At 39.7% G+C, this 224446-nt stretch overlaps 38 protein-coding genes, 2 long non-coding RNA genes and 1 pseudogene across 60 annotated transcripts; 20 read left to right on the top strand and 21 right to left on the bottom strand.

The window, feature by feature from the left end:
* Positions 1–2341: 2341 nt before the first annotated feature.
* On the bottom strand, positions 2342–4325 carry LOC116208790 (organelle RRM domain-containing protein 2, mitochondrial-like). The gene is made up of 4 exons (XM_031542350.1): positions 4052–4325; positions 3644–3712; positions 3371–3477; positions 2342–2773 (listed from the first exon to the last, which is right to left on the bottom strand). Exons 1-4 carry the CDS (start codon positions 4200–4202, stop codon positions 2678–2680), a joined length of 423 nt encoding a protein of 140 aa, XP_031398210.1. The 5' UTR covers positions 4203–4325; the 3' UTR covers positions 2342–2677.
* Positions 4326–4573: 248 nt separating this feature from the next.
* On the top strand, positions 4574–5182 carry LOC116208791 (histone H4). Its single transcript, XM_031542351.1, has one exon. It carries the CDS (start codon positions 4694–4696, stop codon positions 5003–5005), a length of 312 nt encoding a protein of 103 aa, XP_031398211.1. The 5' UTR covers positions 4574–4693; the 3' UTR covers positions 5006–5182.
* Positions 5183–23698: 18516 nt separating this feature from the next.
* Positions 23699–28867, top strand: LOC116209517 (cation/H(+) antiporter 20-like). Its single transcript, XM_031543171.1, has 5 exons — positions 23699–24069; positions 24282–24788; positions 24892–25410; positions 27182–28105; positions 28252–28867. The coding sequence occupies exons 1-5, from the start codon at positions 23890–23892 to the stop codon at positions 28642–28644; spliced, it is 2523 nt and encodes an 840-aa protein (XP_031399031.1). The 5' UTR covers positions 23699–23889; the 3' UTR covers positions 28645–28867.
* Positions 28868–36102: 7235 nt separating this feature from the next.
* Positions 36103–42113, top strand: LOC116209480 (cation/H(+) antiporter 20-like). Its single transcript, XM_031543126.1, has 5 exons — positions 36103–36426; positions 36635–37412; positions 37521–37768; positions 40327–41283; positions 41357–42113. The coding sequence occupies exons 1-5, from the start codon at positions 36247–36249 to the stop codon at positions 41741–41743; spliced, it is 2550 nt and encodes an 849-aa protein (XP_031398986.1). The 5' UTR covers positions 36103–36246; the 3' UTR covers positions 41744–42113.
* A 3495-nt stretch (positions 42114–45608) lies between these two features.
* On the top strand, positions 45609–49376 carry LOC116207362 (probable ADP-ribosylation factor GTPase-activating protein AGD6). Its single transcript, XM_031540271.1, has 4 exons — positions 45609–46629; positions 46729–46818; positions 47954–48449; positions 48952–49376. Exons 1-3 carry the CDS (start codon positions 45829–45831, stop codon positions 48446–48448), a joined length of 1386 nt encoding a protein of 461 aa, XP_031396131.1. The 5' UTR covers positions 45609–45828; the 3' UTR covers position 48449; positions 48952–49376.
* Positions 49377–50275: 899 nt separating this feature from the next.
* On the bottom strand, positions 50276–53770 carry LOC116207363 (UNC93-like protein 3). Its single transcript, XM_031540272.1, has 10 exons — positions 53285–53770; positions 52925–53088; positions 52532–52595; positions 52319–52432; positions 52157–52201; positions 51768–52018; positions 51599–51689; positions 51230–51342; positions 51014–51134; positions 50276–50612 (listed from the first exon to the last, which is right to left on the bottom strand). Exons 1-10 carry the CDS (start codon positions 53471–53473, stop codon positions 50421–50423), a joined length of 1344 nt encoding a protein of 447 aa, XP_031396132.1. The 5' UTR covers positions 53474–53770; the 3' UTR covers positions 50276–50420.
* A 1809-nt stretch (positions 53771–55579) lies between these two features.
* Positions 55580–57752, top strand: LOC116207808 (probable ADP-ribosylation factor GTPase-activating protein AGD6). The gene is made up of 2 exons (XM_031540903.1): positions 55580–56132; positions 57508–57752. The coding sequence occupies exon 1, from the start codon at positions 55580–55582 to the stop codon at positions 56129–56131; it is 552 nt and encodes a 183-aa protein (XP_031396763.1). The 3' UTR covers position 56132; positions 57508–57752.
* A 924-nt stretch (positions 57753–58676) lies between these two features.
* On the bottom strand, positions 58677–62276 carry LOC116207537 (UNC93-like protein 3). Its single transcript, XM_031540519.1, has 10 exons — positions 61823–62276; positions 61453–61616; positions 61060–61123; positions 60829–60942; positions 60668–60712; positions 60280–60530; positions 60111–60201; positions 59741–59853; positions 59525–59645; positions 58677–59123 (listed from the first exon to the last, which is right to left on the bottom strand). Exons 1-10 carry the CDS (start codon positions 62009–62011, stop codon positions 58941–58943), a joined length of 1335 nt encoding a protein of 444 aa, XP_031396379.1. The 5' UTR covers positions 62012–62276; the 3' UTR covers positions 58677–58940.
* A 713-nt stretch (positions 62277–62989) lies between these two features.
* On the bottom strand, positions 62990–65810 carry LOC116207806 (annotated as a pseudogene).
* Positions 65811–66427: 617 nt separating this feature from the next.
* On the bottom strand, positions 66428–69340 carry LOC116207536 (pentatricopeptide repeat-containing protein At3g53700, chloroplastic). Its single transcript, XM_031540518.1, has one exon. It carries the CDS (start codon positions 69031–69033, stop codon positions 66760–66762), a length of 2274 nt encoding a protein of 757 aa, XP_031396378.1. The 5' UTR covers positions 69034–69340; the 3' UTR covers positions 66428–66759.
* Positions 69341–70265: 925 nt separating this feature from the next.
* Positions 70266–72248, bottom strand: LOC116208565 (actin-depolymerizing factor 2). Of its 2 annotated transcripts, none has more exons than XM_031542075.1 (3): positions 72086–72248; positions 70896–71161; positions 70266–70806 (listed from the first exon to the last, which is right to left on the bottom strand). In XM_031542075.1, exons 1-3 carry the CDS (start codon positions 72086–72088, stop codon positions 70656–70658), a joined length of 420 nt encoding a protein of 139 aa, XP_031397935.1. In that variant the 5' UTR covers positions 72089–72248; the 3' UTR covers positions 70266–70655. The 2 variants fall into 2 exon arrangements, with proteins under 2 accessions (XP_031397935.1, XP_031397934.1); XM_031542074.1 differs by lacking the exon at positions 72086–72248 and adding an exon at positions 71288–71394.
* A 7433-nt stretch (positions 72249–79681) lies between these two features.
* On the bottom strand, positions 79682–87223 carry LOC116207801 (protein VASP homolog). Its single transcript, XM_031540896.1, has 2 exons — positions 87088–87223; positions 79682–79944 (listed from the first exon to the last, which is right to left on the bottom strand). Exons 1-2 carry the CDS (start codon positions 87221–87223, stop codon positions 79682–79684), a joined length of 399 nt encoding a protein of 132 aa, XP_031396756.1.
* Positions 87224–88511: 1288 nt separating this feature from the next.
* Positions 88512–89591, top strand: LOC116207797 (B3 domain-containing protein At2g31720-like). Its single transcript, XM_031540892.1, has one exon. It carries the CDS (start codon positions 88512–88514, stop codon positions 89589–89591), a length of 1080 nt encoding a protein of 359 aa, XP_031396752.1.
* A 772-nt stretch (positions 89592–90363) lies between these two features.
* LOC116207796 lies at positions 90364–91029 on the bottom strand. Its single transcript, XM_031540890.1, has 2 exons — positions 91021–91029; positions 90364–90843 (listed from the first exon to the last, which is right to left on the bottom strand). Exons 1-2 carry the CDS (start codon positions 91027–91029, stop codon positions 90364–90366), a joined length of 489 nt encoding a protein of 162 aa, XP_031396750.1.
* A 2687-nt stretch (positions 91030–93716) lies between these two features.
* On the top strand, positions 93717–94607 carry LOC116207795 (putative B3 domain-containing protein At2g27410). Its single transcript, XM_031540889.1, has one exon. The coding sequence runs from the start codon at positions 93717–93719 to the stop codon at positions 94605–94607; it is 891 nt and encodes a 296-aa protein (XP_031396749.1).
* Positions 94608–95163: 556 nt separating this feature from the next.
* LOC116207648 lies at positions 95164–100943 on the bottom strand. Of its 4 annotated transcripts, XR_004156955.1 has the most exons (5): positions 100338–100943; positions 99642–99963; positions 98646–99152; positions 96848–97283; positions 96312–96762 (listed from the first exon to the last, which is right to left on the bottom strand). XR_004156955.1 is itself a non-coding variant. In XM_031540691.1 (4 exons), the coding sequence occupies exons 2-3, from the start codon at positions 99948–99950 to the stop codon at positions 98685–98687; spliced, it is 777 nt and encodes a 258-aa protein (XP_031396551.1). In that variant the 5' UTR covers positions 99951–99963; positions 100338–100943; the 3' UTR covers positions 95164–95539; positions 98646–98684. The 4 variants fall into 4 exon arrangements, 3 of the variants coding, with proteins under 3 accessions (XP_031396551.1, XP_031396550.1, XP_031396549.1); XM_031540691.1 differs by lacking the exons at positions 96312–96762; positions 96848–97283 and adding an exon at positions 95164–95539; XM_031540690.1 differs by lacking the exon at positions 96848–97283 and having other exon boundaries at positions 96320–96762.
* A 3237-nt stretch (positions 100944–104180) lies between these two features.
* On the top strand, positions 104181–105415 carry LOC116209594 (histone H2A). Its single transcript, XM_031543284.1, has 2 exons — positions 104181–104509; positions 104973–105415. Exons 1-2 carry the CDS (start codon positions 104300–104302, stop codon positions 105210–105212), a joined length of 450 nt encoding a protein of 149 aa, XP_031399144.1. The 5' UTR covers positions 104181–104299; the 3' UTR covers positions 105213–105415.
* A 1533-nt stretch (positions 105416–106948) lies between these two features.
* On the bottom strand, positions 106949–107551 carry LOC116207582 (histone H2B.8-like). The gene has a single exon (XM_031540589.1). It carries the CDS (start codon positions 107455–107457, stop codon positions 107050–107052), a length of 408 nt encoding a protein of 135 aa, XP_031396449.1. The 5' UTR covers positions 107458–107551; the 3' UTR covers positions 106949–107049.
* Positions 107552–108117: 566 nt separating this feature from the next.
* Positions 108118–110274, bottom strand: LOC116207579. Its single transcript, XM_031540587.1, has 3 exons — positions 109796–110274; positions 109197–109530; positions 108118–108461 (listed from the first exon to the last, which is right to left on the bottom strand). Exons 1-3 carry the CDS (start codon positions 110109–110111, stop codon positions 108443–108445), a joined length of 669 nt encoding a protein of 222 aa, XP_031396447.1. The 5' UTR covers positions 110112–110274; the 3' UTR covers positions 108118–108442.
* A 326-nt stretch (positions 110275–110600) lies between these two features.
* Positions 110601–114081, bottom strand: LOC116207580 (soluble inorganic pyrophosphatase 4-like). The gene is made up of 10 exons (XM_031540588.1): positions 113986–114081; positions 113846–113888; positions 112885–113022; positions 112730–112758; positions 112166–112231; positions 111980–112087; positions 111552–111617; positions 111359–111479; positions 111174–111255; positions 110601–110974 (listed from the first exon to the last, which is right to left on the bottom strand). The coding sequence occupies exons 3-10, from the start codon at positions 113018–113020 to the stop codon at positions 110932–110934; spliced, it is 651 nt and encodes a 216-aa protein (XP_031396448.1). The 5' UTR covers positions 113021–113022; positions 113846–113888; positions 113986–114081; the 3' UTR covers positions 110601–110931.
* A 7977-nt stretch (positions 114082–122058) lies between these two features.
* Positions 122059–125740, bottom strand: LOC116207726. Of its 3 annotated transcripts, none has more exons than XR_004156966.1 (6): positions 125605–125740; positions 125094–125467; positions 124131–124260; positions 123206–123396; positions 122688–122734; positions 122059–122425 (listed from the first exon to the last, which is right to left on the bottom strand). It is a non-coding gene; the product is annotated as an uncharacterized LOC116207726 (long non-coding RNA). The 3 variants fall into 3 exon arrangements; XR_004156968.1 differs by having other exon boundaries at positions 124131–124253; XR_004156967.1 differs by lacking the exon at positions 124131–124260.
* Positions 124995–127316, top strand: LOC116207725 (WAT1-related protein At2g37460). Its single transcript, XM_031540803.1, has 7 exons — positions 124995–125262; positions 125392–125454; positions 125577–125693; positions 125816–126056; positions 126398–126559; positions 126672–126823; positions 126906–127316. The coding sequence occupies exons 1-7, from the start codon at positions 125069–125071 to the stop codon at positions 127147–127149; spliced, it is 1173 nt and encodes a 390-aa protein (XP_031396663.1). The 5' UTR covers positions 124995–125068; the 3' UTR covers positions 127150–127316.
* On the bottom strand, positions 127306–131507 carry LOC116207724. 3 transcript variants are annotated; one of them, XM_031540801.1, is made up of 7 exons: positions 131291–131507; positions 130720–130907; positions 128837–130087; positions 128692–128760; positions 128412–128610; positions 128188–128277; positions 127306–127743 (listed from the first exon to the last, which is right to left on the bottom strand). In XM_031540801.1, the coding sequence occupies exons 2-6, from the start codon at positions 130720–130722 to the stop codon at positions 128207–128209; spliced, it is 1593 nt and encodes a 530-aa protein (XP_031396661.1). In that variant the 5' UTR covers positions 130723–130907; positions 131291–131507; the 3' UTR covers positions 127306–127743; positions 128188–128206. The 3 variants fall into 3 exon arrangements, with proteins under 3 accessions (XP_031396661.1, XP_031396660.1, XP_031396662.1); XM_031540800.1 differs by lacking the exon at positions 127306–127743 and having other exon boundaries at positions 127908–128277; XM_031540802.1 differs by lacking the exon at positions 127306–127743 and having other exon boundaries at positions 127908–128277; positions 128692–128757.
* A 1882-nt stretch (positions 131508–133389) lies between these two features.
* Positions 133390–139779, bottom strand: LOC116209719 (kinesin-like protein KIN-5B). 2 transcript variants are annotated; one of them, XM_031543453.1, is made up of 24 exons: positions 139529–139779; positions 139235–139432; positions 138909–139038; positions 138665–138820; positions 138226–138563; positions 137982–138120; positions 137625–137722; positions 137380–137536; positions 137234–137303; positions 137080–137156; positions 136904–136957; positions 136741–136821; positions 136529–136640; positions 136343–136429; positions 135948–136123; positions 135696–135857; positions 135500–135607; positions 135217–135375; positions 135045–135128; positions 134750–134955; positions 134554–134655; positions 134366–134475; positions 134032–134183; positions 133390–133895 (listed from the first exon to the last, which is right to left on the bottom strand). In XM_031543453.1, exons 2-24 carry the CDS (start codon positions 139408–139410, stop codon positions 133680–133682), a joined length of 3150 nt encoding a protein of 1049 aa, XP_031399313.1. In that variant the 5' UTR covers positions 139411–139432; positions 139529–139779; the 3' UTR covers positions 133390–133679. The 2 variants fall into 2 exon arrangements, with proteins under 2 accessions (XP_031399313.1, XP_031399314.1); XM_031543454.1 differs by having other exon boundaries at positions 139594–139779.
* Positions 139780–140484: 705 nt separating this feature from the next.
* LOC116209305 (diaminopimelate epimerase, chloroplastic) lies at positions 140485–144051 on the bottom strand. Of its 3 annotated transcripts, none has more exons than XM_031542905.1 (10): positions 143850–144051; positions 143316–143665; positions 142909–143076; positions 142660–142730; positions 142315–142372; positions 141916–142095; positions 141668–141752; positions 141346–141405; positions 141098–141171; positions 140485–140763 (listed from the first exon to the last, which is right to left on the bottom strand). In XM_031542905.1, the coding sequence occupies exons 2-10, from the start codon at positions 143595–143597 to the stop codon at positions 140647–140649; spliced, it is 1095 nt and encodes a 364-aa protein (XP_031398765.1). In that variant the 5' UTR covers positions 143598–143665; positions 143850–144051; the 3' UTR covers positions 140485–140646. The 3 variants fall into 3 exon arrangements, with proteins under 3 accessions (XP_031398765.1, XP_031398766.1, XP_031398764.1); XM_031542906.1 differs by having other exon boundaries at positions 143316–143644; XM_031542904.1 differs by having other exon boundaries at positions 143316–143661; positions 143850–144050.
* A 1342-nt stretch (positions 144052–145393) lies between these two features.
* Positions 145394–147159, bottom strand: LOC116206810 (F-box protein At2g39490-like). Of its 2 annotated transcripts, none has more exons than XM_031539616.1 (3): positions 146368–147159; positions 145830–145988; positions 145394–145748 (listed from the first exon to the last, which is right to left on the bottom strand). In XM_031539616.1, exons 1-3 carry the CDS (start codon positions 147157–147159, stop codon positions 145527–145529), a joined length of 1173 nt encoding a protein of 390 aa, XP_031395476.1. In that variant the 3' UTR covers positions 145394–145526. The 2 variants fall into 2 exon arrangements, with proteins under 2 accessions (XP_031395476.1, XP_031395475.1); XM_031539615.1 differs by having other exon boundaries at positions 146245–147157.
* Positions 147160–149866: 2707 nt separating this feature from the next.
* Positions 149867–151704, top strand: LOC116208059 (pentatricopeptide repeat-containing protein At5g42450, mitochondrial). Its single transcript, XM_031541269.1, has one exon. The coding sequence runs from the start codon at positions 150057–150059 to the stop codon at positions 151677–151679; it is 1623 nt and encodes a 540-aa protein (XP_031397129.1). The 5' UTR covers positions 149867–150056; the 3' UTR covers positions 151680–151704.
* A 710-nt stretch (positions 151705–152414) lies between these two features.
* On the top strand, positions 152415–156617 carry LOC116208060 (serine/threonine-protein kinase AFC1). Of its 3 annotated transcripts, none has more exons than XM_031541270.1 (12): positions 152415–152765; positions 153170–153341; positions 153568–153594; positions 153885–154038; positions 154125–154173; positions 154288–154402; positions 154576–154667; positions 155099–155255; positions 155371–155435; positions 155652–155749; positions 155837–155942; positions 156030–156562. In XM_031541270.1, exons 1-12 carry the CDS (start codon positions 152655–152657, stop codon positions 156186–156188), a joined length of 1305 nt encoding a protein of 434 aa, XP_031397130.1. In that variant the 5' UTR covers positions 152415–152654; the 3' UTR covers positions 156189–156562. The 3 variants fall into 3 exon arrangements, with proteins under 3 accessions (XP_031397130.1, XP_031397131.1, XP_031397132.1); XM_031541271.1 differs by having other exon boundaries at positions 152628–152765; positions 153250–153341; positions 156030–156617; XM_031541272.1 differs by lacking the exons at positions 152415–152765; positions 153170–153341; positions 154125–154173; positions 154288–154402.
* Positions 156618–160245: 3628 nt separating this feature from the next.
* LOC116208510 (polycomb group protein Pc-like) lies at positions 160246–161831 on the top strand. Of its 2 annotated transcripts, none has more exons than XM_031541996.1 (3): positions 160246–160561; positions 160793–160955; positions 161172–161831. In XM_031541996.1, the coding sequence occupies exons 1-3, from the start codon at positions 160526–160528 to the stop codon at positions 161405–161407; spliced, it is 435 nt and encodes a 144-aa protein (XP_031397856.1). In that variant the 5' UTR covers positions 160246–160525; the 3' UTR covers positions 161408–161831. The 2 variants fall into 2 exon arrangements, with proteins under 2 accessions (XP_031397856.1, XP_031397857.1); XM_031541997.1 differs by having other exon boundaries at positions 160252–160561; positions 160793–160898.
* A 4397-nt stretch (positions 161832–166228) lies between these two features.
* LOC116207794 lies at positions 166229–167200 on the bottom strand. Its single transcript, XM_031540888.1, has one exon. The coding sequence runs from the start codon at positions 167198–167200 to the stop codon at positions 166229–166231; it is 972 nt and encodes a 323-aa protein (XP_031396748.1).
* An 8947-nt stretch (positions 167201–176147) lies between these two features.
* On the top strand, positions 176148–182195 carry LOC116209548. Of its 3 annotated transcripts, none has more exons than XM_031543210.1 (5): positions 176148–176726; positions 177908–177996; positions 178160–180085; positions 180539–180725; positions 181434–182195. In XM_031543210.1, the coding sequence occupies exons 1-5, from the start codon at positions 176666–176668 to the stop codon at positions 182051–182053; spliced, it is 2883 nt and encodes a 960-aa protein (XP_031399070.1). In that variant the 5' UTR covers positions 176148–176665; the 3' UTR covers positions 182054–182195. The 3 variants fall into 3 exon arrangements, with proteins under 3 accessions (XP_031399070.1, XP_031399069.1, XP_031399071.1); XM_031543209.1 differs by having other exon boundaries at positions 176151–176726; positions 178160–180094; XM_031543211.1 differs by lacking the exon at positions 176148–176726 and adding an exon at positions 176787–177729 and having other exon boundaries at positions 178160–180094.
* Positions 182196–183165: 970 nt separating this feature from the next.
* On the top strand, positions 183166–185432 carry LOC116209549 (exocyst complex component EXO70H1-like). The gene has a single exon (XM_031543212.1). It carries the CDS (start codon positions 183340–183342, stop codon positions 185239–185241), a length of 1902 nt encoding a protein of 633 aa, XP_031399072.1. The 5' UTR covers positions 183166–183339; the 3' UTR covers positions 185242–185432.
* Positions 185433–190321: 4889 nt separating this feature from the next.
* Positions 190322–193115, top strand: LOC116209550 (ankyrin repeat-containing protein At5g02620-like). 2 transcript variants are annotated; one of them, XM_031543213.1, is made up of 4 exons: positions 190322–190519; positions 190863–191395; positions 191491–191900; positions 192072–193115. In XM_031543213.1, exons 2-4 carry the CDS (start codon positions 191047–191049, stop codon positions 192948–192950), a joined length of 1638 nt encoding a protein of 545 aa, XP_031399073.1. In that variant the 5' UTR covers positions 190322–190519; positions 190863–191046; the 3' UTR covers positions 192951–193115. The 2 variants fall into 2 exon arrangements, with proteins under 2 accessions (XP_031399073.1, XP_031399074.1); XM_031543214.1 differs by lacking the exon at positions 190322–190519 and adding an exon at positions 190526–190675.
* Positions 193116–193920: 805 nt separating this feature from the next.
* Positions 193921–195712, top strand: LOC116209552 (protein CANDIDATE G-PROTEIN COUPLED RECEPTOR 7-like). Its single transcript, XM_031543215.1, has one exon. The coding sequence runs from the start codon at positions 194135–194137 to the stop codon at positions 195443–195445; it is 1311 nt and encodes a 436-aa protein (XP_031399075.1). The 5' UTR covers positions 193921–194134; the 3' UTR covers positions 195446–195712.
* Positions 195713–197894: 2182 nt separating this feature from the next.
* LOC116209556 lies at positions 197895–198978 on the bottom strand. Its single transcript, XM_031543220.1, has one exon. It carries the CDS (start codon positions 198661–198663, stop codon positions 198205–198207), a length of 459 nt encoding a protein of 152 aa, XP_031399080.1. The 5' UTR covers positions 198664–198978; the 3' UTR covers positions 197895–198204.
* A 2401-nt stretch (positions 198979–201379) lies between these two features.
* LOC116209555 lies at positions 201380–203979 on the bottom strand. The gene is made up of 4 exons (XM_031543219.1): positions 203613–203979; positions 203064–203239; positions 202336–202534; positions 201380–201720 (listed from the first exon to the last, which is right to left on the bottom strand). Exons 1-4 carry the CDS (start codon positions 203671–203673, stop codon positions 201497–201499), a joined length of 660 nt encoding a protein of 219 aa, XP_031399079.1. The 5' UTR covers positions 203674–203979; the 3' UTR covers positions 201380–201496.
* Positions 203980–204070: 91 nt separating this feature from the next.
* On the top strand, positions 204071–204818 carry LOC116209557. Its single transcript, XR_004157279.1, has 2 exons — positions 204071–204123; positions 204235–204818. It is a non-coding gene; the product is annotated as an uncharacterized LOC116209557 (long non-coding RNA).
* Positions 204819–205635: 817 nt separating this feature from the next.
* Positions 205636–206575, top strand: LOC116209554 (pathogenesis-related protein 1B-like). The gene has a single exon (XM_031543217.1). The coding sequence runs from the start codon at positions 205665–205667 to the stop codon at positions 206442–206444; it is 780 nt and encodes a 259-aa protein (XP_031399077.1). The 5' UTR covers positions 205636–205664; the 3' UTR covers positions 206445–206575.
* Positions 206576–206774: 199 nt separating this feature from the next.
* LOC116209553 (protein ALUMINUM SENSITIVE 3) lies at positions 206775–208509 on the bottom strand. Its single transcript, XM_031543216.1, has 3 exons — positions 208049–208509; positions 207675–207920; positions 206775–207378 (listed from the first exon to the last, which is right to left on the bottom strand). Exons 1-3 carry the CDS (start codon positions 208280–208282, stop codon positions 207067–207069), a joined length of 792 nt encoding a protein of 263 aa, XP_031399076.1. The 5' UTR covers positions 208283–208509; the 3' UTR covers positions 206775–207066.
* A 5596-nt stretch (positions 208510–214105) lies between these two features.
* Positions 214106–216279, top strand: LOC116206696. The gene is made up of 6 exons (XM_031539495.1): positions 214106–214406; positions 214755–214890; positions 215117–215201; positions 215315–215362; positions 215471–215571; positions 215862–216279. The coding sequence occupies exons 1-6, from the start codon at positions 214223–214225 to the stop codon at positions 215992–215994; spliced, it is 687 nt and encodes a 228-aa protein (XP_031395355.1). The 5' UTR covers positions 214106–214222; the 3' UTR covers positions 215995–216279.
* Positions 216280–217239: 960 nt separating this feature from the next.
* LOC116208662 lies at positions 217240–218819 on the top strand. 3 transcript variants are annotated; one of them, XM_031542202.1, is made up of 5 exons: positions 217240–217477; positions 217621–217768; positions 217862–217997; positions 218109–218419; positions 218556–218749. In XM_031542202.1, exons 2-5 carry the CDS (start codon positions 217725–217727, stop codon positions 218617–218619), a joined length of 555 nt encoding a protein of 184 aa, XP_031398062.1. In that variant the 5' UTR covers positions 217240–217477; positions 217621–217724; the 3' UTR covers positions 218620–218749. The 3 variants fall into 3 exon arrangements, with proteins under 3 accessions (XP_031398062.1, XP_031398061.1, XP_031398060.1); XM_031542201.1 differs by having other exon boundaries at positions 217246–217477; positions 217865–217997; positions 218564–218819; XM_031542200.1 differs by having other exon boundaries at positions 217250–217477; positions 218564–218819.
* Positions 218820–224446: the final 5627 nt, after the last annotated feature.

Here is a 224446-nt window from a genome sequence, read left to right as displayed (position 1 = left end):
CCAGTCCCTGCAATGGATTAATAATGGCCCAATTCTATGTGATTGTGATTGTTGCTTTTGAACATGGTCTATTAATTTTAAGGGAAATTTGAAAGGCTTAATTCATTCACACTAGCAAAAGCAGTGCACCGACACAAGCGTTGACTCGAAATCAATAGATCTTGAGTTTTGATTTTTATAAATGAGATTTATATACCTTTATTTCGATTTATTTTCTATAGTTATATTATACTTCGTTGGCCTCTCTTATAAGTGAAAAGGAAAAAAAGAAGAAGAAACAAGTAGTAGCTTTTTCTTTTCGGCACGAGAAAAAGTGAAGCCCAGTGCCCGGAGGGATGAGCCCTTCATTAACATCCCTCTTTTCTTGTTTTCGATAAAATGGCTTTTGCTGATACTAAGGGCTGTTTAATTAGGTCCGTGGAAGTTGATGTTTTTAGTTAGGTTGTGAAAGTTGATGAGACAATATCAATGTGAATTGGTTCAAACTGTTCGGCGCTTGTTCCCCTTAAATAAGATTTGAAGTTCGAATCTTGTGAATAGAGAAAATTTATACTGGAAAACTTTATCCCTTAATGGGCCAATCTGGCTTGACTGGATTAATCGAAATCCAATTAGGCTTTCGAATACCAGGATGTACACCGAAATAAAGAAAGTTTATGAGACAATAACTGGAAGTACGCACGTAGTACAAAACTATGAGGTTGCTTAATTTCCGTAGGGACATCCTTACCCTGAAGCTTATGTTGTGCGGGTAAGTACATTACATTACCATGAGGTAGGATGGGCAACAGAGAGAAGAAGAATCAATCCCATGTTAAGTGCTTGGAGATTTTACAAAGAACAATGCCATCATTCTTCGTTGAAATTTGTCAATGGCAACGTAATTTGCGCGGGAGAGCCAAAACACTGTAGTGCCGAACAACCACCCAGGAGGAGGTCGTCTCTCCCGGACGGATCGGCATCAATGAATCCCAGCATCTATAGGCCTCATTAATTAAAGGAGCCATAGAAGAAATTAGAGCAAATATTAAGTGAGTATTACTCATTCTCTTTAAATGAGTAAGAATCAATCAAAATACCTGTGAAAACCAATCAAAATGTTTGTAAGTGGACCAGTTTTCCATTTTCATGTATTTTCATTGGGTGTTATACGTCTAAGTACACGAGTAATACTCACTCAATATTTGCTCAAGTTCCTTCGCTGGCTCCTTAATTAACGAGGCCTATAGATGCTGGGATTCATTGATGCCGGTCCGTCCGGGAATATTTTCTCAAGGAACTAGGCTAGCTTGTTCTTCCCACAAGCTTTTGAATATTTCTCTTGCCGTAGAAAACTTTTACAAAGATTCAGACGCAAGCAACTGAATTTGCCGTACCTAGAAACTCATGTTCCCTTATAGTGATCAATTTCGAGCTTGCAATTACAACTACATGTAAATGTACGGCTGATACCAACCGTACGGCCAGACAGCCATTGGGGCGCTCTCGATTCCATGTGGTCCTTATAAACACAGCACCTCGTTTCAGGACAGCTTGTTTTTCTTTCGGTTTTTGTTCTAGCCAGAAAATAATATGGATTTCAATGGAAGCCACAGAGGGTGCAGAACAAACAAGAGCATACAGTTTGTTTTTCGATTCTAAATAAGAGAAAAGGATCGGTCTCGTCTGAAACAAATATCTTTGGCACTTGCGACAGGGGAGTGGCTCTTCATAGGAGATGCTGAGGTTGCCCGGATATCAGAACCTCAACGCCCTGGCCATCTCGAGGTTGCCCGGATATCCGATTCCATACAGGTAGGTTTCATTTCGAAACCGAAAATCACCTGAGATCTTATCTTGTCAAATCCTTTCCTGCTATTTTAACTTTATACTGGAATGACGAATCAGCATGCAGGAATAAAGAGCAGAGGCTTTTTAGTTTTACAGTGTGTGAATGAGTTCTCCCATTAAAACAGACAGTCTTGGCAAAGGAAGATTTCCATGTTCCACTAGGGAATGCAATGTCACCTCGATACATCTTAGATCAAGTTCATCTTGTCCCCCATCTTGGCTTTTGGCTCTCATTATATGACAAGGCTATTCTCACACACCTGCAAAGCTGAAAACTGAGATAGCCCGAGTACACCACCTCAGAAGTCACCTAACTTAGTGGCTGCACGATCAAAGAACTCGAAGCCTACTTGCAAGATTCTATAGCAGAAAACAAATTAGTCCTCAAAATGGGTTCAACTTGTTCTATCAAATTGAGCAGATCCTATAAAGGGCTTTAACAATGAGAAGTAAAAACGACTATGAACAAAGCCAGTTCCACGCACTCTATTGACCTCCCAAACCACGTAAATGAACGAAAAATGACCATCAATCAATCTCATAAATTATATAAAATGTCTTAATAGGCACATTACTATTTGCTTTCTTGTTTAGGCCTTGATACAGACGATTAAGCCAGGAGAACTGACATTGATGAGAAAAGACCCGACTAGAAAGCAATCTTGAAACATAATACATGAATCATAAATCAAATATGTCCGGTACATGTTGATACTGATGGAGACAATCAAGCCACTGTTTGAGGCACACATTTCATTGATCTCTTGGAGCAGACCCAAAGAATTGCGTCACAGTTCAGTTTTTCTCCTGATGGTCAAAAAAATATCTGCGGACAGATGATCCATAATCAGCTTCTTTGTGCATAAGGATTTTGAGGTGCTGTTTGCCCCTGTGGTGGCCTTGGTCTTGCGTATTCAGCAAAGATTACCCAACCCTCGAGGAACTGCATTGGCAACAAGATAAACAGATTAGCAGCATTATCCAAATTTTTCTTACCGCCTCCAGATAATTACTAGGTTACTACTTCAAATAGAGTTAGAGCTAAAAGGATGCTTTTAGGTTCTCCTCTGCATTGAACAATAAGAGCCGGAGCCCTGTCACCAAGGAACTGCACAGATCAGACATCAAATTTTCATGTACTGAAAGTGTTTTTATAATCAGATCTAGTAATTTTTCCTTTTAATGTTTATAGCAAGCAACTATTAAGCAAGACCAATTCTAAGAAGTATATTTTACTTGTGAGATGACCTGTATGGAGCAGAGATCCCCTGTAGCTTGCAAAATCAGTACATATACCATGTGGATATTGGGGGGAACGGCACAATTTTCTGATCATTTAGCTATTATACTCCAGAACACAATTTAATCCAGGTACAAGACCTTTAGATATCCTCCCTCTGCCTTCAGGAATACCTCACACTATAAACAATTTGAAATGAAAAACATGGATTCTCCATGACAAGTCACGCTCATGACTTGCTTCCTAGTCTCTCCTTAGTTAGTAATTAGCTGCAACTACTGAAATCCAAAGCAAACCAACCTTTGCATCCATCCCTTCTATTCCTTTTGCTGCATCTTCTATCGAGGCATATTTGACAAATCCAAAGCCCTTTGAGAATCCCGTATTACGGTCAGTCACTACCTTTGCTGAAAACACAAGAAAAACAGGCATTATTTAGATGAGCTCTCCAGAAAGTAACCTAAAACCCTGCAAATTAATGTGGCAGTGGCACTGGCAGCAGAGATGTTGCAGGACCAACAATGCACCATTTTCTTAAGAGCAGCTAAATAGGAATAACAACAATCCAATTACCATGAACCACTTGACCGAACTTAACAAATGCCTCGTGGAGTGTCTCCGATGTTGTTCTCTTATTGAGCCCTGCAAGTAGGAATGAGGAAAGAGAGACTCAGCAAAACACAATTCACTCTCGCGAAATTCCTTGCTTCCTCCGCAGTTCACACGGAGTAGAAATAAAAGAAATTTCTCTTCTTGTAGCTGTTTCAACTTGCTCATGCAACCTTTAAGAAATGCAACACTGCACATCCTCTCACATCCTTCACCAAAATTCAAACTTAAAGCTGCCCATTTGCTTTTCGGCGGATTCGTGATAAATCCCATCAAAGCCGCCAAGCATCATACTCAATTGATCAAGAATAGCTCCCAAACAATGAAATGAAAATCGCAAATAGCTCTATAGTAGCAAGAGCAACGGCATACCGGAGACGAAGAGGGTATCTGAAGGAACAGGCGCAGGCTTATCGGAGGCGGTAGAGCCAGCAGCGGTTAGATTAGAAGCGGCGGCCCCGAACTGAGAGGAGAAGGCCGAAGTCGAGAGGAATCGCCTTGCGATCATGGTCCTGAGAGCCATCTTCAAGTGGTGGATGGAAGCTCCGGGAGGGCGGGGACGCAGCGGCGGGAAGGAATGAAGAAAGCGCCCCCACTTAAACCCTAGACTGAGGTTTTAGCTCAGCTGTTCGATCGATCTCCCTTTTTTTTTTTTTTTTTTGGGCGTCTGATCTAAATACAATGCTACGTCGTTTTTTATGGTGATTGTTCCCGAGGATCCAGGTGGAAGAGCATTGGTGCATCACGAACCGTCAGATCATGGATCTAACGGTCAGGACCAACCCAGATGAGAGGCCACGGATCACAACTATTAGCCGTTGAGATGAATCCAGTCCAACGGTCCAAATTCACCTTACCCAAATCGAACCACCTATATCATCACCTCTGCCCGCCCGGTCACAGTCCGCCGACTCAAAGGTCTCACCGTTTCAGAACCCTAGCCTTAGCTTGTGCAATCTCCCTCCTCTCTCTCTCTCTCTCTCTATCTCAGGGTCCTCGTGAGTCGTAGCTGCAATGTCGGGCCGTGGTAAGGGTGGGAAGGGACTGGGCAAGGGCGGAGCCAAACGGCACAGGAAGGTGCTGAGGGACAACATCCAGGGAATCACGAAGCCGGCCATCCGCCGGCTGGCTCGCAGGGGCGGTGTGAAGCGTATCAGCGGCCTGATCTACGAGGAGACGCGCGGGGTCCTCAAGATATTCCTGGAGAACGTGATCCGGGACGCCGTCACCTACACCGAGCACGCCCGCCGGAAGACCGTCACCGCCATGGACGTCGTCTACGCGCTCAAGAGGCAGGGCCGGACCCTGTACGGGTTCGGCGGGTGAGGCGCTCCGGGAGCTAAAAGGGGATGTGGGTGCTGGCTGTAAATCAGGGAAAGTTGGGAACTTGTGTTGAGATGATTTCTTGTTTGATTTGTACCATTTTGCAATGTCGATTCCGTTCAATGTGTAATTCAGTTTGCAATGGTAATGAATGATGCAATTTCCCTGAATTTCTCACCACTTCTGTGCTTTGGATTTGAGGTTTTAATTCGACAATTTGAAGGATTCTCAAATCATATTTCCATCAAAATGATGAAAATGGTAAATTACAGCCAAAGCTCGGACCTTTTGAGTTTAGTGAGAAAAAGAGAGAATAATTAGAGAAAATTTAGTATTAAATGTTGAATTAAATGATTAAAAAAATAATAAAAATAATAATTGTATTGTTGAATTGAAGATATAAGTGTAGTTAAATAAATTAGAGTTAAAATTGATTTGTAAAAATAAATAAACTAGCTCAATTGTCAAAAATTTGTACATTGCATTTGCTAGTGATGATAAACGCGCCATTTGGGTTGAATTCCGTGCAACCAACCTGGGTCTAGCCCAATTGTCAATGCGGGCTATGGTCCTATGGAGTATGTCCAATGTTAGTCCACCCCAAATTCGAAGAACTATCGGGCCTGACTGATACGGAGTCGGGAGGTTTGTCTCGGGCTAACTCAGCTGAATTGACATGCCTGGGTATACTTTCTAAAGCCCCTGAACTTTTTATAAAATGGCGTTTGGAACGTGAAAATGGAATTTCAGGAAAGTTAATTTAAGTTTTCCGAGTCCATAGGATTTCCATGTTTTGTTGGATCATGGCAGTTCACATATTCCTACTTGAATAATAATAATGTAAATTACCACCAAAAGGAATGGAACGTGGATTCCCGCTTTGATATAATAAAATAAGATTCTTAGTAATGTGGATGACGAGTAATTTAATTGGTGAGTATTCTATATCGAGGCAAGTGGATTACTAGTAATCACATACTGGCAATCTCTCAAGGCGCCACCTAAAGGTCCAAAGAGAGAGTAGGAGAGGAAGAGATCTTGCCAGGACAGGAAGTTCGTTCCGGTAAAATTGGGGACGGACCGAAAAGAGTCGGGGTATGAGATGGTCCAGATGGATAATGGATTAGATTAGGCCCGATTAAATGAAGACTGAATTGCTAAAATCGACCCGTTAGGTAGCCCATCTGTGGATCGTCGATCGCCCAATTAATTGATTATGCTTCATTAGTTTAATCGGGTTGCGATTGGATTACGAATTGATTCATCAGCCTAAGTAATAATGGGCTGTTCCAAATGACAAACTAAAGCAAACTGAGCCGGGAGAGGGGCAGCCCTCTGTGCAGCAACTCCGTCGGTGGCTCGGCCTAACAAGAACAACTATCTCCTTTCCTTTTCGGGTGAATAACATGGACGAATCCCGAAATGATAGAATACGAACATAAACCGAATAAGGCAGACCCAATTATATCGCCAAAGAGAAGCGCTTGAATGCCCTCTTGGGAGGTGAATTGAACTAATTGAACTAATCCATTCTCTCTCTCTCGCTTCTTATATTGTTGTTCTTTAGTTCTTGGAGCTAATGGACATTATTGACAATGAGCTGTTGGTTCCGTTTTTGCACCAAATCACTCATACATTAGATTTGTCTGTCTGTCTACATATATCTCAAAAACATAATTAACCTTATTAGCTACCCAACAAAAGAAACATAATACCCTTTGTTATTTCGTCAACATTTCCCAGCAGGCACATATTATATCGAATAATAATAATAATATAATCGCAGGAGAATTCCTTATGGGAACTTCCCGATCTAGAGTGTGGGACCAAAAATAGATCCAAGAATGAGATCGCGATTTGGCCTTGGGAGGTTATCTTTTTATTTACACAAACTAGGGAAGCTCGTGAAGGTCAGTTCTGGTCCACACAACAAATTAATCAAGTCTTTGATGTTAGTGGATACAATCTACATTTACATATATGTATGTACGTATCTATATATATCTCCGATATATCGACCGGGACAACAGATAATTGGGATCAAGAAGTGCCTCAATCGTGAATTGTCCATGTCGATCCCGAAATTCTATTTTCTGGATATACCCAACTTCCTAATGTTTTTGGTGCTAGCTCTAAATCGATAACAGCCACAAAATCGATCCTCAGTTGGTGAACCCAACGGATTACTTATTTTTCTCTAGAGATTAGTACATTGGACATATGGAAAGGCCTACCAGCTTCTACTTCCTCCTAATCTTTTCGATGTGGCTATTTGGTAATTGAAAAATCTATAGCCCCCCATCCCCCAGCTCGATTAATCTAGGCTTAAGCATGATTGGCATAGTATAAAATAAAATTCTCCAAATCGTGAATTTTCTCTATTTATAATGTTCATACCTAAAATCTTACCTTAAAAAAAATAAGCATTGAATCACTTGAATCGACTCTAATTGGTTATTCATTTTCCTCCTTTCGTTGATCCCTATATGTAATTAATTAATTAAGATGGTATTTGAAAAATTAAGTGCTTAAAAAAGTTAAGGGAAGAAATGTATAAAAATAAATGATGAATGAATAAAGACGAGAAAAGTTATGTGAGAGATAAAAAGTACCAATAGGTCAACACATTTTACTTATTTCATTAAGTGATTTTTTGCTTAATGATTAAATAGTTTAGATCCTTATATCTCATTTTTTTCATCTTTCTTATATTCATTTTCTCTTATAACTAATTTTTTTAATCACTTATTTAATTAAGTTGAAACAAACACACCCTAATTCCATATAGTTTCCTCAACAATCTTTGTTTAGTAATTAGGAAGACAAAACACTTCATTCCAAGAATCGGCCCTTCCGTCAATTACTTTGTTTATAAAGCTAATAAGTTATCGGCCAAAACACCACAAGAGATGTGGGTCAGGTAAACAATAATTAAATTTCTTGGTCAAGTGAAATATTGGGCATATAAACACATGGATTACGAGTCATGAATTTATATAAGAAAAAGATTCTAATGATTTTCGTCAAATCGCTATAAGAAATGACTGTTTAAGATTTTCTCATGATTTATTAGCGAGCTGTATTTATTGTGGCGGGTACTAACTTATTGAAATCACTTTATATTCAGCATCATGCTGACAATAAAACGAAGATAATCTCAGCTAATGGACTGAGAGAACTTCGGTCTCACTAAGAAAAATCTAATAAGTCATTGGCCAAAAGAAATCAAATTAACTAATCCTGATTTAATCCACCTGAATCTATTAATCCCGCTGGCTACGTACTTGTGCTCTTTCACCTTTAAAATTCAACTTAAACTGGGGAAAATTGTAATAATTGTTCTTGGTATACACGAGGAATGTTATATTTTTCCAGCAACAAGCATAGCCTGCACTGCAAAACGTCTTTATCGAAGGATATAATGCATATATCGATGACTGTACCAAGATCACTGGAAATTCTTAGCTAGTTAACTAGTTATGCCTTTTCAAGTCTTATTTCATCTTTTCTTCGATATATAATCTTATGACTCGTCGACTATATATGTTTACAAGGTATTGTAAGGATAATGACGACTTCCATGACTACTGGCAAAACAATGACACAAGTAAGTAGTCTAAATATTGTATATATGTCGGCTGAAATTGATGATTAAGTTCGTGACTCGTCAAGTTGTTATTATAAATTTGACTTACCCGGTGATAGTAACTCTTTGTAGAATATCAAAGTTTGCATGTAAAACAAAGATCCAACATATATATATATATATATATATATACTGGCCAAGAAGATTCAGCCAGGTCGTACATTATAAATTTAATTTAATTTGTGCCTGATCCGGACCATCCGGTGGCACGAGAATTTTTATTTTTTATTTTTTTTGTAGGTAATGATAAGAATCAAGAAAAGTATTATTTTGATGGTGTGTATACATACATACATACATACATATATATATATTGTGCACAATATACGGCTGGGTAGAAGTATATAGTTATAGGACAAATGATTAAACGGGGTTTGCCAAGATCATGCCTGATTATTGTTCTATAACTATTGCTTAATGAAGCATATTTATTAGAATGCTATGAAGTGTCCGAACACTGAACAAATCGATAGACCTGTTTGGCAATATCAAGAAATGGTTCATACATCATGTGTGTGATGATACATGTAGGTATGAATGACAACCATGTATCGTATGTTCTCTCATCGTGAAGGTTAAGATCAATAAAGCAATCACACTAATAATTACCAGATCAGATCAACCGATCCTTTTCGGGTCGATATCAACGATAAGCAGAATGCACACAATTTTGCGGCTAAGTATACACAATTGCTCGGGGAAGCCTCAGAGATCAAACGAATGGCCATATTCCACGGGATCGGGGGAAGGTTAGTGGCGATCAGTGTTGGCTTAGAATATGAGGTTGAGGTTGAGGCTGAACTTCCCAAACTCCAAAGAGTCAGAGAGTCCCATGTTTCGTGTTCAACTAATATAAAACATCGGCCCAACATTTGTGGTCTTTTACGTCATCATCCACTTATATATGGAGCAGTGACAATCATGACATTCATAGCCTTCTGTATATCCCAAAAGCTCTCCTCGAACTGTGTCGAGATTTCGATGCTCTTCCATCAGTGATGATATTTATTCACCAGACCAACAACTTATAATATATAGTTCATTCCTTAAGTTATTACAAACATCGATCTACATAAGAATTAAGATACTCTCTTTGTTTGCCTTAACCGTAGCTAGTTACTAGTACTTAATTTACTACAGCTGTTTTCGAATTCCAATTCCATCATTTGGTTCGTTTCCAAAGAATCAAACTTAGATCATTCGAGGACTTACACGCCAGCTATAGTCATATTTTGTAATCTAAACCCGGTCAATTAATCTAAGATATTTTCATTACTAGTAAAAGGTTTTTGTGCTGTGGCCTGTAGTGTATATATAGATATAAAGGAATGCTGGCATTGGTCATTCACATATGAATTGGCACATCTCTCTATCTCTCTCTCTCTCTTTCTTTTCCTTTTTTTTTAGTCAGCATTGGCAAATTATCTCATTGGCTTAAAACTACACTAGATTATATATTTATGTTGGGAGACAAAACGGGGTCCTCATTTTTGCGTTTTCTCTGTACATGTATATTTATTGTCAACGCCATTAACAAGATAGCACACTATATATATGTGTGTGTGTGTGTGTGAGGGGGATAGCATTATTACTTGCAAATACAATTCCAGTGGCCTTGAGCCATTCTTTTCTCACTTTCAACTCTCATGAATCATTGTGTTACTTGCACATTTACGCAAAAAGAAAGAAAGAAAAAAAAATAGAGTAGAAAAATTATCATCCGCATCTTTAATTTGTGGCTTATAATGCGCGTCGACCGATCTATAAAAGTGGTGCAACAGTTCCGCGCATGATTCAAATTCAGGGTGGGTCAGGAGTAAGATCCTCGAGGAGGCGAAGAAGAAGAATTGATGTCGCGAACTTAGGAGAAATAGAGAAATTTGAGCCGAAAAGGTTAGCAAAAGAATCAATGCGAACTGTTGAATATATATATATATATATATATGCAAGATCGAAAGTTTAGAGGGGATGAATATGTAGAGTGCACGCTCTATATATATGTATCATAAGTCTTGAAGCTTGTATCATAAGTCATGTTGGATTAGGTGCAACCCGTTGATGATGTATGAGTCATGCACGCACGGACAGCTTGAGTTGCCCTTCTGATGGATCACATGCATTGTATCCTCCAAAGTGCTTGATGGAAAGTTGTAACGTTGACAATTCTTTGGGCTGCCATGCCAACCCGTGCGTGCGTGACATCGTTGTTGTACTCATCGATCTCTCCTTTTGTTTGGTCAAGATCCTCAATTAAATCCAGCAGCGACAATTCTCGATCGGTTCATTTATATGTCTAGACATGGATATACATATATACAATGATGATATATATTCAACTTTATGAAAATATTGGTAAGTTACAATTATTTTCCGAAATAAGGAAAATGGAGAAGTGGAAACTCAAAATTATAGCTTATCTCGAGCAATATTTATTTGAGGTGCATGTTTGGGTTGCTAGGAATTTTTCACTTATTCCTGCTAGCTTTTTCTAGTCGACTCTTGTCATATCTATATTTCTTTCACCATAATATATAAAGTTATCGGTCGTCTTTTCGCACATATATACACTTATATGTGTGTATGGACGTGCATATGATATGATTTATAAAGAGGAAAAGGAGGGACGAGGAATTAAAATAAAGAAGGGACCGGGGGTTTTTCTCTCTTTGTTAGGTGGGATTTTCATGGGAAATGAGATGCTTTCCAACATACATATAAATTATTAAGTGGTTTATATTTATAGATGCCCAATTGGCATCTAATTCACATGCATACAAAATCTGGCCTTATTGCAATTTTAGGACCAGAATTTTTTGGCCACCCTTTATTCTCTCAAGGGACTCGTGATCCAACCAATTCATTGGAGGCTGATTAAAACCATTTTTATTATAAATATAAATTGGCATGCAGATACGATGCTAAGGACAAGTTAAGGTGGCGTTTCATAAGGAGAAATTTCAATAGATTCTCGACAATGTAATATTAAATTGCATGAGCCCACAAGATTGCTATATTTGATTACATCACATTACCATTAATATTGATTGTTATGATAATACACATTACCACCAAAGTGATATTATAAATAAGCCACCATGAGGGTTCTCTATGTAGAATACCACTTTGGTAACTGGATACAAACGCTTTTGTTTGTTTCAAGCCAAAAAAAACACGCTTTTGTTTGACCGCCTTGGTAATTTCAGTTGATGATAATCTAAAGTGGTAATAAATAATAATCCATATTGCCAATAATTCTTTTTAGTAATGTATCAAACGCCACCAAAGAGAAATCACGTGACTGAGATGTATTTTTTTTTAATGAATAAAAGGGTAAGAGGGAGAGACCAATGTAGCAATCCCCTCTGAAGACTAAAAGAGCTCCACAGCAGCCATGAAATTTTCCATTCCCTTGAATGGGTAAATAGTTCGGTGAGACATCAGCCCACCTAAGTCATTATGATCCTACCAAAGCACACAGTGAACCAGAACAATTCCCATATAATTGAGAACAAGAGTCTACTAAGGCAAGCACTTTCGTGTTTAAGTCGAGTTTCGAAACTTTGAACTATCTTTCGGAAGAAAAAGCCCGTTCCACTGGGTTACCACCTTGATCGTTATTCTGGTATGTATATCAACATACTCCACAATCATCCATTCATCCATAGGCACGCATAATTGACACAATATGACAAAATCACGAACTTATAAATACTGTGTCTGTATGTATATATATATGTGTGTATGTGTGGATCTTCTCTATTATGGCAATTATCTCATTATATATATTTTTTCAATAGACACGACCTGATATTCAAAAATCTTATGAGGTTTGACTAATTCGATTTAAGTCCAATTGACTTATTAAGTGAGAAATTTTTCCTAATCGTGTATTTTTTCTATTGACAAGAATCAAATCGGAGACCTTATTTAAAAGAACATATGTGAAACCACTGAAATAAAAAAAACGTTGGTACCTAATTAAATACATACTAGATGAATGGGCTCCCACATATGTGTGGGTTAAAAGGGTTGTGATAATTAACAAAATTATTGTTATAACTTCTTTCATGGCCTTGATATAAATGACTTTGTCTATATCTATAGCATATGATAGATGCAATCTCTCATCCGGAGATGTTGAGCGATCTTAATACTCAAGCATCTATAAAAACAACTACATATATCAATTCTTTATAAGTTAGAAACATCCTTCGATGAATATATATTTTACTTCATTTATCCAACAAAAAAATATTCTAATAATAATAGACAACATATCGGCTTCTCGACTGAGGTAGTAGCACGGTATTCCTCCAACTATCACACGCTTATTAGTGATGACTTGAAAAATCTCACAATTAGACATACTTTTTCTACATGGAAGAATCTGGCGCGTCGCTTGGTTTTTTATTATTTAATATATATATATATATATGTTTGATAATGAGTCTATCTAGCTAACAAGTGCTCATGGAGACTTGTTAAGGTTCATTTTGAACATGAATTATTGCTGTGAATAAATTCTGTCCGATAATTTTTTTTTTAACAATTTGTCAATTTTTGTAGGTCAAACAATCCAATACCTCGATGGAATCAATGCTGATAAATATAAGATATGAGAACTCACTAAAATAGAAGTTGATTTGCACAACTTAGATCATATCACATTTTGATCAAATCATTGAATTTCGTATGCTCTCTCTTTGGATGTCCCTTTTATCAACTCATCCTCTCAGTCTTTGTTCCTCAAACGTGGAGAAAATTGTATGGACTGAGTGGATCGACACTAATTAATATTTTAATATATGTCTTGACGCCCGGTAACTTTATCCTAAACAGTAAACATTACTATGTATGTATATCATAAAATTCAGGATTAATCACGTAAAAAAGCACGATATTTGTTCGAATTTTTAATTTTAACATGATTTTTTGAAAATAATATATAAAGACATGACTTTTTATTTTAGTCTTAGATTCGATACGACCTTTACTTGAATTCTCAATTCTAGCATGACTTTTCGAAAATAGTACATAAATGCACAACGTTTAGTTTTAATCTCAAATTTAGCACGACATTTCGTTTTAATATCAAATTTGTACGCCGTTAAATTAAATAAAATTACGTGGATCCACGTGACAAGCTACATTTGAGACTTAAACGAAATATCGTGTTAAATTTGAGACTAAAATGAAAAGTTGTGATTTTATGTTCTACTTCCAAAAGTCGTGATAGAATTGAGAATTAAAGTAAAAATTGTTCTACATTTGAGATTAAAGCAAAATATTATACCTTTCTATGCTATTTTAAAAAAATCGTATTAGAATTAAAACTTTGCACAAAGACCGTATATTTTTACGTGATTAACCTACGAATGGAAACACTTTCAATTTCACAACTAATAAGTCAGATGGCAAACTAAATATGAAAGATTCCTTTATGAAAAAAATTTATTATAAGGAAGTTGACTTGCGCAATTTAGATGATCACATCTTGATGTAATCATTACTCATGGTATGCTCGCTCTTTAAATGGCCTTTTCTGCCCTTCCCTTGAGTCCTGACAAAACATTTTCCATGCAATTGAGTCAACTGTCGAGTGTAAAATTTTTATTGAATCTATTTATAAGTAGATGATCTATTTCTAATCTAAAAATCGAGCTAATCAATAGAATGATGAATTCAATAATTTTATATAATCAAAAATTCTTTTTCAATTTTATGATGTGGAATTCAACTTTAGACTCATTTGTTTCATGTAAACTGTTTTTTAAAAGAAAACCATTTACATGAAAAATAATTTCATATTCGGAGAATGAAATCATTCTCATGTACTTGGAGAGAAGCGTCATGTGGGTTTAATGAGAGAGAGAGTTGTACGGCCAAAAAAATGAATTCCAAATATTTTATATTAATTCATTTTTTTGCTTTTACTTTAGTTTATATAAGTTGTTGTTGTTGTTATTTATTATTATTATTATTTTGTAGAACCCAAAACGCTTTTCTATTGATCAAAAGATCTTCTGTTATCAAATATAGAAAATGTAAGAAATTCACTCCTTGTAAAATACTTTGCTCGAAATAATGAGCCTAATACTAAACTCGCAACACTGAAACATAATTTTCTGAACTCCTCTGAATCTTCATTCTTCATTCCTCAAACGTGTAGAAAATTTTATGGACAAGGAAACCGACACCAATTGTTTTTTTCTTTTTAATTCTCCAACCGCCCATTTTCTAAGTGGTACTGTCTCGATAAATAAGTAAATCCTTCGTATCCTATAAACTATAATTTTTTTAAACACATTTTCAATTGCTCAACGGAAAAGTAAATTAATTAATATCAATAATCAATTAGTAACATATATAACTCGTGCGTCGGGTTATAAACAGTACAATTAATGATACATGTGTTCTTCAAGTGATTCAACCTGTAGTTCTTTAAAGGTGATTAGTTATGTTGTTGGGGAAGACGTCGAATTCGCGAAATTTAGACCGAGAAGAAAGAAGAAATAACACTGGCATATATGTGGTAAAACTCTCAAAGTGAGGGAAATATTCACGGACAAAATAGAGAGATTCTACTGGATCAATAAATCAAAGATTACATACTCAAGATTATACTCGTGTTTTTCAGCCTTCGTTACAAGACGCAACCGAGAATAGCCTCACAATCCTCTCAATTTTCACCACCTCTCACTCTATGAACCCTAAAAACTCCAAAAGAGTAAACTCGAGAATTTCCAAGAAAATTGCCGTGATTGTCACACAACGTGTTGTCTTGATACAAGACCCGATCCTCTTAAATAGATACGATACATTCCTAATATCTCAAAGATATCATAATATAATCCTAAAATATTTCCCTTTTTGAAGTATTCTAAAAATAATCTAGAATTATCTCTAACATCCCTAAAGATAATTTTTTTTATTTAAATATCTAAGAAATACAACGAAATTCCTACAAAATAGGAAATATAATCTTAAGATAATATGAGATCTCGTCCCTTCCTTTTTCGTTCGATCTCTTTACCGCTCCGGTCTTCGGGTCTTTGAGTTCTCTACTGAATATGAGACATACTCAACAAATCTCCACTTTGGCTCGTATTCCACCAAGTCCATATTGATCTAGACTCAACCTACTCTGTCACAGGCCTTCATGGGCTCCACCTCAACCTGTGTGATTGCTCAAGTCTAAGCGACTCTTGGACTTCTTCGATGTGTCGGACTTTTTTAGCTTCACTATGGTACACCCTCCGAAGCTGACCTTTCGACAAATCATATCCCGACTTCAGCATCGCATGAGACGACCAACTCTGCCAGCCCACAACGTTCCTGCCATCTCAATTGCTCACTATGCCTGTCTTCCGCTTGTAAGCTATTACTATGCATGTCTCCCGCTTGTAAGCTATTACACCGTAGAGATTTCAGCCTCCATTCAGATCTACCCTGAATAATCTCCACGCTAGGCTGAGCTATTGGAGCTTTTGACCCAAGCTTCAACATCTTTCGGGGCTTCTCCACCTGTCCTTGGCATGTGCCCTCAATCTGCTTGACCAAAGTAGAAACATCAAAAGCTACATTACTAATAAGGAATTTCGACGCCTTATTGTGTAAGTTGTGCTTTTCCACCTTATCAGTCCTAAGCAAGTCACCGACATCCTTAAGTTACTTTTCTTCAAGAGTTGAACACTCGAATGCTATTGTTGAAGCCCTTCCTTGCAGAACATACATGCCCTTTTGCAACAGTCCCTTCATCACCAAGAGCATCTTTCGAGATGCTTGCGACTCTACCTTGGCACATGTACTTATATCCAAGCTTGTCAAAAGCACCCAACGAGATCATATATTTTTTTCTCGGGACATGCCTAACACCAGCCAATAACATCTCACTACCAGTATGCTGCTTGATTCGCACTTCTCCCACCCCGGTAATATCACATGTGTCACCATTAACCATAAGGACTTTCCCATCTTCTATGGACAAATAAGTAGAAAATAATCCTCTATCATAACAAACATGAAAAATACATTCCGAATCAAGAATCCACGTGATACATGACGTGCCAAATATAGTGAGAATCTTGGCACATGCATTTTCGTCACTTGTTGCTGTAAGAATATCTCCTCCTCGGCAGATTTCCTCCACTACTACAACATCCCCCGAGAGCTTGCCTTTGTTGCCTCTTCGCTTTGGACAGTCCCTCTTGAGATGGCCTTCCTCGTTGTAATTCCAGCAAATCGATTTTCTACCCTTTGACTTGCTCTTGCCGCGAGACTCATTCTTACTCAATCTACCCCCTACTACTAGGCCTTTATCGTTGCTTCCATGGTGCACCATCACCTTCTTCTGTAACTCCTTGGAGTTCAACGATGCCTTGATATCTTCTAAGGTGATGCTTATTTTACCATATAGCATGGTATCCACGAAACTCTCGTATGCTTCTGGAAGAGAACACAACATCAACAAAGCCTTATCATCGTCTTCAATCTTGACCTTCGCGTTTGGGAGATCCATCACGATCTGATTAAAGAGGTCTACGTGATCACTTACGGAGGTCCTCGGACTCATCTTCAACTGGTATAATTGCTGCTTCAAGTACAACCTGCTCATCAAGGACTTCTGCTAATATAGCGATTCTAGCTTCTCCCACACTTTCGGTGTCGAATCCTGATCGCATACCTCCTGTAGAACTTTATTCGATAGGCTCAATTGAATGGCGCTTAGAGCCTTCGAAATCATCGTCTTCCTTTCCCCGGTGATAGGTTCGCGGGCAATTTCTTCTCTCCTTCCGATGTTCCCTCAAGGCCGTGCTACATTAGTAAAGTCTTTATCTTGATCTTCCATAGCCCGAAGTTGTTCGATCCTTTAAACTTCTCCACCTCGAAATTTGCCTCTAACATCTTCACCTGCTCCAAGACCGTAACTCTGATATCAATTTGTTGTAGAAGATGTCGAAGTCGGGAAATTTAGACTAAGAAGAAAGAAGAAATAACACTGGGATATACGCGATAAAATCCTCAAAGTGGGGGAAACATCCACAGACAAAACATGGAGATTCCACTAGATCAACAAGTCGAAGATTACACGCTCGATATCACGCTCGTGTTTTCCAGCCCCATTACAAGACCCAGCCGAGAATAGCCTCACAATCCTCTCAATTCTCACAAACCTCTCACTCCATGAACCCTAGGGACTCCAAGAGAGTAAACCCGAGAATTTTCAAAAAGATTACTCGTGATTCTCACATAACGCGTTCTCTTGATACAAAGATATTATCAAGAGATAATATTTCACCTTTTGAAATACTCTAAAGATATTATAGAATTATCTCTAATATCCCTAAAGATAAATTCTCTTTTTAAAAATCTAAGAAATACAACGAAATCCCTAGGAAATAGGAAATATAATCTTTGAATAATTTGAGATCTCGCGTCTTCCTTTTTCGTCCGATCTTATTACCGCTTTGGACTTCGGGTCTTCGGGTCTTGGGGTTCTCCACGAGATACGAGACATACTCAACATAGGTATTAAACATCAATGCTTCATTCAACTCTGTTACAACTCCACTCCGGTCAATTTTATTATTATTTTGTCTTTTCTCCTATCTAATGATAAATTATCACACATATTTTTTAATTATTATTACAGTTAATTTTTTATTAATAAATTTCTCACTTCACTTTATTCTTCAATTAATTCAACAACAAAATCATTACTTTTTTTTATCTTTTCTCCTATTTAATCATAAATACTCACACATATTTTTTTCCTAACTATCATCACAATTCCACTTAAATATATAAATTAATATTTGGAATGAAACTTCACTTCATTATCAAACGCCACCCAAGAAATTACTACAAGAGATCAGTACATGCTCTTCATGCGAGAGATCGGAGTAGCTAAGTTTGACGAGAATCAATTAGCGAAAAAAACTTTGTCGAGAGTCAATATAAAATTGTTTATAAATCATGAAATATCTTTGGTGCAAAAAGTAATATAATATCTCCTTATATGAATCAACATAAATATATAAATGCTAAAGAGTGCAATCAGGGAGCGCCACGATAATATTTTTATAAGAACCCCAGCTCCCCCCTTTATAGATTTTTTGCGCAACCAATTACTTAATGTAGTTTATTTGTATCAATTAATGCAAAGCGCATATTATAAAAGAAAATCCATAAGTGGTCATTTTTTTATATTACAAAACTACCCTGTATATATTGTCCCGAATAAACTTCACAAATTTCCAAAAAAAATAAAATGTTTTCTCAATTCATGAATAGGCATTCAAATATTTTTTTTTAAAAATAGAAAATGTTCTCGAGAAATAATCAATTAAATTGATTGTAAACAGTTAATTATAATATAGAGAAAGTGAAGTGCAAATGAGGGATTTTCATTTTACTAATCTTGAACTTCCAAAGTTCTCTCTTTTTTTTTTAAATATTTTTGTATCGTTGGGAATTGGTGGTGTATGTCTTATAGGTAATTTGTCATCAGTTTTGCAATACAAAATGTATTTCTTTATAATATAAGGCAATTTTGTTATTGTGTGGATTGCGCTAAATATTATTTTACACAATAACGTTCTTAGAATAATAGGCTCAATAGGTATCAAGTATGACTTGATTATAAGATCTTATAATTACTGAACATTATTCCTAAATGACCATGGTCGGAGTATTATCGTTAATTAGGACGAACGATAATGCGGTTAGACTAATGCGGGTATTGATTGATGACTAAGTTTCACATGTCATGGATGTGGAGATATCAAGTCACACCACATGTATACATAAGGAGTAATATGTATTGGACTGGGTCGCCATGAGACTGCTACATGAGTTGTTACATGACTGTCATTAGCATATCTCATAATATGACTGTGATGTAATGTTCATTTGACTTGAGGTCACCATGGTTATGTAATGCCGTATACTTTAATGCTATCAAACACCACCGTAATATGCTGGTTATTAAGACAGTTATTGGGTATATGCCACAAAGCATGGAGATGAATGTGAGTGACCAAGATAGGATTTGTCCCTCTTACGTAATAGGAGCGATATCTCACGGCCGCTTGTTGGGTAAAATCTAAAAATGTATGCATATCCAAATGAGTTGATATAGGGATATCGAGTTCATTTGCTCTAATAAACTTACCCAGTAAACCAAGAAAGAGATATTAGGCCATACAAGAATGATAGCGACCATGTCTTGGGCTCAATAGAGATATAGAGGACAAATGAATTATATTGCATGGTAACATCGGTCACAGGTTCGTTGAGCAGTTGACTTTCCGATTACTTGAGTAACAGTAATGAATTGCCAGATGTCGCTCACTGTTTCTAATATTGAAATAGAGATTTTGATATTACTATCAATGTAATCGTGAATATACATGGTCACACACGACGACCAAATCGATGTGATATTTTGAAATCGTTTAATAGAGATTAGATGAGTTGAGATGTAATCGATTAATCGACTATTTAATGAGATTAAATTTATCGATTAATTGAACCCGACTTAGTAAATTTAATTGGACCCGGTTTATACACGAAATAGAGACATACCGAGTCTCAAATTGGGAGCTATGTGGCACATCGATGCTAACCCGCATAAGGCCAACATACATGGCCACATGCATGGTGATTTGATTGCCACCAAGCATGATTGTAGAGGATGCAGCCAAGTCGCAATGTGGAAGGCTATTGAAGCCATCCCGCCCCGGCCCTTAAACAAATGGTTAGGCCCCCCAATATATATATATATATGTATAAAAGCACAAGTGTGGTGCTTCAGATATATGTGGCATGGAAGGGGTGTGTGGATATATATATATATATATATGTGTGTGCGTGTTTGTGTATATATATGTGTATATGTCTATGACAGTTCGAATCGATTGGAAGAGGTCAATTAGTCTAATAAGGATCAGAGGTGCACCGGTATTTCCTTTAAACGTTGGCCAATAGCACCGCCTATAACAAAGATTCGTCGACGTAGTTGGTGTGGATACTTGTAAATGCGTCACGTTTGGGGTGCTTGATCAACGATTTGAAAATTTTTAAGTACACTTTATTTACTCTTATTTTTCTAGTAGGTCGTGAAATCTAATTTCATGGGTAAAAAATTTTGAATTTCTCCTTATTCTACATTTATGTAAACCCCATGAAACTAACATCTATTAATGAAATTATTATAAGTTATTATTATATTAAAAGTTGCGAATAATTATTACAGGTTTTTTGAAAAAATACAATATATATTCAAAAAAAATTGTGCAATTTCTTGAAAACTTCTTATATATTATATTTAATTGATTTTTTTTTACATCTTGTACAGCACTCGATTTATACCCAGTATATATTAGCTATCGCCAAGGAATGAATTTTCTAAAAAGGTGCCTCTTTATTATTAATATGAATATTGCTATATCATCTTAATAATCAACCTAAAAATGCTCACACTTCAGAATATCACTTACAATAGCATGAGTTATAATTTACATAATATTCAAGATTATTCAATAGATGTGAGCGAGATTTTAAATTATGAGAATATTTAGGCACATCGTTTAATAGGATTTAATATGTTTGTATTATTATTTATAAAGGGAAAAGACAATTAAATTATACGAAGAGAAAAGTGAAAAGGGAAGAAGAAAAGGGAACTGTCTTGTGGGACAACAATGACATGGAGCAATTGCTAGCGTCCAATTAAATTTGTCGAATAATTAGTAAATAATTTCATATAGAGTTGGCACCTCAATAAATATATTGTCATGCAAAGGGATTGTGGACCTACCCCATGTACCTCTCAATTTCTTTTGCAGTGAAAAGCTGAACAAAATATTAATATTACTTGATTTAAATAGTTTTAATATCATTTTTTTATCAAGTAAGATATTGAATTTAAGATTTAAAAGAGTTTTATTTTATCAGTGGGTAAACTCGAATCAAACTTAAATATTAGTAGACTTACTGAGTCTTCGAATATCAAGCGGGTGCAAATCACAAGAAATCAGAATTGCGTCCGGCCTTCATCGTATAAGTAGCCGTTTGTTGCCAATTTTCCGGAGCGTGTCCGACCTCCTAATTAAATATGTGCAATATTTTATCTACCCAAAAGAATATATATATCTGTGTGTGTGCGCGCAATATTTTCCTAGTCCTCTTCTAAAGGAAGTTTCCGGTGAGGGAACGTTTATTCAACATAAAAATGTGGAATATAATTCCAAGGAAATGTTTTAACTAGTAAAACGATACCACTTTATTTAGTAATAAAATGCAACTTAATTTAAGTTTAACTTAACATTATTTTTTTTCAATTCGACGACACGATTATTATTTTTTTAATCTTTTTTAAATTATCTTTCATACATTTTTTTATCTATTATTTAAATTAATTATCTAACATTATATTTTTCAACTATTCAACATATTTTTTTCAATTTCAACACTTTTTCCTCAATTTAATAACATAATTATTACTTTTTTATCTTCTTCTTCAAATTCTCTCAGACACTTTTTCCAATTACTTTTATCTTTATCTCTTTAAATCAAAATAAATCAAATTTAATTTCGTTATTAAACGCAATAAAAGTAAAGATAGTTCACAACCAATGTAAAGTGAAAAAATGATTCGAAATACTGGATGAACTCATGACTCGACCAGTTCGAGTGGGTAGTAATCTAGACCAATAGATTGATACCTCGTGCTCATCGGAAAAAGCGAAAGAGGAAACTTGTAGCCCATAAAAAAAAAAAAGACCATGTAGTAACTATGCACGATCTAGTCCTTTTTTTAATTCTAAACGTGCCTAAAATAAGAGACATCTCCAAGATCGACTCGAGTGCATTGCTTCTTGTGGAAATATGATGTGTCTGTCTGTACATAAATATATTATATATATAATAATGTTGAATGAGTAAAAAAAGGAAGATAAATTGGGGAGATATATCGATGGAGAGGAATCAGTGTAAGTGAAAAGTCTTCTTTTGTTTTCTGACTTGACACACTTAGTTGGGAGCACGTGAGCACCTTTTTTTTTTTTTTTGGATGAAGAGCACATGAGCACTTGATTCGTCCAGAGAGCCTAGAAAATTAATCCTAACGTGTCACTTCTCCCTTAATCTCTTTGAATAAATTAATCAGATTCCGACCTCCCCCCAAAAAAAATAATGTGAGAAAGAAAAATAAGTAAGACTATTCTTTATGCCAATTATATAAAAATAGTAAATATTTAATTAATTATTATACTCGACAAAAAAATTATAGTATAATTGATTGCCCTTTCTGTAAGTATTTTTTTTTTAATTTCGTAATTGGCTGAATCAAGCAAAAAGAGAAACGCTCGGCTGGTCACATGCTTGGAAAATTAAGAGAAAAGGAAGGAGGATGGATGAGTCTTAGTGATGCATCTTGATTACTTCTTCTAGCCTTACACACACACACACACACACACACACACACACATATATGTATTCATTACTATTTCTACTTTCGGAGGTGGGAAGGGAATTCAAAAATACGTATATACAAGTTATTAATTTTGATGGATTAAGGAAAATATTTTGTAATCCTATCATGGAATAAATTGAAAAAACGTGTGAATAATGTATAAGCATAATTATTCATCCAAACCGCCTTTGCAACTTCGCTGTCCCTTCATGGCATCACCACGGGCTCTCTCTAGTTGCAACGGGTACACGAAAAAAATAGCACCATCGTGAGATCACGAAATTTCTATTGACTCCCACCAAAAAAGCCAACAATAAATATTACCAGTCCGGAAAATTTTACAGTAATTTTAAGTGATCATCACTTAATTTAGTTAACCGTGTTAAATTAGAAAATGAGTAAGAGTCACTTAAAATAAATTAACGTAACAGTACTAAATGAAATTACTCGTATCTTTTTATTAGTTATTTATAATTTTTCTTTGTTTGTATTCCACCTTTAACTCATCTCTCTGTCTCCTTCTGCTCTCTCCTTCTTTCTCACTCACTCACTCTATAAATAGGCATGGCAAACGCTTCACCCCTGCAACTGAACCATTGAATCCCTCTTCTTCATACGCGCAAACTTCTCCGCTCACATATATGACGAATTCTGGCTAGCTCATGTACGAACTAGCTAGATGTCCACATAATCTCAAGTTTGTATCGACACGAACTCGTTGAAAGGCCGTCATCAGTTTCAATATACGCCAAGCGCTACTACATCATGACGGTGAATATAACCGGAATAAAGGCATCGTCTAATGGTGCGTGGCAAGGGGACAACCCAATTGACTTCGCCTTCCCGCTGCTGATAGTACAGACCACGCTCATCCTCTTTGTCAGCCGCTCCCTCGCCTTCCTCCTCAAGCCCCTCCGCCAGCCCAAAGTCATCGCTGAGATCGTGGTACGTATAATTATCTAGATTGGTTTGATCCCTGATCTGCCGTGTCGTTCTATTATTTTCTAGCATGCATAGCAAGAATAATAAACTGTACAAAGTTTTATATACTATATACATGAAATCTTTATATATATATATATGTATAATTTCCATATTTAATATTTAATTTGATTGAAGGTTTCTTCTTTTAATTATATTACTAAAAATAATTTAAGGGCGGGATTTTGCTGGGGCCATCGGCTTTCGGGCGGAACAAGCATTACCTCCAGCGCATCTTCCCGTCATGGAGCACTCCGATCCTCGAGTCCGTGGCCAGCATCGGCCTCCTCTTCTTCCTCTTCCTTGTGGGTCTCGAGCTCGACCTCAACTCTGTCCGCCGAAGCGGCCGCCACGCCTTTGGTATCGCCGCTGCTGGCATCTCCCTCCCCTTCATCTGCGGGATTGGAGTTGCCTTCATCCTCCGCAGCACCGTTGATGGAGCCGACAAGGTCGGGTTCGGCCAGTTCCTCGTCTTCATGGGCGTGGCCCTCTCCATCACTGCCTTCCCCGTCCTCGCCCGCATCCTGGCTGAGCTCAAGCTCCTCACCACTCCGGTAGGCGAGACCGCCATGGCTGCTGCCGCTTTCAATGATGTTGCCGCGTGGATACTGCTTGCATTGGCCGTGGCGCTCACCGGGGATGGCTCCGGTGGGGCCCACAAGAGCCCACTTATATCCCTCTGGGTACTTCCGCCTCCTTCATTTTCTCTTCCATTAAATATTTAGTAAGTTATTTTGCATGTTTTTATAATTTTTGTTTTTCACCAACTTGATATATGATCATCAGGTTCTTTGCTCGGGGGTCGCATTCGTGGTGTTCATGCTTGTCGTGATTAGGCCTGCGATGAAGTGGGTAGCCCGGCGGTGCTCGTCGGAGCACGACTCGGTCGGTGAGGCCTACATCTGCCTAACCCTGGCAGGTGTGATGGTGTCAGGCTTCATGACCGATCTCATCGGGATCCACTCCATCTTCGGTGCCTTTGTGTTCGGGCTGACGATCCCAAAGGGCGGGGATTTTGCTGAGAGGCTGATCGAGCGGATCGAGGATTTCGTGTCAGGGCTGCTCCTCCCGCTCTACTTTGCATCGAGCGGGCTAAAGACTGATGTTGCGAAGATCCAAGGAGCCGAGGCTTGGGGCCTGCTGGCGCTAGTGACAACGACTGCCTGCGCGGGGAAGATTTTTGGAACGTTCGCGGTGGCAATGATGTTCATGATGCCGGCGAGGGATTCGATCACCCTCGGGGTGTTGATGAATACCAAGGGCTTGGTGGAGCTCATCGTGCTCAACATTGGCAGAGAGAAGAAGGTCAGTCTAAATTAATTAATTTTCTGCCTCTAATATATCATTGCAGTCATTTTCAAAGTAGTTATAGATCCGCCATACGTATGATGATTCAGTTTAGATTATTGCGAAATTTTCACTTGACGGGATAGTTTTGAAAAATCATTTGACCTTTTGAAGTAATTTCATGACAATAAATCATATGTTTTTTATGTTTCACTTACATTTATCATTATCGATCGGGGCAATAAGATAAGATTCTACTACTTACATATTTTTATTTAGTGCATATGATCGAAGGCTGACGATTCGTCTAAACTGCATAAATGGGTTAGTTTGAAAAAGAAATTTTATGGCTTGTTTGGTTTCAAAGTAGGAGATTCTACTTTAATTTAATTCTACCCACAACAAAATAAAATAACTTATACAAAGTCAAAGGATGGACTCTATTTATATCACTCTTTTTTCACAATAAAATAAAATAATTCATACAAAATCAAATAGAAAATCTCATTTATATCACTCTTTTTAAAAATTAAAATTTAATTTTAAAATTCTACTTTGTAACTAAATGTAATATTGAAATGTGAGAGTTGACTTGTATTCTTTGCATTCACACGGAGCTGCTGCACACCGCACGCGGACGTATTGTATGCATCCATTTACGTATATACATATACGCATTTATATATTTAGTGACTAGACATAAAAATTAATAATAACACACTTAGTTCACTAGAAAACTTATTACTTATTCTATTTTTTACTTTTGACGCTTTGTTTGAATTGGAGGAAAAATTTAGAAAGCTCTATGCAACCTCCCTCCTTTCATTTCCTTTCATCCAAACACGGAATTACTGGAACACCCTCAGAGGAAAAAAAGAGGTAACATTTAGGTGGCGTCACAATAATTAACATGTTTGACCCGCTTTCTTTATAGTCTAAGACTAGACAGCTCTGCTTGCCAGCCGTGTTGGATTTGTTTTCTCCATTTTTTCTTCACACATTGACCCAAATTGATCCGATTCCAAGGTCTCCGGATCATACTTTCCCATCTGATTTTTCTATGATCATAATCATTATCAATGTTGAAACCTTTTTACTATTCACACTAGGCTTTTCTCCTAATTAAGTTTCCAATTCACAAGTATGGAAATTTGTGGATGCCGAGAGGGAGGTCGAGACTGTTAGGTAAAGGGGCAGCCTCCCTTGCGACATAAGTTCCCCCATCCAACGACGACTCCATAACCAATTATAATACGGTCAGCCCCACTGTCCATAGGTCCTTTCCCATGTCGCAAGTAAAGACCTCGTGAAAATCATTAATTATAGTCCATGTTCTCGCTTTATTTTTCCATTCTTTTTTCCTTCTACCAAAATATTTAAACCCAAAAAAAAAAAAAACAAGTGGTTTGTGATTCCGTTTTGATAGGCTGTAAAAGCGTAATCTTTCTTTCTAGACCGTGATCCCTTTTTCCCTTTTTTTTTTTGGGGGGGGGGGACTATGATTTTGATACGCTGTCCACATGTCATCAGTCACATGAGTTAATTTATTATCATTATTATTATTTTGGGCCAATGAGTTAATTTATTATGAGGGCCTTGTTTTACATTGGGAACTCAATAAGCTACTCATTGGGTTATTGGGCCCACTGCAATGGGCCCAGCTCCCAAATTTACGACATTCCAGAGACAGCAGATGCATGCTGTAATTTGTTCTTATCAGTCCTTTACTACTAGACAATATAGACATTACATTATGTGGGCTTAATGTGATAAAAACAAATCCATGCAGGTCCTGAACGATGAGATGTTCGCCATTCTCGTACTGATGGCACTGTTTACCACCTTCATAACGACCCCAACGGTAATGGCCATCTACAAGCCGGCCCGTGGCATCCGGGGTGCCACCCGCCGAAAGCTCCGAGACTTGTCTGCCAACGACAACCCCAAGGATGTGCTCCGGATGCTCGCATGTGTCCACGGGCCAGGGAATGTACCGTCGCTCATCAGCCTCATCGAGTCGAGCCGAAGCATGAAGAAGAAGTCCCTGCTCAAGCTGTACATCATGCACCTGGTCGAGCTCACCGAGCGGTCCTCCTCCATCATCATGGTTCAGCGGGCCCGAAAGAATGGGTTCCCTCTCTTCAACCGGTTCCACAGGGGCGAGTGGCACGACAGGGTCGCCGGAGCCTTCCAGGCGTACAGTCAGCTGGGCCGGGTCTCGGTCCGGCCCACAACTGCTATCTCGCCTCTTGCCACGATGCATGAGGACATCTGCCACGTGGCGGAGGACAAGAGGGTGGCTATGATCGTGTTGCCCTTCCACAAGCGATGGAGGGTGGAGAGCGAAGGTGAGATGGTCGAGAACGTGGGCCACGGGTGGAGAGGGGTGAACCAGAGGGTGCTGAAGCACGCCCCATGCTCAGTGGCCGTGCTCGTGGACCGCGGTTTTGGAACTGGGGCTCAGACTCCTGGGCCCAATGGGACCCCAGCCCAGCGGGTATGCGTCTTGTTCTTTGGTGGGCCCGATGACAGGGAGGCCCTAGAGCTGGCTGGTAGGATGGCAGAGCACCCGGCAGTGCATGTGACAGTGGCGAGGTTCATTGAGAAAGAACGAATTGAAGGAAGTGAGATTGTATTGCAGCCTTCTCCGAGTAAATGCAGAGAGAAGAGTTATAGCTTCTCAATTGCAAACATGAACCTACAAAGAGAAGAGGTAATCAATTTACGATTTATCCTTTCGTCACGTCGATCATATTTTTCTCAAGTACTAGTCGTATTTGTCGCATAAACCATTTATTATGACTAACTTGCTATTCACAGCTTTAAGCTCTTTTTCTCTTGTATTACGTAAAATTTTAGGAATTGGATGAAGCAGCAGTTGCAGAATTTCGAGGGAGGTGGAATGATCTGGCTGAATACCAAGAGAAGGTCGGTAGCAACATAGTTGATGAGGTCTTGAAGATCGGCAGGAGCCATGAGTATGACCTTGTGGTGGTGGGTAAGGGCCGGTTTCCCTCGACTCCAGTGGCCCAATTGGCCGACCGCCAGGCTGAGCATGCCGAACTGGGGCCCATCGGTGACATCCTAGCCTCCACGAACAACGGCATAAGGTCTTCCGTCCTTGTGATCCAGCAGCACGATTTGGCCAATGCCGAGGAAACCCCGGTGATAAAGGTGGCTCAGGACGATCTCGATAAGTCGAGCAGAGAGGGTTCTTCGACTTCCCCCGACCTACCGAATGATTTTGTATGATTTAACAGAGCGCATATTTATTCTAATGTGTACGTGGCGCATATATATGTTGGATAAAAGCTCCGAGAATTGAGTAGGAAATAATCTATATACCTGTATTTAAATTTGCCCATTTTGGTGCCTGGAGTGTATATTTGTATTGATATGAGCAAAGGCAGATGAGTAAAACTTGTAATCATCAGCTCAAGCAACATTTTATGATCATGATTTGACGTCAAGTGCATATAGCTTCTCACTTATTCAAATAAATCCCCCATTATACATAATTATTTATGATGTTTCACTCTGAAAACATGAATCAACTCATTCGCGGAAGTCCGTTGGCAATGGCCTTGGACTCGTCCAGTGGTTCGTGTTGCTTTTTTTAGGCACTACAACATCACTGTGATCAATTGAAACCGGCCATACAACATCAACAGAATTGATTGATATCTGTTTGTGCAAACCATTATTCATTAGTCTTACGATGAGCACCCTGGCAGGTATATGTATGTGTGTGTGTGTGTGCGCGCGCGCGCGTGCGAGTGTTCATTGGGCAATGGATTGGGAAAAAAGAGAACACGATGTGTGAAATCCCCATTCCTAAGCTGGAAATGACATAAGCTAAATTATACCTGTAGGCAAGTCATTGATTCATTGGCCATATATCCATATTCCTTTTGGGACTTGACCCGTGTAATTTTGTACCGGGATCGCATGCATAGAGGCGTGAGGATCGGGTTTTGGTCGAAAATGAGCACCAACTTGTAAGAATCCGAACTTCAAAATGCCCTGTAACTTAGACTGGGCAAATTTGTGTGGAGTACAGTCCCTAAGAGAATAGACTGATCGAGTGACATCAAGATGCAATATTTCACTAATTTCTTTATGTACCTTGTTAATAATTATAATAAAGCCATTTTTTTGGTGTGAATCACGGTATTCAAGAGCCCGATTGGGTCCCGACTAGTTCAGTCAAGTCGGATCAGCCCATTAAAAAATAAAGTTCTCTTAACGTGAATTTTTTGATTTATAAGAACTTAAATTCGAAATCTTACTTAAGCGAAACAAGTGTCAAACCGCCTGAAACAATTCACTTTCGTTAATAAAGCCCCTTTGATTTGTTAACTACAAAAAGGAAATCTTACGCTCTCTTTTAGCACCACAGCAATATAGAAGAATTTTTCCAATGGTGGTTGGTTTGACTTGCTGAATCTGGACAAAGCTACTTTATGTATCAATCAAGCATAATGAAAAGAGTCACGTTTTGAAGATATAAATAAACTAAGACCGGCAAACTCCAGTCCCCGTATATATAGATCACTCATGCCTGAACTGTCCAAACACCGGTTCATATATCTTTGTCCATCTCCCAAGCTTAGATTGCCAATATACAGTCTCCAATCGATATAACCGTTCTCGATTTTCTAAGTTAAGGTTGGCTAGTCCAAAGTACATATTTGGGGAGGGGGGTTCCGGGAAAAAACACAATGCCACTGGCAGAAAGAAATATGTTCTATTTTATTATGCCATGCATTGTATATAATATATGCGGTTTCTTTGAAGTTCTGTTAATGCTCCCTAAAGTGGCCGCCTCTAACACTAGCAGCACAGATGGGGAGCAGAGGCTATACGATTACTATCATACAAAATTAAATTACAATATCATAATGATGTGTATTAACTATATAATAATATATACATTTACTGGCTGTAATCATCTGGACCACTGTCACAATATTCGATATATAATATATGAGGTATGGTTCGTGGCCATATGTATAGTTCTTGAGCAAAGAAGCCTCCAGTCTTCGAAGTGGATCATTTCCTCTATGACCAATAGGAAATGTTGAACGTGAAAGCTCATTAAAGCATCAAATTATGCGATATAGATGCGAATATATAAATTAAGGAAAATGCAAGTTTGTGGGAGTAACAGTACCCTTAGCTCATGAGCTCACTCATTAAGTAATATTCGATTTTCGTTTTAGTTTGCTTTTTTCCACATTCTTATCTTTCTCATGCATATCTAAAGTTGAAATATACGATGAAGAAAAAAAAACAAAAAGTTAAAGCTACGTATTTACACCAATATAAGTTGATTCAAAGAGTTGATAAATAAGGATACGGTTTCGAATTTTGTAAACTGAAAAAAATTCATAATTAGAAAAGTTTTGTTTCTTAATATGACGATTCGGTACGAACTGAATTAATCATGACTTGTTAAACCTCTAAATATCGAATTGCAAATCTAAAAAAGAAAAGAAGGTTTCTTTTTTTCTTTTTTTTTGTTTTTTACCTTTCTTCCTTTTCGTTTTCATCAAATACTTGGAGCAAAATTTTGTTTGGATCCTCTTGTTAATGATTAGATATTGATAAACATGGGTTTAGTTATTTCCTTGTAAATTTCCTCGATATTATTGATAAGTTTGCCATATGAATGTATGCGATTGATTTGACCATCATTGAGTAAGAAAGATCCATTAAGTTGCAAATCCATTGGCGGGCGTAGAGTTGGAATTCCCATGCATAAGTACGCCAAGCTTGATATGCGTCACTTTGCCCATCACATGCGTTTCCCGATATGGGCGTGATGGATGTAATAATTAACCAAATCATTTTGGAACACTAAACTCGAATTATGGAATGAAATCTGTCCCGCGAGGAAGCTAGCTAAAAGGAAAATGGCATTTTGGTTCGATAAGTTTAGCCTTTAATTAATTTTATCTTTTAAATGTTAAAAGTGTCGAATTAGTCCTATACGTTTGCTTCGTAAAGCAATTTTGATCAATTTTGTGACTTCTAAGACCAAAACTATCTTTATTTTTAAAACTTATAAGACCATATTTTAATTAAAAGTCAATTTATAGAATTAAAAATGACTTTTTAAAAAATTATAGGATTAAAATTATATTATAAAGTAAACGTATATGATTGGTTCGATAATTTTAAATTTTATTTGATCAAAATTAATTGAATGATAAATTTAGAAGATTAAAAATATCTTTTTCCGTTTTTGAAAACTTACAACTCCACGGAAGGGAGCGATCACCATCGAAGAGGCACTTATAGAGCACAAATTAAGAGATGATTACATGGTTCACCCAAAAAAAAAATTGATTAAATGCATACAACTTTTCCCAGTGGACTCTTAAGGGGTCCATGAGAACAACGGTGCACCATTTCTTGACACGTTGCATCTCCCTTTGCCATATCTTATCAACGCATAGTTTACAAGTAATTGTGAAAAAATATAGGAATAATAGCGCCATATAACCTAACGTTTGAAGGATTTCTTAGTTATATTCCAAACTTGATTTTTTACCTGAAATATCCCAACGTTGACGTATTGGTTTCAAATCTATCCCGACGCTAACTTTCCGTCCAAAATTGACGGAATTGCACACGTGGCACGTTAATTTTGTAACAAGTGTCGGGATAAATGTGAAATTAACATGTCACGTGTGCAATTCCGTCAATTTTGGACGGAAAGTTAGCGTCGGGATAGATTTGAAACCAACATGTCAACGTTGGGATATCTCAGATAAAAAATCAAGTTTGGGATAGAATTAAGAATTTATTCAAACGTTAGGTTATATGGCGCTATTAATCCAAAAATATAATATTCTGATATGATGCGTATATATACATATATGTAATATGTTCATACAAAGTGTAGCCTTTTTCTTCAGTCTTCCAATTCAAGCAAGGATTAGAATATATTTTGGGCAGTGTGGAATATATATCAATTATTATATGGGTAGAACCCTAATGGTGGTTGCAGCAATAATATTCGTCAATCCCTTCTAAACAAAAATCATAAAGAATGTGATCACTTTATCTAAGGTATGAAAATTCCTTATGGGTCTAAAAGATATACCAAGTGACACAAAGGATATGATCCAACCGCGATTCGAAACTTTGTACATGATTCATACATTTCATGCATGGATATTTTAATGGTCAATTTATTAATTGCGTACATAAATTTACTATATTTACTTGAAAATTTTCTCATACAAACATATATAATCTTACAAAATTTTATGAAATAATATCTTATAATATTATTACTTTTGTATGTTTTATATTAACTTTTATATTACCTAAGACTTTAATCCTGAAGAAAGGATTGAAGAAAAAAATAGAAAGAATAAAAATAATTAAAAGTGTTACAAAAGTTGGGGACCAAAACATAACATTTTATTAATAAAAATTTTGATTAAAAGATGAAAATCAATAAGAACCCAAAGTACAGGGCGAAAATGAACAGATAAAAGGGAAAATGGTTAAAACAGAAAAGTGAGAAAAGTTTTTCTTACTTTTCTTACTAAATATAAAAATAACAAAAAATATAAAAATAGGACTAAAACAAAATAGCGTCTAAAGGTAATGGGTTAAAATTAATTCTGTCACAAAATTATGAGCGATCCGCTCTTACTGAATATGACTATCAAAGTTTTTCTTTTTCTGGTTTTTTGCTGGCTTATGCATTAATTTGTATTATTGACTTTTTTTTAACTTGTCTTATAATTTGTTCTATTGATCAAGGTATGAATGTCCTAAACACAAAAAAAACGATGATTTAATTAGATTGAATATTTTTATCTTGAAAAAGAGGTAAAAAATTATCTTACTTATTACTATATTATTAAAAATGGAGAAAAATAATGTAATATTCTTAAATTTCAATTTTGACGAATAATTCAATTCATATAACTGTGAAAAAATTAATTGGATACATGATATGATTGCCTTAGATTGCCCCACTCAATGAATTTTTCTAAATTTCTTGAGTCTATAAATTTTTTAATGATAATTTTTTATGAATCATTTTTTTTTATCTTTTTAATTAAAAATGTATTTGGATGAATTCCATTTAAAAATAATATTTTTAAACTTTGTGATAAGATGAAACGATAATAGTTACATAATCTTTAATATATTATGAGTCTTTTAGGTTCTTAAGTAAATATATTTTGTTAAGTTGTCTATACATTAAAATATTTTTTGAATTTTCTGATAGGATTCAATAATATACATAAGAATTAATAAATATTGAGTCTTGAGTTTTGGTGAGATACTATTAGTCATAGAATATTTAATAAATCATAAATTTTTGGGGTTTCTAATTTTTGATATTATATTAAATTATTTTTTTTATTTACCCACTTATTTTATATAGTTAATATTATCCCAATGCAGTGCCTAAAATGTCCAAATGGTTATTTGAAATTTTATGCTTCTTTCAACTTTTTATAATTTTTTTAAATTTTAATCTGACAAATAAATATGATTCACAAGATGTGATAATCTATCAAACATTTTTCTAAAATTTAAAAATTTCAAATAAATGTAACATAATATGATGCAGTTATTTTGAGATATTATCTATTCTTTTCACATTTTACAGGAAATTTTGATTTAGTAAAAAAAATATAATTGATAAGAGTAGTATATCTATTAAATATATACTCTGAAATTTTTATTAGTTAAATAAATATAATCTAAAAAGATGTATTTATGTTCTGAATAATTATTTTAAAATAATTGTTTAAACTTTATTTACATATTTTGAACTTGCGCGAGTCTTCTTTCTAGAATTATTCATATTTTTATAAATAAACTATAATTTTAAATTTTATGATATTATTTGATAATTATGGACTTGAAAAATTATCAAAATTTTCCTAAGAAAAGTTAATTATGCACACAATATTTGTATAAGTATAACACTTTTTTATGGAAAAAGACACTCTTGGTCTTTTAGAGTGCGTTTGGTTTCATAGTTAAAATAACTTTGATTTTGATTTTAATTTTGATTGTGGGAAATGACAAATGAGATGGTATTATAAATTTGACTTGGGAAACGTGTGTTTTTGTTGTGTAGTTGGTGGAATTAAAATCAAAATTATGATTCTAAAATTAAACTCTGAAACCAAACGGGCCCTTAACATTTGGTATTTTTGTTATTTGGTCCTAAACCTTTTTTTCTTTTGCTATTCTCGTTCTCAACCTTTCATTTTTTTTAGCACTTTTCAATTTTTCGCAAAAAGTTCATTTTTCGTAAAAAAAAAAAGTTTTTGAACAATAATTATTTTCAAAAATATTATGAAAAAATAACTAGATGAGAAGTAGGGGGAGTTGGGGAGGGGGGCGAGGGAGCAGTTGGGACGTTGCATGGTCCTTGCCGACCTCGATTGCCGAGGGTTGGTGGCCCCTAACAAGGACCTACTAGGATCCCAATTTGGGAAGGATAGTAACCTCGTAGGCGGCCACCACCCCTGCAATCAATGTCGGTGGTGGGTTCCAGGGAGACTCCCACCACCCCCTCCCACACTCAACCTCAATTTTTTTTACATCATGTAAACTTCGGGCCATGGGGCCCATGCTGGTGGCCACTACTGCCTCATTGGACAACCAGATTAAAGTGGTAAAAAAAAAAAGAACAGTTGAGGAAAAAAAAGGTTTAGAACCAAATACCAACAGCGCCAAATATTGATGACCAAAAGTTTTCCATACTTACTATATATGAAATTTGGAAGATTTTTTGAAAGTATTCTCAAATTTTCAATGCGAATAATATTATGATAGATATAATTCTAAATAATATTTAGTGAGAACAGTATATCATCAAACGTTATGACTTGAAAGCAAAAAAATTTTTGTTCGGGACCGATGGATGTTCAATATACTAACATATGAATTTATACTTTTTGTAATATTATTTAATAAATTTGATTTTTTTTATATTTTGAAGAAATATTTTCTAATGAAATATGGTTACTTACATGTTATTATTTAAATTATTCATTTTTTTCATGGCTGAGTACGTAGTATATTTTCAATTTTCAAACATTTTTCAATTTAATATGTATTATTTTCCCAAGAAATCAATAAATTTAATGTCGGATTCTCATCAGCAGTAAATGGTACAATAAAGAAAAGAAAACGACCGCTCAATTTTTTTTTTTTGGATTATAAGATAGGCCCGTAGACCTAGTATAATGAAATATAAATCTTAATTAGCTAATAAATGGGTACTGATAGTCTCATTGAGTATCGAACCTGTAATCTTTCGGTTACGATGCGAAAACGTGTACTATTGCGTTACACTTTCTTTTGATAAAGACTCAATTTTAAAACCTCTTGATTTTAAGTGAGAATGTAGACATCACTACACACTAAATTCCATGCCTAGTATATATGTGCGTGTACATAGATATATGCATGTACATCTACATTCCAAATAAAGGTAGCATAGTGCACGTAGTGGAATACGCACATGCCTTCGCCTGAGAAATTTGACGGGCAGCGGATATACATGAGAGAAAAAGCAAAGGTCCATGCAATTTTAGGACATTTTCATTTTGAATGAAAAGGACGGAACTATACTAAATTCCTCCTCTCATTTTTAATATATAGATAGAGAGATAAGTCGGTTTTACAATTAAAATGCAAAGCTACTTTTTCCATCCACCAAAACTGAGGAGACAGTCACTGAGGAGACGGGGCAGGCAAACTTGTTTATAAAGCCCAGCACTTCTCCAAGTTTCTCTTCACTGAGATCTATTGTAATTGCTAATCCTGTGTGCTTAGGGAATATATTCAAGAGGTTTTATAATGCAGCTTAACACGACAACGATAAAAACCTCGTCGGACGGTGCTTGGCAAGGTGATAATCCATTGAACTATGCCTTCCCTTTGCTCATCGTCCAATCCACGTTAGTCCTCTTCACTAGCCGCTTCCTCGCCTTCCTCCTCAAGCCGCTTCGACAACCCAAAGTCATTGCTGAGATAGCAGTAAGTTACCATCGTTCTTTTTATACAATATATATATTCCTGAGAAACGATCTTATCATCCTAAGCCCACCCACCATATATATATATATGTGTTTGTGTGGTTGCATATATATGCGCGACGTATATCGCTGGTATGTACCTTTTCTTTTTACATAATATTGAGATTATTAGTCATAAATACTGATTGATCGGTTTGTTGATTAACTAGGGAGGGATTTTGCTTGGGCCCTCTGTCCTCGGTCGGAACAAGAGCTTCTTGCACCTGGTCTTCCCTTCATGGAGTGTCCCGATACTCGAGTCGGTGGCGAGCATTGGCCTTCTATTCTTCCTTTTCTTAGTTGGTCTCGAGCTAGACCTAAGCTCCATTCGCAGGAGCGGGAGGAAGGCTTTCGGCATAGCCCTTGCGGGGATATCTCTTCCATTCCTCTTTGCCTTTGGAGTCACCTTCCTCCTTAGGAAGGTCGTCCATGGGGAGGAACGGGTCGGCTATAGCCAGTTCCTTGTGTTCATGGGCGTGGCACTCTCTATCACCGCATTCCCTGTCCTGGCTCGTATCCTGGCCGAGCTCAAACTGCTCACGACCCATGTCGGGGAAACTGCCATGGCTGCAGCGGCCTTTAATGACGTAGCTGCCTGGATCTTGCTTGCCCTAGCAGTGGCCGTGGCTGGAAACGGGGCTGGTGGGGGCCACAAGAGCCCATTGATATCCATTTGGGTTCTGGCCTCCGGTGTCGTGTTTGTTGCTTTCATGTTGCTCGTCGTGAGGCCAATGATGAGCTGGGTCGCACGGCAGTGCTCTCCGGAGCATGACTTCGTCGATGAGGCATACATCTGCCTGACACTGGCGGGTGTCATGATATCCGGGTTCATGACGGATCTCATAGGGATACATTCGATCTTCGGAGCTTTTGTTTTCGGGTTGACAATTCCTAAGGGCAGCGAATTCGCGACGAGACTGATAAAGAGGATTGAGGACTTTGTTTCGGGTATTTTCTCCTTTGAAGGCTTTATGAACTTTCTTAAGAGAGACATTATAATATGTACATATATATGGACTTTAATTCTAACCTACGAACCAAAACTTTATGTTTTAGGTTTATTGCTTCCATTATACTTCGCTTCGAGCGGGTTAAAGACGGACGTGGCTAAAATCCGGGGAGTCGAGGCATGGGGACTTCTAGTCCTGGTGATCTCGACAGCATCTGCTGGTAAAATTCTTGGGACGTTCATGGTGGCGATGCTATGTACGATCCCGGTGAGGGAATCGCTTGCTCTCGGAGTCTTGATGAATACTAAAGGGTTGGTGGAGCTAATCGTGCTCAATATCGGCAAGGACAAAAAGGTATATATGATTTTCTGTTTTTCATTTGATTCAACATTAAATCACTACCAACCCTAAAATGATTACTTTAAATGATTAATTAGTAACTTTCGTTTCAACCCTTAATTTACCCAATAAAAAACCAAAATTAACATGGTGGATTGGTAACATGTAGAAAAAGGATGTTTTCACGCTCTTACTAATTGTGTTGGGGACATGTGAGAGAGTGGAACCTTGAGCAAATTATCACCGAGATTATAAACTCAAACTATCCCAAGTCCCAACTATAAGGAAAATTAATAATTCCTACCAAGAAAAAGAGAGAAAAAGCAAATTTATGATTAGCATTGATGTGGACATGGTGGCCGGGAATCCGCTACCAAGATAATAATATATTTATATATATCGAATTTAGGGCGTCTTTACTGTTGGAGTAATTTTTTAATTTTCCTAAATATTTTCTAGCCAAATGTAGAGAATCGCAAGAATGATGTTTTTCGCTTACGTGGAAAAAATATTTATTTATAGAGAAATGCCATGATTTTTTTAATTACTTCTCTAATATCTAAATTCATACCTGAATTATAAAAATTATTTTTTCAGTTCTTCAATTATTCATTAGCTAACTATTTCCTTTATTTTTTCTAATTTAGGACATTACTTTTTGCACTCTTTTTAATAGCTATTATTTACTGTAAGTTTATTGAAAGTTTCATATCTTTCTTTCCGAACCCTTTTTAAAAATTTATTTTCTGAAGGAATTGGGTTGAATCTTTCCCCATCCCCTTTTCTGATTTTGTTTTTTTTTTATTAGTTCATTATTATCAAAATCGTTTAAAAATTTTATTGTCATAAATCCTCGATTATACTGTGAAAATACTTTACAAGAATTTGTTAGGAGTACTTCTATATGTAGGAACCACTATAAGGGATAACTTGTCATACATGTACGATATTTTATTTTGAAAGATAAAATTGAGTTAAATTTTTATAAAAGATATTGTAACTTAAATTAAAATTTGATCATGTAAAGTTGTTATTGTTAACCATATTTATTTCCCAATTTTACTCAAATTAAAAAATCTTCTAACATAAAACTAGCATGGAAGATAGAATCCACTAACCAAAGTGGAATGAATGAGATTCGAACATATTTATTCTTTGGTCGCTTTTGGGGTCCCCCAGCGAAATCTATCCACCATATATATTCTTGATTTAAACCCCTTATCTAACTATAACTATGTGATTCCATTTTCTAGATGCTATATGAAATATATAGTAATATAATAATCATTATTATATTATTGTTGAACAAAATTATCCTTCAATTCCTTACGAACTTATTACACGGGCAATGGACGCAACGTCGGTCTTTCATGACATTGAAATTCTCATTCTGGAAATTTGATATTGAGGAACAACATGTTTGAAACAAGTAGGTGAGCCTATAGCTAGCGTGCCACACTAATGGCCAGAAAATAAGAAGAAGGGGAAAAAAAAAAATGAAGAACTTACAACTCAGGGTACTCCACTTCTATATGGAGCATTACGTTTTCTGAATTGACCAATCAAGGGTGGGCAAATGGCAATTGATGGATTGTCTCTTTCATTCTTAAAGGGACACCAAGGTTCGCACCAGTGTTACACGCCGTATTTTAATGATCTTTAAAATTATAATTTAGTTTAACTTATGTTATCAAAAGAAAATATTATTGAAACAGGTTATAATTAATTATTATATGAGAAATATTAATATAAAAGGTGACTTTTTTTGGGGAAGAAAAAAATTGTCATATTTGAATTGGATCAGCGATGATTAAAATGTGAATTTATCATCATGCTCCAATCTAAAAATTATTAATTAATAATAAATTATATTTTATGGATATATACGGAAAGTAAATATGAGATGAAAGGTTCCACTCGAAAGAAAAATAGAAGAGGAGAAGAAAGATGATAAGATAAATTCCTTTTTGTCTCTTTTGGTAATAGAGGAAAATGTGTTGTGTGAAATAGTGGTATCACGTAAGATTATATCACAAAATACATATAAAAATTATTTTTTCAACAATAAATTTTTTTATTTTTGTTTATATACTAAAAACTAAAATAATAAACGTTTATTAACTTGTAGCATTACCACGTGATAAAAGAGACATTGCATCTTTAATTCTTCCACACATCATACGTACGTACATACATATCTATCTTCAATTTCTTGATATTCATGGCCGGAAAAAAAATGATATGCTATTACAAACTGCAGACTGTCTCCTCAATACACAAACTTTTGTTATGCTTATTATGTCGTATAAACCTGCAGTCTAATTTACAATCGATGTTATGTTCGAAAAATAGGACCCGACTGAAAAGGGCAATAAGATTCTCATTTCAGCAGCCTGAATATATGATCGCGATTTTGCATATGATCACTTCTTTTCAGTGCAAGTACATGCATAAACTCGGTACAATGCAATTTGCATCATGCTGCATGCAAGGAGAGAATCGAAATTGATATCGATACATACTGATAATAAGATGCCTTATTCTTTCTTTTGTAATTCTTTGCCTTGTTGTAGGTTTTAAATGACGAAGTATTTGCCATTCTAGTCTTAATGGCGCTTTTCACTACCTTCATGACGACACCGGCAGTCATGGCCATCTACAGACAACCACACGGTGGACCGACCCGACGCAGATTGCAAAGGCAGACCTTACCTCTCCCTGAAACTGGGAACGACGACAAACTTCGAGTGTTAGCTTGCATACATGGCGCTAAAAACGTACGCTCACTTGTTAAACTCATCGACCTCACGAGAAAGGCTAAGACAAACTTATCGCTCAAGCTCTACGTCTTGCACCTCATAGAGTTTACGAACCGTTCATCCTCTATCATGATGGTTCAGAGAGCGCGAAAGAACGGTGTCCCTTTCATCAATAGTATCTATCGAGGTACGATGCACGACCAAGTGGCGACAGCGTTCCAGGCTTACAGCCAAGTCGGGCAGATCACCGTTCGTCACTCCACGGCCATCTCGGGTCTTTCAAATATGCATGAAGACATATATCACGTAGCTGAAGAGAAGAGAGTTTCCGTTATCATGTTACCGTTCCACAAGCTGTGGATATCGGGGGAAAACGAGGAGGCCGCGACCGTCGAGAATGCGGGCCACGGGTGGAGAGAGGTCAACCGGAGAGTGCTAGAGAGTGCCCCGTGCACCGTGGCGATTCTAATTGATCGAGGGCTCGGTAGTGGCTCATATCGTCTGCAGGAGGCCGATGAATCTACCATTACTGTCGCGCCAAAGCGAATCTGCATTATGTTCTTCGGGGGACCCGATGATCGGGAGGTGTTGGAATTGGGAGGAAGGATGTCAGAACATGAAACCTCGACTAGGGTTTCATTTGTAAGGTTCTTTGAGAACCCTAGAACAGAGAGCAATGACATTGCCCTGTGGCACTCGGCGAGTACGTGCAGAGAGCGTCGACACTTAAGCCCAACCTCACCAGTGATCAGTCGCGATGAAATGGAAACAGTAAGCTTGCTCTCTCGATCTCTGCTCAATCAGATTCAATTACTAATAACTTATGACCAAACTTTGTTAACAGGAGCTCGATGAGGCAGCGGTGACGGAATTCCAGCGGCGCCATGACTCGGTGGATTACATAGAGAAGCGCTCGAGCAACATTGCGGATGAAGTGCTAGCAATAGGAAGGAGCGGGGAATATGACCTGATTTTGGTAGGTAAGGGTCGGTTCCCATCCAACATACAAAGAAGATTAGCGGATCATCATCATCACCACGAGATGGAACATGAAGAACTGGGGCCAGTGGGAGACATTTTGGCTCGATTCGACGAGGGCATCGTGTCCTCCGTGCTTGTGGTTCAACAACACGGCTCTGCTTCTGCTGAGCTCTCCGAGGCTCTAGCTATACGCGACAAGGAAGCTATGATCGTCGATGCTTCTATCGTGAATGAGGAGATCTCGGCTTAAGTGCTTTCCTATATATATATATATATATATATATATATATATTAGCCCCGAGGGTCGCGACTTTCTAAATTGCGTATATTACTCCATACATATGTGTATATATATATATAGTAAGAGCACTAGCTAGCCATGCAGTACGCACTTGTCGTGGGACTAGGGCTTGGGTAAGTGTTGATGCATATGTAAACATATATGTAATGTCGGGCATTTCTTTTCATTCCGTGGTCTCACGGATTTTATATGGAGAGTATTAAGAATTTCGTTTAGACGCCAGCTTCGCCCGGGCATGTCTTTAAACTACTCCACTGTGTTTGTCAATGTTAATAACGGGGTTTGGCTGCTCTGTTTAATCAGCATGCTAAATTTAAAATGCACGTGCTATGTTGTGTGATTAATTTATTTCAGATTTTCTGGTGAGTCAAAAACCAATTATCATTATCACTGCTCTGTCTTTTCTTTTTTTTCCAAATTCACAATATGTCTACTTTTCTCTTTTTTACTTTTCGATTTTGGCATGATGCAGTGCATGCCAATTAATTAATATAAAAAAAATTCAACGTTAAGGAAAATTTCTATCAAGAAAGTCACTTTTTTCTGCCCCCAATTGAACATGGCACATAAATTCCTTTTTATATGAATAAAACTTAGGAAATAGGACAGACCGACTTCAACTATTATACTTAGATTATATTATCTCGAGTTTGATTTCCCTAGTCAGTGCAGCTTACTTTTAACTCCCTTCTTCGTCAATTATAGGTCGAAGACGCGACGTAACGTACCACGAAAGTGTTTTGTTGTATGAACCTGGTAACGGAAAGGGAGGAAGTCTGAGGAGGACGGGAGAGAGGAGATGGGAGCGGGCTCAAATTTAATGGTTACATCCAAAAGCCCATTTAGCAGTACAGTCGTCTGGGATCGAGCGTAGGAATTAAGCTTGCCATAAATCAAAATATGACAAATCATTAATTAAGTTTTAATCAAAACTTTATTTTTGTTAACCTATGTATATGTGTACACCTTAATTTATTATACTAATTACTATTAGAGGATATTTAGAAGATTTAGAATATTATTCCGATATGTTTTCCGATTTAAGTCGACTTGTGTAATCTTTTATGAATATTCTGTTGTATTTTGATGATTGGTATAACTATGGATACATGTCAACTCAATTAGGGTTGAGGGAGGCAAATTATTCCTTTCATTACTTTCTCTCTTGGTCTAATAATCATCAATATACCAACCTAGATTAGTGCAAACGATTCGGCGCTTGTTCCGTTTAAGCAAAATCTCGAATTCGGGTCTTTGTAAATGTAGAAAATTCATGCTGGGAGAGCTTTATCCCTTAGTACTAGTCGGGGCTCAGTTGAGTTTCCGAATACCAGAGTTCATACTAAAAAAAAAACCAACATTGAGTTAGTGCAAGCAGTTTAACGCTTATTCCGCTTAAGTAAGGTTTCGGTTCGAATATTTGTAAATACATAAAATTTATACTGGGAGAATTTTACTCCTTAGTAGACCGACTTAGTTTGTCTGAATTAATAGGGCTCAATTGAGATACTTTATTATTATTAATTTTATTTTATTAGTTATTATTAATCAATATTAATATTAATAATATATAATATAATATAATATAATTTATATAATATAATAATGTAATACATTAAATCTAGTCCCCTCTCTGTCAAGACAGGGCGAGTCGGCTGCTTTTTACCACGACCCGTGTCTTTTCATTTTCCTTAATTATATTCCATTCCATTCCAAAACTAATCAAATCCTTCCTTCCCTCTTTTTATTCTCTTCCTTTTATTTTTCGATCTTTGGTGGAATAGTTATATTTATATCATTCATATATGTATCTTTGGATCGCATGTTTTCATTATAAAGTATATACTTAATAAATTAACATTATATTGATGCAGCTGTCGTTGTCTATAAATAGGAAATTTGCAACGTTAATTGCTATTTGTTTCTAGGATCGCTAATTAATTAGATGGATTCTCACCGCGATATAGTTAGAATTTGTTCAACATTATAATTATTTCAAAGATCTTTTATGTAATTGTATCCTCTAATAAATTTGGAATTTCATATATATGGATTACTTTGTTTCGGTCGGCTATAATTCTATATGTAATCCAATTGTTCAAAGGTTATATACTAAATGCAAGTTAATTCCATCCAATTTGTTCGATGAACTCTAGAATCTAAAATTTAACACTAATTGAAAATATTAATTAGTTATTTATGTTTGGGATTTAGATTTTATACTGACTAGGACATATAAGACTCACTAAAAAAGAATGCTGCATATCACCCAAAAAAAAAAAGAATGTTGCAAAATAATTTACCAAATAGAGATAAAAATATATAAGTAACACACGGTCTATAATCCACATTTGTAATATGTAATTAAAAGTAATGAGTACCATAAAAAATGAGATGAATTTTTTTAAGGAAATAATAATTTCAAAAAATCTCGCAATGTAGCGGGGTTTTGGCACGATAGTAGCAGATGTTGAGTGGAGGTAGTATTTATTATTTATGATAATTTACATATAATATATAATAGTGAAACGAAAAAATAGGTTAAATGAGGTTGTATCACGTGTCATACCAAGATTAATAAGATGGTGTCATGTGTCAAATCCTCAGCTCTATATTGTATTGCTTCACCTAAGGAAGTCAAACATGATTAAAATGAAGCAAGAATGTATTTAATGAGAGATTATCAATATTTATGTGGCAGCTCCTCCTTACACGATAATGTTTACGCACGAATAAAAGATTCTCATGAGAGTAGTCCGAATTATTTAATATATAGATACGAGTTAAAGGTTCTTTAATTAGGATGTGCTAAGTGAAACTTCACTAGCATCAACAACATATCGGGCATAGAGCAACAATATCTTATACTTATTACTTCTAAAAATAGTTTATTATTTATGCAATAAAGAGTTTAATTTTATGTAAAATACCAGTAAAACTAATTTTTCATACTTTTGAAAATCAAGATTGGTCCAAACTTCTTGTACAAATCGAGATTAACCTTTATAACTTTTGACATATGCATTTCAATTTTGCTAGTATAAATTTATGTTGTAATATAAACTAATTACCTTAATTTTGATGAAAATAGTTTTTAATTTGATTATGTTAATATTATTAATAAAATATATAAAAGATTTTTTTTAATCCAACGGCATGTGGTTGGATGGACATGGACAAGCAGCCCCATCCATGCTACCACTCCTCTGCCATCCAAAATATTACAGAGTACTTATACCTAAATTTTAGGGTTAGTAATAAAAACAAAGTACACATTTTAATAATTTTAGTATGAATTTTTTTTTCTTAACTTAAAAATGCATAAACTTTCGATTTGATAATAATTCTAGCACGGCGTTAAATTTTTCGTTAATTTGAACAGAATCGAGACCATAAAGGGTGCCAACAACCCTAATCAAGGAGGGCGTCGGCGACTCCAATTGAGGAGGGGTGGCCTGAATCAAAGCCCCTATCCCCAGAATCGAGAGAACTCTCAAATTGGGAATTCTCTTGATTTTGGTGGGTGGAGTCACGACCCCAGCGCCCTCGTTCGATTGGAGTCGTCGGCGCTTTTATCGCTTGAATTCATTTCAAAGTAACAAAAAATTTGACGCTGTATTAGAATTATTATTAAATTTTCAATTTAAGGAAAAAAATAGTTTTAAAATATTAAAATGTGAAAATTTTGTATTTTTATAAGTTATTTATCCTAAATTTTATTTGGGGGTAAAAAAACAGGAGATTGGTGTGGACCGCTGAAATGACGTCAATGCCCTTATGGACCGATTATAGAGAGGACGACGTAGGCTCCCTGGTTGTCGGTGATCTTCTTCCCCCCATCCCCCAAATTCTCTCGCCCCCAAAGAGAAAACCGGGGGTCAATCAGAATCCCTATCTCCCTCTCCCCTCTCTCTTTCTCTCTCTCTCCCCCTCCCCCTCGGCATTTCCTTCGTCTCTCCCTCCGATCACGATCCCGATCCCGATCACCCAGAGAGGAAGAGAGAGGGTCCAAATTCCATCGGATCGGATCCGAAATGGCGGCATCGCGGCGTCTCCGGGACCTGCAGGCGCAGCCGGGGAACAGGATCTGCGTCGACTGCGTGCAGAAGAACCCGCAGTGGGCCTCCGTCTCCTACGGCGTCTTCATGTGCCTCGAGTGCTCCGGCAAGCACCGTGGCCTCGGCGTCCACATCTCCTTCGTCCGATCCGTCACCATGGACTCCTGGTCCGACCTCCAGATCAAGAAGATGGAGCTCGGCGGCAACGAAAAGCTCAACGCCTTCCTCTCCCAATACGGCATCCCCAAGGAGACCGACATCGTCACCAAGTACAACACCAACGCCGCTAAGGTCTACCGCGATCGGATCCAGGCCCTCGCCGAGGGCCGCCCCTGGCGGGATCCACCGGTCGTCAAGGAGCAGATCGGCTCCGCCGGCAGCAGCAGGAACAAGCCACCGCTTGCTCAGGCTGGCGGCGGTGGCAGCAGCAACGGCGGCTGGGATAGCTGGGATAACGACGATAGCTTCAGATCTCCGTCGAGCGATGTGCGGAGGAATCAGTCGGTGAGCGATTTCAGGGGCGGGAGCGCTGGGGGCAGGGGTGGACCCCCGGTAAGGTCGAGGTCCACTGAGGATATGTATACCCGCTCGGAGTTGGAAGCTTCGGCTGCAAATAAGGAAAGCTTCTTTGCTAGGAAGATGGTGGAGAATGAATCAAAGCCCGAGGGGCTGCCGCCCTCGCAGGGTGGGAAGTACGTGGGTTTCGGATCAACCCCGCCCCCTCCGAGGGGGGATTACAATAACGCGCAGGGGGATGTTATGACTGTTGTCTCTCAGGTTAGAGATCGATCCATCTGCATTATGATTTTCTTGTTTTATCCAGGCTAGGGATTAACTGATCTTCGGCCATCTTCGCGTTTTTGTATGTCTATGTAGGGATTAGGTAGGCTTTCTCTAGTTGCGGCTTCGGCAGCTCAGTCGGCTGCCAATGTGGTCCAGGCAGGAACCAAAGAGCTGACTTCTAAGGTACTTATTATGCGCTAGTGTGTTGCTTTGGGCCACGGTGCTGGATGGTCTTTGTATATTCTGCATTAATGTTGTGAATTGAGCTGCCGATGCAATGCAGATGCTTTGGATGACGTTTTCCATTTCTGTCTATTTCTGGCTGCTATTGTAATTTCGGTGATGTTGTCTTAATCTATAAGAATGGCCGTACAGCTGAAAGTCCTCTCTGTTGAATTAATCTGTTGTAAAATTCTTTTTGTGGAAATGCCGGTTTAGTAATTTCATTGTGATCAAAACAGCAGCGTGTAGGTGATTTTGAGAGTCAACTGGCAGTATTGGCTTACTAGTTGTTTAGCAGAGCATTAAGGACCACATCCTAATAAAACAGCATTTATAATTTGAAATCCAGGGGATGCAGTTGAAGATATTTTTCAATTTTTGGTGTTGCAAGTCGCGCATTTCATATTCCAAGTCACGTAATTCTATTAGCCTCCTGTGTGCTTGTTCTATGGGTATGCATGGTTCTATTCACATTGTATCTGCTAGTAAAGTAGAGCTTTGCCGTGATCAAGAAGTAGGTGCCATGGCTCTGCTTCTCTTCTCTTTGATTGATGCAGTAGACATAGCTGTTGTGGTATCTGCTGACTTCTTCTTGTGGTTCTCTGTTCTGCACTTAAGCGTCTAGGGTAACTAGGCTAATACAGTGCTTGATAAGTAGAATTAGAATGTTTACTCTATATGCCGTGGAACAGTGAATGAAGTTGATAGGGAAACTTGATCAATTATGTACATCTGGAATTGAGAGCATCAACCTTTAAAGCAAACTAGTGACTGTTGCTCCGTGCCGTATTGATCTATTTTGTATATTTGGAATCAAAAGCATCAACCTTAAATTCAAAGCAGTGACTTTTGTTCTATGTCCTTCATTTGTTTCCTAAGTATATCATGCCCTAATATGTTGGATGCTCTAATATTGGTAATCATGTCGTCTTGAAATCCTAGAAGCATATGGTGTTGCTTTTGTGTTCACTTGGTTGCATTTATTTACTTTTTTGCTCTAATTATAATTATGTGGATCTTAATTTTTGAGAAATTAAGTGCATAGATGCAGGGGCAGCCTCTTTTCTTAGATTGCATTAAACTATTTCTTTTACAGGTGAGGGAAGGCGGATATGATTACAAGGTGAATGAGACTGTAAATGTTGTAACTACAAAAACAACCGAGATTGGTCAGAGGACATGGGGCATCATGAAAGGGGTCATGGCACTTGCAAGCCAGAAGGTCGAGGAGTATGCCAAGGATGGGTGGAATAACGATGGCTGGCCAAGAAATGATAGCGAAAAGAATGGATATTATCAGGAGTTCAGACAAGAGCAGAAAGGGTGGAATTCCTCTTCGGCTGGTCAGTCTTCTTCCACTGGGAACTCTAATTCCTACAATTCAAGCTCCTGGGATGACTGGGACAATAAGGAAACTACCAAAGAGGGGTCGAACAGAGGAGGAACATCGAGTAACAATGATGGTTGGGCAGGATGGGATGATCATAAAGATGATGGATATGATAACTTCTACCAAAGTGCACCCAGTAAGAATGCTGTGGGTCACAATGGGAAATCAGATGCCACATGGACTGGAGGAGGCTTTCTTTAAGGTACGCTCCCCTCACAAGTCACTCTCTTAAATTTCTTTGATGAAACGGTAAATTGCTCGTTTATTGTTGCAATATTTCTTATGGCACGTAAGCTTTTGAGCTTAAATGTGGCAACTTTCCATGTCGATTGCCATGTGTAGAATCATTTGCTTGTTAACGGAGAAAGCTTTGGGTCTTTTAAGAAAATGTTCTATCTTTCCACTCTTGTTTTCCGGAAAATGAATGATGGTAGGATAAGGAAGAAATTGTTCGGTCTATGAAATTTTCTATCGCATGGTATGATCAGATGCAACACATTTCTTCCTTAATCTACATAACATTTCGGTAAAAGAATATGGAATAACTGGGAAAAGTTTTAACAATTTTTAACAATCAAGTGATGTAAATGATTTTGTATGCTCTTTTGATCCCTCTAATGAGTTGAGTAAGCATACGATGATAATTGATCTTTGTCTACATTGTTATCCTGGTGTGAACTTCTGAGGAGATGGTGAATACGCAGGTCGTGGCTAACTACCAGAGGAGTTCCGCACAGGCAGATGGGTCATCCAGGAGTTTCAACTGCAGAACGAGTTCTTCAAAATCAGTAAAGCAAGTAAATCCTGTGGATATCGTTGAGATCCGTATAAATTTTAAAAGACGTTTTGTGTTTGTATTTGGTTTTTGGCTTTCTGTAGAACCTTCTTCTGTAATTCTTCCATTGTGGTCTATTTAAATTCCTGGAAAGCTCTGAATTGTCTGAAGGTAGAAGAAATATGCATCACGGGGGAGGGGCTAAATTGGCCCCTTGTACTGTTGTTTTATGAGGTTTGAGGAACGCAATTATTTTTTAACCTCAGATCTTTGAAATTCTTTTTGACATTGGCCTAGTAGATGTATTATGCTATTTAGTCTCTTTCATGTAAAATTGGAACAGCAGATTACCGATGCAGTAGCTTGTGCTGAGTGATAAATAGTGGATGATTGGATCCACCATGAAATGGCGATGTTTGCAACACTTTTTTAACACTCCAGTGGGAGTCGGCAAAGTTAGTTGGCGGCAACGTGCTCGAAGTACTGCTCCTTCGGATGATTGGCAGATTGGAGACCCTAGTGAAAAACATGTTCTCAGTGAGAGAAACACGGTTCCTTTTTCTTGGAAAACGCATTTTCCGGGAAACAGTTTTTCTTTAAAATCAAGTTTTCCAGGTAATCAGGCAAACATTTTTTTGGGTAATCAGGCAACTTTTCTATAATCACATATTCGAGAAACTTAGAAATGATGATATCAAGAAGGCTTGTTTTCCACGGAAAGCTTTTCCAGGAAACATGTTTTCAAGAGTTGGGTGTTTTCCAGAAAAAACAGATTTCCTAGGAAAGTGTGTTCCAAAAAGACACGCAATCCTGGAAAATACATTTTCCAAGAAAAACGCTATCCTATAAAATAGGAGAATGTCTGTGCTTCGGGCTAGTGAAGTGAGGCGCCTCCGCCTGCTTGTATTTATTTTTTTTCTTTTCCTTCCTCCTTTTGCAGGTGCATGTATTACAGTAAAGGGCTGATGGCCAAAGGCAGACGCTCAAGAACTCTTAATTGTTGGCCTCGACTGGTCGCTACCGAAAGTATCATGCGACACCATCATAACATGGGTACCATGGTGGCAACGTACATTTATGTAATGATCTGTTACTCTAATGAAAACATGTGTTTTCCATCTACTGAAGCTTACTCACTAATCTTCACCTCAAGGCTTAAATGAAAAGATTCACAATTATAATTTGGCCACCATTACATGCCCTCAAGCTCGAATCGAGATCAACCCAAGGAGAGCAAAGAACTAAGCAAGACAAAGACCAAACTCATGGCACCACAGCCAAAACTGCATAACACTTGTAGTGATATTGATATGTAGTTTCTGACGACAAACCACAAGAAGGAACTTAAATTGACATTTGCAATATATTCGGTGGCCAAACACTTATTGCCATACTATGCTATACATCAAGAGCGGAGTGGGAGAAAGCCTTTTCTAAGTGAACTGTAAGAAACAAGAATGCGAAAAATGAGACAAAAACCGCGGCGAGCATAGTCACCAACATCGCCTGCAAGGTGATGTAAGGGCTCAAGAAGAACACTGCCGCTATGGCTCCAGATTGCCAAACCTTTAACTGTGCAAATGCAGCTTCCTGAAAGAACCACAAAACGAAAATGACCAGCAAAAGATAGATATTATACTTCTGGATAAAGTAGAAAAAGGCCAGAAAAGAGATGCCAGGAGACAGATGTTTTATAAGACGTTCAAGAAGAGAGAGCGCGAAATGAGCATCTTTCTTGCACAGGATAAATCTCATGAAGTACGAGATGAAGCGAGTACAGCATAATGGAACAACAGAAGATGTTTCATAGTATGAACCACCAAAGTTCACATAAGATAAAGGAAGAGACACGAAAACTTTTACTTTGGCATTGCACAAAAGGATTGCGGTTCATGAAGCTACTTAAACAAATGCATCAAAGCCGACTGACAAATTCATCGCTCTACTTCAGTAATATCTTGAAAAAGGAGATATAGCTCATCTTTCATTACCGTGTTCTGCTTGAAGAGTAATGCAATTAGCGCGTTAAGCTGTGTGTTAAGAACTCCATCGCCAATCCCCAGTAATGAAGCAAGGAGTAGTGGGAATACGTAAGTGTAGACTCCGCTGTAGCTGCATGATCATGGATCCTAGCATGAGTTCTCAAAATCTACAATATTATAGGTTATAGTTCATGGAAAGTTCTCCAGCAGGAGACTGCAACAAACCTGTGTCTCACAAGCAGTGCAAGGAAAACGCAACCTTGAAGAACAGCTCCACCAGAAACTATCCATGTGATTGATGTAAGACCAGAGGTGAGACGACCAGCAGCCAGTGAACACTAACATGAGTTATCATCAACACCATATCAGATTAGATTGACCATTCAAGTTCCTATATCACTAGCATGTCCCTAATAACAAACCTGACAGGAGAGCTGAACAAGAGTCTTCTTGTTAACAGTATAATTTCCACCTTTTTCCCATAAAAGCATCTAAAAGCATTTTCTGTTGCACTTCCGAAAATAAGGGGCAAGAAAATGCTCCATAAATCTGTTTCATAAAAGAAGGGTCCAGCATAGGCATTATCATACTTACAATTGCATCAAAAGCCCCATAAACTGCCATAGAGCCGCCTACCCCACGAACACCGAGGGCTGGTTTCACGACCTCCTTAGTGAATTCAGCCCTAATAGATTTTAAATGAATAATGACTAAGATGGAAAGATGGTAATGATACGTGCATGGATGATATTAAAGTACTTACCACACAAATGCTTGTTGTAATCCAGAATATGCGATGAGGGGAATTATCAATAGCATCCGTATGTCGAAAAGCGGACTAATCACTAAATTTGTCTGACATTTCAAATAAGAATAAAGACTAACAGAGGGATCCTCGGAAGAAGTTCCTTCTTTATCATCCCTTTTCCGTAAAAAGCACAGGAGTATTGTCCCTAAGGTCATGCTGCAAAGGAACACTGTGAATAGTAAATTTGTCCCACCAGTAGTCCCACTCTGCAATGATGTTAAAGCAATCAAAACTGTAAGTTGAAAAGAGACGATTTCACCAGTGATAAAAGAATATGCTTAGAACATAAAGGCCAAGTTAGGACGAAAAAGAAAGCACGGTTTAACAGTAGGGAATGAACATACTCCATCGTCTTGCAGAACGGTGAGGGATATGAGGTTCCCAACAAACTGCAAATGTGAAGGAAAGCATCACACAAAAATGACAAGTTACATAGATAACTGAAACTTCCAGGACAAGTAGTTATTGCGAAAGAAATAACTGTATTCAAAAGTTGAGAGATTTACCTGGTGACTGGCGAAGAATCCCCAGAACTCTCCATTAAAGCTGCCAATGACAGTTCCTTCATGCAGGTTGGAATCTTTAGCATGACTCCAGGCAGTAGAAGTGAGATAGGTCCCCTGTAAGAAGGTCGGGGCAATTGACATTGCATACAAAAACCCAAAAATAATAATAATATTAAGAAGCTCAAGAAGGAAAACCGAGGCCGGTAACTACACCTCTCCAACCCATATTATTGAAGCAGCGAATCCAAGGTACAAAGAAGCTGGAATCATGGTGTACCTACATCAAGGATAGCAAAAACACTGAAACACCAAACTCCAGCCAGCAACATATAGACCCCATTATTTATGTGAAAGTAAATACAGAAAATTACATAATGGTATACAGTTAAGTCTTAGGTACTCACAAGTAACCCACAAGATTTTGATTTTGAGTTGAGGTAAGGAAAACAGACTCCATTAGCTATTGCTAAAGAACCGAGCCATTGAATATACAATTGTACCAAAATAGCAGCATGGCACATAATAAGAGAACATTCAGAAGGTTCGTTACACAACATGCTCACACGCGAAAAGCTCCCTATATGTAAGTATCAAAAGAGTAGGTACCATGAGGGCCTCAAATTTGCAGCAATGAACAGCCAGTAACCACTAGTCCCGAGCAGCACTGCATTCTTCGAACCAAGCGCCCGAACCACCAAAGACGCTCCTAAAGAGAAAATTGTGAATGACACATACAGTATCCCCAGCGAAATCGTTCCCAAATTCCCTGTCTGCAAAAACCATAGAAGCTTCAAGTTACAAATCTGCTACCAAAGAAACGAACTTGTCTCCAACTGGGAGTTCTGCAAGATAAAATTAATCAGCAGAGCAACAAATACGCTCCTAACTTTGCTAGATTTCAGGAAGAATTAATAGGAAAATCGAGCGGCAAGTTTGATTTCCGACACGAATCCAACGAGAACTCACAGTGTTAACGCTACTCTCAAGATTCTGGGCAGCCCCATAAGCCAGGAATATCAGTAGGAAACCGCAGCTCAGTATGTGAACATCTCTGGTGTGCTTCCTCGGAGCGTGATTCGGCAACTGGGTCGCAACCAGCGGAGCTTCTTCATCGCGAGAAACGGCGGAGTCCATAACTGCTGAGCCTCCCTCCATCCAATTGCCAGACACCGCTGCTATTAAACCTCAGCGGCGAGCGGTACAGTCCTACACTAGTGAGGTCAAAACCATGCAGAACGAGCGCCGGCGAGAATCATGAGCACTAGACGACAGGCAGAAGAAGAAGGAGCTTCGCTTTATTACCCCCATTAAAGGGTTTGAACGGGTGAGAGAGAGAGTGGAAGAATCTGAATCAATTTGGGAAAAGAATAGGGGAGGGAGAGACGAAGTCTCAAAATGAACGAATCGAAGAATCTTCGGTATAAGACAGAAAGGGCAGCTTTCACGGTTAAAAAAGTATGAGACCGGACCTGTCTGTCTGTTATGTTTTTCGAATTATCTCCTTGTCTGAATCTGAAATACTTTTTTATAATCCACCAAAAACGTTTCCCGGGAAACTCGTTTTCCTAACAAACGTGTTTTCCGAGGAAACAACTTTTCAGGAAAAGTACAACACAAAACAAGAATGTGGGTTCTTGCTTTAGGCTAGTAAAGGTGAGTAGCGCCCGCGACCCTCACAGAAGTCCCCTTAGTTTCTAGTGAGGGTCAACCTCTGCCCCAACGAAACAAGTGAAGCCTTTCTTCTCACCGTAACATGGCCCTCGATGAAAGTATCAAATCCTTGACCCGTAAACTGTCTTCTTAATAGACCTTTTGTGACAGCCAAAGAGCAAGCCGCGTGAGAATTCTTACTCGTGACGGCCACGATTAGTTGCCACCAAAAGTAACATCACATGATCTTCCCGCTACCACCTTGGTATCTCTACAGATGCAATGATCTGTGTATCCGAACAACCATATTTACCGTCAGTAGATGTTTCTTGCATTTAATGGGACTGCGCTTAGTCTTAACATCGCAGTAGATGGAAAAAATGTGTTTTTTCGGATACAAATCATTACATAAAGGTGAATCCTACCACAGAGAAGTAAAGAATTGAGCAAGACAAAAGACCATTCTCACTGCAAAACAGCCATAGTCAAGGCAAAACAGCCAACAACACATCAAACATTTTCATTGATACTGACATGTAGTTTCCGATGACGGACAACAATCGTGAAACTCAGCTTGACATTTGCAACACATAGACAGCAGACACTTCAATGGCCAAACATAAATTGCCATACCATGCTATACATCAAGAGTGGAGCGAGAGAAAGCTTTTTCCACGTTAAGTGTAAGAAACAATAATGCAGAAAATGAGACACAGCCCGCAGCAAACATAGTCACCAACATGGCCCGCAAAGAAATGTAAGGGCTCAAGAAGAACGCTGATGCTACTGCTACACTGTCCACTCTGTCAAACCTTTGACTGTGCAAATGCAGCTTCCTAGGTAAACCACAAAGGAAAACGGTCAGCAAAATATAGACATTATACTTCTGATGAAGTAGAGAAAGGCCAACATAGAGATGCAAAGGAGACATAGGTGAACATATATAAAAGATACAAGAAGAGAAAATCACCTTTCTAGCACAGAGGAAAAAAGAAGTTTATATAGTTTTAGTATGAAGTGGAGAGAGTACAGCAACAGAAGATGGTTCGTACCATTGACTCACTAGAGTTCATGACAGAAGAAGAAAGAGGCTGGAAATTTTTTTACAGCAATGCTGCATAAATGGATTGTGCTCAAATGAAGTTTAACACATTAACTTACACATTAGAGTGCACCCGCTTCATGAGTCAAGTGAATTCAAATAGTATTTATTAATTCAACCATTTGATTCATAAACATTAGGCATGTTTTAATTCATGCTGAGGACTACCTATTTATACATAGGTGTATATCACAAGTAAGATGTGGATTTTCCAGTGACAAGTGACTGTTGCTCCATGCCCTTTTGATCTATTTTGTCTATTTGGAATCAAAAGCGTCAACGTTAAATGCAAAACGGTGACTTTTGTTCTATGGCCTTCCTTTGTTTCCTAAGTATATCATGCCATAATATGTTGGATGCTCTAATATAGGTAATCATGTCGTCTTGAAATCCTAGAAGCATATGTTGTTGCTTTTGTGTTCACTTGGTTGCATTTATTTACTCTCTTGATGGATAATATAATAATTATAATTATGCGGATCTCAATTTTTTAGAAATTAAGTGCATAGATGCATGGGCAGCCTCTTTTCTTAGATTGCATTGAACTATTTCTTTTACAGGTGAGGGAAGGCGGATATGATTACAAGGTGAATGAGACTGTAAATGCTGTAACTACAAAAACAACCGAGATTGGTCAGAGGACATGGGGCATCATGAAAGTGGTCATGGCACTTGCAAGCCAGAAGGTCGAGGAGTACACCAACACCAAGGATGGGTGGAATAACGATGACTGGCCAAGAAATGATAGCGAAATGAATGGATATTATCAGGAGTTCAGAAAAGAGCAGGAAGGGTGGAATTCCTCTTCGGCTGGTCAGTCTTCTTCCACTGGGAACTCTAATTCCTACAATTCAAGCTCCTGGGATGACTGGGACAATAAGGGAACTACCAAAGAGGGGTCGAACAGAGGAGGAACATCGGGTATCGATGATGGTTGGGTAGGATGGGATGATCCTAAAGACAATGGATACGATAACTTCTACCAAAGGGCACCCAGTAAGAATGCTGTGGGTCACAATGGGAAATCAGATGCCACATGGACTGGAGGAGGCTTTCTTTAAGGTACGCTCCCCTCACAAGTCACTCTCTTAAATTTTTTTGATGAAACGGTAAACTGCTCGTTTATTGTGGCAATATTTTTTATGGCACGTAAGCTTTTGAGCTTAAATGTGGCAACTTTCCATGTCGATTGCCATGTGTAGAATCATGTGCTTGTTAACAGAGAAAGCTTTGGGTCTTTTAAGAAAATGTTTTATTTTTTCGCTGAATAAAATAATTTATTAATAAGCGGTAGTGTTTACATCGATTCCTAGACTAATGTCAGGATATACTTGAAAAGTGCATAGAGAGAGAAAATTTGACATCGAGCCGAAATGACCCAAGTCACAAGCTAGGGAGTTATCCGTCCTAGGAATCCATGAACATAACCAATCCGAAAAGAGTTTCAAAGAATTACATATATCCAAAACTAAACTCCTAATCTCCCACGAAGAGTTTTGTGGGTGGAAAATAGCGTCAATTACTAGCAAGGCATCACAGCGAAGCCAAATCTTCTTTAATCCTCTTTCAGCAGCTATGTTTAAAGCAAGGAGTGCTGCTCGAGCTTCCGCTTAGAGTGGTTTTTCCTCATGCAACACTTGGAACCATGATAGTTCTGGTGGGCTATTTGGGTGGTGTAGTACTCTCGAAAGGCATGATCTTCTATTGTTCCAAGATGCATCTGTACTGATGACGGTCCAGTCTTGTCCTGTTGGCTCTCTCGTTGCTTCGAGTTGTAGTGACCGCTCGCGGGAGATTCCCTCCTGTTGAGAATTGTTGCGTTCCCTCGTGTTGTGTTCTTTGAAGGACCTTTGGATACTTTTGATAGTCTCGTGTAGGTTAGCGGATTTTCCTGCAAACAAGACATCATTACGTGAGTTTCACAGTTGGTAAAGAGTAATAGCTGCATATAAGGAAAACTTTGATTTATCAGAGAAATTTGATGAGAAACTGTACGAAGGACAAACAACAAAGTTTATCAAATCCTTAGAACTGGAACATGGGATGGTGCTTGAATGAATATTACAGGGTGATTCCCTCCAGGCAACACGATAAAAAATACAATCTCCGAAGAGATGTTCAAATGTTCTATCTTTCAACTCTTGTTTTCCAGAAAATGAATGATGGTAGGATAAGGAAGAAATTGTTCGGTCTATGAAATTTTCTATCGCATGGTATGATCAGATACAACACATTTCTTCCTTAATCTACATAACATTTCGGTAAAAGAATCTGGAATAACTGGGAAAAGTTAACAATTTTTAACAATCAAGTGATGTAAATGATTTTGTATGCTCTTTTGATCCCTATAATGCGTTGAGTAAGAATACGATGTTAATTGATCTTTGTCTACATTGTTATCCTGGTGTGAACTTCTGATGAGATGGTGAATACGCAGGTCGTGGCTAACTACCAGAGGAGTTCCGCCCAGGCAGATGGGTCATCCAGGAGTTTCAACTGCAGAACGAGTTCTTCGAAATCAGTAAAGCAAGTAAATCCTGTGGATATCGTTGAGATCCGTATAAATTTTAAAAGACGTTTTGTGTTTCTATTTGGTTTTTGGCTTTCTGTAGAACCTTCTTCTGTAATTCTTCCATTGTGGTCTATTTAAATTCCTGGAAAGCTCTGAATTGTCTGAAGGTAGAAGAAATATGCATCACAGGGGAGGGGCTAAATTGGCCCCTTGTACGAGGAAATACTGTTGTTTTTGTGAGGTTTGAGGAACACAATTATTTTTTAACCTCAGATCATTGAAATTCTTTTTGACATTGGCCTAGTAGATGTATTCTGCTATTTAGTCCCTTCCATGTGCTGAGTGATAAATAGTGGATGATTGGATCCACTATTAAATGGCGATGTTTGCAACACTTTTTAACACTTCAGTGGGAGTCGGCAATGGTCCTTTGCTGAAAGTTAGTTGGCGGCAACCTGCTCGAAGAACTGCTTCTTTGGATGATTGGCAGATTGGGGACCATAGTGAAAAACATGTTCTCAATGAGAGAGACACAGTTCCTTTTTTCTTGGAAAATGCATTTTCCCGGGAAACAGCTTTTCTTCAGAATCAAGTTTTCCTGGTAATCAACTTTTCTTTTCTCTGGGTAATCAGGAACTTTTCTTTAATCACATTCTCGACAAACCTAGAAATGATGATATCGAGAAGGCTTATTTTCCATGGAAAGCTTTTCCAGGAAACGTGTTTTCAAGAGTTGGATATTTTCCAGGAAAACAGATTTCCTAGGAGACTGCATTTTCCAAGAAAAACACGCTATCCCATATAATAGGAGAATGTTTGTGCTTCGGGCTAGGGAAGTGAGGCGCCTCCACCTGCTTGCATTTATTTATTTATTTTTCCTTCCTCCTTTTGCAGGTGCATGTATTATAGTAAAGGGCTGATGCTAAAGAGAGACGCTCAAGAACTCTTAATTGTTGGCCTCGACTGGTCGCTACCAAAAGTATAATGTGACACCCTCATAACGTGGGTACCATGGCGACAACGTACATTTATGTAATGATCTGTTACTCAAATGAAAACATGTATTTCCATCAACAGAAGCTTACACACTAATCTTCACCTCAAGGCTTAAATGAAAAGATTCACAATTATAATTTGGCCACTATTACATGCCCTCAAGCTCGAATCAAGATCAACACAAGGAGAGCAAAGAACCAGGCAAGACAAAGACCAAACTCATGGCACCACAGCCAAAACTGCATAACACTTGTAGCGATATTGATATGTAGTTTCTGACAACAAACCACAAGAAGGGAACTTAACTTGACATTTGCAATATATTCAGTGGCCAAACACGTATTGCCATACTATGCTATACATCAAGCGGAGTGGGAGAAAGCTTTTTCTACGTGAAGTGTAAGAAACAAGAATGTGAAAAATGAGACACAAACCGCGGCGAGCATAGTCACCAACATCGCCTGCAAGGAGATGTAAGGGCTCAAGAAGAACACTGCTGCTATGGCTCCACATTGCCAAACCTTTAACTGCGCAAATGCAGCTTCCTGAAAGAACCACGAAACGAAAATTACCAGCAAAAGATAGATATTATACTTCTGGATGAAGTAGTAAAAGGCCGGAAAAGAGATGCCAGGAGACAGATGTTTTATAAGACGTTCAAGAAGAGAGAGCGCGAAATGAGCATCTTTCTTGCACAGGATAAATCTCATGAAGTACGAGATGAAGCGAGTACAGCATAATGGAACAACAGAAGATGTTTCATAGTATGAATCACAAAAGTTCACATAAGATAAAGGAAGAGACTCGAAAACTTTTACTTTGGCGTTGCACAAAAGGATTGCGGTTCATGAAGCTACTTAAACAAATGCATCAAAGCCGACTGACAAATTCATCGCTCTACTTCAGTAATATCTTGAAAAAGGAGATTTAGCTCATCTTTCATTACCGTGTTCTGTTTGAAGAGTAATGCAATTAGCGCGTTAAGCTGTGTGTTAAGAACTCCATCGCCAATCCCCAGTAATGAAGCAAGGAGTAGTGGGAATACGTATGTGTAGACTCCACTGTAGCTGCATGATCATGGATCCTTGCATGAGTTCTCAAAATCTACAATATTATAGGTTATAGTTCATGGAAAGTTCTCCAGCAGGAGATTGCAACAAACCTGTGTCTCACAAGCAATGCAAGGAAAACGCAACCCTGAAGAACAGCTCCACCAGAAACTATCCATGTGATTGATGTAAGACCAGAGGTGAGACGACCAGCAGCCAGTGAACACTAACATGAGTTATCATCAACACCATATCAGACTAGATTGACCGTTCAAGTTCCTATATTACTAGCATGTCCCTAATAATAAACCTGACAGGAGAGCTGAACAAGAGTCTTCTTGTTAATAGTATAATTTCCAACTTTTTCCCCTAAAAGCATCTAAAAACATTTTCTGTTGCTCTTCCAAAAAATAACGGGTAAGAAAATGCTCCATGAATCTGTTTCATAAAAGAAGGGTCCAGCATGGGCATTATCATACTTACAATTGCATCAAAAGCCCCATAAACTGCCATAGAGCCACCCACCCCACGAACACCGAGGGCTGGTTTCACGACCTCCTTAGTGAATTCAGCCCTAACAGATTTTAAATGAATAATGACTAAGATGGAAAGATGGTGATGATACGAGCATGGATGATATTGAAGAACTTACCACACATATGCTTGTTGTAATCCAGAATATGCGATGAGGGGAATTATCAATAGCATCCGTATGTCGAAAAGCGGACTAATCACTAAATTTGTCTGACATTTCAAATAAGAATAAAGACTAAAAGAGGGATCCTCAGAAGCAGTTCCTTCTTTATCATCCCTTTTTCGTAAAAAGCACAGGAGTATTGTCCCTAAGGTCATGCTGCAAAGGAACACTGTGAATAGTAAATTTGTCCCACTAGTAGTCCCACTCTGCAATGATGTTAAAGCAATCAAAACTGTAAGTCGAAAGAGACAATTTCACCAGTGTTAAAAGAATATGCTTAGAACATAAAGGCCAAGTTAGGACGAAAAAGAAAGCATGGTTTAACTGTAGGGAATGAACATACTCCATCGTCTTGCAGAATGGCGAGGGATATGAGGTTCCCAACAAGCTGCAAATGTGAAGGAAAGCATCACACAAAAACGACAATTACATAGATAACTGAGACTTCCAGGACAAGAAGTTATTGCGAAAGAAATAACTGTATTCAAAAGTTGAGAGATTTACCTGGTGACTGGCGAAGAATCCCCAGAACTCTCCATTAAAGCTGCCAATGACAGTTCCTTCATGCAGGTTGGAATCTTTAGCATGACTCCAGGCAGTAGAAGTGAGATAGGTCCCCTGTAAGAAGGTCGGGGCAATTGACATTGCATACAAAAACCCAAAAATAAAATAAAATAAAATATTAATATTAATATTGAGAAGCTCAACAAGGAAAACCAAGGCCAGTAACTACACCTCTCCAACCCATATTATTGAAGAAGCGAATCCAAGGTACAAAGAAGCTGGAATCATGGTGTACCTACATCAAGGATAGCAAAAACACTGAAACACCAAACTCCAGCCAGCAACATATAGACTCCATCATTTATGTGAAATTAAATACAGAAAATTACATAATGGTATACGGTTAAGTCTTAGGTACTCACAAGTAATCCACAAGATTTTGATTTTGAGTTGAGGTAAGGAAAACAGACTCCATTAGCTATTGCTAAAGAACCGAGCCATTGATTATACAATTGTACCACCATAGCGGCATGGCACATAATAAGAGAACATTCAGAAGGTTCGTTACACAACATGCTCACACGCGAAAAGCTCCCTATATGTAAGTATCAAAAGAGTAGGTACCATGAGGGCCTCAAATTTGCAGCAATGAACAGCCAGTAACCAGTAGTCCCAAGCAGCACTGCATTCTTCGAACCAAGCGCCCGAACCACCAAAGACGCTCCTAAAGAGAAAATTGTGAATGACACATACAGTATCCCCAGCGAAATCGTTCCCAAATTCCCTGTCTGCAAAAACCATAGAAGCTTCAAGTTACAATTCTGCTATCAAAGAAACGAACTTGTCTCCAACTGGGAGTTCTGTAAGCTAAGATTAATCAGCAGAGCAACAAATACGTTCCTAACTTTGCAAGATTTCACAGAATTTCAGGAAGAATTAATAGGAAAATCGAGCGGCAAGTTTGATTTCCGACACGAATCCAACGAGAACTCACAGTGTTAACGCTGGTCTCAAGATTCTGGGCAGCCCCATAAGCCAGGAATATCAGCAGGAAACCGCAGCTCAGTATGTGAACATCTCTGGTGTGCTTCCTCGGAGCTTGATTCGGCAACCGGGTCGCAACCAGCGGAGCTTCTTCATCGGGAGAAACGACGGAGTCCATAGCTGCCGAGCCTCCCTCCATCCAATTGCAAGACACCGCTGCTATTAAACCTCAGCTGCGAGCGGTACAGTCCACACCAGTGAGGTCAAAACCATGAAGACCGAGCGCCGGCGAGAATCATGAGCGCTAGACGACAGGCAGAAGAAGATGAAGCTTGCTTTATTACCCCATTAAAGGGTTTGATCGGGTGAGAGAGAGAGTGGAAGAATCTGAATCAATTTGGGAAGAGAACAGGGGAGGGAGAGACAGAAGTCTTAAAATGAATGAATCGAAGAATCTTCGGTATAAGACAGAAAGGGCAGGTTTCATGATTAGTATAGTATGGGACCGGACCTGTCTGTCTGTTTATGTTTTTCGAATTGTTTCTTGTCTGAATCTGAATTACTTTTTGTAATCCACCAAAAAAGGTTTCCCGGGAAAACTCGTTTTCCTAAAAACGTGTTTTCCAAGGAAACAACTTTTCGAGAAAAGCACAGCACAAACACAAGAATTTGTGTTTTTGCTTTAGGTTAGTAAAGGTGAGTAGCGCCCGCGACACTCACAGAAGTCCCCTTAGTTTCTAGTGAGGGTCAACCCCTGCCCCGACGAAACAAGTGAAGGCTTCCTTCTCGCCGTAACATGGCCCTCGATGAAAGTATCAAATCCTTGACCCGTAAACTGTCTTCTTTATAGACCTTTTGCGACAGCCAAAGAACAAGCCGCATGAGAATTCTTACTCGTGACGGCCTCGATTAGTTGCCACCAAAAGTAACATCACATGATCTCCCCACTACCACCTCGGTATCTCTATCGATGCAATGATCTGTATCCGAACAACCATATTTACCTTCAGTAGATGTTTCTTTCATTTAATGGGACTGTACTTAAGTCTTAACATCGCAGTAGATGGAAAAAATGTGTTTGTTCGGATACAAATCATTACATAAAGGTGAATCCTACCACAGAGAAGTAAATAATTGAGCAAGACAAAAGACCATACTCACGGCAACACAGCCATAATCAAGGCAAAACAGCCAAAAACACATCAAACATTTTCATTCATATTGATATGTAGTTTCCGATGACGGACAACAATTGTGAAACTCAGCTTGACAGTTGCAACATATAGACAGCAGACACTTCAATGGCTAAACATAAATTGCCATACCATGCTATACGTCAAGAGTGGGGCGAGAGAAAACTTTTTCCACGTTAAGTGTAAGAAACAAGAATGCAGAAAATGAGAGAGCCCGCGGCAAGCATAGTCACCAACATGGCCTGCAAAGAAATGTAAGGGCTCAAGAAGAACACCGATGCTACTGCTCCGCTCTGCCAAACCTTTGACTGTGCAAATGCAGCTTCCTAGATAAACCACAAAGGAAAACGGTCAGCAAAATATAGGCATTATACTTCTGATGAAGTAGAGAAAGGCCAACATAGAGATGCAAAGGAGACATCGATACAACAAGAGAAAATCAGCTTTCTAGCACAGGGGGAAAAAAAAAAGTTTATATACTTTTAGTATGGAGTGGGGAGAGTACAGCAACAGAAGATCGTACCATTGACTCACTAGAGTTCATGAAAGAAGAAGAAAGAGGCTGGAAAAAAGTTTACTGCAATGCTGCATAAACGGATTGTGCTCAAATGGAATTTAACACATTAATGCACACATCACAGTGCACCTGCTTCAAGAGTCGAGTGAATTCAAATAGTATTTATTAATTCAACCATTTGATTCATAAACATCAGGCATTTTTTAATTCATGCTGAGGACTGCCTATTTATACATAGGTGTATATCACAAGTAAGATGTGGATTTTCCACTTCCAAAAAAAAAATTTTAATCAGCCCTAAGAGAATCTTTCCTCCATTTTAGCAATATCTTGATAAAGAGATACAACTCATCTTTCATTACCATGTTCTGCTTGAAGAGCAACTGCAAGCAATGCATTAAGCTGTTTGTTTAGAACTCCATCACCAATCCCCAATAGTGATGCGAGAAGAAGTGGGAATACATACATAAAGGCTCCAGTAAAGCTGCATGATGATTGAACCTTGGATGAATTTGCAAACTCGGCAATTTAATAGGACATAGGTCATTAATGATATTTTAGCAAGAAGAATTGCAAGAAACCTGTGTTTCACCAGCAGTACGAGGAAAACACAACCCTGAAGAAGAGCTCCAGCCGAAACTATCCAAGTGATAGATGTAAGACCACTGGTCAGCAGCTGGCAGCCAGTGAACACTAACATGACTTATAATCTAACACTGCGTCAGATCCTATACTATTAGCATGCTTGTATAATAAAGCTTAAGAGGAGACCTGAACAAGAATCTTCTCGTTAATGATACATTTTGCATTTTCTCCCTAGAAGCATCTAAGAGCACTTTGTGTTGCCCTTTCAAACATAAGGGGCAAGCAAACTCAAAATTGATGCATAAAAGGAGGGTCTAGCGTAGGCGCTGTCATATTTACAATTGCATCAAAAGCCCCATAGCTGCCATAGAACCACCCACACCATGCACACCAAGGACTGGCGCCACGACATCCTTAGTGAACTCAGCCCTAACAATAAGAAAAAAGGAAAATGATAATGACTAACATGGAAACAAAATGAGGGTGATGATGCGTGGACGGAACCATATTGAAGTGATTACCACACAAATGCTGCTTGTAATCCTGAATATGTGAGGAGGGTGGTATTAAAAGTAGCATCCAGATGTTGAAAAGTGGACTAATCACTTTGTCTGAAATTTCAAATAAGAATCGAAATTGATGGAGGAACCCAGGAAGCAGCTCCTCGTTTATCATCCCTTTTCTGTAAAAAGCACAAGAGTACTGTCCCTAAAGTCATGCTGCAAAGGAACAGTACGAATAGTAAGGTTGTCCCACTGGTACTGCCACCCTGCAAGGATGTGAAAGCAATCAAAAACTGAAAATGGACAAGAAAGTCCGGCATGTGGATCGAAGAAATCACCAGTGCGCAATAGTATGCATAAAACAAAAGGCTGAGTTAGTTGAAAAGAAAGCAAGTTTTAATTGACACGGAATGAACATACTCCATCATCTTGCAAAATGGCAAGGGATATAAGGTTCCCAATGAACTGCAAAGTTGCCAACAAAAATATTAGTTTTACACAATGAGGATAATTTATAGAAAACTAAAACTTGCAAAACAAGTAGTTGATGCAAAAGAAAATACATTTCAAATTAAGAGATTTACCTGGTGACTAGCGACCATTCCCCAGAACTCTCCATTAAAGCTACCAATGACAGTTCCTTCATGCAGGTTCGACACTTTACTATAACTCCACGCAGTGGAAGTGAGATAGGTCCCATGCAACAAGGTTAGGTTGGGGACGACAATTGACGCTGCGTGCCAAAAAGAATATTTACTTTTAAGTCTATTGTGAAGAAAATATTGTGAAGGACACAGAGTACCCCAAGCGAAATCATTCCTAAATTACCTGTCCGTAAAAGAAAAGTTGGAAACATAGTAGCTCGAAATTATGATTATGCCACCAAAGAAATGTACTCATCTCCAATTTGATTTCAGATTATCGAGTTGTTGTAAGCAAACATAATTCAGCGAAGCAACATATAGGCCCCTAAATTTTGCTAGATGAGCAGGAAGTTGAACTTCCAACGCAAATCCCACAAGAACTCACAGTGTTGACGCTGCTCTCAAGATTCTGAGCTGCTCCATAAGCCAGGAATATCAGCAGGAAGCCGCAGCTCAGTATGTGAACATCTCTCGAGTGCTTCCTATGAGCTTCATCTGACAACTGATTGGCAACCAACAATGGAGATTCTTCATCGCGAGGAACGGAGGAGTCCATCGCTTCTGAGCCTCCCTAAGTTCACTCGCACGATGCTACTGCCTATTAAGCCTTAGCAGCAAGAAGTACAGTCTGCAGTAAAATGCTGGCTAGAATCAATGAGCGCCAGAGGGCCAGACCAGACAGAAGAAGATGGAGCCTCACTTCACACATTAAAGGGATTGGTAGGGTGCGAGGGACAGTGAGCGGGAGAAACTGAACCAAATTGGGAAAAGAGAGACAGAGACAGAGACAGAGACAGAGACAGACAGAGATCTCGGAATGGATCAAAGAATCTGTGTCTTTTGATTAAGAAAGGAAAAAAAAGGCAGGTTTCAGGAAGAAGTAGGACTAGTCTTTTTATTACGTTATAATCACAACTAACGACAAAATGTTTTGGAAATAGCCCCCCCCCCCCCCACTTTTCACTTAAATTAATTTAGTCCATAAGCTATTTCTGACAGTCAATTTCGTCCCTTTGTTTTGATTTCTTCTATGTTGAGGCCTTCAACAGAATCAACACGGCATATTATTTTCCTTATAATACATGTGAATGGCCAACTCAATAAGAAAGAAGAAGAAACGTGCTACTTTCAGAAGGAAAATTGTCTGAATTTAGCATGACTAACTCCATCAGGTAGTCGGCAAATTAAAGATGTTCCATTGAATCTTGACTGGAGAATCCATGCAGCAGATTCTCGTAAACACGAAAATAGAAACAAATCGCACATTTGATCAAGCTCAGGAGAGGATTTGCGCCGAGCTGAACTCAGCCTTCAAGTGTCATAGGACACGATCAACATTAGAGCAAAACAGGAGCAAAAATGCTCTCCATCTAAAGGCTAAGTCCGAATGATATCTCCAATATACTTACTATCGACATGCTAACTGATGGTAAAAAAAGTGACCGTTGATGTTTACATGGCATATTGCCTTCATGCTGCCTGGATGTGAAGGAATGCTTTTGAGCCTATCGTCTCCGGTGGTCTCTTCGGATCCCGTTGTCATTGTTTAACATGCCCCCAAGGGTGGCCATGGCATCTTGGAATTTTCCAATTCTGAGATAACCCCGGACCATCGTGACTTGCCTTTCCGACAATCCCGCTCTCTCCATGACCAAATCCACAAGCTTTATCAATGTATCCTCCATGGACAAGGAACATAAGCCTTCTGCCAACATCAAGAAGGACTCAGACTCAGGCACGTGCCCTTTCTCAGTCATCTCGACTACGAAATCAACAGCCTCCCCAATTGGGCCTCCACAGCTACAGAGCCCGCGAAAGACGATCTTATAAGTAACTGCATCGGGAGGGTCGCCCCTTTCCGTCATCTCCCGGAAGAGCCTCATTGCCTCTTTAGTCCTCTTCCGCTTGAACAGTGACTGGATCACAGGATTGTAAGCCCAAGGAGTCGGAACAATGCCTTTCATCTGAATACTCCTCAGGAGCCTGCTTGCAACCTCAACCCGACCAGCCTTGCATAGCCCTCCTATCAAAGTCCCATAGGTAACAATGTCAGGTTCACAGTCATTTGAGGCCATTGTCTGAACTATATCAGCTGCCTTTTTTATATCCCCCTGCCTGCAAAAATATGTGAGGAGCGAATTGTACGTGAATTTGTCAGGCTTCAGGCCCTCCATTAACATCTGGTCCATGAGCTCCGCAGCCTCCTCAACCCTTCTCTCCTTGCAGAGGCCATCGATCAGGGAATTATAAGTTACCGAGTTCCTCGAGATGCCCTGAAGTTCCATCTGATCAAAGATTTCCTCTGCTTCCTTGATCTTCCGGTTCTTGCAAAACCCATCAATCAAAGTGTTATAAATCACCACATTTCGAGCACATCCACTCAATTCCATCTCCTTAACGAGATTCAATGCATCCTCCATTTTCCCTTTCAAGCAAAGGCTGTCAATCAATAAACTGTAGGTAAACTCATCAGGCCGGCAATCCTTACGCTTCATGTCCTCAAAGAGTTCCATTGCAACTCGATGATTGTTAGTCTTACAGAGGCCCTGTATCAGAGAATTGAACGTGCGCACATCAGGTAAAATTCCATTGCTAGTAAGAACCTGAGCAAGTTCAGTGGCTTCCTCGATTTGGTTATCCTTACAAAGGGTGCTAATGAGGGTATTGTAAGTGACAGTGTTCGGAGAGCAATCCCGAGAGACCATCTGATTAAGGATCTCTACCGCTTCATTCACCTCACCAATCTTACACAGCCCTGAAATGAGTGAATTATATGTCACGACATCAGGATCAAAGCCTTCCTCGATCATCAAATCCATCACCTCTAATGCATGCTTAACATGCCCGGCCTTGCACAACCCGTTCACCAAAGTATTGAACGTAAACTGATCGGGGTGAAACCCTTCGCCTGACATGTGGTCAACAAACCCAAGTGCCTCCTCAATCCTCCCTTCCTTACAGAATCCATTGATCAGAACATTCACAGTCACGTTCGTGGGCTTACAGCCTGAGCCAACCATCTGTTCCTGGACCCTAATCGCCCCATCCAGGTTGCCCTCTTCAATGTAGCCCTGCATAATGGTAGTGAAGGTCTTCTCATCGGGCGATAACCCGTAACCCAACATCTCCTCCATCAGCAATATCGCAGGCCTAATTTGGTGGGCCTTACAGAGAGCCTTAATCAGTATATTAAACGTCGACACATCGGGTTTGACCCCTCGACTCACCATGCCTTCGTGTGCAATCTCTACTAGTTTTAGCTTATTCCCATAAACAAGAACATTGAGCAAGTTGTTGTAGAAGTGGGTGTCGGGTTTAGTACCATATTCTGACTCCATGACATCAACGACTCCGAGGGCCTCGTCGTAAAGTTCGAAGCTCGAGTAGGCTTCCACAAGGATGGAGAAGGTAGTCGCGTCGAGCTTGCAGCCAGAGGACCTCATGTCTTGGAGGACGAGCGACATGGAGTCGAAGGACCCAACCTTGGAGAGCTTCCGGAGCACTTCATGGTAGAGAGGCGGGGAGGGGGAGAAGGCGGGTTGGGCGGAGGCCCAGTGAAGGGTGTGGAGAGCGGCGGTCTCGTCGGGCTGGCGGCGGAGAACATGGAGGAGCTGGGTGGTTGTGAAGTCAGATGGGAGGTTGTGGGGCGCGGTGGAGGAGCTAAGCTGTTGGGTGGCGGCGGCAGAGATGGAGAGGGAGGAAGAGCGTCGGTGGCAGACTGGGGGGAGAGGGAGGGAAGGCCAGGGGTAGCATTTGAGGCAGCAAGAAGAGAAGGCCATTGCGGCAATTCAGCCCACTGGTGGCGGGCTCAGGGCTCTTCAGAGGCTGTAATTGGCGGCGGAGGTTTCAAGGTAGCCGGCGGCAACGGTGAATGGCTGGGCCTACCCGGCGAAGGAGCAGAGATTTGCATCCAACAGAGGGATGCAGAGGAGGGACAAAGACGGGATGCTCTGAGCTCCTCTTGTGAAGAAAAAAGGGTCATCTTCAGAGAATGAGGAAGAAAGAAACGTCGTCGTTGGCGGGAAATTACAGTTTACCATTCTCCCTGCCGGATTTTTTTTCGGATAAATTTCAACGACACCTGTTATAATTTGTTAAATAGTCAGCAACGCTCCTCTTTTCAAAAATTTACCACACACCGTCCCTCTTTTTACTAACGTGACACCAAGAAAATATTCACTTTGCCATGTGAATCTCAAATATGGATTGTACAAACCAACTCATTACTTGATTCTTTTACTCGAACTAAATCTGATCCAATTTAGGGAAAAAAATAATAGAAATCAGCAAAATGAGGAGTGCTATATGACTAATTTTAAAAGGAAATGGTATCGCTCATCATTTTATAAACTTTAAGAGATATCGTCGAAATTTACCCATTTTTTTTATTATCCTATCAAAAAAAAGTACTGCATATCATCTTATTGCTGCTTATATAGTGGTAGGGCCTCCAGTCCTCGTTCATAGATCGGATTTCGCTATGGTACCTAATCATCCTGACCTCGAGAGAAGTAGAACTGACCAGGGAACATCCAAGATGAACTCCCAAAGCACGTCAAAAGCAAGTTAGATCAATAACATCTGACAAACAACGACTTCACCTAACGAAAGCTCATCATCTTACATCCTCTATTCTCACTAGCTTGCTCATGCGTGCAAGCCAAAGGCACAATGCCGGAAAGTACAGTGCAAATCCAACGAAATAGTCATTCATTCGCATGCACATCATGTAAACCAATCACAGCGACAGAAAAAACAGGCTTTGATCCAACTCTGAAGGGATCAATTCTCGAGAGAGAGGCATACTATACTTCGGAATCAACAAAACACAGTCGCAACATGTCCGAGTATTATCAGATCTTAACAATGACTATCTGAAACTTGAAATTTGCCCACTGACTCGCTATATGAAACAATGTCAGCTCGTACTGGCCATTCTACATGGGAACTCACTCCAATGAATCACAACGATAACTGCTACAAGCAAACCCATCAGAGTACAAGAGTAAAATAAGAGGACAAAGAATACTCACATGTCCGTAAATATCAGTATTCAATCACCAACCCGAAAGTCATATAGCATCATCCTCAGAAATCCAAGTGAAAGGAGGAAATACAAAAAAAATAGAAAGGTCTGGAATCAACTAGGGAAGTCATCTACCTCCACAAACAGTTACATATTAACTTGTAGACGTAAGACTACAAGAAGCCACTCAAGACAATCGACGCAATGGACTGGATAACCATGGATGTTGTCCAGGATGAAGAAAGCAAATTAGCATGGTGAGACTTGGAACTTGATATCATATCTACCAAAACCCACCACACCACTAAAGTATAAACATTTCACTGAAAAGAACAGAACCCGAGAAGGCTGCTACTGTATAGCCACCATAGACATTCAGTTGGCTCGGCTCCGGAAAACATCAAGACCCATTTCAGTTGGATCGGTTGCCTGCAGCTCCACCTGAATCCCATCAAGCTCTCTCTTGAATCTATCTTTGGAGCTTGCGTAAATCATCTTGCTCCTCACCCTTGATGTATCGGGAGACCTTCACGAAGATGGTGAAAGGAAATTAAATACGGATGGTCAACAACAATATGCCAAAAGGTTGGGGGTCATTGAAAACTGATAGCAGACCATGCAATGAAGAAAATTCTACTCTTCTGGCAGTTCTCCTCAGTGACAAAGTCAAAGTCGTAAACAGCATAGCGACACTCATCAGCAGGAAGACTGGCTGCAAAATCCTCGTAGCTTTGCGACGGCTCACCAACCTTCTCCACAATGACTTGCTTCTGCTTCTCTTCAATCTTGAACACTATATACCGGTAAGTCCTCTTGGCCTTCAGCTCCAAGAACTTTAATTTGCAGTCATCATGGACAGCCATACCAGATGCAGCGTTTGCCTGTGAAGGTAAGCATGTAAGAGTGAGAAACCCGAAGCAATTCCGACACACTAGACTGTTATGATAAGATGGTTCAAAGATGCTCCTTCTACACAGAAGGACTAAGAGGAAAATTGGCCACCATACATAATACAAGATATCAAAATCGTGAATCAGCATTGGCAGGCAGTGTTTTACTCCACATAGTTATGCCTTCCATGAGACACAAGGATAAACTTAGTGTCCTCTTGATTCTGTATCTCTAACAGCAGCGGGAAAGATAATTCTCATTAGCAGGATCCCAGCAGACGAAGCTTCACGATCAGATCAGACAATAAAGCGCAAAGATTCTTGTCAGGCATCCATTTCTCGAAATCTCGCATGATAAAACCTTCATCTATGGATGCAATAAAAGAGAGCTCATACAAACCAGATCCATATGTTCTCAAACATACAGATGACAGCGACATCTCCACCGCTGCATTATCAGACACTAAAACTAGAGAAAACAGGAATCAAACGAAAACGATAACCTTACAATTAACTCTCAGAAAACAATGCTAAAAAGCCCTAGAACAGTATTCGAAAGGGCAGATCCGCCTTAGTCCTTCACGCGGAAAATGTTTTACCGCACAATCAATAAGAAATTAGCTCGAATCTAACCACGATAGCCACTGGCGAAGCTTGTCCGGTAACATTGTGCTAAAACTCATCAGTCAAAATCCGCAAAAATCGACGATCCGCCAGCTAACACCGCGCGAAATCAGCAACCACCGAGCTAAGACTACACGCAAAACTCATATCCCGAGAGAAATAGACACAGCAAGAGCAAATCGGCAGCAGATCAAAAGAGTCCATTCCACCAGTAAAGAAAGCAAAGCAGTAAAGAAAGCGCGATCGAATTCCTGACGCAGCACAATTGACTTGAGATCAGAAGGCACTGACCATCGTTGAGTTGAAAGACCTCCGCTAACGGAAATGATCGGCGGCGACGAAGACGGAGGAGAAGATATAGGGGCGAGTTCTCGGAATTCTCTCTCTCTCTCTCTCTCTCTCTCTCTCTCTCTCTCTCTCTCTCCAACGACAGGGGGCTCGATCTTCTAACACGGTAAGGAGGACCCTCTTATATGGTGGCTCTGTGAGGAGGAGTTATAGCCTGATTGCGATTGCACATAATAGAGGCGCGTCCTGTGACCTGGACCAATCGTTCCCTGCCACGTTGCGTATAATAGGGAGATGTACAGTGCGCTTTTCTTACACGGTGGTCGGGCTCGGCTTGATCCTCTCGGAGACTGGCTTTGACCGCGTTTATATAGACATTAAAATAATCACAAAAAATTTCTACCGAAAAAAAAAAACACCAAAAAATTTTCAGTAGCATGTATTGTATTCTTATAAAAGTAGAATAATAATAATCACGAAATCAGATCTTCCAAGATGTACTTACGGAGTATGGAATTTGCCAATCCACATAAATTATCAAGTCTTCAATAAGAAAAATTAAATTGGATAAACTGACTTCATGTTATTCATTTCAATTTCTAATGTTGGAAAGTGAAATCAATTCTAACAAAATAACATAATTCTTTAGTTTATTACTTGGTTTTTATGGACTACGCAATGAAAGTACCATAACTACTTTTTTTTAAGTTCATGGAATACCATTATATAGAAACTTATATTTCAAACTACCACATTATCATAAATTGTTATTCCAAGTTATAAGCAAGTGAAAAATATGATGATATTATTTTTCTTTAGTAGTTTCAAAATTCCTAAAATAAACCAATTTAATAGTGTGAATTTGATACTCTTGATTCTCCGAGATCGAGGTTAAATAGGTTGTTAGTTTCTCCATGCGTGAAGAAATAACCAATATTAATGTAGTGAAAAATCGAAGTAAATATTATTCTCTAGCAGTCAAACCTTGTGGTTAGAATGTGATTAGTATGCTTTGGAAAGGACTAATTACCAAATGAGGATCCGATTGATGGAGCTGGCGCTCGGCTTAAGACAGCCAAACAGCTGTCGGCTTGGAGATACTTTTGCTGGTCGTTGACATTATTAGCACATTGGATTAAATCTGCATTAATTAGATTAATTAAAATTTTCAAATTTCTCAAAAAAAAATTGCATTTTCCGTTCCATTTTTCTCAAATTATTTGATTTTTAATTACTATTTGAGGGGCCAAAGTCGCGACACCGGAAATTGGGTCCATTGGGATTGTCCCCTCCCCCTTCTTTTCTTTCTTTTTCCTCCGCGTCAATCCAACGCAACTCCATTTCTTTTCACACATTCTCTTTTTAATTTTCCTGCTATTTTTTATAACATGGAAAAAAAAAAGTACTATGAAGTTTTGGTGGACCTTCTGGCTATTTACTGGGTTTGGTAAAAGAAATAATTACAATATATATTCGTGAGTGCTATGTCAAATTTCGAAAAATAAAGATCCGCTGCAAAGTCAAAAAAGTTAATCGTGTCGATATACTCTACATTTTTTGAAAGATTTGTTGCCCTACGGTGATTTGTCCGGATTTTCGTGTCTCTTTCTTATAACCTTTAGTTTCATTTATCTAATTTAAAGTTCGGCCTGTAATTTATCAAAAAAAAGATGTTTGTACACACAAAAAAGCCTCTTTTTTTTGTCAATTAATCAATTTGTTCAAACGAGAATTTCTCCAAACAATATTGATTTGAAAATTTGTTTGTCATAGAATAATTTTATGTTGTTAATTTTCTTCTTTTTTACTCGAGGTAGATGTCGAAATGCTAAGAACTAATAGAATATGTGTCAATCAATTGGTTGAATATGCGTCTGTCGATTTTATGACTATTAATATTAATATGAAAAGGCACCCATTCATTAATTGTGCGAAGAAGAAAGATATAGCATTAGTTGGGTCAACTGATCCAAGACCTTGCATTAATATTGTCAAAGAATTTTTTCTTATTTACTATTAAATAAGAGATATACATAAGTCTAATAAAACATCAGAAAATACAAATAAAGGAATACCAAAAATTTCATCGAATCGGCAACATATCAGTTTGATTTATATCACTATGATCCAACTCATTTATTTATCAGTTTGATTTATATCACTATAATCCAACTCATTTATTTATTTTTCCAGTGATGTGCGCTTCACCAAAAAATAAAGGATAGCCACATGTTGTGCACATGCAATTATGATTGTGATTTATGCGAAAAGCCTTTGAATGAACACCGAAAAACATTTATAATATTTATATAGATTATTATTTGTATGCCGAGAAACCCAATATAAAAGAAGATAAATCAAAAAAGGGGAAAAAAAGAAAAAGAAGAAGGAAACCATGTAAACTTCTGAATAAATTATACCTATCAAAATGGAAATTCTGACAGCATTGCAATTTCTACTAAACCTTGCTTCGCCGTCATGATTAAAGGAAAATGTACAGCAAATATATCCTGTTAAAGCAAAAAAAAAAAAAGAAGAACAGAGTCTCGTGAAAAATGATTATATAATATTATTACCATAGTGTAATTAACACTCCGTTTGGAATAACCTATATGCAAGAATTTTGCATATTCCATTCATTTGAGTATAATTCAATTGAACTCTATTGTTTTGAATTACAATTCAATTGAACTCTATTGTTTGAATTACAAAATATTCAAGAATTAGATTAAAAATACTAGATTTATGTTGGATTTGAAATTGGGTCAAAATCAACAAGATTTGGTGAGAGTTCAATTCAAATTGTTATTACAAGTTTAATTTTAGTTATCAGATTCGTTTGTAAAAGAATTACTCCATTCTAAAATGCATTTCAAACAATATTATTGATTTTAGGCAAAAAAATATCATTCAACTCATTTTAATTATATCCATCAATGTTCCGAACAATATATATAGTTGATTCTGAATGGGGTGTAAAAAGATGCTATGAGTAAAATAATCTATATATTTGGTTAAAGGAGAGTAACAAGGGAATTCTCCTATGCTGCATATGTCATTCTAAGAATGAAAGAAATATATTGCTTTAATTTATTAGAAAAAGAAAATGTTATATATATATATATATATATTAAAAAATAAAGATTAGGTGGATAGATTTTAATAATTTAATATTCCTAAAAGGGTAATAGGTTCCTGCTTTAAAATCTTATGGTTTTAAATAAGTTACTTTTTTAATTAATGACACTTTTTAAATGTCAACAAAGAGAATTTCATATTGAACTATAAATTTAGTTATGTCTAATTTTTAAGAGATTTAACCACATTAAAAAAATACTGAGGAGTCCACCAAAGGAAAAAAGGAATCTAATCTAACAACTTTTTTTGTTAGTAAATATATATAAATGTATCCAAATTAGGTTTTTTTTTTGGAAAATCTTAAATTAAGATATTTATAATAATAATTCAAAGAAATTTTCTAAAATAACGTGATATTTCAAATAATATTAATTACTCTATAAATTTTGTTGACTATCGTTGATTTAATTGTTAAGTAGCATATTAATTTATGATATATGTCATTGGCTAACTTTTTCATTATTAATTATTATTGTGGAGTTGATATTGTTATGATAAAAACAAATTATTCTCCACCGCAAAGGGCGGGGAGTTTTGCTAGTAATGTTATTAAAGCTGAGTTTCAACTAAATATAACTTTTATGCTGGTTTTGGGTGGATTTACATATGGTGGTGCGTCTTTAAATTAAAAATCCAAAGAAGTATTTATTCAATATCACGTTGATTAGCGTGAAGATGAAGCCCAAAACGGTATAGAAACCTACACATGCACCTACATGTTGCAAGATAATTTTGAGAAAATCTTATATTCAATAAGAGTATATATAAGCTAGGAGTTAGTATATGTAGTGGTTATTAGAGATATATATGTGATATTTTCACATTACGACGACTACAGTGTAATTTATGTACAATTGCTTCTCTATATATACACACAACAAAGTCACCCTTGTTAGGTATGACATTATACAATCATATAGTATCAGAGCCAAAAATAGGCTAATACCTAAAATCACCTTTCTCCATTCCCTGTCGTCATCTGTAACCCTCATACTCTCATCACTCATATGGACCCCTCAGACCAACAAACCCCTCCCAACATCACAGTTGATCCCACTGATCAGCAAACATCTCACTCCCCGACTGCTCTTCCCCCATCCTCATCGGTTCCACCTGCGATTGCCCCTGTCGCTTCAACACAGAACACCCGCAACTGGTCCTATCTCGGCTCCAAATATTGCTAATGTCATCCCTATTCAACTGAACAATAGGAATTATCTCATCCGGAAGTCTCTCTTCTCTACATTCATCAAGTCTCATAATCTCTTCGATCATATCAATCTTGATATTCCCTATCCCTCTCCTACGGATCCTTCATTTCTGAATTGGTATCGTGTCGATGAGTCCATCCATTCTTGGCTTTTTGCAACCATTTTTGAAAATCTTCTTGAAGCCCATCCAACACTCCAAATTATCCAGCCTCAACTGATCCTGTCCAACCACCCTCCTTACCTATTCGGTCATCATCTCGGTCTAACTCAATACAAGCCGGATCCCTCGGCTCTAACCCGATATGCTCTGGCCCGACTTCCAATTCCACTGATCTACCACATTCCTTGGCTGAGAGCAGTAGCTCTCCATCTTCGTTCAATCTGTCTCCTTCCCTACCTATTCCTCATCATAATCATCCCATGGTGACTCGGTCTAAATCCAACATATTCAAGCCAATTAAAAAATTATTGTTACTTGCCACCTCTTTGGTCTCCTTAATCGAACCGACAACCTATTCTCAGGCAGTGAAGGATCCAAATAGGCACCAGCCATGGCTGAAGAGTTTAATGCTCTGCTTCATAATCACATGGAGTCTATTTCCTCGGAATACTAATATGAATATGGTTGGAAACTCCTGGAAATACAGAAGTATCAGGTTGACTGTTCCTTTGAACGTTACAAGGCTCATCTTGTTGCCAAGGGGTTCACTCAATAACTTGGAATAGATGTCCACGAAACTTTAGTCTAGTTGTCAAATTGTCCACCGTTCGATTTGTTTTATCCATTGCTCACTCATCAATGTGGCCCATTCATCAATTAGATGTTAAGAATGCATTTCTTCATGGTTACCGCAATGAGGAGGTCTACATGCATCAACCTCCAGGATTTTTCCATCCTCAGTTTCCTAAGCATGTTTGTCGCATGCACAAATCCCTATATGGGTTAAAACAGGCACCCAGGGCCTAGTTCACTCAATTCAGTTCTTTATACACTCTCGGGGTTTTCATTCAAGTCCAGTTGATATCTCTCTCTTCATTTATCATCAGAGATCTCATACTATTCTTCTACTTCTCTATGTTGATGATTTTATCCTCACAAGTGGCTCATAACTCCTTATTCGCAAATTCATCACTCTTCTCTCGAGAGAGTTTGCAATGAAATACCTTAGTACTCTTCATTATTTTTTGGGTATTCAGGCCACTCAAACTGCAAACACATTATTTCTCTCTCATAATAAATATATACAGGATGTTCTGCTTTGTTTCGGCCTCGACAGAGCTTTTGCAGTTAAGATATCACTACCGTCTAGAAGTAATTTGTCTCTGATAGATGGTGATCCTCTTTAGGATCCTTCCAAGTACAAAAGTGTGGTAGGTGCTTTGCAATATGTTACTATTACTAGACTAGATATATATTTTGCAGTGAATCTAGTGAGTTAGTTTATGCATGCTCCGTGAACTACACAATGATAGGCTGTTAAGAGGATACTGCGATACCTTTGTGGTGCATCCTCTTGTGCTATTCAACTTCGCAGGTCTGCCGACTTTCAGATCATTGCATATACAAATGCTAACTGGGTTGAGTGTCCGAATAGTCGTCATTCAATGACAGGTTATGCGGTCTTTGTGGGCTCGAATCTGATCTCTTGGAGATCCAGAAAATAACCCACTGTATCACGTAACTTGACAGAGGCTGAATATCGAGTACTAACGTATGCTATGGCTAAAACACCTTGGCTATGTCAGCTTCTACAAGACATTGGCAACCACTCACCGAGTCTAATCATAGCATGTTGTGACAATATCAGTGCTACTTATCTCGCCGCGAATCCTATCCAGCATGATCGCAATAAGCACAATGTGGTTGACTATAGTTTCATTAGAGAGCGATCGACACATGAAAAATTTCTTGTTCGATATGTCCCCACATCATCCCAAGTTGCAGACTTGCTAACTAAGAATGTATCACTTTCGTTATTTCAGTCTCAACGTAGCAATCTGTCAGTAGCAAAGTCCCCAACAAATTGAAGGAGGTATTAGGAATATATATGTGATATCGTCACATTATGAGGACTACAATATAATTTATGTACAATTACTTATATATATATAACACAGTCACCCTTGTTGGATACGACATTCTACCATCACAATGGTCAATGTACAATATACCGGATCGAGCTGTGGCAATATCCAAGCACAAACACACACACTTATATATACAGTGTCTATAGCTCTTAATTGGGGAAAAAAAGAAGTACATAGCAATAGGGAATGTACTTACCAATATACACGTGGAATTCATTCCACAAAAGGTGGAAGCACATGCACTTTACGTACAAAATATGACAGAAGCTCACTCTTTGTTATGACGAGCAAGATGGAACAATAAAGAAAATAAATCAAATTATCGAATATACGTTATCCTCAACGAGGGAGAGCAATAAATAAGAGATTATAATCCTTATAGAGGTCTTTTGATCCCAATCTCCTTTACAAACTACAAGTACATGCCGAGGAGAGTCTTTTAAATCTTTATTCTCCCTCATTCATCTGCTTACCTATTCAGTTATCTAGAAAGCTGAACATAGCTCGTAACGTACGCATATCACGACCAATATAGATATATCATCTTTAATTTAAATCAAAAAGGAAAAAGAAATTCATACGTCCAATGAACTACACAATTAACTTATTATTATATCTGTCAAAGAATCAAACAAGGACTACTAACGTGTCATTATATTCGTAAGATATGTATGAAATCTATGTAAGTGTAATTCAATCAGCAAAACATTACAATTTTTCTCCGATGATTTGGACAAACATAATAAATTTTATGAATCTTAATTAGATCTTAAAGGCAAGCTGATCGCCGTTGGATCGATTGCAAGCAACTATTATGATGATCGATCCAATGGTCGATCGATTAATCTGATCGGTTTCAATCGCGCTAAATTTATCTTAAAAAAAAAAAAAGTAAATCACGAACCAGCAATCAACGGTCGAGAGGGGGAGAGAGAGAGCACTGAGGATGAACTAACTGGACTTCTTTCAACTCAATACAGTTGATTTCTTGATTCCGACAGGAGCTGCCCTGCCGATGAACGGTAAATTAAGAAGCTAAAGACAAACGACAACAATGTTCTTCTTTGACCATTTCTCTCATTAACTAACTTTAACGGTAACGGAAACTAACATCAATTCTTTCTCCCCACCCAAGAATCCCCAGCTCCTCCTCCTTCTACTCCTAATTGGCGGCGGCGCCGCCCTTGCTCTCACTGCCAGCAGCCCCAGCCGAAGCAGGCGCCGGAGCCGCGGGCGGTGGAGGGGTAGGCGCCTGAGCCTTCGCGGATGGGGGCACAGGCGGCGTGGTGGGTGGGGCGGGCCGCTGCTCGGCGGCTGTGGCTGCTGCCTCCTCGGCTGCAAAGTCCACTGAGAAGAACACCGTCTGCGACGGCCTCCGCTGGTGGCGGCCCCCTCTCTGAGACATTTCGCCGAGCTGAAGCTGAACTGAGCGAGGAACAGAAAAGAAGATTAGAGAAAGCTTAGACAGAGAGAGAGAGAGAGAGTGTTGGGTTTTACGAGGGAGGGGGGTTGACTGTTTATAAATAGGGAGAAGGGGAGGGGGGAAGGGTTAGGTGGGGACGGTCCCTCTCTCCTCCGCCATTTATGGGAAGTGCGTGAATGAAATGGAGGAATGGGGAGGAAGAAGGAGACGGTTCAAATGACGGGAATGCCCTTCGTTTTACCTGTTTTCTTTCGTCCACAGTGTCCCAGTAATTTAATGTATTCCTTAAATTTTAACCCAATTATTATTTTGGTAGGTAATCACCCTCTCTCATCTCGATTTATATGGGAAGTTTGTTACAGCATTATTGTCCCGTTTGAATTGGGTGGGAAAGCGCTTTAAAAAATGCAAAAGAATGGTCTTCGTTATTAGGTACTTACGATATGTTTTACTGTAACAGAGATGACATTAATATGGGAATTCTAGTTCATGCTGGCCGGATCATAAGAGAGTAAAAAGTTAAAAGGAGACAGCCATGTCGATCGATCGCTCGTTCGGTTATTTGTCCAGCTGGGTCTGAAGTTCAATTATTATTCTCGTGGGTTACTGCGGGAATTACTAGCTAGCTAAAAATGATTTTTAATCTAATCGATGGTTAATCCTTTCTAGATATGGAATATCCACGTGGGTCATTGATCATGTTGTTTGTCCGATTAGATGGGCCTTTCTTAACGCTGACGATTCGTTAAAATGGATTTTATATATATATATTTTTTACAGAGTTAAGACGACATTAATTATAGATCACATGCTTTAACCAGAAGGAGAGTGGACCTATTGAGAACGACATTACATTAAAGTGGTAAATTTAGGTTTTCATTTGGATGCTTGCAATTTCGGATTGAGAGCGAGTGTCAATGTAGCCAAGCTCTTTTATAATCCAAACCCTATTAAACCATTGGCATGTAGATAAAATAAGGATGGATCTAAAATGTAATTATGCATCACGCATTGGGCTAAGAATGTATTTTCAAACTACGCCCCCCCATTGTATTTGTTGAGTTGACCCGTTGGGAATGGCAACGTCGAATGGACTCGGCAGATTTTGAACGGGAACAGCATCAACTTTGAGGATACTATATAGCGTTATCTTTTAATTTTAATTAAGATAAAAAGATTCATGGTGTTACCAAAATAGATTAGATTTCAATTTATTATCTTAGATTCGATTCTGCGGTAATTGAGGGCTACTGATTTGTGGAGTGGACGTTGCATAGACAATTGCTACATCCATACAATCGACAAACTCAGAGATTTAGTATTGTTTGATAACACAAATGAGCCTTGAGCCGAATGTAATTCCAAGGGGTTTGGCTTAGTGCTTAAGGAGAAATTAAAGTATTCACTCGATTCCGAGCTCCAATCCCTTTAGAGCCACTGAAGAGCCTTTGGCGTGGTTACCCGTTCAGTGCGTCGCCGGGAGTTCACAGATCGCCGAGGATTAATCGGACGAAACCTGAACACCCCGGGTTACCAAAAAGAAAAAGAAAAAAGAAAAAAGAGAGAGAGAGCCTTGAGCCAAATGTCATGGTGATTCAGTTGCTTGCCTCGGGCTTGAGTTCAATAGAGTTAAATTGGACTAAGGCCATGGGTCTCTATACAACTATATAATTATTAGCGAAGTTTATCATACGATGTCACTTAATATACCATCGTTAAGGGATTCTGAAATTATCATAAATCACAATGTGATAGAGGGCGTCTCATTGTCATAATACTCATGAAAGTCCGAAGATTTTGTAGTTATAGAAGTCAAAAAATTATTTTTATATAATTTTAAGGAAAAAAATTTACCAATTGTACATATAGAGTCCCATCACACTAATTTTTGTTGAAGACACAAAAATGTATATCCAATTGATCATTAATTAATTTGTAAAATATCATAAGTTGAATGAGAACAACAAAATAATTATAACCAAGTCATGATTAAAATGAGATAAATTTTAACAAAAATGTCGTCAGAAATACAAAAATATATAAATCAACTTTTTAAGCGACGAATCTTTATTAAAATAATCGCGAATGAATCTCTGATAAAATAGTCACAAATATTTAATTTTATCTATAAATCTATTATAAAAGCGGTCATCAATAGTTTCGACATACTTGCATCGACTCTTGTCCGTGCGTGCAAATGGGACTTTCATGTAGTTGAATTATAACTCTAGGATTAAAACAATCGAATAATACTTCAAAATTTTATACAATAAAAAATGCAACACATAATATGGTACATTTATATGCTTTCTTGCGAGTATATAGAATTCATAATCTATACATCGATATATCGTATCTATGGCCGATAATTTGACGCTATTATATAAAGCGTTTTCTATGCGAAAGCAAAGTTAATGGTTTCAACTTAACACGTGTTTTTTTTTTTCATTTTATTTGGAAATGCTCCCTTGCAAAATGAAAAAAAAGAGTATATATTAAGTTGAAACCATTCTCTCTCTCTCTCTCTCTCGCATCCAGCCGAGGGGAGAGGAGAAGGAGAAGAGGAAGGCCAAAGTCATGATCACTCCAACACAAGTGCTCCATCACTGCTGCACTCCGTACTATGTGCTTTACATACCACAAATTTTGCCTATCAAAAACAACATACGAAGATGTTGACCTGGTAGTAATTATATAATACTCCTCATATATATCACAAGCTCCGCTAGATATATATTAAGTCGAAACCATTCTCTCTCTCTCTCTCTCTCTTTCGCGTCCAGTCGAAGAGAGAGAGGAAAGAGGATAAGGAGAAGAGAAAGGTCATATTCATGATCACTCCAACAAAAGTGCTCCATCGCTACTGCACTCCATACTATATGCTTTACATGCCACAAATTTTGCCCTATCAAACCATACGACGATGTTGGCTTGATACTAATTATGTAATACTCATCATATATATCATAAGCTCCGCTAGATATATAATAAGTTGAAACCATTCTCTCTCTCTCTCTCTCTCTCTCTCTCTCGTCCAGTCGGGGAGAGAGAGGAGGGAAGGGGAGAAATGGAAGACCAGAGTCATGATCACTCCAACACAAGTGCTTCATCACTGTTGCATTCCGTACTATATGCTTTACATACCACAAATTTTGCCCTGTCAAAGCATATGCGACAATATCGCAAGCTCTGCTATAACTTGAATTTTCAAAATGGCAATATATATAATATAATAAAGTCTTAATGAGATTGCACTATATATCCATGACTTGTGCTCTATATATCCCGATCCTTCAAGCACTAATGAAATTGCACTTATTAGGGAAAAAAAAAGAGTCTTTGATTTCAGAGGATGTATCAAGTGAATTAGGCCAATGTTCATATGAAAGAAAGAGCGAATATCTTCTTCAGCCAAAAGAAGGAAAAAAAGAACAAGTGAATTGGGAAAACGATGAAAAGAAGGTTGTCATCTCTAGAAGAAAGTGGACTGGTCAGTGGTCAGATCTAAGGCCGTGATTGTGTGAATTATTTTTTCAGTGGAAATTGTGCGAATTATTTACATGGCTTGATATAGATTTAAAATTCTGTTACCAATTATAGAATAATGTATTATCAGCATACTATGAAACTTGTGCTTAGTCCTGAGAATTTAAAGATTTTTTTTTCATTTTAAATTTCACCGTACGTAGCTGGAGAAAGTTCCACGGACGCACATAACTAAAAAATTGTGAAGGAAAAAGGAAAAAAATGCCATATCTCGTAAAACTCGAGTTGAAAATATTTTTACTTTGCAGTATTTTTACTCGATATCAATTGATAACATTCTTGAAAAATGGTGCATACTGTAAAAATGAGCTCCCTGAAATATGAGGCTCCGTTTGAATTCAAAATTAAAATTTCAAAATTTTAACTTTAATTTTAACTCAACACACTATACAATAAAAATTTTAATTTTAATTTTAACTCAACACACTATACAACAAAAACACATATTTCCCAAGTCAAATTTATGATCTCATCTCATTTGTCATTTTTGTCATTTTTCATAATCAAAATCACAATTACTTTAATTTCGAAACCAAACGCAGTGTAATAGGTCACTTGAAGGTTACATTGCCTTAGATTCCACGTGGATCCTGATATAAGGAATATTAAATTCATCTGCTTAGCTTCGATTATATCAATCCATTCTTATATATCTTACCTATAAAAAAAAAAATCCTTTCTTACACCTATAATATAACAGGATGTATGATAAAACCATTTTTATAATAAATTACTACTAAATTTTATTCCCTCGCTATACGCAGATTTGTATGAAGTATCAATTATCGAGTTTTATGTATTAATGGTGCACTCTTTTTTAATTTGCCAATAACATCCTCTATCTGTGAGATTTGTCCCGAAAATACAATTGCAATTTGTCTTCATATGATAATACGCCGAACTTATTAGTTAAAATGTATGAGAATGGAAATGAAATAGAATATAGAGGGAAAAAAATGAACTATAATATTGCAAAATTAGCAAAGAAGCCGTTTAAAGGAGAGAGCCAGAGAGAGGATTAAGGAGAGAAAAGTAGAGTGTGAGAGAGAAACATGGAATTATGCATTTGAATTGGCTAATTTGTTCTTAATTTTGTTTTGATCATAGTATGGTCCTAAAATTTTAGATATTATCTACCTTGGTAATTATTGGAAATTGAAAGTCAAAAAACGGTTTCTCTTCCAACTCGAGCTAGATTGACCCTCTAAGGATAAAGCTCTCTCAGTCCATTTTTTTTTATTCACAAAACTCAAATCTAAAACTTTAGTTAAGGAGAATAAGAGTCACTACTTGAATCAGTAACCATGTTAGTGCAATATAAATCCGTTATATATACTCTTTCACCTAGAATTGATCCCTCTTTATTTGGCTTCCCCTACCACTATTTCGCCAGGAGGCCTATCATGTAGCCGGGAAAAAGAGAGTATATAATCCATATAAAGCAAGTGATTGCTCGAAACATGTTTGACTACCATATTACTTTTCTCTTATGCTCTCTTCTTATCTCTTTATTGTCTATACGCGTAAAAATTAAATGGCCAATACTAGTCGGTGAATGATGGTGTACAATATGATTAGAGACGGATGTCTTATCGTTTTTCATACTTCTTTTGGCATTGCCTAATATCAAGCTCTTCAATTATATTTTTAGTATAACTCAAATTCGCTTGGAAAGGAATCATCTGTTCAGTGTGCATAACATTAACACGCACTAGTGCCAGGAAGCTTGAATTGGGCCGCTTGGGCCGGGCCTGAAAAGATTAGCTGGGCCTATGTGTTGTGAAGCCCATACCCAGGAGCATCTTCGCTCAATATTGGGCCAGGCCCATCACCTGTGATTCCCATTGAATACACATGCAGGACGATTGGCGACGCAAATTGCAAACATAAGTCATCAATCATCGAAACTCATGGGTTCAGTTACGCTCAGTGGTGCTATTGAGCTGTCTAGACTCGGGCGCAGACTCCATCAATTTATTATCTCCTTTCCATCCTCGAGCACCATTTTCTTATATTTCATATACATGATCTTAGATGACATAATAAGATTAGATTCCGCCCGCATAGCTAGAACATGAGCATTGACTACTATATATCCTGTGTTTGGGCTTTCCAACGATATGATGAAATAAGTCGAGGACTTAATTATTCACTCGTGACCGGATCATTATCGTGATTAAGCACGGCTTGCTTGACTAGAATTTGGTAGAGTTAGATTGAGAAATGGAGCAGTAATGTTTGGAGGTCTCACTTGGTGAATATTACAATCGTCAAGAAGACTGTATTGCGGATATTGCAAAGAATCGTTTAGTTCATGATATGCGCAAATTTATTTTCTCTAGTTTCTTCTTGTTTGTTTTGATACAACTCCTCCTAATGAACATAATTGAGAAGATTGTGCTTGTTACCCCAGTTGGTCAATATTGAATATTGCACGTCGGATTTAATCTAAGTTTCACTTGTAATAACGGAAGGCTTGTGATTGGTTGGTCCTTTCTTCAATCTCTTCTGAACCATTCAGAAGAACTCTACTTCCGTTCATGAAAATAAGGGCCAATTACTTGGTTTTGACTTAGGAAATGGTCGTTTCAAAATTTAGGCATCTAATTATGTTTGGTATCTTTTCTATCATAGTACTGGCTCATTGACTTACTATATTATATATATGATACGTCTGGATTTTTTTTTATAAATAACACATCTCGCTCTTGCTTATGGGGACATAGCTATACTAGAGTAACGTACTCGCGAGAATTATACTAAAAAATCACGTAGATATAAGAATGAAATTAGCTTTAATTAGATTATGAAAGAACAAAATCATCTTTGTGCGATGGAAGAGAGATTAGGAAGCACACGTCAAAAGTTGGGAGAAAGTGGAGAAAAGATAGGGAATAGTTCAAAAGGAAATATAGCGCAGTGACACACATCATCACATGTTAACTTAAAAGTCACAGATTCGATACCTAGTGGGATAACTCGTGTCCATTTATTAATTATTTAAGATTTATTTTTTATTATATTAGGCCTTAAGCGTCCTTTGTAATCGAAAAGCAAAAAAAATAGGGAATGAGAGGGATGGGAAAGAGAAGTTGACATGCATAGATTTTTTTTTCTAAAGTCATTTGTTTCTTTAGACACAACTCTTTTCATAGATACAATTGAGAATAATGCGACCATTGACCTGTCCGTAAATATTGCACGTTTGATCTAATCCAAGCTTAACCTTTGTTGGAAGGCTCGGTTGGTCCTTTTCATGATCTATTTACACTGTTCAAAAGAAGAATTTTCATTATGAACATGAGAATAAGTGCTGCCAATGACCGACTTTTGGCTTAGGAATGTTTCGTAAATGAAAATTAGGCATCCAATATATTTGGTATCTTCTGTTATCAATCATGCTATTGGCTAATTATTGGCTCACCCTGACCGCAAAGATGTCTGGTTGCTGAGATCTAATTAACTCCTTAGCGTTCTGGATAAACCTTCTGCGCTGGTCACCAGCATCGCAGCGATTCCAGCTTATAAGACGCATAATAAATCTGGTGATTAGAGGTGAACTCACTAAGAGCTCAAGTCCTGCATGTGGACGTCATTACCAACCAAATCCGTAGACACTTCGGGACTCGAAGCTGCTTGTTGCGCATGAATGGCAACTTGAGAGTCTGGGACTATCTCTTCCACACTAGCTGCTGAAAGCCGGGCATCATTCATGACCTGCGTGTCCATCTCCATATTGCCTGCTGGCAAGAGAACAGAAATTAGGATCAGGAAAATGCAGTACGAAGATCGGGTTTTTCTGTCCTTGGATACGAGCAAATATCGACCATCAAATTGATGTAGCCCATCTATATTTTTAAGGATGGTACACTAATCCGTGCTCCGTACTTTTCATCATGCGAAGAGTGACCCCGAGCCAGTAACAGGAGTTGGCCAACCATAAACATTAATCAAATACTAATTGATGTGACTCAATCACAAGGTATATAGTCGAACTCAATGATTACCCTCGTTTCAGATTTTGTTTTCTTCATGCTTTTCTACCAAATTAACATCATTATACAATCAACTGCGCCTCGAGGATAATATATAATTGTTCTTCGGTACAAGAAATAGAGTGAGGGAGAGACAGTAGGTGAAGGAGATAAAGATAGCAGAGGAATTCATGTAGAGAGGGAACTGACTGCTGAGCTGAGGGAAGAAGAAGGAGACAGGAGACAGAGCAGCAGAGGCAGCGTGTGATTTTGGTTGGGCTTCTTTTGAGAACTCAAAATAATCTGGTTCATTTTTTACAGGAATAGAAATAAGATTGTATTGAAAAAAAAAAAGAAAAAGAAGAGGAGTAGATCATAATCAAGATGTCGGAGCACAAGCCACGCTACAAATCAAAATAAAACCAAGGATTACAGTATTTTCTCCTTTTCTTTTTTTTTTTTGTTCGGTCCGTGTTACCTTGCAATTTTATTTACATAAAACGCTACAATCCTTCTTTTTCCTTTTTTCTTTTTCTCTTTTTCCAAGAGCAAATCACGATAATAACTAATAAGTACTATAAATTAGGGAATATCTCTCATAAAAATAATTTTTTGGTTGGCAAAGATACTATGATATCATTTATAGAAGGATTTCCTATTTCAAACTAAGTTATCTCATTACAATACCTGCAGGCTCGATTGCATTTTCGATCTCATACCGCTACAATTTCTCCTAAATATTATGAATCTCTTGTCCCTTGAAGATAGAGAGCATTTCCGATCTTCTACCGCTACAATTTTTCCTAAATTTTATCTCCTGTCCCTTGAAGATAAGACGACTAAATATTCAGAATCTCTCCTCTCTTGAAAGATGAGACAACTAGTTAAACTGTTATATCAGGATCTATCTATATCCTCTTATAAATGCAACAGCCGTCTGTCCATGGTTGATCATCTGACAACGCTAAGTAGAGAGAGTGCAGACTTTAGAGAGGATCAAAACCTGAAATTGGTGGGAAAGGGCAGACCATCAGCAGATTCACGCAACAATGGCAGATGAAATGGAGCAAGACAAGGAGACGAAGAACCTAGTGGATCGTTGCGGCCAAATGAATGGGGAGTCCGACAAGGCAGCACCCTGCTTGGAAGATATGATAGGGCGTGGACACGAGAACATGACCAAGATGGAAACATTACTGCACGCGGTCGAAGTCGGAAGCAAGAAGCTGGTCGCCGAACCGCTTGGGGTTCCATGGAGGACTGTTCAAACCCCTCGCTTTGATGAGCAAAGAGAGATGCCCTTTGGAACCTGTCGTCCCGTCGAGAAGCCAGAGCGGGTGAGGTCCCACAAGGATGAGGAATCTGCATACCAGAAGAGCCAAGTCCCCAAACCCTTTGTTCTTCCTCACTGGCAAGGGCAGAGGCCGAGGTCTCTGAGAGTCGAGGTTCCTTTTGGCCCTCACAGCTGTCATGAGGTCGGAGAGTCCTCAACAAAACTGGAGCAGCCCTTGGGAATCCAAGCTTCTGGCAAGGTCAAGAAAGTCGGAGAAAGTTCGACAAGAGGGAAGAAGAGACCTATGGCGGGGAGGCTCAAGCAGCCAAGGCCACTAAAAAAACCAAAGGAAGAAGGGCCTACACCCTTTGATCCCGTGGAAATGCCTCGAGAATGGAAGGACTGGATCGAGCGCGAGCAAAGAGGGACCAACATTACCCCCGTCTGCCAGAAAGAGCTCACCAGCAGTGACGTGGCAAAATATTACAAGCGCCTGTTGCTATCTGAGAAGAATATCTCATCCCTCAATTTCCTAAGGGAAGAGGAGATGGAAATAGTCAAGTTGCCGGCCACGAAAGGTGACATTGAAAAGAGAGGTATTCCAGTTCAGGTTATAGGACCATCACGCCATAGGCACGAACTGAGCTTCAGGAGATGGCACATGAAAAAGAAAAATGGGAAGGTATCTATCATGTACGTGCTGACCACAGGGGTTTGGACCGATTTTGTGGAGGATAACAATTTGAAAGAAGGCGATGTAGTCCAGGTTTGGTCGTTCAGAGTCGGGGAGGAACTTTACATGGCCATAGTTGTTGTGAGAAGGTCAACACTGCCTGAGGAAGGAGGTAATACTTAAGGCAATCAGCTGGAACCAAGACCGAAAGTCGAGCAACGGTGTAATGTATTAGCCAACAACTAATACCCTTCCCAACTTTACTAAATCACAGTACCACTATACTTCATAGGTCATTTTTTCTTTTCTGATGGTCCTTGAGTTGTATGATTCCTTTATGATATTTAGGTCATGTAGGTTTGATTTAATGGAATTGTGGGAATGGGATAGAAATTTAACTTGAATTATTGATATTTAGGGTTTTAGTTGATCAATTTCATGCTACATTTGATCATGTTCTTTTCCTTTTCAGATTGTTCACTGCAGCCTTTTTATTTATGCTATTGATTATATATCTCAAGGCTTGTATACCTCTAAAGCCATTGTCAATGCTCACGCTATGTTTTTCTATATAAAAATTCAGTCAGCCCTCCTAGGATATATTCAATAGAAAACATTACGCTTCCAGCTCCAAGACAATATCTCCTATGTATACAGCTCTTATAATTTAGGTTAAGACTCCAAAACAACCGGTAACAAGCTCAAGGATATTTGCATGATTCTATGACCATCAGCGATCGAACCCAACACAGTCTGACAGCATTATATATATACATCCAAGAACAATAATTTTCCGAAACATTTTAGCATTGTAAGGTTGTCCCGAACATTAAAGGTCAAGACACCAACACAAACAGTAACAAGCTCAAGCGGACTTGCATAATTCCCAGAACATCAGTCATGAAACAGAAAACCGTCGATAATATTATTTATATACATCACCTGGGAAGCTGGCCTAGGTACTGGTTGGAGAGGGCTGTCTCAGTGCTTCTGCAACTGGGTAATTTGGCTTAGTCAAAGATATTTTCAAGAAGCTGCTCCCACAGGAGGTGTCCAGAATGCCCATATCCAAGTTCTCCACCTGATCTGGCTTGGGATCCAATACACTACTACTAGCATCTAGCAATATATAGCTAGTACTGGAGCTTGAAGGGGTTTGGCCAAATTGCTTCTTCTTCTTTTTCTTCTTATCCTTCCCAGCAGCCCCATTCGAAGAGTCCTTGCTCCCCCTGCCTCGTGAGAAGTCCTTTCCCTTGTGGCCTCTCTTGTCTTTCCTGGACAGCTTTTGCTGCTTCGTGCCCCTTCTCACGACATGAGACACTGATGTCGGAGGTGGGTCATAAACATCGGGAGCCCATGTTACCTTCAGCTTTCTCTGAGCTGCCCCTAGTTTCTCACGGCTACCTTTCATGGCAGAGACGAGCTTTAAAGGTGCCTGCAAGAGGTAAAGCAAGATAACGCAAAACAGAATAAGCTTGCTGTGGCCTGATGAACAACAAGAACAAGCTTCAGAGAATTTAAAGTAGTGATCGAGGAACAGACAAATATATATATATATTTTTTTCCTTCGTTTAGCTTCATCACCATCACAGCATTAAATGAATAAGGTCACCAGCTCCATTTTTTAACAAATGTCTATGGAGGCTAGAATGCATAGCCACATTACTTTATAAGAAAACTTAAGCAGGCAAGACTTTAGTTCATCCAGAAAATGGAATAACGTTGAAATCTGTCTGGATTTTTGTAAATCAGTAGAAACTAAAATCAAATTAAAGAAAGCAACCTTTGTGGCAAAGTAAAGGTTGCTTCTCCAACCGGTGCTTGCTAGTCATCCCACTTATCTTAAAAAGAAGAGTACATATTAACTTCCCTCCCTCGCTCGTCCAGCCGGGGAGAGAGAGGAGGGAGGAGAAAGAGAAGAGGAAGGACAGAGTCATGATCACTCCAACACAAGTGTTCCATCACTGCTGCACTCCGTACCATGTGCTTTACATACCACAAATTTTTCCTTGTGAAACCATATACAACGATGTTGGCTTGGTAGTAATTCTATAATCCTCCTCATATATATCACAAGCTCCGCTAGAGCGGCAAATAATGTTCATATGAAAAAAAGTGATTCGGAAATGGCTTCTTCAGCCAAAAAAAAAAAAGAAAAAAAAAGGAAATTAATTGGGAAAATGATGAAGAGAAGGTGTCATCTTCTGGAGAACTGGACTGGTCAGCTCCTCCTCTTTTCTTTTCTTTTTTTAATTAATTGGTCAGGTCATCGAGGGCCATCCTTATATAAGGCCGTGATTACGAGAATTATTACATGGCTTGATATAGATATGAAATTCACCTACCAATTATAGAATCATGTATACTCAGCATATTATGAATTAATTTTATGCTTAGCCCTGAGAATTTAATGATTTTTCTCGTTTTTTAATTTCACCGTAGTTCGAGAAAGTTCCACATACACATATAACTAAAAAAATTGCGAAGTAAAAGGGGGAAAAATGTCATATCTCATAAAACTCGATTTGGAAAGAATCTTATTGAGCAGTGTTATGTACTCGATATCAATTGATGACTGCTCGAAAGATAGTGCTACTGCGACAAGGAGTTCCTAGAAATATTAAGGTAACTTGTACCGCACATTGCCTTAGATCGCGCGTGGATCCCGACATAAGAAAGCTTTGATTGTCAATCCATTCTTTATATCTATAAAATAAAACAACTGGATGTACTATACAATAATTTTTATTAATAATAAATAATTATGTTTTGACATATACTTTTCTACTTGAGATCGAGATTTCACCTATAGCTCCTCGTCCCTCTTTGTTTCCAGCTCCCTTATCCCTTTTTAACCCGTAGGCCTCGTACCTAACCGGAAAAGAGGGAAAAAAAATTTTGAGAGCATAAATTCATATAAAACAAGCGAATACTCTAATAAGTGGAAGCTTGCACTTCACTCTGAGATATAATTTCTTTTCGGTAAGCACAGAGATATTTCATCAGACGATTTCTTGAGCATTTTTTGTTAGTCCAATGACCCGGCAGGAGCTTGAATAATCACCGGTTATAATGCTGTTTTGATGAGCATTTGTGTGCGGGACCTATTTTGTAGTGCCGGAAAATGCCGTATGAAGATCGGGTTTTTCTGTCCTTCCATACGAGCAAATATCGACCATCAAATTGATGCAGTCCATTTATATTTTAGGGATGGTACGCTAATCCATGCTCCGTACATTTCATCATACGAAGAGTGACCCCGAGCCAGTAACAAGTAACAAGAGTTGGCCAACCATAAACATTCATCAAATTCTAATTGATGTCACTGGATCACAAGGTATATAGTCGAATTTTGCTGATTAAGGCAAAATATAATCAGAAATTACTCTGCCATCCTCATTCTTATATGGCCTAATAATTTCAAAAGGCTTTTGACGATGTTGAAGATTCAATGCTAATGTGAACAAGTTAGCTAAATATTCAAACATCCAAATGGAGAAGACCGAAAAGCACGATCTCGCTCGAATGCCTTGAAGAGGAAAGCTGTAAGTGAAACCGAGATAAAATGATCTGGCATAAGAGCGATACAAGCTTAATGCCGACTTATGTTGATCTTAAATTAATTAATAATGTAATTATTCTATCGCTCGAGACTCGATAATTTGTTACGAGATAAAATATTATCTATAAACTGCCCGTCCCACTGTTTGACGAGAAACAAGGATTTATCGACAAGGTTAATGTACGACGTTATAAACTATAAATCGTTTATTCTTAAATAAAGTCGAGGGGCAAATGTTTCCCGATCTCCATATATTACGGGGATTTTACTGATGAAGGCTGAAGAATAATGAGCGCCCACACCAATCTATTGGACAACGTATTAGATCCGGCCCATAATGGCGGCCCAAATAAAAAGACAATAAATCAAATAAAATTTGTTTATGATTATACAGTAATCCAATATGTAATATTTTTTTTCCTCAAAACAAGTAATGATATATCGAATTCAACCGATGCTTGGACATTTCGTTTATTATGAATAATGGATTAGGAAATATATATATCTCACAAAATAAATAAGAGATGGCAATATCTCGAGTCGGGTTTTCGTGCTATAGCTCGTGCTATCTCCATTTAAAACGAGAATGTGATATCGCAGTCAGATGACTTGACTTTTAAAATTTTAAAAAGATATTTCTGTTTTGATATCATGGGCTACAAATTAAATGCAACATGGTGCGATAAATAACCTGGAAAAATTAATCTACCTTATAGAATTAGTGCGAACTCCAGACAAATCGAGGAATGGCGGAAGAAGAGAATCGAGGAAGGAAGGAAAAAGAGAGGAAGATCTCGTCCTCGAGTACTTCCGCGAGAACGACGGATGAGAAGGTCGAGGAGGATGACCTTCTCTGTTCCGAAGATATGAGGGGGCACTGGTGGGAGGGCATGACCAAGTTCGACATGCTCGTGCTTGTCGGTCATGTTGCGTACAAAAAGTATAACATTAAGAAGAAGATGGAGAGAACAATGGCTTTGAGCGAGATCGAATCCTCTCAGGGTCATGAGCTTAGTCGGGACCCTGCAACAGTGAGGAATAGACCTCAAGAGGAGAGGGGACCGAAGCACCCGAGGCCACCAAGGAAGCCGAAGCAAGAAGGCCCTCTGCTCTTCCATCCCAAGGACATGCCTCAAGACTTGAGGGGCTGGATCGAGCGCGAACTTGGAGGGAGCGACATCGGCCCCGTGTGCCAGAAGGTGCTGACCGAGACTGATGTGACAAAGCATTACAGCCGCCTGTCGCTGCCCAAGAAGCATATCACGTCCCTCGCGTTCCTGAACGACGAGGAGTTGGCAACACTGCAATCGAATCCGGCTATTGAAGGTAACCAGAGCGGTATGCCAGTTCAGGCAAATGGCCCATCACGCCATAGCGGTATTCCAGTTCAGGCAATAGGCCCATCACGCCATCGCCACACGCTAAGCTTAAGGAAGTGGGAGTCGAAAAAGGGATGCGGGAAGAAATCTAACGTCTACGTGCTGACCACGAGGGTTTGGACCGATTTTGTGGAAGATAACAACTTACACGAAGGCGATGAGGTTCAGATTTGGTCATTCAGAGTCGGGGAGGAACTTTACATGGCCATTGTCGTTGTCGAAAGAGCTTCTGAGCCGGAGGAAGCAGGAGATGACTGAGGGGGAAATAAACCAGCCACCAGCAAGCGACAACTCTATACAAGATCTAGTCACCTCAACGATTCTATATAAGCAACCGTGTCATCGTCGAGTCACCTCGACCATTCTGTAAAACGCATCGAACCATCTCATGACGTACTCAATCGAGAAAACTTATAATTTCCACCAGAAAACTTGATGGCTACTTATAATTTTTTTAAGAAGTTTTATATATACCGCTCTTATATCGTTCCCCGCAGACTAAATAACCGGTTACAAGATATGTAAATAGTCGTCCCTTTTTCTAAAGAGCCTCAGACGATTATATACCTCTAATAAACACTGACGAGAAGCAAAGATCATCTTTTTTTTTTTCAATAGTACTGGCAGTGGAACAAAAATTTTTCTGAGGGGTTAGCATACGACGGGTAACCTATTACAAGAAATTTTTGAACACACTTCTTGATCTTGCCAATTGTATAAAACGTTACATTACAATTTCATCTACATTAGTTAAAAAAACAATAATCTTTTTTTAAAATTTTGGCAGAGACCTTTTGGTATCAAAGCCGATTCATTCAATGAGGAAAATCGAACCATGGTCGTCGGTATATTCTCTGGTATGGGTCGCAGTTGGTTCCGAAAAAAGTTTCTACTCAACTCCATTCATCTCCCTCTCAAATTTTAAGAAATAAAAATAAAAATAAAAAACAACCTAAATTCTTTTCATTTTCGAAATAGCCCCACCTCCTCTCTCCCTTATTATGCACTTTCTCCTCTCCCTCATCTCCGCACCCTCACCCCAGCCCCCGACCGACTCCCTCCGCCTCCTCTACCTACTCCTCCCAAAATGGTCAACAAAAGGAGATGCAGCTATCTTTCTTGCCTGCTAAATTTACCGATCCACTTCGAGGCTGCCTCCCTCCTCTACAGAGATCGAACCATTTAAATGGCTACAAAAAATAAAAAAATCATCACTGCAACTTCTGCAAGTCCGCTTTCTACTCTGAGCTTAGTCACCATTTTCACTCTTTTTTGTTTCCTCAACCCACCAGGTAGAAAGAAAAGCAGGGAGCACAAACAATCAAACACAACCCTAACATAAGTTACTGACAATATCGCAAACCAATGATTACCCTCGTTTTAGATTTTGTTTTCTTCATGCTTTTCTATCAAATTAACAACATTATTCAATCAATTGCGCCTCAAGGATATATATATATATATATATATAATAGTTCTTCGGTACAAGAAATAGTGAGGGAGAGACAGTAGGTGAAGGAGATAAAGATAGAAGAGGAATTCATGTAGAAAGGGTACTGACTGCTGAGCTGAGGGAAGAGGAAAGAGACAGGAGAGAGCAGCAGAGGCAATGTGTGATTTTGATTGGGCTTCTTTTGAGAACTCAATATAATCTGGTTCATTTTTTAAAGGAATAGAAATAAGATTGTCTTGAAAAAAAAAAAAAAAAGGGAAGAGAAGAGAAGTATAGCAGAATCAAGATGTCGGAGCACAACCCACGCTACAAATCAAAATAAAACCAAGGATTACAGTATTTTCTCTTATCTTTTTTTTTTTTGTTCGATACGTGTTTACTTGCAATTTCATTTACATAAAACGCTAAAATCTTTTTTTTTTCTTTTTCCCAGAGCAAATCACGATAATAAGTACTATAAATTAGGAAATATCTCTCATAAAAATATTTTTTTGTTGGCAAAGATACTATGATATCATTTATAGAAGGATTTCCTATTTCAAACTAAGTCATCTCATTACAATACCTGAAGGCTCAATAGCATTTTCGATCTTCTACCGCTACAATTTCTCCCAAATATTCTGAATCTCTAGTCCCTTGAAGATAGATAGCATTTGCGATCTTCTACTGCTACAATTTTTCCTATAGATTTTCTCTTGTCCCTTGATCTCTTGTCCCTTGAAGATAGATAGCATTTACGACCTTCTACCGCTACAATTTTTCCTAAAGATTTTCTCTTGTCCCTTGAAGATAAGACGACTAAATATTCTGAATCTCTTCTCTCTTGAAGATGAGACGACTAGTAAACTGTAATATTAGGATCTATCTATATCCCCTTATAAATGCAACAGCCGTCTGTCCATGGTTGATCATCTGACAACGCTAAGTAGAGAGCGTGCAGACTTTAGAGAGGATCAAAACCTGAAATTGGTGAAAAAGGGCAGATTATAAGCAGATTCACGCAACAATGGCAGATGGAATGGAGCAAGAAAAGGAGACGAAGAACCTAGCGGATCGTTGCAGCCAAATGAATGGGGAGTCCGACAAGGCAGCGCCCTGCTTGGAAGATATGATGGGGCGTGGACACGAGAACATGACCGTGACGGAAGAATTACTGGAAGTGGTCAAAGTCGCAAGCAAGAAGCTGGTCGCAGAACCACTTGGGGTTCCGTCGAGGACTGTTCAAACCCCTCGCTTTGATGTGCGAAGAGAGATGCCCTTTGGAACCTGTCGTCCCGTCGAGAAGCCAGAGTGGGTGAGGTCCCACAAGGATGGGGAATCTGCATACCAGAAGAACCAAGTCCCCAAAACCTTTGTTCTTCCTCACTGGCAAGGGCAGAGGCCGAGGTCTCTAAGAGTCGAGGTTCCTTTCGGCCCTCACAGCTGTCATGAGGCCGGAGAGTCCTCAACAAAACTGGAGCAGCCCTTGGGAATCCAAGCTTCTGGCAAGGTCAAGGAGGTCAGAGAAAGTTCGACAAGAGGGAAGAAGAGACCTCTGTCGGGGAGGCTCAAGCAGCCAAGGCCACTAAAAAAACCAAAGGAAGAAGGGCCTACACCCTTTGATCCCGTGGAAATGCCTCGAGAATGGAAGGACTGGATCGAGCGCGAGCAAAGAGGGACAGACATTACCCCCGTCTGCCAGAAAGAGCTCACCAGCAGTGACGTGGCAAGACATTACAAGCGCCTGTTGCTATCTAAGAAGAATATCTTATCCCTCAATTTCCTAAGGGAAGAGGAGAAGGAAATAGTCAAGTTGCCAGCCACGAAAAGTGACATTGAAAAGAGAGGTATTCCAGTTCAGGTTATAGGACCATCACGCCATATGCACGAACTGAGCTTCAGGAGATGGCACATGAAAAAGAAAAATGGGAAGGTATCTATCATGTACGTGCTGACCACAGGGGTTTGGACCGATTTTGTGGAGGATAACAATTTGAAAGAAGGCGATGTAGTCCAGGTTTGGTCGTTCAGAGTCGGGGAGGAACTTTACATGGCCATAGTTGCTGTGAGAAGGTCAACACTGCCTGAGGAAGGAGGTAATACTTAAGGCAATCAGCTGGAACCAAGACCGAAAGTCGAGCAACGGTGTAATGTATTAGCCAACAACTAATAGCCTTCCCAACTTTACTAAATCACAGTAGCTCTATCGTTCATATGTCAGTTTTTCTTTTCTGATGGTCCTTGAGTTGTATGATTCCTTTATGATATTTAGGTCATGTAGGTTTGATTTAATGGAATTGTGGGAATGGGATAGAAATTTAACATGAATTACTGATATTTAGGGTTTGAGTTTATCAATTTCATGCTACATTTGATCGTGTTCTTTTCCTTGTCAGATTATTCGCTGCAGTCTTTTTATGTATGCTCTAGATTATATCTCAAGGCTTGTATACCTCTAAAGCCATTGTCAATGCTCACGCTATGTTTTTCTATATAAAAATTCAGTCAGCCCTCCTAGGATATATTCGATAGAAAACATTACGCTTCTAGTTCCAAAACAATATCTCCTATGTATACAGCTCTTATAATTTAGGTTAAGACTCCAAAACAACCAGTAACAAGCTCAAGGATATTTGCATGATTCTACGACCATCAGCGATCGAACCCAACACAGTCTGACAGCATTATTTATATACACCCAAGAACAATAATTTTCCGAAACATTTTAGCATTGTAAGGTTGTCCCGAACATTAAAGGTCAAGACTCCAACAAAAACAGTAACAAGCTCAAGCAGACTTGCATAATTCTCAGAACATCAGTCATGAAACAGAAAACAGTCGACGATATTATTTATATACATCACCTGGGAAGATGGCCCAGGTACTGGTTGGAGATGGCTGTCTCACAGTGCCTCTGCAACAGGGTAATGTGGCTTAGTCAAAGATATTTTCAAGAAGCTGCTCCCACAGGAGGTGTCCAGAATGCCCATATCCAAGTTCTCCACCTGATCTGGCTTGGGATCCATTACACTATTACTAGCATCTAGCAATTTATAGCAAGTACTGGAGCTTGGAGGGGTTTGGCCAAATTGCTTCTTCTTCTTTTTCTTCTTATCCTTCCCAGTAGCCCCATTTGAGCAGTCCTTGCTCCCTTTGCCTCGAGAGAAGTCCTTTCCCTTGTGGCCTCTCTTGCCATGTCTCTTGTCTTTCCTGGACAGCTTCTGCTGCTTCGTGCCCCTTCTCACGACATGAGACACTGATGTCGGAGGTGGGTCGTAAACATCGGGAGCCCATGTTACCTTCAGCTTTCTCTGAGCTGCCCCTAGTTTCTCACGGCTACCTTTCATGGCAGAGACAAGCTTTAAAGGTGCCTGCAAGGGGTTAAGCAAGATAACGCAAAACAGAATAAGCTTGTTGTGGCCTGATGAACAACGAGAACAAGCTTCAGAGAACTTAAAGTAGTGATCGAGGAACAGACAAATAAATTTATTTATTTTTCTTTGTTTAGCTTCATCACCATCACCGCATTAAATGAATAAGGTAACCAGCTCCATTTTTTAACAAATGTCTATGGAGGCTAGAATGCATAGCCACATTACTTTATAAGAAAACTTAAGCAGGCAAGACTTTAGTTTATCCAGAAAATGGAAGAATGACGAAATCTTCGCCATCCATACTAAAAAATGTCTGTCTGGATTTTTGTAAATCAGTAGAAACTAAAATCAAATTAAATAAAGTAACCATGGTAGCAAAGTAAAGGCAAATTAAGGTAATACAATACTATTGGAAGATATTAATGGGCCCATTTCCACTAGAAATAAATAAAAATCACAAAGTTCGTAAACTAGACCGAAACGCACGTGTTCTTCAGAAAATAGTTCCGGCAACGCTGGCTCAGATTCCTCATCTTCTTTATCAGAAGATGAAGGAGACATCGTCTTCCTTGGAGATGGAAAGCTCACATATCTGTTCAGATGCTTTTGAGTAGATGTGATTGCACACCCTTCATAGTCATTAAGCTCCTCCTCCTCCTCCTCCCCATCAGAGGTATCGGCCATTTCGTGATCGTCAGCAATCCGTACAGATGTACGCAGAGTACCGGCCAGTTCTTTAACCAAAATGTCAGATGCATCGAAATGAGGCTCATCAAAAGGAAAGGATTCGTCCATCAATGGAATATATCTGCCAGAAAGAGCAAAAGGAAGACACCAATTAGAAATTTCAAATCGCATGACAATAAGTGAACTGCACTATTGCCATTGACTGGGCATAATAACCTTTTGCATTACAAAGACACAAGTAAATATGACCGATATATGTCCACCAATATGGATAGATAATCAATCGTCAGAATAAGCATCATGGGGCTAGAACTGGATTAATTTATATAAGATATAAATATCTATCCTCACAAGTTCAACAGAACCGTATATAGAGAGCTAGGTCAAAGAACGAACGGATGCAATCATCGCTTCAGCGAAGCTAATTGTGATATCAGGAGCTCGTTGACTCACGGTACACAATCAGAAAAGTAAAAGAAAGTAGAGATGGCTTACACGATCGCAACGATAATGAAGCTGATGGTGGAGATCCGCCTACTCCCGATCAAAAATTTGTCAACGGGAAAGCTCGATTGGCTTCGAAGATGACGAGTACAGATCAAAGTGGAAAGGCTGAAACAGCTAAAAAGAACAGAAAACAACGAGAGGGATGGAATTGATCCTGATGTTAACTAAGATTACCGCGCCGATCACTTTTCTCGAGGTGTTTCAGGCGATGGGAGCAGAGACCGCCATGGAAGTAAGCTAAAGAAGGCATAATAGGGCTGAGGAGTAGCTCAAGGGGCACCGAAGGCATGGTCAGATGCTCTTCGAAACCCTAGCTCACGCCCTCGCTCGAAACCCCCGATCAGATCTCAATAGTGTCGCTGCGGCAGAATGCGGATTGAGGAATGGACTCCGGAAATGCCAAAGGATGGAGATTATAGAACTGCACCTGCGAGTTGACTCAGCGATCCAGTGGATGATCCATGGGAGGACAAGTGAAAGCTCGCGATTGGAAACAGAAAGAGGATTTCAGATGTGAGAAGAAGCGAATGAAGATGAAAAGAGAGGAAGAAGACGAAGAAGACGGGATAACGATACAGCTGTGGGGTTTGACCCAGTGCGGAGGCGGTGCCTTCTCAGGATAAACATTTCCTCGGCGAGATGGACGGGTACGATTGCGTGGCAGGTGACGAAGAGCGATCTCCACCGTCAACGTTTCATAGCGACGGGGGCCCCAACTTTCTGTCGTTTTGCGTTCGCTTAGGCCTGAGATATTTACTGGCCGAAGCTGGGCGGGGCCGTAATATTGGGCCGAATTTGGTCAAAGGATATAGTAGAGAGGCCCATGGGCCTGCGTAAATAGGTCCGTCGTCCACCAAAGGATCAATCGTAAGATTCGCGGTCAATTTGAATTTGCGTTTGTTTTCAGGGTTAAAATCACAAAAATTTTAACTTTAATTTTAACTCAACCCACTACACAACAAAAATACACATTTCCTAAGTAAAAAATTTTAACTTTAACTTTAACTCAACACACTACACAACATTTGTCTTTTTCCACAATCAAAATCAAAGTTTCTTTAATTCTGAAACCAAACGCACTGGCTGGTTTGCGGATTGCGGTTGGGAATCTCATATTCCCGACATTATAGGATAATAAAGGGTAATATTATAAATTACCAAAAAAAAGGGAGTAATATTATAATATTACATATCGTTTCATTTCGGACTACAGTCGCGATTTTAATAAATGCTTATTTTATTAAATTTTAAACAAAAACAGTGTTTTGTGAATTCTTTCAAATTCATAGTTTGACTAATTTTTACTGTTAGAAACGTAATTTTCTCTAGCAAATTGATAGGTACTTATAAAAATTGTTTATGTTTATTCTCAATTTTAAGTATTAATTTTAATTTCAGCAGTTTCAAATTGTTATACTTCAAACGCTTTTTGCTTATTCTAAAATCAGCACTAATTTTTCAGTAATTATACTTCAACGCTTTTATTTTAGCAACAACTCTCTCAAACTAAACCTCAATCAATATATTTTCACAGCAAACATATATAGTAATATTACATTACACACGGTGTATATTTCAAGAAACACAGCGTACTTACATAACACGATAAGTAAATTTCCAAAATATCTGACATTGTCGGGCTTATTTCCCCATCAATCTAACATTCCTTATAATTTAACATTTGCGGACCAAGCAAAAAAACCCCCTCACAATACCAACGTGTTAAACAAGGTAGAGATTGCATAACCATTCTGTTTTAAACTAAATATTAGAACAATGATTAGTATTTTTTTTTTCATGAGTTGTGTGCTATTTCATTGATAATAAACAATGTACAAGAGTTTCAAAACCAGCAACCCAAATGTATCATTCAGCAAAAAAAGCAATCCAAATATACCAAACTTGCCAACTCCAATTCCGTTTTGCGATAAAAAGCCCTCCCTTTGGCACTTTTGCTCTTCAAGACTTGTGTTTTATCACCAGATGATGTATTAATGTAACATCCTATTATCATGTCCTGCAAAGTTTCCCCCATGTAGCCTGTCTCTATTTCTTTCCCTTCCACCCTGATGCAAAATGAGGTTCATGAACCCATGCATTCACCATTGACTTTCGAAAATGAATCGAGTGTATTTGTTTTAACTTAATCAAAATAAGTACTTTACAAGTTAATTTCAAGATAAAGGAAAATGAATGAGAAAAAGAGGAAGAGATGAGAAATGGGATCCTATATTACTTAATTATTAAATCAAAAACTACTTAACGAGTTAAGTAAAAATATTTGACTTAATAAAATAAATCATTTTTTATTTATCGGTGTCATTTCTTATTCACAAAACATATTATCATCCTTATTATTTATCCATTCTTCTTATACATTTCTTTCTTTAATTTTAAATTACTGAATTTATCAAATGCCAACGTGGTCTTTGATGAAATCTTCCCCGTGAAAAACAAAACAAATTAATGATCTCTAGATTCACCATCACAGACACAGAATTATTTCACTTTTATTAATTGACACATTCAAGCAACTCCATATTTCCAAGTCTGCAATCTGTCTTTGGTCGTCAATTTGTGTACAACACGACCGACCATGAGATGAAAAATTACTTTAGGAGCACTCTCAAGTACGTAACTAAATTGTAGCCAAAAGACATTGGTCTTCCTTGGACGCTATTCAAGGGGAAGGTTCTTATACGTACGGTAATGACACGTCCGCCGCTAGAAGTAGCACCGAGATAATTGTTCGATTTTCGCAGTGTCGTTTTCGGCTTAATCCAACCTTGACCCAATTCACGCTATGTGGATTTGAACCTACCGCATCAGGTTTTGTAGACCCACACGTTCTACTGATCTGAACTAAGAGCGATTTCTTATGTGTATAGATAATTAAGAATATATACAAGAGTATTATAATATCCTTTGCTATTGATCCTACGGCCTTGTATTAGACAGGAACAGATTAGCCAAAACCTTTATTTTCTTCTATATAAGACTAAGTTCTCGAATGAGCTCCCCAAAAATTTCAAGAATTTGACCTATCATTTTATGTACTCGATGCTAATAAATTTGCAAATTTAGAAATTCATTTCGAACAATCAAATCTTTACAAACTGTTCTGATTTAAGAACCAAAAATAACAGATGCCGAAAAGAACAAAAGGCCTTGGACACGTTGGAGATCTTAAGGTGCTATTTCTACATCCCCTTGGCTAAATTCGCTCAGGTTATCTAGGATTACTCGTTAATGGCTAATCAGGTTAACACCAACGTGGATTGGTTTAAGTAGTTCAATGCTTATTTTGCTTAATTAAGATCTCGAGTTCGATTCATTGTGAATACAAAAAATGTACACTAAAAAAAATTGATTGAGACTAAAACATTAATTAGATTCTTTTGTCGGATCGTTTAGTTTAAGAGAATTTGCATATTATTCTTTAAAATTTGTCGTACTCGCTCCCCATGCTCCAAAAAAAAAAAGAACCTTATCCGCGTTTAAGGATCTCGCCCACCGTAAGTCCAATTATGGACCCATCCTTGATGGTAATAAACGGTCTATTATACTGTTATGGAGATTTCAAGTCGCAACATTTATTCCTTTGTACTACCAAACATAATTTTATTAACATGCCATATCTGCTGGGAATATTCCCAAGGCCCAAAAGGCCCACTAACATCCTTCGCTTTGAGCTCAATCTCATTGGCCATTTTGCCTTCACACGGATCGCCAGCTCATCGAGGGACAGCCGTCGATGGAGCTGACATCCAACGGTCGGAATCGTCTCCATCAGCAATCCAAGGTTCTCCCGCAACATCGTCACCTGTCCATTTAAAACCTTCTGCTTTCAGCCCCATTTCCTTCCCTCCTCAGACCCGACTCCGCACCGCGAGCTTCCTTCAGCCCCCCGTTTGTCTCTCGAGAGAAATTCAGCAGATACTTTGGCAGCTATGGAAACCGGAGGGAAGATGAAGAAGGGCGCCGGCGGTAGGAAGGGAGGCGGCCCGAAGAAGAAACCCGTTTCCCGGTCCGTCAAGGCCGGCCTGCAGTTCCCTGTCGGTCGTATCGGTCGGTACCTGAAGAAGGGAAGGTATTCAGAGCGTGTCGGCACCGGAGCTCCGGTATACTTGGCTGCCGTGCTCGAGTATCTTGCCGCTGAGGTAGATTCAGCTCCCCCCCTTTTTCTAGTTTTTGCGTTGGTTTTAGACATTTTCTTGACTTGGGCTCGAGATCAGTGGGATGTTTAGGTCAAAAGTCCCAAATTTAGGGTTTCGCCATGGAAGATACAAGTCATATGTAGTTATTTATGATTGTGCTATCGAGAAGGTTGACCATGTGGGCATCATTACCATTTGAAGAGTATGTTCCAACTCAGTCTAGGTTTCTGCTTTAGCAATCAACTGAATTGAGTGTAGATTTCATCTCCATGGCCAACTTCTCGGTCGAGCTCCATTACCATACAAGCTACATTTAGGACTTTCCTTAGATATGGCTGAAGATTGCACGATAAATTCTAAGCAACTGTTTGTGTACCAGTCCATTGCAGCAATGATTCTCTTTGCAACGACAACCAGATTGTTAATCGGGTCTAACATAACATGTTTGCGTTTTAAATTGGTGCAGGTTCTCGAGTTGGCTGGTAATGCTGCGAGGGATAACAAGAAGAACAGAATCATCCCGAGGCATGTCCTCTTGGCAGTGAGGAACGATGAGGAGCTCGGAAAGTTGCTTGCGGGCGTGACCATTGCCCACGGAGGAGTCCTTCCGAACATCAACCCTGTTCTTCTTCCTAAGAAAACTGACAAGGCCACCAAGGAACCCAAGTCCCCATCAAAGGCCACGAAGTCCCCCAAGAAGGCTTAGATTTTCTTCTACTGATTCTGTGCTTTTCTTCCTCCCTTGACTGCTCTCCTTGTGTATGTACGCATCATCTCCGTGTAATTCTCTCTGGGTTGTAGTGATCGATCGATCGTGTTGTTTAGGAACTGGAAATTAGCGTTACTTTCTGAACATCATTCTGCTTGAATTGAATGAAAGTCCAAATTCTAGATTGCGAGAAGTCCAAATCTTTGGCTAATTATTCCACCTTCCCTACTTCAGCTTCCACAAGTTTTGCTCCTGAATCTGCTTGAAGTCCCCTCAAGTCAAACGGATAAATATTTTGAGAAATGGTACATTACATAATAACTTGTTTTCCCAGCGCGATGGCTACCTTGTAATCCTAAGTCATTTCCCGCATCTATTGCCATTTAGCAAGGTGGCGGATGTCTCTCGGTACAGAGTATTTCACGTCATCGCCATTGATATTAATTCGATATTAATTTCATAAACGTTATGAGACGTATAGCCGTGTGAGCAGATGATATGCAAAGATAAATAGATATAGCTCGTACTGCAGATCAATGCAAAAGCTTTAAGAGAAGATGACAACCTATTGCCCCGCATTGAAAAAGCTTGTGTGCTACTATATATATTGCATTCACTTATGGGTTTGAAGGATTGACACGAATTCTAGACAATTGATTAAGCATCAAACCTGAAGATGTTGACTTCCACTAATTCAGGTAGCGATTCACACTTCTGCAATTAAAAGCAATCTGCAGTTCCTCACATCCATCACACTTGGTTTAGATATCATATTATGTCCTTAAAAGCCATCCCACTTCCTGCAAAACCACTCATCCTGTTTTTTAGTGCTTCTCAGTAGGGTGTCCAGGGGGTATTGAGTATATTTGGAATCGGTCGGAACCTACCCATTAGGATAAAGTTCGGGTAACTCGTATTGAAAATATGATAGATTTCGGGTATTAAAATCAGAAATCGGTAAAAAATGATTCTAGTCCGATTCATGCCTACATGGTACCCGAATCATGTTATTTATTATAAAAAAAAAGAAAAGAGTAAAGATATTACCTCTTCTAATGAATCAGAATATAGTCACTTTGTTGTGTGAGATCGTATTATAGATGTTTAATTTTATCGGTGAATTGATGAGATATATTATATTTTTGTTGTCGTGAATTAATCTAAATCTTTGTTGATATTCTATTTAGTATTATTACTAATCATGTACGTGACATTTTTTATTTTATTTAGTCAGAAAAAAATTTATAGGTTCTAACCCGTACCCGATACCTGTGATATAATACAAAGGTTCCGGATTCTGATTTCAGGATTCAACGGTAGGATCCGATAAAATCTTGAAATCAGTCCCCTTAGGCCCGAGTATTGTGAAAAATACAGGGCTCGGAACACCCTCTACTTCTCAGTCCCACGATGATCGTCTCACTCTCAACAACCCTTAACAAATGTTTTTCTCCTGCCCAAGAACACTGCATTTCAATCTTTGCAGAACACAGATCACAGGCAGTTCATCACATCCGTCAAAATTGAAATGAATTACTGCTAAGACAGATTACTCTGTGACGACAGGCTGTGATCAGAACCTGTTTGAAGCCATTTGCCTCACAATTGAGTTGATCAGGATTTGCAGGTTTGACATCGAAGTTCACCGCTTTATTATGTCTGATGATCGATTGTGTTTCCCTCCAACCATTTCCAATCGGTTCAAATTTAACGGAAGCAGGGTCGCAAATTTGCAATGAGAGAAACATATCAATTTCATTGATCAGTCAGTAGTAATAATAACATCAGAAAATTCGAAATCAAAACTGAAACCCTACTATACGAAACTCAAATTTTAGGAGCTGGTGAACTTGGTGACGGCCTTTGTGCCCTCGGACACGGCGTGCTTGGCGAGCTCCCCCGGGAGGACGAGCCTGACTGCGGTCTGGATCTCCCGAGACGTGATTGTGGGCTTCTTGTTGTACCTCGCGAGCCTAGAAGCTTCCTGGGCCAACTTCTCGAAGATGTCATTGATGAAGCTGTTCATGATCCCCATCGCCTTGCTGGAGATCCCGATATCCGGGTGGACCTGCTTCAGGACTTTGAAGATGTAGATCTTGTAGGTCTCGCTGCTCTTCTTCGCCTTCTTCTTCTTCTTCAGGTCGCCGCCGTCCTTGGAGATCTTCTTCTCCGCCTTCGGCCGCTTCTCCGCCGGGGCCTTCTCCCCTGCGGGCTTCTTCTCCCCTGCGGGCTTCGGTGCCATTGACGATCGCTTCTGAAGCGGAGGAGACAAACAAATGCAGCGCAGGGAGTTTGGTGAAATTCGCGAACTGCGAGCAACTGGAAAAAGGATTAGATCGAGAAGGTTATATAAGAGTCGGAGACAGATTTCTATTGGCACATAAAATGTTCACGGATCGATGAGCTGGACGCCTACTAACCGTCCGTTCTGAGCCACGTGAGCGGCTCACATCGGTCGATTGACTGAAAATTGATTGGGCCCGGAAGAGCTATTGGCATGGGCTAAGGCGTGGAATGAGCCCAACTATATCCAATACCAACCTAACGATCAAATTCTCGTTCCACCTCGGGGCATAATAAGAGTTGTGAATTTGAAGATGTTGAGAATTACTTGATGGAACTATTCATGAATCAGCCCGGAGTCGGAAACGAACAATAGATGGCATGTTTTCCGGATGATATGGGTCGCAACTTTTACATCTCAAAGGTGCACTGAATTGAATATACATGGGTTCTACTATGTTTTAAAATCGACCGGCTGCACAGCTAACCCTATCACATGATGCTCGTGAAAAAGGATGGCGAGCAAAATCAGCATTGGAAGCATCAATTTCGAAGGTGAGCAAGCAATACTTGATCCCTTCTTTCACCATGACCACATCAGCTATGCAAGCTTCAGGAGTAGTAGAAGAAATACACCAAAGACTAGAGAAACAAATCCCACAAGCAACAGCAGGAGTCGTTAACAGATGTGAAACCGATATATTACTTCGGGTAATTACTCGGCTAATTTGGAAGAACTGATCATAGTACAGTGACATACAAATAAATGGCAATCCTCTGCACTGTCAAACTTGAATCTTCTTTGGACAGAACACTAGGCAGAACCTCGGATCAACGGAGGCAACATAAACCCGCAGGATATATGACTGTGCGTAGTTTGATCTTTCACCATCCTAAGACTTATTTTTATCAAAACGGTCGGGGATCTTCGCAGTCAAATTCTGTCAGATGTATTTCATACCGCTGAAGATATATGCACAGAAATAGCCATCCAATGTTAGAAAGTTGGAAAAATAAGCTAAGCAAACGAAAAAGAAAACACTAAGCCTAATCAGGTTGGCATGGGCAGAAATTTATAATAAAGATAAACATATCCAAACAATACTTCCCACAGGGAAAAAAAAAAAAGGCCGATAAGGCCAATGATGTTACATACATGTTAGCCCATCCTACGAGACAATTTTTCTCAGTCATGTTCGTGGGGTGAAGTTGCAGGTGATAGTTTCTCCATGTTTTTGACTAATCATTAACGCCCGAGCTACTGCTCGAATGTTCTCAATCGAGTAAGATCTAGATCAAACCTAGAACCACAAATAAGCTCCCCCAAAGCACATATATCACCAACAAAGCACTAGATCGAACTATGAGGGCAAACTTGCAACTCTAACAAACATTAACCAAATGCATCTAATGCGGGGTAATATAGCGAAAATCAAGAGTCAAAAAATACGGGAAGGAAAAATTCTCATTATGACCACATGATAAATGCCCGTGTCAAAGTTTGCAAATACTCCAAAGGAGATCAATTTATTCTGAACGATTTTAACACTCGGGAGATTTAGAAGCGAACACGACATATCTTCTTAAAGCCATTGTAAAGAGATGGATCTAAGACACATCAACAAAGAGATGCGGCAATGCAAAACAAATGTGCATCATAAAATAATTCAAGACAAACGAAGGATTAGTCATATGCACCTCGGGGAACCAGCATTGGCATTCCTGTGAAGAATCCGAGCTGCTCCTGCTGATTCTCCACCATCGATCAACTCTCTCAACCCCAAGTTCCCCACCTGCTCCTCTTCCTTCTTCTCCACCTCCTCCTCTTCCTTGTCCTTAACAGCCTCCACTCCTCTTCGTGGTTTACCCTTCAATCTCTCAAAGTAGTTCCCGTATATATACTCGGGCATATACCCCTCCTCTTCATCAAAGAGCATAATATGACCGTGCCACTCCCATACCCGATACTCTGATCCGGTTTCCTCGTGGAACCCGACACAAATATGGTGCTCGCCGATGGTGACAGCTTGACCTTGTTAATAGACAAACATCAAAACGAGCGATACTATCACATTTGGTGTTTTTGCATATAAACTCATCGAGAGATGTTAGCCAAAATCATATGAGCAGGAGGACCATCAGATTCCGCATATAAAATCTGAACTCGTTGAGTCGACTATCTTCATCATGTAAATCGATCAACCAACCGTATGCTGCTAATGAAATGAAAAGTCCAATTTCTACTTATGCTGGGTAGATTTCAACTACGAACAATTAGTAAAAACACGGGGACGGACCTGAATTGGGTTTGAGGGAATCGGTGTTGCCGGCGAGGATCACCTTGATGATTTCCTTCTCGAGCTTGGACTCTTCCCTTGCGAGCTGGGTTTTAGAATCAGTCCCGTAGTCGTCGTCCTCATCGTCATCATCGTCCAAGTCGGAGAGGTTGTTGACGGCGTCGAATAGGAGGTCCTCAAGGGACTGAGAAATGAGAGGGTGGTGGGAGGCGGCGGCGGCGGAGGAGGGTTGTGGCGGGCGGATTTGGAGCCGGCCCATCAGGGTTTGGAGGAGAAGATTGTCGAAGTTGGTGGTGGAATTGGTGAAGGAGCTCATGCTTGGCGAGGATGAGATTTTGCAGGTTGCAGTGATACAGGGAGAAAAAGGTAGAAGAAGAAGAAGAGAGGTTTTGTAAGGGCGAGAAGGGTTTTAGAATCAATTGAAAGGAAATCCCCGATGAGGGTTTACGGTTCTTTTGGCCACACCCTCACTCAGGTGGGATATTTTGCGATATTGGATTTTCTTTTTTCTATTTATTTATTATTTATTTATTTATTTTAATTTTTGGTAATTTTGGGGCTGAGTTCAGAATTGGGCTATACACGAACGAGGGCCCAATTCAGGGTTGCAATCGACTGGTTAAGGATCCATTGATTTCTTCACGGGAAATGTCATTCTTACACGAATGAACCTGGCGTCCCATCGAACAACAAAATGGTGTCAACCTCGAATATCGGGTGGAGGTCGCACTGCATCCATGGATCAAACTACATGGCTGAGATGAGATGCTTATCGATTACAGCTGCTACAGATACAAACAAGCAGTGTAAAAACAACTGGTGAATTACCAATGTATAGTTGAACAAATTGTAGGCGTGGAATACTAAAAATGGACCAAAAGCAAGTGACATTACAACAAAACAATCTACAAGGGGGGAACCATTTCTTCCCTTCAACTGTAAACATGAGCATACCGTGATGCTAATCCATCCACAAAATGCAAAGACAACATATTACTACGGTAACTCCTGAGAGTAGCAAAAGTACAGAACTATACGAGTATTTGTCACATGGAAAGGACTTCATACTATCGTCATCATCCATATAAAAGATAATATTGCAGTTTTTTGGCATCCTTCGCTGATCGGAGACGACTCTACCGCCTTAAGTTCTCCACGATGTAGGTTGCATACAGATCCCTGATCAGTTTGAGGAAGAAGAAAAGTTGTCCGGAATTATTATGTGAAGAATCACATAAGTCAAACTGCATAACTAATTAAACCATATTCAAACAATTTTTTTATAGTTTGGGACATCGGTACAATCACGAGGCATTTTTGAGACCAGATTAGTGATAATCGTTTTTTTTTTTTTAGTTGAATAGATTAATTTACTTACATGGAATGCTGAATTGCTTTCAGGGCAGCAGAAGCTGGGAGGAAATCGTTCACTGCAACTTCCTTGTTCTCATTTTTCTTGTCTGATCAGTTATTATTAAGGATTAAAAGTCGCTCATAGAGTATTGATGTATTAAAAGAGGACTAAATTGAGTGAAAGTTATCCAAACATCAGAGAAAGGATACAGTCTTCGAAGAAGCGACGAATCTCGGCCAGACGGTGAGGGGGGAGTTCCTTGATGTCATTGTAGTGTCGGTACTCAGGATCATCAGCGCAAACAGCAATTATTTTGTCATCTTTCTCACCCTGTGTAGAGAAAATTAATAAACATACAACAATAAGAAGAATAATCTCTCTTGGTTAAATGGGAGTATATACCTGATCAATCATAGGCATAAGGCCGATGGCTTTAGCCCGAAGGAAACATCCTGGAAGAACAGGCTCCTACGAAAATCAGTTAACAATATGTTAAGAGAGAGAACTTTTGCATCTAATTGTTTGAGAAAGCTGTGCATATATAGTGAGTTAAACATCCCAAGAATTGAGATGTAAGAATCTCAAATTGAGGAATGGGGTTAAGGGACTTAACAGAGACCATCTTAAATTTAATTCAAGTGCTTCGATGTTTAAGAGTTTCTCGCATGATCAGTTTTTCTTTTTCAAATACGCATCCAATGTTACTTTATTATTAAATAAGATACTAGTGAGATTGGAAAGTACAAAATTAATACATGAAGCTCTTCCAACGCCCTGTGCATGAATACAACAATGACATGTAGAACAGAGACCCTCATGAGGTGACATACCTGCATGATGATTAAGACATCTAAGGGGTCGTTGTCCTCACAGAGAGTGCGGGGAATGAAACCATAGTTGTGGGGATACACAACCGATGAGTACAGCACACGGTCAACCTGCGCATATGAGCCCATCAAGAAAACCTCAACAAACACCACAGAATAAGCTCGGAGAAATGTGTTCACTCAACTTACCTTGATAAGTCCAGTTTTCTTGTCAAGTTCGTATTTCACCTTGCTCCCCTTACCAATTTCAATCACCTGCACAAATTTGCCATGATATACTTGAGTCCTTTTAGATGACTAGGTAAAATATTATATTATTATTTGATCAAACAACATCAGATTTTTTTTACCAATCAATATCAGACTAATTTCCATATATTTAGCACATCTCTTTTACTCTGACAGAAGAGTTTTAACCACTAGGAGAAAAATGTTATCTGAGAACAAACTCAAGAAGGTCCAGCTTTACTCAGATAAGAAATCAAGTAATATTATAAGCAAAAACAGGGTTTGGCTTGCTCATGTCCATCTTTCTTCCTTTAGTTAGAAGTGCAAATGACGTCGGCATGTCATGCCCAAGAGTTGTTGATATTGCAGTTCGTATAAACTATGTGTTTTCTGTATACTTGCCACTGCCAGAAAAGAAAGAAATTAACGTAGATATTTGCATATGTACTTGATCATCAATTGAGGGATTCATAGGGCAGTTATAATATCCTTTTGTTACTACAGCCAATGATTTTAATAACTTACACAGTTGAAAGTTTTTGGAGCTCCAGGTCCTGCATTAAGATGGAAAAGGAAAAAAACTTGAAATTACATAGCGCTAAACAGACCTTTAAGAAAAAGGCAGGACCACATATAATGCATTTTCCATTCTATGCAGAAAAAATAAAAACACTCTGTACCTATCTCAAGATCATGCCAAGGGTGCGCAGCAATAGACCTCCTGGTCAAGGATGAAAGGATTCTCTCATTCAGCGGTGCTTGTGAGCGAGGCTGGGAGTCAGCACCCTTGACTGGAGTCTCGCTAGGCGGAGCCATCACTGCAAAATGAGACGATTCAGAGAATGTCTTCCAAAGGTTTCTTTGTTATGAGAAATCAAGTATTCAAAACAGAAGCAGATCATACCAACTTGATAAATTCACCAAATTTATAGAGAAATTCCAATGGGACAGTTTTTTGCTAATAGTAAGTTTGGTGGCATTGAAACAGAAAGACTATAGATGACTCTCTCGCAACAGCAAAATGAGTAGTTCATCTTGCTTTTTTTTATCTTCTTTGCTTCAAAACCAGGAGAGAACAGCAACTGCGACCAGCACATTAGTTTTCAAAAACGGGCCCAGAGGGTTCTGGCACGACTCGTTTAGGATCTTAGCTATTCTTTCCCCTCAATAACTGATTATGCTGCTAGCCTTGCTCCGTAGAAAGGCTAAACAACCATTCACCAAGACTCAAAGATCAGCTCAAATATATAATGAGTTGCTTGGAATCTGAATCGAGCGAGACTCAGCCTGAAATCCCCATTCTTGTAGATATAAGACAGCAAAATAACTGATAAGAAATGAACCGAAAGAAGTCGCGTGTAGTCATGGTCAATCATATCTCCACAAAACTGTGGAATGCGCAATTTCGGTCAAAAATCGCATAAATTTCGCTTATCATTGACAAGATCCACAGCACCAAAAACACACACACACATGCTGGTACAGAAATCAAAATATCATGCATGCGCTTCTCGCTTACTCAAGCGAATCTCTGCGTCGAGCACAAGAAGCAGCACAAAATCAGACTACGGACTCAAGAGAGAGCTACAGAAACCGCTCGAAAATGGCGATCTGAAACCGAAATTGAAGCCCAAAATGTACCTGATGCAGCTTTTCAGCTCCTGAGACGAAGAAACTAGATTGCCTGCAGAACAACCGAGCCGCCAGTGAGAAAACGCGAGCGACGATCTCAAAACGGGAATGAACGGAAACCAGAAGAAGCTGCAAAGAAGTAGAAAAACCTAGAAATGGAGTTGGAAGGAGGAGGAGGAGGAAAAACAAGAAGAAGAAGAAGAAGTAACGCACGAAGCTGGTTCACGTTCCCGCTCTATTTCCACCTGCTATTTAAAGGGCACCGTCAATAATAAATAATTAATAAATAAACTAATAAATAAAGCGAAGAAAGGGAAAGGGAAAGGGAAAGGGAAAAGAGGGAAAATGCTCAGTTTAGTTACCTGACGTCGCAAAGAAAAGTGCTCCGGTCCATGGAAATGAAAACCCCGTAATGTACATTCTCTCCGGGCTGCCAGCTGGCAGGCCCGTTGGGTCGTGAGTCGGACTCTGATTAGGCCACTGAGTTGGGCCCTGGGCCCACCGACCGACAGGGACCATCTTCCTAACGGTCTTCCTTCGCGCGGCGAATTTCGGTTCGCGCGGCCGTTACCGGCCATTTCCGACTCTTCAGCCGCCTCTCTCTCCGTCAATTTGGAGAGAGGTTATACCGTCAGACCAAATAGATTTACATTTGATGATCTTATAGATTATATTAGTTAGCTTGGAATATACCATAGTATGTATGTGCGTAGCGTTTACGGAGTCTAGACCGTACTATATGAAAGAAAAAGGAAAGAACCAAAGAATCAATGGGGATCACAAAGTGAAATTCCCTTTCGTCACATTCCATGTATTTTGTTTCCTTCCCTGAGAAAAAGAAGAAAAGGTAAATCGAACTTTATTCGGGAAATATTCAATGGACAATGCTCCGATCGATCGATCGATGAGCAAAGTAAAATGACTAAGAATATTGACTAGTGGATACCAATAAATTAAAAAAGGAAAAACTTACCAATATAGGTTGGTTCAAGCAGTTCGGCGCTTGTTCTGTCTCGAGTTTAAGTCATTGTGAATGCAGAAAATTCACGCTGTGAGAGCTTTACGGCTTAGTGGACCGATTCGACTCGACTAAATTAGCCAAGACCTAATTGGACTTCCAGATATCAAAATTCACACTAAAAAAGAAAAGAAAAAACTTAAATCGGGGGAACCATATCAATTGATGTAAATGGTCCGATGACATAGGCGATGAGACAAGCCACACATGCTACATCCCATACCTCCGAGTTTATGTGGTATGGGGTTGGTCTTGATCGTATCATCATGAATGAGAGAGAGATACAAATATACCATTCACATAGCGCAATTTTTTGTCGACATATTATTGTGCTTCCAATACCTACAAATACGTATTTATCAGATACGATAAATTCAAGTTGGAACTTGTCTATGCTCGCTCAGCTGCAAACTTCACATATCTGTCGATCTCTTTTAGTCGAAAAGGAAGGCATAGATTTCTCTAATGGTGAGGAAATTGCATGTGCGAGTGAGACCTATCGAAGGAGAGGGAGAGAACGAAGTTAGATTTATAAGGGAGAGATAGAGACATTTGACAGATCGTACAAACTGCATATTACCAATTATTAGCTGAACCGGGGAAAAGTTTCCTTATTATTTTTCGGTGTAGGAACTGATGAAAATTACGCGTCAATGAAGAGAAATATAGCATAAAGACAAAAAATCTATAATATCCAATGCAATCATATATTAGTACAAGCAACAGAACGGGCAAAAGTGCTGTAATAAACACCCTGTGATATATAATTAGTAGTGTGATTTTTTTTTTTTTTTGCCGAGTCGTCCTAGGAATGATTGATTCGGAGAACAGTGAGTCGATACTACAACACTTACGAATGGTTAGAGATCATCACGACATCTAAATATATATGACTTTGATCCTCTATATGCATGGCAGCGTGAACCGAGGCCTCAAGTTCGCGGTCGAAAGGATGTGTCGTAATGAAGGCCACATATAGGAGGAGGCGGCTGGGAAGCAATATGAACAAAATCTTTTTTTTTTTTTGGTTGCATATCTCTCCCTAGTAAAAAAAATGAAGAAGATGAGGAAGGGTTGGGATCGATATATATGTGGAAGGAGCTGCCTAAGAAAGCTCGTCCATTAACCCTCGAATCAATGGCTGGCACTCATTTTTCTTCTCATTTTTTCTCATTTGCAATACATGAATACTTACATATGTGTATATCTAGTGTGTACATTTATATTTATATTTATAATAGAAAAACCTACCCGTCAATATCCCCAGTGTATGTGCATGAAACCCAACTTCTTTCTCCTCTTCCTTAATTAATTTTCTGCTTTTGACTTTGGAGAATAAACCAATTAATTTACTGATTTATATATATATATATATATATAATTATTGTAGGCAGAGTTGACGAGTGTCTTTCACAACCATATATATGTATATATATATATCACACCCTCGATAGCTCGGCTGTGTAAAGCACAGCATCTTCGAGGATCTTCCGATCAAATACTCTTATCATTCTTATACAGCCAATGTGATTACTTACCATAATTATTTTTTTGTTTTAAAAATCATATATATGTAAACCACAACTAATTAACAATATAACAATTTTTTTTGATAAGGACAATATAGTAATAACAATATAACATGCATACATATATATATATATATATATATATAGCTTTTGCTGGCACCTAATTAATAATAATAATCGCATCGGCATATGCTCTCTCATATACGCTTCAGTTCATGATTTCCTCAACACAAAATCGTAGATGAAGGATGTTACCAAATTATATATATGAGAGTATTGGGTGGAAGTATCATGAGAACTTTTTCCTTTCCTTTTTTTTTAAAAAAATAAATTTGGAGAAACTATTTTTCGGTTCATTGAGGAGAAACATTTGTTTGGTGCAAATTTTGCAAACAATTGGTTGAATTACCTTTGATGATTGTCAACGTGATTTTCTTGACAATAGATTAATAGGTGCCTATGAAAATTCCTTCGACTTATTTTGTATCTGAAGTGTCAATCATTCAGTTATTTATGATAAGAAAAAAGGAAAAGTGTTTTTTTTTTTTACTTTATGAGAGGGACTTGATTGATGTAACTAATCCATATCAAAAATGAAAATATTAGTTTGCTCACTAAATTTGATCTTGTATACATTAATTTTGTCGCTGTATACATCAGTCCAGTCCTTGTATACATCTTTAGTCCTTATAGATATTAATTTGGTCATTATATATATCAATTCAGTTCTCATTCCTTGTATATATCAACTTTTAACATCTTCTAAACATTTAAAGTTGTTCCGAAACCAATAATTATGTTTTCATTAATTTTATTTCAGCACTTTTTGATAGCACTCTCAAACCAACCGTAAGACAGGAAAGGCAAACCATTGTCCATGACTGCGGTCAAAATTACAATCCATTCCATTTGATTGTGTGAGATGAACACATGATTTTATGTGGGAAAATATCAGAAGAAATAATAGCGTTGCCAGACCCAAATTGATCATTTTGTTCTCAGTTGCTTCAAGATTTTAATTTTTTTTTTCCGAGTGTGATTGATCAGATCTTGTTACATGTTAGATGTGTTAACTGGCCACAATCTTCAAGATGAGCAATTTTTCTATTGGGATTGCAATTCATCGTCTCTGGGCTGACATTCTTATTGGGCCAAAATTAGGCCCATGAAGGCTATCTCTAGACCGGTCCATGAAGGTAAACTTCATGGGTAAACACTCGACAACCGGTCCGGTCCATAGAGAATCAATAGTATTGGATCCTCGGGTCTCGTCACATATTTAAAAACAAAGCCCATCTATACACCGTATGATCGAAATGTCGTGTAAGAGTGAATATTCATTAAAGTTTAACCACTGAGAGAGTGGAATGTGACTCATTTAGCGCTTACAAACAACCATGCGTTAACGACTGAGAGAGTGGAATGTGACCCGCTTACGAACAACCATGCATTAACGCTTGATGTTAAATGGGTCGAAATTCTGCATTGAATGAGATCAATTGTTGTCCCCGACGCAACAGCTAGCCCTTGCGATTTCAATTTTCAACAGCTCAACCTTTCTGAATCCTTCTAGCCGAGATTTAATGTACCGCCATGCCGTTGCAACAAACGTGATGGCCCCTTTTGCTATCATCTTCGACAAGTCTCTCGCTATCTCCTTCTCCATCTAAATATTTATCTAATGTACTCGCGCGCACGAATCGAAGCATAATAGAGAACTTGTTATGGGTCCTGTCAAAATAAGCTCGTCCTAATAAGTATACCGTGACAAAATAACGTTTGATTACAATATTAGCGTGCAAACCGCTTGTCGTCTCATACAATATTTGTATCAAGTATATTACCAATTATTAGCTGAACCGGGGAAAAGTTTCCTTTCTCTTTTCGGTGTAAGGAAAAAAAAAAATAGGAACTGATAAAAATTACTCGTCAATGAAGAGATATATAGCATAAAGTCAAAAATCTATAATATCCAATGCAATCATATATTAGTACAAGCAACAGAATGTGCAAAAGTTCTGTAATAAACACCCTATGATATATGATTAATAGTCCTTTTTTTTTTTTTTTTGCCGAGTCGTCCTAGGAATGATTGAATCGGAAACAGTAAGTTGATACTACAACACTTATCCTCTATATGCATGGCAGCATGAACCAAGGCCTCATGTTCGTGGTCGAAGGATGTGTAGTTATGAAGGCCACATATAGGAGGAGGCGGCTGGAAAGCAATATGAATTGCCAACCAATATATATACTTTTTTTTTTGGTTGCATATCTCTCCCTAATAGAAAAAATGAAGAAGATGAGTAAGGGTTGGGATCGATATATATGTGGAAGGAGCTGCCCAAGAACGCTCGTCCATTAACCCTCGAATCAATGGCTGGCACTCATTTTTCTTCTCATTTGCAGTACATGAATACTTACATATGTGTATATCTAGTGTGTATATCTATATTTATATGTATAATAGAAAAACCTACCAGTCAATATCCCCAGTGTATATGCATGCCACCCAACTTCTTTCTCTCCTTCTTTAATTAATTTTCTCCCTTTGACTTTGGAGAATAAACCAATTAATTTACTGATATATATATATATATATATAATTACTGTAGCATTTTTATTTTTATTTTCTTATTGGGGGGCAGAGTTGACGAGTGTCTTTCACAACCATCTATATATATATATATATCACATCCTCGATACTTAGGCTGTCTAAAGCACAGCATCTTCGAGGATCTTCCGATTAAATACTCTATCATTCTTATACAGCCAACGTGATTCCTTACCAGAATTATTTTTGTGTTTTAAAAATCATATATATGCAAACCACAACTAATTAACAATATAACAATTTTTTTTTGATAAGGACAATATAACATGCATATATATATATATATATATATATATAGCATTTGCTGGCACCTAATTAATAATAATAGTCGCATCCGCATATGCTCTCTCATACACGCTTCAGTTCATGATTTCCTCAACACAAAATCGTAGATGAAGGATGTTACAAATTATATATATGAGATAGTATTCGGTGGAAGTCTATTGAGGACTTTTTCCTTTCCATTTTTTTTTTTGGAGAAACAATTTTTCGGTTGATTAAGGAGAAACATTTGTTTGGTGCAAATTTTGCAAACCATTGGTTGAATTACCTTTGATGATTGTCACCGTGATTTTCTCGACAATAGATTAATAGGTGCCTATGAAAATTCCTTTGACTTATTTTGTATCTGAAGTGTTAATCATTCGGTTATTTATGACAAGAAAAAAGAAAAAGTAATTTTTTATTTTTACTTTATGAGAGGGACCGGATCGATATAACTCGTCCATATAAAAAATGAAAATATTAATTTGCTCATTAAATTTGGCCTTGTATACGTCAATTTCATCGTTGTATACATCAATTCAGTCCTTATAGATATTAATTTGATCATTGTATATATCAATTCAATTCTTAGTCCTTATATATTTATATATATATATATATATCAATTTTTAATATCTTCTAAACATTTAAACTTATTATGAAACCAATAATTACATTTTCAGTAATTTTATTTCAGCACTTTTTGATAGCATTCTCAAACCAACCGTAAGACGGGGAAAGGCCAATCATTGCCCATGACCGTGGTCAAAATTACCATCCATTCCATTTATGTGGGAAAATATCAGAAGAAATAATAGGGTTGCCCTGACCAAAAATGATCATTTTGTTCTCAGTTGCTTCAAGATTTTACTTTTTACCTAGTGTGATTGATCAGATCTTGTTAAATGTTAAATGTTAACTTTTAATTGGTCACAATGTTCAAGATGAACAAAATTTCTATTAGGACGGGTATCACAGGATTGCAATTCATCATCTCTGGGCTGACATTTTTATTGGGCCAAAATTAGGCCCATGAAGGCTATCTCTAGACCGGTCCATGAAGGTAAACTTCATGGGTAAACACTCGACAACCGGTCCGGTCCATAAAGAATCAATAGTATTGGATCGTCGGGTCAACCCCTTTGCCCATAGTAATGTCTCGTCACTTATTTAAAAACAAAGCACATCTATACACACCCTGCTACATAGTTATCTAGATAATTTTTATGATCGAAATGTTGTGTAAGAGTGCGTATTCATTAAAGTTTAACAACTGAGAGAGTGGAATGTGACTCGTGTAGCGCTTACAAACAACCATGCATCGCTTGGTCTTACACGGGTCCACAATCCGCATTGAATGAGACCGATTGATCTAAGAATTAATCATCTGATTCCATGAGATGCCCTTATGAATGATCTGTCACTCCCCAAAGTCGACATTGCTTTTGTTACTTTGGAAAATAATGCAACAAAGATGGAATGGGAACCGTTCTTTATGAATTTTCTCGTATATACGTGAGGATATGCATGCAGCTATCTCATTCTTATCTTGTGCTTTGCATCTCCATAATTCTATTGGCTTTTGTCAGTTCCGTAATACACCATCGATCCCAACCCTAAAGTTTCATGAACATGAAAACAGCATGGAGAACGTTCATTCGCGTACACACACACATATATGATATATATATCTCCTCTTTTTATAATTTAATCGTTACCCAATTGATTTAAAGGTGTCGAATACTGAGAAAGAGGTTGCAGTGTAATGACATCGTCAACCAATAAGTTACAGATTCAATTTTCGTGATTTGACTACTCGTATTTCTTTATTAGTTATTATAAAATTTTTATCTCATTACATCATATTCACGTGTTTCTCTTGTAACCGGAAATTTCCTGAGGATTATGATTAGGAATTTAATTCCTTTCCCAACGTTAAATTCTCCTCTTACAATTGTTTTAAGAGATAACACGTGCATAAAATGGAAGAAACGTGGGAGAGGCAGAATTTCTCGATCGAGTACTTGGAAAGATTACCAGGTTTTTAACCAATATCATGATTGATTTCCCCTCTGTCAACCAGTGCCCATATTATGGCCAAAAAAAAAAAAAAAAGATAGGTCACATTTATATCATGATTGACCCCCCACATTTATTTTTAAATTTCCAAACTATATACATAGGATGAAGTTTTTGAGTTTTTCTTTTCCTCGAAATATATATATATATATTTCTTTTCTGAACTGACTGTTTTTTTGAACTCGAGCATCAGGACCTGCAGAACCTCAAAAGAAGTAAAATTGCAAACCATATGACGCCCCTATATCTGATTGATGTGCGCACGGTATCAAATTCCCTTTCCGCGATACCAAAACCTGGTATCAATCATAAATGTTTGGTAGCAACTAGCAATGAGTGCAATGGATTCGGACATTAATTTTTCGGGGGTTGAGAGTAAGAGGCCACTCCTATATATGGGACATCAAAAGGGTAAGTGGGCTCGATCCCAATGTAAAATAAATAATATTGCTTGCCACACCATACTCAACTGAGGAGGAGAAATCAATCTTTCTTTTTGTGAAGCATCCGGAATCTGAATAATTCTTGTGCTATTATTGGAGATACAAAAAGCCAGCCTTTTCCTGAAAAAAATTGTATGTATGTATATATATATATATCTGTGTGCTCGTGCGTGTGTATGTTTACGAAAACACAAGCCACTTGGGATGTATAGTTTGAAGGAAGACCATTAAAAAAAGAAAGAAAGAAAATATCGAAACCAAGCAACTTGTATATATGTACACTGGGAAAAGCACTAGTATTTTTTTATTGCCTGCCATTAGCAACACAAAGCTCTTCATTATTCAATTTTCCTTCATGTAGTCAAATTTTCATGATCGTGGGAGGATGACTGGACCATCTCATGCTGTGTATATGTCCACCTCCACACGTACGCTTGGGAGGATACATATATATGGCAAAATGATACGTCTACCTATCCTAGACTCGAGAGTTTACAGCTTAGTCATGAACCTTTTTCTCTAAGCAAAATATCTCGAGGCGATGATGAAAATGGAGTTGGCAGGATGGATACAACGTGGGACTTGAAGAGACAAGATTGGGTGTCGATTCCTGATTGTTCTTGAGACATATAATTCTCGTCCCTGAAGGTGGAAGAACATCACCATTATATATATATATATATATATATATATATATATATATATGGATATGGATGAGAGTTAGATATCATTCCCCTTCTTATCTTTTTTTTTTTTAATTCTTATTTTGGGAATATAATTATTCTTTTTAAGGGAAAAAAGGAAGAAATTCTCGGGAGTTATTGCGTTAAATATAAAAATTACGTCCCTGGAATAAGAATTTTCCAACGTCCTCGTGAAGATGCAAAGTACTGAGAATTCACACCTTTGGTTCTCTGGAGCTTTGTTTTCAGCATATTCAATCTCCTCTTCCTGACATAAAAACATACATAAATAAATAAATAAACAAACAAACAAACAAACAGATAAATAAATCACATAAATGTAAGTGATTCCTCTTAGCAAATCAAAGGAATCCAATTATTTTAATAAATATTAATAGGAAAAATATAAAAGAAGCCCAGTGATCATAATATTCCAGGTTCTGCGCTAAGAAGAACCTGCACTATTAACTTGGATATACGCACTTCAAGGACATTAGGTTTGGATATATGTCACTGTCCATGCGATGCATCGGGCAGGAGAAGGGGTTGGTACCTTTTTCACATAATTAGTTTTCACAGACAATTGTGAAAATATCTACTGTTTATAGAATTTGTGATTAGAGTCCGAGACGGATGGGTCTGGCCTAGATGGCTCAAGCTTCATTAATTAAGGTCCAGCATGGATGAACCCAAGTCAGATTCATGGATGGCTCATACAGGACCAAGGTCATTGGCTCACCTAGCTGAATTGATCCGGCATAAGTGAAGGCAGCAACAAACCTCTCTTGGCTGAGGATCCGATACATCTCGACTTCCTGGCAGTCCAGTGCATGGTGTTGCACATGATGTGCTCCGGTTTTCTTTCGAAGTGAATCCTTGAAGAAGATCATTCTGATACGCCGAATCATGTAATATCGAAACATGAAATCCCTTGAACAAGGAAGGCGGGGTATCAGCTGCATTATTGGGCCTTTTTGGCCGCCCATATATTTTGCATAAAAGAGAAATGAGATGTATATTTACGGGAGGTGACTAAAGTGAAAGGGGAAGGGGTCCATTACGCATTCCCATATGGCAAAGGTGTTAAGGTAGTGCCACCATACACTACAATGCAACAAAACCATTTCAAGTGGTGGGGAAAACTCTATCATAAAAGAAAGAAAAGCCCTCATTCATGGTCTATTTGACCATTCAAACCCGACCAGACAAAAAAAAAATAAAATATATATATATATATATATATATTGAAAAAAAAAATAGTAAAGAGAGAAAATCAGAGGGGCAGATAAAATATGTTAACGTCGACCATCTTGAACTGCCCCTTCAATAATGGAATCCGAAAAGGCAACGGGACGTAATTTTTGGTTCTTCCGGCAAATATGTGCATGGTACTGAACCCATGATTTGATATATCCCCCCTTTCATCACCCATGCCCATAGAATCAACCCCCGTGGCGAATAAGTTAGTAGATGACCACCCCACGGGCATAAGTCCGGAACCAGTGTGATTGTCCAGGACCTGGAGTGGTAACTTTTCCACTTCCAGTGGTCACTGAAAAGCCAGCTCCTACTCCACCTCACTCATCTGACCGAATCCGCTAACATGATGAGACCATTGCCGTACTCCATGCGATCTTCAAAAAGTCCATGTATAGAATACCTACCTCCTTTCAATCGCATCGTGTGTGTACGATCCACACAAGGAAAATCAAGACTCTTTTAGGTAGTGATCAATTGTTGTCCACAGCGCAACGGCTAGCCCTTGCGATTTCAACAGCTCCACCTTTCTGAATCCTTCAAACCAAGATTACTCAATCTTGAGCTATAGTGGCACAAAACTGCACGGAGCCACAACTATGTAGGATCCTAATATGGAAAAAGTGAAAACCAAAAGGCCAAACTAATGTAACCAATCATCACGCAATGAGGCGCATTATCTACCGAACCAGGCTACCATGTAAGATGGCTGAGTCTTACGTGGCTGTTCTATTCCGCCCAAATTTGCACCAAAAACCAGACTTTCTGTTACTTCACAGACCGAGCAGGACACTCCAGCAGAAGTGGATGCTAATAGTACTAAAAATAACCAAAGTGCAGCTGTGACCAACCTTACCTCACACATGACACATTAACCACTTGACATACGCAACCCCCATTACGTACAGCAGCACAAACAAAAACCCATTCCGGTGAACAAACAAAACCTCAGCCACACTACACTACACAGAATTTAGTAATAAAATAGAAGAAAGGAGCCAATTAAACTTCTGCAACTGCTCTTAGGATGAGTCAAACAAGTTCTACAGAGGGGATTAAAAAGCCTGTGTCCAAGGATTGGCCAATGAGAGTACTTAATGCAATGCTAATAATTGAGTATGCTTTTCTTCTATCTACAACAACAACAACAACAATAATAGTGGAGCCCAAGGATTGTGCAAAAAAGGTGTAGCAAGAATCTTCAACTTTTTAGAGAGTATTCTTGTATTTATAGTGGACGATTACCAGAACAAAATGAGCACCCAAACTAATTGATCAGCTAGCTTATAATTCAGCTAATAGAGTAGTGACTAACTAGCACGGACAACTGGTCCATAGAGAAAAGATGGAGCAAGGGAAGGGATGCTTACAGAGGCTGAAGCCCTTCATCGCAGTCATCTTCTTGCAGTTCGGCCTCTCGGGGATGGATGTCATCTGTAAGGCTGCACTGAATGAGGGAATAAGCAATTACGTGCTCGTTGTGTACCGCCACGCCATAGCAACAATCGTGATGGCCCCTTTTGCGATCATCTTCGACAAGTCTCTTGCTATCTCCCTCTCCATCTAAATATTTATCTAATGTACTCGCACGCAAGAATCAAAGCATAACAGAGACATGCAAAGGACAGAAACTAAGACAACAGTTAACCTTTTATCTGTTGATGACAGGAAAACAAGGCCAAAGATGACTCTGTCGATCTTCATCAAACTACTGGTGCTTGGCTTACTTGAGTAATGATCCTTTCTATGAACAGAAAAAAAAAAATATTTCTACTTTCAATCCTCAAGCATGAATTTTAAGTTTTAACAAGTTTTAACCATAACTGTGTCTCTTCTTTCAATTACGTATATAGGCCAGTCATCGGCCAAAACCTGTATTACCTTGGCATGAAGCACACAACAGCAACATTTGCAGCGGCCATGTGCAATGTCCTCCCTGCCATCACCTTCATAATGGCTTGCATCCTAAGGTAACTCTTCTATTCAAATTTGCACAAATTTCTTTCAATAACCAGTAAAGTGCAAGAAAGGATAACAGCAAGAGCTCATCAAAGCAAAATGAATAACTGCAACACTGTTTCCTCAATTGTAGGCTGGAGAAGGTAAAGCTTAGAAGCATCCGGACCCAAGCTAAGGTGGTTGGGACATTAGCAACGGTTGCAGGAGCTATGATCATGACTTTGATGAAAGGACCGATAATTGAATTAATATGGACAAGAGGAAGAACAAAGTATCAACATGGAAGTGGAGGAACCAATCTCCATGACTCCATCAAGGGTTCTCTGATGATCACAGTGGGATGCTTCAGTTGGGCTTGCTTCATGATTCTGCAAGTATGTTGCTCCTCATGATTCAATAGTCTTTGCTTTTTAGCCCTGAAGAGCATTTCAATTTCTAAGAATGCTTTCACATAAATTTAGAAAAGGGCTTTTTCTTTTTCCCCCCCTTCCGCTTATTGTCCTTGTTTTACGGGAATTTAGAACAATAGAAACTACTTCTATCCTGTTAATTCACCGAAATGAAATGGGGAAAGAATACTGGAACATATAAAAATCAACCAATAACCCTCTCCGGAAAATGAACCCTAGAAAAAACAGAAGTCTTCCCTGGAAATGGAAATTTTCTTGCAATAACAGTTGATGTGTGCATCTAAGAAGAAAAGTTGTTTTTCCAGGCTGTAACACTCGAAACATATCCCGCCGAGCTCTCTCTCACAGCTTGGATTTGCTTACTGGGAACAATTGAAGGCTCTGTTCTAGCACTCATCATGGAAAGGGGAAAGCCTTCCGTCTGGGCTATAGGTTGGAACACCAAACTGCTGGCAGCCATATACAGTGTAAGACCCCGATCACTAAATTATAAACAGAGAAACAGCAAGCTGATCAGACAATAAAAATAGATTATTCGATTACATTCCTTGTAAAACCATAAAGCTTGCATTCACGCAGGGAGTTGTGTGCTCAGGATTGGCTTACTACATTCAAGGTGTGGTTATGAAAGAAAGAGGGGCGGTTTTTGTGACAGCTTTCAGTCCTCTAAACATGGTAATTGTTGCGATCATGGGGTCATTCATTTTGGCAGAGCAACTCTTCTTGGGAAGGTAGAAATCAGACCAGATCTTACAAAATGTAATAGTAATTACATTCCTATTATGCTAACTTGGCTTCACTTTTCCTTCAAAGGGTTCTCGGTGCAATTATCATAGTTGCAGGCCTCTATCTAGTTGTGTGGGGCAAGAGCAAAGATTATGGATCCTCATCGAAACCAATCGATGAGCAAATAACCCTACCCACACAGATGAAAAACAGTGGAGGCAAAGGGAAGAAGTCATTTGATCACGAGGTGGTCACGATACATGCCACTGACAAGGAAAAATCAACTGCAGATGGGAAAGTAGATGAGAAAACAGATTCTGTCCCAGCTTAAACGTCTAAACTTTGACTTCCATCATCCTTTAGTTCTGAGTAGACAATGGCATTTCCTGCTAATCCAACTCCCATGTACAATTTGTTATCGAGATTCACGTATCTAATGACCATTTTGTAAGCGGGATTTAAAACCAATGCATGATGAGAGATGAAGTTCCATGCAAAGATTTTATCACTCAGAAGTGACGGTGCAGAGCCACTTGTTGATCATACTTGCCAGTTTGTTGATCATCATTTGACCCAATCAAGATTTGTACTTAGATAGTACAACTTGGTACTCATTTGTTATATCTATCGCCGATAAGAAAAAGGAAAGTAAAATGAATTAATGATGGAAGGCATACAAGCTGTATAACCCAATGATGAGCTACCTAGATCTACCAAAGCAACAACTCCACTGTCATGAGATTTTGTCATGTTCCATTTATCTCGCCAAAATATTGGCACGAGCCACCAATCTTCATGGACACATCTAATTTGGAGGAGCTGAATCGTTGTCACCTCATTTAATTATAGTACTAACAGTCATATTGGTATTTGATTTCATATACGCTTGCTGTCAAGGACAGGGGCAAGTCATATCTATCGTCACCTGAAAGGGCACTAATCAGCATCAGAGAAAATGTCCAGCGTTTCACTTCTTTTCTACTTTATATACTTTTCTCATTGCTCACTAGACTAATTCTATTAAGATTTTCATTTTTAAAAAGACATCAGAGAGAATAACAATTGAAAGACAATAGAATATCAGACTCATAGCAAAATAATTTGCTCATGCCATTCATCGTGCTATATTAATTTCCCCTTGGAATAAAATACAGACTTCAGTGCGCTTGTACATCCGTGATCCAGTAATAAAGAAAGAGCAAGAGATCTCAAGTCCAAAATTGAGCTCTTAATTTGATCACCTCGTCCTAATACTAGAAAATGATATGCAAGCCCTTAAAAATATTAGCTCCGTCAGCATTACATGAGCACAGGGCACAGTCAAAGGGATTACTGCTATGCACAAAAATTAGATAAGGATTATCTCTACCTGAACATAGCAAAAGCAGTTATGATAATACTTTCCCATCATCTTTCCCATATATGCGTTGCAGCTCTCGAGTTGCAGCTAGGTATGATTCTGAAATGAAATAAAGAAAGATTTCCTAACTTGAGTAATGCAATCTAGTGGAATCATCTTTCTTTATTTAAGAGTACAAAAAACAATATCCCAGGATAAGCTAAACTGTTGGCCAAGAAGTTAAGTTGCAGCACCTTTCCAAAGTCGAAAGGACTTCTGATTGATTGGTGAACCCGTTATTGTTTGCATAACCTCAAACAGCATATGCTGAGGAGTGCTCCTGAGCTCTTGGACCGTCCCGTAGATGGTTTTCCCATTCTCAAAGTATATGTGGTTATTCGGGTGTTTAGTTTTGCAACCAGCGTGGCGTTCAAACTCATACGCATTTATTACCTACAACAAAACATCTCAACAGTTAAGGACGAAGACACCGCTTTGTGCTCCAAAAGTACCTCAATACAAGTTGTCGCTCACCTTAGTGTAATTACATGATGCACAGCCACATAAATATCCACAACCTCTTATAATGCCACGGAGCTCCTTCTAACACACAAAGAACTAGCATATATCACCATACAGTAATCAAAGGTAAAAATGAGCAGACAAACACTGAGATTACCTCCCGAGACCAAGCTATGTACTTCACATGAACTCCATCTAAAATGCCTGTTGATAGCAAGCTGCGGACGTTTGAGGGGAAGTTGTTTGAAGGAGATTTCTTATTGATATTATGCTCCTCTTTCTTCTTGGAGTTACTGCCGGCTCCAGATAAAATGACCTGGGCATCACCATTAGACCCAACCAAACCCATGTTTCCAATTGCATCTGGCATTTGTAAAGAAGCTTGGCCCATCAACATCTCATAATTATAAACGAGCCTGCTCGAGGAGTTGGTGTCGTCATCACCACCACCAAAGGATATAATGGTACTTTGTCCTTTACCAAAAGAGTGACTCATTATATTTTCGCTCTTCTCATAACTGTTACCAACAGAAACTGAACTGCTATTCCCTTCCTTGTTATACATATGATTCATCGACATTGTACAACCATCTGATTGGTAACCTTGACCTATGGACATGATATTGTTGCATTCCTTGCCTATCACATGACCAATAGACACACTATTTTCATCCTCTCGGTATGTTTGTCCTATAGATGCACTCTCATCTTCAACTCCATGAGGTTTTCCCATTGATATGCCACTGTTATCTCCCCCATTTGTATTGCCCAATGATATAATGCTGTCATCCCCAGCTCCTAAGCCCGAAGGGAGAGCCAATGATATGGGATTTTCATCATTCCTTACAAATGCATGAGGCATAAACAAGTGATTGCTCTCCATTTTGTTGTAGCCATGTCCCATGGATACAGGAATGACGTGCTCGGGGCCCTTAACCTGGCTGACTTTAACTTTTCTAGCGCCACCATAATTCAGACCTGATGCAGGATCTTCTGACACATGCGACATTGATAAACCAAATGAGGAATCACTGAGAAGAAGATCCTCATGAATCTTCCTCCCCATGGCCATATTCATTTTCCCAGCACCAATTGACGGAATGCCTCTCTCATCATAGTTAACCATTCTTGCAGACTCAGCATCAAATAACTGTTCACCAAGATGACCAGAGGCAGTTTGAAAGCCAGAAGCAGCGCCCCATTGGGATGGATTACTATTTAACAATTCTAAAAATGAGTTGTTGCTCGTAAGTTCTAGTGCCTGCTTCTTGCTGGGGAGAAGATCTGACTCAGAACCATCCATGAACCACTGATGAGAGCGCTTTGCTTCCACTCTGGAAGTACTATCATAAGCCATCTCGCCATCATTTGAATCGCCACCCCCTTTGGGCATCCAAAATCCCTGGCTCTGGAAAGAGTGATCAAGAAAATTACTTGCAGTTAACATTCCAGTACATGATACACCAAGAACGGCCATAACAAGGACATGCAAATATGGCATTGATATTTCAAGATATACGTAAACAAAAACACTGTAGTGGCAGCTGGCAAGTGGGCAATAGTAAATTGGTAATTAGCAATTCATTATGCAGAACAAGTGAACCCAAAGCTATATAATAAGCTTCCAATTGAAAATTTGGCCGTGAACTGACAGGGGTGCACAAAGTGGTCAAAGTTCAAAATTATTCAGACGTCAAGTTTTCATACATACAGTACGAATAGATGTTTCAACTTCTCAAATGTCATAAATGGCTAGAGATCCATCATTCCACTCCAGTCAAAAAATTTCATTCAATTGAGGGAGTACAAATCAGTAGATCCCCGTAGATAAATCCAGATAAAAAAGGAGAATAAATAAGAATCCATAGGCTGACAACTTGAACAATAATGCATGCGATGCTTCAAGGCTGAACAATGACAGCACGGGAGCATCGAGTCGCAAGATAAACTGCCATAGAAAACTTCCAAGAGGATTTTTTAAAAAAGAATATTATTTATCCTCATAATCGTTCAAGCAAAAATTACGAAGAGAACATATACCATTTCCTTTAGTTGAGTGAGATGCCGTAGTAAGGTAGTTGTTGTGCTTCGAATCAGATCGACCAATCCAATTACAGGGCAATGTAAGCCTTCAAGAGACCGCTATCAATATCATGTTCCGGGGGTTGAAGCTAAAAATCTAACCGTCATGTGTCCACGGTGAAACAAGAAGCCGATCACAAGCTTGCCTGCCAAACGAATCATACATAAGAATTAGAAACTTAATGAAAACACCACATTGGGAGAAACCGAAGAGAAATTTCGAGTTCAGCATCGGGAGACTATGCATGCAACATAACGATCAGAAAGCTTTCCCATCAGCTTCTTCGTTTTGACTAAGTGTGCCCAACGCAACAACAGAGCTGAGCTGATGAAGACATTTTCTTCCCCCATGAGAAGAGGAGAGAAACTGCCGAGCTCTCTCACTCCATTTTCATCAGCAACCAAACGGTGGACTGCCTTGCTCTCTAGCTAGGAAGATGGAATGACGCCGTAGAATCTTCCGTACACTTGTGCTGTACGGGAAGCACTAGAAGACACAGACGGCATCTGAGGTGACATTGCTGTGTACCTGCGACCGCGTGAGCTGGTGGCTCGAACTGGAGCAGCGATCGCGGCAGGGGAGGCGAGGACGGAGGGCGGGGCCAACTGCTGGGAGGAGCGCCGGCGACAGTAGGGACGGGGATCGCGGGCGGAGGAGATCTAAGGAAGAAGCGGAGGATGAGTTTGGGACTTTGAAGGCCTTTCTTTTTTTTTCTTTTCTTTTTTTCCTCTCTTTTCTGGCTGATGAGATGGGACATGGGAGGGGGGAAGGTGATGGGACATGGTGCCCTGCACGATCGTCGTCCGTGGAGCCGTGATCTGGGCCGTCCACGTGGACAGGAGGATCAGATGGGACCGGGGTTCAGTAGATCGGCGGGCCGCGATGTGGGCCTTTCTGGGTTAAACCGCACGGGATTCATGAAATACGTGGGCCCGAGGGTGGGCCCTGGATTTAATTGAACCTCCTGAGAAATGTGATGTACTGAATAGGGAGGAATGCTTGTCGTCGTCCTTTTGGACCTGTCTTCAATTAGTGCCTTCCTATCAAAAATTTTGGGTTTGTAACTTAAAAAAAAATTAAATAAACTTTTTACATTTTAATAATTATAATACAAATTATTTAACTTAAAAATACATAAACTTCTTATTTGATAACAATTATAGTACAGTATCAAATTTTCAGTTAATTTTGACGGAATAGAGGCCATAGAGGACGCCGACGATCCCAATCAATGGAAGGAGTCGACATCCCCAATCAGGGGGTGGTGGCCGGAATCGAGACCCTCACCCTTCTGGAATCGAGAGAACCCTCATATTAGAAATTATCTTGATTTCGATGGGTGGAGTCACAACCTCGCCCATCATTCCTGATTTTGGTAGTTGGCACTCTCCCTCGTTTGGAGTTGTCGGTACCTCTTTGTGGCCTCGATATCGTCCAAATTAACGAAAAAATTGAAGTCATGCTAGAATTGTTATCAAATCGAAAATTTGTGCATTTCTAAATTAAGGAAATATTAACTTGTTTGGTTACAAAGTTAAAACTCTATTTTAATTCACCAAAAACTTTCTAAAATTTTAAAATGACCCAAACTTTTTAATATTTTTCAAAATGTGTTATATCCCTTATCTCATCATTGTTCATTGTCTTCCTTCACGCCCATCTCTCTTCTCTACCTGATTTCCCTTCAAATCTCCTCTTGCCCATCAAGAAATTTCAGAACTTTCAATTCGACCCAGAAAGATCTATTCTTAATTCCGTGCAATTAATCATGGATTGGAGCTCTCACGCTATTCCCTTCGCGGAGTTCCCGGAGGACCTCCAGCTCTACATACTCTCCTTCCTCTCCCTCCAAGAGATCGTTGCCTTTGCCTACGTGCCCTCCGTGTGTAGCGGGTTCTGGCGCCTCACTGCCAACCCGAGCCGTTCTCCACCGCCTCACTGCTGCCTCTCGTGTTCTTCGACTGGGAACCCTCATTTACGAGCTGACTCAAGGGTCACTCCCTCCTCTATGGTGTCGTTAAGTCGTTGTTCCTGTGGTTGTCGCTCTCCCCAAGCGACAAGGTCGTGAATTTCCTCGACCTAGATGGAAAAAGTAGCAGCTTTTCGTTCAAGGGAGTAGCAAGGGTTGGTCTGAAACCCTAAAATCGAGAGAGAGAGTATGAGGAGAGAGGGGGATGGGGCATTTTTTAAAAAATAAAAAAATTATGGGTCATTTTTTAATTTTTAAAAATTTAAAATCAAACGAAATCATAACTCAATTCCATTACCAAAAGCATCAGAAAGTTCTTGTTAGAGTTGTCAATTTTTTTTTTTTTACAAGCATTGACAAATAGCAATAATTGCCATCATCTGTTGCTTTACTGCCCAAAATAAATAAAGTCGATCTCGTTATCACGTTATGTCTATATATGAATGTGTATTTTAATACATCTGGGTAGAAAGTTGGTCGTGATTTCATATGGGTAGAAGATCGATCGAGGTCTCACCCACTTTACCCTTTTTGGTTAGATAGGAACTGTCATGTCCATAGAGGACGTCCTCTAGTTAGTAACCTCACCCACTTCATCATGACTCTTGGAAAGATACTATCGAGGCCTTATAGATGATTGAATGGATACTATCCGACATGATGGAAGAGAAGAAAATTCATTTATCATGAAAAATCCAATGTTCACTGAGAATTGTGCCTTAATTGAGCAAATATTGGCACAAATTTGGTCAGAGATCATAAACATTTGGTCATCAATTGATGAGCTCTTCTCTTCGCTTGAAATGATCACGCTTGCATTCACTTAGTTGACATCTTCCACACGAGTTCTGAGAGGTGTAACTGTCTCCTGACGTAACCGCCGAGTCTTCGTCGCCGTCTTGTTGGATCTCTGATCATTCTCGGACTCTTAGAAATGTCAGCAATCACTTAGTTGACATCTGCGAAAGGTGTTCTGAGAGGTGAAACTGCCTCCTGGTGCAACTGCTGAGTCTTCGTCCCAACGTCGTCGGATCTTAGTTTCTTCTCGATCATGTTCTCTCCATCCAAGCTCTCACAGAATGACATCCTCATATCCTCGATTGTTGCTAAGTTAGGCACTTGTATGGATCGTTTCTTAGGAATTGAGCCCGTGTCCTCGTCAACCTGCCAGAAACCGCATCAGAAGGCGTGTTGTCAGCATCATATAATTTACACAGCTCGTTACCATAATAAAACTGTTGAAAAACAACAAGACAAAACGGAAGGGCTGGAATAGGTCCATCAGACTGACTATATTCACCTGATAATCTTTCGTGAAGCACTGTTCTGCTTTGCTTCGAACATCTGATATGCTCTCCCTGTGCTTCTCCGGCACTAACTTGAGCTGATCAATACACTGGGATGTCATGGAATCCATTTTCTCCTTACATTCACGATCTCTCATTAGCGAATCTGCGGTAATACAAAAGGCATGAGACCATTCCATTCTCAAGGAGATATGTAAAGCTGGATGAAATGGAAGCATTACGGAAAAATGATCAAGTTTAAAAGGGCAACTCTATTTCCTGATGATGATTCATCTCATCTTATTGTATGCAGCGTAAGATGATAATCACAGGAAGATTATAACTAACCATTAATGGCGACGAGCATGTCATTGACTCTAGCACTAAATTCTCTGTCTGTCAAGGAAGACATTGACATAAATTCTCCGCATATGCCCTCATTTGTGTTTATCTTTTCTCTGTCAGCACAGAGAGTATGAGCCACCATAATCGATGAACTGCAGAAATTGAAGAAAAGAACATCGAGGGGAACTCACTTCACCACACATTCTATCTGCTGAAGACTGCTCTCACCAAGACGATCAATTCCAGATTCTGCATTTTCCCATTGTTGCTTGGAATAGTCCACCTCCTTCAAACTGCATAACATGATATTAATGTTTCTAACATCTTTGGAATACACAAATATTGTTCTTCAAGAATAACAATCTTTTGGGAAAATTCACTACTTACCAGTTTTGTAAGCAAGAGCCCATCACAGCCCGGGATTCAGCAGCAGAGAAAGTGTTCTGATAGAAACACTTTTCCACTTTGGCCATGTAGTCCGTCAACTCGTTCCGAGTGTCATCAGACAATTTCTGCATGCGACACATCTCTCCATGCAGTCTTTTACTCTCGTGCTTGTTTGATTCGTTCATGCTTTTAGTAGCCTCCGAGACCTGTTCATCAAAACAAAAGTGAAATTAGCTTAAAATACATAGCCAGCCGATTATTATAGGGCACAAGGGTAGAGCACAGTTTGTCTGACCATTTTAGTTCTCTTAGATGTCAAAGTTGCTAAAATTGCTGCCACTTGCTGCAAGGCTAGTTTTTCCTCCTGCGCAGCCTCTTCCTGCAGAGTATAGATCCCATAAAGCTCCTTCAGTCTAAGCAGCTGATATTATAAGTTAAGTGTACAATGTCCCAGAAGGTTAGCTTACCTTGAATGTTTTCTTGAACTTGGTTAATTGATCAGCTTTCTCAATTTGAGTTTCGTGAAGAACTTTCATGACTTCAGAAGCATGGCTGTAGAGATCATTGACAAAGTCTACGGTAGCCTCAGCCATAACTCGTGCAGATGCTAAACCTCTATGTAATCCCTTTAACATTTCATAAGAACGAAGGAGAACATGGTAAATTCTAAGTGACCAAACTGATTAGAATATGAGAAGATAAGTATTGAGCATGAAATATGCAGAATCTAAAACATATATAAAAATCTACCTCCTCTTGTTGTCGAGCAGAGAAATCCAGCAGTTCTTTCTGCTGATGAAGAGAGCTCTGTATGTTTCCAATGACCTCCTTTGCCTCCAATGCCAAAGTATGGATAAACTAAAGAAAATATTGCAAGCTAGTTTAAAAATCTAGTACCAGTCTCTGTAAATTTTAATGGGTAAAGAATGGAGCTCAAACTTCATACTTTCTCAATAGCAGTCTTCTGCGCTATCTTGGTAGAATTTATTTGAACTAGGTCAGACGAAGCCTTCACTTGGAGCGAATTAGCGAAATCGTTTAAGGAAGCTATTCCTGAATTATGTGTCTCCATCATCTTTCCAATCTTTGACTGCAGAACCTCTGTGGCCTGAAAATATAGGTGAAAGTACAGTCGTTACTCGGAAAGATGCACAAAAAAGAGCAAAAAAGGAGGACCAAGAGTATTAGAGTTCCTCACATCATGTTTACTTGCAAGAAACGAGCAGAAGTGTTCTTCCATACACCTTATCTGTTGCTGTTGATGAGAAACCGACCTGAGTATGATTCTGTGCAGATTTTTTAAGCTCTGGTCGAGTTGAGAACCAAACGTTAGAACCGTGTTATGATTTTCTGCTTCCATCTTGTTTTTCTCATCTGCATATTGGATGGAATAGTAAATAGGAATTCGAGAAGGTAATCCCACTGATGCAGTTAACCCATGCAATATTTTCTTTTTCTCTAATGAAATGGTGCCAAACTTGCTGTGCTGTAGCCCAAGTTCAGACAAGTCCAGAGGAAAATTGAGAAACATAAGTTAGTCATAGATCATTTAACTGCAAACCACTTACGAGAAAAAATGAACACCCCAATTACCTAATTTCATAAACAATGAGCTAATATCCTCTGATGCACACTGAAGTTCTGATCGCAAGTCCTTTGCACAACCAATCAGAGAGTTCTCTGTTTATGCAGTAAAGAATATGATTATTCATGAGAAGAAAATAAATAAGAAGGGGATGACAAAATTACATTCATATTATGTTCCTTGCAGTAGTATACCCGACTGACACAATTTAGAGATGACAAACTCCTTTTCCTTCAACAAAGAGATGGCCAGTCGGTGTTTTTCTTGAAGATCAAGCAATGCTTTGTTGCTCTTTTCGAGATCAACCTGAAAACATGGATGTTGTAAATAAAGCACATGCCGAAAATCATAATATAAATATTCATTGTTCAGCACTAAATATGGATTCCAACATCAGCATGCAAACCTTGCAATTCTTAAGTAGACTGTCCACATCTAACTTCTGTTCTTGTTCATTGAGATAGAGCTCACGATAACTTTCAATTTGCTGCAAGGAGCAAAAGAGAATTAGCTAGATTTAATTGTCAGATGATGGGAGAGATGAAACAAAGTGCTACCAGATACCCTACCTTCTCGCATACCGTTAGATTGCTCTCCAACTCCTCTATCCTTTCATTCCTTAACTGCAGTTAACAGGTAGATGAATGCATTTAAAAAATTTGAAAATCAACTTAATCAATATAGAAAAACTATAAAGAAACCAAGATGTTTGGCTGTTAGAGGAAGAAAAGGACAAACTAGGTACCTTCTTTTCAGCCTCTTCTTGAGCAAATCTTTCGTGTGGAATGTAAACGCCGTTCTTTTCCCTTGCAGCTCGAATATCTGGATCAGGGATAGTTTATTAGTTTCAAATGCAGTCATATGTCAAATTGTAGGATACGCAAAGAGCATCCCCAAACCTTCTCTCATCCGCTCAATCTCAGCATACAGATCCTTGAGTAACACGGCCTTCGACATTTTCTGGTTGGCCTGCAAAGAAGCTGATGTGAGCACTGACAAGAAAGGCACAAAACTACAAAGGGGAACAAATCACTCAAAGTCATACCTCAGGCTTATTTTTGATGTTTTTAGCACGATAGGCATAATCTAGCGTGCTTAATGTTTCGTCCAAACAATGAGCAGAAGGAGAAATAGTAGCGATGATGCATGTTTTTGTTTTCCCTCCAAGAGAATCTCTTAGTAACCTTGTCAGCTTACTGTCCCTGTATGATTAGCAGGCAAAAGGAGAAAGTATATTAACTTTGATATTGAAGATCTCATTAATTTGATCTCTACTATAATGAAAGAAACCTGTAAGGTATGTGGGGAGAATGCTCCACTAGAGCATTTATGACCCGCCCCAAGGTAAGTAAGCTCTTGTTTATTTCCCCAGCTTCTTTTGCTCGGGCCTGAAAAAATTAAATCTCATCAGGAAACCGTTAGTGAACTGCACAAAGAAAGTTTCCAAGTTTCACTGCGAAAGTATGGTGATTATGAGACTAGTCTTAACAACATAAAGTCTCCATTTTTACATCAAAGGAATGTCCATTATATTGGTGACCAACGTTCTCATTGGATCGCGTATTTTGTTTCACTCATGTTGGCAAGTAAATTACTGTTCATTTCACTAGTTATTTTTTAAAGAACCTAAAGTAGTTCTATTCTTACCTCCCGTGCACCTGAACGAGAAATATTTTCTGACCCTGCTAAATCAACAAGATTAAGCTTGCCGCATTTTATTAAATCTTCATCTCCAACAGCAGCTTCTTTGATGTACACCGTGATGGAAAAGACGGAATGAGAGCGGCTGCACCAAAGAATCATATGCATTTGATTGCAGAAGAGCAAAACCAGTGGTCCCTCTGTATGCTGGAAGTTTAAATTCATCTGTTGGAACACAAAAAAATCTCACCTGCTACGTTTGTTCAATAATGTATCTGCTGTTCTCCTCTTAGCTGCCCCTCGTTCCAAGAGAGAATAGATTTCATTCGCACTGTACACAGCTACTTCTTCAAGGCCCCGAACAACCACACAGCCCTTCCCGTCCTCCATGAGGGATATGGGCTTCTTTTGTCTGTCTTCAGCATATCTTGGGGAATCTTCGGAGGCGAGCAAATCGGCCACTTCTTCATTGTAGAGCTCCAGAAATGTCACTTTCATGCTGTAATCCGCATTTTGTGCTTCCAAAGTGTCGAAAAATTGGCGAACTGCTCTTGGGATGACACCAGCCTCAGCAGGCAGTTCACCTGCCTGTGAGTCACACATACGAAATTTTCGACTAAGGACAGTGGAAAAATAACCATAGTAACTCTCCGAAAGCAATTAAGTTTAGGTCTAAATGAAAAAGATACCTTGTTTCTCATCCCACCCTCCATTGTATATGTTTTACCAGTGCCTGTCTGCCCGTAGGCAAAAATCGTGCAGTTGAAACCGTCCAGGACTTCATTGACAATCGGAGCAATCGCTTGGTCATAGATTGATCTTTGTTGCGCTTTAGGCCCGAAAACCTGGAAATGACACGAGTAAAACCTCAATTAGCGTGTCAGTACTGAGACACTTGAAGGATACACAATCAAAATGGAAGCAGAAGGATGCCTTGTCGAAGGTGAAAACTCTATCAACTTGCTTGTTGGTGAAGCTCTGCAAGACAGTGACTTCTCTTCTGTTCTCATTGCATGAGATCGCCTTTGGCACATTCATCTTTTGCTCGTCTTCATTTAATGGCCTGAAGTTGTAAATTTCATGAAATTTAAGTTCTTGAATTGGAAAACTACGAACAAATATAATTGAGGACATTGCCGTTGCAAGAACAAAGCTAGGAACAGAAGAACAACTGTAATGTCGCCTAGCACAACTCGACTAACATACAAATGCTGAAAATTTATGAGATAAAACGAAACAAAACAGAATAATAGACAAACCTGCATCTAAGCAGAACCTGCACATTAACCTCCTTATCTCGGTCCTGCCTGCCCGCATTCCATTCGGGCTGCCTCAAATCCATCCGCCGCCTTTCAGGCCGTGGAGTGAGGAATGGAGACGGAGACGGGGTCACACCAAGACCGACTTTTCTGAACTGATCAGGAGTCAGTGACATTGTTCTCTGCAAAACCTGAAACCTGCATAAACCCAACAAAGGGGGAAAAGTTCAGAGATCAATGACAGAAATCCACGCCATTTTCATCCCATATCGTCACACGTGAAGCTTTAAATACCCGATTGCCCGATTGGACTGTTTAAGGTGTCCTCACGGAAGCACAGATAAATTCCGCAATCTAACCTCAGTATCGAGAGAGAGAGAGAGAGAGAGAGAGAGAGAGAGAGAGAGGAGATGTGTATAATTGTTCGATTTCTGCTGTCTTTGATGCGGATACCAATCTGAGGGGGTGATCTCGTGCGGTCTATCTGCTCTTTGGTGGGAAGAGGCAGAGAATCAGGGCGACTGCGAGTGTATGTATGTATTCAAATGTATTCAAATGGTGAATGAGTCAGTGTGGGTTTGATTTCCCTTCCAACGGCTAGTCGAATGAGAGTTCTTACGTACGAGCGACACGTGGAGCCGTGTTCGTGGCATGTTCTGTCCAAACTGGGACCCACCTCGTAGAAAGATTTCAAATGAAGAGCGCTTCGCTTTTCTTGCTGTTCTTTTTTTCTTTTATTTATTATCTTAAATACATTAATTTCTTTTTCATTAGGGAAAAAAAGTCATCCGATACAAAATTTTCAAACCACACCAGGATCTTATGTCTACTTTTTGAGGGGAAAAAGTACACATTTAAAAGAAAAGGACAAAAAAGCATATATTTCTACATAACTTTTACATTTGAAATCTAATACGTTCATTTTGATGATGATACTACGATAACATGAATTTTTATTTTTCAAAATTAAGATGAATTTATCGAGCGACATGTCCATCCTTACAAGATAAAGGCCGTTAACAATTCAAGCAGTCCACTCATCAATTATCAACTAACCAATAACACTAAATTACCTATCGAGGATAATACTCAATGTGGATCATTTGAAAAGAATGATGAACCTGCAGCTCATGATTTAGAATATGATAGGCTCTAGAGAGTAGAGACGATGTTGATGGCCAGAATTCGCTTAACAAGTGAGACATCGGATTGCATAGGAGCCTGTAGTTGGAACAGCCGAAACGCAACACTCTCATGAAAGTTGGTACGATAGCCTTTCTTTTTCATTTCACAGCCAGGAGAATGTTTCAGTGTGAAAAACGCATAATCTCTTCATGCTTTCCACAGCATACATCTCGATTATTCCAGTGAAGCAAAAGATGAACACAGCAACAACTTTGCAACGATCGCAATTAAAGGGGAACAGATCCATAGAATACCACTTCAGCAGGGCCTGTCATGTAAATGTGATTATCTTCCTCTCGCCATTCGATCTCTAGTGGTCCTCCAGGCAAATCAACCGTGCAATTCTGTACCGCAACAGATGTCATTCAGTTCACAACATGCAATACATAGCAGAGGAGGACCCGCTAAAATAGAATAAACGACTTCATACGTGTTTCTATTGTGTAAACCTAGTCTGAGAAGGGGAGGGTGAATTTTCTTGCACTCAGTCCGTTTTTAGGTTCACAAGCAATCGCTTATAAACAAGCAGAAGGCAAGAACAGAAATATGACTACTAAAGATGCGGGATTTAGATAATATTGATATTTTGCAAAATGTTGGGAAGAGGGTCACAGAGGGAACTACCACAGCACTTTACCACTATTTCTCTTCGTTTATGCAGTATAGTGATTAACTTACTCTTCCAGCATGGCCCTCAAGAACTGCAGCAACCACCACTGCACATGCACCAGTGCCACAGGCGAGCGTTGCTCCTACAAGTAGAGAACGATTTCTCAGAAAAAAGAATGTTCTACGGTAAGGCCTATGCCGATGATCAATCTAATGACCCTTGATTGCTCCTTACTATGGATTCTAGCTGATACAATCTAACATGTCATTTTTATAGGGAAAAACATACTGTGAGATGCTGTTTTCAAAGCATTTACCTGCCCCACGTTCCCAAACACGCATTTTCAGGTGCGAACTGGAGAAAACTTGCACAAACTCTGTAATTGAAAAGATAGTTATCAGTAATTCCTACTCACGAGTTCAGACATGACCAAAAAAAGACACAGTCATCACCGGGAATGAACTATAAGAACATCCGGAAAGAACAGCAGGAGGAACATTTTCCAACTCCTTGTTATTGCATGGACAAAGAAAACAACAAAGACGTGGCAGAACAGCTCATCAAAAACCAGATGTGCTATTGTATCGGGTGATTCCTCATCAAAGACCTTGGAGGCTGATAGTAAATCAATCACAAACCTGTGTTAGTTCTTGCAGGAAACATCTCGTGATGCTCAAACTTGGGACCAATTTCAGCCAAGTTCAACTCATCAACCTGCAAACTCTGTCCAGTGAAAAAGTAGCAAGAAGGTCAGCAACTTGGAAATAGCAATACAATTCATTTTTGGAAGATAAAACGGTCACAGGAAAAAGGATATACTGATCTCCAAAAGGTAAAAGATTACAGGAAATGTCACACTTGGAATCATCCATTTCTGATGTAATACCTGGTTTTCTTTGTTACCAAAAGTGACACAATGAGGATTCCCCATGCTAACACATGTCACATCCCAGGTTACCCCATCCACTACCAATCCTGATTTCACAACTGACTGGCCCTTGTTTGGCGATAGTCTTGTAGGCACGTCAGATGCCTTAAGTATAGGCTCGCCCATATCAACTGTAACCTGGAGTTGAATAAGTCACATAAGTACCAAATCATATACCATCAGCTACAAAAAATAGAACCACATAATTCTAATCATGCTCCAATCTCAGGGCATTAAAAAGAATTTCATAAGCACTTCGGAACACTCAGAATATAGAACTCATAGTCTCACAGAAATCGCAATGTATAAAGTGATTTCTTTTTTCGCTACAAGTATGAGGTGATTTCAAGAATGCACCTTCCCATCATCTTGAATCTCTGGGACAATTAAACCAGCACCAGTGTGAACTGTAAAGCTGCAAACTCCAAAAGTAGAAAAAAAGAAGTTAAAAACCTGAAATAACAGCCCCGAGAAACAGCATAAGCTCCTGTCAAATTGAGGGTGCAGATAGTTGCTCTAGAGCAAGAATCCATTATTAATGTTGAGCTGCATTGCTTCAATTTTCTTTTCATTCAACTATATTCTCGAGAGCAAAATCATGTCTCTGGCGGCAACAAATAAAGAGCTTGATTGCAAACAGACATGAAGAATATAAATCCACAGCATATTAAATTATATTTCTGAGAAATGAAGTTTCCTTACCGTTGTCTGCCCTGTAGATTTTCAAGCTCAGCAATAAATCTTGCAAAGCATCGAACTCCGTTGCCACACATCTAGACAAATTCAAGAAAAATCAAGGTGAACGCACTTCCAACTACAGCACGTGCTATAATTTATGCCATTCATAAGTCAAAATCCAACTGATATAGCTTCCAAGAGAAGCTCGATTAGCGCATAAACATCTAACTGCCACGCATATACTACGGCAGTAACCAGGAAAATATGGAATACCTCAGGCTCGCTACCGTCAGAATTGAAAATCCGCATGGTGTAATCAGTGCCATTGGTTCCAGGCATGGCGAATATGACTCCATCAGCACCTATCCCGAAGTTACGATCGCAAAGCTTCACTGCTTGCTCTGGAGTAATCCTAGGCTCTGAAGAATCCCTATTATCCACCTACATCATTGCAAAAAACTAATCTTGGACACGAGAAGCTTAACAAAAAATAGAGCCCATTGATTAAGACCAAACTTGACATTGAATTAGTAAGAAGTTCCCCTCATTTCCATATCAACAAGCTGAAAGAAAGTGCAGCTTCTTAACATTTCTCGTTTTATTGCAGAAAAGTTTCTTTCTTGAGTTCACTTCAGCTGAATCCTTGCTCCCCAAGATTGTAGAGGAGAGAGATTTTGTACCAAGATGAAGTCGTTGCCGAGGCCATGGTACTTAACAAAGTGAAGGACTCCGCTTTCCCGGCGATCGAGGAAGGAGGAAGCGCCTAGGCTCTTCTCCGGAGCCTGTAGGGTCATCGAGATGCGGAACCTAGGGTTTCTTGGAGCAATGCTCGCGCGAATAGAGACGCTAGTGTTAGACGAAGAATGAGAGAGGAAAGAGGACCGGAGCGCGGGAACCGAGCTGAGACGAGCAGCGCGGGAAGGGGAAGTCAGGGGCAAAGAGACAGTGGCAGCTATGGCCATGGCTTCCTCCGCTTAAGCTTCCACTCGGCTCTCTTCGGCGGCGGCGGCTGCTTCCAATGATCCCCTAGCTTGTTAGGTAGCAGTGAAGAGGAAATGGAAAACATATATATTACTGAAGGAGGTTGCATTGAGATCGATGATGGCAAAAATGTGAATCATGTGTCAGCTATTAAAAAAAAAAACAATTACGTAGAGGAGAGGAGAAATGGTGAAGCTCAAATTCCGAGCATCAGAGGCTGATAAGTTCAGTACCGTGAAGTGAAGAAGAGAAGAGAGGACGCCGAGAATATGGAGAGGAAATCGTTCGCGGATTAAATTGGAGAACTATGAGGCCGGTGACTGGTGAGGTGCCGCCGTCCCGGTTTGTGGTGGCTGAGGGGGTTGGCGGGGTGGGCAATTTTTCCCGAGCACCCGCCAAGCCTGCGCCGGCGAGGGTTCTGTTTTTCTACTTCGTCGTGTCCTTTTCTTTTCATTTTTAATATTTTCTTCTCATATTTCCAATTCAAGTAAAAGAAAAAGGGATATCAGAAAGGAAAAAACAAATGTGAAACATGTGTTAACCATCAAAGAAGAAAATGGAAGTTGGTAGGACTCGAGCTAAGTGTAATTAAAATTGAAGTCGAGTCGGCTTTCGTTTCAATCTTTGATATCCAGAATCAACATGAAAAATCGCATTTAAAATGAAATCGAAAAAATTTAAGAGAGGTTGAGGATCAAATCTATCGAATTGATGTTTATTAAGGAAATGGAATTTGGAATATATACACACACAATAGAATTGTACCCTGAAGACAAACCGCTCCAAGCATAGGTCCGAGCAACCCTTCTCGCCCTTACTGTAGCTGCTAAGAGAAGAATGATGAAGATTTGGCTACGCAGCGACGCTTTGTTACTTATAGATGTCATTTTGCACCCACATAATATTCCGTGGGAGATGAGGAACATAATAGTTGATATTATCTCTACTCTCAAACTTTTCTCGGAATGGTTATACTCATGGACCCTTATGACAGAAAATACCCTTGCTCGTGACTTGGGCCACTTCGGCTCAATTTCAAATTTTCTTTCACAATATACTTTTGAAGGGTATTCGATCTTATATCCATTGAACAATATAGTCGCTACTTTGCATTAATGAAATATCTTATTTAGCAAAAAAAAAAAAAAAAGGATTGTACCCTGTTCGTGCACGGGCAGTGTTGTTTATATACAATAATCTGCTCGTATATTTTGGCCACGGGTCACTTCTTCATCGTCATTTCATTGATATAAAAGTTGATCAAACAATGGGTTAAAAGCCCAAACCATTTTATCCAGAAAAAAGGCCCAAACGTTTTATGTGGACTGCCCCATTTGACTATAAATGTTATTTGCATACTCCTTCATTATGCTTGCTGTCGATTGTAGTTATGAACTATATCCCATTCGTTCATGTTTACTAAATTTTGGAAAATAACAAAAGATAAAAAGAATTATTACAAATGTTGAAAAATATATGGATATGTGAGAATATATATATATATATATATGTAAAATAAATAGAAAATTTATTATTAAAAAATTATTAAAAAAATATATGAGTGAGATATTATTATTAAAATAAAATAAAAAACATAAAATAATAATGATTATAATATTGAATTTGTGAAAAAATAGAATTGAGTTGGATAGATTAAAATTTTAATGCTAAAACCAAACCATCCCATAATTTCCATGACCTCCTCCTCCTCCTCTTTTTCTTCTTCTTATACAGTCAATTTGACTTGGGTTTTAATAGAAGTTCTGAGATGGATATATAGACGCAGTCAATGCCGTAAAGCTCGGCAAGCATGATTATGCTCTATTCTGCAGAAGTACATTAGTGCTTGCATGATCAGGAACAATAATTAATTATCAACTCCAGGAACCCGAACAAATCATGTCTTTTGATTACATGATGATCATTGACTCGAGTGCACTTGCATTTTCTACTAGAAGGTCGATGAATGTCGAATGATCCTCTTCGCCCGTGAAGCCCACAAACTCTACCTTCTTCAAGCTTTTGAGGGCCTTAACACCGGACGTCACAGCCGTACAGTCCATCCAAAGGTGAGGCTCGTGCCAGTACTGATGAAAATAGGGCGGCTCAACCGAACTCCTACTCAGATCAATCTGCACGAGCATTATCCACTTCTGTTTAGGAGTGGGACCGAATGAGAAATGGTGGTAGAAATTTTCATGGATAACACTTACTTCGATATGCAAATTTTCCAAGACAGGGCTCATGTTTAAGAAGCAACTAAGAGAATCTTTCTTCGGGCAGTCGAATGTGGCATCGACCCACTGCAGTTCTTTTAACTTCCCAAAACAGAACTCTAGCCTTCCGAATATCACTCCTGCCGAGCAGAGCCACTGCAGAAGAAGGATATCAAAGTGGTGAATTTTGGAAGCAAAACTCGAGGAAATTCGTTATTATATGTGATGGATTCTACGAAGCAGCATGAAAGTGTCGGGGGTCGGGCCCGTGGCTTAGCAAATAGGTGTTTATATCACCTGGGAGTGTGCTTTCTAAAATAAAGTGTGAAATTAGTCGATTATCGATTGAATTTGTACGTCTAGTAGTTGAATGTCGAATACTAATGATCAAGGGGTTCTCGAGTTCAATTACCCGAAGAAGCCAACCGCTGATGGTTAGAACTTCAACCTCTTTGACGGATTCTAATAGAGACAACACTTCCTCACAGTCGAACTCACCGTTAGGACACAACCCATCTGTCAGATCAAGCCTCACCTCCACCAAGCTCTGGCCAATCTTCATCTCGATCCTAGGGAGGCGACCTGAGTAGGAGAATGCTCTCAGGTTCGGAGTCGAAAGCTTAACCTCTTCAATGTCGGAGCAGCCCTTGATCTTCAAGCTCCTGAGATGCTTACAGCTGTCCTTGACCTCTAGGAATTGCAGCCCGCGACAATCTACAACCTCTAAGCTCTCCAAACGCTCGAGGTTCGAGAAGAGTGCCGAGAGTAAGTCCTTCGATTCGAACATAACCGACCTCAGGTGAAGAATCCTGAGAGAACGGAACTCGTCGAGGCTTCTCCAATCCGGGCCCAATTCCAATACCAGATTGTACTCCTTCCTGGCAAGTGTTGTGTCTTCCTTATTGAACTGGAAAAACTGTAAATAAAGCTCTTTATCTGCTCCTCCCTTTACCATGACCAGCTCCTGATCATTCCCAGGGCAGCTGAAGCACAGTTTCCGGATTTCAGAACAGTTGCAAGACGAGATAAACCTGTCCACGATCGCTTGGGCAGTGGCCTTTTCGATCAAGTGGCCATCCTCAGTTTCGAAGTTCACGGGGACAGGTGCCCAGAGATCCTTCCAAGATGAGCTGAGAGTCGACGTTCGGAGAGCTTCCCTGAGAGGGAGAAACCACGTGATCCGGCGAAGGATCTCGGTTGGCAAGGAGCTGATCAGATCAGGCTTCTGATTTTGTTTCATTTTTTCGGTATCGAGATAATTTTGTCTTGGTTTTGGATTACAATATATTAGACAGGGAAGACATCCGATAGAACTGGATCGAGACATCGAACATTAGAACATTAATATAAGGAGTTGGGTTGAGGGGTCAATTCATATCTTTTTCCCTGGAATTTTTTGTTGCAGCCCAAACTTAATTTTTTTATCTTAGATATCCTCACGTTGACGTGTTAGTTTCACATCTATCCCGACGCTAATTTTTCGTCCAAAATTGACGGAATTACACACGTGACATGTTAATTTCACATCTATTCCGACATTTATTATAAAAATAACATGCCACGTGTGCAATTCCATCAATTTTGGACGGGAAATTAGAGTCGGAATAGATGTAAAATCAATACGTCAACATTGAAATATCTCAAGTAAAAAATTAAGTTTGAACTAGAATTAAAAATACATTTAAACGTTAAGTTATATAGTGCAATTATTCTAAAGTTGAATTCATTCATCGTCTCTTTTGGCCTTTCTAGAAGTTAATTGCCCCGGGGAAACATAGGGGCATGCTAAAACTCATATGAAGTTTAGACAGCTGGTAAGAGCATGACCTTCTTTTTTAAAAAAAGAAAAAAATATCTGTATCTATTCGAACCAAATAGAACCCCTTGGTTGAGGATGATTTTTTTTCTCTCTCTTTTTACTTCCTCGGGTGATGTCCGAGTAGAATATCACGAGTTGAAACTTCACTGAGTACGTAAAGTTCGTCATTATGTGAATGTATTATGAGATGGTTGTGATCGGTTCATAATATTTGATCCAGTGAGTTTTAGACTTAATTTATTAGTGTATTGGTGGGGCTGCGGTGACCAAGTTGAGCTAAAATCTCAACGAGCTATGGCGAAATGAATATTTTGTGGCAGTTAGGTTTTTTTAGTTGGGACAATCACAGCGAACTAATAATCCGACCTAACATTTTATTCAAAAAAAAAAAGTGATGATCGAGTCAATTTTCGCGCTTCCATTTAGCCCACTCCAGGGGAATCAAAGGTAAATCGTTCCTGCTCTAATATGAAAATTTACAGGTAAATCCGACGCGATCTGATCGTTAGTTGGGAGCATAGATGCTGCACGAGAATCACCAAACCAAACCACTTGATTTTTCTCTTTTCTCCTTTTTTTTTTTTTCAACAAACCCCTTGGGTAGAGTATGAAAGTTTGGTCATAGTGCTAAATAAATCAACAAATCAAGTAGAAGAGGGAGTGGTTTGTCTGTGAAAATGTTTTCTCGAACGTTTTTAAGTAGTAGGATTGACGGCGATTGAGAGGAAGCCATATCCTAAAAACAATTTAAAGACCATTTGAAAGGATATATATTCATTATTTCGATTGTCTTGTACGATATCGTTCTCTTAGAAAATAATGCAAACATCAAACCATCTATATACATGTAGTAAATTTAGTTCTCATTAAATATTTTAGTGCATAATTAATCAATTTTAATTTTATTGCTAAGAAAATGTTTCAAATAAAAGATCTTATAACTTTTTTTACCATGATAATAACTAAAAAGTATTTTAGATAAATTTCATAAATAAGCTTTTGCTCTTATATTATAATTGCAGCAATTAAGTATATGTATATATATAACATCGATATTCGATAATATACTGATGAAGAAGTATCGTGTACTATATTTTAATATTTTGATTTTTATGTTTTAAAAAATAAAAAACCTATTTTCATATTTTTATATACAACGTGAAAATCAATAAAGATACAATTTTACAAATGAAAACATATTTGATGCAAATCGAAAATACAAATATTCGTAAAAGAAATCGCTTAGTAAAAGAAATAATTGTAGATTACTCGTAGTTTTATAGTTCATTCATTGTTTGAGTACCAAATATACGATTATTACATCATAACATAAAATCTTTCGATTATAATTTGTTAATTTTGATAATATTTTAACACAAATTTAAACAAAATAAACACCATCGACGCCCATGTATCGGACAGGAAAAGGTCAGTATACATAAGTAAATGAGAATTGGTCCATCTAATGATGTAATTAATAGAGAAGATAAAATTGTAAATTAATTTGAATATACGGATAAGCATATATAATATAAAACTAATTAACAGTTCTAAAAATATATAATAAAGAATTACTGTACTTAAAAGTTATATAGATATTATAATTAGAATGGAGATAGAATATAATATTATAATTAGTATTAGTGATCCAAAGAAAAATAGTTAATAATTTTCAAAGTTTAGGACTTATAGGAAGTTTTATTTTTTAATCCAAATTCAACACTTTACTGAATAAAAATTCAAAAGTTGTGAGCCAGCTTACTTAAAAAATTATTACAATATAATGAAATAGATATTGCAAAAATATAAATTTTTTTATCTATATTGAAGTATTCAATATTTTTATAACTATTTTTAAATACATTTATGTTTTATACATATAAAAATTAATAGGATAATGAAAAAACAAAAACATGAAAGATCAAAATGATTAAGTTAAAATACTGCTTTAAAAATATTACTAGATTAAGTACTCAAAAATAAAACCCCTGCAAGTAATAATGTTATAGTACAATGCTATAAATGCATCTTATAGTACAATGCTATAAATCCAATAGTTGAATATTTATTGGATTCACCGTAACGTACCCAACGCAACATAAAGGGACGCGTGAATGATCAACCACTAAAGTCGGCCATTTATTTTTTTTTTGCTAATTCGGGGCGTCCGGATTTCGACCGACTAATCCCGAAACTCCGTAAACTTTCGGCGATACACGTAATGGGTAATCATGCCAAAAACGCTCCGTGACTTCAAGGGGGTTTCGAACCCGGAATCAAGTGAATACTTAAATTCATAAGTATCTCATCCTTACCACTGGACCAAACTCCCTGGTTATTAAAAATTTCAACTTAATCATCTCAAAAGTTGACCATTCATTTTGGCACATTTTACCCCTTTTTCTATGTCAGTTATGTGCATGAAATTGCCGGTGCACAGACGAATATCACGTGCTATATTTCATGCATGCGTATCAACCCACCTCAAAATCCATTCTTTTTCCAGTAATCGACTCATCGACGCAGCCAAATCTCAGTCCTCCATAACCGGCAAAGCTTCAGTGGATTCAGACATTGATCTCTCTCGCTCTCTGTCAGACCCATCTCTGAATGCCCTCAAGCTGTTCGACGAATTGCATGACTCGGACGTGGTGTCAGTCTCGGCCTTACTCAGCCGCCTCGCCAAGTCCCACCGCCACCGAGATGTCCTGCTCTTGTTCTCACGAATGCTCCTCCTGGACATCCGCCCGAATGAGTTCACGTTCGGGACCGTGATTCACTCCTCAACTGAGCTGGAGGACCTCAGCTTGAGCCGGCAACTCCATGCTTGCTCGACGAAGATGGGCCTCAGCTCTCACGTCTTCGTGGGCAGTGCGGTTCTTGATTCTTACGTCAAGTTGGGGACTGTAAAAGATGCTCGGAGAGTCTTCGAAGACACGAATGACCCGAATGTGGTCTCCTACACTACTCTAATCTGCGGGTATCTTAAGAGAGGGATGTTTGAGGATGCGGTTGGTGTCTTCCGAGCAATGCCCGACAAGAATACCGTATCATGGAATGCGGTGATCGCAGGGTGCAGCCAAATGGGCCGCAACGAGGATGCAGTTAACTTTTTTGTGGAGATGATGAGAGAAGGCTGGATCCCGGACAAGTCGAGTTTCCCATGTGCAATCTCTGCAGCAGCCAATATCGCAGGCCTCGGGATGGGCCGCAGCTTCCACGCTTGTGTGATCAAGTGCTTGGGAAAGCCTGATGTGTTTGTCGGCAACTCATTGATTAGCTTCTATGCGAAATGCGGGAGCATGGAAGATAGTCTTTTAGTTTTCCAGAAGCTCATGCAAAGAAATATTGTTTCTTTTAATGCCGTCATTTACGGGCTTGCCCAAAATGGAAAGGCCAAGGAGGCTATAGACTTCTTCGAGAAGATGCAATATGCGGGATTTAAGCCTAATGGCGTGACTTGTCTCGGGCTGCTGTGGGCGTGCAATCATGCAGGTCTCGTGGATGAGGGCTACTCGTACTTCATCAAGTGGAGATCAGAGGAGAGCCCTGACTTGCTTAAGCCTGAGCACTACGCTTGTATGGTCGATCTGTTGTCTCGGTGTGGGCGATTCGTGGAGGCAGAACAGTTTATTTCAGACTTGCCCTTTGACCCAGGAATCGGGTTCTGGAAGGCGGTTCTTGGGGGCTGCCAAATCCATTCAAACTTAGAGCTTGGTGAGCTTGCAGCAAGAAAGATCCTGGCCTTGGATCCCATGGATGTCTCATCCTACGTTATGCTCTCGAATGCTCACTCTGCAGCAGGGAGGTGGGAGAGAGTCTCAAGCATGAGGAAGGAGATGAAAGAGAGAGGGCTATTGCGTGTCCCGGGCTGCAGTTGGATCGAAGGGAAGAACAAACTCCATGTTTTTGTGACGTCGGACCGGAATCATGAGCAAAAGGACGAGATTTACGTGGTAATGGGAATTTTTCTCGAGCATTTGAAGGAGATGGAAGCTCCAAATCTTCTCCTCGAGCTCGACCACTAGTCCCTCGGTTGGCATTGCCTAAACTATGATTGGGTGAAGGTATATTGGGAAGAGGGCTCCCGAAAAGATGGACATGTCGACCTATAGTCAGGTGATTACGGATTGGCAAATCTATATGCTATGAAATGGTAATGGTAATGGATTTGAGAAGCATCCCCACCAAACTTGTTGGAAGTGACATATGTCGATTCAAGGACCGGGGCAAAGGATCCAACAAGACACAAGGTGAGCTCAGACCATACAAAGTGAGTCGAATTTATCAGATGCCTCCATAGGTGCTTAAATCACCTTGTCTCCAGTATGCTATTAGCATTTAGCCAATGCCATGGACTGTGGCTTGAGATTTTGTTGCCACTTTAGGATTCCGCTCCGGGGTGAGATACCATTTTGTACAGCTGGTGCATGAAGAAATACTCGCAATTTTGTCGACAGTGATCGATTCTTCTGCATCATCAATCAATTGACTCTTGTCGACGAAATCTGTATGTTCAGTTGTTTATCACCAAAGGTTGGATGAAAAAATCACTCTGCTGTTTTCTTAACTGCAGTGCAGAGGTCTGTATTTTTTGGGCCGGAAACAGTGGGCCCATCAGCGTTGCGAGATCTGTTCAAATCCCAATGAACAACTCCATGGTCCCTCCCACGGCGGATCGTTTGCCCAAGTGGGGCCCACCACCAAACTATAGTTGGGAAGGAAACCATCCTATCGAGTTAACAACTGTAACGTTGGTTACATTCCACCTCCCCTCCCGTTCAGCTCCAGATCTGAGCTCTATCAAAATTAGGGTTTCGATCCTCGATTTCGTGATCATCGATCTCTGATTTTCCCCAAATTCTCAGCTCCAAATCCCAATTCTTTTCAACTTTATGGTGATTCTGATGCCAGATTAAGTGAATCTCTTCTTGATTCTGATTCTTTTCACTGAAGGCTGTTTTCTCCTGGTGGAGGAGAATATCTTCCGGGAGAATCCATCAATGGAGGCTCAGGGGATAATGGAATTCCCTCACAGTAGTATGGATAAGCGCCCGAGGAAGCGGCCTCGCTTGACTTGGGACATGCCGCCTCCTCTTCCCCCTCCTCCTAAGGTACTTCCTTGAATTTCGTGATTTTATACGACACTGGGCATTTATCTATCATCGTATATGCGTGTAAATTTTTAGGTTTCGCTTCATGTATGGTGAATTCTGGCTGATCATCATGCTAAATGTGATATATCTAAAGCTTTGTGTTGTTCATGGTGTAAGGAAGCCAGCCATGGATCACCAGTAAGCCTTCAATTGACGATCAGTTCACATTGAAATTTTCCGCATTGTTTACTAATCCGTGTAATAGCGGTCGTCTGTGATCTGTACTCTTCATCAATTTATAGAATTTTAGAGAACCTATGTTATGATGATCTGCAGTCATTGTTGAATTCGCCCGAATTCGGCATGAAAAAGATGCACTATCCGTGGTTTTATTTAATAATTCGGTGCAAATTGCCTCACAGGTCCTCCCAGGGATGTATTGTGGGCAGGAGTTTGGGAACGGTTTGATCTCCAATTATGCATATTCTTCTGGTTTCTACAGGGGAATGCCTCGGAATGCATCTCCACCTTGGAGGCCCGATGATAAAGACGGTCACTATGCTTTTGCCATTGGAGACGCTTTAACTCCTCGATGTAAGTGTAAAAACGGGAGACAAGCATTGTCTGTTGTCATTTGTCATGCTGGAGGTTATTGTAAGTAGGATGTATCTGATGTACAACCTCCAGTTTTCTGGTTCGTTTGAGTTCGGCTTTGTTCTTTATCTCCTGGCGTATTTCTGCTTAATGTTAACTTGGTGCTGTCGATTATCTTCTGGTTTCAAGTATGCCTGCTGAATCCAGTTCTCTGTTTTTCTTGCAGACAGAATTCTCAGCAAAATGGGTGAAGGTTAGTATGTTAATTTTCATTATGTTCTGTCTTCTTTGATGGTGGAACTGCCTCTCCCGACTTGAGATGGTATCTTTTTACTTTACATAGACGATGGTAAATAATGAAAACTGGTATTGTGAGTGATTCAGAAATAGATGTTTTCTTAATGTGTGGCCATGACAGAAAAAATAAATATATATAGTCAATTCTGTGAATGGTAACTCATTGACCTGTAAAATCAGATTTTTTTATATTCTCATGTCTAAACTAGCAGATCTTTTGCTGTGTTCTGAATTTAATCTTTTCAGGGACCTTTGGGCAAGTTTTAGAATGTTTTGACAATGAAAAGAAAGAAGTAGTGGCAATCAAAATTGTAAGGTCAATACACAAATATCGTGAAGCGGCTATGATTGAAATTGACGTCTTGCAACGGCTAGCCAGGCATGATGTTGGGGGCACTCGGTAAGATTATTGCCTTTGTAGTTATTTCTGATTGTTTACTGTAGAAGATAGAAGTAATTCGGTATGAGTGATTTCATTCTTTGCAGTTGTGTGCAAATTCGGAATTGGTTTGACTATCGTAATCATATTTGTATTGTAAGTATTTATTATATTTGTAATTTGATTATTTGGAGGGGCAACGCTTGTTGCTCTGTCGCTGAATTTCTGTAAGTTAAAAAACTTGCGGATGGATTTAAATGGTTTCAACAGGTATTTGAGAAGCTTGGACCAAGCTTATACGATTTTCTGCGCAAAAACAGCTATCGATCTTTTCCCATTGATCTTGTTCGGGAGCTTGGCAGACAACTTTTGGAGTCTGTAGCATGTGTGTTGACAGTACTTGCTCCATTTATTTATACTATATTGTTCGAGGAAGCTTTCTAGCATTGATATTATGCCATAGTTGTAAGCTTATTATGATATACTTCATGAACAAGTAATTAATTTTTTATTTTTTTACAGTACCTTTACTGATTTTTGTTGTATCTACATCTGCAGTCATGCATGATCTACGCCTAATTCATACTGATCTGAAGCCAGAAAACATTCTTCTTGTATCCCCGGATTGTGTGAAAGTGCCAGACTATAAGGTATATTACCTGGATCATACTAGTGGCTTTAGTAGGCACTGGCATTTTCTCTCAATTGATTGCACATGATTCTTCTTAAGCATTATTTAAAGTTAGAAGTATAGGTCTACTCTTCTTTCTCATAACATACTTCCAAACGAGGAGGATTCTGTGAGCCATTGCTATTTCTTCTCACATGCTATAAAGATAATACTTGTGCAATCCATGATCTGGAAATGCAATTCTTGAGGATGCCTGCTGAAAGTCAACATTGCGTGATATGTAATTGCTAGAAAATTTGTCCTGTGGAGTTTATAGCTTGACCATCATACGATCTATGATCGAAGAATTAGTTTCTGACAAAAGGCAGATTTGCCTAAAATATGTGGTTGGAGAATCTGGAAGGATAAAGTTACTATTCTGAAGTCATTATTATATTTCCCTTTTTATAGTTTTTATCACGGTCTGTGAAAGATGGTTCTTACTTCAAGACTCTGCCCAAGTCAAGTGCTATAAAGCTCATCGATTTTGGGAGCACCACATTTGAACATCAGGATCATAGTTATGTGGTCTCAACACGGCATTACCGTGCGCCAGAAGTTATCTTGGGTAACTAACTGCTTACCCCTTCTATGTTGTATAGACTTGGGACCTTAGATCCATTCATTTAGTTTGTGTGGATTTGTGTGTATTCATGGGGTTTCTTAATGAATCTTTTTTGTAGGTCTTGGATGGAACTATCCCTGTGATATCTGGAGCATAGGTTGCATACTTGTTGAGCTATGCTCGGTATGTAACTTTTGGTTGGCAGATAGATATTTAATATAGTTACTGTCTTTTTATTGTTTTGGTGAGTATTGTGCCTTGTATAGATTTGCATACTAAATATTAAAAAGAGGATGTTCAAACTTTAAATCAGAGATTTTTCATTTGACATTAATAGTTTTGGTCATTGTACACTCGATTCAATGTTATACATAACTGTGATTTCGTTAAAAAAACCAGGGTGAGGCCCTTTTCCAGACACATGAGAATTTGGAGCATCTTGCAATGATGGAGAGGGTATTGGGACCTTTGCCGCAGCATATGGTGTTAAGAGCCGAGTATGATTTGCCATAGCTTATCTTGTTACTTTGTTTAAGCTTTCTTTCAAGGGTAAAGTTCTAACCCTGTCTTTTTTCTCCTTTCAGCCGCCATGCAGAGAAATACTTTAAGAGAGGTGCAAGGTTGGATTGGCCTGAGGGTGCAGCCTCAAGAGAAAGTCTGAGAGCAGTTTGGAAGCTGCCTCGTCTTCCGGTAATCATTCAGGATGATGTTGTTCAATTTTGATTTAGCTTGGACTTGTCTTCTGCACATTTGTTGAGTTACACAACATTCCTGCAGAATTTGGTTATGCAGCATGTGGATCACTCTGCCGGTGATCTAATTGATCTCCTGCAAGGCCTTCTCCGGTACGAGCCCTCCGAGCGGCTCAAAGCTCGGGAAGCACTTCGGCATCCCTTCTTTACAAGACAATACCGAAGGTGTGGCCTCCAAATGTAATTAATTCATTCAGAAAATTGAAAAAAAAAAAAAAGGGTGGGAAGATAAGAGGATCAACTTCATTTCCACGAGATGAGGAGCGATATTGTCTCGTCAAGGCGGAAATAGCGAAGGTTATATCACACAATTTCCTTTGTGAGGATGGCCTTGATAATTGTAAGCTCATTATAATTTGTTCGCGATGCTGTCCTCTTCGCGACTTGGTAAAGGATTCTTGTCGTGTGTACTTAAAAATGTGCGGGTGTGTAGATAGTGCCTATGCCTGTGGTAATCTACCGAAAGAGCAGACTTCACCTTTTGGTTTTCATTTGGGTGGAAAATAGAAAATTAAATTCCTATGTGCATATTGTTTCTGCTAGTTATTTTTTTTTCCCTTTGATGGGTTGCCCTTGTCCATTTTTTCATTATCAAAAGTATGATATTATTTAATTACATAATTAATTATGTAATAAAAAAAATGGAAAGTTTGAATTGAAGGGTTATGTCTATTAGTTTTTTTTCTCTCTTTTTTTTTGTTTAGTGAAGAATTTATAACTGTGTTGTTTGAACTGAAGGGAATAATCTGTAAAAATGACATTGGACGGTAAACATTAAAAATTAAACCGTCTGCGTGAGTTAATGACGTAGCTCAATGAATTAATGAAAAAATCAAGAAATATAATGGTCCGTTTGTTTTTAGGGTTAAAATCACATAAATTTTAACTTTAAATCATTTTACTACATAATAAAAATACACATTTTTCAAATTAAAAAATTTAACTTTAATTCAACACAAGAAATAGACTTTAATAAATTAATGGGAAATCATAAGTTGATCAGCTGTAATTGCACGACACGAACTGATATCATATCAAATTATATTATATTATATTATATTAAAATTGGCAGTCATGGGATATAATATTATTTTGAGGTGTTCCGCACATTATTAGATTCGATGTGTCATGATAATGTTGGATTTGCTTTTACGTATTGTAATTTTCACTCGACGAGGTTAATCTTTTTAGTTAAAATAGCTTTTGCAATAAAAATCAAGGAGAGGAGACCGGCTTGGACAAGTAGCAGATATTTTTCCATAAAAAAAAAAAACAATTATTAATTAATAAAAAGTTATACAAAAATTATTTTAATGAACGCATGACATCCTAGAAAAGGCAAGGGGGGGCCCACGGAGATATATGTAAGTCGAAATTGAGAAATCACTGTTCGTCCAACGTATCACTCGTGTTTATCTTGATTGAATATCATTCAGCCAAGTAACTAACAGTACTTGTTCAAGAGAGAGTATCTATCACTTAGAAATATGTGTAAATTATATTGAAATTTATATAATTTGTTTCAGAATTTGTGTAGTTTAATGCAAAATTCATATACTTTATTTTCTTTGTTACTTATTTACTAATAATTTTAAATAATTCATTACTACTTTAATGTAATTTATTTTGATGGTATGATATAATCAATTGCATCATAAACCGACTGCAGATCTGCCTTTCACTGCAGAATTATCCTAAAACAGCAATAATATACGACCATCAAGAAGCAGCCATTCTCAGGCCTCAGCACCAAACAAAAACATTAAAAGAAAAAGGGTTACTTGATAAAAAAAAAAACTACAAACTTTTCGTATTTTTAACAATTTTGTCACGTATTTTTTTTAACTTAAAAATACACAAAATTTTGATTTGATAACAATTCTAGCGCGACGTCAAAATTTTCGTTAATTTGGACGAAATCGAGACTACAGAAGGTGCCAATAATCCCAATCGGGAGAGGGCGCCGGATTCCTACTGGTGGAGCTATGACCTCGGCCTTCAACCCCGATTGGAATCGCCGGTGCCCTCCCCCGATTGGGGTCGTCAGCGCTCTCTGTAGCCTCGAGTCCGTCCAAATTAACAAAAAATTGACGTCGTACTAAAATTATTATCAAATTGAAAGTTTATGCATTTTTTGGGTTAAAGAAAAAATATCGTGGTAGAATTGTTAAAATATGAGAGTTTGTGTTTTTTTATTATTAACCCAAAGAAAAAAAGAAAAAAAATTATTTAACGAAAATAACGATTGAATATATAAAATTGAAATAACTTAAAGGTCTAAATTTCATAGATTAAACAGACTTACAACCTCTCACTGTGCCTGCAAAACTAAAATTCAGATAGCTCGAACTGTCAATCATATCGAAAATCGACCGACCTTATACCGATGGATGGCACCGTCCATTCACTAAATAAATTTTTTTGTTCTTTTGGGCAAATATTATGGGCAGAATTGTTGGCAAGGGAGGGAAGGGAATGTGGGGACCAGGAGAGGCCCGTTACCAAGTGCCAGATGGCCACGTCGGACGGAGGGGCCCAAAGACCGGTGGGTCTCACGTGGGCAAGCCACGTAAGAGGACATGACCCCCGGCTGATTAGAAAAAGAATCTCCTCTCATCTCCTTTCGACCAATCGCCACCCTCCTCCCACGTGGGCCTTTGGGCCCCGCATCCCCGAAATTTTCCACTCTAGGATGTGATACAGTCAAACTCCACCTGTGCTTCCATTAAAAATAAAAAAGAAGAAGAAACTGCAGCTGTGCCTTTTAGATATGCAATCTAGTATTTCAAAATCGGACATGTTCTTACTAATTTAGTTCAAGTCGAATAGGTCTATTAAGAGGTATAATTCATAAACTCAAATCTATGATCTTATCTAAAGAGAATGTGCGTTAAACGACCTGATTGATAGTTGATTTTTTTTAATCTTTTTATATAGTAATTATTTTACTTTTATTTATTTCATTGAGAGATCACACTAAACTTTTGCCGGTAGAAGATCACAGCAAACCCTGTTTTTTTGGGTAAATAGTAGCGTTTTATTAATAACAAACCGAATTTACATTGTACTGCTGGGTGCAACACCGGTTTTGTCGCCCACCTAATTGAAAATCGAGCTTACATATAGAAAAATGACTGAAAAGTCATCCTTGATAAAAACAAACAACAAACATAACACTAACATGACATGGGTCCATAGTGAATCCGCGACTTCCTGACTTAATTGGAGATAGACCAGGGCTGACCAATTACAGCTTAACAGGATCGAGTGACCTTGACTAGGGCTCTTAGGACCTCAAAGGGAACTACGACATGAAACCAAAAACGACGCCGACCTACGGTGGAAAGGCGTCGATGATAACAATCCGAGCAACCAAAGATTTTAATTCCAAGAAATGGGGGAAGTGGCCATAATAGCGCCCAACACAGTTAATTGCCAAAACGTGTTAAGAAGCCGCCGAGCTGATCCTAATGGAGTCTGAACAGCAGTGAAGTCTTATCCTGAAATAACTGCCCCTAAGTCATATCGCCTTGATTCAACCCATATCGTATCCAACCAATCACACATTAACACGATCTGGGGACTCTTGTGACGGACACCATAGAGAATAGTGTAATGAACACAACTGGGTGTCGGGTTACATCGGTTATACGTCGACGATCAAATCTAAAACCCGCGTTTTTTATCTTTAAATTAGATGACCGTAAGAGATTTCCAGCCAAATCTATATTAACACGTGATGAAGAGGCACAACTCTGGGTGGGAAGCAAATGCCGCCCTAGCAAAAGGGTCAGATCCAAGTAGATCCGATGTGGACTAACCAAATATGATCAGCACTGATCCAGAATTGGGCGATAGGGATGGAGTTCGACCCAATCGGGACAGAACAGGTGGATAGGAGGTGTAGCGGGGACTGGATCGAGGCGAGTAAGAGGCATGGTGGATCGGAGGTGGGGCAGGCGTCAAGTTTTGATAGAGGAGAACCAAGGGACGCGGTGAGGGGGCGGCGGAGCTGGTCAGGATGGGAAGGTGGAGAGCCATTGTGGGGTAGTAGCCGGAGGGCAAAGGGGGAGAGAGTCGGATTGGGGGATAGGGCAGGGAATCTGATGGGGGACTAAAGATCGGGGGCAGGGGATCGCTATCGGACGCGCCTAGCCGGAGCCCAACGCGCTGACGACAACGGCAGAAGGTTTGGGTGCCTTAGGGTTCGGGGGAGGAGTAAGAAGATTTGTGAGGTGTGGTCGCGGTAAACTTTGGCCACCTTGTGATGACCATTTTTCATTATAATAATTTTATATAATAATAGTAAGTATAAATATTAGTGGAAAAGGAAGAACAATTTTCTCCATTTTGGGCCTTTTTTTCTTGTTGATCATCTATTCTAGCTCCTTCCTCCATCTGCCTTCTCCATAGTCTACTCTCTTCTATATCCTCCTATCCTTTTTCCTTCTCTCTTCTATATTGAGATCTTTCTATCCCTCTCTAATTCCTTCATCCATATTTCTCAGCTTAGACTGGATCATGGGAGACGACTCTTCTGCCTCCTATATTCGCATGGTTAGCTAGCTAAAACGTTCCCCTATGCATATAGAATCGAAATTTTGTTTCTTTAACTTGTAGATGTTTGAAGTCTCGATTTATCCTCGTATATGTGATGCTGTGGCCATGAAAAGGGATCTGCAAACGATACGGTCTTTTAGAATAGATCTCGACCAACCCTGGCAGCCGGTGAATCTCCTTTGCTGGCGATCCCACGGAATATTGACACGATGTGACATGTGCATGCAGGTACACCGTCTCATAGAGGAGTGCCTCCTCTTCAACATGAGCAGAGAAGACTGCATGGAAGCCCTCTCCAAGCATGCAAACATCCAGCCTGTCATAACCTCCACAGGTACTCGCTCGACTGTTCGTACTCAGTCATCCCGCAGAATAGCTATCAAGCTCGATCGTAAGCATGATACAGAGATTCTTTTTTCTTTTTTTTTCCCGGATTAAGCATGATACGAGTATTACATAAACGAAAATCTTGTCTTCGTGTATTAAGGATCACACAATACAGTATTGCGCGATCCTTAATATCGTGTGTGTGTGTGTGTGTGTGTGTGTGTGTGTATGTATGTATTTATGTATGTATTTATGGGTGTGTTAATTTGCATATGTGTAGTGTGGAAGGAGCTGGAAAAGGAGAACAAGGAGTTCTTTGAGGAGTACAACACAAGGAAGAGATCATCATCATCATCATCCTCACCAGAATCAGGCCATGAACATGATGATGATCAGAGGTCCTCTTCTCATCATCGTCATCATCATCACCATCACCATCACCATCACCATCACCATCAAATGGAGACAAAGCAAAGGATCCAAACGATGCTCCACTCTGCAGATTCCTCCAAATAAGTTCAACTTACCATTAGATATATACCCCAAATTCTTCGACTCAACCCCCGATGCGTCTCTCACTCTCTCTCCCTGCTGTTCCTCTCAATAAAAAGACAAGAATCTCATTAAGTGTTAGAAAGGGCTTTTGTACTACTCTCTCTCTCTCTCTTTCCATATGAGTGTGATGTGCATATGTATATATACGTGTGTATATATATAGATATAGGGGAGCCGCCCAGGGGCAAAGTTGTCACATCATCCCCAAAAACCAGCCCCACTTGCTTGTCTGATCTCTCGAAGGAAGTTCCCGATTGAATTCATCAATTTCAAACAGCGAGAGAACAAAAGAGATTTAGCGAAGAAGCTGTGTGTTGTATATAGACGGAAGGCAATTCAGCTGCGCAATGCGTGTGGGGTTGGACATATATAAAACGTTGTCCTATCCGGTGGAGGGTTATATATACATAAATTGATATATATATATATATATATATACACATACTTAGTATATAATATTAACCTTTTATCATATAATACCGTTTGCCAGTGTCAGCAGCAGGAGCGTTCAGGTAGTTGTTGAGAAGCGTGACGCGAGATGCAATGTTCAGTAGTCGGGTCGAAACGAGCCACGCCCACGTGTCCGGCACGTAATTCACCTTCAACCGACGTGTCAACTTCTGATTAAGCGACTTGTTTATATACCTTTACTTCTCTCATAAGAAAATTATCGATCCTCCTTTTTTCTTCGGTAAGCAGGCGGGGTCCAGGCCCTAAACAAATAAATGAAAATTAAGCTATACAAAAGGAGGGTAAGGTAACCCAACAATATCACCATGAGGAGCACTCCTCCTTGGTTATATGGTTTCACGTGACCTGTTTCATTCTCATGTTACAATGTTGTACTGCATGTGTTGCCTTTTCCTCTATTTAGAAGAACGCTAATAACAGCATCGAAAAACACGAATATGAGCTTCCGGTATATGTATGCATGCTTTTAAGCCTATATATATATATATATATATATATATATTGTCAAGAAACGAAATTGAGCAGAAGAACTTGGTATGTTTTCATTAATTCGATGTATATGTATACAGCCAAGTCCAATCGATAAACGGAAAGTATAAAATATGGCTAAACTAGTGACACCTAAATATGGAAAACTAGGATATGTACATAAATTACAGTGAGGAATAAATCATTCCATAATACTCCCCCTCAAGTTGGAGAATGAGGATTCCGAATCCCCAACTTGCGAAGAAGAAAATGGAACTGATCACGCCCAAGTGCCTTAGTAAAGATGTCTGCCAGTTGAAAGCGGGTAGACACATGGGATGTGGCGACAGCTCCAGAGCGCAAATGTTGCCGAACAAAATGGCAATATATTTCAATGTGCTTGGTGCGCTCGTGAAAGACTGGATTAGAGGCGATATGGAGAGCTGCTTGATTATCACAAAAAAGATGCATTGGACCGGAATGATAAACACCAAGGGAGCTAAGGAGAGAACGAAGCCATAAGAGTTCACTGACAGTGGCGGCCATGGCTCGGTATTCTGCCTCGGCAGAAGACTTGGAGACTGTTGTTTGCTTCTTGGTCTTCCAAGAGATGGGACTCCCGCCTAAAGTGACGAAATATCCAGTCAATGACCGTCGAGTCATGGGACAACTAGCCCAATCTGCATCGCAGTAAGCCGTTAAAGATAGAGATGTTGGACAGAGAAAAATCCCTTGTCCAGTAGATTGCTTGAGATATCGAAGCACTCGTAAAGCAGCGTCCCAATGTCCCTGACGAGGATCTTGCAAGAACTGAGATAAAATGTGAATAGGGTAGCTTAGCTCCGGCCTAGTGATGGTGAGATACAATAGACGACCAATCAGACGGCGATATTGGCCCGGATCTGGAATAGGGTCACCACTGTCTTGAGATAATTGGTGTTGTTGCTCCATGGGGAAATAAGCAGGCCGTGAACCTAGCATACCGGCTTCGGTGAGAATATCCAGAGTGTACTTTCGCTGATTGAGAAATAAACCAGAGCCACTCCGAATAATCTCTATTCCCAAGAAATAGGATAAAGGACCAAGATCCTTAATGTGAAAGCAGTGTCGAAGATAAGTCTTAAAACTAGAACACGCGGTAGAATCATTAGTCACGAGAATCATATCATCAACATAAACCAGAACCGCAAGAAATGTGTCGCCATGGGAGAAGGTGAATAAGGAGTGATCAGCGCCGGATTGTTGAAAACCATATTGAGAAAGAGCAGTGGCGAACTTAGAATACCAATTTCGAGATGCCTGACGAAGACCGTAGAGGGACTTTTGCAGACGGCATACCTGATTAGATCCGGTGGAACGAAAACCAGGAGGAAGAGACATGTAAACCTCCTCATCCAAGTCCCCATGAAGAAAGGCGTTATTAACATCAAGCTGATGCATCTCCCATTGTTTAGCAACAGCAACAGTCAATAAGCAGCGAACTGTGACCAATTTGGCGACCGGTGCAAATGTCTCATGAAAATCGACTCCTTCAACCTGAGTGAAGCCCTTGGCCACGAGTCGAGCCTTGTAACGTTCCACAGTGCCATCAGCTCGTCTTTTAATCTTAAAAACCCATTTGCAGCCAATAGGTTTCTTTCCGGGAGGTAATGATTGAAGAGTCCACGTGCCATTATCCTCGAGGGCACGGATTTCATCAGCCATGGCTAGGCGCCATTGTGGAACCTTTGCGGCTTCTGAATAAGTCCTTGGCTCTGAGTCAGAGTCAAGTGCAGCTAGGAAAGACAATTGGGTGGCATCAATATCAGAATATTGAAGATAATGCTCGAGGGGATGAGACGTACCTGGAGAGTTTGATGGAGCAGGTGATATGATTGGGGGGGTAGAAGAAGAATCTAAGCAACGAGCAGTGTGGGAGACAAAATCACTGAACCAACTTGGCTTTCGAATATTCCGCGGAGCCTTAGAACGGGCTATAGTGTCTGTCATGCAGTCTGTGCCAGAAGAAGGTTCCGGGTCGGTAGAAGAAGCAGGGCCTGACATGTGGGCAGGCGATGTAGGCTCAGGGGATTGGTGTTGATCCAAACAAAAAACAGTGTCGACGCTAGTCCCAACCGTCCTGGAAGAAGGTGAGCTGGATAGGTGATGAGTCGTATTTTTCTCAGAGGAGATGGTGGACTCCCCCTGAGCTCCCCCTGGGCCTGAAGTGTCCAAAAACCGAATGCCTGAATTTGCCGAACCAGATTGAGTCGGACTGCTGAAAGGAAAAACTTCCTCATCGAATTTAACATCCCGAGAAACAAAAAATTCTCGATTCTCCAAATCGAAGACTTTCCAACCCTTCTTGCCAAATGGGTACCCAACAAATACGCATCTTCTCGAACGTGACCCAAACTTATCTTTGACACGTGGATTATAGTGTGCATAGCAAAGACAACAAAAAATACGAATGTGTCTATAATCCGGCTTCTGTCGAAAAAGGAGTTCAAAAGGGGTCTTGCCTGACAAGATATTTGAAGGTGCAAGATTAATGAGGTGTGCTGCAGCGGAAACACATTCTCCCCAAAAATCTATTGGAAGAGAAGCTTGAAACATCAGGGCCCGGGCTACATTAAGAATGTGCCGATGTTTACGCTCAACCCGTCCATTTTGTTGAGGAGTGTCAATACACGAGGTTTGATGGATGATGCCGTTGTCAGAGAAATAATCTTGGACAAGTCGACTCATGAATTCTGACCCATTATCACTTCTCACGGTTTTCACTGTTCGATCAAATTGATTCCTGACCAACTTGCAAAAACTAATCAGGAAACCTTGTGCCTCCGACTTATTTCGTAAAAGATAAACCCATACAGCCCGGCTATAGTCATCCACAATCGACAGGAAATATTGAGCACCAGAAATAGATGATATTTTATAGGGTCCCCAAATGTCACAATGAACCAATTGAAAAGGAAACAAGGCTTTATTCGAACTAATGGGATAATTGGAACGCGTCTGTTTTGCACGGCAACATATGTCACAGAGCGAATTATTGACTGAACGATGCATAGTAATAGAATTGTTCTCAAACCGGAAACTGGAAGAAGGGTGTCCCAACCGCTTATGCCAAATATCTTCATCATCTGCTCTCATTGCCCGTAGTTTCTGAAGAGATGAGGATACTCGTCGTAAAATCCACACCCCCCCGTGAAGTTCACCCACTCCAATCATTCTCTCCGAGGTGCGGTCCTGGATCAGGCATAAATCAGAAATGTAGTGTACACTACATTTAAGTTCTCGAGATAATTGAGCCACAGACAATAAGTTACAATTGAAATCCGGCACATAAAGAACATTTTGAAGTATCATATTGACTCCAAAAGAAACTTTGCCTGTAAAAGTAGCTTTTGTTGTTCCATTTGGAACATGAATAATTGGACCATTATTGATGGGAGAAATATCAAAAATATTATCCAGGCTGCCAGTCATATGTCGTGAAGCTCCCGAATCAATAATCCAATCAATATTTGAGGCAATAGGTTCAAAAGTCTCACCACTTAGACGATTAACCTCACCATCATCGCGAGGTATCATTGACATAAGATGTTGTAGTTGGGCCTCAGAAAGATGGGCCAATTTATTAAGGTCCGCAGGTGATTCGGTATGGGCTCGTGCTGCAGTATAATTCCCTGGGCCTTGAAAGGATTGTTGGGCTGGCTGATGGTGAAAACCCTGTTGGGCCGACTGACCGGGCCTCCATTGCCCACGATTCAGTTGGGCTTGACGCTGATGGGATGGGCCACCCGAATAGGGGTTACCCGGGCCTTCTAAAAACGAAAACCCGACTCCTCCTCCTCCTCCTTATTTGCTCTGCAGAGTCGAGAGAGAAGGCGCCGAATTCCTCACACCCGGCCGAGAGCCACCAGCAGCGGATCCCTTCGGATTTCGCTGGTCGGAACCTGGATACCCATTCAGCTGGTAGCAAGTGGCCCGAAAATGGCCATTCCGACCGCAGTAATCGCAGAACGGGCGGCTTCGAGGTTTGCTTTCTCCTCTGAAATTGCTGAAATTAGGGTTGGGGTTTGATCCCCCACCAAAATCGCGACTGATTTTTGCTGCAAAACCGAGCGATTCTGAAATTGTTTCTCTGCCGTGTGTGATTAATCGTTGTGCCTCGTCGTTTGCTGCAATCGAATGTGCCCTATTCGCATTTGGCAGTGGCTCCATGCTCAAAATCTGAGAACGGATAGTCTGGAACTCGGGATTGAGCCCTATTAGGAACTGATGTAATTTCTCCTTTTCCTTGTAGGCCATTAGTCGAGCTCCAGCATCACACGAACAAACGAGTAAATCGAGATACATATCTAATTCATCCCAGAGACTCTTTAACTTTGAATAATACTCTGAAACTGATCTTTTCTCTTGTCTGAGTAAACAAATATCAGTCTTAAGCTGGTGAATTTTTGCTTCATTACCTTGGGAAAATCGTTCCTTAAGATCGTCCCAGAGAGTTTTTGCATTTCTCGCTCCTGCCACTGAGTTCTGTAAATCTTCGTCCAGGCGATTGAAAATCCATGAGAGGAGCATCGAATTACAAGTCACCCACTGCTCATGGTAAGGTTCTCCTTCTGCTGGTTGTAACACTTTTCCTTCGATAAAACTGAGCTTGTTCTTGGCCTGAAGCGCTGTTTGCATTGCTAGAGACCAAGTATTGTAATTCCTGCCATTTAGTTTGCAGGAGATAAGCTGTGTGCCGGGACCATCAGAGGGGGTGAAGAGATAAACCGGTGGTATGCTTCCACTTGATTCACTGTTATTTGCTGATTTTGTCATGGTGATGGTAAACAGGGAGATGAACAGAAAGAAGAAGCTCAGTGAAAGACAAGAGAAGGATGACGCTCAGTGAGCAACACTGGCAAGAGAAGCTCGGCTATTCTGGCCGGCAAAGATGACGAGACGGCTGGCCTCAGGACCACCGCTCTGATACCATGTCAAGAAACGAAATTGAGCAGAAGAACTTGGTATGTTTTCATTAATTCGATGTATATGTATACAGCCAAGTCCAATCGATAAACGGAAAGTATAAAATATGGCTAAACTAGTGACACCTAAATATGGAAAACTAGGATATGTACATAAATTACAGTGAGGAATAAATCATTCCATAATATATATATATATATATATAATGGCCTAAAAGCTTAGGTAAGCTGGAAGAGGAGATCAAGAGATGATCAGACCGTAGGGCTCATCACATGCTTTTCCATGACAAGAAAACAACCTGCCCGATTTCCGTATCGGAATTAATTATTGCCTTCGCCTAACAATTTATGTGCTTCCCATTCCTATGCTATGGAATTGATGATTGTCCTTTCTTCCCGTTTTGAGCAATGGAAGTGATGATGAAGAAAGGGAAGTGTTGTGGTGGTTTTAGAGAGTTTTGTCGTTGATCGCTGTCCCAAATGCTTTGGAGGACGGCGCCACTTGGTGTTAATTCCCATTTGCATGTATGCATTATTGAGCCAATATTAGTTGATTCAAGCGATTCGGATTTTGTTCCGCTTGAGTAAAATCTCGGTCTCGGGTTCGAGTTCTTGTTGATGCAAAAAAATTCACGCTGTGAGAGATTTATCGAAAAAAAAATCAATCAAACAATTAACTGGGGAACGTTTGATTGGTCGGAAACAGAGACATGAAAGAGATATGTGGACAGTCCTTTTTTGGAGATGGCATTGTACGGGGGAAAGTGTCGCAAAAATACCTAATTATTTTCCACGTGAAATTCAATTTTCAGGGGACGAAATTAGCATGCATACATCAATTTCGGCCCCATTTGATCAGCTGATCGACCATTTGTGTGGTTATGGCGCTATTACCATTTTATTTTTAAAAATTTGTAATTATTTTGATCTGTATATTAATTTCGATTTTATTATTGTTTCTTATTTCACGTGAGAATTTCGTTTATGTATCAAACGACGGACATTCATATTATACCCAAGCAAAATATGGAAGACAAGGATTCATATTCATAATTTCGACGAGAGTCACGAATAACATTCATTTCGAGTATTGCTCGAGTCGGTTGGCTTGCAAGTCGTTGGACTTATCCTAGGATTTCCATTTCTTTCATTCTCCTCCTAAATGTATTAATAGTTTAATACTCTCATCTTTGGCGATATTTTAAGGGTTTCCATACGTGGCCCATTCTTATATAGTTTACCAAAAAATTATATATATATATATATATATATATATCAACTTTTCTTTCATCATTTCGTGTTTTGCACGCCAAGTACACGTTGATGTAACAAAACAAACGAAGCGAAGATGTTGATGAATGTTAAGCCAAAAAAAAAAAAGGATGTTGATGAATTAATTGGTCCCCTCAGCGATAATAAGGGGAATAACTAAGGGCTTTATAAAGCAAAATCAAGGAGATCAGGCATGATCAGCTGGACCAGCAGGGGATAGCAGCCCAAGCCCTGTGATTTAAAGTTCAATGGGCTTTATCACCATCTCTCTGCAGCATCGATCTAAGACATCATTAATTTACACATAGCAACTATATATATTCCTGGAATTAAGGATCCAGCACCGATCCTTAGTTTGTAGAATATTCGAGTTTTACTAATCTCCATGGTAAACATGATTAACCAGCACGACCGCCCATAACTCTTCTCTTACGTTCTGTCATATTTCCATTGTCAAGTCTTATTCGAGCCAATATGAACTCGAGATATTTTGAGGAACTTTTGATTAGACGGATCAATTGACTTATTCATACAAATTATCTCAAGATGGAGTCCTACCTCAATTTTATCTCCAAATTCATATCCTCTCTAAGGTTAATATAATTAACTGATAGTGAGTGTTATCTTAGCAAGTTTAGAACGAACACATTCATGTCACTTAAGTATTGTTTTTCTTCCTTTTTTTTTTTTTGGGTTTCCCTTAATGGGGTTAGACACGACCTACCTATTGTTTGATGTTGAGAGCCGCCCTTTGTCTTGCCTTTTAAAGTCATCTAGAAGATATTTGATGAAGAATGAATTAATATTTAAACTTCGACGGTTCAGTTTCGTGGATGAGTTACACAAGCAGCTGCTTTCTAGCTAGCTCTGCCAAAAAAGCAGTATTGACTTCGACTCCATCAAATTAATTATCTGGCGGATTCATCAGTTTTCCTTTCAAGAAAGATAAATTATTTTACGATAACGACGCAATCTGTTCATCGATCTCATTACGTGTCTAACGAAGAAAATGATATCGGTTTAGAATTCTTTTTTCGAAGAGAGAGTAATCAAATCTTCCAAGAGAAAGGAGGGGGCATGCATCGCTAGGATTCGAGAAACAAACTTTGCATAATTCGATTTTTGTCAAAAAGGGTGCGGAAGGTGAATTCGATAATTAGAGGGGCCGTAATAAAAAAGTAATCATAGTTTCGGCCTTTGGGCCCGTTCGGGCTCCATGGGAGAAAGATATGAGAGGGGCTTGCTTTCTCATGGTCAATCTTTTGCTTTTTTTAACTTTTCTCCTTTTTCAATTATGGATTATTACTCTGATTAAGCAATGGCCATCAACCCTTTAGGTGAGACTTCCCTTTCCTCTTGTTCCATTCTTCTTTTTCTATATATATAATGCACAGCAAAACATTCTACTCTCCTACAAATTGATTTTATGCTTAGCAAGAGTGAAGAAACATATAGGTTAGATCCAAGAGGCTTGACATGTGTTCTTTTTAAATCAAAATCTTGAATTTGAATATTGTAAATGGAGAAAATTTATTACTAGAAGAGCTTTGGTCCTTTAATTCCTCGGAGGGACCTATCTCGAATCCAAATTAGTCATGACTCATTGGACTTTTAGATCCCGAGCGCAGCGTATCAAATTTAAAAAGAGAGAGGGGGGAGAAAGCGTGCTAAGTGTTTTAAAAAAAAAAACTCTTGCCTTTTAATTTCCTCGACAAGATATAAAGCCATAAACACAGTCACAATATTATAACGATGGCGATAGAACATGGGAAGCCAATTCAATTCTTCATAGGTCCGATGTTGGTTTGATCATTTTCGGTGAGAGAGGAGATAGATCAGAGCCCATGCCTCCGTCTCTTTAATTATCATATGAGAGGACAAGAAAAGGGTTATCATGGGAATCGATCCTTCACAAGAATATATGGGACTGCATTTATTAATTGATCGGATGACATTAATGGAGAAAGGAACAATAAACTGATGAGCTCTTTCCACAGTTTCTAGCTTTTTTTTTTTTTTTTAAAAAGAGACGAATTAACTAGAAGCAAATAGTCATGAATGAAATGGAATTATCATTGGTGATTGGGGGGCTCCATTTTCATTAATTCCCTGCTCTCTCACACATGCATTCTTTCTCACTCACCAAAGAGAAACCTATAGAACAAGAAAAAAAATGATGTTTTATCTAATCGGATTATTAAAAAAAAAAGAATCATATTCTCGTGAAATTTTCAGTTTTTTTTTTGTTATTCTATACGGACTCTATTTGCAAAGGTGGCCTCCATTTCGCAAAAATTACAGGTGATGGGATAAAATGAAATGCGACTAAACGCGATGCCAATAAAACATAAGTAATATAATTAATGAGAGAGATGAACGTGATTGCACAAAGTGCCATCATTGAGATGCAAATGGGAATGTCCTCGATGAGCCACCTTTTACACATTCAATGAAACCCTTTTAAGGTGTGGGGATTGGAGACAATAATCATAGCTGCCATATTGCAAATGTATGTATGTTTGTGTTCCTTATAATGTAGTTAGAGCTAGCTATACTGACGGATAGAGAAAAAGCCTTTTGTGTCGGTCCCATGTATGCAGAAATAAAGGTGACGAAGAAGAAGAAGACGATAAAAACCTTAATCAGTACATTCAGTGCCACAGATACATGCATACATATATCAACAAAAGGATTATGCATGCATGCAATGGGTAATTTGGGCCTTCGATTCCATGCATGATGACTTTTAGAGAACTTACTTTGCTTGTTTCGTAAGCTTCCATTGATTATAAGTTTCGGTTATCAAAATGGCAATTAAAGAAGCGACAAAACTAAAGTTAGTTGTTGGTGCTCAATTTCCCCCTTAATAGTTAGTATCACGACATAATCGTCCTGACGGATCACATGTGTAAGATTAATTTATTGATTCACTATCGATCAAAAGATTTTCTGTGACCAACATAAATTGATTGAAGTGCGGTATTTATTCTTCTTAAATAATTAAGATTTCGGGTCCGTGCCTTATGATTGGAGAAAAATTTATGATTACATGAGTTTTTTTCCTTTTTTTTTTTGTTACGAAAGGGTTCGTGGGTATAAATAATAAAATAAGAATTTTAGTATAACTAATAAAAAAGTACGGGTAGTTCCACCAAGTGTCGGATCTAGAACCTCTTAATTACCAGACAATGACTTGCACAACTGCGCTACACGCTTTTTGAGAGTGAGCCAATTTGGCTCGAAATTGAATTTCTTTTATATTACACACACATATATACGTATATAATGTAGAGTGTCTAACTTGGATTTTTATTAATAGATGGGTTGAACTTGAATTAATTGAGGTGTATAATAGAACTTCCAGATACCGAATGGTGCATGTGAAAAAACAAAACATATGTAACATTTTAACATCAATAAAACCATTTTTTAACTAACACATAATAAAAAAAATAAAATGAAATTTTTATGTAAAATTTAAATGTTTTTAATTTAAACAGTGTGAAAGAGGTTTTGTACAGAACTGTTTTCAAATGTCATATCTTTCATGTAATAAATTAGATCGTTTAGTTTTCTAATATTGCATCTTCCATCATCGATTTATATAATATAGTCCTAGCTAGAAAAGGCCATATTATATGTGTTTGCTTAGTCAAAAAGCCTACTGCATGGAGCAGCCAAGTGATGTAAGTATAGAAAATTCCATGAGTTAAGCTAAACAAGCTGCTTTGTAAATATCGTCAACAAATAGCCAATGAAATTTGTTCCATTTTGCCCGTACAATAAATGAAAACTTACATATACTCTCTGAAGTTACCATATCATATACAAAGCTCAGGTATTACTTATTGAGTTCAGTTTAGATCCCGATCGAGCCTGGCTTGTGATTATTTCAATCTATATTTACAGGCTTTAGCCTAATATTGAATTTCCATTGAGCTTATACGGGTTTATGTTCATATTCACTTAAAAACTCAAGTTAATAAGTGGTATATAAGTCACATGTTAACTCATGGATTTTCTTTTTATTTTCTGATGTGGGATTTATCTCATTTTACTTCTCAACAACCGCTTTTCGCTTATAATGTGTGGTATATTTCTGCCCGCAGGTTGTTACGTGCCTTTAAAAATCCACCCTCAATAATTGACCTCCTAGGCTCCTCTTTTATCCTCAGGCGAGAGGGACATACACGAGGTGCACTTTTGGCTGCACACAGACATATTGGGTATGACGTGGTGTGGATGCGCACATGCGGGTGGGTAAGCATATACATAACCTGTGCTCCGAACCATATTGAATTTCCACTGGAGTTGTACGAGTTTGAGCTCATTTCCATTTAAAAGCTCAAGGTGATAAGTGTTGGTACTCATGTGTAACGTGTGGTCTATTTCTACCAACACGCTGTCACGTGCCCTTAAACACCCACCCTCAATAATTAACCTCGAGTCGGGCTCATTTTCCGTGCTCGAGAGAGAGGGGACACTAACACGAGGCACACTCTTGACTGCACTCGGACATATTGGGCATGGCATGGTGTGGATGCACATACGCACGTGGATGTGCATTGGTGTAATATAGACTCTGATACCATATTGAATTTCCATAAACTTATACGGACCTAAGTCTATATCCACTTAAAAGCTCGAGTTGTCAAGTGGTGATATCAAAGTCATATATTAATCTATAAATTTTCATTTTAGCTTCTGACGTGAATTTATCATATTTTACTCCTCAACGCCTAGTCTAAACTGCATATATTAGCTCATGCTAAAATGCTCTTAAAGCTAACTACCTTTCTAGCTTATAGATGACAAATGCTTTCTTGAATATCTAACGACGCATACATATGCTCGATCAGTTACTGCCTCGCACTCTATTTCTCTGATTTTAAATGACATATATTCAACAGCTGCTTAAATATACTTAAGTTTGGTAAACACGATCAAACTTAATTAGGCCAAAGTTCTATTTAATTAAGCCCCTGAGTTTCGGCATGGGATCAATTACACAAGTTCTGGAATTATTATTATTCATCTTCCAAAATAAAGCCATCAACGTTAAAAGTCAGGATATGGAAGTTCAAAATCAACTGCATCAATTAAATTCATTGATTCAATAAATTAAAAAAATTCTAAATTGGATTAATTGGACTTTACTTTGCTAAAATATATAGTGGCCAAAGATTCTGTCTCTGTTGTTTGGTCTATGTCCTTGTCTTATCTCTACCCCCCACGCCACGGGGCTGTTTTCTTGTTTTAAGTCCAACACTAGAGTCTAAGCTACGTCGGACACCAAATATATTCTTCCCTAATCTAGTTAACCCAACGGCAAAATTTTCCCTCCACCTATTAGCATTTAAGTCTATCTTGAACACAAAAGTTCGAGTTGAAAATTGAGAGGTCGTGACACCCGACCTTTCGTAAATCCAAAGATTCATTTTCGATTTTTCAATGTAAAACGGGCTCTTTCTTGTTTAACTTTCAACATGGCCCCAGTATTTTATTTTTATATGATGACTGATTAAGGATTAAATTTGAAAATCATTGATTAAATATGTTTGCCCTTAAAGCCATCGCATATGACAACGGCGTCCTCCCACGGTTTGCAGCAAGTAAATCTTCCTCTTGGAAATTCCACCATTTCTGTCGGACGTAGACTTGACAAGTTTCAATAGGTTCCGTTAATTTATCGATTGATTACCGCAAGAATCTTAATTAGTATAGTAAGATCCCATAAATTGATGACCAAAGGAGATAGTATTCGAAGATCGAAGTCTTATCTATATGGTGCTAGAGATATTATACGCGTACCTATACCATATGTATAGTATCTCGAGAACCATGTCTACGTATGCATGGAGCAGATCACACGCTGGAGGTAGAGATATAATACGCATGCCTATATCATTATGAAACGTTCTTCATCTTTGTAGCGATGGTAAAGGAATCGTGCTCGTTAAATATCTCATGGTCTTACTCCCTCACTCTATCTAAACATCCATGCCCTCGACACATTCACTACGTCGGTTTTTTGATATTGTGAAAAAAATTGGAGATTATATCTGGTCTAGATAATTTATGCCATCGACCAAATCTAGGGCCTCAAGAACCCTCGATCATTATTATTTTGCATTTATGTTTGGAAAACGATGTCACCTTTTTGGGCTCCATACAATTAAATCAATTTTTTCGGCGTGAATCATGGTATTTAAAAGTCCAAATTGAGTCCCGACTAATTTAGTCGAACTGGGTCAGTCCACTAAGAAATAAATCTCTCATAGCGTAGATTTTATGCATTCACAAGGATTCGAACACGAGACCTTACTTAAGCGGAATAAGTTTCGAACCGCTGAGACCAATCCACATTAATAATTAAATTATATTAAATGCCTCCATTCAGTTTGCCCCATTTTGCTGGTAAGGGAAAGAATTTGCCGTGGCCCCAAGAAGTCCTAAGAACTTTCTTTTTGAGGATATTCATTCATAATTTCGCGTATATGCCTTTTATCTTTTATGGTACAATTGAAGTTGCAGTAAGTAGAAGTAGAAGGCCAAGAGTTAGGAAAAAATAAGAGCTTTCAGACCTTCACGTGTATTTAACATTTACACGAGTTGAACCATAAAAAAGGAAAGCATTTACAGAAGTTGTGTATATCCAAATTTTCTCAATAATAAACAACTTTCCATTCGTATTCTTTTATTATATAGAATGATGTACTATTCAATGTTAATCTCAACACGATTAGAATAGTTGATCGGAAACCATACTAATATACGCGAGCTAGTTTTTTATTTTTTTAAAAAAAAACTTTCTCGTCCCTTTTGCTATTCAAATTTCAAAATAGAAAGCACAAAAATTAGAAACTCTCGCCTTCCCATACGTCCCTCTCTCCTTTTCTTTTTCCTCACTTTTCGGCTAGATTCTAAATACTAATCTTTCTAGCTAGCTAGCTTCTAGTAATGTCATTGTATATATACAAACCTATTATTGAAGCAAATCCCTCCAAACATCCGAGAAACTTCCGCGCGATAGGTCATTATATGTCTTCTTGACGGAAATTATGATACAGTGTTGTCGCTCGTCCCGCGACCCGTGATGTCGAGCTGAGTTAGTCCTACTCCCAGTTGAGGATTGAGGAATTTTACCTATAGATAGAAGATTTGCCTGAATTTGCTCTCGTGTTAATGCATTGTGTTGGATGGGATCTGATCATGCAATAAATCCTCCCTGTGCGGTCCAGGGCATTCGCCTTTCCTAAAATTGGTTCCGATCGAATAGAGTATAGAGCAATCACGCACTTCGCTATCTGATCCCAGATTTAATATTCATTTTGAAATGATCTAATCTCTTTATTAGTAATAATTTAGATTATTATTTTATTGAACTAATTTCACCGGCCTTCACTGTAAAAAAAAAAAAAAAATTTGCTCCCCGGTTTAGCAGACACGTGGATGGAGAAGGGTTTTTTGTGTGTTGGGGGGGGGGGGGGGGGGGGGGGGGGGGGGGTTAGAAGGGAGTACGACATTGCCCGCGCAGAGAGTGCATGAGGGAGAGAGGGAGGAGAGGGGGTCCTATTGTCAGTATATCGGTATTTGAAAGTTCAAAAATTAGCAGACCAGCCCTCCACCATCACCTCCACCACCACCACTTCCCTCTCTCTCTCTCTCTCTCTTCCCCCCACTCTCTCCTCACCTTACAGCCTCTCTCTCTCTCTCGATCCTTCGTCTTCCCCGGGCGCATTTGAGCTGAAGCGAGCAGATCTAGGTCTCCTGTAGCTCGCCTTCTTCTCGGATACTTCGTCCCCCTTTTTCTTCTTTTCTCCGCTTTCTCTCTCCCTCTGTCTCCCTCTCTCTCTCTCTCTCTCTCTCTCTCTCGCTCGTTCGCTGCGTCCATGGCGTGCTTTCTGCCGTGACAGCCGCTCCTGTCCCCCCCCCCCCCCCCTCTCCCCCCCCTCTCTTAGAAGCTAAGCAGCCGAAGAGAGAGAACCAGCGGCGGTAGGTCCTCCTTTTCCTCTCTCCCCTCCCTCCTCTCAAATGAGTGGCCATGGAGACTCTCCGGCAAAAGAGGTCCACTGTCTGCACCGCTAATCGAAGCTCCGGCCTAGGTCCGATCCTCTCTTCCCCGCTGTCCTCACCATTATTTTTATTCATTTTCTGTTATTCGAGTGGTTCTCCGTAGCTGAGCTAGTGCTTGAACGAGGATTTCGAAATGGTGAATGGAATTTCCAGAGTCAGTTGGAGCTACTTCCTCTGCCTGTTCATCTGACTGGCAAGGAAAAGGAAAATGTCGCGATTGCTCTGCAATTTTTTTGGTCCTTTTGATTGCTCAAGTCGGAGGAATTTCTCTTCTGTCTTCTTCAGCTTTTCCTCCATTATAATGCAAACTGATCATGTTCTGGTAGCAAATTAGGCAAAAAAGGGAAAACTCGCCCAATCTCCCTCTCCCATTCTAAATCTGAAGATCAGAAGAGCTACCTGTCTTCAGAAAACCTACCATATGAACATTCAATGCTTCCTGAAGTTAGCCAAAATCGAGCTCACGCATTCAGCTGATATAACTGAGTGGAGGCTATGATTATTAATTATTCTAATTGTTGTATTTATTTGGTGAGAAAGTGCTCTGGGATTTCTGTTACTCTTACGATTTTTTTTAAAAAATCTTATTTAAATATATATTTTATGTTAAACACCCGCAGTTTTGTAAAGATGAATAGATGAGCAGCTGCTTTGCCCTTTGTTTACGCTTCGATAGCAAGGTTGGGTGGTTCAATACCTCCCTCGCTTTTCTCCCGTGGTGTCTCCATGATATTACCTTTGTTTCCGCAATGATGCCTGCTATCATGATGAGAAAAGAAATAGTGGCACTGTTTGACTATTGGGTGCATCTTAAAGCTTGACCCCTTGCCTAAGATCCTTCTTCTATGTATTGAAATTAGCTTTTCATCCATCAATTTCGGCATCCCACCGCCTTTTCTTTTATTCCCTTCGACTCTTCAGTTTCGGCATCTCGGTGCTTCCATTTGTCTCTGTTATTAATCACATGAACTTGAGTTCTCTCTCTGTTGCTCGAAATGCTCTTGACATGTTGCAGAGACTGCAATAATTGAGGTCGCACCATCATGCACCCTGTGATTATTATCCGCTAATCTCATTGACTTTCTCTCTCCATATCTGTCTCTTCCTTCCTCTTCCAGTTACCTTTGCCTTCTTTTACTCGCTTCTCTTGGAAACTTTTCCATATGATGTCTCCGAAAAATTGGTGGGCTGATAATCCTATTATTTGCAGGAAATCTGAAAACTCATAAACTGAGAAAGAGTGCCACATTAGCCTCTGACTCTGGTTCCTTCAGTAGTGGCGTAACAGACAAAGATTCGGTGAGCTATGTTTCTTGCTCTTATTTTAATTTGCTTTCATCTTAAACTTAATGAAATTGTTGTGTGGTCGTTTATTGCTGAAATCTGAAGTAACTTTATTTACTGTTGGGATAGTTCTTCTATCAAAACTGACATATATTATCATATGTATTTCGTTCTGTAGCTCATGTTGGACTTAGGGCAAAGATCATCGAGACGACCTGCTGGAACTCCGATCAAGCACTTGCTGGCAAAGGAGATGTCCCAGGAGAGTGAATCTAGACGACGGTCACAGAGTGTCATCGCAAGATTAATGGGCCTTGAGGGGCCGCCACCTCCACAACCTGCTCAGAAACCACAAAGGAGGTGCTCTCAAGAGCATCGGCTTACGGCCAAGGTAGAGAAGGTTGAAAGAAGTAGCCCTTTTTCCAGTCGCCGATCATCGAGGAGAAGCTCCCAGGAGGAACAAGAATTTAAAGATGTATTTGAAGTTGTAGAAGCTCCGAAGGTTGAGAAAAGTACTTACCGGTCCCCGGGGACTGCGAGGTCTAATATAACCTCAGAGGAAATGGCATTCATCAGGCAGAAATTCGTGGAGGCGAAGCGGCTGTCTACTGATGATAAACTTCAGGACTCGAAGGAATTCCATGATGCGATTGAGGTGCTTGACTCCAACAGAGATCTCCTGCTGAAGTTCCTTCAGCAGCCAGATTCTTTGTTTACAAAGCACATGAATGATCTGGAAGTTGCTCCTTTTCAGTCCCATTTCAGCCACATTTCAACTGCTAAATCATCAAAAGCTCACGCATGTGAACCAAATTATCATGGATTGAAATCAGGAAGAGAGAAATTGCCAAGAAAGTCAAGGAAATCTTCTGATAAGCATAAAAACAATTTGCCTGGTCACCAGAATTGTGGTTCTCCTGATACCCTGAAACCAGCGAAGTTGGAAGGAAGAAAGGACTCTGATATTGTTCCTACGAGGATTGTTGTCCTAAAGCCCAACCTCGGTAAGGTTTATCACTCTACCAAAAGCCCTTCATCACCCCCTTCACATTCTCTCCTGTCAGATAGTAGCAGTCTCGAAGATTTCCCAAGTTTTAGATCCAAAGATATGGAGCAGATTCGGAGGAAAAAGTTGAATGGCGATGTGGATTTGAAGCTCCAGTTGGAAGGGTCTCGAGCAATTGCCAAAGAAATAAGTATGAAAATGAAAGATGAATATGATTCTGGCTCCCCAAGTATTTTGCCCTTGAAGATCAGTGAATATGGGGACGATAGCTCGTCTACTGTCTCTATGAACGACTCTGCAAATGAATCTGATATAACTATATTGACTTCAACGAAGTCTTCTGACTGGAATAACCGATGCAAACATGCATCTTGTTCGACCGAATCTTCTGTGACTAGGGAGGCTAAGAGAAGGCTCTCAAGGCGGTGGAAAATGACTCACAAGTCTGAGGATATGGGTGAACTCAGCAGGGGTAGCACTTTGGCTGATATGCTCGCCACTGACCGTGATGCAAGAAGTCCAGACGCAGATTGCCACAACGGTCGAAAAGCATTTGCTAGTAATGATTTGTCTGGTGCTTTGGTTGAGCCTCTGGGTATTAGCAGCAGAGATGGCTGGAAAGATGTGTGCGTGAATAACTTGTCAAGATCAAGATCTGTTCCTTCTTCATCAAACTTTTCTGGCAGTCCTAGAGCAAACATGAGCTGCGAAGCTCCTCGCAATTGTAGGTATACAATACCTAGGGAGACAATAAAGTGGGAAAAGAATAAGAAAATAATCGGGCATGCTGATTCAAGGGATGCTTTAGCTCCTAGAAAGTTGAGATCCCGGCAGAGTGAGCGTCACCCTCGCCGCTTTATAAGAGGAGAGACAAGCAGTGCGTCAGAAGAATTTCATCCGAGGCAGAATCAACCAAAACCTGGTCTCATGGAGATGGGTGCATTATGGCTAAGTCCTGTATTTTCTGAATCATCGGCTAGCATTGTCCATGACGATCTGGCCGTAGAACATGTGAATAAATTCTCTCCAGCAGAAGCTTTATGTCCCCAGCTGTCCACTCCTTTCTTGAACTCCTCGTGCAGTGACAGAGATGATCAGGTATCAAAGGTAATGTTTTCGTATATGTCTATACATACATTTATCTTGCGATTAACTAAGAAATGTGATAACAGCATCTTCTTTTCCCTCTTGTATTGCTGTGCCAATTTCCTGAAGAAGGTGCATTTGGAATCACTATTACTGAATTTTCTCGTGTCACTTTTTAGTTGTTAGTCTGACCTTACGTTCACACTGGTTTTCTCAATACCAACGCTTTGATCATACTTAATTTGCACGAATAAATTCAGGCCTTTCCATTAACCTGCATGAAAATTTTATCCTACAAAGAATAAACATTTGAAAATGCAATGCAATACTCATGCATTCTTGAAATATTTCAATTTCCTTGGATATCTGGACCTATAAGTCCATCTATGGCGCCTGTTCTGGTAGTTAAAGGACTAGCATGGTTGGTTCCCGAATTGGAACTCTAACTAGGTTTTAGTGTTGCAGGAACCATTGGATGGGTCATCTAAAGAAATTCCTGATACCTTGCATCGTCCTGTACCTGAACTGCAGTCTCCTGCAAGCTCCAAGGAGGCTGATCAGCCCAGTCCGGTTTCAACTCTGGAAGCTCCTTTTACAGATGATCCTTCATCTGGGTCCGAGTGTTTTGAGAGTCTAAGTGCTGATCTCCATGGTAGGCAACAAGCTTCTCTTCTCCTTTTGTTCTAAACTACTCTTTAGGTCCCTTCTGCTATCATAACCATTTAATTACCACGAAGGAACTAGAAAAAATCTAATTTGTGAAAAGAGATAGATAAGCCGTAGCGGGGTTATAGCAATCATGATTACAGAATTGTCATTTTTGAAAATGGGACGCATATTCAGTTTTCCTACTGAAGCTACCAAGCAAGGACTTCAAACAATGGTTATTTCACATTTTTCCTATATTAAAAATTTTGTACAGTAGCCATTGAGCCATCAGACAAATTTATTGTAGATCGAGTAGAAAAGCAGATTAGGCTCTATGTCATCATTTCACAGCTTGTTAAAATGAAACTATAGTTCTTTATTTTTAAAATGAAACTATGGTTCTTTATTCTTGCAATCTGTTTTCTTGTATCTTATTCTTAAAATGCTTTATTTAAGCAGATTTAGCTGAGGTCATCATGGGACTAACATGGTAAAAAAAATCAGTGTCCCAATTCAATTGCCTCTGAAAACCAGAATTAACTCATAAACGGAGATTGACTTGTTCAATCCTTTCCTATGTGAAAGCCGGCATCCATAATGTGCTCTGTGCTTAATTGATAATCAAGCTCGCCATGCAATGAACTCGGTACTCCAGTGAGGGAGAGCTGCTTCTTCTGTTCCACGGATTCTTAAATATCTTTTTCCTCTACAGGGCTTCGCATGCAACTTCAGCTACTCAAGCTCGAGTCTGAAGCATATGGGGAGGGGAATGCACTAATCTCTAGTGATGAAGATGTAGGGGAAGGGCCATTTGGCACATCAGAGGACAGGGCGGCGCATAAAACTAAAGGGAGCTGGGAATCCTCGTATGTCACAGACATCTTAGTCCGTTCAGGATACGTCGATTATGACCCCGACACCTTCGTATCAAAGCTTCATTCTCTTAAGTCCCCTGTCGATCCCTCGATGTTTGAAGAGCTCGAGAAATCACACTCTAGTGAAAGTTCCTCGAGGCCTGAGAGGAGGCTACTCTTCGATCGGTTAAATTCTGGATTGAACGAGATTTACCAGCAGCTGACTGACCCACACCCTTGGGCGATGGCCATGAGACCGGCTCTGGGGTTCAAGCTGAGCAGGGACGGGCTTCTCGATGGGCTGTGCAGATCATTGGTGGGCCGAGACAAGAAAGCGAATAAAGGTACGCTAGACAGGGTTTTAATTAGCGAGTCACAGTGGCTGAATTTGGGAGATGATTACGATATCATAGGGAAGGAAATCGAGAGGCTGTTGGTAGATGATATACTAGCAGAGGTAGTCGTAGAGCTTATATAGAAATATTCTCCTGTTTAATAGCTACTTACTAGTAGGTTAATTTGCAGCCGATGATGTTAAGTACTACACGGATGAAGTGATGGGAAATGATCATTTCACGATGAAGTTAAATAATACTACGAGTATAATAATTCAGTCTTAACTATTTGCTTACACTTCTCGTGTCGCATGGCGATGATAGTGGTGTTAAATTTCCAGCGCGACCACTGGATTGGAGAAATTATTACTGGGTGTGAACAGGGTCTACGCCCTGTGCATTCTAGTCATAGTTCTGCTGCTAAAAATTTCCCTCGGATTTTGTCTAGGCTGGAAACAATTCAGATTCGAAAATTAGCACGATGGGTAAAATAAACCTATATAATATAAGTTCATTTATTTATTTATTTATATAACATGGGGAATGTTGTTTGTTTCTTCACGTTACTTGTTTCATTGCTGCATGGGAAAAAGTTGAATCAGGTAAAGGTCCAAAAGTGGCCAACGGCCTTCTCTTTCTCCGTTCTGATTTGCGGAGTTTGGACTTTTGCTGCCAACAGTTTCCGCAACCTGCGATGGATCGCGCGTCCCGTCCGTTTTCTCTTCCGTGATGACATAGACGCTGACGTCCCCATCCCCATGTGAATAATAATCAAAACTCCTACAACTGACTTTCTGCAAGCATCCTCAAAAATTTTAAGCGTTGAAAATTAAATGCTAAAAATTTAAGATTTAAATGGAATAAGTATTTAATTGAATAAGTATTATAATGGCTAAAATTATATTTACATAAATGCTCAACAGTTTAACATCTTCTCTCTTTTGCTCACATTTTACATAAATGCTCAATATTTACACAGTATCCTATGTGCATGTAGGTGATATGGAATTTTCTTTATTTTCCTTTTTCTGTTTTTAAATTTAGGTAAGGAAAGTTAAAAGTCTTGATTGGCCTGCCTGCATCGGAGAACGCGTAAGCAGAGAGAGGCTTACGCAGTCCCCACCTATTCACTTACCAAAGTCAAAATGTCCTCCAACCCCCCCCCCCAAAAAAAAAAAAAAGAGTCAAAAAGTCCAATTCCCCGCGCTTCTTCTTCTTCATTCACTCCCAAACGAGGCTGTCGTCTCTCCTCGTTAGTCCTCTCCTATAAAATGTAAAACGGCCTTTGTTTCCCCTCACTTCACAACGGAAGAAGCTATAGAACTCTGTCCCCCCCAACCAACCAGGAAGAGCTGCACAATTCTGATTATTATTATTATTATTACTATTGTTATATCCCAAGACGATCCCACCTCAGATTCAATCGAATATGCCGAGGAAAGGAATGAGGAGTCTCTGCTTTCACTCTAAAACCTCGTCCTTTGCACTCGCTTCTTCTAGAGCATCCGTCTCCGGTCCGCCCCGGACCTCCTCAGAATCGGAATTGGTGATGGCGAGAGCCATCGAAGCGGCCGAGCAGCTTATCATGAAATGGAATCCCGACACGTCCACCTACGCTCGAGTCACCTCCCTCTTTTACGAGGACAAGCAGGAAGCCGGCCAGTTCGTGAAGTGCGTGAACGACCTGCAGCAGGCTATGCACGCGCTGGCGTCCGACAACTCGACCTCAGACATGCTGGTTCGTGCGCAGGGGCTGATGGAGGTCGCGATGAAGCGGCTCCAGAAGGAGCTGTACCAGATATTGTCACTGAACCGGGCTCACCTCGACCCCGAGTCCGTCTCCACTCGATCCTCACGGACCTCCACCTCCACCACCACGAGGTCCAGCACGTCTGATGATTATGATGATGAGGGGGAGGACGACAGCGATGCTCGCGTAGCCAAGGGCTCCATCTCCGAGGTTGAGGAGGCGTCGTTGATCGCAATGGCTGATCTGAGGTCCATCGCGGACTGCATGATCTCCTCAGGGTACGCGAAGGAGTGCATCGGGATTTACAAGGTGATTCGGAAGTCGATCATCGACGAAGGGATCTATCGGCTCGGTGTGGAGAAGGTCACCGCGTCGCAGGTCCAGAAGATGCCGTGGGAAGCTGTGGAAGCGAAGATCAAGAGCTGGTTAGAGGCAGTGAAAGTGTTGGTGGGGATACTGTTCTATGGGGAGCGAATCCTCTGCGACCACGTCTTCGCGGCATCCGACTCCATCCGCCAGTCATGCTTCGGGGAGATTACGAAGGAAGGAGCGGCCCTCCTGTTCGGCTTCCCTGAGGCAGTCGCCCGTAGCAGCAAGAAGTCGCCGGAGAAGATGTTCCGCCTCCTCGACATGTACATGGCTATCTCGGAGAATTGGCATGACATTGAGACGGTCTTCGCGTTCGACTCAACTTCCACTGTCCTATCTCTCGCAGTGAACTCGCTGGTCCGACTTGGCGAGTCCGTGCGCTCGTCACTGGCCGATTTCGAGTCGACTATCCTCAAGGACTCATCTAAATCAGCGGTTCCAGGCGGCGGCGTTCACTCTCTCACTGTTGATACCATGAACTACCTCTGCCTCCTCTCGGACTACAGCAACATACTTGGCGATATCTTCGTTGATGAGCAGCCGAACTCTCCATCGAGGTCACCACTGCCAGAGTCTTATTTCGACAGCCCGGACAGGGACGACACTCATGCCCCGGCGATCTCCATCCGCCTCGCGTGGCTGGTCCTCGTCCTCCTCTGCAAGCTCGATGCCAGGGCCAAGCATTACAAGGACGTATCCGTTTCATACCTCTTCCTGGCAAACAATCTCCAGCACGTCGTGTCGAGGGTCCGCACTTCAAATCTGAAGTACTTGCTCGGGGATGATTGGATCGTGAAGCATGAAGACAAGGTAAGGCAGTTCGCAGGCAATTACGAGCGGATCGGGTGGGGAAAGGTGTTCGACTCGCTGCTCACAAACACAAATTCAATGGCAAGTTCACTGGTGGAAGCCCTTATGAGATTCAATTCCAGCTTCGAGGATGCGTACCAGAGGCAGAGTTCGACTGTAGTCCCTGATCAGGTCCTTCGGGACATGATCAAGGCATCGATCGAGCAGAAGATCGTGCCAGCGTACAGAGAGTTCTACGACTCTCACAAGGCCACATTCGAGAGGGAGAGGGCGTCACGGTCGATCTTCAAATATGCTCCCGAAGACATCAAGAATCGGCTATCGGGATTGTTTGTCATGTCCAACTGTCGGACCAGTTTGTCATCGTCCTTCTCTAGTCGGCTTCATTTACGATCACGCTGAGCTCTGTCTTTCCTATTGTAGTTTTTGTCTCTCGGATGTAACTAATTGAGGAGCGTACATATTACAGTTGTTCGAGTATGATACACAGCATAGAGATGCACTGCAGAAACATGATCAGCTTCTGCATAAACGCTGCGGACATACATAATGCACGTGCGTAATAAATCATCTATTGAATTTATAATTATTCAGTCTCTTGTGTCAAAGAAACATGAAACATCGTTCCTCGAAAATAGCCTATGAGCATCGTCGTAGCCCCGGCATTCGATATTCCAAAAAAAAAAAAAAAACCGAAACATACTCCCTGCTTTTATGTATTTTGAACATTAACAAGCCGTGTTTGCGTTTCCCTTTTTCGGACAGATTCTGCCTTGATTATGACGAGTAAAGGCATCATTTATCATTAAGACAGGAGATAGCACAGCAGTGCACTTCTTGTCTGATAACTAAAATGTTTCAGGTTTGATATTTAGTGAGACTACCCGTGCCTCTTTATTATATATTTAGGATTTCTATGTCTCTTTATTAGTTATTTATGATTTCTATTTTAATGCAGTAACTCCATGAGCCACTCTAGTAATCGAAAAAAAAAAAAGCATCATTTATCAAAAAAAAAAAATGACGAGTAAAGGCAATGAATAAGGATGATGTTTCCCTATAGGAACACGGAAGAAATTAATAACGTAGACAGACAGAAGCCATTCACATTGAGGGACGTGTTAGCTTCTCTCGTGCGATCTACTCCATCTGAGACTTAGCTAGGCAGGGATTTTATCATTTTATCAGTGAGACCACGACGTGATATTGGTTTACTGACTCGGCGAAATCTTCTTTTGGTTGTCGATTTGATCTAACTACGAGCTACTTCCGATGGATTTCAAATTCTGCACCTCTAATTAATGCCTATTTATTTTTTGGATTTTAAATCCCGACAATAATATAGATTGGAATGTACATTTATGACGTGTTGTTCGATTGACTCGAAGCATCCAACGCCGACCTTCTCCCTTGTCAATCGTCAAATAACAGCCGCTAGTTGATTGTCTCCTCGGAGAATCATTCTACGTCGTAGCCACAACACATCATTGGAAAATTTCAACTCTCATTTAAGATCCCATCGCTAGGTTATAGTTCTTATCATAACTCGTAAATCCCCGAGCAGTACAGCATCGATGGCCCGGTCGACGACCGAGAGCTCTAACTTCTAAGATGCAATTTGTGCGAACCCATTGTTAAGCATTCAATGCTACCCATTACGTACAACAGTAATAATGGTCCTCGTATGAGACTGGCAAATAGCCGGAATTTCGAGATGCAGGAATTCTGAACGAGCTTATTACATTACATTATGATTATATTATATATGTCTGTAGATTATTCGCGATGAAAATGAAATGATATGAGTTTTTGCTTTTCAAATATAAAAGGGGGAAATCCGATGGAAGGGGGAGGTCAAGGGGTCTGACTCTCATCTCATCATACATCAATTATATAGGTGCCGGGTCATGAACAATGTTGTGGTAACTGGCACGTGAGAATTTGATTTTTCCCGGTCCATGAATCACAGCTTTTGGAATTATGAAAGTGATTCTCTAGATATTTCCTTGTAAAGTTTTCATTCATTTTCAACGCCCAATCTTTTGTTCCTCTGACAATTAGATCATTCCATTTCCTACTGTTGAAACAGAGAAACTTATTGCACAAAACCGGGAATTCTTGGATCCAACGACTAAAGTATTCCGCTGCTGCATTCATACGAAATATTTTCGTACTCGAAAAATAACATTTAGTACTTGTACGAAACATTATTTTCTGAGTGACTCAACTGCATGTACATTTCAATCAACTACACGTTCATTTTAGTAAATGATTCGTCTTTCTACCAAAAATAAATTTTCGACACGTGCAATACCATCGACTATATTGTTCATGCAGTTGACTGGCTCGGATTGTTCTCCGGCTGAATCCGTGGAATCCTAGAGTTTGCCCACACCGAACATGTCCACTTTCTATAGGGTAATCGTATTATGGATCGAGACACCCTCTTGAAGATTTCTTCATCACCAGGATCACAAATCACTGTCCGAGTGAAAAGAAATTGACAATTAAACCACATGCTTGCTTGGACTATTATATTTTGATTATTTAGGCCATCTCTCTCGTTAGCTTTAGCTATCAACAATATTAGACGACCGTGTTCTTTATGACGGCACAATATAGGCTGAACAGCTTAACGTCATTGATGATGACAACGAAGACATATACGAGTGTGAAGCTAATAAAATCAAAACTAATTGGGAAACAATGCCACAAATAAAGTACTATTTAAACTGCCAAATATGATACAAAGATTCCTAGTTTCTTTTTTTTTTTTTTAAATTTCCAATAAAGTGATTTTTCAGGATCTTAGGATTTTATGAGTTAGTTTATATTTCACTCATCCATAACCGGCAGTTTAATTATCTTCTCGAGTGTCATGACCCGACAAGCATGACCGGGTTCTACAAGCCCATAGATAATCCACATATTATGGGCTTATGACGTGTCCGACCCAGCTCAGTCCAACTCAAAGCCCAATATTTTTGGATAAGCGGTATCTCAATTATTTTTATTCAGTGGAAGACCATAATATTACCTGAATCATAAGGAAGTGCGATCCAGTCTTGTGACTGGAAACTGCATAATGGGCCTAATAAGGGCAAGACCAAAAAATTAATCATCGCGCCGGATGGATTCACAGAGCCACCTGATGCACTCGCAGTTGCATGTGACAGTACGAAAATTTAGAATAGTCGAAGGAAACTCGGGAAACAACCCGATAAGACATGAAACCTTATAATTACGGACCCGCTTGCAAGTAAAAACTCGGCCGGCCTGCCATCATTCTCTTCATTCCTCGTTTTCTTTGAGACGTGGAATATTTTCCTGCCGAAGGATTCACCGCAAACAGACAAAGAACAGACCAATGGGCTCCGCACGTGAAAACATTAATTAAATGGATAAAGTAGAAATATAAGGGGACACAGAACGTTAATTGCAATTAATTAACGGATTAATTAATGATAATTCTGATATCTATCTAATGTAAGTGTGAAAAGGGACTAAAATTGGTGCCGGGTGTTTCTTTGTCACGACGTGTGACATGACCCCACGAGCACTGAGCAGAACCGTGTGGGTCACATGTCCGCATATGTTCCCAAAAATCACGTGGGCCCCAACCCTCCGGGGCGGCTTGACCAAGGTCTCGTGCCACCTTTGGTCCCTCAACTTTCTCGTTGACCCCAATCTAGTCCTGCACAGTTATTTACCCTCCAACGAGTCCTTGAAGTGCTCTAAGTTATTGAAGGCTTCCACCGGCTCTTCTACCGGTAGTTGCACATTTTTGATCCACAAGACTCCGCATTAGATCAATCTCTCCTTACGGTTTACATTTATCCATGCCCATGCATATAATCACCGCCGTTTATATATCATTAAGTTAAAGAGAAGGGGAATCTGATGGGTCAATTCATAGAGTACAATTGTACTAATAAAAACAATACTTTAAAAGAAAAAAAAAAGAAGGCATCATTTGTAACTCTACTGATATGCTAGATAGAGGACTAAATAAAGCCGAAATTCCAATGTATAGGAACAAAATTGGATTTTATAATTTATAAATGGACCAAATTGGTCTAAATTTCAAAATAGAGGGGCCAAATGGAATACTTTATTTATTTTTTGGTGTGAATCATAATATTCGAAAGCTCAATTGGATCCGACTAATCTAGTCGAGTCAGGTCGATCCATTAAGCAGTAAAGCTCTCGCAACGCAAATTTTTTTAATTCACAAGATTCGAACTTGAAATCTTGCTTTAGAAAAATAATTATCGAATTGTTTAAAGCAACATCTTTTGTTTAGCCTAGGCTGAGGGGCTCTGTCAACGGAGTTGGTTTCTCGTTCTCCTTCGATGACCGCAATTGTAGCTTTACATTTATAAAGCCTAATGAATCTATCCCTTTCGTCCCATTTAACTCCACCCTCACCCCCACGGCCCCACCCACATGACAAACACCACCGTTAACCCATCACTTGGATTGGTCATGGCACGGAATCCTCGAGTCACATGTTGCACTTCCTATTCTCTTTACTCACCTTATCGATGAAACCGTGGTTACATGATTAATTTACAATTCCGCGATCCCAAAGGTACGGGAGGAAATTGTAGAAAGCCGTCCATGACAAAATATATCAAGGCAGGAGCAAACAATCTAATACATTCTTAACCAACCGGCCAACTTATCTTTTTTCTCCCAGAATGTTTTGCTACATAAAGCGAAAAAAATTTACGCGCAATGCCGCTGTCAAACTCAAATATCCACCGTTAGATCTTTAAAGAGTGAACTGTTGACGCGTGGACTGGACTCGGTGATCCTTTTCATTAATGGCGTGGCAGTAAAAAGCCGAAACCATCCAGGTCAGTTCATGCACCCGGTTCACCCAAGCCCACAGCCAGCCAGCGCCTTGGTCTTGCTCGAGCCCACATGCACCGGGTTCATGGTTTATGTAGCGACTTTGGTCAATATAGTGTAACGGCTTCGGTTCATTAATCTTACCTCTTACCTTTTGGCAATATCGTTGGAGCCTCCGTAGTCCGTACCCTCACTCTGTTTCTTCTTAATTTTATTTGTTTTTGTACTGGGCATTTTTTTGCCCCATTCCACCCAATAAAAAGACAATAACGCCATGTTTCTTGCTTGCATTGTAGAGGCTCACAAGCTTTACATATTTCCAGAAGCCACTGAACCTCTGCTAAACTCTCTCTATGTTAAATATTTAATGAGTGTTATTCATATATTTTAAATAAGTAAGAATTAATTAAAATGGTTATGAATGAGAATATGTGAGAAATATTCACTTTCAATATTTTTTAATTTATTGTCACCCGTCTTTTTTTTTTTCTTTTTTTTTCCTCTCTCTCTCTGTGTGGTTGAGGTGGTTCTCTCCTCGTCGTCCTCATCATCTTCTTCTCGATGGTGTCAACATCGTACTTTTGAAAATAATGGTTAATGGGATCACACAGAGCTCCACAAAAAAAAACCACTCACTTTGTCCCTTTTTGCTGCCCTTTTCTCCCGCGAAGATTTTCGTGGCACTCTCTCGTGTACCCATCACTTGTTGCTCTGTTCTCTTTATCGCTCTCCCTGCTTCGATTGATTTAGTTGACTCATCAATCCTCCCCAAGTTCTTCTCCTTCTAGCAGATATTTGGGAAGGAGAAGTTCCTCCATTTTCAAAGGTTAGCTGAATCTTTGACCTCCCTTTTCCCGTTCTCTCTCTCCTCTCTCTCTGGCCATCAATGAAAGAGCCAATCGCAATGATTCAATAATTCCTCTGTTGTTTGATCTGATTTTCACTGGGCTATGAAGATCTATCTCCATTATTGGATTCATGGGTATGCTGAAAGTTTTGATCCTGGAAAGGATCGTAGTTGCCTTATCTCTTGCAGCTGAAAATATACATATATGTGTATATAAGCATGTCATGCGGGATAAGATATTAAAGGATTCAATAATTTCAACGTTGTGAGCACACGACGGCAAGTGGGTCTTAATGTATAATATACTTCGCTGCTGTTGCAGGCCATGTCGGGTCATCATTTGGGTTAGAAGGAATCAAAAATGCTCTCTTGGGGCAATCAGTTCACAGATTGATTGAGGAAGACAAAAGAAAAATTCTCAGCTTGATTATCTTTCGAATCAATCTGCCATGTGAAGCGAGAATCTCTTGCTTATTGTTGTTAGAGAAGAGCAGAAGAAGGGCAGCATGGCAGCATCAATTTCATCCATGGAGAGGCAGCAGAGCTTCTCCAAGAAGAAGATGACCAAACAGTACACATCGAAGCGGGACGACTCTCCGTTGCACGCGGCGGCTAGGTCCGGGGACTTGGAATTGGCATTGGAGATTCTGGGCGATTGCCAGGATGAAGAGGGGCTGAAGGAGCTGCTGTCGAGGCAGAATCAATCGGGTGAGACCGCTCTCTACGTGGCGGCCGAGAATGGCCATGTCGAATTGGCGAGGGAGCTGATGAGGTACTGCGATGTGGGATCTGCGGGAATCAAAGCTAGGAACGGCTACGATGCCTTCCACATAGCTGCGAAGCGGGGAGACTTGGGTATGTTCATGAATTTCGAGTTTCCCTTTTCCTGTGAAGGTGTTTTCTGTTGAATGATTTTAGTCCTTAAGGAGATTTGGTTCTTTCTCTGGCAGAGGTGTTGAAGCTTTTAATGGACAAGAGCCTTCAGCTCTCGATGACTGTCGATTCCGCCAACACGACCGCCCTTTACACCGCGGCAGCCCAAGGCCATTTTGAGGCGGTCAGCTTCCTGCTGGAGAAATGCGGGAATCTGGCCTCGGTGAATAGGAACAACGGGAAAACCGCCCTGCACTCGGCTGCGAGGAATGGCCACTTGGAAGTTGTGCGGGCCCTTCTGAGCAGAGAGGACGGGATCGCATCGAGATGCGACCGGAAGGGCCAGACGGCGCTTCACATGGCCGTGAAGGGGCAGAGGACCGACCTTGTCGGGGAGCTTCTGGAGTCGGATCCTTGCTTGGTCAACACAGTCGATAATAAGGGAAACACGGCGCTACATATTGCAACGCGGAAGGTTCGGGCTCAGGTTCGTTGAGCTTCCCCTATGATAATTCATCATTCAAGATATTCCTGTCGATAATCTGATACTGGTGCCTCGAAAAGCCATTGTGGATACCGAATTTCTACTCATTGATGTTACATGAATCAATGTTATTCTTTGCGGTAGGGTGATTGTTAGTTTCATCGTTTCCTGCAGATTGTCCTGAGGTTGTTGAAACAAGAAGGAATTGACAAAGCAGTGGTGAACAAATCAGGAGAAACCGCTCTCGACATTGCGGAGAAGTCCTCTGTCATAGAGATTGTAGCCATCCTGCAGGACCATGGAGTCCCCAGCGCGAAATCCATCAACCTGCCAACTCCAAGAAAGGCCGCCCGTGAGCTGAAGCAGACTGTGAGTGACATAAAGCATGAGGTCTATGACCAGCTGGAGCACACGAGGCAGACCCGGAGGCAAGTCCATGGCATAAGGAAGAGGATCGACAAGATGCACGCGGAAGGCCTCAACAATGCAATCAACTCCACCACTGTTGTGGCCGTCCTCATAGCCACAGTGGCCTTTGCAGCCATCTTCAGCGTCCCAGGACAGTATGCTGATGATCCCAAAAACATACCGAAAGGCCATTCCCTAGGGGAGGCGAACGCAGCTCCGAGAGCGGAGTTCGTGGCGTTCTTCATCCTTGACTCGGTGGCCCTATTTGTGTCCCTAGCTGTGGTTGTGGTCCAGACCTCTGTGGTGGTGATTGAGCGGAGGGCCAAGAGGCTAATGATGGCAGTGATCAACAAGCTCATGTGGCTCGCCTGCACCATGGTCTCCGCAGCGTTCTTGGCCCTGTCCTACGTCGTGGTGGGGCCTAATGAGAGGTGGCTGGCATTGGGGGTGACGGGGATAGGGACTGTCATCATGGCCGCCACCCTGGGGACGATGTGTTACTGGGTGGTGGTGCACCGGATCGAGGCCTCCAGGCTCAGGAGGAGCGCAAGGAGGAGGTCATCAATCAGCAGCCAGTCAAGGTCATGGTCGGTGTCCGACTCTGAAATTCTAACAAGCGAGTACAAGAAAGTTTACGCTATTTAACGAGTTTTATGACGAGGGGTACGAATTTTGAATTATGGGGCTTTCAACCCTTGTCATGAGATATTATTGTATGTATATACACCAGTCCTAGAATATATTACCATCTTTCTATCTCATAGGTACAAGCGTGTTTAAGTGTAAATAAAATGGTAAGATTGCTAGTCCGGAGAATGACTAAAAAGAAACAAAGGTAAAATGAAAATTTTGGAATTATTCATCTCTCTTTTTAGATTAATACAATGAATTATAAAGTTTAATAATTAATAAATAAATTTAAATAGTTTCGCAACAAGTATCGAATCTATAGTACATTTTGATTACTAGTTGAAGGGTACTGTAACAATCCGTTTCAATTTATGAGATTGACCTACTTGTCAAGTTCCATTACTGGTCCAAAATGTTTAAGCCCAAATTGCTAGTAATACTGTAAGCGGGTTTTTATTACCCATTTCACTAACTCTTCTCCTATCAATATGAAATTTTAGGGTGTTACAGATAGTCAGTGCGTGACAACCTTTTTGATAATTATTGATTTTTTTTTTATGATGGAACCCATTCGTGTTTGAGTAACACCAGATCAAAGTGAAAAAAAAAAAAAAAGGTCACACGATGGTCCCACGCGGATTGCCACTTTCAGACATTTAACACTAATTGAGTAGTTCTTCTTTTGTGATTAAGGCTAATCTGAGAGCCAGATTATGCTTATTTCAATCAATAAGATGAGACACTTGTTCAAAAAGAAAAATGAGGACGGCCCAATTTTGGGCAACTTCCTTTTACATAATTGGGCTTGGCTGTCGGGCCCACGATTGAAGATCCAATATCGTCCTCTCATTTGAAATGAGCCGAAATGTGATTCTTGTGTGGCCCAGTAATTCAGCCCACGAAGAGCCCGTCAAAGTCTGGTCGTAGGCCCATACGGCCCAACCCCAACCGCAAGTTGCAGGTCAGCTCACCGTCTTCATTGAGGGGGTGTCAGATCTCATGGATGATCAGATCTCATCGACTTCTCCTTCCATGTTCTTTGCTTTCTACGCCACCTTCCCTCGTAAATTGTCCTACCACCATCACCCCCATTGACCACCCTCAATTCAACCCGCCATCGCCATCAGAGCTCCTCCTCCCTCCTCCTCCTTCTCCTCCTCCTCCGCCACCGGCCCGGCGGCCGACACCACCAGCTCAACATGTCGAGATCAATCCTCCTCCTCCTCCTCCTGGCTCTCATGTCGATGCTCGCCCCCTCCTCGGCGGAGATCAAAACCCTAACCATCTCCTCCGACGCCCGGCCAATGATCCTCTTCGAGAAGTTCGGGTTCACTCACACAGGCCACGTCACCATCTCCATCTCCGCCGTCTCCGTCGCCTCTGCCCTTACCACGCCGGACCCCTCCCGCCTCGGCTTCTTCCTCCTCTCGGAGGAATCCCTCCTCCAGGTCCTCATCGAGATGCAGCAGAGCGCGCAGTTCTGCGTCCTCGACTCCCACTACATCATCTCTCTCTTCACCTTCCGCGACCTCTCTCCGCCCCCTCACGCCTCCTTCAACCAGTCCTACCCCGTCACCTCCCCCAACGAGTACTCCCTCTTCTTCGCCAACTGCAACCCCGAGAGCCGCGTCTCCATGAACGTCCGCACCGAGCTCTACAACCTCGACCGCGACGGATCTAAGGACTTTCTATCCGCTGGGCGGACCCAGCTCCCCACCCTCTTCTTCCTCTTCTCCCTCGCCTACCTCGGCTTCCTCGGCTTCTGGATCTACCTTTGCCACCAGAATCGTCGCTCTGTTCACCGGATCCATCTCCTCATGGCCGGGCTCCTCCTCATGAAGGCTCTCAACCTCATCTTCGGCGCCGAGGACAAGCACTATGTCAAGGTCACTGGAACTCCCCACGGGTGGGATGTCCTCTTCTACATCTTCCAGTTCATCCGGGTGGTCCTCCTCTTCACGGTCATCGTCCTTATTGGGACGGGCTGGTCCTTCCTCAAGCCCTTCCTTCAGGAGAAGGAGAAGAAGGTCCTCATGATCGTGATCCCTCTCCAGGTCCTCGCCAACATCGCCTCCATTGTGATCGGCGAGACTGGCCCCTTCATCAAGGACTGGGTTACCTGGAACCAGGTCTTCCTCTTGGTTGACATCATCTGCTGCTGCGCCATCATCTTCCCCATCGTGTGGTCGATTCGGTCTCTCAAAGAGACCTCTAAGACCGATGGGAAGGCTGCGAGGAACCTCGCAAAGCTGCAATTGTTTAGACAGTTCTACATTGTTGTGATCGGGTACTTGTACTTCACAAGGATCGTGGTCTTCGCACTGAGGACGATTGCGGCCTACAAGTACCAGTGGGTGAGCAATGCCGCCGAGGAGATCGCAAGCTTGGCATTTTACATTGTGATGTTCTACATGTTCAAGCCTGTGGAGAGGAATGAGTACTTCATCCTCGACGAGGAGGAGGAGAAGGAAGCTGAAATGGCTCTTAGGGACGAAGAGTTTGAGCTGTAACTGCAACAGTATCGACCGGTAAGCAGATTTCAGTCAGAAATCGTCGGGTTATCTGCTACTGCCACTGCTGTTTTGTTATATGCGCCCACCCCTTCCTTTTTCTTTATTGATTTTTATCTTTACAATCGTTAGCTTTCGTGATACGAGTACGTTCTCACGCGATAGTTGTTCTGTATCTCTGACTAATGGAATTTTGCTGTCATTGTGATGGTAATCAAAGTGTTGATTATAGAGTTGTCTTCATGTTCTTTTCCATGATTATGTTAACTTGTCGTGGGCTGTGATTAGTGAGTGTGGATTACTGCATTCATTCTATTGCATTAGCTCGTGTTGTATGATGAAATGGAAGGATCCTGGAATAGAAATGGAGCCGTTATAGGAAATATCACTGATCTGTACGGTAATTCGATTCGAATCTCTTTCCTGGTATTGCTTCTGGTGGCAGACATTTTGTAATTGGTATAGCTTTATGAAGCAGTCAAAATGGCTCGACACTTCCAGTAGTCAAATATGATTCGTGTACGGTGCAGCAAACATTGCCATCGGGCCATGTAACTCATATTTCGTTATTAATACAAATTTGGTTACGTGTTTCCTTATTGCTGGATGACTATCATGAAGCCGTCAATCCACTACCAATAATTCACATTGATCTGCCATTGATCTTCCATTCTGTTAGCCCCATTTATCTTTCATGTTCCTCTGTCGGAACAAATTAGAGATGGCATGCTAAGAGGTTGTGGCAGGGGATTATAGGACTTCATGGAATGCTATGGCAGGCCAATCAACATATAAGAGAAAACAAGAATGTTTGTTTTGTTGGATCATTACCTTTATAGAACTCATTTGGTACTCTTCGAGGAAGAAGACTGCATAGTTAGACAACCTCTGGTCAGTACTAGTTGGTTGAAGTCTGTGAATGACTTCTCTATGTCCATGGTCCGATCAATGCTGTTATCTGTTGAATTTAAATCCTCAGTTCTGTAGCCTACAATGAAAAGAGGCTGGTTACCAAGCAAAACAGACATGATGAATGTGTGAAAGAATATTTTTGGTCGTCAATCCGATTATTGTCCTTTCCTGTTGCCCTTTACTTTTTCTTGGAAGGCTCTTTTCCTTGTTACAAGTCTTTGGTCCACTTAATCGGCTCTCTATATGAAGTAAACTTGTGGACTGCATGTCATTGTAATCGTTTGGATTCGGGTAGTTTTCTAGGAAAATGCTATCTAAGCTCAAGAGGCAGAGACGGGCTTTGGTTGAGAAACCAGTTGCATATACCAATCCTTATATATGATTTTCTTCAGTGACTTGGAATTTTGCCTATGTGATTGATATGCTTGTGGCGCATCCAGATGGACTGTGCTCTAACGTACCCGGGACACGATTCTGTCCAGAATTATGATTCCTTTCCCTCTGTTTCTGTCCAATCCAAACAAAGGATCATTGAAGATTTGCGTCCTGTTAGCTTAAATTGTCATTTGCTATGCATAATCCAGATGGAATTTTCCTCTCCTCTATACTGAGTTTCAGTTCACTATAACATTTATGTATGTTATTGCGTGTGCTTGTGAAATATGAAGTGCAATATTCTTGCCTATATAAGGTGAGCAGACTCTCGCCGAGCAAAAGAAAAAGGTGAGCAGACTCGTTAGTTGTTTAAGCAGGCATAACCGAGAGAATGGGAGTGTTCCCCTTCTGTGTTTTTTTGGTTGCAGTTCGGATGTTTAAATCTGTCCCTCAAGTTGCTGAGATTTGCCTGTTAAACTTGCGCGGTTTAGGTGGCACGAAGAGATGGAAAGGGGATAGAATTGGCATTGCTTCTTATTCAAGAAAATTTATAGGCTGCGTACTTGTCTAATAATTACTGTCCAGATGATTATGCGCAATAGATCAGACGATAATGACTACTCCTGAAGTCTTACCTAATTGGAAACTCCATTAGTCTCAAAATCATGTACAGGCCTCGTCCATATGCTCTTGTAGGTGTAACTTTTTTTTAAGTTGGGAGATACGACTACGAGGCTTGAGATGATAATCAAGAGTCAGCAAGTCTCGTGAGTTGTGAAGCTTTGCCGCGATAGTATAAAGCGTATGTGAGTTGGCAATGAACCGATCTGAGCTGCATCTGAACTGCATCGTGTTTATATTCAATAAGCAAATCACGGTATCCAACCGGAAGATAAATCGGGTTATCTAGGCTTGATTTTGCAACGAAAGTTCAGTATCGATATACACTTGGCACGGAAAACTAGTCCTAACCATGTTATACCCTATGGGATGAAAATACAATAGTATTTGAGTTTGTAGGCTTCACTTCTCCATTTCTATCTTACCTGAGGCCGCCTTTTAAGTTAACCCACTTCCCCGATCTCCTTTCATGAACTAATTGGAGTCTTAAATATCTATCCATGGCAGTCCAAGACTGGCTTGATCCATCGTGTACAGAACAAATTTAAAGAGACTCGGCATTTTTCATTAAAATTACGACGACAAAGGAACACTTAACATTGCAGTCGAGAAATGGAACGGGAGCATATCCATTTTATCGCAACCACCATTATCATGAGTATCCCCAGATACACACACTCCACCGAGAGAGAGAAGAGCAAAAGAGCCACGAGAAGAGTTGTTCTCAGACATACATAAAACATTTAACATTGCATTCGTTCGATCAGATAATTAATACTCCCATTAAAGACAGCAAACAAAATCAGAACAAAGATAAAAGTAGGAAGAACCTGGTTTATGACCTTGACTCTCTAATCCACAACGTCTACAGAGGCAGAGCAAGATAGCAACCTGTGGAAGATCCTAAACAGGGCGCCCAAAGACATGTCCTTAACCTTCCTCAGCGCTAAGCACGGCCTCCTCCTTCGACGCCTCTTCTCCCTCTCCCTACCACCGCCGCCTCCTCTTTTTCTTCTTTTTCCTCCCCCTCCGAAGCACACTGCCTTCCGGTCGGTCAACTCCTCCTCTCTTGAAAACGGGTAGCTCCTCAGGTACATCTGCCTGCATGAGATGCTGTCCACGACCCGTGGAGGAGCGGTGGCAGCAGGCCACCGTGATACATCTGGCCCTCCTCCCGAGCGTTCGCTGGAGAAGCTCATGGACCTCATGAACTCGGCATCAGACTCCGGCCACTTGTAGAGGTTCACGTATGTGGCTCGTAATGGGGCGCGTGTATCCCGAACACAGTTCGATATGCATACGGAGCTCATCCTTTCTTTTCTTTTTTTTTTACTCTCTGGGTTCTCTAGTTCTTGTCTTTGTTTGGAAGTATGTAATGGAATGTTTCTTCTTTTCTTCTATCGGGCGAGTGTGTTATAGCTTAGGTTTGTTTGATGGGCGTAGTGATGGGGCCTCTCCCGGCTTTTGACAAGAACTGTGATGAGTGTGAGGATGGCATTGTCAACAAACGGCAGTGCTCAAAGGCTTGCATTGCAAGGAAAGGTTAAATAGGGGAAAGAGTAGGAGAGAGGAAATGCATGCTTCGATCGTAATTGCCCGCACTGATCACACGGAAACGATAAGTATACTGATATATGAAAAGGTAATAAATAGTATAGACATGAGTGCAAGACCGAAGGCTACGGGATAATATTATGATGGTAAGTGAAGAGGGATCGAATCGAGTGAATATTTTAGTGGGTGAATTGATGATTAATGGGGTGGGGGCAGTGAATGGAATGATTATAAGCATTCACAATTAGCAATGAAAGTGTTTCAACTTTTTGGCATGGGTGTGCGGTTGTTAGGTGAATGAGCTGGGCAGGCCTAAAACCAGATAGATGGGAAATAGACAGTTCATACATATATACACAGACACATACATGCGCATATATAATCTTTTTTAACCAAAAAAAAAAAAAAAAAAAAAAGAAAGAAAGCATTGTGTCTTTACTTGTTTTCGGAGCCCAAATCCCGTCCCTTAAGGAACAAGCCATTAGAACTTAGAAGCACGAGTTGCCCTTCTATGAAGTAAGTGTCAATTGGGGTAAAGCCCAAAACTTGGCCCAGTCTACATAACATCTCCGCCTATTTTTCTGGCCCAATATAGCACCGGTGAGTAATTGGGCTCACAGATTGGGCCTTGATTGCAAGACATCTCATTCGTGATACGAGCGTTGCTGTCAGATCCGAGACTTTTTTTCCGATTACATGGAAGGTCTATTTGCATTGCAGGGAAAGGGAAATATAAGGTACAGAACACGGGAAAGTCCAATCAATATTCCTCTTTTCACTGAAAGCTGAAAAACATTTGTTTGCATTGTGGCAGGAAGCTTGCTTTCGGCCATGGAGATAGGGGTCGAGTTAAGATCTATCCCTTTTGGTGCACAAATAAGGAATCCGATTCTTACGGGCTATAGGCTGAGGCTGAGGGAGGGACCCTTTAAACTGTGAGCTTTGGGACCGCAGTCTTCTTCGACCATTCCGACTTCTCATAAGCGTAGCAGTGACTCACAGGCCCAAGTGCACTAAGTATCGTGTTCTGAGCTTCGAATGAAGGAACAACTATTTATAGGTTCGACTTAAACCTGTCGTGGATTCGCTCGATCAGCGATCCTCGGCTGGTCGTGATTTATTACTAATCTGATAAGCTATACGAGGACAAAGATAGTCCTGGAAAGATTCTAAAGCAAAGGGCAAAAGACACTGACCTTTATCAGGCAGGGGAAAGCAGTCGCTTTGTTCTGAAACCAAGCATCAGATGCCCACTGACCCAAATTCCTACCTCCCTTTCAGCCGGAAGAACCGGGATTATCGTCGAGAAGATCCTGCTGATATAAATATTCTTGCATTCTGGGCCTTCCTGCTCAAGAAAACGAAGAGAAAATACTTCCATAAATCTAGAAAGTATCTTAAATAACCTGTTGGTAAGTAGAATGGCCTCTTCAACCCTTGCTCTGTATGATCCTCAGTTCAGTTGCACTCCTCCCCCCACGAACGCAGAGAGTCAGCATGTAGGCAGTGAGAGTAATCCAGAAAATACCTTGCCATTCTTCAGCGCTTTCTGTCCCCCCTATTCCAACCTAGACCAGACTCCCCTCGACCAAGAGCAGGATTCTGATGGTTTCCTGCATTCAGCCTACAGGGACAAAGAAGATAGTGATTGCAGAGACTGGTTTTTCGGCAGCAATCCCCAATTGGTGGAGCACAATGAAGGAGAAGAACCACCCTACAATGGCCATGAGAATTGGCTGAATGGACCTAACTTCACCAATCACTGGCAAGAGAGTTTCTTCTTGGTTGGAAATGATCTCGCACATGACAATGGGCAAAGCGGTGTTTCAAGGAGAACAGGCGAAGGCTTGCCTCAGAGTGACACGCTACAGAGTGAGAGCTATTACAAGGAAGAGGAAACCCGGACACCCTATGCCTATGAATCTTTATCAGGTTACTGGTCTTGGTTGGAAAAGTATTGGGAGGAACACTCTCAAGACTTTAATAACGGACAAGAACCGCAGACCTCTGTAAACGGGCTGGAACTCTATGAAAGCATCTTTGGTTACTGGCCATGCATCTCAAGAGAATAGCCAAGAATATGCGACGCAATCATTTAAGGTATAGTATAGATGAACTATCGAGTAGTAAAGCATTTCAGAGATGACCGCAATACCTCTTTCCAATAGCAGAATGACCGGAACTGGTCCTTTTCAACTCAAGAGAGTCCATTTGCTAAATTGAAAAGGCTGCAGCATCCTTACTCATCTTTGGGCACATTCACGGCTCTTGGATTTTCCTCCTTTGTTTCTGCTATTTCGTGCTGTCATATGTATTAAGGAGGACCTATAGCCTAGTTCTACAAAGAAGTGTAATTTAAAGTTGAGCTAGACAAAGAATGATCTTTTCCAACTTCAGAGTTTCGATTTATTTCCCCATCTCCTTCAGCATCATCGAATCAGAGCTCTCTCAATGAAAAGAAACCGCACGAGATTCCACAAGGCACACGAAATATAATTATGGCTTCTATTTCGTTTTCTTCATCTATACAGAGGAAAAATTTCATCCTTTACCAACTACTGTACAGAAGGTAACGGACCTTTTGACTGATCATAATACATTGCCAAGTTCAAGTTCATCCTCAATATCATCACCATCTTCGAATAGTTTCAGGAAACGAGCCTGCTCTTGCTCCCTCTTCTTCTTTAGCCAGTACTTGTAAGCAGCCACCAAAACAAGGATGAAAATAATGAACACAATGACGGTTATTGCAATGATGAGAGCAGCATGCATCCCCTTTTTTTCCTTATGAGCAGCAGGAGCAGAATTGGAATCTACAAACAAATTACCAGCAACAATAGTCAGAATATAGACTGAGAAAAAGAAAGTGGGGGACTGAATTTAAATAATTTGCTGAAATTTATCTAGGAGCAATAAGAGGGACCAAATTTTTTAAGTGCTAACTTACACAAAGCTAACCAGAACTACAAGGTTATATAAGAGAAAATTATTGCCAATATGAAAGACAAGGTATCCATGTCCCTTTGAAGGAACAACATAAACAGACACACACACAAAAGGAGAAGAAGAAGGCTAGCACTAGCAGTGTGAGAAAAGTAAGCAGTTCCACATGGTCATGGTCAAGTCGTTTTATGCATAACCGGTGCCTATGTGTGTCTGGAAAGAGGAAGTATTTCCTCGCAGCATATAACCGTTTCCTTTTTTCCCAACAATAAGAAGAAGTTAACAGTGCACTCTTCACAAGATTGGCATTCCTAATGCTCGAAAAAAATATAGCATCTGAATTCCTTGTGTTTATAGGTTAGATCACTATAAAGAGAGTAGCATCTTATGATAATAGCAATCATCTAGACACTTGAAAATGATATCTCGCTTAGAACTTAAGACTGAGACATCATTAGAAATGAAAGGACATATAATAAACTTACCTGCGGAAAGATGTACGCACTCCGGACAATGAAATGTAGCATTGAATTCCTTATCATTGATTCGAGTATATCTTCCATCAGATCCAGAAAAGTCTGAAGGACAAAACTCCCACTCTTCAAATACATCATCTGAGTTTACAGTGTCCTCCTCATAAAACCCACATCGTTTGCATTTTTCACTCGAAAAGTTTGTGAGAGGCTGCAAAAGAAGGTTCTCAAATTAGATGCTATAGCATCAGAGAGAGTTGCAAAGCATTTTGACAGAAAGTAGTAAACAAAACAACTAAGCATCATAAACTGTTAGAAAGCATTTTGACTGAAAATAGGAACCGAGACTTCTTTTCGGATTAAGAGTAATAGAAACTTCCCATATTGTCCATATATTTATGGTGAAAGTAAAAATATGAATACTTATAATATCTACTATTTATTCTAGATCTTTTTCATATCAAATGCTAGATGATGTTGGACCGAAGAGCAGCATTGGAATGTATCTTTCTTCAACATTAACTAAGCAAGATGGGAGTTTTCTTTTAGTTCCATTAAATGGGGTATGCAAACCAAAACTTAAAAGCCACTTAATAGAAATTATTTCAGTCTTACCATATTCGTTTCCAAATACTTACGGTAACCACTACATAGCTTGACGAACCTATTAAATGAAATTCCCTTAAACCGCCAAGCATGGTTTAAAAAACTTAATTCCGATGAGAAGAAAAGATACAGACCTGCCAAGATTCTTGACCCTTAAATTCGTATATGACATGCGCTTCCTTCACATCGGGCAACACTGTCTTGTTCTCCCCTTTGCATTGGAAATAAACTGTGGGTTTAGCTATGAACCACTCATGAGTCTTAAAGATCGAAACTGAATCGAGTGTTACGTCTGCAGATAACAGCTGCCCTGCATAATCACAACTGCCTATTAGACGCTTCCAATTGAACGGTAGACAAAGGATTTCACTTTTCAGGAGCAAATTCAACTGATTTATCCTCCTCCTCGTATCTTGAGCACGCTCGCTGAGTCTTTGAACCCCATTACACAATTCAAACATCATTCTCACGCAGTTAGCATACGTTTTATCCCGAAATCAAACAATTCCAGCTAAACCAGTGACCTCAACGGTGACGGTCATTACGGCGAACATGCAGATCATATCAGACGAGCCTATTACTAGAGAAGGATAGAAACGATCAACGAACTAAAGGAATAGAGAGAAACGTAGCTAGAAAAGGCTAGATCGCCTCCCTGTTCATCGAGAAAACGGAAATTGTACCTGGAAAGCAGCTCAAGAGGATCCAGAAACACAGAGAAGCGGATGAAAATCGAGCTATCATCTCTCGCAGAAGCGAAAGGGAGGAGCCTGCGAACGATTGATTGCTCAGCTGGGTTCGTCGGAGATCGTAGCAGGGCAAGTTCAGAACTGAGGGAGCGAGCAACACGGTAATAAGGATTTCAGGATCGAAGGGAGCCCGCACGCCGCGCCTCTCCTAGCCCCCCGAGCTCGTGGAATGAAACTTCAATGGCGGTTCCGAACTTTCCTTGCGTGGGAGATGCTGAAAGAACGATGGGAGAAAGCTGAGATGAGCTGACCGGTTCTTTGGAGAAAGACGGCGTCGCGTCGTACCCTGCGCGTTGGCGCGTATATGCTCACCCACCAAGCTTAGAATAGATTTCGCCACGTCAGACATCAACTTGTCTGTTTATGCCTTATGGATAAAGGAAGCAGAGAGAAAAAAATCATACACCAAATCAACGTTGGTGGGTTGAGTGGCCTTGGCGATGTGGTAGGGCTTTCATACTCAAGTCTTTGTCCTGCTTAGTGTTTTTTTTTTTTTTTTGAATTGTATCTAAGGCTTTATGCCTTCCCTTCCTTCCTTTGTTGCCCTTGAATACAGACGGGGTCTCCAAGGGCAAACCAGGACGTGCAGGGCTCATGGAATCGTTCGAGATGAGCAAAGGCACTGGGTGTCGGGTTTTGCATAGGGTGGTCTACGGCCAATTTTTGCGGAATTGTGGGGCATATTTATGGGGCTGCAGCATGTCTAGTCGCTTGGTCATTGCAGAGTAATCCTCGAGTTTGATTCCTCCCTCGCTCAGAGTGCTGTCATAGGATCTTCTCCCGGTTCTCTTCAGATGGCTTTGTTAGTCAGAGCCATCAAGGAACTCCTCTTAAGAGATTGAGCGGTTCGCGCCTAACACACATATCGTGAAGACAACTCTTATGAGGATTGATTAGCCAATTGATCTCTCATTCTACCTCTTGGCTGCCACTTCCTTAGCTCCCTGCCGATCTGCAATGGCACGACTCTTCTTGGTTATGTAGTTGAGACTTCCATATCCCGTCTTTATCCCACTTAGTTTTTCCTTGTTGTATCCAGTAGCAGAGTCACGCGGACTCCAAGGGGCAATTGCCCAACTGAAGTTTCAGTTTTTTTTTTACCCTAAAATTATATTTATATAAGATTTTTTTTATGTAAAATTAATCTTTTATCCCTCCTAGAAAAAAAAAAAGGTACTTTTACATTATGTACATCAAGTGATATTTTTGCCCCCTAAACGGAAGTCCTAGCTCTGCCCTTGGTTATATCTAAGGCTTCATGGCTTCCTTTCTTAACGGGGAAAAAAAAAAAAAAACCGTTGGTGGGAGCCCCATAGTCCCCCAGGCCGGGGAGGACAATCTAGTTGGCCTGTCAATGCAGTAGCACTCTCGGTCGGTCTGAACTCAAAACCATATAATTTGCCTGATGCATCGGATATTTTACTTTACTTATTGCGTAAAATTATTCGCTCTAATTTTTTCGGTGAAGCCCACTGTAATTCAAATACCAGATGTTCTGCGTCATTTTGTTAAACTATTCTCCATGTAGAGGACTTTGTTTGCAGTTGAGGAGTTCAAAATCATTGAAAATAGCTGTTGGTCGAGGCCAAATCGATACTTATGAGGTGATTAGTTTTAGTCAATAAACTGATAACATCCTCCGATCTAACTTAAAAATTTCTTCTGAGTCCGCATGGCTTGAAAGTCAGGAGCATACGAGCTAATAATAGTAATTATAGGGACACTGGGAGATAAGGCAGTTTGGGTTTCTGGCGTGAATTACCAGATCGACTATCCTAATAAACTATTATTGGGGGTGTGGGTGGTGTGTGGGTTGAAATAGGGAGGGACGGTTTTGCATAGCTTTGCTAAAAATGGAGTCAAAGTTCCTCAGAGGAGCCGAAGGCAAAGAACGTCAGCCTTCTTCTTCGCTTCTCTCTTTTCCGCTTTGCCGCTGCTCCCCCCCGTATAATGAGAAGACAGAAGGCTAAAACAATATCGACGGCAATGGCACACTCGATGCCGATAATTTCCCTTGTCGAGGTCATCATTCTCGTCTCCATTGTCTCTGCCTGCACCGTCCATGCGCGGGGAGTTAACAGGGCTGGGGCAGGGGGCGTTGCTTTCCACGCAACCGGAAAGGGGCACGCAGCCGATGGGACCACTGCCGGCGCCGGTGTTTCTCACGGCATTAGCGATGCGCTGACCGGTGCTTCTCAGGGCGGTAACAACGCGGAGGTCAGTGTTTCTCCTGGCAATAATGGGGCAAGTGTTGGTGTTACATCAGGGTCGAACCCGAGCGCAAGCACGCCCATGCCTCATCGTGGAATTACCAGTCCCGTGCCGGGAGTCCCAGTGGCAAGGGCAGTGGAGTTCCTGGGAGCTCACAACGAGGTCAGGGCCTCTTTAAATGAACCCCCTCTCCAATGGGACAATGGCCTAGCCCAGTATGCCCGCGGCTTCGCAGCCAAGCGTGCCTTGGACTGCAAGATGCTCCACTCTTATGGGCCCTACGGGGAGAACATATTCTGGGGCGAGAAGGATGTCTGGACGCCGACTCAAGTGGTGGAATCCTGGGTCAGCGAAGACAAATACTACGATAAGACCAACAACGTGTGTGCCCCGGGCCAGATGTGCGGGCACTACACCCAGGTGGCCTGGCTTGACACCACCAAGGTAGGCTGTGCGATAGTCACGTGCCTCAATGGCGGCTCGTATGCAATCTGTAATTATGACCCGCCTGGCAATTACGTGAATGAGAGTCCTTTCAAACACTTCCAGGGATAACCAATGATACCTGGGTTGTCATACGCACCGCGCTAAGCTTGTTATATATCCTCAGTATTGGCAGTCGAAGTGCATCGTCAGTCGGGAACTTGGCAAAGCTTTTTTTCATGAGATAAAAAGGAAGAAACTTCACTATCCATACAAAGCTCTGGTTAGCATATTAAACAACAGAACTAATCTAATGTGCTCAGGTTGATGCTAAAGGTTGCTGTAATTTGGCCTTTAACTGTTATTGAAGTGTATACATATTCCAGAAGTACACATATATGTGGTTGGGTTAGCAATTTTAGAAACAAATGTGGATCAACAGGATCCGTATGATCTTCGTCATGCAGCGAATCCAATTTACTGAATAGGAACTGAAGGATGTCCGATGAAGTTAGACAGTTCAGACAGTACATGTTAATAATTCGATGTAAAAAATGGAGTCACTATCACCGTATCATGTACCATACATTCAAGTGCAGCTTGTTTTTCTTTTATCGAGCAAAAAAAAAAAAAGGCACAGATTTTTTCGAAATTCTGAATCAGACCAATTGATAGCTTTGGCTCGTTACTTCTGCACGACCGGGGCTCTGCATTATATAATGCAGACAGTGAAGAGTGCATTGTCAGGCCCCGATCACGACGCAAAGACTTTGGTTTCTAATTGGTAAGCCTTAGTGAAGAAACTGGGCCAAGAAAGGTAGGTGGACATGATGCTACTAACGGTGGATGCGCCTACAAGCATGTTCATTACCACGATTTGAAGTTGAATAGCTTCCAAAGGAGAGGCCCCTCCCATTATCAACCCGGTCATGGCACCCGGGAGTGAAATCAGACCCACAGTCTTCGCATTGTCGAGCACCGGAGAGAGCGCGATCACCAGAGCCCTCTTGACCTGTTGCAGTGTCGCCTGGCGCGGGGTCGCCCCCAGTGCAAGTGCTGTCTCCACCTACAATAAAAGGAAAAAAAAAAAAAAGAAAAAAAAAAAAGCGACCCTGTAACCGGCGTTCTGCAAACATTGGGATCAGAAAATTCTACCATACCGCTCAGGGGCCGGTCTAGGCATATCGAAAAACCGATAGAAATTAAAGCTGCGGAGTAGAGTCCCTTGTGCTATCAGATTTTCAAAAAACGTCTGCAATGAGTCTTTGACTTTATTCTATAAATGGAAAGGGGAAGACTTCTTGACATATGACTTCTGTATTAAGGTCATGGTTATGGTTCTGGAGGAAAGGTGGGACTTACCAAATTAATCTGGACTTTGATGTCATCTCTGAGTCTCTTCATGGTGACTCCGGTGACGGTCATCGCATTCCCAACCATCATCCCGGCAACGGGAATGATGTAACGAGGAGTGAAAGGAAACACGTTCAGTATGACCAGAAGGAACATCGTTATCGCTGTTCCAGCCAGTATAGAAACTCCGGCGACATACTTCCCTCTAGGGACGTGTTTAGCTCGCTGACCAGCAGTATGACCAGCGACTGAGACCTGAAACAGTGAAGGAACGTGGAGTCAATCAATACACTTTTACTCAACGAAAGGGGATTTTGTATCGGGGCATCGTCCACGACTTGAGACCAAGAGTTCCTAAATTTGATTCTGATCTTCTTACTAACCATGAAGAGGTAAGCAAGAACTATCCACACGTTGTTCTCCCGACTGAAGATGAATTGCAGGACGAACCCAATGACGGAGAGCTGAAGGAAAGCGCGGGAGATGGAGTAGGCCATCTCCCACTCGAGCCCGAGCCTCTGCGCATATGACAGGGCCACGGCCATGGCCACCACCGCCAGGGCCGCCACCGGCTTTAGCATCCCCTTCAAGAACTCAAACATCCACCCGAAATCCATCGCCTCTCCGATCCCGAAAGAACTCGAAGGCGATCTACTTGTGATTGGCAACTAGGTGTGTGTTGAGAGTTTGTGGCTGCAATTTTAATTGGGGGTGGTGGGTTTTCTTTCTTGCAGTGGAAAGAGCAACGACCTTCCTCAGTAGGAGCTGTCGGGCCATGCCAAAAGGCGCCTTCAGCTTGTTATGGAGAGGATGATATGAGAGAGGGCTTAATTGGTACAATGATCACTTGGAATTGCGGCGAATTCCGTTATCAGCATTATAAATTATTTTTGGCCAAAAAATATTATAAATTATATTTATTTTTTGATAGATAAATTATAATTAACTGTAGCAGATAGTACTATGAGTATGAGGTCGTTTAAGTAGCTTCCTGAAAGGCTGAAATCTCAAATCATATTCTATTATTGTCGGAAGTAAATTACGCCAAAATACGTTAAGTTCGACATAATCATAAATGACATGTTTGAACCAATTTGAGAATGCATTAGATTAGACTTTATTTTATCAAATCCGCACCATCTTTTGCGTCCCATAATATCTAGCTTATAAAATAAAAACAAATTTAATCATAATCGACTATAAATATGTATAAGTTAAAAAGCGAGAAAGAAATGATGTCAGCGGTTTATATCCTTTTGCCGGATAAAAAGGTGAATAACAGTAATAGCGATCTTGTCACCTCCTGTTGTGCAATTCGGACATGTTCAATCGCAAACAGATCAAACGAATTGAACAACCTACGCAAGTATTGGCCCAATCAGCGTAGCACTATCAAAGACAAGTCTGAGTCAAAGAGACACATTTAGCAAATATTTTGATACAAATGCATATACCAAGTTGTACAAGAGTAAGTTTTAAATCATTAGATCACCACTTTAGATGATGTATATATAAGGGTTTACTGCTAAGAAATTGGGACGAATGTAAAATTTATAGCAGCAAGCAAGCAGTAAAAGCCTGCCCTAGATTGTGCCTTTCATAATTTCATTAGTGATTAGTAGTGACCACTGGTCTATATTATATGGGTTGATTGGTGGAAGTTAGGGACGTACGTACGACCGATACGACCAGGTCTGACGGAGAAAGCTTTGTCGTGTCGAACGAAAAAGGAACATGCGGAGTGGCGGTTGAGTGGGTCCCACCCAGTTGTGCGGAAGACGTGGAAGGAGGAGGGCGCGTTTGGGCGGGCGCTGATTATCATTTCACCACGTGACGGGGGGGCCCAATAGCGATGTATAGTATACGATGGACGATAAGGACATTCATTCCGGCCTTCTCCCTTTGAGAATGAAGGAACGGAGCCGAAGGTCCACCGGTAATAATCATCATATTTAATTAATTAATTAATTATGAGTTTAGTTATTCCATGAGAAGAACGAAGATTCTTTATATACATCACCTGTCTCTCTCGTGCACCGGTGATACGCGCGCGTGTGATTGCTTTGATATTTTTATGCATTATTATTGAATTTTAAATGTTATAAAAATTTTGTTAAATCTACGAGAATAATGATATTTTTTTAAACATTTGGTAGCTATAACTAATTATGTAAAGGTGGATAGTTGTTTTCTTTAATGGAAAAAAAGACAAAATTTTCAGGAATATTAATTCTTTTTTCGATTACAAACTATGCTTAATGCTTAGTATAATAAATGAAAAATGCTAAAAAATTAATAAATGAATAAATATAATCTCATTAGGTATTGAACTTGTGACATCTTGATCAACATACGAAAGCGTGCCCCACTACACTTTACTGTCTTTTTGGTAATTCTTTTTTTTCCAATAGAAATAAGAGTAGTTTTATAATAATATCTAATTATAAAATAACAAAAGCGATTACAATATGAAATTTTTCTTTAAGTATTAGTGTGAGATTTTCTTTTTAAAAATTATTTTACAATAAATCATTAGAAAATAAATATGAGGCGCGTGCAAAAACGGGGGATCTTTTTGAGCTTTGCTTCGTATTTGACCAAAAAAATAAAAAATAAAATGGACAGGTCTTTTCATGCAATTTTACTTTATATAGGATTGGCCAAAAAGAAGATGATTATAGGTAAAGAGATTGGTAAAACTTATCCATCCGATGAATCATATAGCAATAGGTATTTACCGTTAGTTTGGACTTGCAGATTTGACATAATTCATTTCCTTCGTAACTCGTCGTCACCTACAATTCAAACAAGTTAGGTCAAAATTAATACGTTGATGTTATACATGTATGTCGCTCTAGCAAACTGAATATAGTCCACGTGCATGTATCAATAACGAGTTTATGTTCGTCCTCTCCCAGGCCTATTTGAAGTTAAAATACGGATTGTGAGCACTGATAAGTGAAGGACAAGTTGGTTTGGCTGCTGAGAATAAAAGGATAGATCGACTTGCATGTCTGTATGTGAAACATTTCTCTCATCACCCGGGAATCGTGCATCGCTGTCACGTGGTGGTGGTGGGGGTGGGGGATTTTATCGTCTCTTTCCTAAAAGGCATGTGACGTTTGGCAGAGAACATAGTACAGAGGTCCAAAATGTTACTGTATTTGGAATCTTATTTGGCCTCATTTTACAGTATTAAAAAATTCAAATCAACACAGTCGACTGTAAAAGTATAATACAATCAATTACACCTTAAGACGCTTGGCTCCAGTCAATTAGGTTGTATTTTGCAATCAACTGTGTTTATTTTAGCATCTCCCAGTACGATATAGGACGAGACCAGATCAAAATCCTCCTATAATTAGGTAAAATATAAACGGCATCATGTAATTCAGCTCAAGCACATGATATCTTCTCCAGAACAAACAAATTAACTACCAGTAAACTAGCAATTTCGTCACTAACTTACGCAGATTGCATCATCTAGGTCCTTAAAAAAAATGTTACATCGAATTCGTCCCTGGTCACATCCAATTCATTCCTGACCACATCAAATTCGTCCCTGGCCACATCAAATTCGTCTCTGGACACATCGAATTCGTCCTTGGTAACATCAAGTTCGTCTCTGGTCACATTAAATTCGTCCCTGGGCACATCGAATTCGTCCCTAGTTACATCAATTTGGTCATCGATAACATCAAATTTATCCTTCCGTCAAATCTATCGTTAACACTGGACGGAAAACATCGTATTCATCAATATCGTCATTTTATGTAACTGTTCAATTTATTCCCTCGTTTTTTGTCCCCTCTTTTATCACTCCCTCTCGTCTCTGGTTCATAACATAAGGACCCTTTCAACACATAAGGACATTTTTTATATACATTAATCTGGGTCTCTCACGGAGTTATAACGGCAAATGACCGTAGGATGGGTTTGATGTTACCAATGATCAAACTGATGTGACAAATGACCGAATTGATGTGACCAAGGACGAATTCGATGTGCCCAAGGACGAACTTGATGTGACCAGGGACGAACTTAATGTTACCAGGGACGAATTCGATGTATCTAGGGACGAATTTGATGTGGCCAGGGACGAATTTAATGTGATAAGGGACGAACTTAATGTTACCAGGGACGAATTCGATATGACCAGGGACGACTTCGATGTGACTAGGGACGAATTCGATCTAATATTTTTTTCAGGGACCCAAATGATGCAATTTGCGTTGTAAGTCAGGGACGAAATTGCCAGTTTACTCAATTAACTACCTAGCATTTTCATATGAGAGAAAATCTAATGGCTTGTTTGGTTTGCCAATCACATTTTAAAATTACAACTTTAACCTAATTCTACTCACAATAAAATAAAATAATTCATACAAAATTAAAGAGTGGGCCCCATTTATACCACTTTTTTCCACAACAAAACAAAATAACTCATACAAAATTAAAGGGTGGGTCTCATTTATACCACTCATTTTTAAAATCAAAATCTGATTTTAAAATTATATTATGAAACCAAACGCAACATAAATCATCTCTCTTGCTTGCTCCCATCAAACCCTAACTCCAGAACCCTCGCCACAGCAAAGTAGCCTGCTGGTGGCGCATTCCACTCTGGCTGGGCACGTCCGACGATGATTGTCTCTCCTACACTTTCAACGATCATTTCCCCTCTTCCTTCAATGTCAATAGCAACTCGACCCGCCTCCGTGTCTCTTATGCTTATGCCTACCTCCGTGTTCTCCTTCGCTGCTACAGCATAAGCAAACCAAGTGCAGTCGCTCGCCCCCCACCACCACTGCCTCCTCTGCCGCACCTGGAGCGCTCTCCCCTTTATCAATCTCTAGTTCGACTATGCTGACCAGATTTGATCAGGTCTCACCAGGATTAATCGGATATAAGCCCATCCGATAGACCTGGACGGCTATGTGGACTCCTATTTCAACCCTATCAATTCTCAAAGCCTAAAATAGATGTGCTTGATTTCAATAAGACTCCCCGCTGATCGGCATCGAACTGGAGTCCGTTGTGTATTTCCTTTTGCTTGTTGTGTTGTTTGTGTTGGTGTGTTTTCCTGTTTGTCTAAATCTGATTCTTGAATCAGACCGCTCCTCAATATGATTTGACAATTACCCGTGTTGGACACTGGTATAGCCACCTCCTACATTTCCCATTAATAAAATCGTTGGTTGTTTGGGTTTTTGATGCCTTATCGATGTAGTTCGACGCCGTTCTTGGGTTCATGTTGTAGTTCCCTTTGAGGTTATGAGAATTCGTAGTCATGGTCACTCCGTCATGTTAATCTGTAATTGCGTAGCTCTGGTCCATATCCCGTCAAGAGTAAGCAAGGCTCATGTCGTTGCCAATTGCCTATTTGGCACTTCAACGCACATTAATAAAATCTATTTACTATGACCAAAAAAAAAACTAACCACCTAACTATAACTCTTCCTTCCTCGTTTGGCCTCAACCACCCCCCCCCCCCCCCCCCCCCCCCCCCCCCCCCCCCCCCCAAAAGCCATAGCTAGTAGCTAGCTATATGTGATATCGCCGAAGCTTCATCCAACATTTTCCATTGTCCCATTCCATTGTCTTTACAACAGATCTAAACAAGATCTGACGTGGACCTGAATCCTAATCATCCTTTCCCCAGCCTAGCCTTTGCTCCGAGCCCCCGGTTTCCTGTGGTGTGCGGGTCGCGCTTCAGTACAACTCAAGACATCTCCTATTTTGCTTTCGTGTGGAAATTAATTTGGAATTTTCGTACGAGATGTCTGAGAAGCTGGTTGGATTTGCCTGAAGGACCATCCCATCTCAGTTTTCATCGGTGCCCATGCCGATCGGCAGGAGGTAGAGTTTAGGACTTTGGAGACCGACTTGATTTCTACAACTATTGGATTGTGCTTGATTGATGCGAATTTTTGATGTATCTTCCTCTACACTTAACTTTGAGAATTCATCCAATGTTTCCGTTCATGTATTTTTTTTCATTTTATTCTATACTCGTTTTCCAATAATTAACGAATCATTTCTAGTTCCGAGGAAAAAAATCAATTCATCTAATTAAATAATGCAAAGTTTACCAAACACATATATCGCAGAACGCCCTGTGCACCCTCAGAATTATATATGTTGATGATTCGAGGCATATATGTATATATATTCAGGTCCATATAAATATAAAATATTAATTGGAAATTTTTTTTATGAAGATGATCGTCAAGTACGTGACAAAATAATTGGGCCTGGGCTCACATCGATCACGTCCAAGGGAACATATAATTTGGGTTCATTTGCTAAGCCCAAGGCCCAATTAGAGCTTACAAGGCTCCGCTGGTCCGCTCATTTTACAAGGGCCGTAATTATTTCGGGCGGACTGGGCCGTGGCCTGCCAGCAACTTCCAGCTCGCGCTCAAAGCCATTCGAGCTGCAGCGATGGCCGGCGAAACCCTCTCTGCGCGGCCGCTGAGCCTTCCACTGCCGAAAAGCTAGAAAACCGCAGTCCTCCGTTCTTTCTCTCTCCCCTTCGCCGTTGGTTCAGCTGGAAAATGGAGAAACTGAACCAGCTCCGGAACCTATTGAGGCCCACCTCCACTCTGCTAGCAGGTGCAGGCGGCGAGCCGTGCCGAGGCCTCGCTACGTTCCTCCGAGAGCCGCGGCGGCGCTTCTCGACTGAGTCGGAGCAGCGTGAGGATGCGACGGTGGATAATTTCTTCGAGACTCCGGACACAGGTGCTTCATTTGTTGCTCTGTTAACTTGAAAAGCCATGTCTGCGATCACTTCCGATGCTGCAAGTGCACAGTTTACTATTCTCCCTATCGGTAGTGTGCTAATGCTTAGGGTTTATGCTCGCCGAGTCTGTTCATATTGGGACCAATGCTTTATGTGATGGTGATTTTATAGAAAGTGTTTCAATCTCACTCAATGATTTATCAGTAATGCAATGCTTCCTTCTATAAATCAAATGCTTTCGTATTGTCTGCTTAACGAACCTCTGAGGTGTCTTTCAATCAAATTTGAATTCAACTCTGAGCGGACAATACAATGCAATCCTTCTCACTTTCCTCGCTGTTCATCAGGTGCGGCTTACAGGAAGTTGTTGGGAATCACGAAGCAAACTCTGAAATCCGATGTCATCAACCTGCTTGATGAGTGTAAATTGAGCCTCGATGATATTAGAGTGAATTACGACCGCTCGTTTGCGCCAATTGGAATGTAATGCCTTCTTTGCTCAAGATCCATATATTTGTAACAAAGTGTTGGGAATCTCGTGATTGGTCCCCTAGGCATTGCGGAGTTTTCATGCTTTCTCATTTCGTCTAGTGCGGTCTGGATAGTATAGAAAGAATCAGTAATCACATCGAAACCTCTTCTTCCTTCTCTTATAGTTCCAGTATTATGAATGTAACGTTTTTGGCATTTACATTGTTATTTTGGTTAGGTTAGTACAGTTCCGCTCTCGGCATGAAATTGATCGGGCTTTTAAGCTGATTAACAGGAAAGGTCGTTTGCACAAGTTGGAAAGGGTAAATTACTTCTACTAATACTCACCTTAAACCTGCCTTTGGAGTTCTTGGAATGATCCTGCATTGTTCGGGTATAAATGGTTTTGAAGAGGGAAGCTGTATATTCTTTTCAGGTGGATCGTTCCCAGTGGGAGTTTACGACAAACTATGATGGGAAAACTGTGAGTGTCACTACTCAGCTGTTGTTAGTGTTCTCAGATATCATGATGTTCAACTCTATATGGTAGTTTATGATAGTAATACTGTTCATTTGTGCTCGGTTTTGGTAGCTTTTACTGCAAGGATTACCTCGACAAGCCATCCCCGAAGACATTGAACGCTTCCTATCTGGGTGCCAATACGATCCATCCTCCATTCAGTTGTTTTACAGGTTAGTGTAGTTTCTCTCTTATCGGGGAAGCCTCGTGATAGTCCTCAGCAGTTTTAAGTGAGATTGATACTTCGCTTTAGCTTGGTGAGTCCCCTTAGAGCTATCAATGTCTGATGACATAGCCAACTCAAATTATAAGCGCGTGTACGAGTACACCAAAAGAATTGGACGCTGATGCTTGGATCTTCCAGCTTCACAAACCGCGCCCCCATCCCCCCCCCCCCCCCCCTCGTGTCTGATTCCACAGTTTCCTGAGGTGGTTCATTTTATCTTCATGATTTAATTTGCAGGCAAGGATTCCCGGATCCAATTAGAATGGCGACTGTGAGCTTCCCTTCACGGGCTCAAGCAATGAATGCTTTCATTGCAAAGAACCGAGGTTTCTGCCTGAATAATCAGATCTCAGTGCGAGTTCTACAGTAAACTGTTCCTTGATATTTCAATTTCTGTTTGTTGGAGAGTGACATTGGTTTCACATACAGTTAGTCTCTTCAAGACATTCGAGCAAGATCGTGCTTTTCGGTCTGGATGTTTGAATAATTAACTAATTTGTTAACATAAGCATTTTCAACATCTTCGAAGAGTCACCTTTTCAATTATTAGGTCTTATAAGAATGAGGATGGCCGAGTAATTGCGGATTATAGTGTGCCTTGTATGCCTTGTGGTTAGGAACTCATTAATGTTCATGGTTGACCACCTCTTATTAATGGTTCGGCGTCACTCTTCATGTGACGGTTTATATTTACTCATACACACTGCAGTTTCCCGGCACTACAGAACAGGTCCCACACACTGATGCTCATCAAGACAGCATTATAACTGGTGATTCATCAAAGTTCCTGCAGTGGCATTGGACTGATCAGAAAGCTCAAGAAATTGAGTTGATAATTTTGATTTATTTTCATCTGATGAAATATCTTAAGAGTGCAGTGCAAGCTCCTCATGATTAGCTTCTAATGCAATTGGTGGGTCTAATAATTAAGAAAATGATCATTTTATGAATTAGATCAATCAATCCTGAAGGAACAGAGAAAGACCAAAAACAACCCGAGGACAAAAAGAACAACGCAAGGACATCACGTGACATCAAATACGACCCAGTTCAGAATCAGGTTTTAGTATCTAGTGGTCATTGCTTTCTTGAGATCATCAAATAATGCCAAATTTATAGGACACTTTCGATATCTAGCTAAAAATTACCGACTAGTGTCGGGACCATCGGAATTGATCAATCCCGATTGTGCTTCCAGAGGGTCGTGTCATTTAATTCTCGAGATAGTAAAAAAAAAAAAAAGCACAGTTGAGGACCTTGTAAGAAGCAAAGGAAGTGTTGTGGCTCATGGAATTTATGAGTTTGGGGAGGGCCACAAATAAAAAGCTAATCAACTCTCGGCATCAAATGCACAAAACAAAATTGGTTAATGCTGTACGTAAGATTCTCTCTCTCTCTCTCTCTCTCTCTCTCTCTTTTTCTTTTTGGCTCGAATACATAAGATTGTCTTCACTATCAGAATTAGGGCAAAATTCATATATATATATATATATATATGTATGTATGTATGTATGTATGTATATGTATATATATTTTATAGTTACGTATATAGATATATTGATTGAAGATTCAGTGCAGTAAAAAGTACAAAAAAATGTTCACAAGAACCATACAGACCTTGTCCTTTCTGCTCGAAAGGCAGACCAAATAATTTCAAAAGGAAAAGGAGAATTGGAACCCTGTGGAAACAGTTTTGAAATCGTTTTCTCCAACTTTTTGCTGAAAGAAAAACTAACTCTACACGAAGACAGTAAACATAACATGGCTGCTGCCCGAAAAATTCTGTTGGCTGCTGTTTTCCTCTTCCTGGTCTCTCTGTTTCCTCAAGTCTTTCTTCAGATGAAAGGGAAAAGGTATTGCTACATAAAATGATTCGATCTTACACCGCCATTAACTCGTATCGACTGCGGCGCCCCGATCTCACTAAGCACCACAACACCTTCGTGGCAAAGCATATTTATTTCTTCACTCTTAATTAAGTTTGCTTCACTCGCAGATCAAAGTTCTGGTTCTGAGTCCGAAGAGTAACTTGCTCGTGCCGAGAAAACTCGCCCAACAGCAGCAAAATAACGATCTCTTCAAAACAAGGAGACACGGAAAATGCAAGTTAGTGATCAGATTGAAGTAGGAACATGTCTATGCGGGTCGGTTCTCTTCTCTTCTCGTATTTTTTTTGGTAGATAAAATTTTCCTCATATATCATCAACATTTGTTCTCGGATTCACCGAACATTACAGCAGTGACGAGATGACGTCTAGAGAGGAAGAAGGAGATGAAGGCGTGAGGCTCATAGAGTGCCTCAGAGGAAGATTGCTTGCAGAGAGGCAAGCATCCAGAGCTGCGAAAGAGGAAGCAGAGCTCATGGGTAAAAGGGTAACCCGGCTTTCGCCCGTTCCTCACAGAACTAGCTAGAAGATTCTGCGTCGCCTCTACGATCGATCTTCTCTTATCTTTCTCATGTTCATTGTCCTTTGACGGGTGCAGTTGGTAGAGCTAGAGACGAGACTCAGAGAAGAGAACGGACTGAGGGACAGAGCTGAAAAGAAGCTCAATTTCCTAAAGAAGAAGCTCGAATGCTTCAAGACTTCACCATTAATGGAGAGATCAGAGCAATCAATTGGGAGCTGTCAAGCTTCCTGCAGATTGTCATCCACTGCAAGTTTGGAAGCAAACGAAGAAATGGCACCGTATGTGACGCACAATCATCTTCTTGATGCTGCTGAAGATGACCGCCATCGAGGTACTGGAGAGAAGTTTGGTCCAGTCAATTCTGAACTTCCAGACAGTGGCTCGAGGTAGGATTATCCCGAGTCTCTTATCTTTACAGAATAATATGGAAATTAAGACGAGAATGCAAAACAAAAACAATGCCGGAGAATCCTCCAAATAGTAAACATGCCATTTCGATCTTCGTCTTCTGATTATTTTCAGTCCCGCAGCTCTGCGTCAAGCACAAGTGCGGTCACAACATTGCAAGTGGCACCATATCATATAAAGGAGCTGATGAACAGAGTGGACAGAGATGGTGGCAAAACGTTTTACAGCGAGCAGAGGCATTTCATTTTAGCTACTTCAAACTCTTACTATTGCTAATACCACATTGTTATCTTTACGTCGATGAATAGTCATCATCTCGGATGTCGGGGTCTTTATTCCTGAGGTTTTCCTTTGCAATAGTAAGATATCATTTCAAGAGCGTTTCTCTGCATCCTAACGTGACTTGCGGACTATATACGATAAAATGTTGTCTAGCTAGTGATATTTACCATAACAACGGGCTCATAACGTCCAGCATTTTATCCGGTGAACGATTTGCAGTAACTCTGGCAAAGGTGCCGGAAGTTTACTCCATTCATTGAAAAGTGAGGGGGCATGTGAGCGTTGAGCATTTGCTTTTCCAATTCATTGCTGCTCGCTGCTTCAAGTGAAAAAAGACTGAAGAACGGTGGACACTTGATTCCTGTGATTCTTCTATTGAAAAAATCATGGCCTTCGAAGGGCATTTTCTTGGCAATGATCGTGATAATTCTCGGAAAATCCTAATTTTCATCACGATCGAGCTTAATTATCTATAAAGCGAGTTACGTAATTCATATTCTTAATCAGCGGGAACTATTTCTCTCGAATCGAAACCTTCGGGTACTACGTACACCCTTAAATGGAAATTCCATTAAAGGACTTATCAATTTTTTTGGGTGAAAATGAAAAGGGAATTATTAATTTGGTTGGGTTGGTATGTGTGCTTCGAAATGAATGCAGACCTTCACATCATCGGTGTGTCCCGTGCAACGTATAATAATTATACAGAATATATAATTAATTGCAGACCTCGATAGACACGCGAACAGAAATACGAATATATTCGCGGACTCCTAATTTTAATTTAATTTTTATACATATAGAAATTTAAAAGAGATTAAAAAAAAAAAGGAAGTCGAGAGAAAGGTGAAACTCACTTCTGAAAACTGAATTTAAAATCTCAACTCGACAAGTATATAAAATATAATTGTTTTATTTATAAAAAAAAAAGTGCTTTATCATTCATCCGGTAACTGTTTTATAGATCTAAAAAATTGATTGATAACTACTACAAAAAAAAAAAAGAAGATTGATAATCGAAATGAGAATTATACTAAGCAGCTAAAGGATGAACATTAATATTTCTTGTCGGTAACCATGTGTGCTCTAAAATAATGTAAGATATTCGAGAATGGATTCACGGGGTGAAGAGGCAGTCGTCATCCTAAATTTTGAAATTTTAAGAAAATTCACATATTTTGTTCGATTTTTGGCGAAATTATTTGTATTCGTCTCCGATCTCCTAACTCGGAAAATTTGTCTTCCTATTCGTCCCTTGGACCTACCCCTCAATCCAAATTTTGGGTTCGACTCTGTGTGCGATTCAAGTAACCGTGATATTTCGAGGGGTTCCTTGTCATTGTATACACTATCTTTCGAACATGTCATCAATTGATATGAGTATGGAACACTGCTAAGTAAAAATCTTCCCGGATCGAGTTTTATGAGATACAGCATTTTTCTTTTTTCTTTTTTAGTGTGAATTATGGTATTTTAAAGCTTAATAAATCACAACTAATCAATCGAACTGAGTCGGCTTATTAAGTGACAAAACTCTTATAGCGTCAGCGTGACACATCATTTTCCTTTTTCTGTCGCAATTTTTTAGTTATATGTGTCCGTGGAAGTTGAAGCTTTCTCGAGCTATGGTGAAATTAAAATAAAATAAAATCTTTAAATTCTCACGACTAAGCATAAATTTCATAATATGCTGAGGATAGATGATTTTATAATTGGCAACTGAAGTTCATATCTATATCAAGCCATGTAAATAATTCTCACGATCACGGCCTTAAATTCTCACGACTAAGCATAATTATTTTTTTTTGTAAGGAGCATTTCTAGGAAAAAGAAAAACACGTATTAAGTTGAAACCATTAACTTTTCTTTCGCACCGGAAGACGCTTTATAGAGCAGCGTTGAATTATTGGCCATAGATATAATATATCGATGTATAGATTATAAATTCTATATGCTCGTAACAAAGCAAACCAATGTACTATATTATGAGTTGCATTTTTAATTGTATAAAATTTTGATGTATAATTCGATTGTTTTAATCCCAGAGTTATAATTCTACTACTCGAAAGCCCCACGTGTACGCACGGACTAGAGTCACCTTAATAATCAATAAATAGATAAATTTTCCCTTAAAATTATATATAAAATTTTTTTCGGCTTCTATAACTATAAAATCTTTGGACTTTAACGAGTGTTACGATAAATGATGCGCCCTCTATCGTATCGCGGTTTATGAGAATTTTAGAGTCACTTAATGATGGACTATCAAAGTGACATCGTCTGATGTATTTTACTAATACTTATATAATTGTATTTTACTAATACTTATATAATTGTATAGAGATACCGTGGCCTCAGTCCAACTCAACTCTATTAAGCCCCAGACAAGAACTCAATCGCCTTGACATTCGGCTGGAGGCTCGCCATCGCGCACATTCAATCTTCATGTCAATTTACACCCAAATAGCAGATATACTCCACACCCAAATCTCTAGCTACATTTTATACCTCGAGTTTAAAGATGGACTTAACCTTTATTCTGAAAGTTCAACTGAGATTGTCGAATGAAATCGAGCCTGAGCCCAAAAACAAATATACCATAGACCGAGCTTGAGCGCACATCTCGGGCTCAAGCCCAAGGCCAATCGGCCCACAAGCACCACTGGTTGCGCCTACCCAAATAAGCTATAATCGTACTGTTTATATAAAAAAAAAAATATTAATAAAAAAATTGGACGTATCTTTCGGATAATGAGCCAATATAAGACAGAGCCAGGCGTATCGTTTTATTGAAAAGCCGGACGCATCATAAGGACAATGAGCCAATAATTAACCAATAGCATGATAAAATACCAAACATATCGGATGCCTAATTTTCATTTACGAAACATTCCTAAAACCAAAAGTAGATTACTGATGGCGCTTATTCTCATGTACAGAATGTGAATTCTTCTTTTAAACAGTGTAAAAAAATCATGGAAAGGACCAGATAAGCCTTCCAAGGAAGGCGAAGGTTAGATTAGATGAGACGTGCAATATTTACGGACAGGGCAATGAGAGCATTATTCTCAATTGTATCTGTAAAAAGAGTTATATTTAAAGAAAAACAATTTTAGAAAAAAATAGATCTATACACGACAACTTCTCTTTCCTATCCCTCTCATTCCTTATCTTTTCTCCGCTCTCTCCCAACTTTTAACGTCTGCTTCCTAATCTCTCTTCCACTGCACAAAGATTATTTTGTTCTTTCTTAATCTAATTAAAGCTAATTCCGTTCTTATATCTATGTGATTTTTTAGTGTAATTCTCGCGAGTACGTTACTCTAGTATAGCTATGACCCCATAAGCAAGAGCGAGATGTGTTATTTATAAAAAAAAAAATCCGGACGTATCATATATATAATATAATGAATCAATAAGCCAGTACTGTGATAGAAAATATACCAAACATAATTAGATGCCTAAATTTTGAAACGATCATCTCCTAAGTCAAAACCAAGTAATTGGCGCTTATTTTCATGAACGGAAGTAGAGATCTTCTGAATGGTTCAGAAGAGATTGAAGAAAGGACCAACCAATCACAAGCCTTCCGTTATTACAAGTGAAACTTAGATTAAATCCGACGTGCAATATTCAATATTGACCAACTGGGGTAACAAGCACAATCTTCTCAATTATGTTCATTAGGAGGAGTTGTATCAAAACAAACAAGAAGAAACTAGAGAAAATAAATTTGCGCATATCATGAACTAAACGATTCTTTGCAATATCCGCAATACAGTCTTCTTGACGATTGTAATATTCACCAAGTGAGACCTCCAAACATTACTGCTCCATTTCTCAATCTAACTTTACCAAATTCTAGTCAAGCAAGCCGTGCTTAATCACGATAATGATCCGGTCACGAGTGAATAAGTCCTCGACTTATTTCATCATATAGTTGGAAAGCCCAAACACGGAATATGCAGTAGTCAATGCTCATGTTCTAGCTATACGGGCGGAATCTAATCTTATTATGTCATCTAAGATCATGTATATGAAATATAAGCAAATGGTGTTCGAGGATGGAAAGGAGATAATAAATTGATGGAGTATGCGCCCGAGTCTAGACAGCTCAATAGCACCACTGAGTGTAACTGAACCCATGAATTTCGATGATTGATGACTTATGTTTGCAATTTGCGTCGCCAATCGTCCTGCATGTGTATTCAAGGGGAAACACAGGTGATGGGCCTGGCCCAATATTGAGCGAAAATGCTCCTGGGTATGGGCTTCACAACACATAGGCCCAGTTAGTCTTTTCAGGCCCGGCCCAAACGGCCCAATTCAAGCTTCCATGCACTAGTGCGTGTTAATGTTATGCACACTGAACAGATGATTTCCTTCCAAAATGGAGTTTGAGTAATACTAATAATATAATTGAAGAGCTTGATATTAGGCTTTGCGTAATTATATTTATTTGGAATTGTAATGATTGTATTGTTAAATTATAGGAAAAATTGTGAAAAAATAATGATTGTGTTGTTGAATTGTGAAAAAAAATAATGAATAGTCGAAATAATTTAGTATTAAAAATTGAATTGAATTGTAGTTAAGATAAAAAAAATTGAAGAAAGTGAGAAAAGTAATATCGTACATCATCATTAACCGACTCGTATTGGCCATTTAATTTTTACGCGTATAGACATTAACAAGAGATCACAGAGAAAATGAGAGAGGTAATATGGCAGTCAAACTTGTTTCAAGTAATCACTTGCTTTATATGGATTATATACCTTTTCTTTTTTTTTTTTTGGGCTACATGCGAGGCCTACCGGCGGAAAGGTGGTAAGGGAAGCCGAAATAAAGAGGAATTCAGGAGCCACAAGTGAAGATTATTGAATTCAAAATCTCTCAAAGACTCAAACAATACATATTATAGCAGAAAGACGCTTTATATAGCAGTATCGAATCATCGGCCATATATATGACATATCGATGTATATCCTATGAATTCTATATGCTCTTACGAAAGCATACCAATGTACTATATCATGTGTTGTGTTTTCAATTGTATAAAATTTTGATGTATAATTTGATTATTTTAATCTTACAATTATAACTATATAAAAGTCGTGCATACGCATGGACTAGAGTCATTAGATATATCGAAACTACTAATGACCACTTTTGTAATAGATTTATAGGTGAAACTGAAATATTTGGTTACTATTTTATCATAAGTTCGTCCACTATTATCTTAACTGTGGTTCGTTCCTTCAAAAAATGTTTTAAATTTATTTCTTTTGATTTGTGATAACATATTTGTTTAAAGTTTATTTCTTATTAATAATGTCTTGGTTATAAATATTAATTACATTTTTATTCTTTTCATATAACTTGATGATGTTATACGAATTAGATTGGATTGTGATAAGTTGAATATAACCGTTTCTGTTTTCAACAAAAACTGGATGCCCTACGACTAATAGGAATAAGATATTGTTTTGATCTTGTAAAGATGATGAGCGTCTAAATCCATAATTGGTGTTTTTTTCCCCTTAAAACTACAGAGAGGTTATTTTTCAACCGTCAATCTCTCATGACTACCAAACCTTTGGAATTCTCTAAGTAGCGTAACATGATAATACTACGGCATTTATCGCATTTATAATTTGTGAAACCGTCAAAAGTCACTTTTGCTTCTGCTTTTATAGTTGTGTATAGATTCTGCCAAGCCAACT

The sequence above is a fragment of the Punica granatum genome, chromosome 5 (genome assembly GCF_007655135.1).
Source record: "Punica granatum isolate Tunisia-2019 chromosome 5, ASM765513v2, whole genome shotgun sequence".
NCBI lineage: Eukaryota > Viridiplantae > Streptophyta > Magnoliopsida > Myrtales > Lythraceae > Punica > Punica granatum.
This window is presented reverse-complemented; position numbering and strand designations above follow the sequence as displayed.

Excerpts from the sequence above, each read along its gene's own strand:
- LOC116209548 (XM_031543209.1), top strand. The coding sequence starts at position 176,666 with ATGGAGACTCTCCGGCAAAAGAGGTCCACTGTCTGCACCGCTAATCGA. Across the intron at positions 176,727-177,907 it reads TAATCGAAGCTCCGGCCTAG|GAAATCTGAAAACTCATAAA; the intron begins GTCCGATCCTCT and ends TATTATTTGCAG. Across the intron at positions 177,997-178,159 it reads GCGTAACAGACAAAGATTCG|CTCATGTTGGACTTAGGGCA; the intron begins GTGAGCTATGTT and ends TTCGTTCTGTAG.
- LOC116209549 (XM_031543212.1), top strand. The coding sequence starts at position 183,340 with ATGCCGAGGAAAGGAATGAGGAGTCTCTGCTTTCACTCTAAAACCTCG.
- LOC116207801 (XM_031540896.1), bottom strand. The coding sequence starts at position 87,223 with ATGGAGATGGACACGCAGGTCATGAATGATGCCCGGCTTTCAGCAGCT. Across the intron at positions 79,945-87,087 it reads AGTGTCTACGGATTTGGTTG|TTCAGCTTCAGCTCGGCGAA; the intron begins GTAATGACGTCC and ends TTCCTCGCTCAG.
- LOC116207580 (XM_031540588.1), bottom strand. The coding sequence starts at position 113,020 with ATGGCTCCGCCTAGCGAGACTCCAGTCAAGGGTGCTGACTCCCAGCCT. Across the intron at positions 112,232-112,729 it reads CTCCAAAAACTTTCAACTGT|GTGATTGAAATTGGTAAGGG; the intron begins GTAAGTTATTAA and ends AAATTTGTGCAG. Across the intron at positions 112,088-112,165 it reads AGAAAACTGGACTTATCAAG|GTTGACCGTGTGCTGTACTC; the intron begins GTAAGTTGAGTG and ends TCATATGCGCAG.
- LOC116209555 (XM_031543219.1), bottom strand. The coding sequence starts at position 203,673 with ATGATAGCTCGATTTTCATCCGCTTCTCTGTGTTTCTGGATCCTCTTG. Across the intron at positions 203,240-203,612 it reads CCTCTTGAGCTGCTTTCCAG|GGCAGCTGTTATCTGCAGAC; the intron begins GTACAATTTCCG and ends GTGATTATGCAG. Across the intron at positions 202,535-203,063 it reads AGGGTCAAGAATCTTGGCAG|CCTCTCACAAACTTTTCGAG; the intron begins GTCTGTATCTTT and ends CTTCTTTTGCAG.
- LOC116207725 (XM_031540803.1), top strand. The coding sequence starts at position 125,069 with ATGGAGCAAGGGAAGGGATGCTTACAGAGGCTGAAGCCCTTCATCGCA. Across the intron at positions 125,263-125,391 it reads TTTGCGATCATCTTCGACAA|GAAAACAAGGCCAAAGATGA; the intron begins GTCTCTTGCTAT and ends TGTTGATGACAG. Across the intron at positions 126,560-126,671 it reads TGCTGGCAGCCATATACAGT|GGAGTTGTGTGCTCAGGATT; the intron begins GTAAGACCCCGA and ends GCATTCACGCAG.
- LOC116207579 (XM_031540587.1), bottom strand. The coding sequence starts at position 110,111 with ATGAGCTCCTTCACCAATTCCACCACCAACTTCGACAATCTTCTCCTC. Across the intron at positions 109,531-109,795 it reads TTCCCTCAAACCCAATTCAG|GTCAAGCTGTCACCATCGGC; the intron begins GTCCGTCCCCGT and ends TCTATTAACAAG.
- LOC116208565 (XM_031542074.1), bottom strand. The coding sequence starts at position 71,320 with ATGCTGATTCACGATTTTGATATCTTGTATTAT. Across the intron at positions 71,162-71,287 it reads ATTTTGATATCTTGTATTAT|GCAAACGCTGCATCTGGTAT; the intron begins GTATGGTGGCCA and ends TTACCTTCACAG. Across the intron at positions 70,807-70,895 it reads AGAATTTTCTTCATTGCATG|GTCTCCCGATACATCAAGGG; the intron begins GTCTGCTATCAG and ends ATCTTCGTGAAG.
- LOC116207582 (XM_031540589.1), bottom strand. The coding sequence starts at position 107,457 with ATGGCACCGAAGCCCGCAGGGGAGAAGAAGCCCGCAGGGGAGAAGGCC.
- LOC116206696 (XM_031539495.1), top strand. The coding sequence starts at position 214,223 with ATGGAGAAACTGAACCAGCTCCGGAACCTATTGAGGCCCACCTCCACT. Across the intron at positions 215,363-215,470 it reads CAAACTATGATGGGAAAACT|CTTTTACTGCAAGGATTACC; the intron begins GTGAGTGTCACT and ends CGGTTTTGGTAG. Across the intron at positions 215,572-215,861 it reads TCCATTCAGTTGTTTTACAG|GCAAGGATTCCCGGATCCAA; the intron begins GTTAGTGTAGTT and ends TTTAATTTGCAG.
- LOC116209550 (XM_031543213.1), top strand. The coding sequence starts at position 191,047 with ATGGCAGCATCAATTTCATCCATGGAGAGGCAGCAGAGCTTCTCCAAG. Across the intron at positions 191,396-191,490 it reads TGCGAAGCGGGGAGACTTGG|AGGTGTTGAAGCTTTTAATG; the intron begins GTATGTTCATGA and ends TTTCTCTGGCAG. Across the intron at positions 191,901-192,071 it reads CGCGGAAGGTTCGGGCTCAG|ATTGTCCTGAGGTTGTTGAA; the intron begins GTTCGTTGAGCT and ends CGTTTCCTGCAG.
- LOC116207724 (XM_031540801.1), bottom strand. Across the intron at positions 128,761-128,836 it reads ACATAGCTTGGTCTCGGGAG|AAGGAGCTCCGTGGCATTAT; the intron begins GTAATCTCAGTG and ends TTTGTGTGTTAG. Across the intron at positions 128,611-128,691 it reads CATCATGTAATTACACTAAG|GTAATAAATGCGTATGAGTT; the intron begins GTGAGCGACAAC and ends GTTTTGTTGTAG.
- LOC116209554 (XM_031543217.1), top strand. The coding sequence starts at position 205,665 with ATGGCACACTCGATGCCGATAATTTCCCTTGTCGAGGTCATCATTCTC.
- LOC116207363 (XM_031540272.1), bottom strand. The coding sequence starts at position 53,473 with ATGGAGGGAGGCTCAGCAGTTATGGACTCCGCCGTTTCTCGCGATGAA. Across the intron at positions 52,433-52,531 it reads CAATAATATGGGTTGGAGAG|GGGACCTATCTCACTTCTAC; the intron begins GTGTAGTTACCG and ends ACCTTCTTACAG. Across the intron at positions 51,135-51,229 it reads GCACTGCTTGTGAGACACAG|CTACAGCGGAGTCTACACTT; the intron begins GTTTGTTGCAGT and ends ATGATCATGCAG.
- LOC116207362 (XM_031540271.1), top strand. The coding sequence starts at position 45,829 with ATGGCGGCATCGCGGCGTCTCCGGGACCTGCAGGCGCAGCCGGGGAAC. Across the intron at positions 46,630-46,728 it reads TTATGACTGTTGTCTCTCAG|GGATTAGGTAGGCTTTCTCT; the intron begins GTTAGAGATCGA and ends ATGTCTATGTAG. Across the intron at positions 46,819-47,953 it reads CCAAAGAGCTGACTTCTAAG|GTGAGGGAAGGCGGATATGA; the intron begins GTACTTATTATG and ends TTTCTTTTACAG.
- LOC116209594 (XM_031543284.1), top strand. The coding sequence starts at position 104,300 with ATGGAAACCGGAGGGAAGATGAAGAAGGGCGCCGGCGGTAGGAAGGGA. Across the intron at positions 104,510-104,972 it reads TCGAGTATCTTGCCGCTGAG|GTTCTCGAGTTGGCTGGTAA; the intron begins GTAGATTCAGCT and ends AAATTGGTGCAG.
- LOC116208510 (XM_031541996.1), top strand. The coding sequence starts at position 160,526 with ATGGGAGACGACTCTTCTGCCTCCTATATTCGCATG. Across the intron at positions 160,562-160,792 it reads CTGCCTCCTATATTCGCATG|GTACACCGTCTCATAGAGGA; the intron begins GTTAGCTAGCTA and ends ATGTGCATGCAG. Across the intron at positions 160,956-161,171 it reads AATAGCTATCAAGCTCGATC|TGTGGAAGGAGCTGGAAAAG; the intron begins GTAAGCATGATA and ends GCATATGTGTAG.
- LOC116207808 (XM_031540903.1), top strand. The coding sequence starts at position 55,580 with ATGCATGGGCAGCCTCTTTTCTTAGATTGCATTGAACTATTTCTTTTA.
- LOC116207648 (XM_031540691.1), bottom strand. The coding sequence starts at position 99,950 with ATGGACGAATCCTTTCCTTTTGATGAGCCTCATTTCGATGCATCTGAC. Across the intron at positions 99,153-99,641 it reads AACTATTTTCTGAAGAACAC|GCACCTTTAAAGCTTGTCTC; the intron begins GTGCGTTTCGGT and ends AACCCCTTGCAG.
- LOC116209719 (XM_031543453.1), bottom strand. The coding sequence starts at position 139,410 with ATGTCACTGACTCCTGATCAGTTCAGAAAAGTCGGTCTTGGTGTGACC. Across the intron at positions 136,958-137,079 it reads AAGAAGAGGCTGAAAAGAAG|TTAAGGAATGAAAGGATAGA; the intron begins GTACCTAGTTTG and ends TGTTAACTGCAG. Across the intron at positions 136,822-136,903 it reads ATCTAACGGTATGCGAGAAG|CAAATTGAAAGTTATCGTGA; the intron begins GTAGGGTATCTG and ends TGCTCCTTGCAG.
- LOC116208060 (XM_031541270.1), top strand. The coding sequence starts at position 152,655 with ATGGAGGCTCAGGGGATAATGGAATTCCCTCACAGTAGTATGGATAAG. Across the intron at positions 154,039-154,124 it reads CATGATGTTGGGGGCACTCG|TTGTGTGCAAATTCGGAATT; the intron begins GTAAGATTATTG and ends CATTCTTTGCAG. Across the intron at positions 155,256-155,370 it reads TGCGCCAGAAGTTATCTTGG|GTCTTGGATGGAACTATCCC; the intron begins GTAACTAACTGC and ends TCTTTTTTGTAG.
- LOC116209556 (XM_031543220.1), bottom strand. The coding sequence starts at position 198,663 with ATGAGCTCCGTATGCATATCGAACTGTGTTCGGGATACACGCGCCCCA.
- LOC116209480 (XM_031543126.1), top strand. The coding sequence starts at position 36,247 with ATGCAGCTTAACACGACAACGATAAAAACCTCGTCGGACGGTGCTTGG. Across the intron at positions 36,427-36,634 it reads AAGTCATTGCTGAGATAGCA|GGAGGGATTTTGCTTGGGCC; the intron begins GTAAGTTACCAT and ends TTGATTAACTAG. Across the intron at positions 37,413-37,520 it reads GATTGAGGACTTTGTTTCGG|GTTTATTGCTTCCATTATAC; the intron begins GTATTTTCTCCT and ends TTTATGTTTTAG.
- LOC116209305 (XM_031542905.1), bottom strand. The coding sequence starts at position 143,597 with ATGGCCATAGCTGCCACTGTCTCTTTGCCCCTGACTTCCCCTTCCCGC. Across the intron at positions 141,753-141,915 it reads TTGGTAACAAAGAAAACCAG|AGTTTGCAGGTTGATGAGTT; the intron begins GTATTACATCAG and ends TTCACTGGACAG. Across the intron at positions 140,764-141,097 it reads TTGAGGGCCATGCTGGAAGA|AATTGCACGGTTGATTTGCC; the intron begins GTAAGTTAATCA and ends GTTGCGGTACAG.
- LOC116208790 (XM_031542350.1), bottom strand. The coding sequence starts at position 4,202 with ATGGCTCTCAGGACCATGATCGCAAGGCGATTCCTCTCGACTTCGGCC. Across the intron at positions 3,713-4,051 it reads AGATACCCTCTTCGTCTCCG|GGCTCAATAAGAGAACAACA; the intron begins GTATGCCGTTGC and ends TCCTACTTGCAG. Across the intron at positions 2,774-3,370 it reads TAGAAGGGATGGATGCAAAG|TTCCTCGAGGGTTGGGTAAT; the intron begins GTTGGTTTGCTT and ends TTGCCAATGCAG.
- LOC116208791 (XM_031542351.1), top strand. The coding sequence starts at position 4,694 with ATGTCGGGCCGTGGTAAGGGTGGGAAGGGACTGGGCAAGGGCGGAGCC.
- LOC116208662 (XM_031542200.1), top strand. The coding sequence starts at position 217,725 with ATGCAAGTTAGTGATCAGATTGAAGTAGGAACATGTCTATGCGG. Across the intron at positions 217,769-217,861 it reads GTAGGAACATGTCTATGCGG|CAGTGACGAGATGACGTCTA; the intron begins GTCGGTTCTCTT and ends CGAACATTACAG. Across the intron at positions 218,420-218,563 it reads CTTCCAGACAGTGGCTCGAG|CTCTGCGTCAAGCACAAGTG; the intron begins GTAGGATTATCC and ends TCAGTCCCGCAG.
- LOC116209517 (XM_031543171.1), top strand. The coding sequence starts at position 23,890 with ATGACGGTGAATATAACCGGAATAAAGGCATCGTCTAATGGTGCGTGG. Across the intron at positions 24,070-24,281 it reads AAGTCATCGCTGAGATCGTG|GGCGGGATTTTGCTGGGGCC; the intron begins GTACGTATAATT and ends AAATAATTTAAG. Across the intron at positions 25,411-27,181 it reads ACATTGGCAGAGAGAAGAAG|GTCCTGAACGATGAGATGTT; the intron begins GTCAGTCTAAAT and ends AAATCCATGCAG.
- LOC116207794 (XM_031540888.1), bottom strand. The coding sequence starts at position 167,200 with ATGACAAAATCAGCAAATAACAGTGAATCAAGTGGAAGCATACCACCG.
- LOC116209553 (XM_031543216.1), bottom strand. The coding sequence starts at position 208,282 with ATGGATTTCGGGTGGATGTTTGAGTTCTTGAAGGGGATGCTAAAGCCG. Across the intron at positions 207,921-208,048 it reads TTCTTGCTTACCTCTTCATG|GTCTCAGTCGCTGGTCATAC; the intron begins GTTAGTAAGAAG and ends TCACTGTTTCAG. Across the intron at positions 207,379-207,674 it reads TCAAAGTCCAGATTAATTTG|GTGGAGACAGCACTTGCACT; the intron begins GTAAGTCCCACC and ends CTTTTATTGTAG.
- LOC116207795 (XM_031540889.1), top strand. The coding sequence starts at position 93,717 with ATGGCGGAAGAAGAGAATCGAGGAAGGAAGGAAAAAGAGAGGAAGATC.
- LOC116207536 (XM_031540518.1), bottom strand. The coding sequence starts at position 69,033 with ATGGCCTTCTCTTCTTGCTGCCTCAAATGCTACCCCTGGCCTTCCCTC.
- LOC116207537 (XM_031540519.1), bottom strand. The coding sequence starts at position 62,011 with ATGGAGGGAGGCTCGGCAGCTATGGACTCCGTCGTTTCTCCCGATGAA. Across the intron at positions 60,713-60,828 it reads GATTCTTCGCCAGTCACCAG|CTTGTTGGGAACCTCATATC; the intron begins GTAAATCTCTCA and ends TCACATTTGCAG. Across the intron at positions 60,531-60,667 it reads CCATTCTGCAAGACGATGGA|AGTGGGACTACTAGTGGGAC; the intron begins GTATGTTCATTC and ends ACATCATTGCAG.
- LOC116207797 (XM_031540892.1), top strand. The coding sequence starts at position 88,512 with ATGGCAGATGAAATGGAGCAAGACAAGGAGACGAAGAACCTAGTGGAT.
- LOC116209552 (XM_031543215.1), top strand. The coding sequence starts at position 194,135 with ATGTCGAGATCAATCCTCCTCCTCCTCCTCCTGGCTCTCATGTCGATG.
- LOC116206810 (XM_031539615.1), bottom strand. The coding sequence starts at position 147,072 with ATGAAACAAAATCAGAAGCCTGATCTGATCAGCTCCTTGCCAACCGAG. Across the intron at positions 145,989-146,244 it reads TCAGCGGTTGGCTTCTTCGG|TGGCTCTGCTCGGCAGGAGT; the intron begins GTAATTGAACTC and ends CTTCTTCTGCAG. Across the intron at positions 145,749-145,829 it reads TGGAAAATTTGCATATCGAA|ATTGATCTGAGTAGGAGTTC; the intron begins GTAAGTGTTATC and ends ATGCTCGTGCAG.
- LOC116208059 (XM_031541269.1), top strand. The coding sequence starts at position 150,057 with ATGTCAGTTATGTGCATGAAATTGCCGGTGCACAGACGAATATCACGT.